Raw genomic sequence first — 264900 nt, 5'->3', positions numbered from 1 at the left:
AGAAAGCCTGTGCACAGCAATGAAGACCCAATGCAACCAAAAATAAATAAATAAATAAATTTTAAAAAATTCATTCCTGAGGTCTGGGTCACTTGAACATTTCTATATTTAACTCCAAATATTCCCCAGCGTTAAATGATGTCAACTAGGGAAAAAATTATGGCGACAAGGGGATTCACTAAGTTCTCTTTTTTTTTTAAATCAATATTTATTTATTTATTATTTTTGGCTGCGTCCGGTCTTAGTTGCGGCATGCAGGCTTCTTTCTAATTGTGGCACACAGGCTCCAGAGCGCATGGGCCCTGTGGTTGAGGCACACCGGCTCTCTAGTTGTGGCACGTGGGCTCAGTAGTTGCGGTGCACGGGCTTAGCTGCTCCGTGGCATGTGAGATCTTAGTTTCCCAAGCAAGGGTGGAACTGGCATCCCCTAGATTACCAGGGAAGTCCCTCACTAAGTTGTCTTGATCATCACTGTGGCTGATGGCATTTTGCAAAGATGGGTACAATAATATCTCTCATCCTACATACTCTTCTCGCAACATCCCTTTGACACTACTTCCATTGAAGGGGTGGGAGATCTATGTTTCCTTCCTTGAAACTGGCCTGGATTTGACGACTGTTTGACCAATAGAATGTGGCAAAAGTGACACTGCTTAACTTCTGAGCTAAGTCAGGAAAGAGCAGGCCACTTCCACCCTGTTCATGGGCTTACATACATATATATCTATTTTTTTCAGATTCTTTTCCCTTATAAGTTATTATAAAATATTGAGTATAGTTCCTGTTCTATACAGTAGGTCCTTGTTGCTTATCTGGCTATGAGTTTATAATTGTTGAAGTTGGATGATGGGTACATGAGGGTTCATTTTACTCTTCCCTTTATTTTTGTGTATCTTTGAATTTTTCCATAATAAAAAGGTTGTTTTTTTTTTTAACTTTTTTTAAAGTTCTGAATCTAAAGCTATCGAACTATGCCGTGCTACTATTTCCAATCACAGGATCAAATGATCCAATGACAGGATCAAATAATCTCTGTGCAGGAAAGACTTTTAGAAGTCATGGAATGACTGGGCAGCAGAGGGCTATATCAAGTATCTTTTGGATAAGCCTTTGGAAATAAACACTTTTGCTGAGTTGCCTTATATTATTAAAGAGAAATGTAAATGGATCATAGAAAGGAAAATAAAGGAGTCAATCTCTTTTGAAGAGCGAAAACAGATCCTTAACGTTGAATGATTTATTTGTTAATATGTTGACCTTGAAATTGACCTTAATTTCCATGGCATGTACTCATTTGCATTTGGTTAGGGAGTGATCTGAGCCTTTACCTGTGAGTATTTAGTAACTCTTGTCAAATGATCACTTTGTTAAAAAGAGCCCTGAAAAGTAAAGCTAACTGCTCTATAAATTATTTTCTCTGCACTTCTAGACTCATTCAACATCTAAAAGTGTCCCCTTTCCCTCTTTCCCCTTATACATTTCTAAAGCTTATAGAGAAATTTCAATGTAATGATATATTCTCAAATTTATATATTTTTAAACTTTTTTTACAGAAGTGAAATTCACATAACATAAAATTAGCCATTTTATTTTATTTTTTGGCTGCGTCACATCATGCAGGATCTTATTTTCCTAACCAGGGATCAAACCCGTGCCTCTTGCAGTGGAAGCCCAGAGCCTTAACCACTGGACTACGAGGGAAGTCCCTAAAATTAGCCATTTGAAAGTGACCAGTTCAGTGGCATTTAGTGCAGCCACCATTGGCAACCACCATCTCTATCAAGTTCCAAAACATTTTTATTACCCCAAACATAGTGGTATACATTTTGTAAATTTCCAGGAGTCTACCATGACTTTGCTATGCACACAATTCCAAAAGAACTGGAAAAGTTCAGCATGACAGCTTAATATACCTTAGTGTAAAGTGTTCTTTCCATTATTTATGAACTATCGTTAACTGCGTTCATTAGGTAATCATTCATTACCAACGTAATGTCGCAGGACATCCTATCATCCCCACTCCCTATCCTCTAGTGCCGGTAGGTAACAACCTCCTCATTATTGTGATGTCCCAAAAGTTCACGCAAATTTCCAAAACATCCCCAAGGGAGCAATATTGTTCCCTCGAGAATCAGTTGACGACCAAAAATAATTTCCCTCCATAATTTTCAAAATGTCCTCTAGGGGGCGACATCATCACCTTAAGAATTAGGTAGACCAAGGATCATTTAAACTGGACCCCCTTACCTCCGACCTCCCCAATAAATCCAAGGTTGGATTAGCAAGAAAGAGGTGGAAATAGCTATCGGGTTGGCAATCAGTAGGATCCAACACACCGTAATGTCTCTCTTTGGCCAATGGTCTCCTTTTTTCCCCAGGGTTTCCAGAGGTTGGAGCCAGCTGCTGGTGCTGGTTCTACACCGTGTGATGTGTCTTCTCTCTAAAGGACTGCTCATCCGTGGCGCAAAGAACCCATCCTAGAGCCACCCCAGGAACTAGAAAAAACAAATCTTTTGCCAAGAGTACAATGAAACGTGTGCCATGGAGGCATTGGTTAGACTTATGGGCATTACAGAAGGTTCTGTCTCAGAAAAATACAGGAACCTGCCTGCTCAAAGATGTTTTGGAGATCCAAAAGAAGAGGTATGTTGGAATGCAATATTTTTTCCAAAACAAAAGGCGAGTTGCTGAAACTTGTGTCTCCCCCGCCCACGCACTACAAAAAAGCCAAAATGTTTGGAGGCCCTCTTGGAGTTCTGGAGGCAATTTGCTTCATGGTTGGGAGACTTGCTCTCACTCATCAGCAAAGAAAACTCTAAAGCTTCTGAGCCCCATGCAAGAGGAGGTTCTCTAGCTGGTCCAAGATATAGTGTATCGGAGAGGGGAAATTTCTCTTTTCACCCCTCTTGAGTTCTTGTGGCTGGATTAGTAATAAAATTGACACAAGGCAGATTAACAGGAGAGAAAGAGACACATTTTAATCCTTGCCCATGGAGGTCTCATAGAAATGGAACCTAAGAAGTGGCCAAAACAGGCAACTTCTAGACAAAAATTGTTTCTTTCAGACAAAGAAACAATAAATTGGAGAGTAATTGACAAAACAAAGAAACTTAGGTTTGGGTGCTTCATTACTAAGGAATTTAAGCAAAGTTTGGGCTTGGGTAGTAAATTAGTAAAGAAGTAACTGTTTATATTGTTTATATAGCCTTCTTGGCCCTGAATTCCCTGTCTCTGGTGATAAGGGAGTCTTTCTACCTCTCAGTGCAGGGAAGACACCTTTCACATGGGAGATATATTTCCTGTTTTCAGGGAGACAGAGAGGAAGGTCAAAGTGTCCCTCTTGTATCAGTCATTTTTTCAGTAACTTTCATTCGAAATTATCAATATGCCGTTGAGGTATATTTTGGGATGGCCTGCCCTAGGTCCCTATAAGTGCAGAGGACTCTGCCATTTGGGTCTTATAATGCAGTGATCCAGGAGCTCTCAAAAGTGGTGACTACACTACAGTTTGTCTGGTTTACTATTGATGTGCATTTAGGAAGTTTCCAGTTAGGGGTTCTTTCGAATAGTGCTGCTGTGAGCATTCTTGTTTGTACCTTTAAAAAAAAATTTTTTTTAATTGAAGTATATTTGATTTACAATGTTGTGTTAATTTCTGCTGGACAGCAAAGTGACTGTTTTATATATATGTTCTTTTTTAAAAATTTTTATTTATTTATTTTAGTTTTGGCTGCGTTGGGTCTTTGCTGCACACGCGCTTTCTTTAATTCCCGCGAATGGGTGCTACTCTTCGTGGCAGTGCATGGACCTCTCCATGCGGTGGCTTCTCTTATTGCGGAGCACCAACTCTAGGCGCAAGGGCTTCAGTAGTTGTGGCACGCGGGCTCAGTAGCTGTGGCGCAGGGGCTTAGTTGCTCCGCGGCATGTGGGATCCTCCCAGACCAGGCCTCGAACCCATGTGCCCTGCCTTGGCAAGCGAACTCTTAACCACTGCACCACCAGGGAAGCCCTATATATTCTTTTTATATTCTCAGTTTTACATGTTTTTCATTATGGTTTATCGCACTGAATATAGTTCCCTGTGCTATACCGTAGGACCTTATTGTCCATCCATTCTATATGTAATAGTTTGCATCTACTAACCCTAATCTTGTTTGTACCTTCTGTATGCACTTGTTGGATATATACTTTGGGGTTTGTCAACGAAAAAAATTAATCAGTTGATCTAGGAAAGAAATGGAAAATTTTATTTGAGCCAAATGGAAGATTATAACCTGGGAACAGCCTCTCAGAAAGCTCTGAGAACCGTTCCACCCATTACAGGTCAAAGCACAGTTATATAGGTTTTTGAGACAGAAGACTGTACATTAAATGAGATAGATAGTTTGCACAATCCAGATCTGTGAGTACAAAGTGATGGGTCCTGTGTCCCCTTACAAGATCCAGAAGGAATGTTATCTTTTAAGGAGTTGTCTTGTTGATGCCTGGAGAATGTTTCTCTTTATGGTAGAGCAGGTATTTCTGCCAATGGGGGAGGTTTGGTCGATGCCTAATGCAGATACACAGTGCGCTGCAGAGGGGAGAGAGGAGGCCAAAGGGCAGAGAAAAAAAATTTTATGTTTAAACTTTTCTTATCTTGCCATAAAACATGAATTTTATTTCACAGGTTGGAATTGCTCTATCTTGGTGTAGGTGTACGTTCAGCTGTAGTTGATAACTGCCAGGCTATTTTTCAAAGTGGCTCTAAGGGAACTCCTGTGTTTCTCCATTACTAGAATACTTCTGTATTTTGGTCACCAAATGCGTGGAGGTTTTCCCACACCAAGCAATTCTCCAACTGGCCTGGGGTCCTACACTTCAATTCAGTTCTGACACTAGCTGGAGTTAGCATGAGATCCTGCAAGTTAAGGGCTTGTTGCAGGAAGGGGGACCCCTTCCAGGGCCCGAGAGAGGGCTCTTGTCTAACACTTGGAAATGAATTGTCCGAGGAGACACACGTGCTGACAAAAGCAAAAAACTTTATTGGGAAGGGGCACCTGGGTGGAGAGCAGCAGGGTAAGGGAACCCGGCAGAACTGCTCTGTCACATGGTTCGCAGTCTCAAGTTTTACAGTGACGGGGTTAGTTTCCGGTTGTCTCTGGCCAATTATTCTGACTTAGGATCCTTCCTGGAGGTGCACACATCTCTCAGCCAAGATGGATTCCAGCGTGAGGCTTTCTGGGAGGTTGGCAGGACATATCATCTCCTCCCTCCTCCTTTTGGCCCCTCCTGAATTCTTCTGGGTTAGTTTTACAAGACATACTGTGGGCTGGCGTGTCCTCCCTCCTTTGGGCCCCTCCCGCATTCTCCCAGTTCGTTTTTGGTGGCAGCACCCTGAGCCTTATTGGGACCACTTGCTGCGAAACAGCTCATGCAAGAGGTTATCATCATGTCTAGCCAAGGCGGGCGGTTTCGGTCAACGATTCCCTAACAGGCTCAGTTCCAGGAGATGGCCCACCTGCAACTTCAAGTGAAGTTGGCAAGTACCTACAGATTGCAGGTTCCCACAATCCCTTCTTCCAGTTCAATTAATTTGCTAGAGTGGCTCACAGAACTCAGGAAAGCAGTTTACTTAGAAGATTACCAGTTTATTACAAAGGATATGAAAGAATGCTAACAGAACAGGTAGATGAAGGGATGCATAGGGCAAGGTCCAGAAGGATCCGAAGCATAGAACACAGAAGCTTCGGGAATTCCCTGGTAGTCCAGTGGTTAGGACTCCACGCTTTCACTGCCCAGGGTGTGGGTTCAATCTTTAATCCCTGTTTGGGGAACTAAGATCCCTCAAGCCATGTGGAGAGGCCAACAAACAAACAAAAAACCCCACAACACAGAAGCTTCCTTCCCCTTGGAGTGTGGAGTGTACCACCTTCTTGGAACGTGGATGTTTTCTTATTCACCAACCCAGAAGTTCTCCAAACCCCATAGCTCAGGGATTTTTAGGGAGGTGTCACTATGTAGGCACGATTGATTAGATCATTGGCCATTGGTGATTAAGCTAATCTCCAGCCCTTCTCCTTTCTCCTAGGGGTTGGAGAGTAGGACTAAAAGTTGCAAACCTCTAATCTCCTGATTGGTTCCCCTGGCAACCAGCTTTGTGGCTTTCCAAAAGTCACCTCATTAACATAAACTCAGGTGTGGTTGAAAGGGGCTTGTATGAATAAGAAAAGGCACCTTTATCTATAGCTCTTATCACTTAGGAAAGTTCTAGGGCTTTAGGAGCTCAGTGCAAGGTATAGGGACAAAGACCAAATATGTATTTCTTAATATAAATCACAATACACATGGTTAGTCCAATTTATAGTCCTATCAGCAGTGTAGGAGAGTTCTGGTTGCTCCACATTAGCACCAATACCTGGTTTAGTCACACTGTACAATACTACACAGAAATGAGAATGAATGAACTTCAACTATATGTCACAAATCTAATGTTGAGTAAAGGAAGCCAGATTCCAAAGAGCATAGGTTAGAAGTCAGAAGGGTTATTACCCTGGGAAGAGGTAGTGACTAGATGGGGACAGGAGGAGGCTCTGGATTGGCTTATCATTTTCCTGTTTTCTTTTTGTTTGTTTGTTTTCTCCACCCTACCCCCTTTTTAAAAAATAATTTTCTGTTTCTTGATTTAGGTGCTGATTACATGGCATATTGACTTCATGTAAACCTATCAAGCTGTATAATGCTGAACTAAAACCAATAAAACACCGGGTTATTTTATCACCAAAATGGGTTTATCCAGGAACAGAAGAATTGCAATTCAGGTCTCACAATCTATGAGGAACTACAGGCAAGCCCAGAGAGCAAAGGAAGGGAGTCTGCTTTTATAAGGAAAAGGGGGGAGTTGGGAGGGGCTATTCTACATGAAAGTTCGTTGGAGGAAAGTAGGAGTTCAGGGGTGGCAATGACTTCTCATTGGCTGGGCTGTTGCTAAGTGAGGAGAAATTCTTCCTTTGGTATAGTAAAGCGGTTGCCCCTCCTGTTTGGGAGTGCAAGGTAGTTTCTTTCCGTGGGGTACACAATTGGCATCAAGGAGCAGGGCATGAGAGCTCCCCCTTCTGGCCTCTTGACTCCATCTTTTCTTTTGTTTTATAAATTTATTTATTTATTTATTTTTGGCTGCGTTGGGTCTTCCTTGCTGCCCTGGGCTTTCTCTAGTTGTGGCGAGCGGGGGCGTTGCTTTTCGTTGCGGTGCGCGGACTTCTCATTGCGGCGACGTCTCTTGCTGCAGAGCACGGGCTCTAGGCACGTGGGCTTCAGTAGTTGTGGTACGCGAGCTTAGTAGTTGTGATGCATGGGCTTAGTTGCTCCGCGTCACGTGGGATCTTCCCGGACCAGGGCTCGAACCCATGTCCCCTGCATTGCAGGCGGATTCTTAACCACTGCGCCACCAGGGAAGTCCCTGACTCCATCTTAAGTGAGGTTTCTGTTTATTAATTTTCACAATACTCGTGATTATATTTTTTCTGTATGTATGCTAGTCTTCAATAAAGTAATAAAAACAAATAAAAATAAGGGTAGTCTGTGGGCCTCTGGTAAGCCTCAAGGAGAAATAAACCTTGGGGTTTTATAAAAAGCCATGATCTGTCTGGTGATTGATTCTTCTAGTACTAATAATCAGCTCTTGGCATATTCATGGGTTCTGTGAAGACCACTGACTGGCCACAGAATCCCAGGTGATGGTGCATTATCTGAGGCACCAAGAGATGAAGTGGGCAGGCCCAGCATCTAGTGGAAGTGTTATATTGGGGACTGAACCCAAGCTGGTCCTCAAGGCACAGGTAGTTCTGTGAAAAGTTCTCACACTTACCAGCCACTGGTGGCAGGTTGTTTACCTTGGATCCTTTCCAACTGGAAGGGTCATCAATTCCCCTTCATTGCAATAATGATTGTCATCACTGTTGGAAACTTTTTTTTTTGGCCTCTGCCCTATTTCTGCCAGCATCACCATCCCTGAACTTTACTATCTGTTTTCACAGTATAAATTTTTTTTTTTTTGCGGTACGCGGGCCTCTCACTGTTGTGGCCCCTCCCGCTGCGGAGCACAGGCTCAGCGGCCATGGCTCACGGGCCCAGCCACTCCGCGTCATGTGGGATCTTCCCGGACCGGGGCACGAACACGTGTCCCCCGCATCGGCAGGCGAACTCTCAACCACTGCGCCACCAGGGAAACCCCACAGTATAAATTTTTTAAAGTTAAAAACATCACCCTCACACAAAACCATGGTGAGCACATATCAAAGATGTTACCTAACTCATCAATGGGGGAACTAGCAGAAAAATAAAGCTGGTTCAAGGGAGGACATGAGATATGAATATGTACAGACAGTGGGGGAAAAAATGCCGGAATTAAGTTGGAAAGTTTGATACAAAACTGGTTAATGTCTTTCAGGGCTGTCTTTTCTGGCAGAAAAAAATCACTTTGAAACATGAGAATCTTCCATAACTTTACTGAGTCTGGACCCTAATCAACAATTAAATATTAAGTCCAAGTGTCATCTAGAATGTCAGAAGCTCTTGGTGGACAACGTTGTAGTTTGACACTGAAAAAGCATGGAGAAATCTTGCTCCCTGGGATTCGCTGACATTTTCATTTTCCTCATTACCTAAAAGGAAATGGCCCTCAAAAGCAGAAGGCCCTCTAGAATTGTGGCTTATTGAAGCTTCAGAAATGGTGCCAACTGGAGACCAGATCTTGAAAGGACAGGGTACCATCTTCCTAGACATGGTCTGTGGTCTCACCTAGTATTGTTTTGTCTGTAACTAGAATACACGGGTTCAGAAATCAAGGCATAGAAGGGGAATGGCACCTTTCACAATGACACATAATGACCCACTTCTGTGCTTTTCCTTTCCATTTTCACAATCCTGCTCTACTAGCTCTCCGTGTGTTAAAAAAAAAAACAAAAAAAAACCCCTTTTTTGGACAATTTAGTTATGAGCATGTGCCAATGTTTTATTACAATGATGCATGCAAGGAAAAAAGGTCTCTTGTAGGCCAACTGAAACATTTTCTCTTGGTAAGGTCATTTTATAGAAGAGAATTGTTAAATAACCCTATTAGACTACAGATTATATCCAGGAAGAAAAGATGATCCAGTTAAAGATAGCAGATTCTTGGCTGGCAGTCAGCTGACTGTTAACTGGGTGGGCCACTGATTTCCCAGAAGTTTCATTCCATCAAAATTCAATAGAAAATGGCTTAATCATTTCACTTTATCAGGAATGCCAATTTCTTCCCTGAAGGAGGTTGTAAATCACCCACACGAAGAGCTTGTGTCCCAGACCAGGTTTGGGACATTTTAAATTTTATAGTAAGATTAATATAGCGGGTGATCTGGCACCTCTGTCTCCAGGATTTTGTCTGTTCCTGGAAACTAAGTCGTCCTTGCCTTGTTTCAGGGCCTGAAATAAGCTGTTTCTTTTGCCTGGAATTATCTCTTCTTCATGTCTCAGCTTAAACAACCCTGTCCCCCAGTATAATAGGAGCCCCCCTTACTCTTCAACTTAGAGTTTCTTTCCCCTGGGGCATTATCAGTTTTTAAGCTCCAAAAAGAAACTATGTTCCATTCGCCCATTACAGGACTTGGCACTATACAAGGAGCTCACAAAAGCATCGAATGAAGATCCTCTCTTGTAAACAGGACTGAACAGAATTTTTGCTGGGGGCAAGAGCCAAGTACCTAGACACCGCGAGGTTCAGTCTGCACCGATTAAACGGGCAGCTTGGACTTCCCTGGTGGCACCGTGGTTAAGAATCTGCTTGCTGATGCAGGGGACACGGGTTCGAACACTGGTGCGGGAAGGTCTCACACGCCGCGGAGCAACCAGGCGCGTGCGCCACAACTACTGAGCCCGCGTGCTGCAACTACTGAAGCCGGCGCGCCTAAAGCCCGCGCTCCGCAGCAAGAGAAGCCAGCGCAATGAGAAGCCCGCGCACCACAACGAAGAGTAGCCCCGGTCGCCGCAACTAGAGAAAGCCCGCGTGCAGCAACGAAAACCCAAAGCAGCCAATAAATAAATAAAATAATTCTCACTTTAAAATTTAAAAATGGGCAGCCAATAGTAGCTCCCCTTAGTACAGTTGTGAGGATCAAAAGATTTTACGTTTTTATACTCGAACCCGGTTAGTGCTCCCATGTCCGGCATTTAAGATCTTCCACCTACTAAGCAAGCTCTAGGTTCTTAACTCCCCCAAAGCACTACCAAGGACCGCCCTCCCCGCCCACCCGCACCGCCCAAGGATAACATCATCAACCCAGGTCTCTAATGATGTCATCTCCGGGCCTGTTCTGCTTCATCCTCCGGAAACCTACAACTCCAGGCACCCGGTCTCCAGCCTTCGGTTATTTTTTTCTCTCCATAGCCCGAATTCCTTCTTTCCCATTCTCCCACCTAAAACTTTCGACTCTTCCCGCCTTCCCTCAAGGTAGCAATTTTCGGTTCTCCCCGCTTGCTCTCGAGCGAATTCCTCAAAGTCTTTTACTCTCTTAATTAATCGCTTCACTAGCCCCACACTTCAGCTCTTTCCATCTAAATCCTATTACCGCCGCCGGGCGTCAGTCGGCTGTTTCCGCCTCCTGTCACCCACCCTAGACACCGCCTTCGCTTCTTTTCGGATCACCTCAGTTCCTTGTTTTTTCCCAGTCCCGATTCGCTTCGGCTATTTCCGGCTCCCCGGGGCCTCCCATTCTTTCTCTAGCCCCACCCCCGTTAACAACTTCGGCTCTTTCCGCCTCTCGCGATCTTCAGCTCAGCTCCTTCCGGCTTTTTCCGCCTTGCCTCGGCCTCACTCTCTCCCTTCGGCTCTTTCCGCGGCCCTTCGGGAGAGCAGTCTGTGCCTCTCTCCTCCACGTGACGCCGCCTCCGCCTCCCAGTTCCCCCTCCCACCTCGCCCTTCCTCCCGCCTCAGCCTCTTGGCACGTCCGGGCCCGAGCCGCCATTTTGTATGAATTTCTGACTGCGGCGGGGGCCGGGAAGCCGGGGCACCAAGGGCCGGCAGACAGACAGTCGGCCTGTCTCTGCGGCCCGTTTCCTTTTCCTAAATTACTTTTTTTTTTTTTAATCGCCCTCGCTCGCTCTCCTCTTTTCCCTTTCCCCCTCGCTTGCTCCATTGCGCGCGGCCCGCGCTAATTACACCGAACTACCCACCAGTGTCCGTGTCCCCCGGGTCTCCCACTCCCGGGCCCGCAGCGGTGTGTGTGTGGGGGTGCTCTCGCCCCGATGAGGGCCCCGCGCCTGTGAGCGAGTGACCCCAGGGGCGGGCTGCGGAGAAAGCAGGCGGCGAGCGGCCCGCTGAGGCCTAGGCCGCGCGGCCTACGCGGAGGTCGGCGCAGAGGTGATTCCGACCCTGAAAAAATATATACCCATTACTATCAGGAGCCCTCAGAGCTGAAGTGTGCCCCTCCCGCCACGCCCAAGCAGTCCTTTTTCGTGCATTAACATCCCCTCCCCCCCAAAGGAACTATGGAGGCCGCGCCCGGGACCCCCCCGCCGCCGCCATCAGAGTCGCTGCCGCCGCCATCGCCGCCACCGCCATCAACGCCTTCGCCTCCTCCGTGTTCCCCCGACGCCTGCCTGGCCACCCCGCACCTCCTCCACCACCGCCTCCCGCTCCCTGACGACAGGTCAGGCCCCCGGCCCGGCCGGGGCGGCGTCCCCGGGGGGAGGTTGAGGAGGAGGAGGAAGGGGGGCGGCCGCCATATTGGGCCGGGCCGCGGAGGAGGAGGAGGAGGAGGAAGGGCGGGGTCGGTGGGTGTCTCTCGCTCGCTCGCTCTTTCTCACTTGCTTTCTCTCCCGGCCTCATGCGTTTCCCCCCCCTCGCGGCGCTCGCCCGCTCTCCCTCGCTCTCGCTCTGTCTTTTTTGGGCGCCATGCTGAGGGGAAGGTGAGGAGGCGCCCCCCGGACCCCCCGCGCCCGCCCTGGGGAGGGGGCGCCGGGGGCGGGGGGGCTTCGGAGGCCCACGGGGGTCCTGGCTGCCCGTGCTCCCGGAGCTGGCAGCCACGGGCCCGCCTGCCCGTCGCCTGGCTTCGGGGAAGGGAATGGGGGAGGGGCCCCCGGACCCTTTTGGGGGGGATCTCGAGCAACAGCCCCGCTCTTAGGGGTTTGGAGTCGGGGGGGTGGCTCCCAGAACCCGGCAGTATCCTTTCTCCTGGGGGAGGTGTGCCCTGCCCTACTTGGAGAGGTACCCTAGCTTTTGTAGGAGGCAGGAAGTGGGGGTTCGTTAATTTCTTTCTCCATCCTTACGGGGGGTCCTTTCGGTGGGGGCCTCTTGTACTTTTTTTTTGGCGGGAGGTGTTTCCTAGCTATTCTCTAGGGGGCAAAATTGGGAGAATCTCTCGCCCCTTTGGAAGCCCCTGCCTCTTTTTGGGGAGAAGACCCTTCCCCATTCTTTCCTTAAAGGGAGGGGTCCTCCTGATTTTCGTAGGTAGGTGATGCGTTTATTGGCGGGGGTCGGGGGGGAAGCTGGTGAGGTTTGGTTTCCCTGCCTTGGAGAGGAGAGGAAGTTGGTCCCCTCTTTCTCGTGGGGTTCCCTCCTTTTTCGGGCTAAAATGGGGCGCCATCCCTTCCGGGAGAAAAAAAACGAGGTTTCCTTGTGCTTTGGCAAGGGGTGAAAGGCAGCGCCCCCCTCCCCTTTATTAAGTGCGAAATGGGCTCGCCCCATGCCCTTCTCTGGAGGGTGATAAAGGGGCCAGCCCGGCGCGTTTCAGCAAGAGGTTGGGGCCCCATTTACCCTGCGTCAGCAGAAGGTTGGGGTGCAGGGTTCGCCCACTTTTTTGGTGGGGCAGGGGAAGAGGTGGCTAGAGAGTGGATTTGGAAATCGTAGAAGGGTTTCAGCCGGCAGGAAAGTGAGTCTTGGAGGGAGTGGGGGTGGGGAGGGGAAGAGAAGGCGCTGGACAGATGGCTGCCCCGTCGCAGCCCGGGGCTGGGGAGTCGCAGAGGACCCTCCCTTAGACAGGGGTCTTAGCTAGGGCTTCCCATGCCAGGCACCACGGCCCCTTCTCCCCACTCCCACCTCCCCTTTTCCCTTTCTCCTTCACAGACCATACTTTGCCTTTTAAAAGAAATGCCACCCACATTCAGAGACACAAGTGCAGCAGTTTGGTGAGCTTTTACAAATTTTTTTTTTTGTTTTGTTCTGTTTTGTTCTAATTAAATGTATCGTCCTGGGAATCGCAGCCCATCGCAGCCTGACTCCAGTTCAAGGAAATAAACAGATTAGCAAAGGTCTGTTCGCTAAGCCCACGTTGGGCTTCCGGGCCCCCTCTTGGGGGCAGGTGCATTACTCAAAGGTGCTTACACGCTTTATTCGACCTCTAAGGAGTTCTCTTATGTCAGAAGTGTATGTCTTACAATGGGTTGGGATGGTAAGTAGCCTCTTTTATTGAGTAATTCAATTATCTCCCTCTTTTTGTCCCTTTCCTGCCTGCCTTCCTCCTCGCCTTTAGACCAAAGTGATGCTTGAGAGCGTGAATTTATATGTTCAAATCAGGATTCTAACCCTGTTGAGCCCTTTTAGACTTGCACATCCTTTTCGATGTTTAATTTTTAAAATTTGATGTACACAGTTTTCTCAAAAAAGAAAGTGTATTACTGTAACATGACAAAAACCTCTGTAAAAGGCCCATATGTTTTCAAGCCCTTGGTATCCCTCTTGCCATTTCAGTCCATTGCTTTGTCTCCAGCCTTCATCTTTGAAGAAAGTGGATACTTCAAGTCCATTTGTAGGAGACGAGGTTACTGAATTTGGTTTATGATGCTTGCGTGCAAGTTAATGTTCTCCCTCCCCTCTGCCCCAGCCGCCCCAAAAAGATTGTGGTTCAAGTAGATCCAATTTTCTCATTTGACTCCGATGTCTCTTATGGTGATGGACGTTTAAATTAAGCAAGTCATTTGTAAAGTACTGTTTAAGCACCAAATCTGTAAAGTGTGTCAAGCCTCAGTTTCCTCTCCCCGTCTCCACTGTTCCTTTGTTCGAAAGCACATGCCTGACCGTGAAAAGTCGATGCAAACGTGTTACACGCCCAGCCATGGTGGAGAGAACACTTCCTCCGGCCCCCAGTCCCCCCTCTCCTACATGTACAAGGAAAAAAGAGCAACAGAAATGACTTGCAGAACCAAACACTACTTCTGATGTGTTTTACAAGCATAAGTTCTTCCGTTAAAAGACAAAACACGTTGAAGTTCCATTTTCCCTCTTGCCCACTTTTGGTCCCTGACATACTTTGTTAGAGAAAACTTTTTAACACACAGCCCTCTTCCCCTCCCAAGATCCTGTTTCCTTTTTTCCATTCTTAGGAGAAAAAAAATTCACCGACATTTAGATGAGGAAACATGTAAACTGCAATTCAGTGGGCCACTTGTTTTGTTCTTCCTCTCGGTATGTTCACAACTTAACTGCTGTGAAGATCTTAGGTATGTAAAATCATTTGTGGGAGGAAGAAGTGTCCACACAGTCCAGTATTCCTGTAAAACAATGTCTGAAGCACAAACTGAACACACTATCCAGTGCGCAGGGTCAGCCGAAAATGAATTGCATTTATTTGAAGTTTCCCATCCTTTGTAAAATTTCTCCTCCAGGAGCCAAGTGCAGAAACTGGATGCTAACAGATGAACCTTCCAAGTGACAAGGGCTACTAAGTGTAGAAGGATGCTTTTTTAACTTTAATTTTAAAGTGAAATGTTAAGGAAATTGCATTTCTTTTATAAGTGAAAATTTTAGCAGTCATTAATGTTAAAATATTTCCTCAAGCACTTAAAAACGCTCAGGCATATCAACACAAGGGTTTATTGTTTTTTCCTTCTCAAAGGAATCTCATCCATCAAATCCAAGAAGCCCCAGTAATTATGTCAAAGTATTTCAGTAGTCTTTGTTTTTGAAATGTGACAGTACTACCTTTTCCCCCTCAAACTGATGTACCAGTATTAGTTAAATTTCATATTAATGGATGTTGCAAAAAAAAAAAAAAGGGTGTCACTCAGAATCCCTGATTTAACAGCAGCTCTTATACACTTGTAATCTTTAAAATTTTTATGTTCTTTGGGGAGAGCTTTAATCTGAAAGCAAATAAAAATCTCCCAGTAGAAAGAAAATTACTTGTGACCATGAAAACAGTTATTCTGGTCCTAAACCCCTTTATATTTTTTATTCCCCTCAAATTTGCTCTTCAAAAGAAAAAAAATGTGATTCCGCAAAAGGGCTTTCTAAATTCATCATCTGTACTATCTCCCAGATAGGGTTTCGATTTGCTGTGAAGGTTTAAATTTTTGATTCTTAACAAGCCGGAGTTTTCTTAAAGTAGAGCTGGCTATTTTAGAAAACCACTAGTATGGCTTTGCCTCAGCCAGGAAGGCTGATCCCAAGGGAAAGTTGTTTTGCACCTGAAGAAATGAAGGCTTTCCCAGCTGTTGACGGGCAAGTTAGAGATGAATGGTTGCTTCTGAGTTTGTGATTTCCCCTCCAGTTGAATGTAGACAGTTTCATATCGGGCTGGTTCAGTTATTTGTTGTTGAATAATGCCTCTACCTCCGCTCCTTTCTCTTAGATCTTTTCCCTTCCCTGATGTGCGAAAAATGGATGTCTCAGGGTTGCCTTACTTGTTGTTCACTTCTGTTACATTTTTGTGGTTATCAGGTTCCTAGAACCATCTTGTTGTGTAGGCCAGATCCAGTTACGATAAATAACCTCTATGGCGAAAATCACTAATGAAACTATTTCCAAGCCTCTGTGGGTAGCTTCAGGTCCAACCATATTCCAGAGAACCTAATTTTGGTCCCCGCAGACGATATTTTCTAGTACCAGAGTGACTGGTTCTGACCCAGCTTAGGAGGTTAGAAGAAAATAATTCAGAGCAAATAGGAAGTGAAGTGGCTGAGTTTCTAAATGAGCAAGGTGCTCACCTGTACCTTGGTAACATAACGACTGACATAATAGGAGAAAAAAAAGGATTGTTTCTGAGATTTCTGGCGGTTGGTATTTAATAAGCTGATTCCAAGATCCGAAGGAGCAGTCTGCTCATTGGTGGAGGGGAATCCTGTTAAATGGTTTGAGATCGGTTTCAGAGTTGGAACCTAATGGAAAGAGTGGAAAAGCTGCCTGTTTGGGTGGCATATAAAGTTCATTTGAGTAGGTTAAGGTAAACTGAGATTGTTTGGTATCATGGATTTGGCTTTCCAAATTTATCGGCTGAGTCTTTGCTGCAGGCCTCTTTTGCTTTTGATAGTTTATGAAGATGCAGTCTTGAAGACATTGTGCAAAGTTTTTTGCCTGGAGTTAGTAACAATAGGAGGTTGTGAGAGCAGTTCTTCAAATTTTTTTTTTAACTTATTTATTTTTGGCTGCCTTGGGTCTTTGTTGCTGCGCGTGGGCTTTCTTTAGTTGCGGTGAGCAGGGGCTACACTTTGTTGCAGTACATGGGCTTCTCATTGCGGTGGCTTCTCTTGTTGCGGAGCATGGGCTCTAGGCATGTGGGCTTCAGTAGTTGTGGCTCACGGGCTCTAGAGCACAGGCTCAGTAGTTGTGGCCCACGGGCTTAGTTGCTCCGCGGCATGTGAGATCTTATCGGACTAGGGCTTGAACCCGTGTCCCCTGCGTTGGCAGACAGATCCTTAACCACTGAGCAACCAGGGAAGCCCATGAGGGCAGTTCTTAAAATACATTTCTGACCCTTAGTCAGTTGATGACCAAGATGAAGACATGGCCTCTTAGTTGGTGTAGATGTAGTTGCATCCTGCTTTGGGAATAATTTTTTTAGTAGTACATAGGTTTGCTCAGAGCACAGTTTGCTTCTGTTGGCCAAATTGCTCTGGGTAGAGAATCTTTCTTGTTTTTTTATTTTTGTTATTTTTCATCTGTGTGAACTGGTGACTCAGCTCGCTATTTGTAAGGCAAGTGGTGACATCTTTTGAACGTTGGAGGTGGCAGCAGGATATGAAGGAACAGCGTGGGTTTGGAGGCAGATGAGATTGTGTTCAGTGTGCAGTGGCCACCGAGGATAAGGCCCTCCTCTCGGGGCATTGCGGTCAAATGGGCATATGCAGAACACCCACACAATGCCTGGCATTCAGAGAATCTTGGTTTCTTTATCTTCCTGCTGTCCCTACTAGAGAAAAACTCTAAATAGAATTTACAGTCTGGTGAATAAACAGAGGTAAGAATAACATCTGTGTTTTTGAAGGAAGTCAGTTTATCTTTCACTTCTTGGGTTTCTGGTCAGCAGTTTAATTGCAAGGAGCTGATTGGGGTTTCAACTAAGTGGAAGCCATCTTAAGGCATTTCTTGCTGGCTCAGTGTCCTTATTATACGATGCTGCAACAGTCATGCTTTCTTGAGCTGTTGGCTACCTTCCCCTGCTCATCTTTTGCAATCAGAGTCTGAGTCAGGGCTACGGCCTTGGTAGGCCTCCTGAGACCAGGGAAACCAGGGCTCTAGCACCTCACCCACTGCTAACCAGTCACGTCCCCTTAAGTAAGTCCTTTACCCTCACCAGAGTCCGAGAGAACACGGTCTGTCCCAGCTCCAAGATTCTCCCACCCCTTGGTGATTTGGCTGCGTCAGTTAAGGTTTTGTTCATTCAGCAGCCAGGCTTGTCTCGTGCTTTTCTTGGAGCCGAACAGTTTTCGGAGTGTTCAAGGAGCCTTCTCTCCTCGGGACTTCATTTAGAGTTGGGCAGAAGTTGGTACTGCCTTTACCCGGCCTCATGTTACCTTCCCGTATCTGCCCTGCCTTCTGCCGCTTCTGGCCACAGTGAGGCATGGTTGCTGCTACTGCAGCTCCTGGTACCCAGCTGCAGAGTAGATGCCTTGAAAATGAATTGTAAGGGTAGGCTAAGTCGCTAGATCCCAGGAAGAGCCGTTAGAGAAACCTTGGCTCAGCAGCTTAGCTGAATTCCAGGCTGGATCCCTTGTCCCTGTTGAGTGATCCCAGAAAACCCTACACTTCAGAGCCATAAAGCTTAATAGAGCCTGGATGCTGCCTGCTCCTTCCACACCAGGCAGGCCCAGTTCTGGTAGAGAGATGGTGGGGAGTGGTGGCTGGCTGTGGACGTGGGTGTCAGGCAGACTGGATGTGCCGCAAGGGTTACTCATCTCTTAGGTCAGTCTCCTGGCCTTCCCAAAGGTGTGACCTCTTGGGCATTGTCATGTGAAGGTCAAAGATTACCTGCCCCAGGGGCCGTCTGAGTGCTTTTCATGCATTAGCTCACCTTAGTCCTGCTGAGAAACTGAAACAGAGGTGAAGTCACTTGTTGAAGGTCACAGGGCTGTTGGGTGTGGAGGCAGTTAGAACCCAGCCAGCCTGTACCCAGCCCTGAGGTCTATACCCAGAGGCCGTCCTGGGTCTGGCACAATATCTCTCAAACTGCAGCATGCAGGCATTAGTGGGATATAAGGTCCATTTATTGATTTGCCTCCTGTATGTGGAAAACAAATGGAGGAGGGTAGAAAAAGCAGAGTACCGCAGAGGTTAAGTGTGGCTTTGTGAAAGTTTATAAGCTGAGTTTTATCGGAACTTTCGTTTAGCTTGTCTGCGGCTACTTTTGTGCTGAACAGCAGAGTTGACTAGGTGGGACAGAGACTGTGTGGCCCGCACGGCCTGAAGTGTTTTTTGCTGCCCTTTGCGCTGGTCTTGTGGGCCTAGTGCCTGGAGGGTGTACACAGCAGCCACCATCGTTTATCTTTGTTGTGGTGGTGGAGGTGTTGGGGGCAATGGGAGGGGACTTTAAAGTTGTCCCCAGAGAGGGGGGCTGTGCTACTACTGCCCCTCCATGACTTGTTGAGGTTCCATCATCCCTATGTTCCACTCCTTCCAGTGGATGTAGAGGCCCACACCCAGTCTTTTGAACCTTTAAATTGAAGGGATGTGCATTCATTAGAAGGAACTGAAGACCTCTTGAAGCCCGGTGAGGAAATGGATGGCAGCTAACACATCCCTTCTATGGCCCGACCCAAGGGAGCTGGGCCCAGACGTGAGTGTCAGTTGGCTAAACCTCCACTGCAGGTGGCTTGGATTATTGCCCTCCTCATTTTCCTAACAGACACCAGGGCTTAGGTTTCCTTGGGACTCCAGGCCCTGCCATTGTACGGGGCACCAGAGCAGTCCCCGGAAGCACAGCCTTTCAGCGACAGAGGCAGCCCCTGGCTGCAGCCCTGAGGTTGCTGACTGGCAGCCACGTTCATCTGCTCAGTTGGTGCATCAGTCACATAGGGGCTCTTGTCATTTATCCTCTGGTCTATCAGGAAGCCCTCGATAAACACCTTGGTGAATGAGTTTGTGACCAAAGACAACCCCTCAGTGACCTATTTTAGAGTTTTAAGTGATCCAGGTTGCTGCCTGGGAAATGGTCCAATGGCTTTGTTGATGAAATTGACAAAGAGGGTGTGGATGGCTGAGATTGATGCCTGTTTGTGTAGACCATATCCCAAGCACCCTCCCAGTCTATACCTGGCCCTGTGCTGGGCCCTTGGAAACTCAGGGATGAGTGCCAGCCTCTTTCTTCTCCACCCTCCAGGAGCCCACCGTTGACTGGAATATTTGTATACAGATAATTGCATATATGAACAAGAAATCTTTGCGTCCTAGGCCAGGTCTCTTTTAAGAGGAAAATGTTAATACTTTGTCTTGGCTGAATGGAACCAAATTGATTCCCCTGAAAAAATTATAAACAAGAAGTCTTAGTTCACAAGTTTCATGGTTCGATTTTCCTTTCTGGAATAATAAAAATCCTCTCTCTTTGGATGAGAACCAGCATCTTTCCAGCTTTAAGCAATCCAAAGCGTGGCTGGCCTGAGAAGGAGGTTAGGAAATTCTTTGTTGCTGCGAAGCAGATTTCAGAGGTTCATCTGACAGGAAAAACTTGGATCAGAGAGATGCCTCTATCAAGAACACGAGCTGTTTTCAGGGCGAGTGGGAGTAGGAGAATAGCTATTTGAGCAAAGAAAAGGACACTTTTGACTCAGAGATTCGTCTAGCAAGCTGGGTTTTTCTTGGTCAGCTTGTTTTAAACTCTACAGAAATGTTCTGCCTAAGAGGTTTGTGTGCTTGGACGAACCCCAGTGTGGATGCCACACACTTGGGAGTGTAGCGATTCTTCTAGCGTTAGAGGACTTTGGAATTTTCCTCCCTTGGATTCATGTTGCTTTCTGTCCCTCTTGGGATAAGTCCTATTTGTTTTTTTGCTATAGGATTCCTTGGACCTTTGTAGGCACCTCTTTTTTTTTTTTTAAGACACTATTTATTTACTTATTTTGTGTGCGTTGGGTTTTCATTGCTGGGCACGGGCTTTCTCTAGTTGCGGGGAGCGGGGTTACTCTTCGTTGTGGTGCGCAGGCTTCTCACTGCGGTGGCTTCTCTTGTTGCAGAGCAGGTGCACAGGCTTCAGTAGTTGTGGCACGCAAGCTCAGTAGTTGTGGCTCGCGGGCTCTAGAGCGTAGGCTCAGTAGTTGTGGCGCACGGACATAGTTGTGGGATCCCACGGGCATGTGGGATCTTCCCGGCAGGGCTCAAACCTGTGTCCCCTGCATTGGCAGGCGGATTCTTAACCACTGCACCACCAGGGAAGTCCCTTCTGGGCACCTCTTATTCCCTAAACTATCCAGATGTCTTTGGGTCATATTTTTGAATGTCCCAATTCCATTCATTTGATGTTGGATGGCCTGGATTGGCTTTGTGTCTTTGCATGTTGATAGTTTTTACTCCTAAGCAGTTATTCTGGGCCAGGTTGGTGCTAAACACTTGATTTACATGGTCTCAGGGAATTCTTTCTAGGAGGATATATATCCATCCTGGAGGTTCCTTTACTGCCTTCACTTCACAATTGAAACAGGGCACAGAGTGTATAAGGAGCTTGCCCAGTGTCTTAGTATTAACTTTGGCATTTTTGCAGTACTGTTTCATTTAATCTCTTTTCTGTACGTGTGTCTTATTTTTTTCCAACTCAAGTATAAATTTCAGGGTGAGAGTTGTTTTGTTTGTTGGCCTGTTTAGTAAATTATTCTTTTTTGGATAATTTCTAATTGTCTCAAGGGTTGAGGTTAAGAGCTGGACCTGGAGTCAGAAAGTCCTGGACTCTGGTTCCAGTTCTGCTTTTTCCTGCTGTGACCCTGTGGGCATATTTCTTCCCATCTTTGAGCCTCAGTTTATTTGTCTATAAAATGGGGATACTAATGAATTGCTACTGCATACGTTTGTTAATGCATTTCAGTGACAGATGTGCAGAAGTGGAGAGCACAGCAGTGTGGTGCCTGGAATGGAAGTTGCTGCTACAGGATGTTAGTAGTGAATATTTCCTATGGCTCTTGGATTTTATAAGACCCTGGGGTGCCCAGGAAGGTTTTGTAGTTGAGGAAACCACAGCAGAGATGTGAGGGCTGGTGGAGGCCCCCACCTTGAACTCCAGCTCTTTGCTAGGGAAATTAACTTTTTGAGGACCTTGATGAGCTCTCTTCACTTTACTGAGAGGTTGTCCCCACCCAGGGCATCTTTTTTATTTTTTAACTTTTTCTTAGGGAAATTTTCTAACATATTTAAGAGAAGAGAAAATAGTGTCATAGATTGCCTTATACCCATCACCAGTTTCAACAGTTATACACGTTTTGTGAATTTTGGTTCATCTCACTACCTCCCCCCATCCCCCTTGAGTATTTTAAAGCACATCCCAGACCTCATCTCATTTCACCCATACATTCTTCAGTATGAATCTTTAACTTAATTTTTTTTAACATAACCACAAAACCATAATCATGCCTAACAAAATTAACAATAATTACTTAGTATCTCAAATATCCAGTCCGGGTTCAGATTTCTCCAATTTCCCCCACATTGACTCTGGCAGTAGGTGTATTCATGTCAGGGTTCTGGCACTGGACAGGCTGTCTTGCTTCTGTTGAAGTGAGGGGTTCGGGCTGCGGCTTGGGCTTCTCCTGTGGTTGGTTTGTGCTTGCTGCTCGGGTGGTGTCTGTGATGTGGGCATGTTGCCATGGAAATGCTGTGATGTCACTGAGCCAGTTATGACCACACCTGAGAATGTTGAGGGGGAGGGAGACACAGTGCTTCTTTGCTCTTGATCTGTGGTTGAAGAACCTGGGTGTAATTACACCGAAAAACATGTGCAAGACCCAGGAAATTTCAAGAATTTCCTGCCTCTAAAAAATCCCTCAATGAGGTTCCCCCCGTGAGTGCTTCACCACGGCCTAAATCGAGGGAAGGTCTCAGGGGCCTTCCTCAGGCATGAGCCCTGAGCCAGTTTTGTAAGGCAAAGGCTCCGTGCCTTCACTCCTAGTAAATGACTGTCCTGCAGGGTTGGATTTGGGGATCCTGGACTTCTGCATTTAGGCCTGTTGTTTAACATGTGAAGAGGCGGAGCCTCCTTGTAATTTTTGTAATCTTGTTCCTAATTAATGGGTCATTCAGAGCCTACCCAGGCAATTTGTTGAGAGTTTGGGCAGTTAATGATCATAACCCTGACCTTCACATTAACCTAGCCGCCTCTTGTCAAGGGCTCTCATGATCTTGAGGTAACTGCCACTGCTCCCATGGGTTTTCATCTTTTTTGTTTCTTGCCTGTCTCTCCTCTTTCTCTCTCTTTTTTCTTTTGTAAATCAGGTAGATCCATAAACCCAGGCCCCTTTCAGCTTCCATCCAACTCTCCTCTAGAGGATTTCTGTGTTGCCAAACTTCATTTTTGTAAGGGACCTTTCTCCCTTTTTCCCGGGGCTCAGCTCTCGCTGTGCCTTTTCCTCCTGGTCAGCCACTTGGTTACTTTCTCATACCACCTAGATGAGAGCTGAGGAAGGGGAGATGTCGATTTGTCAGTTTCGTCAGCAGGGTTTATTTGCAGAGGATGGTGGCACAGACGGGCCAAGAAAAGTGAGAACTTGTTGGCCAGCAGTTAGCAGTGGTTCCCGAGGGGAGTTGGCTGTAGCTTCTCCATAGAAGAAAATGCTTCCCAGTAAGCACTGCAGCTGGTTTAGGATTATCCATGTGGAGGTGTGCTCATGCTAGCTGGTTCTTAATACCAATAGCTGTTACTTGTCTGGTGCTTACTTTGTGCCTGCCCCCCATGTCAAGGGTTTTATCTGTGTTATCTCGTTTAACCCTCACAACCCCTTGAGGTAGGTACTACACTTATCCCGTTCTGCAGATGAGAAAACCGAGGCTCAGGTTACGTACCAAGAGCACGCGCTAGGGAAGACGCAGAGCTGGTTGAGTTACTTGGTCTGCAAAAGGAAGCAGGATGCCCAAATCTGTAGGCTGGTGGGTGGGCCCAGCCTCCTTTGAAGCATGATGTTTCTTTCTAGTACTGTTTTTGCCAAGCCCATGGTATGTGATGAACCTGACACACTTCTGTGCCCTGTGGAGTTGGCCCGTAGGCATTCCTTAAAATGGGCACCCTGATCTCTTCTTTGACCCAGAAGGAGGAGTTGGCCATCACCAGCTCTGCAAGTGGAAACTTAAATGCCCTGGATGCTTAGTCTAGGAGGCACAAGGCAGAACTGAGCCTCAGCAAGGCATTGGCCTTTTCCTGTTTCCTCCCGGGCATCCATTCCAAGTTGGTTGCCCAGCATGGTTGGTTTCTAGTTCCTGATGTCTCTGGCGGGCCAGCCCTGGTGCAGGCATCCCAGCACGTTGCCAGTCCAGGCTCTGGGAATTTTTTTTTTTTTTCATTTTAACATTTTTATTGGAGTATAATTGCTTTACAATGGTATGTTAGTTTCAGCTTCACAACAAAATGAATCAGTTATATATATATACATATGTTCCCATATCTCTTCCCGCTTGCGTCTCCCTCCCTCCCACCCTCCCTATTCCACCCCTCCAGGCGGTCACAAAGCACCGAGCTGATCTCCCTGTGCTATGCGGCTGCTTCCCACTACAGGCTCTGGGAATTAAGTGGTCTCTGCCCAGGCCGATGCTTCAGGGTTTCTCCTACATGCTTGTCTCAAGAAGGTTTGGCACGTCTAGATTGAAATGATTAGCGCAGTGGGGCTTCCCCCACTTTTCTTGGGGAATCATGTCGCAGTCTATTCAGCATGCTCCCTCGGTATTTAATCCCACTCTGACATGGCTTTTGCTGGCAGTCTGTTCAGTGGCACCACTTAACCCCGGTTGCTATTTTATGGAGGCAGCCTTTGTGCGGTTGTGTCAGTGGCCCACAGGATTCCTGCCTCTATCCCAGTTGGCTTGATTTTCTTTCTTTCTTTTTTTTCTTCTGGTAAACAGAGGCTGAAGAAAATAGGCCCTGTATTCATGCAGGACATTTAGCTTGGAATCTCCAGCGTTATCAAGGGGAAACCCCCTCAGGTGACCTGTAGCAGCAGACCTGTAGTGATATGTAGCAGCAGGACAGGGGTGGAGGCCTCAGCTGACCCTGGGCAAGACCTTTGCTGGCCGTGCCATGGCATCCTTGCCCGTGAACGTAGAGGTGGAGGAGTGTTTGTGGGTGCCAGCCTCTCTGGCTCAGCTGCCCCGGCCCTGTATCACAGACACTGCCCTGTGGCCTGGGTTTCTTGTAATCTGTATCTTTTCCTGCAAGGACAATGCAGAACAGGAGGTGCTCAAGGACCCGGCACAGAGAAGATGCTCAGAAATGTTTGTGGCATCAAGTAGGCGGTCGATGAGTGGGCTCCCCCTTCCCTTTCCATCCTCAGCAATTGAGGAAGAATGACGAGCTTAGAGCCAGTTTCTGGCTTTTTCGTGTCCCCCCATCTATCTGACCTCGACATATCCTTTCACCTGCTATCCCTTTAAGTTCCTCCTGTTTGAAAATGAGGTGGTTGATGGTGCCCCGCTGTCCCTTCCACTCTGACACGCCTCTTCTGGTTCCAGGAGGGTCTTTTGCCCTTTGCGATCTTGGGCTTTCTTCTCATCCGGACTTCTGGGCCCCCAGGCAGTTTCTGTCTTCTGGGTTCCCTTCATCCCTGCCCTGGGATTCTGGGTACTTTCAGCTTTTTCCTTTCCGGACTAAAGTGTGGAGAGTGATGCTTTTGTTTAGCTTTTCTTCATAGACCCCAACCCCTTCCTCTCCGGTCTGTCGCTGGGCCATCCCTAGTTCCATAGCGTCTGTCTAGTCTGTCTGTCCCTGTATTTCTCCTGAGGTGTGGCGACCTGGCCCGCCCAGCAGTGTTCCCAGCAGGAAACAGTCTATTCAGCCTGCTCGGCTTGGTATGAAAAGGCCCAGGCGTCGGCAGCAGCAGGTTTGCCCTGCCCATTAGTAACAGCTTCCCCCTGTTTGGTGAGCTTGCCAAAACCAGTTTCCCCAGTTAGGTGGCGCTTTTACTGCGGACAAGGCCATTCTGGCAGAGTTGCCTCATCCCATGAGAGCTTTGCTCCCAGGAGAGTGGCTCCTGGTGTGGGCCACACCCAAGCCAGAAGGTGCCTCATTTGTCAGGAATGCCGCCTCCTGCCTCCACCACAGTTGACTCGGCATCTTCCCTCTGGGCTGGCCCACGACAACCTGGCGGTTCCAGGGGAACAGCACGAGGCACCCATCGGTCACCTCTCTGTATTGTTTCCTTTGAAACGTCGGGAGGAGTTTTGGTCCTGCATTCTGTGTTTGAGAGCTGCCCTTGACCTCTGCCAGGGTAACTGTGGGGCTGTACCATTTGGGTTTGAAGCTGCCCCGACCCCTTTGAATTGGGAGTGAGAGTTAATGGAAGAGTCCCCTTGGTGGGGAGCAGCGTGGAGGCGCACAAAGGGAGCAGTGCGAGGGAAAGGGCCGTGGAGGATCCTCAGAGAGGTCGGCAGTTGTTTCTCCACAAAGCCTGTTAGAACCTTCAGGGCTCCAGGGGCCGGGCTCGCCTGATGAGCTTGTTCCCATGCTGACCGGCTCCCATCTGAACGGCCGAGGCCTTTTTGGCCTAGATTAGTTCTCTCTGTGGTTAGCCTTTTAGGTCCTGGGTTCATTATGTTACTCTTTATCTTCTTCACATTCTCTTTGTGGGTCTTAGTTAATGGAGAAGGAAGGAGTTTTTTATGCTCTCACACATACTTTGCCGTCGTCATGCATGAGGAACTTGAGGAGCTTTTGACATTTTTTACATTTGTTTATTTTTTTAAAGCAACTCCTGCACTTGTGAGAACTGTGTCTGTGGGTTTGGCTCAAAAACGGGATTATTTTTCCAGCTGCTCCTTTCTTAATCCCCCCACCCCACCCCCCACCCTGTACATACTTTGATGTTCAGAACGTCCTGTCAGCAGCATCTGTCACATGTGGAGAGTGCTTTTGTTTTGTAAAGTAAGGGAGATTGGGGTGACGTGGGGGATTTGGCAGAGTCAGGAAGTCGTAGGACAGGGAGCCAGAAGGGATACCCGGAGGTGAGGCAAGTCAGGTGGGAAGCAAGGGGGCCAACAGCAGGTGGGGGTGAGCCCTCGTGTGGTCGTGTCAGGAGGGGCCTGGGACCCTTCCCCTCTCTCCACCTGCTTAGCTCCCTGCCTCTGGCCCAGAGCCGTGGAGCTGGCAGAGCAGTCAGGCCTCGAAACCCAGGGACCGGAGCCTGTTTGCTCGTGGCAGCACCTCTGGCATCCACGGCGCCCCCGCCCCCAGCCGGGACAGACAGAGCCGATGCAGCCCTTTGGGGGAGATACGGGATGGGACGGGGAGCGGCCCCCGCCCTGTCTCCCCGGGCCTCTCGCCCTCAGCGCTGGGCCCCGCGTTCCCATCGCCCTGGGCCAGCCCACAGCCCCCGCGGCTCTCCCCTCAAACCCCGTGCTCACTTCGGCTTTGGGGTTGGTTCATAGGGAAGATGGTGAGTTGGAAGAAGGCGAACTGGAGGATGACGGGGCCGAGGAGACCCAGGACGCCTCCGGAGGCCCCGAGAGGAGCCGGAAGGAGAAGGGGGAGAAGCACCACAGCGACTCAGATGAGGAGAAGTCTCACCGGAGGCTGAAGCGGAAACGCAAGAAAGAGCGGGAGAAGGAGAAGAGGAGATCCAAGAAGAGGCGGAAATCCAAGCACAAAGTAGGTCCTGGCGGATGTGCTGGGCCTCCTGGCGCTGGGCCCAGCCGAGCGCCCCAGGGGCCGAGCTCATCTTGTCAGGCCAGAGGGCACTCTTAATCGGGCTGTTTTTCCTTTCCCCAAATTGGATAAAGACCTTTTCTAAAAGAGTTGGTAGCTCATGCTCCATTGCTGCTAGATGCCCCTAGGTGAGGCGTTTTGCAAGGAGCCCTACCGGCACATTCCAGCAGTGACTGTGCAGGTGGCCAGCCCTCCGCAGAAGCTCTAATCCTCTGCCCCTGTCCTTGCAGCGCCACGCTTCTTCCAGCGATGACTTCTCTGACTTCTCAGATGACTCGGATTTCAGCCCCAGCGAGAAGGGGCACCGCAAGTACAGAGAGTACAGCCCCCCCTATGCGCCGGTGAGTGACTGCTGGTCAGGGACCCCCATGGGGCTCGGAGCTGGGGGTAATGAAATCGCCCATGTTTCCTGAACACTGGCTGTGTGCTGGGCATTCTTACGTGGCACTTTACACGGATTTTAATTCTGCAAGATTAGGTATTGTTTTTATCCCCGCTTTATAGGTGAGGACACTGAGACTTCGAGAACTTCAGCCAGGTTGCACGGCTCTGAAGTACAGGAGCTGGGGTTGAGCCCAGTCAGTGGCTGATTGCCATACTTCTGTATGCCACCTTTTCCCATGGCCTTGGCAGGGCTCGTCATATCCCCTGTCCCCAAGAAAGATGATGATTTGTCCCTGTGAGAGCTGACTTTTCCACTGTTCAGCAGTGTCCTGTGGAAAGTTGGCAAGAGAATGAAACGGTTATGGGAGTAAATCATCTCGGATGTTGTGGGGTCAGAAGTAATATATCACTGAGCTTAAGCATAAATTTAAATTATTTGTCCGGTTTGTACATTTTTTTATTTTCCTCAGGCAAAACCAGTAAGAAGTAAATCAACACAGATTTTCAAATTTTGATAAAAAGTATTTTTAAAGTTAGTAGTTCTTAAAGGTATCCTGTAACTCAGCATCATCCATCATAACAGATAAGTTATTGTAAGGAATAAGAGTTGACATTGATCTACTAATGTAGATTCAGGCTTTAAACCTGAGGGCAGCAGGGAATGGAGAGAACAGCACCAGCTTTGATTGGGAACTAGGGGGTGAGGCATTTTAAGATCTGCTAAAGTGGCACTTCCCTCGTGGTCCAGTGGTTAAGAATCCACCCTCCAATGCAGGGGACACGGGTTCGATCCCTGGTCGGGGAACTAAGATCCCACGTGCCATGGGGCAACTAAGCCTGCGCACCGCAACAAAAACCCAACGCAGCCAAAAAAAAAAAAGGATCTGCTAAAGTAGTTGTATACATCTCCATGTTTTATGTTTTCTTTTTTTTTATAATGAGTGTGGATTTTTTAAATGAATAGACTTTATCTTTAGAGCAGTTTTATTTTTTAAATTTTATTGAATATAGTGAATTTTCAGTGTTGTGCTAATTTCTTCTGTACAGCAAGGTGACTCAGTTATATGTACACGTATTCTTTCATATTCTTTTCCATTGTGGTTTGTCACAGGATATTGAATATAGTTCCCTGTGCTATGCAGTAGGACCCTGTTGTTTTTAGAGCAGTTTTAGGTTTGGAGAAAATGGAGCAGGTAGTCCAGTTCCCTGCCCACCCCACCCAGTTCCCCAGTTTTTAATGTCTTGCATTAGTGTGGCACGTTTGTTGTAATTGTTTAGCCAGCGTTGGCAGGTATTTGATTAGAGTCCATAGTTTACATTAGGGTCCCCCTTTGTGTTTTACAGTTCTTTGGGTTTTGACAAATGCATCTTGTTATATATGCACCATACACTATCATATAAAATAGTTTCAATTCCCTAAAAGTCCTCTTTTCTTTACCTACTCATCAGTCCCTCCCCCCAAGCCCCTCGCAACCACCAGTCTTTTTACTGTCTCTGTAGTTTTGCCTGTTCCAGAATGTCATTTAATTGGACTCATATGTAGCTTTTCCGGATTGTCTTCTTTGACTTAACGATATTCGTTTATACAGTCCCTCCATGTCCTTCTTATTTCTTTTAATTGTTGAATACTCCATTGTCTGAATGTACCAGTTTGTTTATCCATTTACCTATTGAAGGACATCTTGGTGTCTTCCATTTGTGCATGTATGTGTATTTTTGAACTTCATCCAGTATCTCTTGGAACTAGCACACTTTGGAAAGCATCATTTTAAATGGTTTTCTAGTTTGGTTGCCAAATAGTCATTAATTGAATTCTAAGGCCCCAGAAAAATGTTGACTGAGGAGCACCCCTCTTGCCAATCAGGCCTCCTCGCCAAATGAGATTGTTCTATCTACCTGGGAAATACACCCTTCTTTTCCCTCTCCAGTAATTCAGGGGTCGTGGGGCCTGTGTTTCTCAATTGTCTTTAAAGCTGTGGCTCTTTCTGAAGAACAGAAACATCTGGGCCAACAGCCCAGAACTCATTCAGGTGGCTGGGGGCTAGCGTCTCACCCCAGGGACAGCAGAGACACCCAGACAGCTGTGCCAGTTCAGGGAATAGTGGGGATCTTGGTCTGAATCCGAGGCCCCAGGGCCAGCTCACTGTCCTCTCCCCATCAGTCCCACCAGCAGTATCCCCCGTCGCACACCACACCCCTGCCCAAGAAGGCCTACTCCAAGATGGACAGCAAGGGCTACGGCATGTACGAAGACTATGAGAACGAGCAGTATGGGGAGTACGAGGGTGATGAGGAGGAGGACATGGGCAAGGACGACTACGACGACTTCACCAAAGAGCTGAACCAGTACCGGCGGGCCAAGGAGGGCAGCAGCCGGGGCCGAGGTGAGACGCGCAGCTTCTCCCCGAAGTTGTCGGAGCAGGCCCGGGGCTGGGGGTTGGGCGCTCAGTGCAGAGCCAGACAGACCTCATGGGCCACGTGCTCATGGAGCGTCAAGTCTGGGAGAAGAGATGTGCAGTCATGCAGGGCTGAGATAAGCATAGAAGGAGACAGGCAGGGAGCTCTATCCCAAGCACAGGGGACCGGAGTTCTGCCACGTGAGAAGAGGGTCCAGTGCTGAAGCCGTGGTTGGGATGGAGCCAGACTGGCGTGAGGCAAGGAGAAGACTGCTGTGGCTGAAGGTGGTGGTGGTGGTGGTTTTTTTTTTTTTTTTTTTTTTTTTGGCCACACCCCGTGCCGAGTCCTAACCACTGGACCGCCAGGGAAGTCCCTGAAGGGTTTTTTAAATTCACTTCCTGGTCAGCTATGAAGAGATATAGAAGGGACAGCTCTCACCCCTGGGGACGGTAACTGACAACTGGCGCCTCCTCCCCCAGCCTCCCATCTCCCATCACCTGACAAAGTGTGACTGCAGCCATGGGACTGCCACACCTCTGAACCTTGAACCTGCGGCAGTTAGGAGGATGATGGGGGAGGGCAGAGCACCAGCAACCCAGCCCGGCCTCTTAGAACCATCTCCTGCCAATGATATTTCCCAACCCCAGAGTGCTTCCAGAATTTTCCAGCCCAGCAGTTCTTAGCCCTGCTTGAGGCCCAGCTTGTTGTTTGAGTGACTGGTCATTCTTTCTTTCGGCGGTCTTTCTTAGACTCCTCCCTAGATAGGCCCTGCTCTTTGGGGAGATTCTGGACTAGCTTGTCCAATAGAAATATAATGCAAGCCACCATTCAACTACAAATTTTCTAGTGGTCACATTAGAAAAGTAAAAGGAAACATGAAATTAATTTTAACAACACATTTTATCAGTACATTCCAAATCTCACTTCGATATATAATCAAAATAGACAGATGTGACATTTTATATTCTCTCTCTCTCTCTTTTTAAATTAAGTTTTTGAAATTCAGTGTGCACTTTATACTCACAGTATTTCTTAGCTTGGCCAGCCACATTTCAGGTACTCAGTAGCCACACGTGACTGGTGCCTTTGTGTCAGACAGCGCCTCAGTCAGGGTAGTGTAGTGAGTGCTACAGCAGGTGTGTGTCCACGGTGCTCAGCTACCCCTGTCCAGGGGCCCAGGGACCATGAATCAGCCTAGAGCAGCCGGGAAGGCTTCTTAGAACAGGAGGAGGAGGAGGAAATGATTGACCTTGGGCAGTCAGTGGGTTAACTTCTCTTCCGCTGGTGGGTCAACTTCTCTTCTGCTGGTGGGTCCTGCTTGCTCAGACACTCACTGTCTGAATCACCATGCAGGCAACCGAGGCCGTGGCAGGGGCTACCGAGGCCGTGGAAGCCGCGGAGGGTCTCGAGGCCGAGGCATGGGCAGGGGCAGCCGAGGCAGAGGCAGAGGCTCCGTGGGAGGAGACCACCCGGAGGATGAAGAGGACTTCTATGAAGAGGACATGGAAGTAAGGCTTTCTCCAGCTTGGGGTGGGGGGTGGGAGTGGGGGCAGGTGGCTGGTGAGCTGCAAGACTAGGTCTGTAAGACTGAGGTGGAAAGAAAGCATCAAATGGCAGGTTTATGTGTTTAGAAATGTTCATTTATTATTTGGAATAGAGAAAACCTTCCTGTGGTTCAGAATTGAAAAAGTACCAAAGGGTGAGCTGTCAAAAACATCTTCATCTCACTGCTCTCTCAGCGAGCGCCTTAGTTCCCATCCCTGAAGACAGGGTTCCCGAGGGTACTCTCGAAGCATTTAATGCCTTCGCAGTCAGTTGCCTGTTTAGTTACCTCCTACACACACACAAACGCGTGTGCGCGTGAGGAGAACTACCACGCTCACTGTTTTGTCCCTGCCCGAGACCTTGCCACGCTGCCCCTTGTTCTAGCTGCACAGCTGTCCCTTGGGAGCTGCCCAGTGGGCTGGGAGTCCTAAGAGTGAAGACTGCGACCAGCCGCCGCTTAGGCTGTGGCGTGTGAAGAGGGCACAGGTGTGAGTCACTGGGTTGCTCACTTGCTTTTCTGAGTTTGACATTGTCCCGAGTGTACAAAAAGGCAGAAAGGGGTGGAGTATATAGTTCAGGACATTGTTCATTGTTCGCCAAATGACACTTTACTGCTTCTCTTCCCTCCGGAATTCCAGTATGGAGAAAGTGAGGAGCCGATGGGAGATGAGGACTATGACGACTATTCCAAGGAGCTGAACCAGTACCGCCGGTCCAAGGATGGCCGAGGACGAGGTGGGCGGGGGCCACGAGGGGCCAGTCTGTGGGGCTCCTCCTGGCAGCTGCTGGCCTCGGGTCCTGGAGGGAGGCCTTGGGTTAACGCCGTTTCTCTCTTCTGCAGGGCTAAGTCGAGGCCGTGGCCGGGGTTCCCGAGGTCGAGGGAAAGGGATGGGCCGGGGCCGTGGTCGAGGTGGCAGCCGAGGAGGGATGAACAAGGGTGGAATGAATGATGACGAAGACTTCTACGACGAGGACATGGGCGTAAGTCGGCTCTTCATTCTGATCTGATGTTTTTACTCAAGGCTTCTTCTTGAAATTCGTTTTTTTCTTTAATGAGTTATCCTCCGAGGCTGGTCTTGTCCCCCTGCTCCCATCAGCCGTTCCCCGTAGGGCCTGTCAGCACTAATTATCTCTCATGGGGGTTGCGCTGCTGGTGAGACCCTCTGTTTTTAAAGGCATATCTTTGTAGCACCTGCAGTCACCTGTTCTCTGAGTCCCTGAGTTAGCCCTGGAGAGTTTTCCAGGGAGGCTCGTGCCGCCTCTTCTTGGAATGAATGCGGTCCCGCGCAGGTGTGTGGCGCGCGAGTCCGCAGCTGCCCACACTCCACGCTCCGGGGCTCAGACCCCACAGAGTTGGGTGCTGGATGGAAGCTGCTGGTCAGCACTCCTGTTACACGGGGGCGTGCTCATCCCTGCCAGCTAGCCTGTTTCACTTTCCCTCCCTCAGAGCCCGTCTCCACCTGGCCTGCACAGGCCCTCCCTACCCTTCCTCTTCATTCCCCTTTATAGTCACACTCTGTGTTCCTAACAGGACGGCGGTGGAAGCTACCGGAGGGGTGACCATGACAAGCCCCACCAGCAGTCCGATAAGAAAGGCAAAGTCATCTGCAAATACTTCGTGGAAGGGCGGTGCACATGGGTAAGGGGCCAGTTCCAGTAGTACCAGGGTGCCCAGAGCAGGGACACATGGGCCTCTGGGAGTGTTCTGGAGGCCACACTCACTGGGGGCAGTGTTCTGGTGGGCTTGGAGTGATTGTCTGAGAGATGCCTGGAAGGCCTGGAAGACTTAGTTCACTCCTCAGAGTGACTGAAGAGCCAGGACAAGATTGGTGACACATCTGGGTTTTTTTGGTTTGGGAGGATTTTTTTTGGCCAAAATTTTCACCCAATCCATATGGCCTCAAACGTTTTGTTAGAATTGATGCTCATGCAAAGGTGTAACATATCCTGGTTGAGTTACTGAACTTCAGTGTTGGAGAGGGAATCATTAAGGCATCCAGACAGAAAATGTGGTCAAGGTCAGCCTTGACCTTCACAGCAGCATATAATGCCAGAAGATGGGCCAATGTCCTGAAAGTTCTGAAGGAAACGAGTATAATCCAGTGTTAGTTCAACCAGGCAGCTTTTTATTCAGGTATACAGGCAGCAGGCAGATATTGGCAAGCAAGTACCCAGGGAGTACTGCACCTGTGTACCTGTCTTAGGAAAAAATATTACTGTGTTTTAAACAAAAGTGTGTTTGTGTGTAAAATAGTCTTTATTATAGTTGCAATTCATATTATTTTTAGAAACTTAAAATATATATAAACAAAAAACAGTAGCTATTCCTAAGAGAATGGGGGGATGGGTATAGAAGAACAGTTTCTCTTTTCAGTTTACCTGGATGTTGTTTTGTTTGGATTGTACAATTTGACTACAAATAGCAGAAAACTCAACTACACTGGCTTAAACACATAGATGTTTGTCTCTCAGAATAGTCTGGGAATTCCCTGGTGGTCCAGTGATTAGGACTCTGCACTTCCACTGCGGCTGGCATGGGTTTGATCCCTGGTTGGTGAACTAAGATCCTGCATGCCGTGTGGTGTGGCCAAAAAAAAAAAAGGTCTGGGGCGGGGGTGTGGGGGCATTACAGGGCTGGTACAGTTGTCAGTGGCACCATGGGGGACCCAAGTTCCTTCCTACTTTTTATTCTGGCATCTTTAAGAGTGTGGCTTTTGTCCTCATGGTTGCTTAATGGCTGCTGTGCCTCCAGGCATCACATCCAAGGGCTAGGAGGAAGAAAACTGTGTGAAGGGATTTTTTTAAAAATCAGGGCAGTATTGTCTTCCCTTGGGAGTGTGGGGTTCTCTTAGAAATTGGGGTTCTGTTAGAAAGGAAGAAGCATGAAACTGGATACTAGCAGTTATGCAGCATGTTAACAGTAAGTGAGTAAGAGAGGCGAAGGCAAGAGGAGGAAGAGTTAGAAAGAAGCAGTGAAAGGCAGCAGAACGGAGCCGGGAGGACTGAGGACATGGGGGAGGGAGGCAGGGGCAAGAGAAAGGGCCACACACTTTGGCAGAAGTTTCAGGTTGGTGGGAAACTGCATTTCTGTGTCTGCCTTTCCTGGGCCTCCTGCCCTTTCTGGGGTCGGGGTGGGGGTTTCTGTCGTTGGTCCCTGTGTGCTTCAGCAGTGACAGAGCAGTACTTCCTTTTGCAAACACCTTACCTTTTCACTGCTTCTCTTCCAGGGAGACCACTGTAATTTTAGCCACGACATCGAGCTACCAAAGAAGCGAGAACTGTGCAAGTTTTACATCACCGGATTTTGTGCCAGAGCCGAGAACTGCCCCTATATGCATGATATCCTTTGGTGCCCACATTTGATCGATTGAGGGTGCAGAGCTCCTTTTCTCCTTATTGGTAATAACAGCTGATCTTCACCACACTTTCGCTCTGTGTGCCAGTACTGTGCCAAGAGCTTTGCGCATCCATCTCTTAACCCTCACATCTGCCCTGTGATGGGTCTGCTCTTCCTAGTCTGCAGATGACTAAACGGAGGCACACACGTTATATGTTCCCTTTACATATACAGTTGACCCTTGAACAACATGGGTTTGAACTCTGCAGGTCCACTCAGATATTGTTTTGTTTTCAGTAGTAAATACTGCAGTACTACACGATCTGTGGTTGGTTGGATCCACAGATGCAGAACTGAGGGTATGGAGGACGGATTACAAATTATACTCAGATTTTTGACCGAGTTGGCGCCCCTAACCCCCATGTTGTTCAAGGGTCAAGTGTACTCTCGAGACTGGCTTATACCATTGCCTGTTACCTTTCTGAGATTTTTCAAATGGCTGTGTAACCATGGGCAAATCGTTGAACTTTTCCCCTCTTCCTGTTGAGTGAGGATCTGAGGACACAGCCTCAAGGCCAGCGTGGTGGGGCGGGAAGCACTACGGAGTGGGGATGTCGAGAACCGGGGTCTCATCTTGGGTCAGCTACCAACCTGCTGTGCAGCTCTGAGCCAGTCACTTCGCCTCTCTGGGCCTCAGTTTCCTTGTCTCTAAAACAAAGGGGCTTGGATTCTGTCCTTGGGTGGGTTTCATGAGGTGAGGCATTTGCCTTAACTTGCCGTGAACGTGATTTTCCGTGTAAGTTGTACCACACGACCGGAAACTGCATCAACGGCGATGACTGCATGTTCTCTCACGACCCCTTGACCGAGGAGACCAGAGAGCTCTTGGACAAGGTAATGTCCAGGCTGACAGCAGCCGTAGCTAATGGGGACCAGGACGTACGCCTGCCACGGGCCTGGCACTGCAGCCCGCCTGTCTGGCCTCTGTGCAGGACCAGAATCCCCAGTTGCGTTGATTGGAGCTGGGCCATGTTTAGGAGGAAATGGAGACTGTATTCTCTGCAGGGAGAATTGAGGTGATCACACATGTGTCTTCTCTCCGGCCGGGACGGTTTTCCCTGGAGGGGCGGCTCCCTAAAAGGAATGTTGCGTGGTGTGTCTCCAAACATACCTTGTGATTTCTTAATTGTCCTTTAGAGAGAGCCCGTGGTATACAAAGAGGAGGTGAGACTTCGGATGGGTTCTGTTTTTGAATTATTTTTTAAGTTATTTGTATTTTTTATTTTTGGCTGTGCCGGGTCTTCATTGCTGCACGTGGGCTTTCTCTAGTTGCGGTGAGCAGGGGCTACTCTTAGTTGCACTGCGTGGGCTTCTCATTGTGGTGGCTTCTCTTTTTTGCGGAGCACGGGCTCTAGGCATGCAGGCTTCAGTAGTTGTGGTGCCTGGGCTCTAGAGCGCAGACTCAGTAGTTGTGGTGCACGGGCTTAGTTGCTCCGCGGCACGTGGGATCTTCCCGGACCAGGGCTTGAACCCGTGTCCCCTGCATTGGCAGGCAGATTGTTAACCACTGTGCCACCAGGGAAGTCCCTGGATGGGTTCTGTTTTGATGGAAGGGTCAAACGTTTCTTTCCAAGTCTTAAGGGTTCTTTTATATAGTAGAAAAAGTATGGGGCAATTGGAGGCTCTCACGATGGGGAGACTTCCTCAACAGTGAGGTATCAGGGATTCCTTAGCAGCCAAATGACATTTGAAACTCATCCTCATGTCTGTTGTTCTCCCTGAGGAGTCAGGCTGAGGACTTTGGGGTCCCCGGTTCCTGTCCTTGATTTCCTGACATCCATCACTGGGTGAATGTGTGCGAGAACACGTGTCCTTTCACATGAAGGCTTTCCTGCCTTCTCTCTGGTTCCCAGAAAGCTTAAGGAGATTGGCTGGTTTTTGAGAATGGAAAGAATCGGTGCCTCAGCCAGGTTCAGGAATCCACCCACGCGGGCCGGGGCTGCCTGAGGGGTTGAGGGGAAGCCCTGCACAAGCAAAGCAAGAGAACGTCCACTCCTCATTGGGAGAGCATTCATGGAGAAAGTTCTCATCTTTGCCAGGCCCTTTGGCCTGTTATCCTAGGAATAGGGTTTTGTAACTGGTAGCTGTCTAGAATCTGTGAGTCATTCACAGGGTAAGGAATGGGAAAAGTCATGGCGGTTTCATTTCTCATTTGAAGAACTAAACAATCTCTGACTGAGGACTGCCCCCTGCTGGTGGTTCAGAGTTTGCTCTCTAGACCAGTGCTGTCCAGTAGGAACACCACAGAGCCACAAATTTAAATTTTTTAGTAGCCACATTAAAAAAGTAAAAAGAGGTGAAATTAGTGCTACCAGCATATCTTATTTAACCCAGTATATCCATGTCCAAAGTACCACTTCAGCAGGTAATAAATGATGAAATAATTACGATATTTTGGGGTTTTTTTTTTTGGTACTAAGTCTGAGGAATCTAGTGTTTATTTTCTGCTTATAGCACCCCAGTAGCCACACATGGCCAGTGACCACTATATCGGACAGCACAGCTCTAGACACCCTAATGAAAACTCAAAGCAAATCAAGGTGGCACGTTTCCATTTCTGGTCACAAACATTTTGAGATTATCAGTAACATCCCCTATCTAAAGTCAAGTCTTAGTAGGTTAAAAATGAGTGTTGAACCTGGAAAAACCATTCCAGAATCGAATCTGGGTGGTTAGAAAGTAAAACTTGAACCTTTACAATGGGCCCAGAGTAACCCTGATAAACGTGTGGGGTCAGCCATTTCCTTCTGTCCTGGACAGAGTTGCAGCTTGATCAACTAGGGCTGGGGCCTGAGGCTCCTGGGCAGCCCTTGGGTCCAAGCTGTGGTGCCACTTAGGACAGGGCCTCGTCATCCTCTCTTGAAATGTCTGTGCTCTCTCTTCCACCCTTTTCTTCAGCTTTATTTTCTTGCTTCTTGGTGATGTTTCTGTCTGTCCAGATACATCAGCTTCCAACCATCCACTCTAGGTTTGAGACATGCCTGCCTTTGGGGCTGTCAGTGACTGTAACGTGAGAGTGAGTGGCAAGAATAAGGCAAAGAATTCCCTCCACCTAGATTCCTCTGTCAGCATTATTTTGCCCCATTTGCTTTATCACTTTGCTCTCGTTTATTTTTTTTCCTTGATCCATTTGAAAATAAGTTGCGTACATTATGGTTCTTTACCATTAAATCCTTCAGTTACCGTTTTATACGTATACTGTTTTATAGTCAGGTTTGTCAAGGTATAGTTTGTATCCAGTCTAAAAAAAAAAGTGTCCCTGTTTAGTTCTGTTAATTTTTTTTGGGCTGCGCTGGGCATCATGCGGGATCTTAGTTCCCCAACCAGGGATCGAACCCATGCGCCCTGCAGTGGAAGCGCAGAGCTCTTAACCACTGGACAGCCAGGGAATTTTCCCTAGTTCTGTGAATTTTGACAAACACAGAGAGTCATGTGACCACCTCACAGTCTAGGTAGAGGAAATTCATTCTTTCACCCCCAGAACCCCTCCCCTTTTGTAATCAGTGCCTCTCCCATTTCCAGACCTTGGAAACCACTGATCTGTTTTCTGTCCCTGTAGTTTGCCTTTTCAAGAAAGTCATATAAATAGATATATGGTATGTAGCTTCTAAACGTGTGTGCAGTTTATATAGCCTTTTGTTTTTTGTTTTTTAATAAATTTATTTATTTTTAAAATTTATTTGTTCACTTTGTTGGGTCTTTGTTGCTGTGCGTGGGCTTTCTCTAGTTGTGGCGAGTGGGGGCTACTCTTCGTTGCGGTGCGCAGGCTTCTCATTGCGGTGACTTCTTTTGTTGCGAGCACAGGCTCTAGGTGCGCGGGCTTCAGTAGTTGTGGCATGTGAGCTTCAGTAGTTGTGGCTCGTGGGCTCTAGAGTGCAGGCTCAGTAGTTGTGGCGCACGGGCTTAGTTGCTCTGCGGCATGTGGGATCTTCCCGGACCAGTTCCCCTGCATTGGCAGGTGGATTCTTAACCGCTGGTCCACCAGGGAAGCCCTATAATAGCCTTCTGAATCTGCCGTCTTTCATTCCGAATAAGGCGTTTGAAATTCATCCACATTGTTGCAAGTATTGATAGTTCATCACTGTTTGTTCTTGAGTAGCACTCCACTCAGTGTGGATGATCTGAGATTGTTTATCTAGTCACCAGTTGAAGAACGTTTGATTTGTTATCAGTTTGGGGCAAAAGCTTAGATTTTTTTTTTTTTTTTTTTTTGTCCGTGCCAGTACAGGATCTTAATTCGCCTGTAGGATCTTAGTTCCGCAACCAGGGATTGAACCCGCGCCCCCTGCAGTGGAAGCCCAGAGTCTTAACCACAGGACCACCAGGGAATTCCCAAAGCTTAGAATGTTTAACAAATGGACATGAGCTTATTTCTTATTTCCTTGGCCCATGAACCTTGGCCCACATGTCTATGTGTATCCGCAGGTGTGGCTGTCCTTTTCCATTGAGAGGATGCCTTTGACTTTTGGAAGCCCGGGAATCATTCAGAATCAGTCCTGGCGGGGGAGGTTGTGGGACCCAGCAAGGCCCTGGTTGTGTGGTGTGAGGGAGCTCCTTGCTTCAGAGAGGCCCAGGAAGGGGCGCATGGGTGTCTCTAGGGATAGATGTGCCGGAGGACTGCCTGGATGGTTTGGGTTCAGCTTTTCAGGGTGGGGTGGGGTGTTGACATTTCCTGTGTATCTTATGCATCAGTGTTCTGGGCTCTGATGCGATTCAGCCCCTGCTTTTGAGGCAGCGCTTGTGGCCCAGTGTGGGTGGCGGGTAAAGAGATAAGTGCAGGGAGCTGGCTGTGTCCCTCGCGGGAGTCCTCGTCGGGGTGTCGTGGGGTCTGCGTGAGGGGTGGAGGGGCGAAGTCCTGGAGTGGGAGCCCACCGTGAGGTGAGATTTCTCCCCAGCGTGGAATGAGTGGAAGCCCCAATTGTGGGGCACAGTGGGGAAGCAGAAGTGATGGGACCCAGGGAGGTGAGTGTGAGAGAGAGGGTGCCCGCCTTGCCTGGGGACCAGCGATACGCTCGTAGGGGCTGTGCTGTGGGCCAGTGCTTCAGTTCGTTTGGTCATTGAGTTCATTGCATGGCCCAGTGTGCTGAGCACCGTGCCGGGCCAGGGATGGCAGTGGAAGGATCACCTCAGCCTCTGTCCCCCGCACAGGGGCCATTGGCTGGGTGTTCCCGAGTGCTGAGAGGTACAGAGATGTGTGACCCTAGTCTCGGGGGCGAGGGGAGTGTGGCGCATTTGGTGTCTGGACCACGGCATCCCCTCCCTGGATGGGGAGGAAGTTGTGGTCAAGTTTGTTCCTGTTTAAAGAGGTATAACGTCCTCCTTAGGTTTTGCCTACACCTGAGGGCATTCCATTGAGAGGAGCTGGCAGTGCAGGGCTTTGGCTCTGTGACTGGAGGCTGCTCTGCCCGAGTGGGAGTGAGTGCAGAGAGGCTGGGGCAGGGTCCCTCTCAGAGAAGGTGGGGCGCGGGCCGGAGGGCGGGGCTGAGCTGGGCAGCAGCTCCTGGGTGGAGTTTGGGGGTGAGGATAAGAGAAGGGAGGGGTGCGGGGTCCCCCCCTCACAGCCCAGCTAGTGGCCTGCGGAGGAGCAGGAGGTGCATGGAATGAGGTGCGGCCAGATGGAGATGGTACCCGTAGCTCTGGCCAGAGAGGTGGTGTGGGAGCCCCAGCCGAAGGTGGGGAGGTGGGGGGGCAGCGGAGCTGGGAGGCAAACCCAGAGGAGCACCACGCAACCGGGTAGGCCCGTCAAAGCCTTAACTCCTTTAGTCCCCTGTGCCCCACCCTCTGGAGCCCAGGGAATGCAGGGGAAGGTGCGCTTATCTGTTTTCTTTGCTCATTTATTTAACAAATGTGTGGTCACGCCTGCTTTGTAGCAGGCACTGTTCTGGGCACCGGGGACGCAGTGGTGAGGAGACAGGATCCAGTCATCAGGTAGACGCCGATTACACACTGGGATCGGGGCAGTGGAGGGAATGTGCAGGGAGCCCAGAGACCCTCAAACAGGCTGCCATGGGGGGAGGCTCAGTGAGGAGGTGACACTCGCTGGCCCCAGGTGAATAACAGGCAGGAAGGAGGGGCGAGGGAGGCATGTGCTGGGCTGGGGTCACAGTGCGAGCAACAGCTACAACACGGTTGAGGGACCAAAAGGGGCCAGCTGGCTGGAAGGGAAGCGGGCGGAACGTGGGGCAGTAGAGCAGTCAGGGCTGCCTCTGTGGCTGCGGCCCCTCCGCCGCCCCCGAGAGCAGTGCTAAAAGACACCACGAGGTGCGGGGCTCTCTCAGCACAGCTAGTCTCGGGCAGCGTTTCCCACACTGCGGTGGACACGTGTGAAATGTGGTCCTAGTTCAGCGGGTCCCCCTGTGCTGCTGGTCCACAGACAAACCACACCTTGAGTAGCAGGGCTCTAAGGGAACAGATGTTTTCCACTGATCAGACTTCCAAGTTTTCCGTCCCCTTTGAAGCCAAATTCTTCTTGGACTCTGTGTCCCTGGGTCCACATACTGTTGCTGATGGTTAGGAGAGAGAAAAGCTGGGAACTGCCTGACACGCGCTGGGAAGTCCTGCCTCCGCCACCCACGCCGCCACCACTGTCCCTGGGCGGGGGAGCAAGAGGAGGGGTTGTCTTGAGCAGCGCTGAGGCTGAGGCGCCGGGGCGTCTCAGAGCCCCCGTTAGGGTCCACTAAGGCATGTGTGCCGAGGTCCCCAAGGCCACCTGGGCCCAGGTTGGACAATTTGCTGGGGAGACTCCCAGGGCCGAGCTGGCTGAGATTTAACTCCAATGAGTTAAATCAGGTAGACGCCGATTACACACTGGGATCGGGGCAGTGGAGGGAATGTGCAGGGAGCCCAGAGACCCTCAAACAGAATGCACAGAGGAAAGGCAGGCGGTAAAGGCTGAAACCAGTCACCAGCTTCCAGGAGTCCTCGCCCCCTGGAGTCACACGGGACGTGTATAACTCCTCAGGTTGTGACACAACGCGTAGAACGCTGTCCACCATGGGCGTGCAGTAGAGACTCAGTCAGTGCCCAAGGTTTTTATTGAGGGCAGCCTCTGCCTGGCATGTACCAAAATCCCAGACTCCCAGAAGGAAAAGGAGTGTTCCGCAGAAAGCATGGTGTTTGTGCAAACGGTTTAGACACAGTGAGCCCCTCTTAGCAGTCAGGGAATCCTGGGAACCCTCTCGAAATCCAGGTTCCCAGGCACCAGCCAAAGGCCAGCATTGCAAGCTGGCCTTCCAAGAGAAGCAGGCAGGCCTGCAGTGTTAACTTCTGCCCAGGATCCTAATTGGTGAGACGTTCTGCTTGAATTCAGACTTTGGAATTGTCCATCTACCCTGTAACAGGCCTTATGGTGGGCCCTGCGGGTCTTGCCCTTGTGGAGTTGGTAGTCGTCGGGCCAGGAATAAACAAAGATACAACTAAATGTAAAATCTTACAAAGCTTGGGCAGTGCTTTCAAGGGAGCTGATGGTGTTCCAGTAGTAAATACAGGAGACCTGGCCAGTCACTCTGAGTTGACCTTTAATAAGAGACCCCAGCAATTGGGGGATACAGAGCCATACATTAAGAATGGAGGGGAAAACGAATGCCTGGGGAGAGGCCTGGTCCAGGCCAGGACCCTGCTGGGGAAAGAGCTTAGCTGTCCGCAGAACTGAAACAGAGCTGGGTGCTTAGGGTGGAGGAGTCCGCACACCATAGAAGGAAATGAAGCTTCCAGGGTGCTGTGAAGTCCTCCCCAGACACCCAGCCCTGCTGTCAGGCCCTGTGGGTCCTCGTAAGTGACTGGGTTTTGATTACAAGTGCGGTGAGGCGCCCTTAAAATTCAAACAGAACAATGAACTTTTTTTATATATAAATTTATTTTATTTTTATTTATTTTTGGCTGCGTTGGGTCTTTGTTGCTACGCGTGGGCTTTCTCTGGTTGCGGTTAGCAGGGGCTACCCTTCGTTGTAGTGCATGGGCTTCTCATTGCGGTGGCTTCTTTTGTTGTGGAGCACGGGCTCTAGGCGTGAGGGCTCAGTTGTGGTGCTAGGGCTCTAGAGTGCAGGCTCAGTAGTTGTGGCTCACGGGCTTAGCTGCTCCGCGGCATGTGGGATCTTCTTGGACCAGGGCTTGAACCCATGTCCCCTGCATTGGCAGGCGGATTAACCACTGCACCATCAGGGAAGCCCAGAACAATGAACTATTAATCAGCCATGAAATAGATAAAAATAGATTAAAAAAATAGATAAAATAGATGATACAGCTACAACATGGGTGAGCCTTGAAAATGTCATGCTAAGTGAAAGAAGCCGGTCACGAAAGGCCACAATGTTACAGGATTTCGTTTCTGTGAAATGTCCAGAATAGACAAATCCATAGAGACAGAAAGTAGATTGGTGGTTGCCAGGGGCTGGGAGGGAGCAGGGCATGGGGAGTGACTGCTTAATGGGTATGGCATCTTCTTCGGTGGTGTTAGAACTAGATAGAGATGGTGGTTATACAGCATCGCGAATGTACTTAATGTCCTTGAATTGTCCACTTGAAAATGGTGAAATAGTACGTTGCATGTGTTTTGCTGCCAAATAAGACTGGCTCCCCTGTCAGCTGTTCACCGAGAAGGGATGCGGCAGTGGTATGGGGCGATGACTTTTGTGCCAGAGAGGCTTTGTGGTCATTGGCCTTATGCTGTAAGGCAGAAGTCCCCAACCTTTTCGGCACCAGAGACCGGTGTTGTGGAAGGCAGTTTTTCCACAGACCCGGTTGGGGATGGGGGATGGTTTCAGGGTGATTCAAGCGCGTTGCATTTATTGTGCACTTTATTTCTGTTATTATTACATTGTAATATATAATGAAATAATTATACAACTCACCGTAATGCAGAATCAGTTGGAGCCCTGAGCTTGTTTTCCTGCAACTAGATGGTCCCATCTGGGGGTGATGGGAGACAGTGACACCCAAAGTGTGTTGCTTATGTCCAGTCTGCTCCGTAAGATGCAGGTTAATTGTCACTTGCCACTCACTGATAGGGGTTGTTTTTGTTTGTTTGTTTTTGCATTGATAGGGTTTTGATATGAGTCTGTAAACAACCAATTTATTATGGTCTCTGCAGTCAGACCTCTCTGCTGATGATAATCTGTATCTGCAGCTGCTCCCCAGCGCCGGCATCACCGCCTCCGCTCCACCTCAGATCACCAGGCGTTAGAGTCTCATGAGGAACACGCAAGCTAGATCCCTCGCATGCGTGGTTCACAGTAGGGTTCGTGCTCCTGTGTGAATCTAATGCCCACGCTGATCTGACAGGAGGCCGAGCTCAGGCAGGAACGCGAGCAACGGGGAGCGACTGTAAATACTGACGAAGCTTTGCTTCGCTTGCCCGCCTCTCACCTGCTGTGTGGCCCGGTTCCTAACAGGCCACAGACCAGTACCAGTCCGTGGCCCGGGCGTTGGGTACCACTGCTGTAAGGGCCTTGGGATATTGAAGAGCTATCCTCAGCAAATTCAGCTCTCAGCCCCGGAGGAGTGCATTCCAACCCGCCTCCTCCCCTGTCCTTACTCTCACTGTTTTGTCCTTCTGGCCCGCAGATGTTGGCTGATGATGCAGAGGCAGGCGCTGAGGATGAGAAGGAAGTTGAGGAGCTGAAGAAGCAGGGCATCAACCCCTTGCCCAAACCTCCCCCTGGCGTGGGCCTCCTGCCCACCCCGCCCCGCCCACCTGGCCCTCCGGCCCCGACCTCTCCGAATGGCCGGCCCATGCAGGGTGGCCCCCCGCCCCCGCCCCCGCCCCCGCCTCCGCCCCCTGGCCCCCCTCAGCTGCCCATGCCCGTGCATGAGCCGCTGTCCCCACAGCAGCTGCAGCAGCAGCAGGACATGTACAACAAGAAGATCCCCTCCTTGTTTGAGATCGTGGTGCGGCCCACAGGACAGCTGGCTGAGAAACTGGGTGTGAGGTGAGTGCCTGGGGGCTTTTCTGGGCTCAGCCAGGCTCCTTTGTGCCAGGGCCCTGTGGCCTGGAACCTAACCAGGCCAGCATCCTGCCTCTCTCCAAAGCCCTCAGTGGCCTGGTCTGGAGCCCTCTGTTGCTCAACCATGAGCAGGCCTCTGTGTCTCCTCAGGGATGTGGCTGCCACCCTTCCTCTGCAGCCCTGCTCACGGGCACCATTTTCTCCTTCCAGGTTCCCTGGACCCGGAGGACCCCCAGGACCGATGGGCCCCGGGCCCAACATGGGACCCCCGGGGCCGATGGGGGCCCCGATGCATCCTGACATGCATCCCGACATGCACCCGGACATGCACCCTGACATGCATCCGGACATGCACCCTGACATGCCAATGGGCCCTGGCATGAATCCTGGCCCGCCCATGGGACCTGGCGGCCCTCCAATGATGCCCTATGGTCCTGGAGACTCCCCACATTCTGGAATGATGCCCCCCATCCCACCAGCCCAGAACTTCTATGAAAACTTTTACCAGCAGCAAGAGGGCATGGAGATGGAGCCAGGACTCATTGGGGACGCAGGTATGCAGGGCTCAGGGTGGGGGCCAGCCGGGGCTGCTGGGGTCTGCACAGTGGAATGTAGTCAGGAAGATTTGGTTTTTCTTCCTTGGTCTGAGTCTTTGAAAACATGAATCCAACTCCATCTCTGTCCCGTGAGTGGTTGAACGTTTTCAGTGACGTGGGATTCACTACCCTGTTGAGTCTAGGAGGAGTGTTATGATTACCATCACTATAACTTATTTAATTTCTGTAAGTTTTGCTTGGTGTGTGTGGAGTGGGAGCTTGGGAAGTTAGAGGGATGGGTGTGGAATGGTGTTGAACTTCAAGACTGAGGTGCCCTCAACCAAAGCGGCCTCCTTCTGGGGTGGTTCTTGGCTTGGAGCTGCCTTGCGACTCTGCTTGTTCTGTCCCCACACTGACCATCTTCCTTCCTCCTTTCCTTCCTTTCTTACAAAACGAGAACATGTGTTAGTAACAAACTAAACGTCCGACAGTTGGGTGCTTGGATGACAGTGCCGCATCAGTAGGAGGCGGTGTGCAGCCCTCAGAAGGATGAGATGTGTCATTGCTGCCAGGGGCCAGGCGTGCTTCTAGGCGTGGGGTCAGTGCAAGCAAAGCACGTAGTCCTTGCCTTTAACTGCATTTGAGTGGAGGGAAACCGACAGGAAATGTGTAAACAAGGTCGTCAGCTCGTTTCGGCATTGGTCATTGCTGGCGGTGAAATGGGGCACCGTGTGAGGGTGATGGGTGGAGGCCGGGCCTGCTGGGTGCGTCACAGCCAGCAGAGGCCTGTCTGAGAGGTGAAGGCGGGGAGGGAGTCATGGGCTTGGCTTAGGTGGCAGCTGCAGCAGGTACGGAGGCCTCAGCCAGTCACCTTGTTTGTGGAAAACAAAGGTGTCCGTGTGGCTTGGAAAGGGAGGACAGGGGAGAGAGAAGTCCCAGCACACAGGACCCTGCGGGCCATGGCGAGGTGGACTCGGTGGAAGAGTGATGGGGATAGTGGAGGAACACAAGGGCGATGGATGCTAGTAGGGGCCGGAGGGGAATCTTGGAAGCATGTGGGCTGCCCTTGAGTCGCCCTGGGCAGAGGTGAGGTGGGTGGCAGCCGGGAGAGGACAGGGAGCAGCAGGGCTAGGTTTAGAGTGGAGCCATAGGGCCAACGTGACAGGGTGGCAGGGGCGGGTGGGGGTGCCAGCTGCGGGGCAGAGGCGCTCTGGGTGTTCATGCCGAGCCAGGTTGGGGCAGGGCAGCACTTCTGCTTTGGCCACATTAAGCACGAGGTGCCCGTTTGACAGCCATGCAGACGTCAGGAAGCTGACCAGGCTGGAGGTCAGTGTGAGAGTCTTTGGCATCTCAATAGTGTTCAAAGGCATGAGAGCAGGTGTTTGGGGCAGGGTGCTTGTTCTCAAGTGAGAAAAGCAGGCGACCTGAGGGGGCTTCCTCCCCCTTTAAACAACGTGTATGAAACATGCATGGAAAAGGTCTGGGTGGGGAAGAAAACCCGAAAGTCTGTCGAGCTGATAACAGTTGGTATCTCTGGAGTAATTCACTCTAATGCCCATATCATGAAATCTACCTTTTTAGTACTATTCAGTTGTTTTTAATATATTGAAAATAGCAGAACCGTCAAGTAATTCACTCTTGAATTCCGTGCAAGGGGGGCTGGGTGGGACTGTTGTTTAAGGAGTGTCCCCAGCTCCGAGCCAGGGTGTGGCTCAGAGCAGACTCGCCCATCAAGTTCACATGTTATGAAGTTCAGGGGCTAGAAGAAAGTGACCTTCTACTTTTTGCTTTATACACTTTGTGTATGACATATTTGCATATTTAATCACTTTAATCCTGAAAGTTTCCTTTAAGTTACAGATGCACTCGCTTGGTAGCGCTGGCCACGTTTTGGCTGCTCAGTAGGGGAGCCACATCACACGGTGCAGATAGGGGATATTTCAGCCTTGCAGAACGTTCGCGCGCACACACACAAGTCTCCGGGCGTGTCGTTGAAGATCTGCCCACGGTGTTCCCCTCATCTTTGGCTCTGACTTGGGTAGCATTTGTGAAGGGAGGTGGCTAATGCCGGGCGCCTGCCCGCCCTTCAAGAATGAAGGCAAGCCCTTCCGCCTTGTGCTTCCTAGATGCTGTATGGGAGAAACACCCCCACACTCCGTCCCTTTAAATGCAGCAGCACGCTCATAAACGTTTGTGGAGTTAGGAACCCATAAAGGGAGGAGGAATCACCCGTCAGCCTCTGGGTGGACATGTAGCCATAGCAACATTGTGGTGTATTTTCTTCTCTTCTTTACTAGTCTTTGTTTACCATGGTTGAACTCATATTCTGAGCTTACTGAGAGATTAGGGTGTGTTTTTCTTTATTGATTATTTATTTATGTATTTAAAGAAATCATAAAATTAATGCTCATCAAGAGTAATTAAGACAGATCAGAAATGTGTGGAGTAAAAAGTGAAAGATCCCGCAGCCCCTCTCTCCTGTTCTCATCCCCAGAGGGACTGTTTTCTGTCTGTCTTTTCAAAGCCTTTTCTTTGTGTTTTACAAACATCCGTACGATGTTCCGTCCTGTTTTCACCTCATGAGCATTTGCCCATGTCACTAAGCCTCACCGTGAACCCCATTCTCAGTGGCTGCATCCTAGGTGGGACCCTCCCTGCCCCCCATTGGCTGCTCCGTCCTGCGCTGCTGGGCTTTCCGTGGGGCCCCTCCTGGGGAGGGTAGGAAGGGACGGGCTACACATTCTCACCCATCGCCATCAGGGGGTGGTTTTCCAGTTAAGGGCACGGGTGGGTCGGAGTTGGTGCCGTGAGGCCCTTCCCGACATGAACCCTCGGTTCTTCCCTGCCACAGAGGACTACGGGCACTACGAAGAGCTGCCGGGGGAGCCTGGGGAGCACCTCTTCCCCGAGCACCCTCTGGAGCCTGACAGCTTCCCTGAGGGAGGGCCCCCAGGCCGGCCGAAGCCGGGCGCCGGTGTCCCTGACTTCCTGCCCTCGGCCCAGAGGGCCCTGTACCTGAGGATCCAGCAGAAGCAGCAGGAGGAGGAGGAGAGAGCGAGGAGGCTGGCTGAGCGCAGCAAGCAGGACCGGGAGAGTGAGGAAGGCATGTGTCCTCCCCAGGGGCAGGGGCTTCCCTGACGGGCGCAGCCCCCCGGGCCGCCGTGCAGGGCAGAGGTGGGGAGCACCTAGGTCGGGTTTTGTGTCAGAAAGGGACCTGTGGCCGGGGAGGACCCTTGCCCAGGGCTGTGAAGCTGCTGGGGCTGCTGCATGTCCCTGAGAAAATTAGAAATCGGGGCTGCCCTTCTGTGTCGTGGGGTTCGGGAGAAACCCTGATCCCATTGAGGAGGGAGGTGGGCTGGTCCCTGGAGGAGACAGCAGGCAATAGGGTTCACCCCCTGCACCCTTACAGATGAGGCTGTAGGGAGATTCTCAATCCCCCTTTCCCAGATCATGTTCTCGGGAAGCCAACAGATGAGAGCTAGTCATCGACATAAACCAGTAATGATCACAGGCACAGCTGCCAAGTCTCAGGTGCTGTGCAGTGACCTGATGGTATCCACCCCAGGGTGAAAGGGGGCGGACAGAAACGGTATGTAGAACCTGAAGCCAGAGGCCATGGGTGGCTCTGACCAGAGCTGAGGAGCAAGTGGGACAGTGAGAACAGGGGACAGCCCCCTCCCCTAGGGGCTCCGGTTGCACCTGCCTAGAAAGTTGGACATGGGCTAGCTTCTGAGTCTGCCCACCTGGCCCCGCCTCTTATCAGCTGGTGACTGCCCTGCCCTGGGTCGCGGAAACGTTTTGAGGGGCCTGGGAGGCACGTGTCTGTGAGCCCCAAGCGCAGTGAGAGCCAAGGCAGCAGTAGCTGCTCACAGGCACTCAGAGCCAGGCCTGCCGTGCTGGGGCCTGAACCTGCCCAGGAGGTGAGGAGGTGGCGGCAGAGCCCTGGACTCGGAGTCTGAGCTCAACCCTGGCTCCGTCCCCTATCTTATGGCACTGTCTGTGCCTCTGTTTTTCTTATCTGTCAAATGGGCGTGATGATAACGCTATATCCTGGGTGTTTGTGACAAATAAGACAAAGTACTTAGAATGGTGCCTGTACGGGGAAAGGTCCATAAACGATAGCCAGAGACCTGCCAAGCTCGGTGCTTGGCCTGCCTGAGCTCACTGGCTCTTCGTGGCATCCTGTGCTGGGGATGGGGTGTTGTAAGAGAGGAGAAACTGAGGTTCTGAGAGGTAAGAGGCAGGGGAGTGGGCTGCCATGGGATCCAAAGAGGACTGGTGGCAGATGTGGTGGCCACTCACCCTCTCCCTGCTCCTTTCTGCTTTTTCTCAGGTGACACTGGAAACTGGTACTCAAGTGATGAGGATGAGGGTGGGAACAGCGTCACCTCCATCCTGAAGACCCTGAGGCAGCAGACGTCTAGCCGACCCCAGGCTTCTGTCGGGGAGCTGAGCAGCACTGGGCTGGGGGACCCCCGCCTCCAGAAGGGACACCCCACGGGAGGGCGGCTGGCTGACCCCCGCCTCAGCCGGGACCCCAGACTTAGCCGCCACGTCGAGGCTTCCAGCAGTTCAGGCCCAGGTGACACAGGACCCTCTGACCCTCGACTGGCTCGCTCCCTGTCTACCCCCAAGCCCGAAGGCGGCCTTCATTCCAGCCCCGCAGGCCCCAGTGGCTCCAAGGGGTCTGGACCACCCCCTGCAGAAGAGGAGGAAGGGGAACGGGCCCTTCGGGAGAAGGCTGTGAACATTCCCCTGGACCCCCTCCCTGGGCACCCACTGCGGGACCCGCGCTCGCAGCTGCAGCAGTTCAGCCACATCAAGAAGGATGTGACCCTGAGCAAGCCGAGCTTTGCCCGCACTGTGCTCTGGAACCCTGAGGACCTGATCCCCCTGCCCATCCCCAAGCAGGATGCAGTGCCCCCCGTCCCTGCGGCCCTGCAGTCCCTGCCTGCCCTGGATCCCAGGTTGCACCGCACCACCACCTCGGGCCCCCCCAACCCCCGGCAGCGCCCAGGCACCTCTACAGATCCCAGCACATCTGGCTCTAGCCTGCCTGACTTTGAGCTCCTCTCTCGCATCCTCAAGACTGTCAATGCCACCGGCCCCTCGGCGGCCCCTGGCCCCGGTGACAAGCCCAGTGACCCTCGAGTGCGGAAGACACCCACCGACCCCCGGCTGCAGAAACCAGCAGACTCTGCTGCCTCCTCCCGGGCAGCCAAGCCTGGCCCCACCGAAGCGCCCTCTCCAGCTGCCAGCCCCAGCGGGGAGTCCTCCCCGCCAGCCACCGCCCCCTATGACCCCCGCGTGCTGGCAGCCGGCGGCCTGGGCCAGGGCAGCGGGAGCGGGCAGAGCAGCGTGCTGAGCGGCATCAGCCTCTACGACCCCAGGACTCCCAACACGGGTGGCAAAGCTGCAGAGCCGGCCGCTGATGCAGGCACGCAGCCCAAGGGCCCTGAGGGCAACGGCAAGAGCTCCGCCACCAAGGCCAAGGAGCCCCCATTTGTCCGCAAGTCTGCCCTGGAACAGCCTGAATCGGGGAAGTCTGGGGCAGATGGGGCCGCAGTCACGGCCACAGACAGGTACAACAGTTATAACCGGCCCCGGCCCAAGGCCGCTGCGGCCCCCGCCGCTGCCACGGGCGCCCCGCCAGCAGAGGGCGTCCCGCCCCAGCCCGGCGTGCACAACCTCCCGGTGCCCACCCTCTTCGGGACCGTGAAACAGGCACCCAAGACGGGCTCCGGAAGCCCATTTGCTGGCAACAGCCCGGCCCAAGAGGGTGAGCAGGACGCTGGGTCCCTGAAAGATGTTTTTAAAGGCTTTGACCCCACTGCCTCCCCCTTTTGCCAGTAGTGTTAAGCCGGAGTCGAGCGCTCCCTGCACCCCACCCTTCCCAGGGCAATATTTAAGGGCAGCAACCAGAGTTGGGGACTTGGGGGGAGGGGGGAGGGGGTCTGGGTGTTCTTTCTTTTCTTTTTTCCTATTCTTTTTTCTTTTCTTCCCCCACCCTCCTTTTTTTTTTAAAGTAGTACTTTCTTTGAAACATATAAATTGTATATAACTATCTTTAACTTCTGGTCAGTGCTGCGGGGCTCCTAGGCTCCCGCCAAGAAAACCTACATGTGCATGTGTACAGTTGCGAGTCCCCTGGGCCTCAGCCCCAGCTGGCACTCCGCCTGGCCTGGCCAGGCCTGATTTTCAGGGACTTCTTAAAGGCTGGGGCCCCAGTTTGGTGGCTGGGGGTCTGGTGGGTTTTCTGGGCAGAGCTTGGCCCCTCCCCCCCATCCTACCCCCCCCCCCCCAGGACAAAGGGAACAGCAGGCGTCGAGAAGGCACTGAGCACTGCTCACCCTGTGGTGCATGAGCAAGAAGAGACGGAGCCGAGATGGTGGGAAGGACCCGCATGGAAGCAGGTCTAGGCATTTCTGCGTCTCCTCTGCAGTGTGCAGGCCATGATGACCCGCTTCAGGGGCCAGCGGAAGTGAGAAAGTGTCAAGACAGAAGGAAAAGAGAAAGAGCCTTCGGAAGCTGCCTGGGCCGGGAGAAACAAAGTCCTTTTCCACTGCTGTCTCATCTGGATTCACACACCGGCCTCCCTGCCATCCTCCGTCCAGAGTTCATCCCAGAGCAAACCGGCGCCCTCCAGCCTGCGACAGGAGACTCCGGGTGAGAAATGGACCTGGAGTCGGCAAGGCTGGTGTGGCCAGGAGCTGCCTGCGAGAGGCAGAGCACGCGCTTTCCGTCAGCTTAGCCCATCCCGTCCTGTCGTGTCCCGGCCGTGCCTTTCCCCCTCGTGCTGGGCTCTGTCCTGGGCTCAGAAGGCAAAGTGCCCAGTGAGCCGGCCCCGGCCCTCTGGGGACAGCTCAAGGATCCATGGCACGGCCACGCCATCAGGCTCCTGACAGAGGGATCCCTGGGTGGTTCTCGGCAAAGTGTTTTGCTTTCTCCGCTTTCTTCACATCTCCTTGCACCATATTTTTAGGGCCTGTGGTTTTGGTGTGTTTGGTTTTCTTCCAAGCTGACAGGTGCATGGGTTCGAGGCGTGTACAGGGTTGGATTTGTGGATACTTCCGGGAGGGGGCCTGAGGACACGGTGGGAGACTAGCCAGGGCAGGGTGTGGGCTACTGGGCCCTCTCCAGGAGAGGGACTGGGACCCCCACTGTGGGCAGGGGCCATGGGACCCAAAGCCTGTATCCTGCTCTCCTCATCCGGCTGAGCCGGGAAGGGAGCATAGATGCCTGCCCGGGCTCCGCCTGACCTCCCCCAAGACCCTGGCTGAGGTCCCATCCTGTCCACAGAGCCCCAGAGAAGGCCTACCCCGTGGACGTGGCCTGAGGGGAACCGGCGAGGCTTGTGCGGCCGGGGCTCCCTCCCGCCTGTGTGCCGCTACTGGCCGGCCGTCTCCTGCCTTTTTCCTCCTCATCCCACCGTCTCAACCACCTCGCTTAAGGGCCCTGACTCTTTCTTACTAATAATGAGGAAACATGGTGTCCCAGCCAAAGGGTTCCCCCTCCCACCTCCTCGGGGTAGGAGGTTAAAGAGGGTTCAATACCAAACGCCCTGCCCCAGAAGAGAAATAGTCTTTGAGTTTGGGGCCGGAAGCAAGGGCGGGAGAGGCAGTGCGCCATGATCAGGTTGGTTTGGTTTGTCTTTGTGTCTTTTTGTTTTGTTTTAAACAATCATCAGTGAGATTTTTCTTCAGCCACCAGTGTTGGCCTTGAAGCAGAGGGCTGCAGCCCGTAGTGTTTGTAAAATAAGAAAGAATACACAGTGTGGCTGTGGTTGGGTTTTTTTTCCCCTCCTTTGAGAATTTTTTTTATAAAAGCAAAATTAAATACTTTTTTAAAACTGAAATCTGTGGATGAAATAGAAGCTGGAACCCACCTCTTGGAATATTCAGCCTAAGAACCTCATGGGACTATGAATTCACCTGAAATTTTCATTTGCCATCAGGCTGAGCTTTTAAAGAAAAATTGTTCTCTAACCAGGATTGTAACAAAAGTGTAAATACTATTTCAGAGTTGAAAGTTGATGGTGCAAATATGTATATAACGTACTGTATTTTTACAATGATCGTCGCATGACTCTATTCCACCCCTTTTTGTACTCCATATCTGTCTTCCAGAAACGTCACCTGCCCTTTCTCCTGTGGTCTCTTAATCCAATAATTGTATTACTGCCATTAAAGGATGCAGTTATTTTAAAAAGCCTGTGGGTCTTGTTTCTCCGTGCTGCCCCCACCATCCCTTGTCCCAGAAATGACAGGGCGGGGGTGAAACCTTGAAACCAGGGTCTCTTCTGGGTGGCCAGTCCCAGGGTGACATTCATGATGACACTGTGGGAATGGTGCCTCCCAACAGCTCCAGCTTCCCTTAGCGGCTGACAAGCTGACGACTGCATTCCACAGTTCTTGAGCTCTGGCTCCGGGCCAGTCTCGGCCTTTAAGGACACAGGTGGCCCACACAGGCATGGTCCTGCCCACCGCACAGATCACAGAAGAGGCCAGTGATGAACTCAGGACAACTGGGCTGGCTGCTAAGGATGAGAAACGGGAGCCCTCTAACTGCTGTAGACTGTGTCACCTCGAAATCTATATGTTGAAACCTAGTCGCCCAATGCGATGGCGTTTGGAGGTGGGGCCTTTGGGAAGTGATGAGGTCAGGAGGATGAAACCCTTACGAATGGGGTTAGTGCCCTTATAAAAATGAGACCCCCACAGAGTATCTCTGCCCCTTCCTCCATGTGAAGATGTGGCAAGAAGACAGCCATCTGGGAACCAGGAAGAGGCTCTTCACCAGACAGACGCTGAATCTGCTGGCACTTGATCTTGGACTTCCAGTCTCCAGAACTGTGCTATTTTGTTACAGCAGCCCCAGCGGACTCAGACATTACCTACTTGTTAACCAGGAGTCTTCTCCGGGGAAGCCGCAGTCGGCGAGGGTGAGAAGGGAGCAGGACTTGGCCTGGAGAGTAGCCATGTGTTCTTTGGACTTCCTTTGGTTTCTGTGTTTCAGTGGGCCTCTTAATTTTCCATGACTGCCATATAAATTATAGAAGCCAAGTGGTTTAGAACAGGAACTTGGAGGGGGGCGGGGGAACAAAACAAAACAAAAACAGGAACTTGCTACATTACAGTCCTGGAAGTCAGAAGCGTGACACATCTCACTCCATGGTTGCCAGGGCTCCCTACCTTTCTGGAAGAACAGGGAGATTCTGTTTACGTGCTTTTTTCAGCTTCTGGAGGCCACCCACCCACCTTGCCTCGTGGCCCTCTTCTGTCTACAAAGCCAGCAACGTCACATGTCTCTGGCCCTTCTTCCATTGTCACATCTTTCTCTGGCCACAGCTGGGAAAGGTTCTCTGCTTTTAAAGACCCATGTGATTAGATTGGGTAATCCAGGATCATCTCCCCATCTCAAGATCCTTCATCACATATGCCGAGTCACTTTTGCCATGTAAATTACATATTCATGGGTTCTGGGATAAAAACATGGACATCTTTGGGGAGCCGTCCTGCCCTTTAATTGGGATCCTGGGTATTTCTCAGAGCAGGGTTCTCACAGCCCTTACGCTGGTTGCTGGTCTAAGCAGGTAAGCTCTAGGTCTCTGTCAAAAATTCAGGGTTCAGCCTTTGAATTTCTTCTAATTCATCCACATTGAGTAAGGATGATTTCACCTGTAACTCAGAACTCCAGCTCAGAGACTTCCGTGGTGGTTCAGTGGTTAAGAATCCGCCCTCCAATGCAGGGGACGCAGGTTCGATCCCTGGTTAGGGAACAAAGATCCCACATGCTGCGGGGCAACTAAGCCCACGCGCCACGAATACTGAGCCGCCACACACTGGAGCCCACGTGCCACAACTAGAGAGAAGCCCACGTGCCGCAAGGAAAGTTCCCGTGTGCCGCAACTAAGGCCCGATACAGCCAAAAGTAAGTATTTTTTTAAAAACCCCAAAAAACACCAACTCAGCTGCCTTAAACAGGCAGGAGTTCATCATCTTAGGTAAGAAGGTAGGGTGGTTTCAGGGTTGGTAAAAGAGTTAACTCCAAGTTCACTCAGGTTCAGCCCATCTTACCACACTGCCGGTCTGGGGCAGCAGTACCGCTCGTGATGGCAAGATGGCTAGAGCATCTTCCAGACTTCACCTCCTCACCCAGCCAAGTGCAGAAGCAGAAAAGAAACTGTGTATGTATCTATGAGCAAGGAAACGCTTCCCAGAAGTCCCTCAGTCTTCCTTTCAGGTCTCATTGGCTGGATTAGATGGTGTGACCCTCCCTACGTTGGTCCATGGCAAGAGGGGAAATAGAGATCTGACGTCTGGTTCTTAGACTAATCAAAGATCCAGCGTCCTGGGGCTGAGCACATGGCTGCTTGGAAGGTGAACATTGCAAACACCCGTGGGGCTCGTGCAGGAAGAAGGCGGCGCAGGAGTTTGAAGCCGCAGCGGCGGTACAGGCATCATTCAAGTGTTTGGGGCATGGACCTTCTCTGCACCAGAGCCTGTGCTTGGCACCGGGCTCCAGCAGGAGTGACCCACTGTCTGGGGTGAGGTGTGCAAGGAGAAGGAAGGTGGCACTGGGGCTTGGGAAGTTGGCAGGTCCTGGAGAGCCTTGAAGGCTGTGTTACAGACATGGGCAGGGGAGAGCTTGTATTCAAGTAACGACTGGAGTCAGAACCTTCCATCTGGCGGAGGTGTAGGACATGGGTTGGCCAGGGCAAGATGGGGTGGGGGTAGGGCGAGTGGGGAGCCTGGTGGGATGACAAAGCAGGAGGACCAAGGGGCTGGGCATCAGATGGATTTGAGACTCAGAGAATAGCGCACATAGGAGTTGTAACTGGGTCAGATGTGGCAGGTGACAGAGATGAGGGGTCAGGACAGGATGTCTGAGGCAGCCCAGAGGAGGGCAGTTCCCTTACTGAGGTGGCACATGTGAGGAGAAGGTGGTCTTGGAAGGGGCTGAGTGCAGCTTTGGACCTGGAGCTCTGTGCTGCAGGCCGTGAGAGGCCCCTCCACAGAGCTGGTCATCAAAGCTGCAGGAACGGATGGCATCACTCGGGAAGCACGTGGAGCTCTGAGCAGCATCGCTGTTGGAGGAAGAAATGGAAACTGAAATGGGACAGGAGTGGCCATCAAGCATCGGCTGGTGAGTGGGGCTGAGAGCCTTCCGATGGGACATTGGGAACAGCAAAGAATGCCAGGTGTTCCTCGGGTGCCTGCCCTGCCCCACCACCTAGATTCTACAGGTGTGAACATTTACTGTACTTGCTTCATCATACATTTAGCCAACTGTCCATCCCTCCATCCACCCATACATCATATTTTTGTTTTCTTTGTTTTGTTTTGTTTGCTTTGCATGTGGGACCTTAGTTCCCTGAGCAGGGATCGAAACCATGCTCCCTGCAGTGGAAGCGCAGGGTCTTAACCACTGGACCTCCAGGGAAGTCCCATATTTTTGGATGCATTTCAAAATAAGTTCCAGACATCAGAACACCCTAAATCCTGCAACATGTGTATCATTAACCAGAGTTCAATATTTATTTACGTTCCCTTTTTTTTTAAGGTGGAATTTCCATATCGTGAAATGCACAAATCTTACATGTACACTCGTGGAGTTTTCAGAAATGCATCCATCTAGGTACCCCAAACCCCTATGAATCTAGAGAACAAAGTTCCCTTGTGCCCCTTCCTGGTCATTTCCTGCTCTTACCCTCCCATGGGCAGCCACTCTTCTGGTTTCTTTCCTTCTTAGATTACTTCTGCATCCAAGTAATCTTGGATGGTCAGTGCCTATATCGGCAGCTCATTGCTTTCATAGCGGTGTAGTGCCCCCTTGGACGGTGGACCACAATCACTCCTTCACCTGCTGAGGGATGTTTGGCCATTTCTACTTTGGGGATGTTATAAATAAAGCTGCCGTAAACATTTGCGTACAGGTCTCTGTGTGACCATAGCTGTTCATTTCTCTTGGGTAAATACCTAGGACTGAGATTGCTGGGTCACAGAGCAGGTGAACACTGAGTTTTACGAGACTGCCTAACTGTCTTCCAAACTGGTCATACCATGTTACAATTCCCAGCACAGTGAATGAGACTTCCACTTGCTCCACATCTTTGCCAGCACTTTATTTCGTAATGTATTTAATATTTATTATTTTTAATTGAGGTGAAATTCACATAAAATTAACCATTTTAAAATGAACAATTCAGTAGCACTTAGTACATTTGCAATGTACAGCCATCACCTTTTTTTAGCTCCAAAATTTTTTCATCACCCCAAAAGGAAACTCATTATTAAGCATTACATCTGAAAAGATCCTTTTTCCAAAAAAAGGTCATATTCACAGGTTCAGGGGCTTAGGATGTGAACATATATTTGGGGGGGCCACCTTTTAACCCCCTACACTACTCTTTCAGCTGGTTCCAGGGATGCAGGCAGGGAAGGCTCTGATGGTCCTGGAGGACCTTACCAACTCCCTCTGACATCTGTCCTGGGATGTGTGTGCCATGGTTGCTGCCACTAGAGTATTTCTCACCTAGCAATAAAACATTTTGGATGAGATATGATCATTCAATAAGATTCCTAGGAACACTTTACCGGGTATTTGCAAAAGACCCACCTAGGGGAAAATGAGCCAGCTGCTTTTTCTCCCAACAGTGTTGTCCAAGGTGTGAGCCTGGTGAGCATTTCTTAACGATACTCGGAAACAATTGGGTTTTTTTGAATAAATTTATTTATTTATTTACTTTTGGCTGCGTTGGGCCTTTGTTGCTGCGCGCAGGCTTTCTCTAGTTGCAGCGAGCGGGGGCTACTCTTTGTTGCGGTGTGCAGCCTTCTCATTGCAGTGGCTTCTCTTGTGGCGGAGCACAGGCTCTAGGTGCGCGGGCTTCAGTGGTTGTGGCACACGGGCTCAGTAGTTGTGGCATGTGGGCTCCAGAGCGCAGGCTCAGTAGTTGTGGCGCACGGGCTTAGTTGCTCAGTGGCATGTGGGATCTTCCCGGACCAGGGCTCAAACCGTGTCCCCTGCTTTGGCAGGTGGATTCTTAACCACTGTGCCACCAGGGAAGGCCAACAAATTTTTTTTTTTTTTTAAGATTTGGAGCTTATCAGTTGTATTGGCAAAGACGGGCGAGTTTATGCTGCAGAAACACAGACTCCCAAATCTCAGTGGCTCATCCGCAGCTCAGCAGGAGGCTCTGCTCATCACAGTCACCGAGGGACCCAGGTTGGCTGAAGCACTACCCCTGGAACAACTTGGCAGCAGTGAGGGAGGTGGAGAAGAGCCCACCAGCTCTTAAATGCTTCCTCCCCAAAGCCAAGGACTTTGCTTTGGCTACGTTTCAGTAGCTAAAGCGAGTAAGGGGGCCAGCCTAACTTCAAGGGGATGGGGAGGTGCAATTCTACCAAGTGGCCAGGAGGCGGAGAGCTGGAAATATTTGGAGACCAGGACTAATGTTTTCCACATCAGCCCTCCCCATTTCTCCCAGGCATCCCTCATTGTTTGCAGGTGCCATGCCAGGGGCTACATTGCCAGCTGAGGAGGTGTGGTGGCTTGGATCTCTCACTGCAGGGAGCGTCATTATCTTAAAGCCTCGGTTGCTGCACCCAGAGATTCACCACCAGGTTTGTGTGGAGGCCACGCCCCTAAGCCTGTTCCAGCCAATGAGTGAGCTGGGGGTGGGGAGGGGTGGGACCCAGGGATGAGGGTTTGTTGGGCCAGAGAGAGGGAGAAAACTGGTGTCTCCTCTAAGGGCCCTAATCCTATTGGATCAGGGCCCCAACCTATGACCTCATGTAACCTTAATTACCTCCTTAAAGGCCCCATCTCCAAATAACAGTCACATTGAGGGTTAGAGCTTCAACGTATGAATTTTGGGAAGACACAGTGCAGTCCTTAGCACCCGCCCTGTCCATTCCACCATATCCCCAGTAGCCCACTTGAAAAGCAAAACCTTTCACATTCTTTCTTATTTCTTCTGGTGGTTACTCTGTTTCTCTCAAAATATGTCAACTTTAGGTATTTCCTGCCAACTTCCTGCTCCCGTCCCTCCCCCTTACTTTCAGGCTGCTCTTCTAAATACTATGATACCTCATTCTCTGTGTCTTATTCTCTCAACCAGCAGTGCCCACTAGAATGTTCCACAATGATGAAAATGGATGTGTGTGATGCTTTAATAAAAAGTTAAATAAGAAATTCCAGGGCTTCCCTGGTTCTTCCACTGCAGGGAGCACTGGTTCACTCCCTGGTCAGGGAACTAAGATCCCACAAGCTGTGCAGCCAAGAAACAAACAAACAAAACAAAACAAAAGAAAAACGTAGCTCCTAAGAAGATTAGATTATATACGCAGAAAACTGCGTAATTCTGTCCTACCGTTCCATGCTAGATCCTCACTTTACAGGGAATGGAAAAAACAGAGAACTAACTTACCTGGCATCACCTGAGTCGGTCTAGAACAGACAGCCAGAACCATTTTAAGGCCTCACATGCTATCACATGTACTAAAACAATAACCACTAACACATACACACACAGTACGTGAGATGGTGCTGGCCCTGGGTGGGTGTTTGCATGTATTGAATAATTTCCAGAACTCCATGAAGTAGGTCTTATTATGTTCCCATTTCACAAATGAAGAAATGGAGGCCCAGAGAGACGAAGCAACTTGTCCTAGATCAACAGCTACTGAGTGGCAAAGTCAGTCTCCAAATACAGACAGTCTGGCTCCAGAGTCATCTTACTCTTGGGGAGAGAGAGCCCCAGGGCTTGCGGTTGTCAGAGGAATCCAGAGCGATGCCCTTCCTCCCCTCTTGATCAGTATCTGATCAGGAAAACTGAAACCACTCCAGGCATTTAAACCACAGGGAATGTAATACAGGGAATTGGACACCAAGAGGCTGGAAGGGCTGGAGGAGTAAAAGAGGCATAATCGGGTTACCACCGATTAGTAGCTGCGGGAAGCTGCTAGAATCCCCAGGGTCAGTGTAACAAGAAAATGACGGTGTCACCCAGAGACTGCTATGTTGCTGAAGTAGGAACCAGGCTGCCTGAGCAGGACTTCTGAAGCTTGAGTTTGGCAACCTTCCCTCAGGGCGTCACCAGAAGCCAGGGGGGAAAAAAGCTTCTTGCTTTTATGCCTTCCAACTGACAGAAACTAACAGGAAACCATCTGGCAAAGGAGATGGAGAAATGTAGTTTGCAGGCTTCTAGCCCCTGTTGTAGAGAGGAAGGTATAGGAGGGCAGCGAGTGTGGATCTAACATACTGACTCTCTTTTTCATGCCCCAGGCATCTGCTGTCTTTGAGGGGCATGTGAAACCTTCTGCTGCGTGAGCTGTTACTCTTGTAGGGGACCCAGCTGTCACCCTGGGGTGTCCTCAGAGTCACAGCACAACTATAGAGGAGGGTCTGCAGTGAGGAGGAGATGGGACAAGCTGGTGGAGGAAGAGGGGAGAGCGGGGAGATGACCCCTTCGCACTAAGCCTTGCTTCACCCTGGACCCCTCCCTTTCTCCCCAGCGTGTCCCAGAAATTGCAAGAGCAGGCTCTGCATCTTCCCTGAAAGGCCTCTACTTCACCCTTCTCTTCCCCACACAGCTCACTTTATCCAGCCTTCTGTCTGTTGCTTCTGCTACGCCTCGCGGATGATCTGATGTGTCTTCATGAAGGACTTTGTTAAGACAGATAGCCAGTGCTCCAAGCCAGCGGTCGTCTAAGAGATAAACACACAGACCACATCTTGTGGGAGAGGAATGCAGGAAAGCCTGGAGAGGGAGTGGATGGATGGATGGGTGTCCAGGAAAGACCCAGCTTTCTGGGCATCTGCCAGGTGTATAGGACATATGATCGCCCTTGTACAGTTGTGCAGGTTTAACACTGAACAAGGACATCGCACCTAAAAGGACATCATTCACATGGAAATCATAGATTTGTAGACTGATGATGACAATTTACTAGTATTTCGCAGAAAATTCTCTTGTTCTAACCAGATCAGTGTAGTAGGATAATTTTCAGGTAAGTGGAGACACTAAAGGAGAGTCTTGATCCTTGGATGGGCTGGGGGCCAAGGAAGTGGGGGGAGGGAAAGGAAGGGAATCCCAGAGGGGGACACAAAGGTGGAGGGAGGGAAGGTCCGGCAGCCTGGGGGGCAAAGTCTTGAGATTAGAAGGGGGAGTTGCTTTTAGCAGAGATGAATGAGCAGTTCAGGGTTAGGTGGGGTCTGAGGGACAGGGAGGACAAGGCTCCCATCAGAGCCTTCAGACCCCTCCATTTCATCTCCTCATGTCTCTTACTTACCGCAAGTGGGCGGCAAGTCTGTGTCCACCAGAGGGATATCCAGGTCCAGAGATGGATAGGACGCTGAAGCTGAGGCAAACATCCAGGAAGCCACAGGGAACAGAACAGCTCAGGGGGCAATGGGAAGGGCCCCAGCCACTCCCTGCGGCTTGGCCTGCCCTGACATTTCTGCTTTCAGAATGACGTTTCTTGGGAAATAGCTGAAGGTGGGCAAAGGATACAAACTTCTGGTTAGAAGATGAATGCATTGTGCGGATCTAATGAGTACAGGTAACAGTACTCTCTTGTATACTTGAAAGTTGCTAAGACAGTAGATCTTTTAACTTTTTTTCTTTACCATGCCACGCGGCTGGCAGGATCTTAGCTCTCCCACCAGGGACTGAACGTGCACCCTCGGCAGTGAAAGCACAGAAAAACAGATCTTAAAATGTTCTCAACACACACTGAAAAAAATGGTACCCGTGTGAAGTGAGGGAGGTGTTAGCTAACATTATATGTATATGTTATATCGAATATATATGTATATATATATGTATATATATATGTATATCAAATGTATATGTATATATGTATATGTATATGTATATATCGAATCATCACACTGTACATCTTAAACCCAATCTTATACACCAATTATATCTCAATAAAGCTGGGAGAAAAACCCAAAATGACATTTCTCCTCTCTCCCACCCCCCACCCCAGGTTACAAAAGCAATCTTTTTTTTTAGAATTTTATTTATTGATTGGGTCTTCATTGCTGCACGTGAGCTTTCTCTAGTTGCGGCGAGTGGGAGCTACTCTTCGTGAGGTGCACGGGCTTCTCATTGTGGTGGCTTCTCTTGTTGTGGAGCACAGGCTGTAGGCGCGCAGGCTTCAGTCGCTGTGGCACACAGGCTCAGTAGTTGTGGCTCACAGGCTCTAGAGCGCAGGCTCAGTAGTTGTGGCGCACGGGCTTAGTTGCTCCGCGGCATGTGGGATCTTCCCGGAGCAGGGCTCGAACCTGTGTGCCCTGAATTGGCAGGCGGATTCTTTTTTTTTTTTTTTTTTTCCTGTTTGCGGGCCTCTCACTGTTGCGGCCTCTCCCGTTGCGGAGCACAGGCTCCGGACGCGCAGGCTCAGCGGCCATGGCTCACGGGCCCAGCCGCTCCGCGGCATGTGGGAACCTCCCGGACCAGGGCACGAACCTCTGTCCCCTGCACCGGCAGGCGGATTCTTAACCACTGCACCACCAGGGAAGTCCCCAAAGCAATCTTAATGGTAAAATTTTTTGGATAACTCCCTCCTACCCCCAAAAAATGGGAAGAAGAAAATAAGTATTACCCAGAATCTCATAAAGCAAGTTATTCAGTCTGTTGTCACAGGGACACCTTGTTCCCTCACATGTAAAACCCTCACAACCCAAGCCTTCTCTTCCCTGGATTCACATGTTCACTTTCTGGAGTACATCCTTGAAATCATTTTTACAAGGAAGAGAATACCTGGGTGTGGGGAGGATAAAAAGTGGAGAGGTGTTATTTTGTCAAGAAAACTGCTATATACCAGCAATAACCAACCAGGAAAGTAACAGAAAATCAGATAACCTTCCCAAGAGCGATAAAAAAACTAGAAAGTATCTCGGAAGTAACTTAATGAAGAACACACAAGGACTTTCTGGAGGTGTCAAATACTCCGGACAGAGTTAATTTTATTCAAAATGCCCACTGCAGTAGAGAGAATGCTCTGAGCTCCGAAATCTGCAAGCGGGAATTCCCCGGCGGTCCAGTGGTTAAGACTCCGCTCTTTCACTGCCAAGGATCCAGGTTCAGTCCCTGGTCGGGGAGCTAAGATCCCACAAGCCGCGTGGTGCAGCCAAAAAACAAACAAAATCTGCAAGCATCTTAAAAGTCAGACAGAAAAAGACATTGCTTATCTAGGGTAAGAGGGTTTCGCAGTCAAGGGGAAGTTGCCTAGATGAGGAAAAGTAACCATGGTGGTTTGCAAGACACATAGGAAGTGTGTCTTCCTGGGGTCAGTGCGTTCTCAGGAGAAGCTGATGAGGAGGCATGTCCCACTTTTCAGTCCTTCGGAGAAGAGGGAAGCTATAGTTGAGGGCCTGGGGGGAGGAGACAAGCCAGACTTAAGTTTGCATAGAGCAAAACAGAGGGTGAGAGATGGGCCATGAACACCTGGTTGGACAAAATGTTGAAATCTTATTCAAGGACAACCTGAATAAATGCCTTCTTTGTGGTTTTCACAACTTGACATTGTAATTCCCCTCCACACTCTGAAATGTCCTGCCTGCCACAAAAGCTGATCGTTTATCTCCTTGGTTCATTGGGTTCATTGTTGTGTCCGTGGGTGTTGGAACAGTCCCTGACATCTAGTCAGTTCCTTTTAAAAAAAAAAAAATATATATATATATATATATATATATACACACACACATATATATATATTTATTTATTTATTTGGTTGTACCAGGCCTTAGTTGCAGCAGGCAGTCTCCTTAGTTGTGGCATGTGAACTCTTAGTTGCAGCATGCATGTGGGATCTCATTCCCTGACTAGGGATCAAACCCAGGCCCCCTGCATTGGGAGCACGGAGTCTTATCCACTGCGCCACCAAGGAAGTCCCCATCTAGTCAGTTCTTGATAAAAATATATTCTTTAAAAAAATGTTTAGGGAATTCCCTGGTGGTCCAGTGGTTAGGACTCTGCACTCTCACTGCCGAGGGCCTAGGTTCAATCCCTGGTCAGGGAAATAAAATCCCACAAGCTGCGTGGCATGGCAAAAAAAAAAAAAAATTAAAAACGGAGATATAATTGACCTATAACACTGTATAAGTTTCTATTGTAACTGTGATGATTTGACACGCATTGATCCATACATACAATGACCACTGCAGTATGATTACCACTGCAGTGTTGGAGCACCTCCATCGCATCACATAATTATATTTTCTTTTCTTGTGATGAATAAAAATATATTCACTGTAAAAGGATACCAATGCCTGATCTCGCCCTCCGATCCGCAGGTCCTGACTATGTTGCTCCAAGATGGGGCTGGAGCATTCATGTTTTTCTTAAAGCTCCCGATTGATTCGTTTTAGAACCACTGATGGAATCACAAGTGCAGAGGCAACTGGCCAGCTCTGTCTCCTTAAAGAGGATGTGTTTTCTCTGCAATGACCCTTTAATCTTTTTTTTTCTTCTCTCCTTTCTCATCTGCCTAAAATCATTCATCAGCCAAAAATGTGAGAAATGTGTTTCAAATATTTTCAGTTCCCATTTAAGCCCATTTAATGCTTAACGTTCATTGCCAGCAGGCAGACTATCTAGTACAGCCCGTTTGAATTCCCTCCCCAAGTTTAAACCCCCAACCTGCCTCTCCCTCCATAAAATCCAAGCTCTTCCCAGTAGGAGAGGAAGGAGCAGAGGTCGACAGGGGCCTGGCCTAGCCGGCCTTGCAGCCATGGTTCTGGAGGGTGATGGAAAGCTGTGGAAGATCTTCACCCTCATAGGAGGGTTTAAGCTGGGGAGAAACATCATTTGATGCTCATTTCAAACCTCTTCCGGGGACTTCCCTGGTGGTCCAGTGATTAAGACTCCGTGCTCCCAGTGCAGGGGGCTGGGTTCAATCCCCTGTCCTGGAACTAGATCCGGCATGTCACAACTAAAAGATCCCGCATGCCGCAACTAAAAGATCCCACATGCCGCAAGAAAGCTCCCAGACGTGGCAATGAAGATCCCACGTGCTGCAACTAAGACCCGGTGCAGCCAAATTAATTAATTAATTAAAAAATCTTCCACCTGCTAAGTCCGTTTTCCACTGAGCCCTCAGCACCACATTCAAAAGACATACATCAGATCATGCTACACCCCAGCTCAAAATCTCCCACTGGCTCCCATCACGAACTATGGCCCACCAGACTCCAATAACCCACCCCTGCCCCCCATTCTCTCTCTGACGTCCTCTCCTCCCAATCTCCCCATTGCTTAGTTCTGCTCTAACCATACTGGCCTCCTGGCTATTTCCCCAGCGTGTCAAGCACGCTCCGGCCTCAGGGCCTTTGCACTTGCTATCATCTCTGACTGGAGCACCCCGCCTCATCACCTCATGGCTGACTCCCTCTTGTTACTCAGATTACTACTCACATGTCACATCCTCAAAACTTAGTGATTTAAAACAATAAATGTATTATCACACATAGTTTCTGTGGGTCAGGAATCCTACAGGAGTGGCTTAGCTGGGTGGTTCTAGCTTGGGGTCTCCCATGACCTTGGGTTGGGGCTGTGATCATCCAAAGAATTGACAGGGACTGGAGGGTCCACTTCCAAGGAGGTTCACTTGTGTGACTGGCAAGCTGTTGCTGGTTGTTGGCTAGGGCCTCAGTTTCTCTCCACGTGGGCCTCTCCGCAAAGATGCTTGAGTGTCCTCACAATGTGGCAGCCAGTTTCCCACAGAAAAGGTGATTCAAGAGACCAAGGTGGAAGTCGTAATGTCTTTTGGAATCCAGCCTTGAAAGTCACATTCTGTCACTTCCACAGCATTCTGTTGGTCACACAGAGCAGTCCTGATTGGGCGTGGCAAGAGACTATACAGGGGACATCCCTGGTGGTCCAGTGGTTAAGACTCTGCGCTCCCAATGCAGGGGGCCCAGGTTCGATCCCTGGTCAGGGAACTAGATCTTGCACGTGGCAACGAAGATCCCGCGTGCTGCAGCTAAGACCCGGTGTAGCCAAATAAATTAAAATACAAAACAAAACAGGGACTTCCCTGGTGGCACAGTGGTTAAGAATCCATCTTCCCATGCAGGGGACACAGGTTCAAGCCCTGGTCCAGGAAGATACCACATGCTACAGAGCAGCTAAGCCCACGCGCCACAACTACTGAGCCTGCGCTCTAGAGCCTGTGAGCCACAACTACTGAGCCCATATGCCACAACTACTGAAGCCCACATGCCTAGATCCCATGCTCTGCAACAAGAGAAACCACCGCAGTGAGAAGCCCGCGTACCGCAACAAAGAGTAGCCCCTGCTCGCCACAACTAGAGAAAGCCTGCACACAGCAACGAAGACCCAAGGCAGTCATTAATTAATTAATTAATTAATTAAAAACAAAACAAAGAAGGACTATACAAAGTGTGAAGATCACTGGATCATCTTAGAGGCTGGCAGCCACACTGTCTCATTTTCTAGCTCATCACCTTGACTTATTTTCTTCATGGATTTGACACTACCTGAAATTACATTAATTATTCCTTTGTCTCCCTTCCCCAATAGTGTCATGCCCATAGGGGCTGGGACAGTTTTCTATTTTGTTCACTGCTATATCCTCAGTTTCTCAAACAGAGGTTGGTACATAGTAGGTAATCAATAAATATTTGCTGAATTAATAAATGGAGAATCTACTTTAGGGGAGGTCTTTAGATCGTTGAATGAGCTTTTTTTCAGGTGTCCAGGTGAAAGATAACAAGGGTTTGGACTAGGGAAGGATTGGAGAGAAATAGATAGGTATTGATATGGTAACCTGTCCTCTTGCAAGTTTCTGATCTCTCCTTGCTACAATCCATCCTCCAAAGAGAGGCAGAGTGATTTTCTTAACAGATAAATTAAACATTGTCTGTTCCCTCCATAGCGCCATAGCTCCCTAGTGCACAGGATCAGGAATTAAAGGTGACCCAGGAGCTAAATGGGGCGATTTTGGAGGGTTAAGATTATCGATGCCTTGCTCTGGTTGGGGTTAAGGAGAGCAGAGAGCTGCTTTTCTGGATTCAAAAGATCTCTACACACTCTAGGTCATCTCAGACAATATAATTATCACAGCTGCCCACAAGAAACTAAGGAAACTCTCTCATGATGGTAAATAATCGTCATTTATTTTATTGTTATATTCAGTTTCCTACACTCACAGGAATCTTTCCTGGGCCCCAGATTCTTTCTGCAAGTCTCTGATCATGCTTTAGCTGCTCCATACCTACTCATAGTTCCAGTTTCAACTTAGGCACCCCCTGCTGACCCCACATCCAAGCAGGGTTAGTTGCCTTATCTGGACTCCTCTAGTGTCCCAGACTTTCCCTAGAATTTACTTATTTAGCATATTTATCGCTTATTTTCTGCCTTCCCCTCTAAAGCAGGGGTCCCCAACCCCCGGGCCATGGACTGGTATCGGTCAGTGGCCTGTTAGGAACAGGGACGCACAGCAGGAGGTGAGCAGCGAGTGAGCAAAGCTTCATCTGCCGCTCCTCATCGCTCGCATTACCTCCTGGACCACCCCTCCCACCCCCCTGTGGAAAACAGGTCTTGCATGAAACCGGTCCCTGGTGCCAAAAATGTTGGGGATCACTGCTCTAGAATGTAAGCTCCATGAAAGCAAGGAACTTTCCAATCCATGAACATGGTATATACATGTCCATTTATTTAGATCTTCTTTAATGTGTCTCAACAGTATCTTGTAGTTTTCAGTATAGAAATCTTGCACATCTTTTGTTAAATTTATTCCTAAGTATTTTTTTTGATGTGGACCATTTTTTTTTAAGTCTTTATTGCATTTGTTACAATATTGCTTCTGTTTTATGTTTTGGTTTTTTGGCTGCGAGGCATGTGGGATCTTAGCTCCCCAACCAGGGATTAAACCTGCACCCCCTGCATTGGAAGGTGAAGCCTTAACCGCTGGACCACCAGGGAAATCCCAGTATTTTTGTTTTTGATGCTAATTGTAAAGGGAATTATTTTAAATCTCACTTTATAATTGTTTCCTGTAAGTATATTAACATAAGACTGATTTTTGTATATTGATCATGTATCTTGCAGCCTTGCTAAATTCATTTATTAGTTTCAGTAGTTATTTCGATTCCTTAGAATTTTCTATATAAACAATCACATCACAGGAATTCTCTGGTAGTACAGTGGTTAGGACTCCATGCTTTCACTGCTGAGGGCCCAGGTTCAGTCCCTGGTCAGAGAACTAAGATCCCACAAGACGAGCGTCCAAAAAAAAAAAAAATTACATCACATGTAAATATTGACAGTTTTACTTCTTCCGTCTGATCTTTATGCCCTTTATTGCTTCTTCTTGCCTTATTGCACTAGCTAGGATCTCCAATATAATTTTGATCAGAAGTGGTGGGAGTGGAAATCCTTGATTTACTTCAATCTTAAGGGAAAAGTAGTAAATATTTTACAACTAAGAATGATGCTGGTTGTAGGTTTTTTTGTAGATGCCCTTTATCAGATTGAGGGAGTTCAGGGCAGAGGATTTTATCTGTTCACTGATTTATACCAAATGTGTATCATAATGCTGTCAGAGAGCAATTTCTCAGTAAACACTTGTTAAATGAATGAATGCGTATAAGATGCATGGCACAGTGGCTAGTAATTTGGCATTGGACTTTAATTAACTGTGTGATTTAGGGCAACTAATTTAACCTCTCCTCTTCCTTCTCTGTGAAATGGGGATAATAATGGTATATATTACCTAGGGTTGAGGATTTAATGAGAGTATCCACATAAAGGAAGAGCACAGTGTCTGACATGGTTAGTGCTCAACAAACATTAACTTTTATTACCTCACTTCTCTGAGCCTTATTTTTTTTTCCTCTATAAAAGAGGGAATGTTCTAATCCTTAACGCCTAGGGTTATGATGGGGTTAAATGACATTATGCACATAATGTGCCTAGCACAATTCCTGGCACAGAGGAAGTCATTAATAAATGTTTGCTATTATTATTTACCAAGTCCCCTACCTATATTGAACGGAGAGACATGGAGATCTGTTGATCAAGGACCCAGTCCACTGGAAGCTCACAGCCTGATAGCAGGGACAGATAAGTATAGAAATCATTACAACACAGTGTAATAAGGGCATATATAAAGCCATCTGTGGACCCAGAGGCAGAAGCTGGCTGCTGAAATCTGACAGTTAAATCAGGTCCCTCTCAACTCAGACATTGGCTTAGACCTAAAAGGAAACAGTTGTTTATAGCAGGAAAAATTGGAAACAATCTAGGGCTTGGGACAACTTGTGGTACGTCCTTATAATGCATCAGTGTGAAGCTTTAAACTTGCTGTGGAATAGGGGATGGGAACTGGCTGGGGGCACCGGATGTGAATTACTTTTCATTAGACCACTTTGTAACTTGCATCTTGTACCATGTTCAAAATAAATAAAATTTTTAAAATAAAAAAAAATTATACTATGGAAAAATATTCAGTGCCACCGGTCAATGTTCACGATTGACCGCTACCATATGAAAAAAATTAATTTGTCAAACGGCAACCGTTTACACCCGCCTAGAAAAAAGGTGGAATAGGGGTACAACAAAATATTAGCAGTAACCGCTCATTAGTGAGATTAATGTTGAATTTTACTTTCTCCTCTGGGCTCTTCGAGATTTTGCAAAGTTTCTACATTAAGCACCACGAGTTTTGATTTGTTTTTTGGCTATTAAAGTTATTAACAAAAACTACAAGTCCCGGTAGACATAGCGCCTCCGACTTCTGAAGACCGGCCTTCCCCCTGCGCAATGAACGCTGGGATTCGAAGTCCAGCCCCAGAAGCAAGGTGGGACGCACAGTACCGGCACAGATGACAGAGGAGGGATCACAGCTATTTCAACCAATGAACAGTGCGCACCGGACCTGAGTGGCACACGCAAAACCAATAGATGAGCGGCTAAGCCTGAATGACGTGCGCTTCAGCCTACGGGCGGCCCATGGGGCGGTGCGGTGCGCCGCGGCCGTAGTGCGAACCATGGGAGGTGGCTGGTGGTGGGCTCGGGCTGCCCGCCTTGCCCGACTCCGCTTCCGGGGGGCGCTGCTGCCGCCTCCGCGGCCCCGGAGCGGGGGCGCCCGGGGGTCCTTTGCTCCTGGCCACGGCCCCCGCGCTGGGGCTTCGCCGCCCCCAGTGTCCGAGCTGGACCGCGCAGACGCCTGGCTCCTCCGGAAGGCTCATGAGACAGGTCTGGGGCTGTGGCTGGGGTCGGCCCGGATGGGAGAGGGGGATCCGCATAGCCGAGCTGTCCGCGCGCGCGAGTGGAGGATGGTGGTGGGATTTCTGCTGGAAACGGGGCCCGGGCTCAGGGGGGAGAAGGGCTTCCGTGTAAGCGCAGGCTGCAAGAGCGCAGTCTGTCCGCATAGGAGACGGGCTTGTGGATGGGACCGTGGGTCTGGTTTATGGGGTGCAGTAGGGATTGGAGAGGTTGGTCGGGCCAGGACAGGCAGCCTTATCAAACTGCGCTGTCTGGGTGGGAGAGGCTTCCAAAGAGGGCTATGGGCGGGGGAGTTACCTACAAGAGGGGGCCTCGTTGGAGGGGCCAGTTCAGATTAAAGAGGCGACCACTCTGCATAAAGCGGGAGCGTGGAGCCCCACAGAAGAGGGAGGAAGTTGCGGATTAGAAGAGGGAACAACCAATAGAAGAAAATCTCTGGGCTGATTGGAGGGCGTGCTTCTCCTGGCTGCAGGGGGCGGGGCCCCATGTGGGCGGTGGGGTTCCGGATTGGAGAGGACTGGTCTTGTAGGTACAGGACGGGGTAGGGGTGGGGGGATTGTAACCCGACTAGTCCCCGTTAGTGCCACACCAAGGACTTGAATGGATGTGAATGACACCAAGGAAGAGCATACCCAGCAGCAGACAGTGAGGTTTCAGAAAACTGAAGGGGAAGGCTGGAGAGAGGCCTGGGGGAGTGTGTGTGTGGGGGGGGGGGGTAACAATTTGTCGGGAGGTCTGAGGAAGAAGTGAGGGGGCACCCCTTGGGGATACACATGTGGGAGGACGTTGACCAAGATGACCTCTTGGGACCTTCCTGTCCGGTCCTGAAATTTTGATCTTAGATCCTCCGCCGGATTCTGCAGACTGTCTTGAATCTTTGGTGTTGCAGAGTTTGGGGTGGGGAGGGGCTCAGAGATGGAGACGAGAGAGGGTTTTGGGGGGATAGGGTTTGGTAGGCGGACCGCCAGGACAAGGTGGGGATTTGGGGCCAGACTGGGCGGTGAGATGAAGAGGCGCCCCTCAGTTTGACTGTCTGGGCTGGGGGGCTGCAGAGCAGGGTTTGAGCTGATGTGGATTTCTCCGCCCCGCCCCACCCCCTCCAGCCTTCCTCTCCTGGTTCCGCAATGGCCTCCTGTCATCAGGCATCGGGGTCATCTCCTTCATGCAGAGTGATATGGGTCGGGAGGCCGCCTACGGTGAGTGCAGACCCCAGTGTCGCCCCCACCAGGGAGTGGGGCGCTCCCTCCCCCACTGGGGAAGGTAGACTCCTTCCCCATCCCGTCACCCCCCCAGAGTAAACGTCGCTAGAACCCCTCATTCTTCCCCCACCGGAAGCTGCCTCACCTTCACTTGTGAGTGTCCACCTTCTACCCACCCCATCCCTACCTCCTGGGCACTGGACCCACCAGAGGGGGTGGCTCAGGGCAGGTCTGTGGGTCCTCATCCTTTCCAATCTAACTTCTCAACAAAGATGAGGGTCTCTGTCCCAGCCCCACCCCCAGCCTGGTCCTGCCCCTGCCCCTCCGACCTTATCTTTGCTCTCAGACCAGCCCCCCACCTCCAAGCCTAGCCACCCCTCCGATTCCTTCTCCTGTCCCCGACCTTGGCTCTGTACTGTCCCTGACCCCTACCCCGCTCTTGAGTGTGCCCCATCCCCTTTCTAACGCCACCTCAGTCCCGTGAACGGCCTGGGTCCCCAGGATCAGCCTCCCTGACGCCGGCCCGCACTCTGTCCCACAGGCTTCTTCTTGTTGGGCGGCCTGTGTGTGGTGTGGGGCGGCGCCTCCTATGTGGTGGGCCTGGCGGCGCTGCGGGGACCCATGCAGCTCTCGTTGGGGGGCGCGGCCGCAGGCGTGGGCGCCGTGCTGGCCGCCGGCCTGCTCTGGGCTTGTGCCGTCGGCCTCTACATGGGCCAGCTGGAGCTGGACGTGGAACTGGTGCCCGAAGACGACGGGACCGCCGCAGCGGAAGGGCCGGACGAGGCGGGCCGGCCGCCACCGGAGTGAGCTGCAGGGCCGCGGCAGCGGGGAACGGCTGGGCACCGGACTGCCGGGGCCCGAGGACCGGGACATTAAAACCTGACCCTTCCCTTGCTCCCGATTCCGAGTGGTGGTTGCTTTTGCGGGGATGCTGAGCGAAGGAGGAGGGTAGGGGCGGAAGGCGCTGGGGGGCACGCGGAGATACCTAAGAAGGAAGAAAAGGAGAGAGGAGCTCCTTGACCCCAGAGAGGAGCCACAGAGCGGGAGCAGGCCTTTAATTCACCGGGGCTCAGAGCCCTGGTCCCCACCCATCCCCCAGGTCCGGCCACGTTGGGGGCTGTTCCAGTCCTCAGTCCCCCTTCCGCTGCACCCTGGTGCCCAGGGGCCCCGGGTAGGGCAGGCCCAGCGCGGGGTAGAAGGCCTCAGGGAGGGTGGGGCCCGGGCCCAGCCTCTGCAGGTGCGGGTACACGAGGCCCAGTTCGGCAGGACCGTAGCGGATGGTGCCAGGTGCGCACAGGCCCCGCACCACGGGGGGCAGGAAGCCAGTGTGCAGGAGGGAAGGTGGGGGGTCCCCAGGAGGCGCCAGGCCCCACGGCCCCACCAGGTCCTGCTTCAGGGCACCCGCCCGGATGACGGACGTGAACTCGGGCCTCGTTGGGGCCAGGTGGCCGGACGGCTTCTCATCCCCACTGTCCTCCGGGTCTTCAGTCTCCCCCGGGCCGGGCTCCACTTTGATGGGTTTGCCCCGGGGCTGGGGGGCCTTGTCCTCCTGCGGGGGGACGGCCTCCTTTCCTTCCACTGGTGGCTCTGGCTCTGCAAGAGGAAGATTCGGAAGGGCTCCGTGTGTGCGCGTCCCCAGCCCTCAGCCTTCCCATCTGTGGAATAGAGCGGCGCCCCGTGGTCAAGACCCGTGGATCTCTGCTGGAGGGGTTTGGTCCCCTTAGGGGACACTTGGCAAAGTCTGGAGGCATTTTTGGTTGTCACAACTGGGAAGGAGGACACTCCTGGATTCTAGTGGGTAGACGTCAGGGATGCTGCTAAAATGCCCTACAATGCATGGGACGGCCACCACCACAAAGCGTGACCATGCCCAGATGCCAGAGGCTCATGTCCGGACCCAGGCTGTCCTCTGGAAGGAAGTTCCATATCTGCACTGGCCACCTATGGCCACCAAGCTCTGCAAACGTGGCGAGTACAACTAAGGAAATGGAATTTTAATTTTAATCTTACTGTAACTAGCCACAGGTGAAGCTCGTGGCTTCCACACCAGACAGCACAGGTCCCAGAGGCCACTCGGAGCCTCCCAGGGGCTGGGGTGGGAGGTGGGCTCACCTGTGGGTGCTGGCTCCGGGCTGGACGTGTCCTCGTGGGCCACGCTGGCCGGAAGCTGGAAGGCGTCCAGAGGTATCTGGCCCCCCTCGGCTTGACTGGGACAAGACAGATGGGATTGGGAGCTCAAATCCCGGGCCACCCAGCCTCTGGTGAGGGGAGACTCCCTCCTGCCTGCCAGTCTTGTGAGTGTAGACGTCCCCTCCCGCTCTGAGTGTAGACACTGCCCCCCGCCCCCGCCCGAGGCACTTAGGACTCATCATTGGACCCCAAACTCCAAGTTGGCTTCTAGCCCAGCTTGGCCCCGTCTCCCAAGGCCAAACCTTTGCAGCCCGTGGCCGCCTGGGTGTCACCACCTAGGTGTCCCCCGGGTACCTCATGCTCATCTGACCTCAGCATCTTTCCTCCAAACCTGCTGCTCCTCTCAGAGGCTCAGACCCAGGCCCCGCAAAGCCAGAGATGCCAGATGGCCGCCTCCCCTCCTCCACCTGTGCTGCCTGGCATTTCCCAGGACGTGCCCCTGGCCTCCCATCCCTGTCTTGTCCCACAGACCTCCCTCTACATGGCAGCCAGAGTGGTCTTTCCAAGAAGCAGATTTGACTGTGACTCTCTCCAGCCCTAAACCCTTCCATGGCTCCCCAGTGCCCCCACCACCATCCTAAGCTTCGTCTCTCGAGACTCTACACTCCAGCCCAGAGCACCCCCTGTAGTCCCTCAGATGGGTCCGGCTGTGACCCTGAGCCTTTGCCTGTGCTGTGCCCTCGGCCTGGAACGTCCTTCCCACCTCCAGCTTCTTTCCATCATCTGCCCTGCTCTGTGGCGGCCCTCCCCTGGTAAGAGCCTGCCATGGCTCCCCAGTGCCCCAGAAGCACCCTGGGCCTGAGGCCACTTCATATCTGCCTCCTTCTCCCTGGAAGCGCTTGTCACTCCGCCACCCACCCCTGGCCTCCTGCAAGCTCATTCCTCCTCCAGGCCTTTACTCTCACTGGACCCTGTTCTCCTTCATGTTTTCACCACCACTGCCCACATCTGTCCTTTTCTAGAAGCCCTCCCTGAAGAGCCCCCACCCGAAGGTGGGCAGAGCTGGCAGAATCTTCCGGAGGGAGTTCTGAGCTCCCCGTGGGAGAGGAGAGGGGCGCAAACCTCACCTGAGCACGTAGCTGACCCAGAGCACGTGGCGCTCTCCAGGGCTCTTCCCGCTCATGGCCACGGTGGCCACGGACTGTAGCCACACGAAGCCCCCGGCGCGCTGCAGCCAACGGTAGTAACCGGTCATCACCTGGCCCTTGTCCAGCACTGGGCCCAGCCCAGGGACCGGCGACACCGGAAGGGATGGGGTAGGGGCGGGATGAGGTGAGAGGGGCAGAGAGAGATAGGCAGTGGGAGAGAGGTGGACAGGGAGACGGGCAGAGAGAGAGCAACAGGGAAACAGGAAGGGTGAGACGGTGTGGAGAAGAGAAAGGCAAAGAACAGAGAGGGAGGCAGAGAGAGCCCGAGTCAGAAAGACGGAGCGGTAACCCGGCATCAAGGCCCCTGGATTTTGAAGGGTGGGTCAGAGCTACCCCACGGCTCCCCTTACTCCCCACGCCCCCATCCTCAGCCATTGCTCAGAGTCTCCTTGCTGCTCTTCCTGTGCTGAGTGGAGCCCCCAGAGGTGGCAGGAGGAGGGACTGTGATCAGCCCGGGAGAAGGACTTCCAGGGAGTGGGGCAGTGGGGGTGCTCAGGTCTGGGGTGAGGGGTCCTCACGGTCCAGGTGGCTTTGGCGGATCCTGGTTGCATCCTGTCCGTGGACAAACTGGTAGCAGCTGCGGCCCACTAGCTCCGAGGGCCCCAGGTCCATGTGGTCGCTGACTCTGAGGGCAGGGGGCAACAGAGAGGAGGGGAGAAGGGGTCCCAGACCATGGGGTGGGGAGAAAGATTCCAGGGTTGGCTCTGGAATCCCTCAGGGTCCAAACCCTGGCTCTGGAGTGCTCTGGGTCTCAGTTTTCCCCTCTGTAAAATGGGTGGGAGAATATTTAAAATAGTAGTTTCCCTCCTCGGGCAGCTATGGGCATTCAAGCAGACGGCACTCCTGGGTGTGGGGTGGCCCGGCCACTCCGGAGGCGCTCGGTGCTTGGAGACTCTTTCGCTATTTAATTTCCCCCCACTGCGTGGTGCGGGAGAGTGGATGAGAGAGATGAGAGGCCGGAGAGGCAGAGAGAAATAGGATCAGGGAAGGGCGGAGCTCTGCTGAAGGGAGGGCCTGGGTCTCTCGGAATCGAGCACAGCCCCGCCTCCATCCCAGAAGCCCCGCCCAGGCCCCGCCCTAGCCCCCGCCTTCACTCCCTCTTCCAGTTCGCCCTCCGCGGCTTTCCCTCCTCCCGCGGCTCCCCAGGGCCCCGCCCCCACCCCCGCCCCCGAGCTCCTCTGACTTCCTGCCTACCCCCCTCTCCCGTGCGCCCCCATCCTCCCACCTCAGCCCCCAACCCCGGTACCTGCTCTCACAAGCAAGGATGGTGAGACCCAGGCTGAGTCGGAAGACGATCATGTGTCCGTGCAGTGGCAGCTCAGCCAGTGGGGCCGGGGGCAACGTGTGGCCAAGGGCCACAAGGCCCAGGGCGCGGGCCCGAAGGCGACCGGTCACATGGATGACCTGCAGGTGGCAGGCGCGATCGGAGGAGGGCAAGGCGGGGCCAGTGGGGCGGGAGGACCAGGGGGGCCCGTGGACAGAGCTGGCGTGAATACAGGCGCTCTCCTTGGGCCAGGGAGGGGACCCGGGAGTCAGAGGCTGGGGCGGAGAGCTCACACCCACCTTGTACCCTGAGGCCTTGACGTGCAGCCCCCTCTTGGTGAGGGTGGATTTCATGCGGATGAAGAAGGAGCGCTCCTGGACCCGGGAGGAGGGGGGCACCTCGATGGGGCTGGCCTCTGGGACGAAGAGTGAAGGAAGGTTATGGGGTCCTGAAGAGGACACACACGGGCCACCCCTGCCCTCTACAGAGCTATCCAGACACAGGGTCATGGCCACAGTCACACAGACGCACCTATTGGTTCTACAAGCCCACTGACATCCTACATCAACCTCCCCTCCCAGCAGCACCCAGCCTGGTCTTTCTAAAGCTCAGATCTGACCCCATCCCTCCTCTGCTCTGAACCTGCCATGGCTCCCTAGTACCCTTGGGGGAAAGCCCAGCTCCTTCTCACCATGGCCTAAAACTTTGGCAAGAACTGCCTCCTGCTGACATCATCTCTAGCCACAACCTCCAGGTCTCAGATCAGACATCTCCTCCAGGAAGTCCTCCCTGACCCCCAGGCTGGGTCAGCTGCCCCTCTGGGGTCTCCTACCCCAGCCCTGCCCACTCTGGGTCATCACTGTCTGGGGACAGGGTCAGTCTCCCCCACTGGACTGTGAGCCCCGGGAGGGTGGGGTTGGGGCTCTTGTCACCACTGTGTCCCCAGCCCTGCCCAACCGAGGGCTGAACACAGAGTGGGGGCTTGGGCTATAGCAACAAATAAGCCACACAAATACAGATTATTCTATAAACGCTGTGAAATTGTCTTATAAATATGCTCACACCCAGATGACCCTGTGCCTCAAACTGAGGTGTAAATATAATCACGCTCCCTAACAGTCCCACACGTGTCACAAACATCTCCCCAAGCTTGCAAGCACTGCTGATAGCTCAGATGGTTTGGGTATTAAGCAAACTCCATATAAGAAAAGCCTATTTATGAGAAAGATAACCTCAGTCCCCCAATATCTCAGAGCTAAAAGGGTAATCTCCAACACCCTCCCCAAAATGGAGTGGAATTTTCCACTGGAGAGCAGAAGCACAGGCGCTGGAGTCAGACAAGCCTGGGCTGGAGTCCAGCTCAATCACTTACAGCTGACCTGGGACACAACCTCTCTATGCTGTGCCCCAGGTTCCTCCTCTATAAAATGGAGATAGTCATAGCTCCTGCTTTGTGGGCTTGTGGTTAGGATTTAATAAAATTATGTACTTAAAGGCAGGGCACGTGTAAATGCCCAATAAGCACACGTTGTTATTATTATTTACCAAAGCCTGGTTCCATCTGTCACCCACAGGCACCCACCTCCACTCTGCAGCCAGAGGGGTCTTTCTAAAGTTCAAATCTTGGGGATCCAGGCAATCTTAGGGAGCCACGTCTCGCTACCTCAATTTAGACTCTGATTCATTTTACAAAAACTTGCTTGCAAAACTCTAACAAGAGTGTTTCTGTATAAAGGAGACATAGTTGGATACATTGTACTCAGCATCCCCTAAGCTACCCTCAGGCCTCTTTCTTTGGGGATGCTGAGAATTACCGATCTCAGGGGTATCCGCAAGCGAGGAGGACGAGGACGAGGAGGAGGAAGAGGAGGGGACGGAGGGCGGGGTGGGGGGCCCGGGGGTCGGGGCCCGCAACCCCAGTTGCTCCAGCACCTCGGAGTGGTCCCCCGGATGAATGTAGTCGAAGAGGCTGCTGCCCGTCAGCTCCACCTGCCGGCGAAGGAGGGGAATGCAGGGGGCGGGTGAGGTGCGCGCGCAGTCACTCGCCCTCCTGTTCTGCCACAGGCTCACTCGCCAGCAAGCAGGTGTGTGTTTTTAGTAGAAAATAAATATATATATATTTAAACCATTTTAAAGGAGGATAAAAACTTAGGCGCTTCCCGTGCCCTCCCACTTCAAACCCAGAGATTATTAAGGATTTTCTGCCCCTGCCTACAGTATAAAGAAGCTGTGTATGTGGTTGGGATGGGGGTGTCGTAAGCCTTCATATACGCAGCTCTTGCTTACTCACTCACCCCCATACAGCAAACAACTGCGCCCTGAAATGACTCACAGGATGGAAATCAGGACACAAGCAGTGGAATGGCTTTCAAACTCTTTAAAGAGTTAGAACCTTTTAATTAGACTTTACATTCAATTCATCCCTCAAATCTCTCACAGTAGTGCCCTTACCTCCACACCTTCCCAGTCCCCGCACCCAACTTCTCCCTGCTGTGTTTCTGTCCCAGCGTCCTCACTGGTCTTCTGGCCTTCAGTCCCCACGTACATACCCCTCCCTAAGTTACTCCCCTGACCATGGCCCTCCTCCTCTCAGAAACCTCCCATGGGAGGTGGCGCAGTGGTTAAGAATCCGCCTGCCAATGCAGGGGATACGGGTTTGAGCCCTGGTCCTGGAAGATCCCACATGCCGTAGAGCAACTAAACCCGTGCGCCACAACTACTGAGCCTGTGCTCTAGAACCCGCGAGTCACAACTACTGAGACCACAACTACAGAAGCCCATGCACCTACAGCCCATGCTCCACGACAAGTGAAGCCACCGCAATGAGAAGCCTGCGCACCGCAGCGAAGAGTATCCTGCTCACCACGACTAGAGAAAGCCCGCGCGCAGCTACGGAAAGCCAACGCAGCCAAAAATAAAAATAAAGTAAAATTTTTAAAAAAGAAAAGAAACCTCCCGTGGCTCCCACTGCCCCTGGGCTTGGGGTCACATGCTTCCCTCTATCCCTCATTAAACACCCCCCCCCCACACACACACACACCAGCTTTGAGCCTTTCCCCCCACTCTTCCTCCCTCCCTTCCTCTTGTCCATATTCTCCCTTCAGGGTCTTCCTCCTCAAGGAACCTCCAACAACTCACTGAAGAGCTGCTCACGAAGGCCAAATACCAATGCACTGAATTTTCTAAATTTACCATTTGTCAAAATCTTTGTAACAATGATAAAAGTTGACAGCAATTTGTACTGATTGCATTGGCAAGGCCTAAGATGCTGTACAGAGACAAGACTCCAGGGCTGGGGGCTTTTGGCTTCTCTTTGCCCTCCTTTTACCTTTCAGCCACCAGCTGCAGGAGCTGGAACAGAAACAGTGGGTTGAAATAAAGGCAAAATGAAAACTAGTCAACTAAAATGCCACAGAAAATCTTCCAAGCTGGAAACCCCAAGCCCTTCCGGTACGAATTGCTGTAATCCTTTAAAAGTGTTAAGAATAAACAAGTTTTGGTAAATACGGTACAGTTGGCAACCCCTCATAGGCAAATTTAGATTTCTGCTATTTTGCTCTCTCCAAATCGACCTCTTACTTTAATAACCCTCCTCTGCCTGGGAGGAGGAGCCATGTTAGGTGCCATGTGGGGTTCCAAGGAACACACTTTGGGAACCAAAGATCCAGTCTTTTTTTTTTTTTTTTTTTTTTCATGCTGGGATGGTGAGGTCAGGAGAGAGGAGGGCCGGCAAGGGAGATGGCAGCTGAGCCAGTCCAGGCAGGCTGCTGCGGGCCCCTTACCTGTGAGAGACCCAGATAAATGGAGACTGTCTCTGAGATGTAGAGGAACTTCCCTTCCTGGTTCAAGGCAAACACGAAGCCGTCCAGGGACTAGAGTGGGGAGAGACGGGGTCGGGGAGAGGAGGGCCTGGCATCTGTAAGAGGTTCTGAAATCTGGATCTCCGCCTGGGATGGATTATTCTGGGGTAAGGCGCTTCAGTGGCCCTGGGGGGAGCAGGAGGGGGAGCCTGAGCATTCTGCCTCCCAGTTCTGGGGCTCCCCTACGGGACTGATCCTGGAGAAAAGGGTGCGGTTCTCCCGAGACGGCCACCAGGTGGCAGCAAGGAGCAGCAGGCAGGGAAGGGGCCTCACCTGCAGGATGTGTCCTCCCAGGTGCTGCTCGAAGACTTCGGAGACCAGCGCCACGGGGCCCCTGCGGCCTGGGGCTGGGGGAAGAGGGAGGGGTGAGGCCAGGGCCTGTTGGCCCTATGAAGAATCGAATAGGTGGTGTGAAATAAAGAAGCATGGGGGGGTTTCCTGGTGGCACAGTGGTTAAGAATCCGCCTGCCAATGCAGGGGACATGGGTTCGAGCTGCGGAGCAACTAAGCCCATGTGCCACAACTACTGAGCCTGAGCTCTAGAGCCCGCGAGCCACAACTATTGAGCCCACGTGCCACAACTACTGAAGCCTGCGCCCCTAGAACCTGTGCTCCGCAACAAGAGAAGACACCGCAATGAGAAGCCCGTGCACCACAACGAAGACTAGCCCCCCGCTCGCCGCAACTGAAGAAAGCCCACGTGCAGCAACAAAGACCCAACGCAGCCAAAATATTTTATTTATTTATTTAAAATAAATAAATAAATAAATGAAAGAAGAAGCATGGGGAAAGGCCTGTTGAAGGAGGAGGGAGTGTTTGAGCTCAGACCTGAAGGGTGAGAAGGAGGCAGATAGGAGACAGAAAAGGAGAGACACAGAGAGAAAGAGACATTGAGAGACAAAGACAGACAAATAGATGGACAGAGAGATATAAGGAAATAGAGAAAGAAATAAGGACGTTACAACTCAACAACAAAAGGATGAACAACGCAATTCAAAAATGCGCAAAGGATTTGAACAGATATTCTTCCAAAGAAGATGCACAAGTGGCCGATAAGCACATGAAAAGATGTTCAACATCATTAGTCATTAGCAAAATGCAAATCAAAACCACAGTGAGAGATCACTTCACACCCGCTAGGATGGTTCGAATTTTTTTTTTAAATAGAAAATAAGTGTTGGCGAGGATGTGGAGAAATTGGAACCCCCATGCATTGCTGGTGAGAATGTGCCACTCTGGAAAATAGTTTGGCAATTCCTCAATAAGTCAAACATAGAATTACCATATAACCCAGCAATTCCACTCCTAGGTATACACCCCAAAGAATTGAAAACAGGTGCTCTAACAAATACTTGTACATGAATGTTCATAGCAGCATTACTCCTAATAGCCAAAAGGTGGAAACAACCCAAATGTCCATTAACTGATGAATGGATAAATAAAATGTGCTATATTCATAGAATGGAAGATTATTCATCCATAAAAAGAAATGGAGTACCGATCCATGCTACGACGTGAATGAACTTTGAAAACATTATGCTAAGTGAAAGAAGCTGAACACAGAGGCTACACGGTGTAGGATTCAATTTATATGAAACGTTCAGAAGAGGCAAACCCAGAGATGGAAGGCAGATCAGTGGTTGCCAGGGGCTGGGGGAAGGGGTAGGAGGAATGGGGAGGGACTGCTAATGGGACAGGGTTTTTGGAGGGTGATGAAAATGTTTTGGAACTAGATAGAAGTGCTGGTTGCACAGCATTGTGAACGTGCTAAGTGCCACCGAATTGCACACTGTAAAACGGTGAATTTCATGTTATATAAATTTTACCCCGATAAAATTTTTTTTAAAAGAGAGAGGGGTAGAGACATATATAGACACAGAGAAACTGAGACAGAGATAGGTAAAGACAGAGAGACATAAAGAGATGGAGGGACAGAGGGAAACAGATGTACAGAGACAGATACAGAGAAAGTGGCAGGAAGACAGAGACGGAGAAGTAGACAGAAAACAGAGACACAGGCCGACCCATCCCCCGCAGTGAGGAGCAGAGGGCCCCAGACATCCATGCTGGGCGTGGGCAGAGGCCCTGTGTTCCTGGACTCTGTTCCCACCCAGGATGCCCTCCCTGACCCTGCAGAGAACGACCCCCGCAAGGGGTCCCTGCCCAGATTGGGGAGCCAGTGACCTCGAGGGTCCCCAAGCACCTGGTTCCTGCAGGACCGAGGGTCCAGTTCTGGTGTTAAGCCCCAGGACTGTTCCTCCCTGGCTGTGTGCCCTGGGACCAGTGCCTTTACTTCTCTGTGCCTCAGTTTCCTCCTCTGTCAGGTGGGTTTGCTAACGAGCTGATCTCACAGGGGTGTTGAGCATTCAGTTGGCTTAGGGAACTGAAAGGGCCTACCAGGCGCCCGCATGCAGCAGGTGCTCTGAAACAGAGCTGGGATCAGTATTAATAGCGTGATTACTATTGTTATTTCCAGACCATCAAAACACCAGGCGGCGAAACGCCACCCCCTCCCCCGCAATCAGGACGCAGCTCCCAAGCCCCGCCCCCAGCCCCTTAATGTTTGGTCTCGCCTCCTCTCCCAGGAGCACCCCCAGCATCCCCACGGCTGTTCACACCCTTTTTCCACCCCCGCCTGGAACTCCAGGAACAATAACGGGGGGTGTGTGTGATGGGGACCCCTCCCCCGAGATGCAGCGGGAACCAGCCGGGTGACAGGCGGGAACAATGCTGCCTGCTAATTGTCGCAATTTTCCCCTGTCATTTTTGCTAATTCCTTCATTTTCCCTCTCACAGGATCAGCCCAGGTCAGACTGAACGGCTGCAATTAACAGCCTTAATGGGCACGTCGGGAGGGGGGTGTGTATAGGGGGAGGGCTCAGCCACTTGCTGTTCCCTCATCCTTTCCCCGGCCTCTGTCCCCATCCCTGACTGATGTGTCTTATTACCCCCGGCCTCCCCCTGCCCCAAATCCACCAACTCCCTGACTCCTCTCTCTGTGTTTCCTCCTCTCTCCCACAAATACCTCAACTCCTGTGTCCGCCAGATTCAGCTGTGGGCCCTTCCCTACTCTTAGATCTGCCCCCTCCTCACATCCGGACCCCAACCATCATTCGCTCATTCAACAAACATTTCCTGAGTTTCTTATCAGAGCCTGCCTCTGCTGGAACAAAACTGTCCCAGCTGTCATCTTCCCCCACACACAGAGGTGGCGCTGAGGGGCCGAGGGGAGAAGCCAAGACTTCTCCCAGGGGTCCCCCTCCACCTCCCATTCTCAACTGCCCTGAGGGATTTGCTGCCCTGGGCTAGGGCAACTAATGAAGGGCTGGGACTTCATTAGCTTTGGAAGTCTGGGAGAGGGAGCTCCCTGCCATAATCAGAGTGCCTTGCTCCCTGGGAGCAGGCCTGAGGACTGGAGTGGGTGCATTTCTGGCTGTACTTTCCTCAGCTGCATCTGTGAAATGGGTCTAGGGCTGGAGCTGAATGGGTTCATGCATGCAAATGGCACACAGCCAGGTACACAACAGGTGAGTCCTGCACTATTCTTATCAGAATAAGCTCTACTTCAGGCACCTCTACCTTTTGGGGAGGCTTCCTTACCATCCACCTTGACCCTCGCTTTCTCCCACACCTTCACCCATATTCTGCAAGTCCTGAGGCTGGACCCTCACTGCATCACCTGAATCCGACCACCTCTCACCCCACTGCCCCCACCCTGGTCTAGCTGCCCCACCTCCCGCCTGGACGACTGCACTTGCCTCCTCACTGGGCTCCCAGCTTCTGCCCTCACATCCATCACCTCTGTAACTCCCATCTCACTCGGGGTAACAGCCAAAGTCCTCACCACGGCCTGAGAGGCCCTGCAGGACCTGGCCCCTGACCCGCTGACCACTTCCTGCCTCACTTACTCCTCTCTGGAGCCCCTGACCTCACAACTGTGACCTGCATGTAGCAAGCTGATTGCTGCCTGCCTCAGGGCCTTTGCACTTGCTGCTCCCTCTGCCTGGAAAACTCTCCTCCCAGCTTTTCTCCTAGCTTTTCTCCCTCACCTCCTTCCAGTCTCAGCTCAAAGGTCACTTAGAGAGGCCGTGCCTGACCTGTGAGTCGTGATGTCCCCCCTCCTCCCCTCACGCAGTTCTATAGTCACCCAAGAAATATTTAGTGACCCCTTACTGTGCCCCAGGCACTATTCTAGGCTCAGCACACAAAGTGCTGTAGGGGAGAAACACAATAAACAACAGAAATAAAAAATATATAGTATTAGATGATGATTAGTACTATGGAAAGAAATAAGGCAGGAAAGGAAGATAGGACATGCTGGGAGCAGGGAGTTGTCTTTTTTTTTTAAGCACCTACTATATGCCACGTGCTATTCTCTCTCTCTCTTTTTTTAAAGTCTTTATTGAATTTGCCACAGTATTGCTTCTGTTTTATGTTTTGTTTTTTTGGCCCTGGGCATGTGGGATCTTAGCTCCCTGACCAGGGATCAAACCTGCACCCCCTACACTGGAGGGAGAAGTCTTAACCACTGGACCACCAGGGAAGTCCCAGGGTTGTCATTTTTAATAGAGTGGTCAGGGAAGGCTTGACTGAAAAGCTCACATTCTAAGGGAAGGGAGTTCCTGGTGGAAGCCCAGCAAGTGCAAAGGCCCTGAGGTGGGAACAGGCTTCTCTGAACAGCAAGGTGGCCCATGTGGGGGAGGGGGTTGAAGAGGCCAGAGGGGTGGAAAGGTGATATCAGGGAGGTGGGGGGCAAGGGACCTACCATGTCAGGTGTGTAGGCCCACCTTTGAGGGCAGGGACTTTGTCCTGTTCCCTGCTGTGTCCCCAGCACCTAGAACGGTGCCTGGCACAGGGAAGGTATTCATTGGGCATTTGTTGAATGAATGACAAACACTGATAGGAGATCAAGGCTGTCTCCTCCCCAGACTTAGAGCCCCCTGGCTAGACTTCAACATCTGTCATCCCATTTCACTCATGGTAGAGTAAGGCCCAGAGAGAGGCCGAGACCTGCAACATAGGACCCATCCCTGGAGACCCACAAGCATGCCAAGGATGGTGGTTGAGAAGGTGGGCTCTGGAGCCAGGCCACTTGAGTTTGAATCTCAGCTGGGCCCCTTCTCAGTTGTGTGACCTTGGGCAAAGAGCTTCACATCTCTGGGTCTCAGTTTTCCCCTTCTGTAAAATGGGAACATAGCATTGCCTCCCTCCGAAGATTTTTGAGAGGATTAGCAAGTGAATTTGGATGCAGCACTCAACACCGTGTCTGACTGGTATGTTACTGCTATTATTTTTGAGGAGAACGCGGGAGCCCCCTCCTTTACAGAGAGCTTGAGGCAGAATGCTTTGCTCTCTGACGGCAGCTAATTCACTGTCCTCAGTTTTCCCATCTGAACTATTGAAGCAGGTGCTTGGCCTCTTGTTGGGGTCCCGGGAGAGCAGGAAATGCTCCCAATTTCTTAATTTTGTGGGTACAGCGGGAGTCCACGCAGTTCCTCCCCTGCACACTGTCCTGCCCCTCCCCCTTCCCACGTACAGGCGGGGAGGTTGCTGAGGTCAGTGGTCTTGAATTAGCCATCCCGGCAAGCACGGAGGGGGGAGGCCGGACGCCGGTGAGGCTCTCTCAGCGTCTTCCCCCTTTCTCTCCCCGGGGCTTGGGGACAATAGACAAGATGTTTATCCCCCGCCGGCGCACATGTTGTTCGCGGTAATGACAGTAATCAGCGGCGCTAATGCCGCATTCTCTCCGCGCCAGTCAATTCGCCTAATTACCGCCTGGGAAGCCGGATTATTTAAATTTAAATGGTGATTTATTGCGAGTTTAATCAATGCTATTTTCTCTCCCCCCTCCCCCCTGAGACCAGGGCAGGAGGGGAATTGGAGCCCCTCCAACCCCACCTTAAGGACAACCCTTCGGAGGGGGGGGTGGAAGTAGCCGAGGGTGCCCTGTCCCTGTCACCTGCGACCTCAGATGAAGACGATTCTCTCTCTTCTCGTAATAGGAGTAAAGTAATAAAACATAAAATAGAAGTAATAACAATAACATAACACTTCTATATAATGAAGTCTGAATAATAATGAAAGTAGATATCTATCTATATATATATCTGTGTTTTACATATTCTATATTTTAACATATTATTGATTGCATTTCGTTATTGTGTCTTGGCCAGTAGGATGTCAGCCTGTCCAGGGCAGGCACTTTTATGCAGCTTGTTTTCTGCTGGATCTCCAGGGCTCAGAACTGTAGCAGGCACACAGTAGATGGTCAATAAACCTGCAGGTAACCATTGATAACAGCGCTTGCTAGACATTGATCGTTTACTCTGTGCCAGGTGTGTTTAGGGTCTTTACACATACACATATTACCTGGTAGATCTTCTTCTCTTCTCAGCCCTGCGGGTGGGGGTGGGGCTTCATCATGATTCCCATTTCACAAGTGAGGCACAGAGAGGTGAGGCGACCTGCCCAGGGTCACAACGGTGGGGAGTGGCTGAGTGGGGACAGGGACCCCCGTCTTTCTGAAGCTCGCCATCTTACCTGCCATATTATCCTGTCTCCCTCCCGCATCCCAAACTGGGAATTCAGACTCTAGAGGTTCCCTCTGGGGTCCCTCAGGTCTGAGTGCGGGAGTTTCTTGCCCATTAGTGGATAGGAGGCCCAGGCTGGGTCCCCCCTGTCCCGCCCATGGCGCTGTGATAATCTCCTTTGTGATAATAATGATTCATTTTCCCTGATAACAATGAGAACATTAACTGGTTGTATGATCCAGTGTGGCCAGGCCTGTGATTAGGCCAGAATTCATGAAATCGTCCCTACCTGGTGAGCCCGTTTTAGAGATGAGTAAACTGAGGCTTGGACAGTTGAAGCCGCCTGATAGGAACACACAAAAGGTCTGACTCCAAATCCTGTACTCCCTCAGGATGCAGGAGCTGGGAGAGAGCTGGTGCGCACCCTCAGATACCGGGTGCCCTGCACCGGAGGAGCGCGCCTGGACCCCCCCACCCCTGCGCATGCGCACTCACCTAGGCCAACCTGCGGCCCCGCGGACCTCAACCCCCAGGGTGGCGCCCCGAGAGCGGCGAAGCGGCGCAGGCGGAGGTAGGTGACGCTGAGGCGCACGATGGACGCCTTGTCCAGCTGGCTGGAGATGGCTCCGGGCAGCGGGAGTAGCTTGGCCAGCTCGAAGAACTCCAGGTTCTCCTTTCCGCGCCTCGAGCGCGCCGCGTTACGGGACTTCTCCTTGCGCTGCGCCTGCAGGCTGGGCGGGCGGCGCGGAGGGGGCGTCAGCGGGGCCCGGGGACTCAGGGGTCTGGGGTTGGGGGACGAGCCTCGCCTCTTGGGGCCTGGGGAACGGGACGGGATGTTGAAAGTGGATTCAACACTCCCGAGGTGGGGCAGAGCCTGAGTGTGACTTCTACACCCGGCCGTGGAGCAGAACCTGGGGTGTAAATTCTGGGGGAAGGAGGAGGAAGAGGAGAGAGATAAGAATGTTGGGTAGGAATTCCGAGGAAGGGGGCTAGGAACAGAACGCCAGGTGTGTGGGGTGGGTGTTACAACACAACGGCTGAGCAACTCTGGGTAAGAAATTCTGGCCCGAGGGGGCGGGGCAGAAGGTGAGTGTGAATCCTCCCGGGACACCGCCTTGGGGGCGGGACCACAGCCCGAGGGGCGGAGCTTTGCTCACCAGGGTCCGGGCGGGGTCTTGACCACAAACCCCGGCAGAAAGTCCCAAGGGACGCTGCCGCCGCGACCTCCCCCGCACCTGACCTCGCCTCCACCGCCACTGCTGGGGTAGGGGGCCGCCATCTCCGCGGAGACCCGCTCAGGCGGGCTCAGAGCAGCCTGCGGAACTCGAGAGCCGCGTCTCCTGCAGCGGGAAGGAGCGGGAGGCAGCGCTCAGCGCCCGAGGGGACAGGTGGGGCACCTGCTAGGGAAACCGAGGTCCGCGTGGGGCGCAGGGTCCCAGCAAGGAGCTGCGGCTAGATGCTGCCTCAGTTTCCCCTCCCTGGGGGCCCCGCTACACAGTCCGCAGCTCTCACCGCGCCGGGCTCTGGGAGAAGCTCAGGACGAGGACGTGCCCCGCCGCCGCCTCCCCCGCGCCGCCCGCTAGAGCGCCCGCCTCACGCCCGCGCCGGGCCGGCTCCCGCATACCAATAGGCGCACGCGGCGCGCATACGGATCCGACCGGCCCGCGCGCTGCGTGCCAAGCATGCCCAAGCCGGGAGGGGGGCGGGCGCCTCGCCGGGGCCCGGGCGTGCCCGGCTGCGGCCCCCAGAGCCCTCTGCCCCGGGGAATCCGCCCCCAGAAGCCCATTCCAGGAGTCCGGTTCCTTGCATCTGCCGTGCGCCTATTTCCCGGGCTGGGCTAAGGAGGTAGGGGGGACAGAGGCCAGGGACCCCACCCTATGCTCTGCCCAAGGACCACCCCCAGCCCCTCGGGGGTGATGCCACGTGTCTGGGCAGCCAAATCTCCGCAACCACAACTTCCTCCCCGAAGGCCCGGACATGCGAGCCTCAACCCCAGATGCAGTGGCCAGAGCCTCAGCCCGAGGACGCCCCCAGGATGGACCAGACACTCGGGGCCCAAGTGTCCTAGTATCCAGATCCCCCAGAACAAGGAACATGTTGAATTCGGTCTTCATTCCTCCAGGACTAGGCATTCAGGTTCCACCCCCGCTCCCCATATCCACACCTCCCCCAAGCCTCCCCAACCAAGTGTCCCGATGCCCTAGACCTTGGCGTCCAGATCCCCCAGCCCCCTATTTCTCCAGGACCCAACATCTGTGCGCCCCCTCCCTCAGCCTCGGGATACAGGCGTTCCGATGCCCTAGCTCCAAGCACACTGGAGTTCCGGTCCCCTTTTCCTCCAGGACCCAGGAGTTCCCTGTCCTCTCATGCCAGCCCCCAGGCGTTCCCTACCCGCAGTACCCACAGCCTCGTTACCTGGCCACGGGTCAGGCTCCGGGCACGGCGTGGGGCCGGCCGGGCGGCGCAGCAGAGGAGCGGCCCCATAGACCCCGGGGCGGGCCGGGCTCGGCGAGTCGCGCGGGCTGTGGCGCTAGGCTCTCAGCGCCCACCGAGGCCTCGCAGACTTCGAGATGCGGGGACAGCGCTGGCGGGCGGGGGCGGGGCCTGCTGGAGCCCCGCCCACAGACTCTCCGCCCTTGGGTCCAGCCCAGCTCCAGCCACTCTGGCCTTTTCCGTGGTAGGGGTTTCCAAGCAAGGGAGTCCCGGGCTGCTCTGGTGTCCGAGTCCCCTCACCCCACCAGAACGAGAACGTCGAAGTCAGCTTTCCCACCCCGAGAGAACACCAGAGTCCGGGCACCATCTCTATACCCCACCGGGAGGGACTATCATCCCATCTTCCCCAAGAGAACCCGGCACCCCGGCAGCCCCTCGGGATAAGGCGGGCACCTTGCACCTGAGTCTCTTTTAGGCGTGGAGACCCAGACGTCGGTGCCCCCTCCAAGGGCGCAAATCCAGGTGTTAGAGACTCTTTTCCAGGAGAGAATTTAAGGGTGTCAGCAAGACCCCCTGGACAAGAAGGTGACCTTGCACCCAAGCTCTGCCCCCCTCCTTATAAGAGCAGGATTTGACAACTGGACCTCCCAGGGACTGGGACACAGGTATCCGAGGAACTTCCGAGACCAGGATCCTGGGGTCTTATACCCACCACTGCTCCCACGGCAACCCCGACATCAGAGCTTCCCATTAGACCATAAATGGGAACTAAGGAGTTATAGCGCCTCCCACAGAGAACTGGGGACCCAGGTGACTGAGCCAGGCCTTTCCCACTCTGGTAGGAGATACTACACCTCTCTCTCCCAAGCCCCTTCAGCAGCCTGGCATGCGGGTTTCCAGGCGTTTAAGTGCTCCTAGGAGACCACAATGCAACTAATGAAGGTGGGACAGGAGCCTTAGGAGAGGCAGGTGGGTGGAGGCTGGCAGAGAGCAAGGGTTCCTCTGTCTGGTTGGACAGAGAAACCGAGGCACACACCTCTGAACCCTCATGTGCACTGGCTGATGGGAACACTCTTCAAGTGGCTCTGGATAACCACACTGAACAACTTGGGAACTAATCTTTTATGTTCTGCTAATTTTTTTCCCCACAGCAAGGTTCTGAGCTGGGCTCTATTACTAAGCCCATTTTACTAGGAAAACTGAGGCATAGAGAGACTAAATAGCCTGTTGGTGATGGTCTGTCAGCCAATAATATTTTCCTGTTTTTTCCCAGAGAGACTTGTTAGGGTGTCAGGGTAAGGGATTCAAGCTCAGAGCACTGGCTCTTAACTCCTGATGCTACTTCCTGGCTGTGTGACCTGGGCAGGTGCCATGCCAGGCCTTGAGAAGTGCACTCATACTATACAATTTATTTATGATCACACACACACACACACACACACACACACACACACACACAGATCTTGCTGAGGTTAAGAGCCTAATTTCTGGGGTTCAGACTGCAGCTCTACCCCTTACTGCTGTGTGACTTTGGACAAGTAACTTCACCACTCTGGGCCTTCTCCCTTGTAACGTGGGGATAATTTCATTTTAGTACCCACCTCCTAGCATCATTGTGAACATTAAATAAGTTCAGCCAGCAGTTCTCGAAGTGTGACCTGGGCACTAGTTCCTGAGACTATCTCAGGGGGTTCGCGAGGTCAAATTTTCATACCGAGACATTTTCTGCCTTTGTCACTTCATTCTCCCATGAGTGCCAGGTGGGGTTTTCCAGAAGCTGCATGGCATGTGATATCACAGCAGACCGCATGCAGAAGCAGCCAGGAGGATCCAACTGTCTTCTGTTATGCTGGACTTTGAGGAGGTTTGCAAAAGTATAAAATAATGACAGTATTCTCACTAAAATTTTTCATAGAATATGTTATTTATGTTAGCCTGTAATGTGTTTATTATTGCTATTTAAAAATGAATTTTGAATCATCTTCAAGAATTTCCAGTTTTATTTTTATAAATTTATTTATTTATTTATTTTTGGCTGCATTGGGTCTTCGTTGCTGCACGTGGGCCTTCTCTAGTTGCGGCGAGCGGAGGGGCCACTCTTCGTTGCAGTGCACATACTTCTCATTGCAGTGGCTTCTCTTGTTGCAGAGTGCGGGCTCTAGACGCGGGCCTCAGTAGTTGTGGCACGCGGGCTCAGTAGTTGTGGCTTATGGGCTCTAGAGTGCAGGCTCGGTAGTTGTGGCGCACGGGCTTAGTTGCTCTGCGACATGTGGGACCTTCCTGGACCAGGGCTCGAACCAGTGTGCCCTGCATTGACAGGCGGATTCTTAACCACTGCGCCACCAGGGAAGTCCCAAGAACTTCCATTTTTAATTTCTGATATGGCTTATGAAACAGAAATAAAAGCTCTTTGGTTTTCCCTAAGAATGTAAAGAGACCAAAAAAGCTGAGAATCGCTGAGTTAAGCTATTTGAAGCTGAGAATAGAGCCAGGCATTAAATATGCTAGATGTGATATGTACATCCAAAGACACATCGCCCTCATATAACCAGACGCAAATCATGTTACCTCTACACCACTCAGGGAGTCGCTGAAAAACACACACCATTTGGGGTCTCAGCTTCCCATCAGTGAAATGGGTGGGCTGCTCTGTGATGTCTGTGCCCTTCTGCAGCTCTGGTAATACAGTTGGGAAAAAATAGGACAGCTTCTGGGTCAGGGTGTGCATCAGGCCGGGCCCCAGGAGGAGACACCTGGGGCCCTCCAGCTGGGAACCGAGGGGCATTTCAAAAAGGACTCTTGACAAAGGTTTGGGGGAAATCTAGGAGAGCTGGTGTTACCATCTGGGGCCTGAAGGGGTAGGGAGGGGGCTGCTAAGGGACACTGGGACTGTGGCAGTCGAGACCTTCATGGTCTCATATCCGACACCTCCTGCCCTAGCCTTGGTTCTCAGCTGCTCAGCTGCATTCAGCTCTCCTTGGCCTTCCTCAGCTTTGGAGATGTTTCCTATCAAAGCTCGGAGACCCCACCACTCCCAAAGCCGCCTGAGTGGAAGAGATGGGGGAGGATGGTATATGTCCTTGAGAGGTGGTGAGCTCCCTGTAACCAGGGGTAATCAAGGAGAGGTACAAGGATTTTAGTAGGCAGTAAGAACATGGATGGGGCTTCCCTGGTGGCACAGTGGTTGGGAGTCCATCTGCCCATGCAGGGGACATGGGTTCATGCCCCGCTCCGGGAACATCCCACATGCCGCGGAGCGGCTGGGCCCGTGAGCCATGGCCGCTGGGCCTGCGCGTCTGGAGCCCGACGGGAGAGGCCACAACGGTGAGAGGCCTGCGTACCACAAAAAAAAAAAAAAAAAAAAAAGAACATGGATGTGTGTGTGTGTCTGGATGTGTGTGTGTGTGTGTGTGTGTGTGTGTGTGTGTGTGTGTGTGTTTGGAGGGTTCCAATGACTTCTCCTTAAACAGTCTCATTTTTCCTTATTAAGAGAGTATACTTTTAGGGACTGCCCTGGTGGCGCAGTGGTTAAGAATCCGCCTGTCAATGCAGGGGACACGGGTTCGAGCCTTGGTCCGGGAAGATCCCACGTGCCGTGGAGCAACTAAGCCCGTGCGCCACAACTACTGAGCCCGCATGCCACAACTACTGAAGCCCACGCACGCCTAGAGCCCGTGCTCTGCAACAAGAGAAGCCACTGCAATGAGAAGCCCGTGCACCGCAATGAAGAGTAGCCCCTGCTCGCCGCAACTAGAGGAAGACCGTGTGCAGCAACGAAGATCCAACTCAGCCATAAATAAATAAATTTATTTTAAAAAACTATACTCTTTTTAAAAATTAATTAATTAATTTTATTTTTGGCTGCGTTAGGTCTTTTTCGTTGCTGCGCGTGGGCTTTCTCTCTAATTGTGTTGAGCGGGAGCTACTCTTCGTTGTGTTGCACGGGCTTCTCACTGCGGTGGCTTCCTTATTGCAGAGCACGGGATCTAGGCACGTGAACTTCAGTGGTTGTGGCACTTGGGCTCAGTAGTTGTGGCTCGTGGGGTCTAGAGTGCAGGCTCAGTACTTGTGGCACATGGACTTAGTTGCCCCGCAGCATGTGAGATCTTCCCGGACCAGGGATCGAACCCATGTCCCCTGAATTGGCAGCTGGATTCTTAACCACCGGATCACCAGGGAAGTCCCAGAATTCTCTTTAACTAAAATTTTAAACCATGTATGCATCTGACAAGAATGTATAAGTAAACATAATGCAATTCCTCAATCCTAAAAAAGGTATGAATACCTACTATGTGCCAGGGGCTGGGGAGACATCAGTGAACAAAACAGACAAGGTCTTTATGTGTGTATATGGGGGGCAAACAAGTAAACAAGTAAATTAAAAAGATGATTTCTGCTCATACTGAGTGCTGTGAAGGAAATAAATCAGGGTGAGGCGAGAGAGTGACTGGAGGGTAGTTACGGTGACAGGAAGCCTTCTCAAGGGTGGTGACATTTGCTGGGAAGCCTGAGATGAGATGAATCTATAGGAAAAGTGATTCAGGCAGGAGGAATGGCAAGTGCAAAGGCCCTGAGGTGGAATGGAGGAACTAGGGAGAAAAAAATAAAAAAGCCTGCGTGTATCTGGGTCAGCTGCAGTGGGCAGGAACTTTCGGGGAGGGGTTTGGTTTTCACTGGGACTGGAGGTTGTTAGGTTGGGGAGGGGCCTGATCTAATTCCATTTATTTATTTATTTATTTATTTATTTATTTATTTATTTATTTATTTATTTATTATTTTGGCTGCTCTCTGTGCAGATCGTAGTTCCCCAACCAGGGATCGAACCCACACCCCCTGCATTGGAAGTGTGGAGTCTTAACCGCTGGACCGCCAGGGAAGTCCTGATTCCTGTTTTTTTTTCTTTTAAGTGTGATGAAGACATTTATTTTACCTCTAAGAAACTCATGTTACAAACTGATTTCGATACTATTCATTTAAATAGGGTAAAACTTTAATGTAATAAAAATATGGCTGAATATATGAAAAAGACTGATTCCTTTTTTTTTAAATTTTTATTTTATCATTTTCATTTTATTTATTTATTTATTTTTGGCTGCGTTGGGTCTTCGTTGCTGCACGCGGGCTTTGTCTAGTTGTGGCGAGCGGGAGCTACTTTTCGTTGCGGTGCACGGGCTTCTCATTGCAGTGGCTTCTCTTGCTGCGGAGCACGGGCTCTAGGCACACGGGCTTCCGTAGTTGTAGCGCGTGGGTTCAGTAGTTGAGGCTCACGGGCTCTAGAGCGCAGGCTCAGTAGCTGTGGCGCAAGGGCTTAGTTGTTCCGCGGCATGTGGGATCTTCCCGGACCAGGGATTGAACACGTGTCCCCTGCATTGGCAGGTGGATTCTTATCCCCTGCGCCACCGGGGAAGCCCCCCTGATTCCAATTTTTGAAGACAATTTGGGCTGCTGGGTGGAGAAGGAAGTGTAAGGGGTGAGAGCAGAAGCCGGGAGCCCAGCTGAGGGGGCGACTGGAAGAGTCCAGGTGGGAGGTTATGGTGGCCCCCAGGGAGGCAGTGGGGGTTGGGAGAGATGGTCGGATACTTGAGATACTTCAAAGGCAGGGCTGCCAGGATTGGCTGGCGACCAGATGTGGGGATGACGGAAAGAAAGGAGGAGTCAAAGGGATGTGGTAGTTTTGGCTCCAGTGCCTGGAGGATGGAGCTGCCCTTGAATAGATGAAGCAGGAAGGGCTGAGGAAACAGGTGTTGGGTCTGAGCTCCCAAGGGGGTTATAGCGAATGAAATCCCTCAAAGCTGAGTCTCATTGTTCTTGAGACCTCCTGGCACAGACCTGTGACTCCCTGAATCTCCAGCATACTCCAGGCTTTCACTTTCTGGAAAGTCCTACCATGCATCTGATCTTCATCCTTCCTGATTTCACTCCTGCACTTTGCAAGCTTATAGTGAGAGTTCCTGGAGCCAGACCTTGTTGGAGGCCAGGATTCTGAGAGTCAGGTTGTCAAGGAGCTGTCTCTCCTGACCACCAGGGGTGCTAACGGTGTACGGCACCCCAGGAGTGTATTCCTTGAGCGGAGAAGCTCGTGCTCAGGTCTGAGAGTAAAACTGCTCTCATTTAAAGCACATTAAATGGACGATGAAGAGTCATTTGAGAACTGGGCAGCCCAATGTGGTCCCAGAGTTGTTCTGTTTTTGGTTTTGATCCAGCCAGCAAACATTTATTGAGCATCTACTCTGTGTCAGAAGCTCCAGGGATCCAGCAGGGAAGAAACAGGCAGAGATTCTTGTCACTGGAGCTCGCATCCAGGTGGGGGTGTGGGACAACGAAAAAACAAGAAAATATCTGCATCAGATGGAGCTAAGTGCTAGAGAAAAACAAGGCAGGGGAGTGTGCGTGCATATGTGTGCGTGCGCGATTTTAGGTAGGCTAGTCAAGTACTGACAATTACTGGGGAGAATAAAGGAAGTGGGAAATGAAAGAAAACACCACCCATCAACTCGATAAATAGCCCCACAGCCAAGTGTCACCCAGCCTGACACTTGGGTGTTGTCCCGGGCGCCTCCTATCTTCCAGCCCCATCTTGTCCTCTTCAGGCCACCCAAGGTGTCGGGGAAGAACTCTAACCTCACAGCAGACATCAAGGCCTACCTGTCACCTGTCCATAGGTGCCAAAAGAGGACAGCAAGCCTCAGGGAACAGAGAGAGGTGCTCGTTACAGAACAGCCCACAGCGGGAGCGTCGGCGTTGTTGGGCTGGTCCCCTGCCCCCAAGGGACACCAGGCAAGACCATGGACCCAGGTGGAGGCTACAGCACAAATAGGTAGCACGCAGCAAACTAGCCAGCGTGCTCCCCTAGGGAGGGGCAGTGCCTGGTGGTCACTCTGTTGTCACCTTCACTCATTTGCTTAGGGGACCAGCTACAGAGACAGAGGTCTCAGGGTCTGGGCCAGTGGGCCAGTGGTCCTGCCTACCCAGGAAGGACCTGTGGGGATGCCCGGGGAGCTCGGCTGACTGCTCTCCCAGCCCAAGGGCTGCTCCTACCAGAGAGAAAGGGACTCTCTCCACTACTGACACTGCAGAGTCCCCTGGAGAAGGGACAAGAGGCCGAGCAGCAGCTGGGGAGGCAGCAGGGTGAAGGTGGGGCAATGATGAGATACCTCTGCAATTATTATTATTAATTAATTAATTTTTGGCTGCACTGCTCAGTGTGCGCGATCTTAGTTCCCTGACCAGGGATCGAACCGGCGTCTCCTGCAGTGGAAGTGCGGAGCTCTAACCATTGGAGCGCCAGGGAAGCCCCTTCAATTATTAAATGTGCCTCATCCTCATCGTCTCTGACTTCCCAACCGCCCACTTGGGCGTCTCCGACTTTATTCCAGCCCCGAGCTGCCCTTCAAGGTCATAAGCACAATACCGATGACAACAATAAGAATAATAGCCCATTCGGGCTTTCCTGGTGGCGCAGTGGTTGAGAGTCCGCCTGCTTATGCAGGGGACACGGGTTCGTGCCCCGGTCCGGGAGGATCCCACATGCCGCGGAGCGGCTGGGCCCGTGAACCATGGCCGCTGAGCCTGCGCGTCCGGAGCCTGTGCTCCGCAACGGGAGAGGCCACAGCACTGAGAGGCCCGCGTACCGCAAAAAAAAAAAAAAAAAATAATAATAATAATAGTATCATGGGGAAGAGTTGTAGGGGGTTGAGTAGTGCCCCCACCCCACCCCAAGCCATATGTCCATGTCCTAACCCTGGAACTTGTGAACGTGACCTTACTTGGCAAAAGGGTCTTTTCAGATGTAATTAAGGATCTTGATATGAGATCATCCTGGATTATCTGGATGGGCCCTAACTCCAGCGACAAATGTCCTTATAAGAGACAGAAGAGGAGGGAATCCCGTGGCAGTCCAGTGGTTGGGACTCCCTTGCTTTCACTGCCAAGGGCCCGGGTTCAATCCCTGGTTGGGGAACTAAGATCCCACAATACCATGCGGCCAAAATAAATAAATACATAAATAAAAAAGAAGAGGAGACGCCCAGGAAAAATACAAATACACAGGGAGAAAGAAGAGGAGGCCATGCGAAAACGGTGGCAGAGATTGGAGGGAGGCCAAGGAGCCACCAAAGGCTGGAGGAGGCGAGGAACAGCTCTCCTCTAGAGACTTCGGAGAAGCACAGCCCTGATGACACGTTGATCTGGGGCTTCCGGTTGGTAGAGCTGTGAGGGGAGGCATTTCTGTTGTTATGACCAGTCTGCGGTCATTTGTTACAGTAGCCACAGGAAGAGCCATGGGCTTTGGGGTGCAAATCCTGGCTCCCACTTACTAGCTTGTGATGTTGGACAAATCACTTGGCTCTTCTGTGCCTTGGTTTCCTCATCTGGAAAGTGGGGATAAGAAAACAGGGCCTGATACCTTGTAAATGTCCAAAAATTGTTAGCTTTTTTTTTTTAAGATACTTTTTTCTTCTTTAATCAATTTTTAATAATTGAAGTATGGTTGATTTACTGTTAGCTCTTATTTTTTTAATTAATTAATTAATTATTTTTACAGTAGGTCTTTATTGGTCACCCATTTTATTATTTATTCATTTTAAAATTTATGTATGTATGTATTTATTTATTTTTGGCTGCCTTGGGTCTTCGTTGCTGTGCGCAGGCATTCTGTAGTTGCGCCGAGCGGGGGCTAATCTTCATTGCGGTGCACGTGCTTCTCACTGAGGTGGCTTCTCTTGTTGCGGGGCATGGGCTCTAGGCGTGCAGCCTTCAGTAGTTGTGGCTGGCGGGCTCTAGAGCGCAGGCTCAGTAGTTGTGGTGCACAGGCTCGGTTGCTCCGCGGCATGTGGGATCTTCCTGGACCAGGGCTCGAACCCGTGTCTCCTGCATTTGCAGGCGGATTCTTAACCACTGCGCCACCAGGGAAAGGGAAGCCCCCCTATTTTAAATAGAGCAGTGTGTACATGTCAATCCCAAACTCCCTGTTAGCTTCTTTTCTTTTTTTTTTTAGCTTCTATTAATATGATTTGTCTTGCTAACATTTGTGACAACTGCATGCTCTTTAATCCCCACCTAGGAGGTAGAGTTCTGGTGAGCAGTATCTCTCAAATCACCGTTTTCTTCTCCCTCCTCCTCAGCTCCTGTAAATCCGACGCAGTCTCTCCCATGCTCAAACTACCCCATGGCTCCCCAGCGCCCCCAGGACAAATTTTGAGCTTATTACCTCGCCCTGAATAAATGGATGGAGGGCTGGTTGGATGAGTGGCTCACCCCCTGTTTCTCAGCCTGCTCCTGGGACACTTCCAACCCCGTTCTCACCCTAGCTTAAAACGTCACCGACCCGGCTTCCAACACTTCCCAGGCCCGACCACGGCTGGGCAGGGCGGCGTTCTGCTGACCCCTGGTGGCCGCATGGAGTAACACGCCGCGTTCTCCACTTCCGGGCAGTCGGCCTGGAGCTGGTGAGAGCCTGGTAGCCTAGTAGGTGCTCGGTGCCGGCTGCAACTCGGGGAACAGACGGTGATTAGATACACTTGTGTCAGCCCTGGAGTCGTCCCATCTCCTCTCTCTCACAGCCACGTGCAACGTTGAGCAGATTCTGTCGCCCTGACCTTTAAGATATCCGGACTCCCACCTCCTCTCTCCACATCCACTGTCCTGGCTTTGGTCTCATCCACCACCGCTTTCCTCCCCACTCCAGGCTGTCTTATCGATTTCTCCTTTTGCCTGGGCCTTCACAGCACTGTTACTGAATCTGTTTTTTACCTAAAATTTTGATCATGGATTTTGGGGAGCTGGCTTTGATTTTTTAAAACATGAATTGAAATATATTTTATCTTGATCACTGAGTTTGTGCCCCTTTAAGTTTTGTATCCGAGGCAAGTCATCCTGGTCTCTGCCTGCTGCAACGATGTCACATCCCCAGAGAGGTCTTCGTGACCACCCCAAATACCATCCCTGCTCCCCCTTAATACCTTATCTACACCCGACATTGTGGCATACATTCATCTCTTTGCCTGTTTACTGTGTCTGTTCCACTAGGGGGTCAACTCCCAGCTGTGTCCCAGGGGACCTAGCACAGAGTAAACACTCAGGAAATACGGGTTAAATGGGCGAATACAATCTGAACGAGTAACAGAAAAGCGCTGTTGCAGAAGAGAACATTTTTTTTTCTTTGAAAGCAAAGGAGCTCATCTTGGTCTGGGGGGAGGGGGTGACTTTCCCAAGGAAGAGTCCATGGACCTGAAATCTAAAGGTTAGGGAGGGAGTTAGCAAGGAGGGGTGGGCAGTGTTCCAGGAGGGAACAGCATGTGCAAAAGCCTGAGGTGGACGGGCCCTTGAGGACTCAGAGGGCTGGACCGAAGGGTGTAAGGTAAGACTCCCTGGGGGGTTGGCGGGGGCTTCACAGGACCTGCTGAAGAGTTTGCCTCTGAGGGCACTGGGGACCCCCAGAAGGTGTTAAGGGAGGGGTGGCAGGGCCAGATCTGTTTTGAAAAGCTTGCTCTGCTGCCACAGGGAGATGGAAGGGAGGGGGTGAGACTGGAGGCTGGGAGACCTGGGAGGAGGCCAAGGAGGAAGCTGGTGAGATTCAATCAGGATGGTGGCAGGAAATGAGGAGGAAAATGGTGGGATCTGAGAGCTACGTGGAAGGTAAAATGCAACTTGGAGGTGGGCCGGGTTGATGGGAGAGAGTAACACCCTGAGGAGGTCTCCAGGGTCTCTGGCTTTGGGGAAGCATGGGGGATGAACAGGTTTGGAGAAAGGGGTCGGGAGTGTGGCTGTGGGTATGTCACGGTCAGCAAGTGGAGTGTCACAGGCAGGTGGATAGGAATGTGGCCCTTGGAGCGGAGGTCTGTGCTGGAGTCACATGGGAGAGGTCGGCTTATAGATTCAAGTCAAGGGCCAGGTTGAGACCGACCATTGCGTTCTACAGACCGAGGACCTTGGTGGGCGCCTTGGTCAAGGCACCTTGGTGGGCATTCCGAGAGGACATATGGGGGAGCCACAGGCCCTGCCCCCCCAAAGCTCTCCACTTGGGTGGATGGGGCTGAGAGGTAGAAGTATACAAGTACACGTGACTTGAGACAAAGGTTTCTGTCAGCACACGTATTGAGTGCCAGCTGTATGCTGTATAAATTGTTTTGAAAAAGAACAAATGCTGGAGCATTTATGGGAGTCACATGAATCCCATAGCAGGCAAATGGTTGTTGGGTGAGTCAGTGTGTAAAAGGGTCTGGGAAGAATTTCTAGAGGAAGACTGGCTTGGAAGGACAGGCGAGGATCTGATGGGCAGAGCTGAGGTTTGGGGGTGTGTGGATTGGAGGAATTCCAGGCAGAGGGAAGAGCACAAGCAAAGATTTGGAAGCCGGAAGGAGCCAAGTGCATTCAGAGGATATGATTTGGACAGATGCTGGGAGTCTGACTGGAGGAGTGGGAGAGGAGGGCAGGCTGGGTCGAGGGAGGGGCCCCTGGCTGGCCCGCGGTAGACCTGTGAGTGACTGCTGGCTCCTGTCGACGGGCGGCGACTGCCTGGGGGGTGTGTGGGGCCCGAGCTCTGGCGAGGGAGGGTTGTGATCGATGACTGCGCCTGCCACGGGCACGGGAGGGGAGAGGCATCTCGTTCGGTGGCTAGTCCCCACTGCTGCCGCAGGTAACGCAAAGCCAGGTCTTCCTTCTGGAGTAACTTGGGGGTACGAAGACTGAGGACGGGGAGGTCATTGAAGTTGTGGGAGTGTCCGTCAGAGTCCAGGTGAGCCAGAATTAGGACCTGGGCCAGAACGGAGGCGGTGGGAACAGAGAGGTCGCGGCTGCAGGTGGCATCTGGGAGGTGACCTAGAGAGCCTAGAAGGAAGGAGGGGTGAGGAGGGAACAGGGATAGAGCGGACCGAGTCTGAGTGGCTGAGGTGTCTTTGAGGGGCAACCTCCATCCCTGGAGCTGCTGTCCTGAGACGCTGACTCTCCTGGGTCACCCAGGGGTAAACCCTGGCATCTGACCCCAGAGCCACTGGCGTGGCCTCCGCTCAGACAACAGGGAGTGACAGGGACGGACAGGAGCTGCCGTTCGATGTCTCCTTGGCCTGCTGGGTCCCTGTGGCCACAGGGGTCTCTGGGTGGTGCTTCGCATGATGACCTAAACTGCAGGGGTGACGGTAGACATGGGGGCGGGGAGCAGGTCGCTCTGCTAGAGGAGAGGAGAGGAGAGAGGAGAGGAGGCCAGTGCTGGTCCTGTGCAGGCGGGAGCTCCCGGCAGCAGTCCCAGGAATGGAGGCGGAAGGGGCCAGCAGCTCCCCACGGGGCCCAGCTCTGCTGGAGAATGCCTGCTCCCAGGGGCGCTGTGGGGCCCTCTCCCTCCATGGCCAGAGACCCACCGCGCTCCTCCTGAGGGTCTGAGGATGGAGCCAGCGTCCCCACGGGGCCTGAGGGGGCGGGAGCCTGGCCTGCTGGCCTGCCCGGGGTGGGTGTGCTCAGGGCCCGGGGAGAAGGGGCCACCTTCATCTCTCTCAGGTTTGGTTTTTTACAAGATTGATTTATTAACTATGATACATGTCACATAAGGCCTTTTCAGTTTTTTACACCATTCCCATTGAGACAAGTACAATACTCTGTAGCAAATACATGATTTTAAAAAACAAAACCAAACAAAAACACCTCAGTCAGAGATGCCTCAGCCTTAGTTGACGGCTGGCCATGCACTAATCAGGTTGGAGCCTCAAAAAACCCACGTGTTTAAAAACGAAAGTTTGGAAATTAAGCAAACATTCCTAATACCAACTAGAGGATGTCCTGGTTAAAGCCCCTAAAACACAAAGAAATAATTGTTATACTTTCTTTACATACAGTTCTTCACTTTTGCTGCAAAACAGAATTTTGGGCACACAGCCAGACTACTAACACATTTCAATACCATTAATGTTTTTTTTTTTTCCTCAGGAAACTCAAAATATTTGTTAATTCAACATATATAAAGATCATTTAACATGTGAAAATACAAGTACCAGAAAAATAAGCTGGCAGCAGCACTATTCCGAATTTTCAAACAAGTTTTATTCCCAACAATTCAGACTTTTTAAAAATTTCTTTAAATGTACACAGGGAACATGATTCTTTTTTATGCAAACAATAACTTACGCCCTGTCTCGACTACATTGAAGTATAACATCACTGCTGTTGGAGCTTTGCCGAGGGGGGGCTGCTGGGCAGGAGCTGCAGGCAGTCGCCTCTGACCCTCGAGGAGTCTGCAGGCGGGCGGCCGGCTGAGAGATGGCTCTCAGAGGAGGTGAGAAGAATCCTTCCCTTCTAAGACAGCGGCGGCGGGCCCAGGCCGGGACCTTAGACGAGTGGCCCTTCCCCTCATGCCAGGCCTTCTCTGGTGCGATCACCAGCAGTCACGCACGTGACTTGGGCTTCTGGCATACACGACTCAGTCGTCCTTTCACCTAAGCACGAACGAGCGGCTTGAACCTGCCCAGCAACTGGAGTGAGGGCAACTCTTCCGTCCACTGTCTGCGGAAACCAACAGTAGCACCGCGACTGTCCCCAGCAAGCTGGGCCCGTTCCCAGGCCCCGCAGCACACCGTGCCCATCGCACACGAGGAAACTTGGTCCGCGGCAACCCACCCAAATCCCGGGAGCTTCCTTCTCTTGGAAAAGCAGAGCCCTCGGTGGCAGAGCCAACACTTCCTCCAGCAGACATCCCCCCGCAGTGTGGGTCTCCTCGCAGGAGGGGACTGGGGAGGGCACAGATGGAGATGACCTTGGATTACAAATGCAGCTGACTGGTTTCCGAGTTTCAGGGCTGAGGCCGGAACACCCGTGGCCTAGGGGATGGCGTCTCTCCAGATCCCCCCGCCCCGCCCCCCCAGAGGAGCCAAGATGCAGGGACGAGGGAAGTCGTGCTCTCCCAGCCCCTCCTGGCCGGTGTGCTGCTCCTATGCTGTCACCCCCTGTCCACCCTGGCAAGGACACACACATTCTGCTAGAAGAATCTCACCTGCAGCATGCATTCTGCTTTAAGCAGGAAGACCAAGATGGCGGTGGACGTAGGAAAACCCAGGAAACAGCACTCAGTATTTCACATTCCTCCTCAAAATGCCAAGTGATGGGAAGAACTTGACAGAACGCAGGAATAAATGTGCTGTGATACCCACATGCAACACAACCAAGAACTGAGGGCAAATTCACAAGCCACGCCTCCTAACCTTGGACCACTTCCCTCTGTGGAAGCATCGGTGCTGCAGATCCAGAATCAGCCTTATACTTAAAACCGAGAGCTGTTCATTTCCAGCTCCTGGTGCCTACACTCTTGTGGATGTAGAAAGAACACCGGACAGGGAGAGAACTTCCGGGCACACCACTATTTTGCTGTGAGGCACCGAACGAGCCCCATACCCCCACTGACATGCTTACCCATTTTGGCAAGGGTTAATTAATGCCTGCCACTCCCTCAATTCCTAGAGCTGTGGTGCAGCTCACATGAGAATGACCTGTCAGATAACTTTCCAGAGCTTAACACACTAGATGAACGGAAGGTGGGGGGTGGGAAGCATTCCAGTTACGGGTAGCCTGCCCCAACACGCTCCCACACTCGCCTTCGTGGGTCCCCTCCAAGTGCCCATTTGGTCCAAATGATGACCCCCACCCCCACCCCCAGAGGCCAAAGCCCAGGGCCCAGCACTGCTGCTGGTACCAATGCCAACTCGGGATGAATGTCCTCCAGCCCAAGAAGCAGAAAATGTAACTGAGTTAGCAAAGGAAACAGAGAGGAACCCCCGAAGCTTCCTGTCCGGTTGTGGCTTTCGGGGCATGAGCCACCGGCCCGCACCTGCACAGTTAAACCCCTGGCAGGACACTGGGGGCAGGCACGTGAGGGGGTCCCTGCAGCTGCCCAGGTTGGCTGGCCGGGGGCACCATGGGACCGGAGGCTAACCTGTGGAAGCCTGGTCTCTGCTACTCCCACATGGGTAATGATGCAATGCACAGGTGTTCGCCCTTACCGTGCCCCTTCCCCATCCAGAAAAATCACCTACCACTTACAAGGACTGTGCAGTCTCAGGGATGGGAGTTGCCTGGGAAGGCAGGACAGCTTGGGGCTTGTGAAGTTCCTGGTGCAAAGCCTAGGTTGCAGCTAGCCCAGTGCGCCAGCACAAAGGGGTGGCAGTGTAGACTGGGCAGTGGGAGGGATCCGGGCCACTTCTGTTTCAGTTCACACATGGGGCAGTGGCCCCAGGCCACCCCCACCCCAAACTGGGGCTGACTGGGAGTAGGTGAGCATGACCTAGAAAAGGCAGAGATTAATGGAGTCATTTCCTCACCTGCCTGGGGCTCAGAGCTGAGGGAGTCGGAGGGCCAGAGAAGCACGAGTCTGACCGCCTCAGTCAAAACTAAACACACACACTGCCTTCCAGCCAAGCCCCGACCTATAAAGCATGAAGCACAGATCCACCAGAGAGAAGAAATCCGGCAGCCAACATCTACGTCAGACATTCGTGTACCTTGGATCTGCTTTTTGACTTGTATCCCTAAGCAGGCGGTAAAACTTGCAGGGGTAATTTAGTTTTTCCAAGCACCTTATTTTGTCAAACAACTAGAAACAGTGAGATATCCAGCTTATCCAGAGAAGTCAGTGAGCAAAGGGCCTGCCCCGCCCTCCAGCAGCCAACAGGAAGCGTTTGGGGCTGGAAGCGGCTGGGATTGTTCCGAGGCATCGTCTACTTTGTCAGGTCACCCGGCTGAGGCAACCCAGGGCATCCTCGAACATACCACAGGTGCTGCTTCTTAAAGTGCAAAGAGACCCCAGACGATTATGCAGCGTGTGGGCCTCCACCCCACGCCCAGGGTACCTTAGTGTCAGGCTTCTTCACTGCAGAGGCCATGGCCCAGCCACGGGGAAGGGGGGGCAGCCAGTATCTGTAGCAGCCTTAGCAGGGTTGCTGTGTTTGGAGGGCGGAGGTGGGAACGAGAAGGGTTCTCAGGGGCCAGTGGAAAGGCCAGGAAGGGCGGGGGAAGGCCACGGGAGGAGGATGGTGTCAGGCAGGCACGATGCCCTCCTCACGACTCCACGGTCTTTGTACCTTGAGCTCCTCTGGGCTCTGACAGCCTGGGAGCGTGAAGGATGGCCCTACATGGCCCCAGCAGGCCACCGTACTTCAGAGTTCCCCACACACGGCCCACTTCCCAAATACCCCTGCTGGCGCAGTAGGAAAATGATTCAACACCAAACACACTGAACCAAACCCCAAGTGCACCCTGGCACCCTCCAGCTGCCCCCACCCCAGCCTTGCGCGCGCCCGCGCGCACGCACGGACGCACGCACGCAGCAGCAGCGCTTCTGTAGCATTGTAGTGTGTTCCAAGGCAGACCAGCATCTATGCTGGTCTCCCTAGCTCTTCCCACCAAGGGCTCAAACTGTCTTCTTGGGGTGGTGGGGGGCATCTAGTGACAGGACGTAAGTGGGACCCCAACAGGCTCTCGGGCAACCACCCCCGCTCTGCTGTCACCAAGACAGGGGTCCGCGTCCACCTGTCTGCCTCTCGGCAGAGGTGCGGAGAGTTAAATCTCGACGTCTGTAGTTTTCTTCCTTTTCTTTTTAAAAATCACTGGAGGGGGTCTTCCCATTTTTCTTCGTGTTCGTTTTAAAGGGAACGTATCCCCAGAGCCTGGGAAGCGAGGAGGGGGTGCGTGGGGGGTGGAAGCGGCGACACCCTCTCTCAGTCCAGGCACGAAGCTACCCTCCCTCTGTTCTGATCTGTGCTCAGCACTGTGCCTCGGGGTGGCAGAGCTGTGGGCTACATGTTCCCAAGGAGGCTGCTAGACAGGCTGCACGGGCAACGGGGCTGAGGTGCAGATACGGAAGGTGGGAAGCGGCAACACACGGGAAGTGTTCTCTTTAGGGGCTGCCGGCCCCGCCCTGGGGCAGCCTGAAGCCCCAAATCTCCTCCTCCCCCCTGGCCAAAGCCCGTGCTCTGTCCAGTGGGCGGACGCCCTGAGGCTGGTGTGCGCAGACAGGTGGGGGAGGGGGTCCGGGGAGCAGTGAGCGTGTGGAGGGCCACAGGGTCGCTGCCTGGCTAGTTCAGTCCTCAAAAGGGTCCAAGTCAAAGGGCAGGGCCCCGGCTGTGGCCTGCAGCCAGCCCCAGGTCTGCAGTGCTGGGGCTCAGGGCACTGGACGGCCCAGCCTCTGGTGGACTGTTGGCTGGTGGTGCTACCGCTGAGATGTCGAGAAGGTGAGAGGAGAGAGGGGACACCCTCCCCACCCCCGCCCCCAGCAGACCCGGTTTTGTTCAAGGCCAAACGCTACCCCGTCAAACAGAGAAGACCGTGTCTCCTTTCGCCCTGGGCCTCGGGGGCTCACAGCGTGTGTTCGGCTTGAAGCTGGGAGGGGAGCAGCGGCTGCATCGGGGACTGGGGGGTGGGCGGAGGCGACTGGGGCGGTGACGGCTGACTTGTGACAGGTGTGGAGGTGAGGAAGGGAACGGTGGAAGCCAGGGCAGAGGGGGAGCTGGGCGTGGCGCCGGGAGGCTCGCTGATGGGCCTGTTGTGGAAGAAGAAGGGGCACTGCTGGATGAAGAGCTCAATGATTGTCTGGTAGGTCCGTGTGGCCGTGAGGGCGTCCATGGTGCTGAAGTCGGGTCTCATCAAGGTGGGCCAGAAGCAGATGGACAGGTTCTCACTGGTCATGAGATTCACCTTGTTGTTGTGGCTGACTCTGTAGGCGACACCAAACTCAAGGTCAGAGCCCTGTAGCAGGCCTGATCGAGGATCTCGACCGCCTGTGCTCATGGTCACTGCCTCGCCAGCTGCTCTCCTGGCCCGCCCACCTGCAGCCCGAGAACAGAAAAGGCCCCAGCACAGCTCTCCAGGGCCCTGGCCTGCGAGTTGAGGCCCGAGCCCCTCCACGCCCCGTCCTCTGTTCCAGTGCCTCCACGCGGCTCTGAGGCCCAGCTCACGGGAGGCACCCCGCGCCCCCCCAGCCCCGTGGGTGGGCAGGATGCCTCAGGGACTCTCCCGCAGGCCCCCAAAGTGGGGCAATGCTCTGGCTGTACAGAGAAGAAGCGTGTGTATCCCAAGCCACGGTTCATAAGACACCACTTTGTCAGGAGAGGAACAGGTCTGGCTGGAAAACAAACCTACTGTGTGTGTGAGTAAATGCGGGAACCACGCAGCTAACTGGTTTCCTGACTGTGGCTCCCGCACTTGCTCGAGTGCAGTTCACTCTCTTACACCGCACACCTGTCTCAGCCCAGCGTGCTGTCACGCCAGTCAGGAAACATGAATCCTGGAGAAAGGACTTCGGGTGTGCGGGGGGCCACGCAGGCCTCTCTCACACAGAACCAGGACAGGAGCCCGAGGTGGAGGAGCCAGCAGCCCAGCAGGCCGAGGACGGAGCCTTGCTCAGCCGCATTCTACAGCCAACTGGCCCCGACTGGAGGTTTGCAAAGGAGGGAAGACCAAACAGCAAGCCCTGCAACGTACTTGTTCAGGTGAGAGATGACATATTTGAAGACTTCATGGTTTTCCTTCGGGAATCTCTTGAGTACCTCCTTAAGGGCGTGTAACTTTTGCTCACGGTCATTGATTTCTGAGGAGAGAGAAAACAAGACAAGGCTGGTGGGCCTGGGGCTCACAGCAGACACTGGTCCTGGGCAGCTGGTCAGACCGGTGGGTTGGCGGCCAGGGAAGAGTACGCTGTATACTCTGCCTTCTCTGAGGGAAGCCCAACCCCATCTTCTCCCTGCAAGCCGGTGCCCAAGGCTGGCACACCTGGCAGTGGCATGGGGCTAGGGGTCAGGCCCACCTCCGCGTCCCAGGCCCCTGCTGAAGGGGAGCGCTGTGCTCCTGGGGCTTCCTGGCCCCCCCTACCCGAGACTCCACGATCCAGAGAGAATCTACCATAAAGAACACCATTCTTTGCTCATCCGGTTGCCCCTGGAGACAGGCATCCCAATGCGGAAAGCCTGCCTGCTTCCTGACCAGACGGGTGAGCGCTGCCACCCACCCACGCCAACAGACGGTCTAGGGAGGGAGTTTGTCACAAGACCAGGGCTCTGTCCTTTTCCTGGAGTCACAGGGACCCTCCACATATCTCCCTATTGGAGGAGCCGATGGAAACAGTGGGGGAATTCTTATGTAGTTCATCAAAGGGACGACATATCCCCTTCCCCCACTACCGCCCAGAGTTTGCCCATCACGGAATCCTAATGTACTGAGAGGGAAAATAAGCGAACCCAAATGCAACGCTTCATCCACGCCAGGCCTGGTTCAGCGAGCCCTCACAATCCTGCGAGGCTGGGGCTGTTACCACCCCACTTCAAGGATAAGGAATCTGAGGCCCAGAGAGGTTGTAGACATCAGCCTCTTGGTCTGGGAACCAAACCCTCTCCAGATGGCTTCAGAGTCTGAGTGAGGACCGCTGTGCTCCCTGGGGCCCTGGCTCCCCTTCCTGAGCAGACCTGGCCTGCCTTGTCTGGGAGAGCCGCCCTGGGCTAGTGGGACAAAAATGGTCCAGAGACCACTTGGAACCAGTTGGTCGAGAGATCTCTCCGAGCATGGGAAGATATCCCTGTGGCCACTTGCTGGAACTGAAGGCTATCTCTAGGACTCCAGGGCTCATAAAAATCACAGGAGGATCCCATGAAGAGATGGCAGCTCTCCCACAACTGATGGCTGTGGGGTAGGTGGACAGGGGGTTCATTAAGAAATATGATGGTTCCTAACTGGTCTGGGGACATGGGCTCCTTTAGGATAGATGAAAGCTCTGGACCCTCTCCCACAAATAAACTGTGTACAGCCCTGTCTACGATTCCTGGAGCTTCACAGACTCCCCAGACCCACTTATTCTTTAGGAAGCCTGCGGCCTCCTGGTTAAGAACTTCTGTAGGAGGTGACGTTCCCAGAGGGTCACCACAGTCTGGGAGCCTCAAGCTAGACTTAGAAGGACAGACGGAACATAAACGGCTGGTGGGGAGGTGTGGGGAGGTGCAGGGAGGAAGGGCTGTGCGGTGGTCTAGATCTCGTCTCTGAGACCAGCCAGCTGCGTGATCTCGGGGGAGCGACACGTCTGAGCGGCAGCCTCCCTGCCCATGCAAGAGGCTCATGACAGTGGCAACACCACACCATGAAATGAAGAGCTCACAGCCAGACACACAACAAGCACCTGGGAGCAAGTCTGAGTTTCAGGGAACCAGTGGAAGAGGCGGCCGCCAAGATGGCAGGCATGGAGCTGAGAGTGTTCGCTGGCAGGCTAATGAGCATGAAACTGGTGACTGTTCTGACTTGAGAGCATGGCTTGATAAAAACTGTTTTGGTAACATGTGTCTGTTAGAGGATGACTACAAACCCCCCACAGAACTAGTTATGTGGCGCCATTATCAGTTTCATTTCTCTGAACCCAAGACTTACTGTAAGGGTTCAACTTCAAGGGCACACTTTTTGTCTGGCCTTGAGTTTCAAAATCCTTTACTGTTACGTTTCAATAAAAAGTTTACTTAAAAGAAGGAAACTGCTCAGGGTGGGGGCAGGGGTGGAGGGATGAACAACTGTCCTGGAAAACACGAGAAGCACGTGCATGCTGAGTCGCACTTAAAATAGCTGCGCCCTTCCAGACGGGGCTTCCAGAGGCCTCTTCTAGGCGCCTGCACGACAAGAACACAGCTGTGTACGAACGGCAGCACCTTCACGTAAGAGCCCAGCCTCACCCGTCCCCCTGGCTGCACGCAGGACGTGGGGCTGCTAATGGCACTGCCTGCCCGGGACGGCCCCTCTCCTTCCTATCCGCTGAGCAACAAGGACGGCTGCTCCGTCTCTCTCTTCCGGGCGGTGGGCCGGGGGGATTACAGAACCTGTTCGGACAGTGATTCAAGGGCCACCCTCAGGCACGCCAGCCTCTCTCCCCCTCCCGGTGTAGCACACCAGCAAGGTGCCTAACAAGGCCCTAGATGGAGGGGAGGGCGGCGAAGGGAACAACCGGAAGCCTCCCGGTGCAAAGCCCCATGAAGAACAAGGTCCACCTCGCGCACAGCCTCCTGACCTGACCTGTCCTTCTGTCTCAATGTTCCTCCAGCAAGCACACCACCACCAGCGTTAAGGGACCCACTCAAGCTGGCCGTCTTTTCACGGTAGTCACGCCACCAGTGACTTCTTACCTCTGGAGAGCGCAGGAATGTCGGCGGGGCGATTTCCCAGTTGCTGTTTGTGCCGTCCTCCCACCACCAGAGGGCAGGTGGGGCTGGTTTATCCCACATGCTGGCTGAGAAGACCCATTCAAGAGGCAACACCAAGGACACAGGCTGGTGAGCGGAAGGAGGGGTGGGCACCAAGCTGTGTCTCCAAGTCCAGCACTCCTGCTCCGGGCCACCTGCCTGCCGCCATGCGCAGAGCCCTCCCCAGCTTCAATGATCCCTTTGAAAGGGGCTCTATAGGGCTCAGTCCTCCTCAGCTAAACAACCATACTTTTTTTTTTTTTTTGCGGTACGCGGGCCTCTCACTGCCGTGGCCTCTCCCGTTGCGGAGCACAGGCTCCGGACGCACAGGCCCAGCGGCCATGGCTCATGGGCCCAGCCGCTCTGCGGCATGTGGGATCTTCCCGGACCGGGTCACAAACCCGCGTCCCCTGCATCGGCAGGTGGACCCCCAACCACCGCGCCACCAGGAAAGCCCCCAAAACCATACTTCTAAAACCATGTGTCTGTCAACTGAGACATCAATGCAGGTTCAGGAGAGGCACGTGAGGTCACCTGAATCAAGACGAAGTCTGGGGACTTCCCTGGTGGTCCAGTGGGTAGGGCTCCGTGCTCCCAATACAGGGGGCCTGGGTTCAATCCCTGGTCGGGGAACTAGATCCCGCATGCCACAACTAAGAAGTCTGCTTGCTGCAACTAAGAGATCCTGCACGCCACAACGAAGATCCCGCGCGCTGCAGCACGAAGGCCTGGTACAGCCAAAATAACTAACTAGATAGACAGACAGATAGATAATTAAAAAAAAAAAAGATGAAGTCTGGATACAGACCAGGGAACCTGGAACTGAGGTCCCAAGAACTTTGGAGCAAGAGGAGAGGACAGGACTTCCCTGGTGGCTCAGTGGTTAAGAATCCGCCTGCCAATGCAGGGAACACGGGTTTGAGCCCCGATCCGGGAAGATCCCACATGCCGCGGAGCGGCTGGGCCCGTGAGCCGTGGCCGTTGAGCCTGCGCGTCCGGAGCCTGTGCTCTGCAACGGGAGAGGCCACAACAGTGAGGCCCGCGTACCACACACACAAAAAAAAGAATCCGCCTGCCAAGGCAGGGAACACGGGTTTGAGCCCTGGTCCAGGAAGATCCCACGTGCCATGGAGCAACTAAGCCCGTGCGCCACAACTGCTGAAGCCCGCGCGCCTAGAGCCCGGGCTCCACAACAAGAGAAGCCACTGCTATGAGAAGCACACGCAGCGCAATGAAGAGTAGCCCCCGTTCGCTGCAACTAGAGAAAGCCCACGTGCAGCAACGAAGACCCAACGCAGCCAAAAATAAATAAATAAATTTAAAAAGAGGCGAGGATAGCCAGAGGCCACTGGGGACCTCAGAGGCTAGCTTGCTACACCCCTCACAGTATACAGAAAAACCAAGGCCCAAAGAGTAAGAATGCTGGTCCAAGGTCACACAAATTGGCGTCGGGGCCCTAATCCCAAACACTGTTCTTGCCCTGGCTGTGTCACTCTGCTGCCATCTCTGGTACCCAGGCTGTCAACCAGGCTCTAGGCTTGGATCTGCTACCGCTCAACTCGGTGCCTAGAGGAAAATCCCTGATGGATTTTGGCCACCTTGCACACCTGCACCACCAGAAAAGGAGAACGCCGGCGCAGGCCACAATCGCTCAGTGATGCATGCAGCCGCCAGCTGGCCTTCTGGTGGGAAATGACCCCAAGGCTGAACTCTCCCTCTGTTGGGCCCAGAACGGAAGTTTCAGGGTGTCCTTCTCCCGGAGGTACGACCTTGCAGTAACCTGTGCAATGTCTCCTACCCACCAGATGAAGGCAGGGACTGCACACGTGTCTGTCTGCTGCCATCTGTCCCTGTCCCACGCAGGGCCTGGCACATGCTAGGAGATGAGGAACACCCCCGTGCTCTTAAGCAGCTAACTGGACAGACAAGAGGAAGCAGGATCCCAGAATTAGCAACATCACAAGGCAGCATGTGAACAAGAGCCCAATGAGCAGCAAGACTGGCCCACCTGGCGACCTCGCCGGTCAGTCATTTATTAATCTCTAGCCCTGAGTTGTCTCATCTGCAGATGGAAAGGGTGAGACGATAAGCCAGCATCCTGAACCATCTGGGCTCATATATCCCTTTGATGATTTTTTTTTTTTTTTTTTGCGGGGGGTGGGTGGGCCACACTGTGTGGCTTGTGGAATCTTATTTCCCTGACCAGGGATCGAACCCGGGCCCTTGGCAGTGAAAGTGTGGAGTCCTAACCACTGGACTGCCAGGGAACTCCCATCCCTTTGACAATCTGACGAAAGACCATGGTCTTCTCCGTAGACTTAAATGCACACACAGAACTCACAAGCAGTTTATGGGGGCTAACGAGGCTCTGAGGCCAAAGGTCCTTAGGCTCAGAGCCTCTGGACCAAGACAGAGGCAGCTCTAGGGCCTTTCCTGGCACAAAAGACATAGGACAGGGTGTGCGGGGACTGCTGGACCAGAGGGATTCCGGATAGGTGGTGGTGGGGTTTTGGGGGGGCTGTGAGAGGGAGAGAAGACGCGGGGCAAGAATAAATGATACTGTTTCTTGAAGGCTGGGGTGAAACGTGAGGACGAGACAGAACGGGGAATTCAAGCCCCCTCTAGCTGCCTCCTGAAATCCTGGTCCTCTCTGAAGCCAAGCTCAGGTGCCGTCTCTTCCACGAGGCCTTCTACCTTCCTCTCTCCTTACTGCGTTTCTGCACTTCCAGCTCAGGTTGCTTCGCGCTGTCTGGCAGAGAATGCAAGTGAGCACCGGGGAGGGCAGGAGCCACGTCTCAGCTCAGGTCACGCCCAGCTTGCCCTCCCTCGCAGTGTGGGCTGCGGCGGCTGCTATTCCTTTCTCAGGCTCCCACATATCACCTTGAACGTGGTAGGAAAATGACTGGTGAACAGTCACGAAAACCTCCATTTGTAGGCAGAATTTCAGCAATGTTCAATATTGTGAAATCTTGGAGCTTACAAAACAATTTGATAGTGACCTTGCTATTTGTTGTGATGGGATCGGAAACCATTTCCAAGCCCTTAACACACACAGACACAACAGCTCTTAGGTATTACGTGGAAAGAGCTGGTCAAGTTGACGTTGCCATGGAAACCCAGCCAGGCTGAGAATAGCTACCTTTGGGCATGAGAATCTTTGTTCCATCAGGTCCCTTAACACTAACTTTGGCGCTGCCTGCTTGGTGTTTCTGGCTCAGTTAAGCTCTGGCACACACAGCCCCGCTCTTCACTCAACTGTTAAGGCCGTGAGAGGTGCCATGTCAGTGAGATACACTTCTCTCTACCAGGTTCAAGACAACGGAGCTCCAGCTGACCAGCCTGGGGCACAGGAAACACACAATGGGAAGAGGAAGCGGAAAATCTCCACCCTTTTCCAGGCTGCAGTAGCAGCAAGAAGCTCCCTTCCTCAGCAGGGGCAGGCGGCGGAAGCTGCTGTAGGAAGGCAGCTGATTCCCTATCAGTAACACCTTCCTCTCCTGCCCCCTGTGACCCTCCCCAAACAAAAAGACGCTATGTCAGCAATTCCCGCAGAAACAATGGGATTCTTTCTGCGGGGTGCCAGGACTCTACAAGCCTCTAGATGGTGCCACGTCAAGACAAACGCTGTCCGGAATCTCTGGGCTTCCAGCAAGCTGGGTACCAGCCCACACCTTCTCTTCCCAACTTCTGCCCAGAGACAAGCTTAGCTTACATGGAAGGAAAGCTGGCTCTGGATGGAGATTTCCCATGTGTTTCACATCTGAGCCAGCCTGGAGCCTGCTAGGGAAGTGACTGCTGGGAGGACCTCTATCTTTGGATGGTAGGACCAGAGCAGAAGCTGGCACCTGTCCCCACCCCTTAAGTCATCTGGAGAAACCCAGACTCCTGTCCTGAGACGGTAGATGGGAAAGAAGGCCAAGGAACCCTATGACAGTCCCAGAAGCTGCCAGTGCTTCTACCCACCCCTGTGGGCTTGGATAAGATTGGGGATGCGAACAATCTCAATCAGCTGAGACGGTGTGTGTAAAATATGGTGGTGAAGGCGGCACCTGGGCTGTGGAAACAAACATCACAGGAAAGGCAGGCCACAGAACAGCGACTCTGGGGGCTCTGCAGCACTGACAGCAGTCGGGTTCTGACAGGGACACCCCTCTGACAGGACATAGTTGGGCTTCTGTCAGCACCTCTATTTCCCGAAGCCACTAAGAGTCCATGACCCACATCTTAAAAGTCCTGCGAATTTGTGACAGCCCCCAGAATTCTGCCCACACCATCAGCTTTGTGAGTAACTCGTGTTTGCTTAAAACTCCCTCTTCTGAGTTGGGCAGTGGCAAGATAAGACTAATGTGCTGGGGTCCCAGGAACACAGCTCCCTTTCCACTTCCCCACCCCCTTGGTCGCTGGCAAAGACACTCCGTTCTGTAGCTGCACAGCAGCGGCTGCTTCTGGGGTCTTGGCCCACCCCACCAGAGGTACAAAGTAGAAGGCTGCCTTTGGCTAAAAAAGTTCAGAAATGCCACCCCGTGGAAAGCTTGGGGAGGTCAGGCCCCCCACCTAGAGCACTACATGAAGTCCAGGAAGGGCTGCCCAGTGGGAAGGTTCCCACATGGTGGACAAATGCCTCTGGAGAGAGGCAAGCCAGGGCAGAAACAGCTCTCGGGGCAGGCAGGATGGCGTGCAAGGTGACCATTAAAACCAGAGATGCTAACTTGCTGCAGCCTCAAGTGATCATCTGGTCAGGGCCATCGGAGCTGTCCCCTTCCCTCAAGAGGATGGCTTCCTCAGAGGCTATCTGGCTCTGCACCACATGTTAATTTCCATCTAAGAGAGCTGGGAGAAGAGGGGTGAGCGAGAGGAGGGCAAAGGAAAGTAATACACCTACCACTTAACAGGTCTGTGACACAGCCTTGCCTCCAGACCTCTCTGAATCTCATTTAATAAATACGAGGAGGGATGGTAACAGAGGTAACTAAGGGTCAGGGAAGGTCACGCTGGCCATGCACACACTGTGAACAAGCAACGGAGCAGAGATTTGCCCCAAGTCCGACATCAAAACCAGGCTCTCAGCTCACGGAGTTCTGGGGCCACGTGCAACTTTCTTAACAGAACCCTCAGAGAAGCACCTCAGGTCAACCAAGGCAGGCGCCTAATGTGTCAGCCCCTTCGGTGCCACCTTGCTAGTTCCCTTTCCTTACGTCCTTCACATCTCAGTTCCAAGAGTCCAAATGTCAGCTCTCTGAGGGCAGGACCCTTTCTTAAGGTGCTGCACCCCCTCCCTCAATTTGCCCAGCACAGAGTCCGCCTGGGGCGCTGCCAGGGGCCCACAGGCTACACACGGTTGCCACTACTCACTGTGCGCCTCCACCAGATCGATCTGCATGTTGTAGGGGACCAGGGGGTCTGGCAGTTCCGAGAAAAAGCTCTTCATGGCCCCTGCCACAGTGTTCACTGTGAAGTCCTTCTCTGCCAAATCCAGGTTGTGATCTGAAAGGAAGTTGGGAGAGTGAGGCCAGATCAATGTAAGCTGGGCAGAAGCAAGGAACACTCAGCGCTGGGGATAAGCAGAGAAACGGGGACCCAGGGACGCTGCCCAGGGCAGGCCTGGAGCCTGGGTAGGGACTCAGGATCATCACAGACTGGACAGAAGGTGGCACCCCTGGGTGCTGCTAAAAAAGAAGAAAAGAGAGTTCTGAGATTCACAGACAGAGGCTGACACCCAACCTTCCAAGGTCAGCCTTTGAGTAGAGGAGCTGCACCCCCCATTCTGTGCCATCCAGCTCCCCTTGTTTGGCCTGGATGTGCTGCTACCTTTTCCTTACACCCTCGCACTCAGGGAAAACAGGAGGAGGCCAGCTCCCTTTTCCTGGAAGGTTACAAAAACGCTACCAACAACCGGGCTGCCATCTCCGTCGCTGCTCCTGTGGTGATCGGGCAGCGAGGCTCATCTTCCCCTTGCTGGTCCCTTCCAGCTTATGATACCTCTGACCTCTGTGTCTCTAGTTTTTCTTTACATACTTTACTGCATTTCTGATCGTACAAATCATCTGCTGATAGGTATCAGCTGTTTCTATCTGGGGGTTGTGTGTAACCCATGTCACGGTTTCTGGCATATAATCAAGTGTATACCCAAGGGTGGCTTTACCCTCACTCTGACCTCATGCTTCCTACCCTGCAAGACTAACGCACATCTTCCTTCTCTCCTGGGTCACCTTCTCCCGCTGCCAGCCAGCAGAGACTGCCTGTGGTGTTACGAAGTGCTATGGGCCCCTGGGTGCTGGGGTGGGGCGCCCGCTCCCAGCGCAGAGGCTTAGCTGCTGGCTCCTGCAGGCCCGCACAGGCTGCCTGGTTGGCCTCCTGAGCCCAGTCACATGCTAAGCTGGACCTGCTTTGATCCCCAGCTTCCCTTCCTCTTTGGTCAGTGACATCTGTGAATTTTTACTGCTTTGGCTCATTTGCTTCTGGCACTGGTGGGTGTTCAGTTCTAAGAGTTACAGTTTGGCTGTTGGGTTAGGGTGGAATAGATTTGGCCATCTGGCTCTAGGCCTCTCAGACCTGATCTAGCTTAGGAGACAGAAGTCCCGGCCAAGAGCCAGTCTAACTCATGAGAGTTCAGCTTTGGGAGTCTGGGGCCCAAGGCTCAGCTCATCACAAAAGGCTCCCTTGCTTCGTTTCTCTCCTGCAGGGACTCTGTGAGGAGGGTACTCCTGTGGCCCTGGCAAAAGGGGATTGTCATCTCAGCCCAACCTTTACATCATGTGCCTGAGATTCACCCCTGCACAGCCCAGTCCAAGGGAAGCAAGGCCCTTTCCTGGTGAGCGAGGCGCGGGCCGGGGCGGGCCGGAACAGTGCCTGGATGGTGGGGTGCGGGAGCAGCCCGGCTGAAGCAGGTTTGGCAGGGATGACACTTCTGTTTGCTGACAGGGGCCGAAACCCTTTCTCCTTGTCAGTCACCCAGCCAGCACCCCTTGGCTTTGGGGCTGTGTGGCAGGAGCGCCCCCGAGGGGCTCCGCTGGCAGTCCGGCTGTTGCGTCTGCCCTGACTGGCCTCCGGTGCTCGGCTGGGCTGTGGCCTTACCTTGGTCAAACTGCCTTTGCAGACTCTCCATCTCTGACTTGTTCCCGCTGACCCGGTAGATGCCTTCAGTGCTCAGTCCTGAGAAGAAACAAGCAGGTGTCTTAGGAGCAGGAAGTGGAGAGCAGAGAACGAGGAGGACTGCACTTGAGGAAAGAAGGGGAGAGTCCATGAGGCACCCACTGGGAGACAGGAACAGGGCTGAAGCACTCTTGACTTACCTAGATGCTTCAACCCACTTTTGCCCATTTTCTTTTTCACTTAAAAATGTAAAAATATTTGCTTTTTGTAAAAATTAAAATGATACAGAAGCACATCAGACAAAGATATCTTTTGTCCACATTTTGATGTATACTCTGGAATCTGAGTGTTTTTTTTAACAAAATGGAGAGAACACTGTTTTAACCCACCCATTTCATTTACAAAGTATGTTGTGAACGTAAATCATTAACAGTTTTTTTACAACATGATTTTAAAGACATCAAAATACACAGTAACTTAAAAACAATCCACTGTTAATCATTTAGGTTTTTCCAAGTTTTCACTGTTAGGAATAACCCACAATTATGTTTTCTGATAGCTAGTTAAGTTTAAAAGCTTCTTGGCCGTGTGTATTTCTTACTCTGTGAATTTCCTATTCGTGTTCTTGTTCATTTTCCTATAGCAGTGGTTCTTCTCATTTTGTACTTGAATATTAAGGAACTGACTATGTTAATGTTATACATCTTTACGTTTTTTCCCTTTTGTTATCTGTTTTCTAATTTTGTGTGCTGAATTTTTTGGAAGTACATAATTCAAAAATTTTAGGTTTTCTAGAACCATCAATTTCTTTATGATGTCTTCATTTGTTTTTATGGTTAGAGAGGATTTTCCTGTTCCTAGATCAGATGTTCTCTATTTCTTCTATTTCTTCCTTCTTGTTCTTTTACAACTTTTTTTTTTTTACATTTAACTCTGCAATTCTTTTGGAACTTACTTGGTGTACAGTGTTAGGTAAGGAAAAAAGCAATGCTAAAATTCAATTAAATAATAACATGGGAGGATATAAAGTACCAAGTGAGAGAATGACTCCCTCCACCCTTCGCTCCCCACCCCTTGGCACAGGAAGCACTGCGCAGCTTGCAGTGGACTCCAAGCACTGTCTCTCAACTTGGTTCTCCTCCTCTCCAGGAAGGAAAGTCCACTGTTGCGCCCCTAAGACCATGGGTCTAAAGGACAATGACGTCACTGTGAAAACCAAGATGGGATCTCATGGCCAAACCAACCCTGGTTCCCTTCTGAAGATCACGGTTTTGAGCAACTCTGACCAGCTGAAGGGGCAGAGGAAGCACCCTGGAGCCACCATGAACACCAGAAGGCAGTGCGGACAGTGGAGAGAGGACGAGGCCCTGAAGTCCATTAGGAGGCTCTTGAGAGCCAAGTGTCTCAACATCAGTTATCACCTAATTGATGCCTCTGGAGAGGCACCCATCAGGCGAGATAAACGCCGTCGGCCTGCTTCTGGAGCCCCGGATTGGTGGCAGGTGAACTGTGAAGAACATCAAAGCAGAAGCCATCAAGTCCCTATAGCCTAAAAGCTGGTAACTGCACGTGGGCCCTTTCACCCCAGAGAACAGGGGGCCAACAGACCAGCCTCAAGGACGCCCTACCGTGCAATGCCTAGCTACGAAGGAGCTGCGCCGTCACTGTCCTCGGCACAGGAAGTGCAGACACTATCCAAACTCGAGGCCCTGGACACACCCCAGCCCAGTGGTGACCTTTCCCACTGCCCTCCCTTCTGGAGTTAATATTTCCTGCATGGTCACCATGTTGTGCACTGGGCTACATGCTTTCCCGCATCCACCACTCATTTATTAGATGAATGATGATGCCATCGAATCTTCAACCCCTTACGGTGGGGCTACTGGATGGAGAGAGAATACAGATGAGAAAAGGGAGATTCAGAAAGGTGAAGTCCTCACCCTAAACCGCATAGCTGGTAAGAGGCAGAGTGGTCTAAGTCCAGGGCCTCTGCTACTCTTCTGCCTCCACACTGTTCCAGAAGATGCTTGACATTCATCCACCATCAGGCTGGGGTCCAGACCACAGTCTCCCCCCTTGACCAATCCCCTCAAAGAAACACCACATTTGAGTGAAACCCACTGGCCCTCAGTACCCTGGGGAGCCAATCTTGAGACGGTCCATCCCCTCTATTGCTGTCAACCTCCAGAAGTTAGAGGTCAGGATGGCCCCTGTTCACCACCCCTAGTTAGTAATTTTACAATGGTCTCTTTCCTCAGTGACTTTTCTAAACTATTCTCAGACACATTTAAACTTTCTACCTATTTCACATCTCGGGAAACACGTCACATGCTTACGCATGAAATCACCCACGTTTTGACAAGCCCTGGGTATGTGTCAACAGATTCAAATCTTCACGCCCTAGGTTTAAAAAAATCACTACACTTTTCTCTTTACCTGAATATCAGCCCTCTCTAATACAAAGAAAACAATGATACAAACGGCAGGAGCTTAAAAAGTCCTCGATGAAGTAGCAGTGTCCACAGTTCCTGAGCCCCAGGGTGGAGAGGCACTCTCTGACCGGGAGAAGATCCTGACAGCCTCAGGCCATTCATCATCTTCTGGCAACCCTGACCTTCAGCGCGTACAGAGGAGCCCTCTGCACTGTCTCCTAATGGCCACCTGCCCCGGTATCACAGGGCAGAAAACAAACTGCAAGTTAGCTATCGGGAAATCATCGGAGGCGCGGGCCTGCTGAGACCTCACTAGATGGATGATCACAAAAATGGAAGCATCTGAACCACAAGGCTGGCTCCACAGCATAGATTAATCATCAACTTAGTATTTCCTGTAATCTGGACACGTGTTTATATTACGAAATCCCACTTTAAAATAGCAATTCTGCCACCGCTCTACACAACAACATGGCATAATTTAGGAAAGGTATCATCTGCTTGGCCAGTACAATTTTTCACAACTATTAATTAGACAACAATTAAATAAAAACAAAAGTCTGAGAGCAGACTTCAAACTGCAGGCTGCTCGGGAAACAGAGCTAGCAACACAGGTGAGAGCCAGGATGGCTGACAGGGCAAGGGCAGCTTTGCCAAGGAGCCCGGGACCGGAGCAGGGAAAGGGCTGGGGGCCTGCAGCAGGCCCCTAGGCAGAGACGCTGGATGCCAAGGGGTGTGCATCCTGGGACCCACAGACCCACACAGAAACACTCAGGGGCTGACTCTGGCTCACCCCTGCCCGCAGAAAGCAGTACCCCCCAGCCACAAGATCTGCTCCATGGCTAGAGGCCCCACTGAGAAAGCTTCACTCTTAAACTATGAGGCATCTCTACATACCAGAAATCTCCAAAGACCCATTACCATAGCAGAATCTCGGCAAGAGGTCTTTTTTTTTTTTTTTACAGAGCCCTACTGATTTCTTTGGGAATCTTTTAATCTTTGGGAATAGAACAAGAGAAACAAGTTAACATGTGGGAATAGAACAAGAGACAGTGCAGAACAGCCAAGGCTGCTACCTTCAAAAATCTAAACAATTTCTATGTAGAACAGTCTTGTTCCGACGGCTCTAGAGAACAGAGCTATGACTAGACTGGGAATGACAGGAAGGCAAATATTCTCTCAATATATAAAATAATAGTAGCTACAGCTGTCACTCATTATAAAGGGCCAGAGTTTTTGAACTCCCTTCTCACTGGATAGCCATCTGTCTGGGACGCTGTTTAAAAAGATTAATACCTGGTCTAAGAAGACAGCTAATAACACCAGTAATAAACCATTTATTGAAGGCTTACTATGTGTGAGGCACATAATGCTAAGTCCTTACCGTGCATTTCTACATCCGTTCTCACAATAGCTCCTTCAGAGATTGTTACTAATCTCATTTTACAGATGGGAATGCAGAGGCTAAGAGGTACCGTAACATGCGCGAGGTCAGAGAGCTAGTGAATTGCAATCTGAACCCCATCTGCTTCCAGAGCCTGTGTTCTTCTACTACTGCGTTTTAAATCACCAGTTTTCAAACTCGAGCGAGCAGCAGAATCACCTGGAGGGCTGGTTATAATATAGCTTACGGGGCTGCAACTGTAGGGTTTCTGATTCTGTTGGTTGGGAGTGGCCCCAAAAACCTGCATTTCCAACACATTCCCAGGTGACGCCGATGCGGCTGGTCCAGGAGCCATACTGTGAGAACCGCCACCACTCTAGAAGACGGTCCAGGCCTCTAAGGTCCCTCTGACTCTTAAGATCTATGATTCAATAAAATGGGGGGGGGGGGGGCAATACACAAGGAAAAATAAATACCAGATACTTCAGGAACAAAGCATCTCCAAAAAGTATTAAAACTGGTGCTTTTTATTTGTTAGCAAGCCTCTGCACATTATTTAAACCACGGCCACGTGTGATTTTTCAAAAGGACATTAAAAAATAGAAAAGCAAAGAGGCCTTATTTTTTCTTTCAATAAATATTTACTGGGCTTCCCTGGTGGCGCAGTGGTTAAGAATCCACCTGCCAATGCAGGGGACACGGGTTCGAGCCCTGGTCTGGGAAGATCCCACATGCCGCACAGCAACTAAGCCCGTGTGCCATAACTACTGAGCCTGCGCTCTAGAGCCCACGAGCCATAACTACTGAAGCCCGCATGCCTAGAGCCTGTGCTCCGCAACAAGAGAAGCCACCGCAATGAGAAGCCCGCACACCGCAACGAAGAGTAGCCCCCGCTCGCCGCAACTAGAGAAAGCCCGCACACAGCAACAAAGACCTAACGCGGCCAAAAATAAAAATAAATACATACAATAAAATAAATAAATTAAAAAAAAAATTTACTGAGCACCCAACATGACAGATAAGATCCTTCACAGAGCTTTCAGCTGTGGTCTTCCTCAAAACTATTTTGGTGACAGAAGGCTAGATGACCCAGCAATGCCAGCCACGAGGTGTGCCCTATGCGCTAAGAACTGGCATATTTTACCCTTGACTTCCCCATCACAGCATCCGAGAGATGCCTGTGGCACCTGCCACACCAGGGGCCCCAGGAGAATGGACAGGTGACCTGCAGGAGCTTGGAAACCGAGAGGAGAACCACCTTCTGCTCTGGTACACGTCTGATTTTCTGAAACGTCCAAAAAAGTTTTTATTCCTGGATCCCAAGCACCACTTCTCGGCACCGGCATTCTTGGCCTGAAGTCTTTCCGTAGTCTGCCCCGGCCAGGCTTCGCCCCTGCTCGGTCACACCAGGACTCAGTTCCTCCTAAGTTTCCTTTCTAGCAACAAATCAATACTTCCTCCAAGACAAACTCTGACTTGTTTATTTTTCACTTTCTATATTTAGATATAAAACTCAGCACTTTAGTCCTTAAAATTTTTTTTAAATTGGTGCTGCCAGTGCTGTGAAACACCCCACATCAGACAGGCTTTAACTACTAAACTGCTTCTGTCAACTTCTAAGGAAATGCATCTAATAGGCCATTCTCCTTCTTTCCTATATCCCAGAGGTAAGTCTCAGGCAGGCTAAGTTTCAAGGCCAGAGGGGTGCTGAGAACTCTGGGAGAAAAGGAAACCCCGTCGAGCATGAAGTCCAAGTTGTCTTGAAGGGGGCCGACCTCTCTGGGTCAAATGCCAACAGTGACACTGCAGTCTGTCTCCTCCTGAGGGTCACACTGCAGCACCCCCGCCACGACGGAAGGTGAAAGGGCTGGGGTGTGGCTGAGCGTTTAGCGTGGAATCACAAGCCGCTTACTGGCTCTAAGATCCTGGGCGATAGCGCTTCCTTTCCTTTTCTGCACAACACAGAACGGTCCCCACCGTACGCCCTGTTGGGGTGCACTGAACGAGGTCACAGCACAGGGCTAAGGGAGCAGCCATTATCCTAACGATCTCAGTGGAAAGCGAGCTGCCAAGTGGAGGAGCACCTGAATTTTGCTGTCAGGGAGATCCGGGTTCGGATCCTGACTCTAACTTCTGCACACCTGACTCTACAGCGGATCAACCCCCACCTTCTTAGACTACTGCAAGGAACAAACGAGATAACCTGCGTAAAGCCCACAGCAAAATGCCTCCCCCCCTGCCCTTTCTCAACATTTTAACAAGCTTCAACAGCAGCGCCTCCCTGTAGGCATGGCCTGTTCTGAGGGCTCGGCCAAAACAGGCCAGTTGGCAGAAAAACATTAAAAACACACACAGGCTTTGACACCAAAGTAACCTCAGTTTTGATCCTGGCTCTGTCTTACAGCTGCTGGGTGACTGAGGACAAATCACTCCACCTCTCAAAGCCTTGGTTCCTCAACAAATACGGGTTGTTTATTAATGACTATCAAGATGTTGTCAATACTGAGAATACACATATGAAAGCAAGTAATACAAATGGCTGGCACACTGAAATAATAATGATAATAATAAAACAATAATAACAACACTTAACTTTTGCTGAGGGCTTACTATGTGCCAGGCACTTTCCTAAGCTCTGCACTAGAATTATCATAGTGAATCCACCCAATAATTCCTTGAGGTAAATATTATTATTTTTATTCCCATTTTACAGAGAGCAAATAGAGGCTCAGAGAGGCTAAGCCCAAGGCCACAGAGCTGTGTGTACATGGTGGGGGGAGCAGGCTCTGAACTGGCTCACTCGGGTCTCTGTCTTGGATGACTGTGCACTTACTTTTATGTATTTTTTCACATCTTCATTGGAGTATAATTGTTTTACAATGGTGTGTTAGTTTCTGCTGCGCGACGCAGTGGATCAGCCGTATGCACACATGTCCCCGCGTCCCCGCCCTCCCACCTTGACTGTGCATTTACAGCATCGTGCTACCCCCTCCAATGTTAATTCCCTGTTCCCTTATCCTTTAAATATTACATGTAGGCTTTATCCTATAAATGCCAGATTCATTACGGGTTAGAAGGATTTTCCATTCCTCCCTTGTTTACTTATACGCATTCATGTCTTCATTCACACCCCACTCAGTGTTCTCATCTGTCAGTTGGAGGATAAGCAGGGAGAGCCAGAGAAAAAATGCTGCCTCCTCTCTCGACAGACAGCAGCCAATGGCCAGTGTCCGTGCTTTATTCCTATGATGAAGTTCTACTATTGATAACAGGAAAGAATCCCCACTAGATCTCCCCGTTGCCTTCCTGTGCTGGATGTGCTTGGAATGATTTTCTGGCTCTTCTATTACTTGAACACTAGGGTCACTCTGGCCCCTCCAGTGCCCCTTTGTTAGCTGTCTTCCCTTGGTAATTCCCTCGCCAATCAAGATCTGTTTCTGGCAGTGCCAGACCTCCTTTCTCCCCATGACAGAATGACACTAGCACTCTATTATGACTGCCTGACCGGGTGTTAGCCCCACAGCTAGGCATTGTGGCTTTATAAATTTCCAACGCCATTGCATGTACACACAGCCACGTCATAAATCTCAAGGCTGAGGAGGAAGGGAGAGAAGAGATCTGAAAGGGAAGAGAAGAAAATATCACACCAAGTCTGGGGCATCATATGGCTCCAGCATCTGGCTGATCCTTTATAAGCTACCCATGTATTTACTGTCATCAACTGTGAAAGAGGGCTTCTGGACCCTGCTCTGAGCCATATGAGGGGCTCTGTTTTTTTCCTGACTTTCAAGGAAACGCATAGCCCAATATATGTGTTTAAGAAAACCACTACGACAAAGTGAACCTTAGGCCAGCCCAGAGTTAATACTGCTCTTTCTGGGCAGCACGGGATGGAGAGGAGAGGAGTGTGACCTATAACTGAGGTGAGCAGACTGTACTCTGCAAAGCAGCAATGAATGTTCAAAGCCAAGAGCAGCTGGGAGACCCTACTGCCAAGAATGTGGGCGTCCTTCGGGCTCCAAGTGTGACTTCGCCAGCACACTCAAGCCCAGTGGCGCGGGGGTGATGGCAGTGTGACTCGGAGGTGAGCTAGTGCCACTGCAATGGGGGGGGGTCGTCACTGACTAAACAAAGAGCCACCAACAAAGAAACAGTCAAACGAACACACAGGTACAACCCCCCCATGCATACAATGCCAACTTCCCTTCCACAGCAGGCCCCCAAGTAAAGCCCCTTGAGGTCACAGGCAGATTCCTCTCAAGCATTAATGAGGGCAGAGGTTAACTTCTTTCCGGTTTCTCATTCCCAATGAACCACGAAAGGTTCTGTGATGTCACCAATCACAGCCCAGTGTCCCTCCTTTCCTGGCCTCTCTTTCCTCACTAAGAAAGTACACTTCCATAGGTTAGAAGGCTGTTAACACTCTGGCATTAAATCTGATCGTGGTTACTCTGCATCTAGGACACAATACGAAGTTGTCCACACGTGGCCGGGGTGGCCTGCATCACCACCTGATCCTGCTGCCCTCTCCCAACCCACTTCACTCCAATCACGCTGGCCTTTCAGAGTCTCGAAGCGTGAGCCCCTCCTGCCTCCGAGCCTTCCTATAGGTTGTTCCTTCTACTTCTGCCTCCACCTTTTTGGCTGGCTGAACATTGCTCCCTCAGAAGTCTCCACTGACGCCCAGGTCTAAATTGAGTCAGTTATGATAATAAAAACTGCTTACATTTATTCAGTCCTCGTATTTCGGGCCAGGCACAGTGATGAGCATTTTACATGCATCATCTCCGAAACCCTCACGACAGCCCTGTGTGTTGTATGTTACCATTAGGACTATTCCCATACAGACTCCAAAGCCTGTGTCTAACCACCGCCCTACACTTTCTCTGTATAGCAGTGGCCAAAACCTGAAAGTTACTGTACAGCTGTGTGATTATTCACCGCATGCTGGTCCTCCAAGGGGAGAACAGGCATGTTTTCTGATTACCGTTCTCTGTACCTGGATTTGGCACAGTAACTCGTGCCTGGAGAAGGCATTCAGTTAACTATCCACAGAAAGGAGGGAAGGAGGAACACACGCCTGAAAATAAAAGTGCAGTTTCTCTGGCTGAAGAGAGGAAGGAAGCGGACTGAAGTAGTGTGTTCTCAACCACCCTCGTGCCTCAGGGTGGCAGGCCTCCACCCTGCCCACAGAATACGGGAGAGAGAAGGCCTCAGGCCTGGCCAGCACAGAAAAGGTGCTTCCTACGCAAGCGCACCCAACTCCTACCTTCCTTTATGGACTTGGTTTCCCTGCCTCCGCTACTCCCTAGAGAAGTCATGGGGACTGAGTGAATTCCTGATCTCACCAGGGCAAGCCATCTGCTGTTCTACGTGTGGTCGGTCTCTAGATCTGGCCTGCTCACTTTTCCAGAGCAGGGCAACAGCTTTGCTTTGCCTGGGATCCCCCACAAGAGGGTTGCACCCTTTCCCAGAAGCTGGACAGACACACACACACGCACACGCCCCCCATGAGGGAGAGGGAGGGAGACAGCGAGGGCCCTCAGTCGAGAGCGGGTGCTGCTCCCCAGGGCTGCTGTGACAGGACAGCCTGCTGCACTGCCTGTCGGGGCAAAAACAGTCTCATCTCCTCTCTGCCAGCGAAGGGCAGAGCGGCCTGTCCACCAAAGCTCACTACTGTGGAGAGGGAAAGTGCAGCGTAACAGGCAGGCAAGGCAGGCCTGTTGGAACTGTCTTGGGGATTTGGGCTTCCACCCAGATGATTTCTGTCTTGGATGGAAGGGCGGGATTACTCTGTGAAACAGGCTTTACTTCGCTTTGGCTGCTGGGCTCTCCAGGCAGCTTGCCAGGGCATGCTGTTCCGATCAGGGCACTGGGTCCCAGGGAAATCTGCTAGCACTGCCGAGTCACAAGCTACATGAACGCTGCTTATCTGAAAGAGCCCGAAGTGGAGCTGACTGCCTGCTTTTATGGCAAGAAGGCATTTTTGGAATGCAAATGACTTGTGTTTAACTTATAAGCAAGCAGAATACAGGAGGGTGGTGAGAAATGGGCACATGGGAAGTAGTCAAAAAATGTGGAGAAAGCTTTGTTTTAAAACTATTTGGATAACGAGAAAGCAACTAGCTAACCTAGAATTATAGGGGGAGGGAGAGATTAAGTAACACAGAACCCCCATAAAATCACAGCATATGAAACCACATACCTCATATTTTAGCACTTTACCATCAATTCAGAGCAGCATAAGTATGGCAGCTACTCACATAAAGCCCGTTGGTATATTCGAGCTGTAACTAACTGCACCTGCTAAACTATTATAGTGATAGGTGGGGGTATCTCTACTGAAATTAGATGCCTTTTCTGAAAGACAGAATCACAGAGTTCTAGGCTGACTGCAGGGAAATAACTGTCTAGATTTAACAGCTCTAGTCCCACCGATTCCCTTCCATGATAACTGTAGAGAGTGGCTATGATAAATGAGGATGGAAATATGGAGGCTTTTTTAGGGCAGTCCCAAGTGGGAAGGAACTTGGTAAAGTTCTGAATCGTTTCAGTCTGATGCTACAAAGCTCACAGCTTCACCAGCCTGAAGCACAGAAGAAAGGGCTGGAATGTGGGTCCTTTCCATTCTGATAGCTGTGAGTGGCCTCTGCCCAAAGAACTCCAGGATTTGTTCCCTCTCTTATAAAAAGGGATTAGTGCTACTGAGATTAATGCTGTCCTCTAAGTCACGGGAGAGTAGCTAAGAAAGCAGGTAGGGTGCTCTAGGAAGAAAAGGCCCTGCACGAGCACCGTCCTCCCGGCATGACAAGAGGCACACCGGCCCAGGGTTGGGCTCTTCCTGCGGCTCCTTCCCAGCCTCAGAGGCCACTGGCCAATTCAGCCCTAGGTGTCCAGAGGGGCTAAGGAAGCCCACTGGCAAGGTTTTAGACGCAGGAGCCCTGGAGGGAGGGCAGGGACAGCGTGGTATAAAGGAAATATATATTTGGTCTTTGTCCCTAGTTCCCGGCACAGAGCTCCTAAAACCCTCAGGAATTTCCTGAGTGATAGGAGTGTCTTTTGTTATTCATAACAAGCCCCTTGTTACCCGATACCTGAGTTTATGATAATGAGGTGGACTCTTGGCGGGGGTGGGGTGGGGCGCCCTAGATAGCTTCAGGATGGGGGCTAGTCACCAGGAAGACCCAGCCTTGATGAAAGAGTGGAACTTTCAGCCCCACCCCCACCTCCAGGGAGGGCAGAGGGGCTGGAGATTGAACTCAGTCACCAATGGTCAATGATTAATCAATCATGCCTGTTTAATGGAACCTTTATATAAAAACCCTAAACAACAGGGTTCGGAGAGCTTCCAGGTTGGTGAACGCATCGAGGGTGGCGTGCCCAGAGAGGGCATGGAAGCTCTGTGTCCCTTACCCCACACTTTGCCCTAGGCATCTCTTCCATTTGGCTGTTCCGGAGTTGTATCCTTTATAGTAAACTGTAATAGTAAGACAGCTGAACCCTGAACACGGTGGGGTTAGGGGTGCTGAATCTCGACACAGTTGAAAATCCGCCCATGACTTATAGTCGACGCTCCATATCTGCGGTTCTTCCGTATCGGTGGTCCAGCATCCACAGATTCAACCAACCGCAGACGGGGGAGTACGGTTGTACTTACTATTGAAAAAGATGTGAGTATAAGTGGACCCACGCAGTTCAAACTGTGCTGTTCAAGGATCAACTGCATAGCATTTTCCTGAGTTCTGTGAGTTGTTCTAATAAATTATCGAACCTGGGCGGAGGTTGTGGGAACCCCCGACTTTCTGGCCAAGTCAGACAGTGTGTGCACAGCCTAGGGACTTGCAACTGGCGTGGTGAAGTGAGGGCGGTTCTGCGGGACTGAGCCCTAAACCTGTAGAGCCTGATGATAGCTCTGGGTGGTTAGTGCCAGAATTGGGTGGCAGGACACCCGGCTGGTGTCGGAGAACTGACGTGGTATTGGAAAAGACGCCACACAGTTGGTGTCAGGAGGGAAGAAAACCGTCCCATGCAGTTAGAGAGGGGTATTGGTGTAGGGTACCAGAGTCCGGCATCAGCTGCCTGATCCCATTGCTCCATTAGCTGGCAGGGCCCAACTGATCTGTCTTCTTTGGGCTTCAAATTACCCCAGTGAAGGGAGGCGATGTGGCCAAAAGGGTAATCAATGGCTCTGGGTTAGAGTCCCAGCTCCAATCTCCATCTTTCTGAATCCCCTTTTCCTTTTCAGAAAATTGGAAATTACACCCTTCTCAGAAGACTGCTATGAGAATGGTATGAGACTCACGGAAACACTCAGCACTGGGCCTGGCAACGTGAGGTCCTAATTGGCACTTGGCACGTGTTCCCTCTTAATATGCACAACTACCCTTGCAAGGAAGCCAAGGAAACACAGACTCAGAGAAGGTAAGGAACGAACTGAGGGTCAGGCCTGCCTCGCTGCCCACAGGTGCCGTAGAAGGCTCTGTGCTGCATGCTAGGGCTAAGTAAAGAGCATTTCCCAATTAGATTAAGCAGCCTGGGAGTTCACCAACAACGGTAGGAAATCAGCTCGAGAAAGAGTCTGGCCTTTTGTCCTGCTGTCTCCCACCAGGGCAACACTGTAATTTGCTCTCAGTTAGTTATAAAGCTGAAATATATGCATATTACTTATTCCGAACACTTAGCAGCCATTTTCCATTTACTAGTTTGGTGGGGTTTTTTGGAAGGCAGTTCCAGGAAAGACTGGGTTGGTGTTTTCTGAGGAATGGTACATCACACATCAAAGTGCTCACTGACGCTGGGCGTCTGTTTCTCACGGTCACTGTGAACACACAAGGGAGACAGATGTGTGCTAAGCCATCGCTCTGTGCGGAGGGATAAAACCGAGGGAGTTATTGAACTCCAGCACCCAGGAGGGTTGTCTATTTTCAATCTGTAATATGGAGGTGAGATACTGAAAATAAAGCCAGGAGCTAACGTACCACTTTAAAAGTTTTATTAGCTGCTATTACTTCTGTTTGTCATGAGTATACGAGATCAGCGACTCTCTATTTTGGAAAGGGTCCAATGGGAGGGGATGGGCACACAGTAAAACTGGAGGTGGACTATACCAATTTGGGCCACCAAGTTGCATGGAATCACTGGGAAGCTATGAGGCCTCCTGTCCTGGAGAGCTGGGAAGAGAAAACTATTTGATCTAGTCTCAATCACCTCAATGCTACTCATCCTTCAAGTCCTAACACATCCATCTCCCAGCCCTCACTGATCTCTCTTTTGCCGGCTCTCGAAGAGGTTTCGGGTCAAATCTTTTAATCTTTATTGGATCATAAACTCCCTGAGGACAAAGGTGCGCCATCATCCCGCCTGCTCTGGGTCAGACGGTAGGTATTCCACCGACACTTGGCTGCACGGTAGTCTTTAACCTTTTGGGAGGAGGAGACTCCTCTTACTCTGATAACCTAATGAAGGCTGTAGATTCTGGTGCATCCCCATCGTGCGTGCACGCACACACACAAGCTCACCAACAGCTGTAGGAAATCAGGGGTTCACAGGCCTCCAGAAGCCTGTCCATAGTCCCTAGGTTATGCGCCCCTAAGTAAAAATAAACCCACACAGTTCTTCAAGTCACAGTTTCCAGGGGTTTCAGAATCTGCTTTCCCCCAATTTCCCTGCTCTAACCGTACGAGGTCCCTTAACAACAAATATTTACGTAAACTCCAAAGACAGCTCTCGTGGCAGCAGCACCCTACAGCATTCAAAGGGAAACAAAATTTTATGCAATCAATTTAAGAGCCTGGGCAGGGAAAAAGAGAAGCAAAAAAAGCGAAAGTGTAGACAGACTTGCCAAGAAGAGATCTTTAAGTGATCAATCCTCAAGAATTCATCTTGCGTCTAGTGACCATTTCCTATCTGCCTTAATCTAACTAATTTAGTACATGGGACAAAAAAATCACTTATTCCTTCAATAAATACCCAAGTGCCTACTGCACGTCAGGTGCTGTGCCTGGTGATGGCAAAGAAGAGACAGTCTCTGCTCTTGAGTTCCTCAGTGCAGCAGCGTTGCAGGAAACAAAGCAGCAAAGTGACAAAGACAATGAATGCAGAGTGGTGACAAGAGGGCTGCATACCAGTAGTAGACAGCCTACTGGTTCTGCCAGTAGTGACACCTTACCTTGCCTTCGGCAGGTGGGAGGGTGGGTATTCAGGGAAGGATTCCTGAAAATGGAGATAAACTCAGAAGCCAAATCCAACCCAAGAATACTTGTAGCAAAGAGATCTAACAATGGCACAAGGAGATCTTTTTCAGAGGGCAAGGAGAGAAAATTGATTGCTTCTTTGAGGCTGACAACACCCCACAGACAACAATTCATTCAACTGTTATTTAGACAGTCAAGCTCTCTGTCTTTACATCCTTGAAGGAAGAGTGTTCGCTAACAACCTGCCCACTGCTGCTCAGATTAGCCTGGGTGTAACTGTTCACTTAGAGTCACAGAGACTCCAGCACTGTCTCCGCCCAGCCTCTGCTTGCTCCTGGTAGCTGAACAACAGCTCGAGCAGCCCCAGGGTGCATCAGGGAGAAGAGAAATCACCAGGTAATGAGGAATCTTTGTCAGAGCAGGTCTCTGCTCTAAGGACCTCTGAACTGATACAGGCTGCAGTGGACTGAAAAATTTAAAGTGCCAATCCCCTGGGGTAAAACATCTATACACCTACCCTCCATTTATTATTATCATCATGATTATTAAAACAGCTGTTTTCCTTTTTTTTTTGGCCGTGCTGCGTGGCTTGCAGGATCTTAGTTCCCCGACCAGGGATCGAAGCCGGGCCACAGCAGTGAAAACGCCAAGTCTTAACCACTGGACCGCCAGGGAATTCCCTTATTTTTGAACTCTAAACTCTAAAGTGATTTATAGACAATTCTCTCAACTCAGAAAAGGTGCGCCTGAATCCTCATGGCCAGCCGCACCCTCGGGACACCAAGTCTCCCATTAGCCCTGGCAGCCTGACCCACTCGCTTTCTTTCCCCCTGCTCTGCTGACTCGCAGCTCCCTTCCTTCTGCGCCCCTCTATTTAAGTATCCTACCTCGAAAGTTTCACATTCCCTGGACTGTTAGCAATACACCCTCTACCCCTCACACTAAGAACGCAGGGAAATTAGTTCTCACTCAGATGTTGCAACCTTGCTCAAGACCTTAGTATTATACGCATCTTTTTGCTTCTCCCTATCTTTAGATACAATTCCACGTTTCCAAGGAATGGCACTTCTGAGGAAAGAGGTCTTCTGAACGCCTCTACACCATTCATTCGTTCATAATCATTTATTAGAGCCCTGTGTCTTGGTTTGGAGGATACAATGATGAAGACCCAGTCCCTTCCCTCAAGGAACTTAGGATCCGTTGAGGAAGGAAGACAATCAGAGTCCAGAGTGTAAGTGCTCACAGAGCACTGCACAGAGCACTACAGAACACAGGCTGGTGGGCACTGGCTCAGAGGGTAGGCCAGAGAAGGACGCCAGGAGGGGACTCTTGAAAGGGAACGGCGAGTAAACGTACCGCGGGTGAGACATATCACAAAAGCTGCAGAAGCGGCGTGCCGTGCGGCTGAAGTTTATCATCGTGGATGAAAATGACATGAGGTGAGGCTAGATGATGGGCAGGGGCCGGTTTTGCTGGCAACAGCATTAAACTTTATCCTGGAGGTAATGGAGAGCCACTGAAGAATTTTAAACGTGGGAAGGTGATGTGATCTCATTTATTTTACAAAGATATTTGCAGCAGTGTGGCTAAAGGACTGAACGGACATGAGACCAGAAGGAGAAAGACCAATTACCAAGAGGCTATGATCATAAACCAGGAAGAGAGTGAGATTAACTGCAGTGGCAGGGGCCAGATTCAAGACCCACTCAAGTGGTAAAAACAACAGCATCCATTGGTTAGGTTGACTGATATGGGACGGTAACAAGGGAGTGCCCTCCCGAGAGCTTCAGCGAATTCTCTCAGATAAAAACCTTCAAACCCTGCCTTCCCACTGATGATAACAAGGGTTGATAAGCTTTCTCAAGCACACCAAAATCCTTTTTCCAAATAAAATCTTAAACTGAACTTTAAGGGTGAAGGACCCAGAATCCTAGTGGGCTGTGTTCCCCGTTTCCACACAGAAAACCTTCCTTAGAATCCTAGGGACCCGAGACTGACAATCCGAAAACCCCTGTCCAAGTCTAAATGCCAGAACCTGACATTCAAAGGATTCTAGGGCAACATAGCTATGTGGTCAACAGCACCTCTCACCTCTACACCTGAATCTTGTTCAGTCCACCTTCCCTACCTAGAAGATTCTTCTCCATCCTTTCTTTGTTACAGAATCCAACTTATCTTTCTGGCCAAGCCCCCAGCCCAGACAAGTACCAAGCCAGCTCAAGGGATTTCTTCCCTTCCCTGACTTCCACCTAACGTTTCAGCCTCATGGACTTGAGGCAAACTCACTGCCGTGAACTATTAACTATTAATTTCCTCTTCCATGTAGCTCTCTTTCCAATGGGACCTGGCCTTAGGCTCAGGTTCTCCTCAGCATTGAAAACGCCTTGTACTCAATAGGCCCAGATATTTACAGATTGACAAACTAATTCATTACACTTGACCTCATCAACCTTAGAAAGGAAACACAAACAACAGCAGGGCTTCCCTGGTGGCGCAGTGGTTGAGAATCTGCCTGCCAATGCAGGAGACATGGGTTTGAGCCCTGGTCTGGGAAGATCCCACATGCCGCGGAGCAACTGGGCCCGTGAGCCACAATTACTGAGCCTGTGCGTCTGGAGCCTGGAGCCTGTGCTCCACAGAGAACAAGAGAGGCAGTGACAGTGAGAGCCCCGCGCACAGCGATAAAGAGTGGCCCCCGCTTGCCACAACTAGAGATAGCCCTTGCACAGAAACGAAGACCCAACACAGCCATAAATAAATAAATTAAAAAAAATTTTTTTTTAAAAAACAACTGCAATGACTAATTATGAGAAAAATGAGACATCATGAGAAAAATGAGACATCATGACCTTGAATTGAAAGACCATACACTACACAAAGATGCTGAACTGCATTTTAAACATAAACCAAATAAAAATCTCAACGGCATGAGGACTTCCCTGGTGGCGCAGTGGTTAAGACTCCATGCTCCCAACGCAGGGGGCCCGCCCGCGTTCGATCCCTGGTCAGGGAACTAGATCCCACGTGCACACCGCAACTAAGAGTTCACATGCCACAACTAAGGAGCCCACATGCCACAACTAAGACCTGGCACAGCCAAATAAATATTAAAAAAAAAATCTCAATGCAATGCACTGAGAAAATATTAAATGCACTAAATGCACTAAAGAAAATAATTCAAAAAGTCACATTAAGATACTTTTTAAAAGAAAAAAATAGTAAAACTATCTTTAAAAGATCTCATAAAAAATATCACACAGAGGCAGGCTGGAAGGTTACCCTGTAGACCTCGGTGGCTGCTGGGCGTATATGCTAGGCAATGGGGCTGCAGAAAAATGGAAGCTTTGCCGCCAACTACTTCCTTTACTAACTTGGTCTTGACTATAATCTTCACTAGACTGAGAGCCCTTCTAGGGAAATATGAACTGTCTTATTCATCGTTGAACCTCCAGCACCTAAGGGGAACTGGCATATAACAGGTTTTTAATTACTCTTTTAGGATAGTGTGAGGCTATAGAATATTCTGGTAAAGAGTTGAAAATGATTAATTCTACCAGTTATTAGAACACATTATAAAATAAGAATTCACAAACCATGATTTTGGTGTAAAAACATGAGAGTGAAATCTGTAAAACAAACATCTTAGAAAAGACCCAATTTTTAGGATTTAATGGTTGATAAAGTAATTGTCACAAGACACGGGGGATGATACAAAAGGTAGTACTATGATAACTGAATAAAAATTTACATCCATGCTTCATATTTGGACAGGCTACCAAAGACTTATCAAGACTATGCATTTCTGCAAGTTTCTGAGACTTTTATAGTCTCACCCTGGGTTCATGTTGGCTTATGCCTATTCTATCTTTTCAAAGAATTCACATATTGATCTTAAAACCCAGGTAAAATCTTCTTCCACTAAGCTCCAGCAAACCACACCTACTCTTCTGCTGAACTGAAACTGCCCTGACAAGCAAATGCTACCCTAAATCCAGAGGGTCAGCTGAGTCAGTCAGCAACTGAAAATAATTTTGTCACACAGTTTTTCAGTGGAGGTTGACCTATGGTGTAAAGGAAGACAAAGAAAGATGCCACCTGCTCAAGTTTGCAAAATAAATTAGCAATTGAATTTTCTATTTATAGTAATCGCATCTCTGATGATATGACACATGGTGGTATTTGGGCAACAGGGTATCACAGCAATAAATCATTACTGAAAGCATACTACCTGGGTGACACTACACTAGGGGTATAAAAATCACCAACACTGTCATATCCTTTCAGGAGGTGACAATTTAGGGAGACAAGGTAAAGATGTGAGAAGTGTAATCAACTTAAAGATAATAAAAGGTAAGCTATAGGGCAGAACATGTGACTGCTAAGCAGAGCACACGGACAGTACCGGCAGAGAAGTCCAGAAGAGGGAGGGTGAGGTCAACAGAAGTAAGGATGGCCGATCAGTGAGAAGGCATAATTCAAGCTGGATCTTTGATAACAAATTGATTTGCTGAGGCCAGAGTGGAGGAAGGAAGCAGAGGGTGAAGGGAAACAAAAGGGCAGACAGTAGTGAGGTGGGGTAGGGGCTTGGAGTAAGTCCAACGTGAGAATTTTCTACTGAGAGGGCCCACTTACAGAAGGCCCCGGCTGGTTCAAAATAAGGACTTACCAACTTGGTGTCTCTTCAATATCATATCTGGAATGTCTTCCCCCAGCATTGTATTTACCAGTGCCCCCTTTAGAATAGATCAGTAACTACCTTTAACATGTCCTCCATGCGTCAGGGATGTTTAAGATTTAAGAGGTGGCCATTCTGGACTTTACATACTTCCCTAAATTTGCATAACTCAATCTCTTGGTATTGTCAGGACATGGACTCAGCCATGATAGTAAGACTGTATTATGTTAAGAAGGCGGCTCTTGTAATTTAGCCATTATTTCTAACTCACGGTCACACAGCACATCCCACACAGATGTGCTACCAGCACTAGCAAAGTCAATAGGTACGTGCATGCCAGCAAGTGCTCAGAATACATCTTAATCTCCCATCAATTTTTTGACCACAGGGAAAATTTCTGACCACAGGAAATGCTCAAACAACCCAACTATGCTTTGACTCACAGAAAGTTTCCAGATAGAATCTCCACAGCAAAATAAAGGAATCCGGGATGCTGAAAATCCTGGAGTCACACACCACACAGAACAATTCCTTGGAATCCACCACTCCACCACCCTCCTAAAGCAGGCCAGGAAGGATAACACAGAAAGTCTGTTTCTTTTTTACTTTAAACAAACAATTTTACTGAAAAAGATACAATTATCTAAAATAGGGACTGGTCTGAAAACAATCAGAAATAAGCAGTGGCAAGTACAGATTAGGATGCAATGAGAAGGCGGCTCAAGGAAAGGAAATCGTGAGTGAGAGGCAGGCTGGAATGACAGAGAACTGGACTTTTCCTCAGCTGTAAGCCTTCCGAGCTTGTCTTGTCGACTGGGTGTGTGAGGCCTGTGCTAGGGTATTCCCAAACATAGCAGTGTGCGCTATAAAACCAGAAATTCCATTTGACACAGCAGCTGGCTCTCAGACACACCATTATTCTTCAAGGGCCTCAAGGTGAGAGACACTGTCACACATTCACAGCCTTTCCAAGTGCCAACGGCATCACTAGTCCAATATTGGCAAGACAGGTCAGGGCTCCAGAGCCAGCGTGAGGCTCTCAGGAAACCTCAGCTGCATCTGGCAGGAGAGGGAGGAAAGCCTTCAACTCTTGGGGTCTTAATCTATAAAACCAGAGTTGGACTAGATGCTTTAAAAAACAAAAAAACTCTCATTGAAGTATAATACACATTTATAAGTTTATAGAGAAGTGTACAATGATAAATTTTCACACACTGAACGCACCATGTAAACAGCACCCAGACCAGGATACAGAACATTTCCAGCATTCCAGAAGCCCCCGTCTAGTCTCTATTCCTCACCAAGGATAACCACTGTCCTGATTTATAATAGCACAGGTAAGTTTTTCTGTTTTTCTTCTTTATATAAACAGAATCATACAGTATATATTCTTTTGTCTCTGGCTTCTTTTGTTCCACACGTTCGTGAGATTCACCCATATTGCAGAGTTGAATTAGATGAGTTTTTGAAAATAAATTTATTTATTTTTGGCTACGCTGGGTCTTCGTTGCTGCGCGCAGGCTTTCTCTAGTTGCAGCGAGCGGGGGCTACTCTGTAGTTGCGGTGCGCGGGCTTCTCACTGCGGTGGATTTTCTTACTGTGGAGCACGGGCTGTAGGCGCACGGGCTTCGGTAGTTGTGGCACGCGGGCTCTAGAGCTCAGGCTCAGTAGTTGTGGCGAACGGGCTTAGGTGCTCTGCGGCATGTGTGATCTTCCGGGACCAGGGCTCGAACCCGTGTCCCCTGCACTGGCAGGCGGATTCTTAACCACTGTGCCACCAGGACCCTGAACTACATGATTTTTAAGGCATCCTGAAATTCTAACGTATGACCATTTTAAAAACATGTGCTACCCTTATACACTGAACATTATTTTGGCAATATCCATCAAAACACAAAACGTATCCTTCAGTCCACTCTGGGGTATTTATCCTACAGATACATTTGTACACCTGTGTTTGAGTGTGCATACACATGCCTACAGACAGATATCCACTGCAGTACTGTTAATAATAAAAGACTAGAAACAATGTCCCTCAACAGCAAATAAATGATGATATATCCAGACCAAGAAATACTATGCGGTGAAAGGGAGGAGGAGGAAGCAAAGCAGAAGAGGAAAAAGTAGCGGTGGTAGTAGTAATAAGTAGTTTATACCTACCAATATGGGGAAATGTACACAACATGTTTTTTAGGTGGAAAAAAATAAGTCATAGGACAGTACGCTTAGTGCCGCTCCAACTGTGTGTAAACACGTTGTGCACGTGATGCTTATTATGTATATGTATATGCACAGAAGATAAATCCTGCAAGGGAACCATTCAAACTCCTAACAGCAGATATCTATGAGGAATGAGAAAGCAACTTTACTTTTCCACTTCAAACAAGTCTATACAGTTCAATTTTTTTAAAGTAATATACATTTATTGTTAAACTTCTTTTCATACAATATAGCAATTACGTATAGGGTAAACAGTAAAAAGCCGATTTTCCAACACTACCCCTATCAAAAATCTCCCTCCCCTCCCAGAGCCACCTGGGAGGCACTCCTGAAACCCTGGCAATTTTCAGACGTTTTTCACACCAAGTCATAAGCATATACCTTGACATAAGCACAGGTTTACTCCACCTTATAATGGGATCACACTACACACATAATTTTGCAACCTGCTCTTCCCACCTGACAATAAATCACGGACATACAGTCCCATATTGGCTAGATAAACCTTATCTTTTTAACATCTACCTAGAACTCCACTGTACAGATGCACTATTCTATTAACAGACATCCTTGTACATACCTTTGTGTGGACATATACAAACACTTCCATAGGACGATAAATTCCCAGAAGGGCCAGTGGCTGGGACTGAGAACGTAAGAGGTTTAAATTTTTAACAGACACTGCCAAATCATCTTTTTTAATGGCTATGTCTATTTACATTCCCAACAACAGTACACGAGTGCACCAAATTCTAAGCATTCTGCCTTTGATTATTCTTAACAAGGAGTACCTATTTTACAAGAACAACAAACACTTAAAAAAAAAAAGGAGTAGAAACTTTTAGGTTTAGGACCTAGTGAAAAAAAGTCTTAAGTTTAACCTACTTTAAAATACTTAGAAGGCCAAAGAAAGCACCTGACTTACTGCTATGCACATATCCCCACCCACGAAGACTGCTGGCCCTCGACATTTTGATCAGAAACTATCAAGCCACCATGACTTCTGGCTGCCAAGGTCCATGCTACAATCAAGCAAGAGAAGTATAGTTGTGCTGCCCTGAACCGTGTTTCTCTGCCATATCAAGACTTCCACTGTAAAATTATCTGGGCTTTGGTTCCTTGCTTCTAGGAAATGCCAAATGTTGTAAATAGGGCTAGCATTTCAAAGCACAGACAACCAGGGCTGTTATGCTAGTTTTAGGAGGGCAGGTGTTTTTTTAAGTCAGCAAGGCCATTGTAGACAAGATAGTCTAATAAGCCTCCCATTTAAAAGTTGGGGACACTCAGGTCTTAAGATATAAAGATTAAGAGCCTGAGTTCTGGAATTAAATAGATCAACATTTGAGCTGAATCTGCTATTTATGAGTTAAGCCACTTTTGGGCAAATGACTTAATTTTTCTCAATACCAGCTCACCATTAAAACAGGAAAATAATAATCTCTGCCTCATAAGACTCTATGGGGGTTAAGTAAGATCATGCACAAGAGAGAAAAGCTCAGAACCTTTTCCCTCTGCAAAATCACTCAGGAAGTTCTATGCAGAGCTGGACACAGACATTCCAATCCACTGGTATGCTAAAAGAAAAACGTACAAATTCAAACACCAGAAATTCTAAATGGAACACTTGCCAACTCTGCTGATACAACTGACAGGTAGCCATGGTTGTCCTTAATTAGTACTTCTGTCCTTGTCCCACTCTCCTTTCCTGGAAACAAGGAAGAATAAACTCCTTTGCTCCCACTGTGGTTGGGTAAAGTCATGTGGCCAGTTCTGACCAGTGACTTGTGAGCAGAAGTGAGGTGAAGCTGAAACATTTAATTCCTGGAATGAGATCCTCCAGAAGTTTCTTTCCCTTCGCACCTAGCGTCGTTCAAGAGGGTGGCTGCTCCATCAGTGGGTCCCTGAGTGAGGACAGTGCAGAGCAAAGCTGCCAGAACAAATATCATAAATGAGTGGAAAAAAAATCTTTGCTCTTTTAAGCCACTGAAATTGTAAGCTGGCCTCATCTGACTGATATACTATGGCCAGCTGGAAAAGAAGAATCTAGCTAAAGAAATGACAGCAATAATTAAGGTTGGGGTGAAAAATAAAATCTATTCTATAGAAAGGATCTTTCTTTATGTAGACTCAAGAATGAAAACCTACGAAATTCTCCATACTACAAGACCTAAGGAAGCCACAAGGGTCTGTGTGGGTCTGTTACCTACAGACTCACAGAGCTTCCTGTTTTGGTGACGGGACCGGCCGGCATTTACTCCTGCCGCACACACTGCCGGATCATAAAGGAGACATAGCTTTCTCAAGTTTCTCAGCAGAGTGATATATACACACAAGAAGATGTGTAACCAAGCACAGAGATCTAACTGAAATGCGCATAAAATCAGAGGGAGACAGAAATAGGCTAATGGAGAGAACACAGGAAAGGGTCTAAGCACATCCCTCTCAATAACCCCTCAAGCCGCTCCCTCAACAAGATCAGATGACCTTTAAATGACACAAAAGCAGCAATTTCCTGACCAATGGTGGTGAGCAAGTTCTCAGGAGGAGGCAAAAAATAAGGGCTGCTTAAAAAATGAGTTTTTCAGAAAGCTAAATGTATTAAAGTTAGAAGACTGTATTTCATTTTAAAATGGCAGAACGAAGACTTTACCCCTTTCTCCACTGGAGAACCACACAAAAGCAACCAGGAGAATGAGAAACAGAAACATCACGTCTTTGACAAAACTAGAGACATCTGTGACCCCAAACCCCAATATGTGAGTAAGAACCACCAAATGCTGTAAAGGTCAAACAAGGGTGTGGGAAAGCGATGAGAGAGAGCGCCTGTTGTTACAGATGTCAGACAAAGCATGCAAGTCCACTTCTCAAAAGTAAATGCTTCATTCTAAGGGGGCAATACCAGCAATCCATTGTTTCTAACAGTGGGAACTCAGTGGGAACTGGCTCAGGGACTGGTGACTGAGGCTTCCTCAGACCCAGTAAGGCATGAAGAATCATATACACAAGTCAAACCTACAGGAAGCAGTCTGTCAAGGAGGTAGGGTGACAGGGAATGCCTGGGGCATTACAACTGCCATTTCCAGATGTCTGAGGGCAAGAAAGGCTAGTAGAATATTCAAGAAAAACCCCTCCTAGGCTAGCCCCTTCGCAAAAGAATTTTCTACAGTCTGCTAGAATGGAAGCAATCACCTCATTCAAAGATGAATGACAATCTTATGAAAGGGTCTAGCACATATTGAACTGTACGGTTAAAAAATGATTGATGGTAAACTTTATGTTATGTATATTTTATCACAATTTTTTAAAAAAGGAACCAGCACAAAACTACCAGCAAAAACACAAAACAAACAAACAAAAAAACCTCAAAAAACCCCACAAGAAAAACCAATTGCAAAGAACATTCATCCAAAAATGCTTCCATTAGGGACTTCCCTGGCAGCGCAGTGGTTAAGAATCTGCCCGCCAGTGCAGGCGACATGGGTTCGAGCCCTGGTCCGGGAAGATCCCACATGCCGTGGAGCAACTAAGCCCATGCACCACAACTACTGAGCCTATACTCTAGAGCCCGTGAGCCACAACTACTGAGCCTGCAAGCCACAACTACTGAAGCCTGCGTGCCTAGAGCCCGTGCTCTGCAACAAGAGAAGCCACCGCAATGAGAAGCCTGTGCCCCGCAATGAAGAGTAGCCCCTGCTTGCTGCAACTAGAGAAAGCCCACGTGCAGTAAGGAAGACCCAACACAGTCAAAAAATTAAAAACCAAAAAAAACCCCCAAAATGCTGCCATTAGTAAATGAAAATATATTCCCATGAAATAAAAAACAAATGAACCACACAATCTCTTCTATGAAACAATGTGTAAAGCAGAGATACACTAAGAAAAGACAAGAGACAACAAAAGTAGATAAAACAATTAAGGGCAGAGCTAGGGAAGTAGAAGAGAAAAATAAATCTTTTTCCATTACAGAAACCAAAAACACATGGAAAAGAAACGACATTGGGCTTCCCTGGTGGCGCAGTGGTTGAGGGTCCGCCTGCCGATGCAGGGGACATGGGTTCGTGCCCCGGTCCAGGAGGATCCCACATGCCGCGGAGCGGCTGGGCCCGTGGGCCATGGCCACTGAGCCTGCGCGTCCGGAGCCTGTGCTCCGCAACAGGAGAGGCCACAACAGTGAGAGGCCCGCGTACCGCAAAAAAAAAAAAAAAAAAAAAAAACAACATTGCTGAAAACCCTGTAAGGGACATGTAGAACCAAAGTTAGGATGACTTCAATACACAGATTAAAAGGGCTCACTATGTTCCAGGAAAAACTGACTTAATTCAATTAACAAGGTATGTCTTGGTAAACTTATTAAACTTTAAAAAGAGAGGGAGGGAGGGAAGGGAATCTTCAAGGCATTTAGGCAAAACACAGGCTGGCCTCAGTTTTCTCCCATGCACAGCCCACACTAGAAGATAGCAGAACTGTGTCCATAAAGTCCTCGAGGAAAGAAAGGCTAGCCCAATTTTATATACAGCAATACTGCCCTTCAAATATAAAGACAATTAACATTTTTGAACATTCAAGAGGAAAAAAAACCTCTATAGAATGACCGCATTTACAAACACTGATGCAAAAGCTATTAGCAAATAGCATTCAACAGCACATTTAAAAATAATATTCTATAACCAAGGGACCTGTTTTTACTCACAACACTTCTGACATCAAATGTGTGTGGTTTTTTCTCATACCAACTAATTCTCCAACTCTCTGCACACCAGCTAGATATCCAACAATTCAATTCAATTCTGACACTAACTACAACTGGAGTCAGTGCAGACCTCCAGGTTAAGGGTTCAGTCCCAGCAAGAATGGCCCCCACTTCGGGCACGAGTCACAAGTCCCAGGCCTCCTGTACTTCTGACCGACAGGCTATAAATCAGGAGTTCCCATGACCCCCTCCTCAGGTTTGATAATTTGCCAAAACAGCTCACAAACTCAAGAACACATTTTATTTAATATTACTAGTTTATTATGAAGGATACAACTCAGGAACAGGCAAATGGAAGAGATGCATAGGGCAAGGTGTAGGGAAAGCGGCGTGGAGCGTCTATGCCCTTTCTGAGCACCCTCCCAGCACCTCAACCAGGAAGCTCTTTGAACTCCATCATTTAGGGGTTTTTATGGAGGCTTCATTACATAGGTATGACTGGTTAAACTTACTGGCCATTGGTGACTGAACTCACTCTCCAGACACTTGCTTCTCCCCAGAGGTTCGGGGGTGGGGTTAAAAATTCCAACCCTCTAGTCCTGCCTGGGTCTTTCTGGTGACCAGCCTCATCCTGAATCTGTCTAGGGGCCCTAAGTCACCAGTCATCTCATTAGCCTACAAAAGACACTCACCTGTCCAGAGATTCCAAGGGTTTTAGGAGCTGTGTGCCGGAACCTGAGGACAGAGACCAAATAATCTATTTCCCAGTATATCACACCAAGTATGATTTATTCTAGGACTCCTGGAGTGGGTCAACAGTAGAAAATTACTAATTTAATGTATTTCCAAATAGTTCAAAAGAGAAAAATTATAATGACTGCATCTTTACAAAAGCTCAAAGGATATTTGATATAATTTAACTCCACTCTAGATAAACCAAAAAACTCTTAGTAAACAAGGATGGATGGATAAGTAAGTCCTTAAAAATGAAAAAAAAAAAATTTTCCTGTCTCATCCCAAAGCCAACAAGGAACAAGGTAAGGATATCCACTATTACTAGCATTATATAATATTGTCCTGGAGGTACTACTGGCCAATATAATTAGTCCAAAGGCGGGAAAAAATCAGAGGAATAAACATGAGGAAAAGAAGTTAAATGATAAATATTTACAGGTGTCATGATTTACCTAAAAAAACCCAAGAAGCTCTGTATCTTGACTGTGGCGATGATTAAAAAACTATACACATTTGTCAAAACTCATTGGGTGGGACTTCCCTAGTGGTCCAGTGGTTAAGAATCTGCCTTCTAATGCAGGGAACACAGGTTTGATCCCCAGTCAGGGAACTAAGATCCCCCACTAAGCCCGCCTGCTGCAAGGAGAGAGCCCACGTGCCGCAAGTACAGAGACCATGCGCCACAACCAGAGAGAAGCCCGCACACCACAGCGAAAGATCCCACATGCCACAACGAAGACCCTGCCTGCCGCTACTAAGACCCAACGCAGCCATCAATCAATATTTAAAAAAAAACAAAACTCACTGGGTATAAATTTAAAATTGGTGAGTTTTGGGCTTCCCTGGTGGCGCAGTGGTTGAGAGTCTGCCTGCCGATGCAGGGGACATGGGTTCGTGCCCCAGTCCGGGAAGATCCCACATGCCACAGAGCGGCTAGGCCCGTGAGCCATGGCCGCTGAGCCTGTGCGTCCAGAGCCTGTGCTCCACAGCGGGAGAGGCCACAGCAGGGAGAGGCCCGCGTACCACAAAAAAAAAAAAAAAAAAATTGGTGAGTTTTATTATATGTATATTACATTTCAATAAACCCAACTGAATCATTTGAAAAACTATTACAAGCGATAAAATATTCAAGTAAGGAGTCTGGATACAAAATTAATACGCAGAAATCAAGTCTCCATCTGTATAAACACACACCTATTACTAGTCTATTTCATCGTGCAACCAAAAAAAAAAAAAGCCACCAAGAGCTACATGAAGAAAAGTTTAAAACACTACTGAGAGACAAAAAAGAAAATGTAACATCATAAAGATATCAACAGTTAATGTATGATTTAAGGGTTACAAAAGGCTTATTTTAAAAATTAAACAGATTCTGAAGTTCATACGGAAAATTAAACAAGAAAAGCCAAGATAATTCCAAAGTGGCTACCTATAAAACTCAGTCATTGGGCTTCCCTGGTGGCGCAGCGGTTGAGAGTCCGCCTGCCGATGCAGGGGACACGGGTTCGTGCCCCGGTCCGGGAGGATCCCACATGCCGCGGAGCGGCTGGGCCCGTGAGCCATGGCCGCTGAGCCTGCGCGTCCGGAGCCTGTGCCCCGCAATGGGAGAGGCCACAACAGTGAGAGGCCCGTGTACCGCCAAAAAAAAAAAAAAAAAAAAAAAAAAACTCAGTCATTAAAACAGTGTAGTTCTGGCACATGGATGGATGGGTAGCTAGTTAGCTAGATCAAAGAGATGAGAAGGTTCAGAAAGACACTCCAATACATACTGGAATTCAGTAGTGTATACTGTAATATATACAAGTCGCTTTCAAATCAGTAGAAGATGCAATAAATAATGCTGTCACATCTGAAATAATGTTGCATCTTCCACAAAATAAATTTCAGATAAAAATAAAACCATAAAACATTAGAAAAAAGCTATGGTAGACTTTCAAAAATAATCTTGGAGTGGGGTAACCCTTTCTAAGTGAGTATATCAAAAGCCCAGAAGCCAAAAGAAACAATAAAAAATTCAACTGTAAAAACGAAGAAATGAATTCTATAAAAAAAAAAGATTATAAATAAATCAAACAATTAGATATCGGCAACTTATACACAGACAAAGGGAGTTTGCTAGTTTAGGGGAACTGGGATAGAAGGCTAAGAGGGAGACTTACTTTTTCATACTGTCCCGCATTTTACACCAAACACATGATAAAAAAAATTAATAGAAGGCTAGCTTATATTTTGAAATCATCTTTCCTACTACTTCGAGGTTGATGAAGTATTCTCACTTTTATGAAATAACAGTCATAAAAGATATTTTTAAAAAATTTAATACCCTTGCTTGGCAGAACAAAAAGCTGGCAACCCTCTGTCACCCCCAGAATGCTGAGGGTAACAGTGCTAGTCCACCAAATCAAAAAGTCTGGGAGCTACTAGAGAATGGACTTGAGGCTATGGGGAGGGGGAAGGGTAAACGGTGACAAAGCGATAAAGAGGCATGGACATATATACACTACCAAACGTAAGGTAGATAGCTAGTGGGAAGCAGCCGCATAGCACAGGGAGATCAGCTCGGTGCTTTGTGACTGCCTGGAGGGGTGGGATAGGGAGGGTGGGAGGGAGGGAGACGCAAGCGGGAAGAGATATGGGAATATATGTATATATATAACTGATTCATTTTGTTGTGAAGCTGAAACTAACATACCATTGTAAAGCAATTATACTCCAATAAAAAAAAAAAAAAAAAGTCTGGGAGCTCCTGTAGTTCTGGTCATGATTAAATTGACAACCTCTTAATAGGCAAGATATGCAAGATGTAAGACCAAAGTTGTGATCACCCTGCTCCCTACCTGGGAAGGCACAGCTACCAATCACCTCAAATCTTTTTTTTTTTTTTTTTTTTGCGGTACGCAGGCCTCTCACTGTTGTGGCCTCTCCCGTCGCGGAGCACAGGCTCCGGACGCGCAGGCTCAGTGGCCATGGCTCACGGACCCAGCCGCTCCGCGGCATGTGGGATCTTCCCAGACCGGGGCACGAACCTGCGTCCCCTTCATCGGCAGGCGGACTCTCAACCACTGCGCCACCAGGGAAGACATAATCTTTTTTTTTTTTTAAACACTCACTCATTCATCCACCAATTTATTTATTTATTTATGGCTGTATTGGATCTTCGTTGCTCCACCTGGGCTTTCTCTAGTTGTGGGGAAAAGGGGCTACTCTTCGTTGTGGTGCGCAGGCTTCTCACTGTGGTGGCTTCTCTTGAAAGAAGAGCACGGGCTCTAGGTGCGCAGGTTTCAGTAGTTGCAGCACATGGGCTCAGTAGTTGTGGCTCATGGACTTAGTTGCTCCGCGGCATGTGGGATCTTCCCGGACCAGGGCTCGAACCCGTGTCCCCTGCATTGGCAGGTGGATTCTTAACCACTGCGTTACCAGGGAAGCCCCCAACTCTAATCTTTATGGCATCATTAAATGGTCTACCTCACAAGGCTGCTGTAAAGATTAGATGAGATACAGCACCTAGCACCTATTGAAGAGTAACTGAAGGCGTTACTTCTACCTTTCAAATTATAAGACCAACACACCTCAAGACAAGAATAGCTGCAAAGTTTCATAATCTGAAAATACTTCTATTCTATTCTCTTCTTTGATCTTCAATATCACACGCCATGTAGCATAGGTAAGGCGGATATTACCTCCATCCTGCACTGAAGAAATTAAGGATAAGAGAAATAAGGTGACTCCAGCTCCCCTGTTGGGTTCTCATAGTCTTGAACACAGGCATATCCCTCCCCCATTCTCATTTCCTAACTCCTAACGGCAGGGGGCCATGTTCTAGTCGCTGTCTTCTGGATTACTGAACATGCTCTATCAACATCCTCATGGCCTGAATAAGTGAGCAGCAGATCCAGAGCTCAGAGTCAGCTGTTCTGATGCCTGCCGTCTATCACCTTGCCACCACACCAAAATGGTTACTAGGCCCAGCCTCACAAATTTGAAGTAACTGAGAAAGCCTATTTGGATGAATAAAACATCTAAGCTAGTTTAAATCAGACTTTGGGGGAAAAAGAAGATGAAGGATGGTACCACCTGAATAGCAGTGTTAGAAGGTCTGTTTTAATAACAGCTAGAAGTCACTGGTGATTAGTATGTTGAGAGCTATAAAGAAGTACTTCTCAAATGCTCAGAAATAGTTGGTTAAAACTAAGAGAATATTTGGATATATCAAAATACTGTTTTTATCAGCACCCCCATTTAATGGATGAGGAAACTAAGGCTTAGATGGGGTAAGTAACCTGCCCCAGATCACAGAGCTTAATGAGGTGGCAGGACTAAGCCTGGCCTCCAAGCAGACTGACTCCAGGGGGTTGTTCTTTTCTTTTTTGGAGGCGGGGGGGCTGCGTCGAGTCTTCGTTGTTGCACACGGACTTTCTCTAGTTGCGGTGAGCGGGGGCTACTCTTCATTGTGGTGAGCGGGCTTCTCATTGTGGTGGCTTCTCATTGAGGTAGCTTCTCTTGTTGCAGAGCACGGGCTCTAGGTTCGTGGGCTTCAGTAGTTGTGGCACACGAGCTCAGTAGCTGTGGTACACGGGCTTAGTTGCTCCGCGGCATGTGGGATATCCCCGGACCAGGGCTCCAACCCGTGTCCCCCTGCATTGGCAGGCAGATTCTTAACCACTGTGCCACCCGGGAAGTCCTTGCTTATATTATTTAAATGCTATGTAAGTCCTTCCCTTCAAGGATAGAGCTTCCTTACCCCAAACACAGGAAATATGAAATAGTGATGTTCAGGTTAGAAAGATATTGTTGGCCTCGCGTAACTGCTGTCAAGAAGGCTGTTGAAAGGCTTGCTGTGTGTGGGTCCCCAAGAGGATGAAATGACATAATGCTTATAAGGAGCTTAGGACCGGGCCTCCTTAACGGTAATTATCCTCATCACCACTGTTGTTAAGACGGCCATTACCGCATTCCCTCCCTCTGATGATGGGCACCTCGGCCCATTTTAATGTTTTCCACACTAGGCTAACTTACTGTTAATACCTGCACTTACTGCGCTGCCCCACAATCCTTCCCCCAGTAGCTGTTATCACACGGATGGGGGCAGTTTAGAACCAAGGGGCTTCTTAGAATCAATAATTGTTATATTTAATTCAATTCAGATTGGGTATTTTCACTTTGTTTTTCTTCATTTGGTTTTAGTGATATTAAAACAATAACAACAACAACTACTACATAACCTACATTTTTCAAGGCTCAGAAGAATTTTGAATTTACCCAGATTTGGGGTCCTTCACTCCCTTCATGGGTTATAAAGGCATACATGCTCTTCACAGAAAGCCCGGGCCAGGAAGTGGAATACCTCATTACGGATTAAGTTTCCACAAAAACACTCTCTTGCTGCCACAACCCAAATGCTGGCTCCTGACAACCACAAAAGAAGAAAGAGTTTTCTGTTGTGGCTTTTGAAACACAAAAAATAGATCACAAAACAGAAACACTGATTGTAGTTGCAGTTATCAGGAGCTACATGCTAGAAAGGTCTTGTTTCAACCAAATTGCAGCTTCCCCGAAAAGATAAATTGTGTGAGTTTGTTTTTAAACTGTTGGGAGGCCACCAAATTTAAATAGACAAAGGATTCCAGCCAAGGGTGAAAGAACGCAAACTGGGGTGAAATCACAAGGCCTTGTACGATCTCTGTTTGAAAAAGGGGGATTCAATTGTCTGATACCCAAGTCATCTTACATTTCAAACAAATAAACCACCTGAGAGCCAGGTACAACACAAAAGAGTGAGCTTATCTTTTTAGACCAGGATTCTCAAGTGATATTCTTCCACGTCTTCTTCCACCAGCTTCAGTCCTTCTGACTTTCTGTTGCCTCAATTCCCATTCCTACTGACCCAATTGTTCTGTCCTGGTCATGTGAACACAAAGATACCTGACTGAGGTCTCTGGAGAGCTAGGCCCCATGGGGATGCATAAATGAAGGAAGGATCAGCCCATACCTTAAGGATCTCAGGAGTTTTGATGCCTGCATCAATCACCTTGCCATCTGTATTCTTCTGCTTGGGCTACCATGACAAAATACCATAGACTGGGTAGTCCAAGATCAAGGTGCTGGCCAATTTGGTTTCTGGTGAGAGCTCTCTCATGTCTCCTCTTATAAGGACACTAACCCTATTAGGCAGGGCCCACCCTTATGACTTCATTTAACCCTAATACAAGGGAAAACCTGCTGTGACAAAGGCATGTTTAGAGAGGGAAGGTTTAGAAAGAGTGGGGATTTGTCAGGTGGGAGGGGAAACAACATATGAGTCAGTAAGAACAGTGATGAGCAAAGACATGGAGGCATGAAACTGAAAAGTGTGAAGAAAGATGAGTAACCCATCTGCTTACCATTTCTTGCATTCTTCCAGTTTTGGCTCTAATCCAGGCTGCCCTCCTATGCTGAGTTATACACCTCTACCCTTTCAGTTTAAACTAAGGGTCTAGGCGAACCCATGTCAGCATAATGCAAGACTGGGTACATATTCAGAGAAAGGAAGGGCAGAATGGAGGAAGATTTGCAGAAAGGCAGCTAGATCAAGTGCATTTCAGTCTTCAAGGGTCAGAACTGTTCTCCACAGTGGTCAGAGTTTTTTATTAAACAAAGGCCAATTACTGTCCCTTCACTCAAAACCTTCCAATGGCTTCTGACCTCACTCAGAGTAAAAGCCAAGGTCCTTACCAGGAATGTCCCAGTCTCAGGAATTTTACACTCGCTGTTCTGTCTGGAAGATTCTTCCCTGGGTAATCACATGGCTCCCTCCCTCATTTACTTCAGGTTCGCGTCAAAAGGCACTCTCCCCCAGCCCTCCATCTCTAAAATTTTAACACTCACCCCAGACATTTCACATACCACTCTCCTGCTTCATTTTTTTCCTCTCAAGCACTAATCACTAAGATTCTTTATATTTTGTTTGTCATTGTCTCCCCCACAAGACTGCAATGCACGGTTCATGAGGGCAAGGATTTTTATCTCTTTTTTCCAATATTGTATCCTCAGCATCTTGAACAGTGCATGGCACACAGTATAGAAGGTGCTCGATTAATCTATGTACCGAATGAATGAGAAAAGGACAGGATCCTCACAGTTTGACGCACTCCAGTCCTCTGGCACTCTGGAATCAGGCAGAGAAATAAATGCAGAGTTATCTAAAGAGTGAGGCTATATGGAGGTGAAGATGGCTCTGCAGAAAAAAAGATTCCCAAGAATTTATCACAGGCCAAGTAGGCATGGAGAAGATCTAAAACATGTAACAAACATCCCTGACTGTAAGGGGTGAACATCTAAACAGGGAATCAAAACCAACTCATGAAATAATCAGAGGACAAGCAAGAAGTTAATACTGAAGATTTCACCACAAAATGACAAGGTCTCCCCTTTCCTGACTGTTTAGTATGTGCCAGGCCAAGTATCTTAACACACGATCTCCTTCAACCCTCACAGCCCTAACAAGGTGGGTATTATCGTTAGCTGCATTTTGCAGAGGAAGCACAGAGCTCAGAGATGTGAAGCAGTGAAACTAAGAAGAGGAGCAGCAGAGCTGGGACTGTGAACGGGGTATGACCCGTTCCAAAGTCTATGCTTGACCCGCCAGGCTATCAAGCTCTTTGAAACTCAGAAAGGGGAGGGAGTCAGTGGGCTACTCTTCCTGGAGGGAGAAGCCTGGGCTGGACTTTGAAGGTGAGGGGCCTCTGCACAGGGGGAGGGGAACCAAGCCTAGCGGACAGCAGGGCTTGGCAAATGAGGCTCCAGCAAGCTGAGAGGCCCAACTAGAGTGGAAGATGCACTTTAGTGTCGGTGCTAAAAGCAGCAGCAACAAATGCTAATTGATCATTTACAACCTGCCAGGTACTGTTATAAGGTTTTTAACATATTGAATCACCTCAATGATTCAAAGTACTATCATTATCCTCAACTTACAGTCAAGGAAACTGAGTCACAGAGAGGTTAAACATTTGTTCATAAGCAGCAGAACAGAGATTCGAATCCAGGCAGTTTGGCTCCAGGTTTATCCTGTACAGATTAGTCAGTAGCAAGAAAACAGGGGAAAAAAGGCCACCAAACATATGCATCACGTATGTGCGTACGTGCACAGTCCCCACAGGCACATGGCAAGAGTTCTCACTTGGTTTCTCCGTGGACCGTCCCCCAGTTACTAATAACAGTTGCACTCTGTCCTCTCCCCATCTCTACCTCCTGCCTTAATCTGCCCTGATGTGCTTGTTGCCAGGCTGTCTCCCAAAAGGCCTCTGATCTAATGGCAAGCGCTTCTCCCCAAAGATGCTACCCTCAATTAGTGGTGAAATTTAAATCTGCCACGCAGAAAGCACTCTGCTCATTTACCCGGGCAAACGAGCTCAATCAGGAAGAAGGTCACAGCTCTAAGTATTCTGTCAAAGAGCATTTTTACAGAGGGTTTCCATTTGCGCAGAGGAGCCGTGGGCCACCTCTGACCTGCGAACAAAGCAGACAAGCTGATCTCCAGCCACGGCTGCAGGTCTCCACACTCACACTCAGACACACTGGGGGAAGAGCTTCGCTTCCAGACTGCCTCACCCTTCCTCCCCTCACAAACTGCCCACAGGGTTGAACATTTCATTTTAGAGTCTTACTGGTAGGTGTCAATAAGAACACCTATTTATCTATGCTACAAATGGCCAAAACTGAATCAGGGAGCAATGCCCCATGACAGCCCATCAAGTAAAAACCATAGGGTTACCAAGATCTGTGCTAACCACAGTCTCAACTCAGAACCACGAGGAGAGCCCCAGCAAAGAAAAGGGCTACACCACAAGGTATTGGAAGAATTCAAGATTCTTCCAGCCAGGCACACTTGGCAAACGGGAATGATCTAGCTGCTAAAATAATGTATGACACAGCTCTGTGCACCCACATACACCCTCGCCAGAATGACCCCTTACCCCTTAAAAGACAAGAAACACAAAGCCATAAATAGGTAGCAGAGATCCTCCTACTGCTTTAGCTCTCAGCTTCATAGACTTACTGCCCCTTCAGGAACTGATATGTGCTTCAAGACATCTTTTTTTTTTTTTAAGAAGATGTTGGGGGTAGGTGTTTATTAATTAATTTATTTATTCTTGCTGTGTTGGGTCTTCGTTGCTGTGCGAGGGGTTGTGGCAAGCGGGGGCCACTCTTCATCACAGTGCGTGGGCCTCTCACTGTCGCAGCCTCTCTTGTTGCGGAGCACAGGCTCCAGACGCGCAGGCTCAGTAGTTGTGGCTCACAGGCCCAGTTGCTCCGCGGCATGTGGGATCTTCCCAGACCAGGGCTCGAACCCGTGTCCCCTGCATTAGCAGGCAGATTCTCAACCACTGTGCCACCAGGGAAGCCCCCAAGACATCTTTTAAACCAACATGTTCAACATGTTAAAATTAATTATTAAAAACTGCCTCACTCCTGGGTATATACCTGAAGTAGATGAGTGCACATCCATGCACCAATATTCATGTACAAGAATGTTCAGAGCAGCACTATTCATAACAGCCCCCAAACTGGAAAGTGCCCAAATATCCACGAAGAGTAGAATGAATAAATAAATTGTGGACTAGCCACATGATGGAACAGTATACAGCAATGAGAATGAACGAATCACACAACCACGAGGGAGCTTACAGATGAATGTCACAGACATCATGCTGAGTGAAAGAAGCTAGACCACAACTATGCATTTGGTATGAGTCCATTATTAAAGTACAAAGGCAGGCAAAACTATTCTGTAACTGGCAGAAGCCAGGGGCAGAAGCCAGGGTAGTAAGTTTTGCAGGCAGCTGGTCATCTTCTGTTTCTTGGTCTGGGTACTGGTTATACAGGTGTATTCAGTTAGTGGCTATTCATTGAGCTGTACTTATGATGAGTGCACTTTTCTTAATGGATACTATACTTCAGTGAGAAGTTCTTAAAAACTCCTTACAGGGAATTCCCTGGCGGTCCAGTGGTTAGGACTCCGTGCTTTCGCTGCTGAGGGCGCGGGTTCAATCCCTGGTTGGGGAACTAAGATCCTGCAGGCCGTGTGACCAAAAATAAATAAATTAAAAAATAAATAAAACGCTTGATTCTGTTGCCTCCTCACCCGGTTAAAACAAACAAACAAACAAAAAAAAACCCTGCCTACAGACATTGTCTAATGTCATCCATTACTATTCTGGGTAAGTGTCCTATTTGGGTTTCCACAACCGCAGTAAATCAGTAACATGAGCCACCAAAATAATGGCCAACATGGCCTGAGTGATTGCTACGTATCAGGCATTATGCTAAGAACATTACAAACAGGCGTTCATTTAATTCTAAAAAATTCCCTTTGAAAGAGCTATTATTTTTATTCCCAATTTGAAGGAACAGGAAGATGAGGCTTAGACAGTTTAAGGCCAGCTACTGCGTGGGAAAGTCAGGACACTAGAGGTGACTCAAAAGCTCATACACTAAACACCTGGCTACCTGAATGGGAAAGGAGTTCGGGTTATAAACACAGAAGTTGCACTAGGCCCCCAAACTTTTTTCTATTTCACGACACTGACCTTTTTATTGAGTCCAGGCCAGTTGTCTGGTAAAATGTATCACATTCTGGATTTGTCTGATTATCTACTCATGATAAGATTCAGATTAAATAGTTTTGGCAACAAGGCACATAATGTCAGGCTGAACAGCTGGGGGTGCCAGTCCTGTTCACCTTTTGTTAAGGTGGTAACCCCCATATCTCTCCATTATAAAGGTACATTTCTCCTTTGTAATTAATGCGCTGGGTGGTATTCTGAGACCATGCAAATATCAAGTTCCCTCAACACCTTTCCTCAGTGATTTTAAAAAAATCAACCATTGAGGCATAATTTATATACAATAAACTGTATCCATTAAAAGCATACAGTTCGGTAATTCTGAAGTATGTGTACATGAGTAAAATCATCACCACATCAAGATATGGAATATTTCTATCACCCCAAGTTTTCCCATGCCCCTCTGCAAGCAATTTTTCTTGCCACTCCCAGCTCCTAGGCAACCATAACCACTGACCTGCCTCCTGTCACTATAGATTAGTTTGCATTTTCCAGAGCCATGTATAAACGGAATCATAATTTGTAGTCTTCTGTGTCTGGCTTCTATCACTCTCAGCATATAATGATTCTGAGACCCGACAATGTTGCTGTGTGTAGCAGTAATTCGTTCCTTTTGGCCCCTGAGTAGTATTCCAGGGGATGGATGGACCAGTTTGTTTACTCACCTGAACAGCAGCGGTGAGGGTTCTAACTGCTCCGTATCGTCACTTGGTCCTGTCAGTCGTTTTATTCTCCAGTGATTTTTAAAATCCAGTAATGTTCCTTGCCTGAATTAATTATTCATTTGTGTGATTATGTCTATTTCCTCCACCCCTGGTCATCATGAGGGCAACTTTAGTTCAACACAATGCCTAGCATTAATTAATATATTAATAAATTAATCCAATAAATATCTGCTGAATGAACAGAATCTGCCGTCCATCCATCCCCCCCACCGAAAGATGGTAAGCTAAATATTGTTCAACCTACTAACGACTTATCAGGACATTTCTTTCTTTCTACAACCACCTGGTGCTGTATCTGGATTTTCCCTCCATCAGAGGTGAGAGGTCAAGCTTGACCGGATTCTGCTGCCCATCAAGGAGCCCCTGGAAGGCAGACAGAAGAAGTCCCTCTCAGGACCTCCCTGGGGGTCCAGTGGTTAAGACTTCGCCTTCCAATGCAGGAGGTGTGGGTTTGATCCCTGGTTGGGGAGCTAAGATCCCACATGCCTCGCGGCCAAAAAACCAAAACATAAAACAGAAGCAATACTGTAACAAATTCAATAAAGACTTTAAAAATTGTCCACATCAAAAAAAATCTTAAAAAAAAAAAAGAAAAAGCCCCGCTTGCAATACAAAGCCTGCTAAGTGCAGGCACTGAAACCCCAATGCAGGGTAGTGTGGTTCGATTCCAGGCCCTCCAGCAAAAGGGCTTTTGAAAATAAATGTGAATTTCAGGGGCAATGTTGTGCCCAGGTAGGCACTGCCTCGAAAGGCAGGGTCCTGGTTCTGTTACCAGACTGTGGGGTAGGATTCCTCCCAGAGAGCAGGGGAAGAGAATATAAATGCTGCCACCTTCTCCCCACCTTCTCCCTCCTGCACTTTATTGACACTGAGGTCCTCCCTGCAGTGATAAAAGACCGTGATGTACCCTGACTGCCTCCCAAGGGTCACCTTCCCACATCTGGCTTCTTACAGCAACAAAACAATCTCTTGTGAAATGAGATCACACATGCCAAGTGCCCAGTACAATGCTTGGATCATAGCAAGCACTCAATAAATGTGTCAGGAATAGAAAATGCGGAAAGTTAACGTGATGGCAGACCATCTTTGGCATTATTATTTTAAACAGCTGCAGGCCTCCTTGACTACAGGGAGCTTTACACTCTACAGGGACCAACAGAAAGTAAGATGCACTAACAAAACCATGGCCTACCAATTATTTATATGGTATGGTCTGAATACATTGTAATTTAAGATGCAAAAGAGGGGCCTTCTGTCCAAATGAAACGACTTCTCCCTGGGAACAATTCCTATTCTCAGCCCTCTGTGGCACTTGCTAGAGGTGCTGGGGATTGGTCACCTCTCAGTAAGCAAAGCAATTAAGAAAAGGATGGCTGGATGTGAAATGATTTTTGCCACTGTCACCCTGCCCCCTCTCACTGCCAGAAGAAAAAGGTTAAAAAATCACAGAAAGAGGGAGCAAGGAGGTTTGGTCTCACACATTATTCAAAGAAATCATTCCTAGAGAATGCTATTCTTAGTTAAATGGCTGACAAGCGAGGCTGCGGGCCTGGGGAATACATGCAGCAGAGCCCAGATGAGCAGGGCACTAGGCATTCAGCCCCCAGGATACTAGACCTCCCGGGATGGGGAGGAGTGACACTTGGAAGAAGCTCCTTCAGGGAGTTTCTATGCCGTACGACGTGGATACTTCCCCCCAACTTCGAGAAGGAAGACTTGACTCAAAATTGGCCCAGAGACTCGGGGTATAAAACCTTAGTTTTGTGACCATAGTGAGGTGTAAAGATAGCGTACTTATCCTGAGAAATTATTCTCAGGAGGATTGTGAGTAGGCTCTAAAAGTAAGTCCTCACCCCAACTCCAGTGAGATAAACTGTCCAGAATTGAATATTCCTACTTCCTGCCACACATCAGAGACCTCAGATTAGCTTGGCCAATGCTCTCCTTCACCGAGGAGTCACACTGCTATCAAAGGGGAGCAGTGACTCTATTGCCCTCACCAATTTTCCACATGGATGAAAACTTGAAGAAAAAGCTTTCTAACCAGAAATACAAAGTCAAGTCTGACCCCCAGTCAGTCCTCCCATCCCGCTGCCATGGTGACCCCAGAGCAGCTGCAGTAGTTACATGCCCTTTTCCAGCCTTCCCATGTAACCAGAGCTGAGAAAGTGAAAATCTAATATCCTATTAGCACAGAAAGCACAGAGGCTGTCACTGGGCCTGGGCTGGGCTAAAAGCATCTGCAAATCAATCTGAAAACTGTTCTACCTACTGGCCATTTCTTGAACACATTCCAATTTTAGAAAATATGGAAACAGGATAAATGAACCGGTCAGAAAGCTCAGGAAAAAAAACAGGTGCAGGGACTTCCCTGGTGGCACAGTGGTTAAGAATCCATCTGCCAACGCAGGGGAAGTGGGGTTCGAGCCCTGGTCCGGGATGATCCCACATGCAGCGGAGCAACTAAGCCTGTGCACCACAACTACTGAGCCTGCACTCTAGCCTGTGCTCCGCAACAAGAGAAGTCACCGCAATGAGAAGCCCGTGCACCACAATGAAGAGTAGTCCCCGCTCTCTGCAACTAGAGAAAGCCTGCACGCAGCAACGAAGACGCAACACAGCCAAAAATAAATAATTTAAAAAAATTTTTTTTAAAAAAACAAACAAAAAACAGGTGCAAACCAGAACCAATCTCCACCCACAATGTTATGAGCTAACCTAAGAATATGGGGGAGCAGCTCCAACAGAGTCCTGGTAACAGCAGGAGCCGCACATTTTGAGGCAAGAAGGCAGCAATCCTTTCTTTGTGATTCGTGTTTAGGAGGAGTCAGCAATTTACTCACAAAACATGGGGCAGGAACCTGCCACCCCTGGAAGGCAGAATGGCTGCAAACAAAGCTTCTCCTCCCATACTCCCAGAGACCCCCTTTGAGCCCAACTCTTGCCACCCTCTTCTCAGGTCAAAGGTTAAAATGCAGTTGGCTTGGAGATGAAATTTTAAAAGATGATGCACAAGATACAGTGTTAAATTAAAACAAACAAAAAACAAGCTGTGGATCAGTAGTACATGATCTCATGCTTTTAAACATTTTGGGGGACAGTATTAGCAGAAAACACAATCCAACTATTCATGCAGATTACTCTGGAGACTTGGGATTATAAGGGACTTTCACTTTGTTATATATCTATATAACATCTACCTATGTTTATAATGATTAAATTTTTTACAGTGAACAAGTATATTACTCTTATAATAAGATTTTTTTATTATTATTATTTTTGGCTGCGCTGCACGGCACATGGAATCTTAATTCCCTGACCAGGGACTGAACCGGTGTCCCCTGCATTGGAAGCAGAGTCTTAACCACTGGACTGCCAGGGAAGTCCCAGAAAAAATATTTTTAAGGTGATGGGATGGTTTAAGTCGTCCCAATTCATAACGGTCACACCATTTCCTCTCTATAGCAAGGTTTTGGTTCGGTTTCTACTGTGACACTGGCTGTGAAGAGGCAGGTGGGTAGCAACACAGGCCCTGAGGCATGAAAGGCCTAACCATGGCTGGCAGGACTATGAACTCCCAAGCACTGCCCTTGAAAGTGATGATGCAATACTTTATTTGCCAGGATAAGCACAGTGCCCAGGTACATGAGATGGACACAAAAACAGGGACACAATGACTTCTGACTTTGAACTGCATGGGGCAGTCCTGACAAACAAGTTTTATTTGGAATATCATCTCTAATTGGTTAGAAGTGACTGCCTGGACCACCACATGGAAACTGGGTCATGTGGCAATTCTACCATGAGTAAGAGAGGGAGATGGGATGGGTGGTCAGGTGGCAGCACAGGCTTTCCCTAAGAAAAGCACAAGTTCAGTAGAAAGCAGCCAGAGCTGGGGAAAACACCTGACTGACGAATTCATTCAGCCAGTCACCAGAATCTCAGAGAGTCCCGATGCCCAACTCACAGATGTGCTGTGTCCAGGGAGGGAGGTGTCTGCAGCCCCAGCCCTCAGCTCAGACAGGAGCCACATGAGGAGGTGGCTATGGGTGGTGTCAGAAGGGGGCTGAGGACACTGGAGAGGTACAGACAGCACACCACACAAGGGTACAGTCTATACGACAACTGTCTAGACGCTTCAAAAAAGGTCATCACTAAAAAAAAAAAGGCAGAGAGAACTGTTCTCGACTGAAAGGGACTAAAGAGGCAATAGCTAAATGCACTGTGAATACTGACTGGATCCTAGAACAAAAGACTCAGCTATAAGAGACAGTTTTAAGTCAACTGAGTAAATTTAAACATAGATCTATATGAAATGCTCTTGAATTAATGCTAATATTCTTAAAAGTGATAATGTTATTGCAGTTATAGAGGAGAAAGTCCTGAAGCTTAGGGATATATGCTGAGACTTTTAGAAGTAAAGTGACGAGGTGTCCGCAGCTCACTTTCAAATGGTTTAACAACATACAGTGGGCTTCCCTGGTGGTGCAGTGGTTGGGAATCTGCCTGCCAATGCAGGGGACATGGGTTCGAGACCTGGTCTGGGAAGACCCCACATGCCGCGGAGCAACTAAGCCCGTGAGCCACAAGTACTGAACCTGCGCGTCTGGAGCCTGTGCTCCGTAACGGGAGAGGACGCGACAGTGAGGGGCCTGCGCACCACAATGAAGAGTGGCCCCCACTCGCCACAACTGGAGAAAGCCCTCTCACAGAAACGAAGACCCAACAGAGCCAAAAATAAATAAATAAATTTATTAAAAACAATACAAATTGTGGGGAAAAAGAGCAAATGTGGCAAAATGTTAACCACCGGTGAATACTGGGTGATTACTGTAGTACTCTTTCAATGGATTTTACCACTTTCAAATTTAAAAGTTAGGGAGAAAAGAAAAAGGTCGTAACTCGGTAAAGTCTGACCGGCAATAGGAAGGAAGACCGAATGTACCACGGGTGAAGCTAACCGCGACGACCAGCACGCACTGAGCGCTTCTGTGTGCCAGGCGCCACACTCAGCGCCCGACGTGCAAGTCCCCCTGAACCCTGGCAGCCCAAGCAGGCAGGTCCTGTCATCACCCTCAGTTTACAGATGAGCAAATGGCAGAACAAAGATTCTAAATGCAGTCTAATTGCAGACCTGAAGCTCTATATCACTCTTCCCAAATGCCTCTCCTAGTGAATCTGTTTTATTTTAAGTACATCTGGAGAAAATGCTACAGGGGCCTAAGAACAGGGAATGGTTAAATAATCTGTGATACAGCCATTTAATGGAACATTGTACAGCAATTAAAAGTCATATTTTCACAGAGTATTTAATGACAGGGGAACATGCTCACAAAATAATGTCTGGTTTAAAAAGTAATGGTTCTCAAAAAATGGTCCTCCAACATAACTCTTAGTTACTGAGTTCCTTTTTCTGCAGGAAAACGGGAGTAGGTAAGCTGGTGAACTCAGGGCTCTTTAGCCTCATCTGAGTTATGCTAAATTTTTTTTGAGAACTAGAATACCACATATTCTGAATTACGTAAAACTAAAAACCTATACACATGCAGAGAGATAAAACTATAAGGAAATACATCAAAATATCAACAGTGGTTTTCATTAAGTGGAAGATAATGAATCTTTAAATTCTTTTTCAGTTTTTGCATTTTGTTGAATTTCTACAATGAACATGCTTTAATTTTATGAAGAGGAAAACAAATTCTTTTAGGAAACTGAGTACACAAAAGACACCTGCCCCCAACATACACATTAAGCTCACAGATACCACATCTAATTATTTTCCTGAAATTCTATAAAAGTACAAACTAATGCCAATGAGGGGAAGCATATGACCAGAATTTAAAAGGAAAGAAGAAGAAAACAATGCAATTAAGGTATTCCAGGTTGAAAACCAATCATTCCATCAACAACTAATGTGTATTGTGTGCCAGGTTCTCCGAGACAAGGGGAACAGAGAATCCTGTTCTCAAGATTGAAATGTGCCGGGAAGAACTACCAGGAAGGTTACATTCAAAGTGCTGCTGGGGGTGGAAGAGTCCTGAAGAATGAGGACAAGTTCCAGAGGCAAGGAGGAACGTGGGACACATTTCAAACCACAGGAAGGGTATTGCAAAGCAGAGAAACACAAAGAAATTCTGCTCTGGCCATATCCTTCTAATACATGGTGTGTATTCTTGTAAAACAATTTTAAAATTAATGCCTGTGCTAGTATAAAACAGAAAGAATGGGGAGGGAGGGTCGGAGGGAGGGAGAGAAGGCAGGCAGACAACCACAGCATAACAGTACTGCAGTAGTGCGCGTAGTAGGGAGGAGTTGAGACTGCGTCAGCATCTGGTAGGCAATGAGGAAGCAAGAAGAGGTCTATGGTGGAGGAAATGCCACGTAATCAGGATGGACTGAGAAGGAGGGTGACAGTGGGGCAGTGGAAATGAAGTGGAGGAGACAGAGCCAAGAGATGACAAAGGACAGCGACACACTTGGGCACGGATTAGATGAGTCAGAGAGGACCCTGAAGTTCCAAGCTTTTGGGTGTCAGGGTGAGCAGGGGTGCAATCTAACAGAGCTTTAAGAGAAGCAGCAGCTCAGGAGTGGCTGGTGGTGAACTGGGGGCAGGGGTGAAGAGGTCTTCGCACCTGAAAGGATTCATAGGTAGAAGAATACCTGTAGAAGCACAGGTAGAAGAGAGGCAGTGGACATAATAAAAAGCTAATCACAGGGCTTCCCTGGTGGTGCAGGGGTTGGGAGTCCGCCTGCCGATGCAGGGGACGAGGGTTCGTGCCCCGGTCCAGGAAGATCCCACATGCCGCGGAGCAGCTGGGCCCGTGAGCCATGGCCGCTGAGCCTGCACGTCCGGAGCCTGTGCTTCGCAAGCGGGAGAGGCCGCAACCGTGAGAGGCCCGCGTACCACAAAAAAAAAAAAAAAAAAAAGCTAATCAGAGTCTAAGAGTCAGAGAAGCAAGGTGGGTATGGCAGATCAAGCCCACAGATGTGCTCAGCGAGAGGCATGCGGGTAAAATTCAGGCATTTGGTGCTACCACAGGTGAGCCAGTCAAAGAGCCCACTGAAAAGGGAAGCTCACCCTGACAGGAGAACCCTAACTAATCAATGAAGAAGGAATTAGGGTGATCACTGTCTCAGGGAAGAATCATCAATGCATGCTAAAACTAGTGGGTGAAAATATTAGGAGAAAACAGATACTTACACAGTCTGAAAGCATTTCCCTACAAAATACTTATTCATACAATGGGGGAAGAGTAGCTTTACAGTGGAGAAGCTTGGCAGACACCACTACCTTAATCAAGGGATCAAAGAGAAAATCTCCAGTGATGGGACAAACTGACAACACAAGCCAACTGGTCTGATGCACCGAGAAGGACACAGCCTCGCTTCCCTGCTGTTACTGCCACAAGTGCAAACATGAACCTAATCATGAAGAAACAGAAAAAAAAAAATCCAAGTTGAGGAACCTCCTACAAAATAACTGATCTGTATTTTTTAAAATTATCAAGACCATGAAAAACAGATAAACTGAACTGTTCTAATTAAAGGAGACTAAAGAGACTCGATAATTAAATGTACCATTTAATGTTGTCTGAGATTAGCTCCTGGACCAAAAAAAATTTTGTCTTTTGCTATTAAAGGATGTTAATGTGACCAATGATGAAATGAAAACGTCTACAGATTAGATAGGTTAGTATTGGGTCAATGTTAATGTCTTAATTTTGATAACTGCATGGTGTTTATATAAAGGGAATGTTTTTAGTAAATACCCACTGAAGTATATAGAAGTAAAGGTGCATCATATCTACAACTTCCAAACATTTCAGGAAAAAAGATACACACACACACACACACACACACGATACAGGGAATGTGGTAAAATGTTAACATTTAAGGAACCTGGGAATTGTAACTTTCAATTTCTTACAACTTAAAATTTTGGTAACTTTCCTATAAATCTGAAATCACTTCAAATTAAAGTTAGGGACCCCCCAAATGATATAAACTATCTCTCTGAAGTGAGAGAGAGGCTCGAGTCACTCAAACTTTCTTCCTGAAGATTTCCTCCTTGCCCAAGGCAGAGGTGCCAGGAAGAAACTGATATAAAACCAATGTCAAGAAGATGGACACTGACAAAAGGCTTTGGGTACAGGTGGTCTAAACAAACTACAGATCTGCTATGATTATGCCAAGTGCTTGCTGTGATTCAATCCTGGTGTGCTACTGAGAAAACAACTCCAGAGTCTTTAGAGAGCTTCAATTTGAAACCCATTTCCCCTGATTTGGCACATCCTGAGTAAATATGAACACCACCACTCAGCCTAACATGACGCTGCTGAAATTAGTAGCCGAGCTTGGTAGGCTGTCCACACCACACAATACTTAATATCATTGCAGGTAATACCGGAATTAGAAAGAACACATAGGGAGGTTATAACCCCTACCTTGGTTTCAAATTAGTAGCAGCCTATATCCTTGAGCTCACCTCTTCATGCTCAAGGGTCCACATAACCATGTGCCCACTATACCACCTCCTCAAAGCTCACCAGCTTTGAAAGTATCCAGGAGAAAATCAAGGGAAACAATGACATGGAACTGGAAGCTCCGGGGGTTACAAAAGAAATGCCAAGGATGGGAATTCCCTGGCAGTCCAGTGGTTAGGACTCTGAGCTTCCAGTGCCGGGGCCTGGGTTCAATCCCTGGTCAGGGAACTAAGATCCCACGAGCCATGTGGCATGGCCAAAAAGAAAAAAAAAAAGAAAAGAAAAGAAAAAAATGTCAAGGAGACAGGTTATGGGAGCTCTAAATGAACAAAATAAATGTTTTAAACACAGGTAAAACTTTAACATTTCAAGAGCAATACAGAAAATCTTAAGACAGTCAGCCTTTGTGATAACACCAAGCTGCCAACAGAACTGAAATGCAGCTGCCTGACTAGATGATATCTAAGCATCTTAGCTGGTTTTTTATTGCAGGAAAAAATTTCTATCAATATATGAATTTCAGGCACCTGATCAACGGCCATCTTCACATTCCTTTTATTAAACCAAAATGTGTTAGTTTGGGTCCAGTACATTGGACATTTGGGTCCAGCACAGCGCTGAAGTCACTGATAAATAAAACCCTTTCCCTGCTGGGAGACCTGTAGGGGACAAACAGGCTACACGCTATGACAGGGAGCTGCGGGACCACAGAAAAGGTATTCCAACCAGCCACAACTGCAGTCCTGACAACAGGACTGCTCCCACACACTGAAAGGCCTAACATATCCCGCACGACAGCCTCAAAACTACATGAAGATGGAGGATCCACAAGTCTGACAGCTGTCGGGATTACTCAGCTCCTTCCCAGAAAGCATCTCACGGAAACAAGAAATAATTCCAGAATCTCCAGATGGCTCAGCCCTCTAGAGAGCGTCCTGTAAACAGTGAAAGCTGTAATCGGCTCTGAGGCAACACTTACCTGTGGCTTCAATGTACTCAATACATCGCTCAATAAATACAGGAATCGGTTTCTCTGGAGTCACCACGGTTGTTAAGGGCACCCCAAAATAGTTACTCTCCCAGGTCGCCTTTGTGATGGATGGCCGGGGTTTGGGCTTTGGTTTCTGTCCAGGAAAGAGAAAAGAAAGCACAAAAACAAAGTGATTCTCAACATACAACTCCAACTTCAGTAAGGCTTCCAGAGGGGAACTCTCAGTGGTGTGGAAACTGTTAGAAAGATTCCAAGCAGGATAAAGAGACCCACTTACTCATCTCATTCATCCAAGTATCACACAAGATGCCGGCAAGTTGCCACATAGTCACACCTTGGGTGTGAAACTGCATTATCAGAACAAAGGTGTTTATAAGAAGCAGGCCATGTTTATTTAATAACAATGAGATGACTGTCCAACATCCTTTATCAGGGGTACAATGGAGTAAACAGGAAACTTTCCAAACATTCCATACAGATAACAGATACTATACACTCAAGGATGGCTAAAATCTTTTCAAAAGATTAAAAAAGTGGAATTGAGGGCTTCCCTGGTGGCGCAGTGGTTGAGAGTCCGCCTGCTGATGCAGGGTACGCGGGTTTGTGCCCCGGTCTGGGAGGATCCCACATGCCACGGAGCGACTGGGCCCATGAGCCATGGCCGCTGAGCCTGCGCGTCCGGAGCCTGTGCTCCGCAACGGGAGAGGCCACAACAGTGAGAGGCCCGTGTACCACAAAAAAAAAAAAAAAAAAAAAAAAAGTGGAATTGAAAACTAATAATTTCCTCCTTCGAGAAAAGACAGCATGCATTCTGCTGAAAGCCCAAGAGAAGAATTCCCTTTTGATACATCAGCCTGGGGTTAATTCCCAATGGCTTCTGCATTAGGAAAGGGTAAAACCAACTAATCAGACATGACAAATAGGATAATTCTTTGTCCTTTCCTTCCCAGCAGTCACCTTCCTCATGTAGTAGGAGTAGCAGCAGTAGCAACAACTACTTGAGAGCTGCTACGTACCAAGCCAAGTCCCAGCTACTATTTCTATTAAACCGTATGGCATTCCATTTTACCAAGGAAAAATGTCTCACATGACACAACTAACAAGTGACAGTGCCGGGATTCAAACCCAGGAGGGTCTGTCTCCAAAGCCCACGCTCATATACATTATTGAGATATTTTGCTCCAAAATTATTCAATCCTTTTATTTTGAAGATCACATGAGGAGGAAAAAATGCTCTAAACCAATGGTAAATTTCCTAAAGCTACAGAAATACACCTAAAATTTGGGGCTTTTGTTAAAATATCATCTAAAGAGGAGGATAACCAAATAGAATCAAGGTAAATGGACCCTGGTGTATCTCCAGCAACTCAGTTTCATTTGCAAGTTAATGAGACTAATTTAGAAGTGCAGGTTTATTTACAAATATGCCCAACTTAAAACTTAAAAGTATTTAGGGATCTCTGCATAAAATCCACTAAAGAGGACAGCTAACTAGCTTCTAGGTCAGGGTCAACCATTCCCTTTCCTTATCCTGCTCACCCTCATTCCTTCTGGTACCCCCTTTATATGAGAACAAATCACTTCCTGTTTAGTCTGAAATTCGCTGAGGACTTCCTGTGCAAACAAGTGGCAAAAAAAAAAAAAAACAGCTGAGAATAAACTGTACATGAAAGAAGGAACGAGGCCATGTCTGGACTGCTGGCTGACACCATCTGAAATGACAACCCAAAGGCAAAGATGATCCAGTCCTCACGCAGCCCGCTAACTGATCTGGTATGGAGGACTGTAATGCAATGTGAATGGATCCCAAGGTCCCAGAGAAGCACACGCACTCCACAAAGCCTGTCACTGCAATATGCCTGCTCCTGGTAAAACCAGTGACACAGCCTCTCAGGCTGCAGGGAGTGGCTGCTGCTCTCTCCCCTGTATAGACTGCCTGAGGCAAACAGGCTCTGATTTCACACTTTTTACCAAAGAAGTATGGAAAAGCAAATTAATGATTTATCTTTACACGAAATAATTTAACCAATCTAGACTCTCCCTAGCATCTTCTACTTAGATGAAGTACAACATAAAGATTTAAGCTTTCAAATCTAACAGACCTGGTTTGAATCCTGACTGAGAAGTTCTGTGACTTTGGTCAAGTAATTTAGCACCTTGGGGACAGTACCTTCCTCACGAGGTGGTCCTGAGGGTGAAATGATATGATGTACTGGAAGTGGCTCAGTGCCTAGAGCGCAGTAGTTGCCCAACAATGTAAGAAGGGCTGAGTGTTTTCCATTGTTACACACTGTAGCAACCAGTAACAATGCATCAGGTGAGGCTCTCCCTTAAAAATGCCGTACCATTTAAACTGTTAGCTGAAGAATCTGAACACACAAGGAAGACCATCCGGATTTAAGCGACATTCTTTTGGCCAACCCCAACCAGGCAGCAATTGCCAGTCAAAACTAACATAACAATAGCACTGTTCTTCAATAAAACCTTGAAGCTTCCAAATAAACTGCTGTTATAGAATTAAAAAAAATGGGAACTTTAAGAGAGCTGCCAGGAAGCTACTTCCAATCACTATAATGCCTTCTGACCATAGTTCTAGTAAACAGACAATAAATTTTAATCTCATACTTCTTCCACCCTCTCAATACTAGAGCAAGATGATGAGGTGTGTTCTAACAGTCTAAGTTAGCTAGAAAATTTAGCCTCTATCAACTGAATACTTACTAAGCACCGGATCCTTGCTTAAATCCTTTTTTTTTTTTTTTTTTTTGCGGTACACGGGCCTCTCACTGTTGTGGCCTCTCCCATTGCGGAGCACAGGCTCCGGACGCGCAGGCTCAGCGGCCACGGCTCACAGGCCCAGCCGCTCCGCGGCACGTGGGATCTTCCCGGACCGGGGCACGAACCCGTGTCCCCTGCATCGGCAGGCAGACTCTCAACCACTGAGCCACCAGGGAAGCCCTGCTTAAATTCTTTATATGTATTATTTCATTCCAGATTCACAACAGATCTGTAGATATGGGTGTTAAAACTCCATTTTACAGATGAAGAAGCGGAATCCCAGAAAAATTCAGTTACTTGCCCAAGTCAGTTCTGACTACAAAACCTGCGTTCTAAACCACTATGGTTCACTACCTTCCTCTGAAAGTTCTTGGGATATGCGGAATAAATAAATGGATGATTAAATAAATGATTAAGGGTACACTGACAATCTGAAGAACTTCTAAAGGTAATAAAGACTCACATAAAATACCAGGGATCTGTAAGCTGGGCAAGGGAAGAATGGGGCGTGATGACAGCTATTTCAAATAGCTACAGGACTATCTCATGAAAAGAGAGCAGATGACTTTGTATAGTCATGTTGGGAGAGATAAGAGGAAAACAAAGAGGCAGTTTTGGCCAGAGAAATTTAAAAAACAAAAAAACCCCAGCTGTTTAAGAAGGAAAGGACTGCTCTGTAAGTATTCGAAGCAGAGGCTGCAACCTACCTGCCATACTCATTGTCAAGGGGATTCTGCTGTCAGGTGGAAGGCTAAATTAGAGAGCTGCTCTTTTTTTTTAAAGGTAACTTAAAAATATATTTATTTATTTTTGCCTGCGTTGGGTCTTCGTCGCTGCGCGTGGGCTTTCTCTAGTTGCGGCGAGCAGGGGATGCTCTTCGTTGGGGTACGCAGGCTTCTCACTGCGATGGCTTCTCTTGCTGCGGAGCACGGGTTCTAGGCGCGCAGGGGGGCTTCAGTAGTTGTGGCGCACAGGCTTAGCTGCTCTGCGGCATGTGGGATCTTCCCAGACCAGGGCTCGAACCCGTGTCCCCTGCATTGGCAGGCGGATTCTTAACCACTGCGCCACCAGGGAAGTCCCAGAGAGCTGCTCTTATCCCTCTCACCTCAAAGAGTCTAATAAGATCTAACCTAGTTCAGCACTTCAACTTACAAAGCAGAGAGTAAGCTTTGGCAACGGCATCAACTCCCGTTGTTGACTGACATGGATATTCATTCTCATTCTCTCTAAGATTTAAACAAACTCTGCTTTACAGAATGTCAAAATACTTCCTTGAAATAACTGAAGGCTCTCTAGGGTGTCACAAAATCAGGCAGGGATTCTTGCACAACTAATTCTAAACCTTTCTAGGAAGGAAATCAGACTTTGTGGTGCATGCCAAGAATTGGACCGGACTGTTGACATAACAAGCAACACCTCAGGCATCTGAAGGGTTACTGGGCACATGTCAAGATGGAAATGCCATTCTTCTGAGTGGCCTGCCAGATGTCTCAGTCCCAGGTCAGATATGTGTCACTCATTAGGGAGTCAGTGGAGCACCCTCAGCAGCAGGTCCTTGGAGAGAAGAAAATAACACCATCCAACATCTCTCTTCTTTTAGGCTCACTCATTAGCAGGCTGAACTGAAAAAAGCATCTAGCCAGAGGAAACCAAGCCCTGAGCACAAACTACACATCTGCAGGTCTAAGTTTAGAGTCTGACTGGGTCCAAAATGGAAAATAATAGTGATTAATCACGAGTGGCCATGTGCTAGACACACTGTGCTAGGTGCTCTGCACAGGTATCTGAAACCTCACAACCACCCTTCGAGGTAAGGGTTATTAACCCCATTTTACAGATGAGAGAACAAAGGCTCAGACAGATTCACACCCAGCACTGAGAGAGCCAGGATTCAGAGGCCAGTGACATACGAATGTCAAAGCCCCACGTTCCTTCCCCTACACGAACTATCTCCATGATGAAACACACCGCTGACAGAAACAAGGGACTGGGTCAGCTCAAATCATCTTCACCTTGTCCTTTGGATAGATATTTTTTGAATAAATAACATAGTCCATTGTTCTTTACTTCACAGTTTCCTTAAAAACATGCCTGATTCTTCGTCTTGATACTAACCAGGTGGCAGAGGAAACAAAGAAATAAACCAATAGCTTATGCCAGTGTTGCACTGGGGAGAAATGGTGATTGGAATTTGCCTCTGGCCTCTTGGCCTTTCTGAAACAAGAACAGAGCATAAAGGGGAAACTCCTGCTTATGGGACAGTACGCCCACCCCAAAGCTCCTCCAAGTCCACGGGGCAAGAAAATGATTAGAATGCCAGCCAAAGAATAATAACAGCCAAGAGAAGAAGCCCTTCTATCAGCCTGTAAAATGACTGGGTTCCAGAGCCTGATGTGCAATTGACACTCAATACATTTCTTGAACAAAAACAGTTTCCAGTAATGTACAAGGCCAATGTTTCTTTATATTTTTTTCAAGTTTAGCTGAGATGATGACTATCTCTGTGGGTACCAGAGTATTTTTTTTGTCTTCTAACATTGTTCTGCTCTTACTAGGATGTGAGGTGAGGCTCAGAACGTCATGTTCATACTGACAGTAGTATATCACAGACTCCGTTTTAAAAAACAGATGAGGTCATGAATTCCCTGTATCACTCTGTGAGCACTGAACAAGGGATAGTCATCTACATACACATATGACCATTTTCCTAACGGGCTAAGTTTCCAGTGTGCAGGAATCTAGGCATTTTTCCTTTTTAATGAATTATACCCAAGGTCACCTAACAGACTAGCAGCAGAGCTAATACTAAAGTCATCTCTCGCCCTCAGTGAACTTACAATCTAATGGGTATTAGAGAAGATGTATGTCTACAGCAAGCAAAGGTGATCTAGATATCCGATAAAAACCAACTGAGTCACAAAGAAAAAAGAAGTCTCCCACAGCCTCAATGGAGAGGTCAGCCACTCTTTCTGGATAAAGAATATTCTATCTTCTATGGAAACAGCAGGTACAGCTATTCAGTGATCCTCAACTGCCAACTTCAAATATTCTCACCCCGTCTCCATAGATACCCTTATCCACGTCAAATTACTTATCCAGATTTTAGGGTCAGAAAACGCGGTCACTGGAGGTGTACCACCTAGCACAGCCTTTTAAATGCTTGGTAACATACCTAATACAGCAAATAAAAAACAGAATCCAGTCTGCGTTTCTGTTTTTCAGGAGGAATGCCATATACAGGATGTAGTCTGCAACAGGGACGGTGTCCTCTGAGCGGGGCAATTCTCCCTCTTGAGAGTGAAACCGATACCAGCAAAGCCCCAGAGGGTCACACACGTGGTCTGCCAAGTTGTGTAGTGGCACACCCTGAACTAACTGTAACTGGTAGGAATCTTAGAAAAAACAAAAGATTCCATAAACTACATTACTCTAGGTTTCCCCCAAAGTGTTTTCTTGCATTCTATATTCAACATTACAGCTTTCTGATTGGTGATGATTCCCTCGTATTTCCAACACAGCTTCAAAAGGACCTTTTCAATTAAGTTACTCGCTCATGCCCCACATGTATTCTTGGCTGACTGGTGCTCCCCCTTCTGGCTCTGAAAAAATCTAAGCCCAAGTTCAAGAGAAAACCTGGGGACGGATCTGTTCTGACTGGCAAAGTCTATTATGAAAGCACAAATGCTTAGCCTTGTCTCCTTCAAGCTGGCAGTCAGTACTATGACCCGGCCACTCTCCCACTTGGAGCATCTTTATTTAGGGATGAACCAGGAAGTAGCACGAAGTCTCCTAGCATCCCTAACCCTCCCTCTGGCGCAGTGGGAAAAGAAGGGCATGTCATCCCCTCATAGGCACCAAATAAATAGAGACCATAGCTTTTTGCCCTATAAAGGCATGAATCTGGGTCAATCCCTGTTGCCTTCTCAGGCTGAATGGCCAATGCAGTAGGGGGCTAAGCAGGGAGGAGGGTCCACTAGTTCCAGGAAGTGTTTATAAACATTCCTGCCTGGTTCGACACCCACTGAATCTGGACTTTCCAGAGCTGTGGGGGTCAGTTTTCACCTGCTAGCCTCCTCTCAAATACTGTATAAAAAGCATTCAGAAGGCCTTTCTCTATGGAAGTAGAGGTGATCCCTGATTCGAGCTGAAATAATCTGAGTTCCTACAAAGATATTTCAGTATCACTAGGTGGTAGAGGAGAACAAGTTGGCCCAGTGAAGATCAGAGCAATTCTCTGTTCTTTGAAAAACAGATTTGGGTTGACTATTGTAATTTTTTTTCTTTTTTAAAAGAACAGGTGTGCTCTAAGCTAAAGCAGATAGTTAAAGAAGCCTATTTTTGTCACCAAAAACAAACTACAGCAGTTCTTCGGGCTTAAAATAAACTGAGAACCGAGTGACACCAGTTCAAAACAATTTCTCAAAGTTCCAGTTGCTATTTCAGTGTCTCCATGCCTTTTTTGTCCTCTACTCAAGTAGACACTGAAGCGAGAAACAAACAGCACTATGCTGTTCTTAGGGGGCAGTGTGGGGAAATAGATGTTGTTAGATAATAAGCAAAGTCCTTTGTCTAAAATGAACAAATTGACTGGACTGACTGAGTACTCCAACTGTGTGCCTGGCTATGGAATAGTACCATCTTTCCTGGAGAAGGGACTCTAAAAACCCACTGGAAGCAGAAGTCAGAAGACTGGGGTTCCAAAATCTCAACTTCCACTCAGTAACTACACTAATTTGGGGGCACTGAGACTCAGTCTCCTCATCTCTAAAACCAGGATTTTAAAAAATCACTTCCTTAAGATTGTTAAGAGAAATAGATGAAAAATTGATGTGAAAATGCCTAGTACTGTACCTGGCATACAGTAGGTATTCAGTAAATGTAGGAAAGTACGAAGTCTTTCACATGGGATCCATAGCCCTCTGTTATTCTGCCCAGTTCTCCCTCACCCTCTACAGTAGCCGCTCTAGGTCTCTTTCAAGTCTTAGCACATGCCACATTTTTTTCAGCTCCAAGTTCCACACTGTTTTCTCAAAAGCTCGACCCAGGAAGCCTCCATCTTCACTGACTTTGCCTGCTTCATCCTTTCAGTCTCAGCTTTATATATCATTTCCTCTGGGAGCTTTCCCAGATATCCGAGGTGAGGGTAAAACTCCTTGCTATACAATTCCTTAGCACCCTGCACCTCCACTCCGGCAACATTCAAAATGCACGTAAATACATGTATAAAATCTATCATTCTCTGTTACGGTAAACTAGATGGACGCAACTACCGCACATATGATACTTAGCACAACACCAGGCATACAAGTGCTCAGGAAATGCCCGTGCGAGGAGTTGAATGTTTCCTTCCTAAAAGAATGAATGAACATGTGCTTTGGAGCAAGAGTACTTCTTTTAAAAGATAAAATTCTTTCGGGATTCAGAAAATCCAAGGTCAAGTCAGCGCCCCTACCCCACTTTTAAGACCAAGGTATTTATCTGGACTTAGAGCTCATGGGGCAGGGCTTAGCCTTTTCTGAAGCACACACTGAGAGTCTTTCCCGAGCAGGTTACAAAGAGCTCATATTTCATACCATTTCAGCTTGTCAAAATGCAACATCCCTCCCTGTGGAGCGAGCAGTCCAATTCCCCAGCTGGTTTTTATTCACACTAGAAACTTTAACTCCGTTCTAGGCCTCACAAAATGAGAGCTGTGTCCACACAAAGCCACAACAACCAGCCAATTCACTGAATCCAATGAAATAAGCCAATTCACTGGGGGGGGGGGCGGGGGGGGACACAAACTGTCAAACTGGTTACTTGGTGCCTTATAGACCAAACAATGCGTGATTGAATTGGTTTGCTTTTCAATAGGTTGTCTTGTCATGTGGTAGCTGGAGTGAGTGAAAGATTTTCTTTATCATTCCGTTTTTGTCTTTTTTTTAAAAAACCCCACAAAACAAGAGCACGTCAGATAGAAGGGTAAAATAGCCGGTAACGTCTCCTCTAAATCTGTGGCCAAGCACAACGAATTCAGCAGTTTGAGCTTGCCCGAACAGCACATTGTGTGCAGCAAGGCACCCCAGCCTGTTTTTTGGCTTTAAAATAAGACCCTGCTGGTCCTGATCTCATCTTTGCAAACGCATGGCACTGGGAGACAGAGACCATGTGCAACGACAACTCTTTACAGACAAAGCATCTATTCATGGACCCCACTGAAGTGCAAGCGTAGATTTTCAATTTCATTCAGCTGAGTGCGGAAGGCTCCCACTATGAGGGTGGGTTACTAAATGGTTCAGCTGGGAAAAGGACCCAGAATGAGAGTCAGCTGCTTTACAGTTTGCACTTTCATGAGCAGAAATGAAAGCCATTCCCTCACTCTAACTCCAGTTTTACAGTAAGGAGCTAATCTAGCAGATGAGCCAAGGGCACTGAGCAATTTCTCTTTCTCCACATCACACAGGTACCCAGAGCACAGCTTTTTTGGTTGTTGTTAGGGCTGTCGCTAGGGTAAGGGCGGAGAAAGCAGCCAAGTAACACACAGGGTTAAAACTTATACAAAAGGGAGGGACAATGTTGGTCCCTCAAGCTCTCAGCGAGACCAGACCAGTTTTCTCGCATCCTTGAATACAACATGCATATTTTCACCTTCAAGCCTTTCCCTACCTCACACCACTTCTTCAATTCTACTCATTCTTCAAGGTCAAGTTAAATAATAGTAACTAATGCTTATCCAGCACGCACTATGCTCAGTGTCTTACAGGCACAATCTCATCCCATCTCCCACACCGTATGAGAAAGGTGCTACTAAGTCCGCCCCTTTTGCAGAAGGGACGCGGAGAGGTGAATCAAGTGCCCGAAGGCCCAGTAAGGAAGAGGAGGAACTGGGTTTTGACTTAGGCCCCCTGATTCCCAGAGCTCCTGACCACCACACACTGCACTACCTTAACCACCCCCAGCACAGGATGTCTGCTCTGCCCCACACAGACCCCTTCCCCTCCCCCTCTTAGGCAGACCACCTATTTTCAGAAGCTGTGTAGGTCTTGCTGCCTCAACTGGGTGCTAAGGTCTGGGCAGGACGGGTCTGTGCCATTTCCCCAGTGGTGTGTGGCATGCAGGAGGAACTAAGTGTGTTTCCCATTACCAAATGGCTCTCCCCTCACTTCAAATAAATACTGTACTGCTTTGTCATGCCAATAAAAATCAAAGGCCAAATCCCCCACGTAGGGGCTGGCTTGGCATTCTCTGCCCCATGGTACCTTGCTTTCCCAGTAAACAAGCGTCAGTCTGATTTCTTAACGGCAGCAAATTTTAATAGGAGGTTTGCTCCAACCAGGAACAGAATGAAAACTTTGCTTATCTCTGCACTAGGATGACAAAGCAGCTACGCTCATTTTAAGGCACCATTTTCCAAGGCAGGAAAAGACAATTTCACCTTTTACTCACTCTTTCCAAAGGATACTCCTAAATGACTTCTGGCACGCTATTGCTCCTGGGCCAGAGGTATCATTTTTATTTGACTAGGAGAGGTGTGGCCCACGTAACCAAGACAGACGGGAAGCCGACCACTTCTTGCGTGCTGACCCGGCAACCCGGCGCGAGGCAGCTCCGGATTAGGAGGCACTCATTGCCGGCGTGGAGGCGGCCATCCCAGAGGCTCACGGCAACCAGCTGCTCCCTGCTGAGCCTACTCTTTAAAGCACAGCTTGTCTGGGAGTGTGTTTTAAAAGCTTTATTTCCAACAGTATTAAAAATGTAGCGTGAAGTCAGAAAACCCGTTATGATTCGCAATGTGGTATTATGCCACCTTCCTAATTCCCAGGTGTGCAGACACCTCCACACTCAGAAAGACTGGCGGCGTTTAGATACGCTGTGCTAGCAACAGTCTTCACTGCGAGTGGAGGGGAAGAGAAGAAAGCCAAAATGTTCAAAATGTTTGGATTCCAGTACCATCAAACAGGAGAGCTCTGCGGAAATACTGGCAGGCTGGTCAGGCTACTTTCTGGCTTCCTAATAAGAACTGCTTTCCACTCGTCTGCCCGCTAACTTGGAGAACAAAATACTGCAGGCGGATAAAGGTATAGAAATGTAAACGCAAACCACAGGGAGAGCAAACAGAAGAATGCCTATGACATTTACTGATATACAGCTCAGAAGGGCAGGGGAACAGAACACACAACGATACTGCCCTGCCCTTTCTGAAATTCTGTAGGTAGGAAAATTCTGGAAGCTCTGGCCAGTGGTGATTAAGAAGCATGCTGTATGCTGTCAGGGAACACAAAGTGAATAGGTCTTCCCTGTGAGGGCCATGGCACCATGTTCCTCCGTCTCCATTAACCGATATGAGCTGCAGAACCGGCCTCCAGATAATACACAATGCTGGGGGCGGGCCCGCACCTAACAGAGTCAGTTGACAGGGTTCTGTTGTGGTGTCTCACCAAGATGTCTTTCCCTGAAAAACAAAAGGTATTTCCCTTACTCTAAATGGGGAAAAAATAAAGTTGAGAAATACCTTTTCTATCTCAAAGCCTAAGCCCAAGAGGACAGGGCACACTGCCCTGCACAGCGCAATTCCACGCAAGATAAAGAGACTTCATTTGCTCCTACATTTGGGGCTGTTTCCTCTACATCCGACAGCAGGCCTGACGTTCCTAACACACATGGTTTACTTTTTCCTTCTTTTCCCCTTCCTGTCCCACTTGTGGTTCCTAAATCAAATCCGAAGCTCTCACTGATAGCAGCAGCAACTCACTCAAGGAGCTGGAGGGCACTCCAATTTTACAAACACGGGACAGGTTTATAACTCAAAGAGACAAGATTATTTTTCATTTAGGTACTTGAAGACCCTTCACTGATTTATGTGTGCAAATAAAATAACCATCTAATTTTCCCTAATCTAAAATGCAGCAACCTTTACAGATCAGCAAGGGGGAAAAGGAGCATTTAAGAGATGTACGGATGAAATGTTTGCTTCTCAGTCAAAGACTGAGGACTGTGATTCTGGGTTCTGCTGTTTAAGTGAAGAAAGGCCAAGCACACTGTCACCGGCCTGGCTGTTTGTCAGGACACTGACAAGTTCTGCATGATCTGCTCATTTTGGTAATTGCCTAACTATTGTTTTGGACAAAGACAACTCGGGCTATCTATCCCAAGCCCTCACCCCTTGAGAGCTACCAGTAGTAGCTATCTGAGACACTGCTTAGTTTTTAATGCTAAGTCAAAGAGTAAAGACACACACACACACAACACACACACACAGGGCAGTTTTTTACCAGAGTAAGCTGTCCTTGAAAATCTTCATCATCATCAATGAACTCTTACCAAGGCACTGTGCAAGCCACTCCTATAACTCGCTCCTAAACTTGGGTCTTACCTTAGTGTTCCTTCTTAGACTGCGAAGAATATTCCTCCTCCTTGGGTCTTCATCTGTCTCATATGGAATGACGGCGCTGTCCCCTTTGTAACCCTGGGATGCCTGATCCTCCTCTTTTTTTCGGATGGGCCCAAGCTCATCATCGCTCCCCACGGTGAAGCTGGTTCGATAACTAGCAAACCTCCCCAGCCGGCTGCATCTCGTCCTGTACAGCACTGGCTTGCTCACGATGGATACCTTGCGTCCTCGCTCTAGAGAACTAGTGTCCATTTCGCTGTCGGAACCATTCCCACTGCCATTGGACTGGGCTTTGTTGATATTCCGAATGGTGATGATTTTGCCTTGGGTGCTGTCGTGGGGCACTGAGTATATGTTTTCTTCTTCATTCCTTGGCTTGACCACAGCATCCATGGGTTCGGCATAATCAGAAGGATCGAACCCATCTGGAGGTAGCCAGGTGCTAGAAGACACAGACTTCCTCTGTCCATCTCTATGGCCTTGGTCTAAATAAGACAGATCCCCCTTTGTAATTTCAAAATGGACAGGAGGCTTTGGTTTGACTGGCGGAGGTACTTTGTTGTTCAGTTTACTCTCAAAATTGCTCATGATGAAAGACAGCCCGTCATTTCCCTCCAGTTCCATAGAGAGCTTAGAATGGTCTTTGGACAGAGAGGGCAGTGATGTGTCTTCTCGAAACAGGGTATAAGAAGTGGGCTCGATATCTTCTTCAGAATCCTGCAGGTTTGAGTTGCAGAGCGGAGAGCCTGCCCGGGGGGAGTTAAACACCTCTTCTGTGGTGCTGCAGGCCTCGGCAGCATTGTCGTACATATGAGTAGCCTCGATTATGTTCTTTTTGTCCACCACATCTTTAAAAAATGGGTGGAAGATCTCAAGTTTATGCTGGGGTTGGCTACACGGGATACTTGTGAACTTTCCGTCAATTTCTTGAGCAATCTCCTCCCCCTCAGTCAGCTGTTCCCGACTTAAGTCATTATCCAGGACATCTATAGCGCCGTCAGTGAGTGCAACCAGCTGGATGGGGATAATATCCTGCACTTCACAAAGAAAGGCACGTAACATAGCCAAGGAGGCCTTACGTTTGGCTGAATAGAAAACAATGTACCCATGGACCAATCGGCTTTTTCTGATGCTAAATGAGGAATGGTATGAAAGAAGAGACAGTTCAATGCGCTTCTTGTGTAGTCCGATTGGTAGTTCAAGTAAAACAGAGTTGTTGCTTCCGCAATGGGAAGACTTACAGGTTTGGGACTGAAGGACAGGAAAGAGTATGTCGTCTGCACTAAAAGGATCTCCACACATCAGACACATGACAATTCGCAGGTCAACATCAGCCAGATCTTTGATGCTAGCCGTAGAACTGACCAGGTTTAAGTTACGCTTGGAGTCCAGAAGTCCTTTCAAAACTTGACTGATTTGCTTTTCGTTAATGTTGCGTCCGTAACCAATGCCAGCGGAAGCAGGGTCGAGAAAGACACACTGAAGTTTGCTAGCAATCTGCTGACCTTGCTGTATTAAGCTATGCAGGGTCTCTCCACTGGTGTCTCCTCTTTTGTTAACCAAAATTAAGGTCAGAGGGAGATGGACTAAATGATTATCTCGCCTGCCAAGTGTGGACTCTCTGCTCTTCTCTATACTCTCCACCACATAGGATAGAGACTCCTTTGAATTGTAAAGGCAGAGACAACCATGGGGCTGAAACGTTGGTGTTTGGAAAGAGTTCACAGGAAGCCTGACATTCCCTTCTATTGGCCTCAGGGAGAGCTCATACATTTTACCATCTATTACATACTTATCATCATTTGTACAAAGAGCTCGAATCTCATTGGCCAACTCTCGTGCAAGGCCATCCTTGCCCAAGATCACCAAGTTGATTCTATCAATGTTGGGGTCAGAAAGTGAATTTTTCTGATTCCGGTCAGATGGTCGGATGAACCGAGAACTAATCAAGTGCTCGATCTTAGCATCCACACAGGCGGGGCAGCTAGGGCATGTTTCCTTTGTTGGGTGGTACACAAAATGAATGTGCTTCAGAATAAGGGCATCACGCTCCGCTTGGAGCTTCTGTAGTGCCTTAAATCGCTGTTCCTCCCCCAGAACATCCTGAATGACACCCATCTTCTCCTTGCTGGGCTTAGCATCCAGCTCCAGCTCATAAAACAATTCCGAATATTCCAAAAGCAGCTCCTGAAACTCTTCCTTTGCTTTGTCTATAATTTGCTTTTGGTGTTTGCCATAAATATCCAAGTATACAGATTCTTCTAGCCACTGATAGAAATCTTCATTCATAATAAAACTGCGGGCCTCTTCCCAAGGCTTTCCAGGAGTTATGAAAGGAGAGGTCTCCAGGTTTTCTTTGAATGCCCTTCTCATCTCAGCTCTTTTCCTCTCGTTCCGCAGCTTCTCTAAGTGGGCCTCGTACAGCTGCTCCGCAGGGACGGTATCCATTAAGTCAAAGGGAATCCGCTCGTTCTCGATGTTGTCAATGTGGCTGGTGGCATCCCACGGTGTCTCTTCAAGCACAACAAACCACTTCAAGAATTCTGGCTTGGTCTCCAGGAGCTTTTTGGCTTTTATGCAGCTTAGGTGGTCTATTTCATCTAGATTGGGTATAAGAGCTTCAAAAGCTAGCGGGAGGGCTGCCAGGTACAGCTTCCTCCTGCGCTCAATATGCTCATGCTTGAGGCGATGGATGTGCTGGAGAAATAGCTTCTTGGCTTTCTGAGTCCCTTCCAGGTAGACATAGTCCTGGTACTCTGGAGAGGCCTGCATCTTTCGGCTGACACTCAACCAATTCTCATTGTGGTTTTTCACAATGCGACTCACCAGCCACTCATACTTGTCTTTTGCTGTAGCTATCTGCTGACTCTGCTGCTTGAGAGCTTCAAAATAAGGAATGATTTTCGTCTTTCCCCGACTTTTATCAATGAGTTGCACTAAGGTGCTGAAAGCTAAGTCCACATTTACATTGGATCTTGCTGAGGTCTCCACAACCTGGAGGTTCTTTTTGCTTAAGGCAAAAGTATGTGCATCTCTAATGTACCGCTCCACACCCTCATCACACTTAGTCAGGACCACCACTATGGGCTTTTTTGTTTTTGCAAGCTGATTGTAGAGATTAGAGACAAACTTGAGCTGGTCATCAAAGTTCCTATTCATGCCCCTGCTAACATCAATACCAAGAAGAAAACCATCAATTAGCAGCTTTCCATCTGGCATTTGTTTCTGCTCAAAGTCCTGCTCCAGCCCCAGCTGGTCAGTGCAAAAGTACATGAGTTTTTCAGCTGATGCGAGCTTGGTTGCAGCAGCTCTCTTGATATAGGGCTGCAGGGCCGTGCTCCGGTGAGGTTGAAAAGTCTGATCATCAATGAATTCAGTCTGCTCCACAACGTGCATCTTACATTCCACACAGTCCTCCAGGGAACGGCTAACTTCTCCCCAGTAGAGAAAGTGGTCATTATTGACCACTCGCCCACCAAAGTCACTGGTGCTGAGGACAGAGGTATGGTCCAAGTGAAACTCGTCAGCACTCGGGCGCACAAAGCGGTTGCACAAACAAGACTTCCCAATGCCGCACTGGCCCTTCTCCTTCTCCGTCCCAGACAATCCCACCACACTGATGTTGTAGGTGGGAATGCGGACATCTTGCTTTCTTGCCATCATCATCGTCGACACATCCTGCCACAATCAGCTACTTCCAAGATCAGATTAGTGTTTTCCAGTGGACCCAATGGCTTCCCCACATTATCAGTGGGGGCCGGCTGCCCACGAAGCAAAAGTGTCAGATCTCATCGTGCTTGTATACCAGTACGAGGTTAGTTTTTGCCACTTCTCATCACCAAATAGCCAACATTTCTTCCTAGGTGGGGGAGGAAAAAAGAAAACCAATCAGCATCATAATTTTGAAAACAATTTTAATCACCAAACAATAGGAAAAATCAATTTTATTGTTCAACAAATAATCATAGTGAACATCAAATGTACGAGGCCTTAAGTTGGGTAAAGACATAAGAGCAAATAAGACTGACATCTGGACTTCCCTGGTGGCGCAGTGGTTTAGAATCTGCCTGCCAATGCAGGGGACACAGGTTCAAGCCCTGGTCCTGGTCCGGGAAGATCCCACATGCCGCGGAGCAACTAAGCCCACGTACTGCAACTACTGAGCCCACCTGCTGCAACTACTGAAGCCCACATGCCTAGAGCCCATGCTCCGCAACAAGAGAAGCCACCGCGATGAGAAGGCCGCGTACCGCAACGAAGAGTAGCCCCTGTTCGCCGCAACTACAGAAAGCCTGAGCACAGCAACGAAGACCCAATGCAGCCAAAAATAAAAAAATAAATAAAAACGAGAATCTGCCAACAGCAAAGAATGTAAGAAGTGGTGAAATAACCAAAGCATTTGCACTAAAGGCAATCTACAAAGCAAGGCAGTTTACAATTATTCAAAAAAAAAAAAAAAAAAGACTGACATCTGTGTACCCTCAGAGGTACAATGTCATCTAATGGAGGAAGACACATAAGTAAGCAGTGTGCTAAGGGCTAAAACAAGGGCTTGCAAGCTCCTTGTTAAAATGGCTGATTCCAGGGCTAGGGCAGGGTTGGTACAATATGAGCCTGGAACATCTTATTATACAAGAAAGGAAGGAAGTGCCTGAAAAAATGATAGGGTACCTCACAAGGACACAGGAGCCAGTTTGAAGGGGCACCCACTGGTCAAATCTGGGACACTCTGAACATCAAAAGAATACAGTAATAGTACAGTAATGAATTACAATCCACTGCAAAAGTAGGAACTTGAGTTCATAATCCTGGATCAGACAAGAATCATCACTCGATGCTGATGGGGGGGGGGGAGTTTTGATGAGGAGCAGGATCTTGTGCAGAAATGAGGTCTCCTGAGAGACTACTTATTAGCTGCAAATGGAAGAAGGAAAACAAACACTAATTACACAGTGGAGATACTGGGCAGCACTTTGAGTAATGAAAATTATCACCACCAAAGAGCCAGAAGGACATCACAGGTCTCCAGATGTGATGCCCCAGGAGGATACAACATCACTGTGCAGTATGATGGCCTAGAATGCACTACCTCAACCTAATCACAAGGAAACATCAGACAAACACAAAATGAGCAAGATTCTATTATGGCCGGGGGCCGGGCGGGTGGGGGGGCGGGGGTGTGTGTGCATTTCTGTACTTAAAAAAAAAAAAATCAGTGTCATAATAGACAGAGAATGGCTTTGTAAATAAATATTCCAGATTAAAGGAGGCTACAGAGACATCCTAACTAAATGCCATTATCTGACCCTAGACTGAATTCTGTATGGGGCGGGGGTGGAGGGGCAGGAGGAGGAAGGCTATTCAGAACATCATTAGATCAATTAATAACATTGGACTATGAATGGAATTAGATAAAATTATTCTATCAGTGTAAATTTATGAAGTTTATAACTATCATGTGAGAGAAAAGCCCTACTCTTAGGAAATACACACTGAAGTATTCAGAGGGAAAAGACCATAATGTATGTGACTGGTCCAAAAAAAAATCACGCCTACATATTGAGAGAGACTAAGAATGCAAACAAGGTAAAATATTAACAACAGGTGAATCTGGGTAAAATGTACAGGATATTCCTTTGTGCTATTTTAATTTCTGCAACTTCTCTAAGTTTGTAATTATTTCCAAATAAAAGGTTTTTTTGTTTTTTTGAAGGGTATGAATATGGGTGGTTCCCTGACGAGAACATAAGCCCTGTGAGGATAAGGCCTACCCCTGCCTTCGTCACTCTGTGTCCTCAAGCTACGAGAACATGTTTGACACAAATATTTACTGAAGGAATGAACAGATGAATGACTATTAGAGCTTATTAAAGGGCCCCCAAACCCAGCCTTTTAGATTTAGGAAAGTCTTGCTGGAGGAAGTTCCATCTCAGGCGAGACCTAAAGTAGAGGGGCTGAAAGGTTGCAGACTCCTCTCTTTCCAGAAAAGGGCATTCATTCCCCATGGGAGAACCAGCTGAACTTAAGTGTGTATGGGGAGGAGATGGGTGAGATGCATTAGCAAGTAGGCAGGGACCAGATTAAGCCACTTTCAAAGAGCTTCGATTCTTCCCCAAAGGCTATGGGGAGTCACAGACTGTGGCTGTGAAGTGGCACCTTAAAGGACCTAAAGTTTGAATAGCTGAAGTCATAAAATGTTATGATGATGTCTTACAAAGTCTTTAGCAGCTTTCCAGCTGAAATAAGTAAAATATGTAGTCTCTGGCTGCCGCTACATAAATGTTCTTCTGGTTGCTACAGTTTATGCTGCACTGCAGTCTACTTCCACACGTAAATATAACTGTGCAATTGCTGAAGCTGTAGCCAAATGAACAGTCTCCCGAGACACTCCAAAGAGAATTTAAAATAAACAGCAATTTTCTTTTGAATCTCATTTATGCTTGGTAGGAACCCAGCATTTCCACAACCTTCATATTTTTCTGCGAGCCTATCTCACAAGAGGTGCCACAGGAAGTCAGACCACGACACGTTATTCTGACTGATACAAGGGGGCAACAAATGGGAGAGCACAACTGTCCCCTATGATGATAACCCTGAAAGGTCAAAGACCTTTCCCAAAAATCCGTGTCTTCCTTTGATAACCCAGAAAGCCAAACCCTCTATGGAGACAAAATGTGGCTAGATGGTATGTAAAAATTGTTTGACCATTTCTCAAAAGAGAAATCCCAATGCCTGTAAGTAATCGCCTCCAGATAACCTACTGGCATGCTCCTATAGAAGCCAAGCTCCAGACTTCAGGAGGAGCAAGAGGGACAGCTATGGGAAAGAGAAGAAAACCCCAACCTTCCCCATCCCCCATTTCCCTAGGCGATTGCGTACATAAGTAAAATTATAAGACGCTTATGAACATCTAAAGCATGTTTACACACATCCTCTGAAATACCTGAAAAGGAAAGATTTATATGAAATCAAAGTGCTTTTTGCACATTATTCTGTAGTACACATATACAATATTTTTTTAATTTATTAATTTGTTTATTATTTATTTTTGGCTGTGTTGGGTCTTGGTTGCTGCGCGCGGGCTTCCTTTAGTTGCGGCCAGCGGGGGCTACTCTTCGTTGCGATGCGTGGGCTTCTCATTGCGATGGCTTCTCTTGTTGCGGAGCACAGGCTCTAGGTGCACGGGCTTCAGTAGTTGTGGCATGCGGGCTTCAGTAGTTGTGGCTCACGGGCTCTAGAGTGCAGGCTCAGTAGTTGTGGCACACGGGTTCAGTTGCTCCACAGCATGTGGGATCTTCCCGGACCAGGACTCGAACCTGTGTTCCCTGCATTGGCAGGCGGATTCTTAACCTCTGCACCATCAGGGAAGTCCCTACAATTTTTGTTTTAATGAGGTTTTAACAGAGTCTCAGGTAGGAATGCTGACGAAGGTTTAAGGAAGTCAAGGGTGCTCACCTAACAGAGCCCTTCTCTATCATTCCTCATCCCAGCGTCTGGCAGAAGCCAAGGCCACCCACTTGACCAATCTTGAAATGCAACTTGGCGACACAGGTCCTACTTCAAGCAACTGCTGCATGCAGCTGGCAAATCATCCCACTTATCCTCTGTAAAGCGGGCTGAATAATCTACCTCTTCACAGAAATCTCAGGAAAACAAAACCCCAACCTGCTCTTAAACCTCAAGAAATAAAGATGTTGGTTTAATTTTGAACTAAACTAAAATGCATAGTCCATTCAACACCTTGTTCCTTACAATTTTTTTTTAGGCAGGATATTCTATTTAGTCCATTCAAATCAATGTCTCAGTTATCTGAAGGATGCTACAGAAAAGAAAACACTCTCGACTCTCAAGAATGGAGCAACTGATATTTTAAACCCAGAATGCTGCTGGCTGAGCTAAAAAAGCTACAAAAATGAGAATTAAGTGGCATGGGAGTGGTTAATTTTTGGACACCTGGTAACTTCCCACTTGTTAGAAACCTAACAGTTTCCCTGGTATAAGTATACTCTTCTTACACGTCTGTCTTTGATGTCTAGATAATGCAGTTTTACTAGTTCCTCAATTGGACTGAATTACATGGTAAACAAAGACTGTTATAAATCTAAAAACGTCTCAAGCACTTGGTTTAAAGGAAATAACCTTAAGTGCTTGGTCACAAACACGTTCAACTTTTCTAAGAGGTGGGTAAAAAAAATTAGCTGAGTCACTAAATTTAATGATCTGAAGGCCACAAAGAAAGAGAAAGTAGAAGACAGGGCATGTCCAAGACTTCGCAATGTCTTCAGAGTGTAAATCTGATGGGAACTGGTGTTCTTAGTGGGCAACTAAGCTACTCAAACAGCAAAATCTGAACACCCATTCTAATAATTTGCCAATACTAATCCTTTTAAAACTGAAGAGTTACAACAGAGGAGGAAAAAAGTATTCTTTAAAACAGTAACTCCGGGCTTCCCTGGTGGCACAGTGGTTGGGAGTCCGCCTGCCAATGCAGGGGACACAGGGGTTCGAGCCCTGGCCTGGGAGGATCCCACATGCTGCAGAGCAACTAAGTCCATGCGCCACAGCTGCTGCGCCTGCGCTCTAGAGCTCACGTGCCACAACTACTGAGACCTCGTGCCACAACTACTGAAGCCCACGCTCCTGGAGCCCGTGGTCCACAACAGGGGAGGCCACTGCAGTGAGAAGCCCGCGCACCACAACGACGAGTGGCCCCCGCTCGCCGCAACCAGAGAAAGCCCGTGCACAGCAGCGAAGACCCAGTGCAGCCAAAAAATTTAAAAAATAATTAATTTAAAAAAAAAACAGTAACTCCTTTTATCTTTAAGCTTTACTGAGCTACTTGTATTAGAAAAATAAAAACACAGAACCTAACATTTAGCTTCACATTTGAAGCCATAAGTCCACTTCTTCAGGAAGAAAAATACTCCAGGAGTATTTTCAATTCTTTGTCACAAATATAGGCTGAACATAATGCAGGGACTTCCCTGGCAGTCCAGTGCTTGAGACTTCACCTTCCCATGCAGGGGGTGCAGGTTCGATCCCTAGTCGGGGAGCTGGGATCCCACATGCCTTGCAGCCAGGAAACCAAGACATAGAACAGAGGCAACACTGTAACAAATTCAGTAATTTTCAATTTTCAATTTCCACTTTGAAAATGGTCCACATCAAAAAAACAAACAAACAAAAAAACAAAACCATAATACAAACATCTGAGAGCTTTTTTAGAACTTGTCACCAAGCTTCCGGAGTTATTTGACTTGTTTAACCAAGACAGTAGCTCCACAAAGAGCGCCTCAACTGGAAGGTAGGAGGAGGGGTGTTTTCTTTTTTAACACCTCTACAGAACACCCAGGGCAAGAAGAGGTAACATTCCCAAGATAGTACACATTTCACAGGACACAGAAATGCCACTGTGATCCAGCATTAATATGACTGCTCAAGTTCAGCAGCGCAGTGTGTGTTTCACCCTTCCATCCGCAACCTCACACCCCCTACCCCCACCCCCAAGAGGAAATGTTTCTGGGCTCTGTGATCTAGAATGCCCTGTTAAGACACAGATCTACATACCACCAGTATTCATAACCAAAACTACTCTCTCTGCCTGTGAGACTAGCCAACAAATTCTGAAAATGCATTCCGTTTCGAACAACCATATACAGAACACCACCAAACTAATAATAATATAACACTGTATAATAATTATATATAGGATAATATAAGGAAATAATTTCATAGTGAGCTACTAACAAAGGAAGCAAAATCCTTGTTACCATAATTTTTCTTAATTCTAATAGGAGAATGGAATGGAAATACGCATTTTAATTTAACAGAAAGCAGAGCATTTTCTAAATGTCCTTAATACCTCATACTTCTGAACACATTAAATTTCTGAATGGATTTTCAAAACTATGAATTACCATCAACAGCTGGTTAAAATGTCTGCATTAAGTAGATACATGATAAGACTCACTGCTCTACAGAGGGGAGGGGAAGAACAAAAGGAAGGGATCTAACCAGGAAGCATTTTCCCTGTAAGAAAGATTCCTTAAGAATTTTTCAGAGGAATTTACTTTCCAAACAGGCCAGGAAGGATGCGATATAAAAGCTCCAGTAAGGGCTTCCCTGGTGGCGCAGTGGTTGAGAGTCAGCCTGCCGATGCAGGGGACACAGGTTCGTGCCCCAGTTCGGGAAGATCCCACATACCGCGGAGCGCCTAGGCCATGGCCGCTGAGCCTGCAGGTCCGAAGCCTGTGCTCCGCAACGGGAGAGGCCACAACAGTGAGAGGCCCGTGTACCACAAAAAAAAAAAAAGCTCCAGTAAGAAGAGAATATGACTCTCTGGTCTACTGAACCACTGAATTTAAACAAAATAGTCTTTAAAAACCCAATGTTTCTATTTTCACATTATTAAATGTTAAAGTAAAATTTCCTAAGGTTTTTGTTTGTTTTCCTTTACAAAAAGAAATTAAAGTTGGAAGTGGAAGCCAAGGTCCTCGTTTATCCAATTAATTCATCTGTGAAATCCAAATAGATTTACAGAACCTTAGAGTTAGTGATGTGCACAAATGATGCATCAGAGTATTTAGCTATAAATAGGAATTATCATCCTTATAAATCTGACACCAAAATACAGAGGGAGTTTTCACTTCCTCTGTGTAATTTCTATTGAAACATGAAGAAATGCCCTTGTTCTGCTCATCTCTTTACCGCATGAGAAGTATCTTTTGAAATGACTACATCTGAAATGACAACATCGAACTTAAACAAGCACAACACAGCCTCTAACACTGAATAAAAGAGAAAGGTAGGCCATTTGATGGCCCCAGTTACAGAGCAGCTAAATTCTCTCCTTCCTTCATAATATTTCAGAGACGTTAACCATTTTTGTATCACTCTAGTCTCTAATCCTTAGAATTAAGAACTGAACTGTCCATCAACCAAATCAAATACATATTTATATCTAAGACAATGTGATGAAACAAAGAAGAAACAGGACCCTGTCCTTGCTGGTGAGAATCTAATAATTTACTAGAGATACAATATTTTAACTTAAAAAATAACTAGATCACAGACAATAAATGGCATAGACCAGACTTCCCTGGTGGCGCAGTGGTTGGGAGTCCACCTGCCAATGCAGGGGACACGGGTTCGAGCCCTGGTCCGGGAAGATTCCACATGCCAAGGAGCAACTAAGCCTATGTGCCACGACTACTGATCCTGCACTCTAGAGCCCGCGAGCCACAACTGCTGAGCCCGTGTGCCACAACTACTGAAGCCCGTGTGCCTAGAGCCCGTGCTCCACAACAAGAGAAGCCACCGCAATGAGAAGCCTGCACGCTGCAACAAAGAGTAGCCCCCACTCAACGCAACTAGAGAAAACCTGTGTGCAGCAATGAAGACCCAATGCAGCCAAAAATAAGTAAATAAATTTATTAAAAAATAAATAAATAAAAAATAAATAGCATAGACCATTTCCTGGGATCCAGAGAAAGGAAGAGGGGATCATTCAGATCTGGGATAGACTGGGAATGGTGGGATAGACTGGGAATGGTGTCAGAGCAGAAGTAAAATCTGAATTGGTACATAAAAGACTGGCAGGGCTTGGAGAGATGGCCCAGGTATTCTAAAGACATGAAAGGGTATGAATGACGGTGACCAAAATGGAACAGCAGCAGATACGTTTTGGGACATACTGACTGGCACAGAGTTTTCGTCCGTGGAAGGCAGAAGACAAGAAGGTCAGCAGGGCTCAGACTATGAACAGACTGTATTTTTACCTGTGAGAATCTAACGTGAAAATAATCTTTTATCCCAGCAGTGTTACTTATTGTTGGTAACACTGCTACCTCAACTCCACACCTAACAAATCAACACAGTCTAAGGCGATGATCATCTTACGTGAAAGAAAACACCATTTGAATATGGCAATTATATTTCTACCGTTCAGTCCAATGCAAATTCAAATAACATGGTAGGGAAGGGGCAGAAAGCCACGGATTTTACAAAGGAAGCAAACAGCAAATATTTGCCCAGAATAGTACTGGTGGTTGCTCCCACTAGCACAGGCTACATACACCTACTCCTGTTTAGCGTAGGAGGGAGGATTTCCTCAAAGCCACAGAATCTTACTATATCCCCAGGGCTCTGGGTACAGGAAATCTCTGAAATGGGTCATCTGGATCTTTGGAAAGACTGATTTAAGTGTTTCACCATCTGGTCTTGAAACATGTAATCTCATACAACAGATGGGCTATTCTTGGACAATGGGTATGTATGTGCACTCAGCTCTTACTATGCGCTGTGCAGTGGCCAGCACTCTCCAGAGGTCCCAATGAAGAAAACACAAAGGGATCAAAAACAATTTTCAAGGACTGATAGATGACCGTTTTGAAAATAATTTGGCCCAAAGTTAATTTTTTAAAGAACAGCTATGAAAGATTCTCTGACATTACATATATAATTTTTACAAATGTCTCTTAATGCTCCTTTTTTTTTTTAAGATTTATTATTTACTTATTTATTTTTGGCTGCATTGGGCCTACGTTGCAGCATGCGGGGTCTTCACTGCGGCACGCAGGATCTTTCATTGAGGTGCACAGGCTCTTCGTTGTAGTGCGCAGGCTTCTCTCTAGTTGCGGCGTGTGGGTTTTCTCTTCTCTAGTTGTGGTGAGCAGGCTCCAGGGCACGTGGGCTCTGTAGTTTATGGCACGTGGACTCTAGTTGCGGCGCAAGAGCTCATTAGTTGTGGCGCACAGGCTTAGTTGCCCCGTGGCATGTGGGATCTTTGTTCCCTGACCAGGTATCAACCCGTGTCCCCTGCACTGTAAGGCGGATTCTTTACCACTGGACCACCAGGGAAGTTCCAATGCGCCTCTTGATTTATTTTCCCCCCAAACCCTGGTAAAGGTACCTCAAATTCCAGCGTAGAAAAACACAGCTCTGTTATCCTACCATCATAGCCGGCCCACACAGAATAAAGCAAATAGCCCATTTTTCACCATGACACAGTTCTCATGCAGAACTCTACAAGCCGGTCCCAAAGAAACAAAATTTCTAAGCCAAGTTATTCACAGGATGAAATCAAATTCCCCTGATGAATGAAGGGAGCTGCTTTCAGCAAAAGCACTTCCTTAAACTTTATCCTCAGCAGCCTTCTCTCAGGTAACTCTGGAGTTCTGATCAGGCTATCTGATCAAAGCAACTATAAACAAAGACAAAAGTGAAGGCTGAGAAATCTTTCTCACTAATGCAGCACAATTTCTCTGGGTTACCTATATTAAGAACAATAACAACACACAATTTCTGATAACCCGCAAAAATATTCCACGCCAAAGGAAATGCAACACCAAGGCCAACTGGAAACTGAAATTACTCGAATCCACCTTGGTATCACAGCCTATCTACCATTAATACAGTGAGCTAAGATTCTTACCAAACCAAGATACAAAAACACAGCCACATATACGTATAGCTGATTCACTTTGTTATAAAGCAGAAACTAACACACCACTGTAAAGCAATTATAATCCAATAAAGATGTTTAAAAACAAACAAAAAAACACAGCCACATCTTACCTCTGAATTTCCTGGTATTTGGGCCAATTTTACATTGATTTTTGAAATGGTAAAGAAAACCTATAAAATTATCTCAGCAGTTGCTTCTGAGCACTTCTGATCTATTCAGTTTTTTTTTAAAGTTCAGTAGAAAACAACAAAGTATTTTTGAAAGAACATTCTCCAAAACAATTTATCTGAATATACAAAAGTGGAGGTACCGTCCAGCCAAATGTGTCTTGCAGAGGAAGAAACAGGCATTTCTGTCAATTGGGAAAAATAGGTCGGCTTGTTTTCAAGTCCAACAGTAAGCCTTACAACAGTAAGCCTTACTATTCTGTTCCCCTGGTGGCAGTCTAAGATGACATGGGGATTTCAGCCCATTATCTCTAATTATTTCTCACTACTCATTTGCATTATTCTATGAGTTGCCGGTCCTAAAGCAGACTACTGCTAGTAATAAAAATTATGCCACATGTAGGAACTTTCTTAATAAGAACGTTTGGTTTTATTTAATTCACCTGTACTGAAGATAAGAACAATGGTCACAGAGAAACATAAGAGAACAACTTCTAAATCCAGCAAATTTTAGTAGGGAACAATCTGAATTCACAGATTAAAGAACTTATTTAGGACTCACACTAGTAAACCAATACTTATATTTCTCCTTTCCATTTTCTAGCCTCCACACTTACTTATATACTTGCCTTGCTTCAAATAAAGTTAAAAGCAGAGGTCTGAGAGAAATGGAAAATGAACAGTTACAAGACAGAACATGGGAAGGAGGCTGGAATTAGCACAAAATCACGCCTTAGGCTCAATTCATCATATTTGAAAATCTGCTAAATTGAGGTGTTTATCCCTATCTTCTAGAGGTGATGGATTTATGAATTAATACATTTAACACAAAATGGATTTTCTGAATGAGAAGATGTTACACGTAGGCACTATTAACAAAAAGGTATTATGAAAAATATTTCTTACTCAAATATTTATCACCTCACTATCTGAAAAGCATATCTCAGGTTCCTACTTTGAGGCTAGGAAAGGAGGTACGATAGAAAAAGGATACGAGCAAAGCTTCTGTTCTATTTCTTGACCTGGGTTGGTTACACGGGTAGGGTATTCACTTCATAATTGTTCAGACTGTACACGCTTTATACACTTTTCTCTACAGTTTTTAAAAAAGGATACAATTCAGAGAAATGAAGAAACACAGGTTCACATAGCTAGGAAGTAGAGCTGGGATTTGAGCACACCCCTCTCTCAACCACTGGGATTCTCTCCCTTGTATACTAGGCCTCTCTGCCTGGGGTCCTGTCAAACAGGTGACTCTAATCCTCACGTACCAATGAGAAGAACAGTTGAGGAGCAGTGCCCTGGAGGGCCCCGGATGTTAACTGGCAGATCTTCAGGGCTATGGAGAAGGCTGAACAGGTGGAACACCAGACCTTCCAGCCTTAAAACAGAGCAACTCAATTTGATCTATTTTATATGTTGGGATTCCACATATAAAGAAAAGAATTTTTTCAACTTCTATAGTTTTTTAAAAAGCTCAAAAAACTTCATGGTTCAAAAACCAATTTAATAAGCAGACATTTGGTGGTCTAATTCCCAAGATTTTGCCAAGAGTCAAGAGTCAAAAAGAGTCTCCTGTCTGTCCCTGAAAGGCTCCCTTCTCTTCTCATTCAGGAAACTTATGCAGATTAGTGAGAACCGAGACAGAGAGAAGGGAAACAACTTGGCTAGTAAGGGATGGTGCCCGTCTGAAAGGCCCAGGTCTAACACCTCCCCACCCCCGCCAGGCCTGCCCTCCTGCTCTAACATGCTGTCCTGGCCAGAGAACTGGAACGGCGAGCATGAGGTACGTATGGCGGGAGAGGTCGGGGGCAAACCTGTTTTGTGGTGGGCCCTGTCACAATAAGGAGAGTCTAGACTTCATCCTCTGAGGAACCCCCAGGCTTGGTCAGTCTGGGCTGAAAGAGGGAATTCTGAAAGCAATCTTTGTACTCTCCCCCTCCCTCCACCTCTCTCTCTGATATTATACCCTCACCCTACTGGGTAAACGCCTTCCGTGTAAAGGCCACTTCAAACCTGGTCATAATAAGCACCACGAAAAACAACTGCTTACGACGGAAACGCTGACACAGTGGTGGTGTAAGATGCCCCTTTGAAAAGCCTTGTCAGGGCTCAGTCTTTGTAATTTAGTGGTGGCTCACAGGAAGTGCCTGAGAGCCAGATTCTTTCTGACTGTGCTCAAGGCCATAATTTCCTTCCCATACTTAAACCGATGACCCTGTGTCTCACTGTCAAGGGAGTTGGCCAAGGGGAAAGGGCAGATAAATAAGAAGCAAAATCTGAAGAAAACTGGCCAAAAAAAATTCCTAAGATTCTTCTTGGGATTAACGACTAAAAAGGCTTCTAGATGAACCAATCCGTTGTCTCTCCAAATGAAAGCTCCTTGAATGCAGAGCTGTGAGAGCTGTCAGCCAACTCCTTCAGGTAACAGATGAGGAAGCTGAAGAGGAAAAGGGAAGTCACAGAAGCTGCCTTCAGACCTGTGCTAGGGCCTCTCCCGCGTCTCCCCACCCCACCCCACCCCAGGGCTGTTTCTACACACCACTCTCTGCCATGGGTTAATGAAACCCTTTTCATAAGGTTAATGAAATCCGAGAATCAAAATGATCAGGAAGGGGACAAAAACAACCTCTGTCCCTCATCATATGTATACTTTCATGAGCTTCTGCTCTATGTTCCATATAGCACCTATCTACTACCCATTACTTCAGGATAAATTTCAAACTATAAAAGTAACATGTCCTGTTGAGGAGTCCAAAAATAACTAAGAAAACACTTGTAGTCATATAAGGAATTTAATAAATAGCATTTTCTATAAAATGCTAGCTTCATGATTTTCCCTTAGATAACAGACCAGAATAGTAACTAGTTCCTCCTTATCAACCACCATTCCTTGAAAGTCCTTGGCCGGTAATTTTCATGAAAACTAATGAGTCATCTCTTACCACTACTTCAGCCCTCATACTTAAGAAGGAAAACAGGTTCAACCTACTCTTCCATGACAGCTGTCCTACCTACAAGAGGAAATCACCTTGACCTCATGTATTTGGCTGCTATTCAGAAAACAATGTCTCTGAATTCAAATTATCAAAAATATACTTACATTGGGTGACAACATACCTTTCTCAGTTACCTGTGCACATAACGCTCACACTGTTTCATCCCAACATAAACCCCCTGTTTCCCTCATTGACCTCACCTCCCACTCCCCAGGTTACACATGGCCCCGGGAACATATCACAGGTACTTTCTTTGGAAAAGTCTTAAAATCAGTGTACAAGAAATAGCTACTGATTTCTAACTCACACGAGAAAGAACGGAATAGAAAAATATACCACCATTTTAAAACCTTGTCAGCAGACTGACTTTAACTACCTACAGCATCAGCTATGCTTAAATGAAAACTTTTATAACATGGCTAATGTGACTACTATAGTCTGCAGAAGGAAGAGAGGATTTGGTAACGAACTGAGGTGACTCAACCAAGCTCCTTCACTTTCTGCACGTACCTTCCCAACTCCTCAGACCACTCACTTGCTCCTGCAATCCAACTGCTATTTCAACTTTCTGCTCAGAAAACCCACTGTGTTTAAGAGAGCCTGTCAGGGGCTTAATTTTGTTGTCCATAACAGGATGAGCCCTCTGGCTATCGACTCCCCTAAACAGCACAGGTGTCAGCCTGTAAACTTATATAACATGTCTATACCAAAATACTCTGTCAAACACACCAGGCCTTCAGGTCTTCCTCATTAAGGACATCCCGAGTTACACTTGGATGAAGAGGTAATATACACTTTCCCAAGCCTTTTTGCCCAGTGAAGAACGTTACACAATACATATACAGTATGGTGGGATTTCTCTCACTGTTTTTATTTTTAGAGGTGGGGGGGGCAGGGGTGGTTGTAATAACTTGTCAGTCCTTGAATGTATATATTCCTCCACTGTCTTATTTAAAACATTAGAGCAGACCATTTCAAAGATGACAATTAAAATCTATGTAATCATGGCCTGTCAAGTCTTATAATTACATGAGTTAAAAAAACTTAAGCTACTGAACTCCATTTTCCATATTGACTACCTAACAAAAGCTCAACTCAACCAGTTGAATCATGAGAACTAAAAGCCTAGTCAGGAGCAATCAAAAGGCAATTGAGCTTGAAAGCTGTATGTCCACATTCCACACAGTTAAGGCTGCAGTAAGCCAATGGCCTGGACAGGGCTAGAACGTGTTCGATACAGCCTTTTCACACCCCTTCTTGATTCCTCCTCCAAAACCCATATTCCTACAGGCGCAAACCACACTCTACAATCTAATACAGTAAAACCAGTGTTGTCTGGAGTCACAAAGTTTTATATGTGCTTGCTTCTAATTAAAGACCATTCGATTTTAAGAACTTAATAAAAAGGCCAAACCTGTATCATTCCACAAGAATGCCAAGAATGCTAAGTACCTAAATAATATTCTTCCAAAGTGACCTTTATTAAAGGCTGCCTCTACTACTTTGCCAACTAACACGTCAGGAGGCAGAAACATTCCTACCTATCACAGGCTACTCAACTCCGTTTTAAAAAGCAAAGTCAGGGCTTCCCTGTTGGCACAGTGATTAAGAATCTGCCTACTAATGCAGGGGATACCGGTTTGAGCCCTGGTCCGGGAAGATCCCACATGCCACGGAGCAACTAAGCCCGTGCGCCACAACTACTGGGCCTGTGCTCTAGAACCCGCGGGCCACCACTACTTAAGCCCATGCGCCTAGAGCCTGTGCTCCGCAACAAGAGAAGCCACCACAATGAGAAGCCTGTGCACCGCAACGAAGAGTAGCCCCCGCTTGCCGCAACTAGAGAAAGCCCACTCACAGCAACAAAGACCCAACGCAGTCAAAAATAAAATAAATTCATACATATATTAAAAAAAAACAGCAAAGGCAAGTGAAAAGGCCTTCCTCAAGTAACCACAGCAACTCAAATTCCTACAGCGAAAAGTACTAGTACAAAGTCTTTAAAGTGGCAAAATCAAAGTTTAAAAAACCACTTACAGTGCCTGCAAATGATTCAGAAGAATTCTGAGAAAGGTAATATCAACATTTTAGTGGTAGAACACTTGGAGTGTAGCCAAGAGGCCTGGACTTTCTCCCTAACTAGGTCATTAAATCTCACAGAGGGGAGAGGAGGGGAGGGGAGGGGAGGGGAGGGGAGGGGAGGGGAGGGGAGGGGAGGCACACACAGACACAAACTAGTTAAATGGCATCTAACAGCCAAGCTGTCTTGACAGCTTTCTTCCGTCAGCAGGATCCCTGGACAATGATGTTCTTCAAGGAGACAGGTAGGTCTCTCGGGGCTAATGATAACCTAAGTGCATGCAATTATAATCAGACTGATAACAATCAACCCCTACCCTTGGAACAGACACTCAAACTCAACAGCTGAGAAAGAAAACATATCTGCTTCCAGGGAAGCTAGATCCCTACAGCGTCAAGTGTTCTTCCCACCCTACTCTTGCTCTCTGCAATCCATACTCTGTAGAGTAGCAAATCATCTTTTTAAAGTACAGATCTGTTCTTGCTGATCTCCTGCTTACAACCTCTCAGAGCTTCCCTCTGCCCTTCTAATAAAACCCCCAATTCTTATACATCCCTATGTGATCTCATCTCCACCACTCTACTTCTTTCTCAGGGACTCTAACCACTGTGGCCTTTATTCAGTTCCCTGGGTGCCCCATTCACTTATTCTCATTCAACCATTCAACAAAAAAATACTAAGCCTTTGTAAATTACCTACTATTGTGCCAGGCACTACACTAGGCACTGGGGATATGGCAATGAACAAAAGAGACAAAGATCCTTGCCCTCCTGGAGTTCATATTCTAACAAAGGGTAACAGACAATTACAAAACAGAAAAGTGAGGGAGTTAATAATGTGGGAGGCTGGTTCCAGGTAAACAGCAACTACAAAGACTCTTAAGGCCCGGTAGGGCTTCCCTGGTGGCGCAGTGGTCGAGAGTCCGCCTGCCAATACAGAGGACACGGGTTCGATCCCACATGCCGCGGAGCGGCTGGGCCCGTGAGCCGTGGCCGCTGAGCCTGCGCGTCCGGAGCCTGTGCCCCACAACGGGAGAGGCCACAACAGTGAGAGGCCCGCGTACCGCATAAAAAAAAAAAAAAAAAAAAAAAAAAAGACTCTTAAGGCCCGGTAATATTTTTCCTTTAAAGTGTTTCTTGTTAAATTGTTGACTCCAAGAAGATGGGGACCTAGTGTCATATCTATTCCCCTCTCCATTCAACCTCAGTACCGCACATAATACCTGGCTCAATTACTTGCTGAATGGGATACGTGAATTTGTGTCTAAAGAAAAAGCCAGGGGCTTCCCTGGTGGCGCAGTGGTTGAGAGTCCGCCTGCCGATGCTGGGGACGCAGGTCCGTGCCCCGGTCCGGGAGGATCCCACATGCCGCGGAGCGGCTGGGCCCGTGAGCCATGGCCGCGGAGCCTGTGCTCCGCAACGGGAGAGGCCACAGCAGTGAGAGGCCCGCGTCCGCAAAAAAAAAAAAAAAAAAAAAAAAAAAAAAAAAAAAAAAAGGTTAAGATGGTTAAAAAAAAGAAAAAGCCAAAAAGGTGTCCCGAAGTAATAAAAGTGTCACCTCAAGTTATCAAGGCCCCTGCAGAGGTTACACAGGTTTCAGATTTACTAATAAAGTTTATGACCAGAGTTAATTTAGTGCCACTTTGAGACAGATCCACACAATATTATGATGAGTCTTACTCACTAAGGTACCATCCCAGAGAGAGGTAAAAGCATAAAAAGTAGAGAACAGAGACCTTCAAAGATCCTAAAGTAATTAACACGTTCAATTTATGTGGAAAAACTAACAGAAAATGAGAATTCATTATTTCTTCCAATGGCCTGCCCCAACCCACTGATATATATACCAGTTAAAAGCTTATCTCGGATTGCATTTTCCTCTCCACCTCCACTACCGTGGCCTTAGTTGTGTCCTTGTTATTCCAAAACTTGGACCATCATGTGGGTTTCCTCACTGGTCTCTCCCAGGCCAAAGCATTGCTCTGTGTTAATTTTAGAACAGTTTTGTCGCAACACCTCCACCCCAATTTGACTCCAACCTACCTTTCCAACCTTATTTCCAACTATCCTTCAATAAGAATTCCAAGCTCCAGATAAACTGTTCCCTGAACCTGCCTTGTACATTCCTGCTTTCACACCTCTACCCAGGCTATACCCCTTAGCTGGAATGCCATTACACTTTTCCACCTATCTGAATGTTATCAGTTTAAAATAATGCCTTCTCCGCTCAGGTCCACTATGACAAATTCATCATTCCCAAGTAATGCTAGCATTCATTTGGCCATACCTACACTTTCTATACTCTTCTCTGTATCACCGGAACTGAAAGCCTGCAAACTACATTTCCCAGACTCCTTTGCTAGCTGGCTTCCAGTTAAGAATCTGCCAAAGGCTAGAGACTGGATGGCAGGAAGAGGGATACAACACTTTTCCTGCTTCTGGTTACGTCTGCAGCAGCAACGAGCAACTGTGGAGGACTGCAGGCAACTGCACACACACCACAGGTTCTAGCAGCATCAGCGGAGCACTGGTTTCTGGGTTCCTGCTGAACTGAGGCAATATGGCTCCAAGCTCATCTGTGAGTGCAGACTCCTGGGCTCCAGCCCAAAGGCAGCTTTCTGATCTTTGGCTAAGAACCCCCTTCTCCCTTGTGCTCCCCACCACACACCTCCTTTCCTCCTTTTGCTCCTCCAGCCCTTCCACAACCTCTGTAACAAATTCCTTTCTGCTTGAAGTATCTAGAGTGGTTCCCACTTTCCTGATTGGACAATAACTGATCCAACAGCAGATAATGAAGAAATAAAAATAGTAATATCAACTAAATGGAAAAACATAAAATGTCGAAAGAATGAAGACCACCGATTTTTTTTTCCACCAATTTTTTTTAATTTCATAAAATGAAATCCTAGAAAATGTCTCCCTAGGTACATTACAATGTCATTTTTGAGTTCTGAAGATTAAAATGCTAGTTTAGCTGTATATTTATTTAGGTGTACATTTTTTTTTAAAGGAAGTCAGTATTGCTTCTCTCTTTGACTCACTGAGTTTCTAGGGAATAGAGAGAATCCTTCTATGTGTTTCCTTCTATGTTTCCCCAGAACCTCACACACAGGAGGTACTTCTTAGATGTCTGGTGTCTGACTGATGTCTGTTATACAGCTGTGGGATTCACAGAGATTGGGGGTGAAGGCCAAGCAAATAGCCTAGTTCTAAAAAGCAACTTGAATACAAATCTCACCCAAAGCACTCAACAAAGGATTCCAAAGCTCTTTCAAGTCCTGAAATGCAGCCACTAGGGAAGGAAGGCGGAGGAGTTCAATTGGCACATGAGGCAGGGACTTTTGCCTCCTCTTTGCCGAAGCCACCCTCAAACCTCTACTTCTGATGAGGGTCTCTATTTTTTTGTTAAACATCTAGCCTGAAAACCCCATTACAAAAAACTGCCCAGAACACAGTTCACCTTTCTTAGAAGGATGAAGAACTGAATCAATCCAGAGCAGATGCAAGCCTCCAGCTCCTGAAAGTCCGTGTTTCCAACCTGCTCAGAGGCCACTTGGACAGCTCTGGGTCTTATCTTAAATTCAATTTCAGGTATTATTTTAAGCCTAGATAAAGGTAAGAGGTGCTAGAGAGTGTACATTTTTTAAAAGGCCAAAGAAAAACCCGGTAACTCTGGAGGTTAACAATTATTAAAACCACACCTATGGCCCTTCATCACATCATCTGCTGACCCAGTTTTCCATTAACAAAAAAATGTTTCATGAAATGGAAACCTTAGAGAAGATATAACCTCCAACCAGAGCACAAAGAAGCTTGATTGTCACTGATTTCCAGGCTGACTGATGAAACTGGGCCATCAGCTGTTGTCATTTTCATACTTCATCTGCCAACAAACCTAACAGATAAATGCTTTAACATTTTTAGCCAGTCCATTATTACTTCTAACAACCTTACCACAGGAAACCATGCTGTACAACCCAATATAAACATTTTCCAAGTGTTAGGCACAATAAATTCCTTTCAGAGACTGGAAAATGAAAAGGTCTGATAAAATGGGATTTACTGAATGCTTCATAGATAATCAACTCTCAACAAACTGGAATATACAAAAATATACCTAGCAATTACCACAGGAAATCACATCTTTCTCTGATAATTAAGCCAGCACTTCACAATGAGGGGCTTCGGGTTCATCACTTAGTTAACATTTACTGAAGGCCTTCTTGGGGCCAGATGAGAAATAAAAGGACAGAGCAGGAGTCCCACGCCAACATGAAGTCTTCCCATTGCACAGTATGTGGGGTAAATGAGGGAACAGAAAATGCACTAGAATTGGCTTTAAATACACACACACGCCTACACTAGTTGTTTTCCCATTTAGTCATCTCTCTTTTATACAAGTAATAATAGCAAATATTCATGAGCCAGGCACAGTACCAAATAAACAATATACATATATGATTTCATATCATTTTTCACAATAACCCAAGTCAGGTACTATTATAATCCCCATTTTACAGATGAGAAAACAGCCTCGGAGAGGTCAAGCAACTCATTCTAGATCACCCAGCTTCGTGTGGCCCTAGCTGCCTGCTTCTGAAACCTATGCACATGGCTTAACCCCAACACTGCAGTGTTGCAAAGGCTGAATGCACAAAACAGCTGTGCAGCTTGAGCTTTCTGGAGAAAACAGAGGCTACTATCGCTATAATCCATCTGCTATTTCAGCAGAGCTCTCCACTATAAGAGGAACAGGCTGTTATCTACCTCGAGGCAAAACTTTAATAATATGCTCCCCATAAAAATGTGTGTGCGCCTTATGTTGCTCAAAGTACTATTACATACCTTGTCTTACGGCTTCTTAAACCCACTTGGGAAAGGGAAAGTAGGTCAGGATTCAATATGCTGTCTCCTCAATGGGCACACTGATGTCACCCAAGACTCAGAAGAAACAGAAAGTCTCTCGTGTTTTAACCACAAAGACCATTTCCAAAATAAGACTTGATGGAAAATGGTTGTCTTTAAACTTCAGTAATCTGCAATTAAGAATTAATATGACTTCAGTCATCTGAGCATTAAATTGTGAGAAAACACAAGTACTTGCACCTTTCTTCAGTTCTCAAACAATGTAAGGGAGAAGATGCTATAAATTTCTGCCCTTGAATTCAACCTCATTTTTTTTTTCTCAACCCATTGCAAAAATTGATCTCTACTCACACAGCAAGTACACCTGAAAAGTCACCAAAAAAAAAGTAATTATGTGACTCCACTATTATAGAAATACTCTTTAAAGGCTCTGGAAGAAGCATCTTCCTTACTGATCAGACTGCTGTGTTCATATGAATCCTGAGGGGGTTAGCCCCCAATAAGGACAATCATAAAATTAAATTCTATGGAAAGAAAGTCAGTCTCAAATTTAAAGGAATTAAAATATCTACACTAAAAAATCAGTGGGTAGGTAAAAATTCATCTTTTATCTCAATCCCAAGAACTCACAAACAGCAGAGTTAAGACGCAACACAGGAGACAGCAGGAAAGGATGGAAGTCTTTCCTTTCACCAAAAGTGAAAAACACCAGAATAGTGTAAACAAAGTCAATTCCATTTAAAGTTTCAAGGAAAAAAAGAAAAGAAACATCTCAAAGAATGAATCAGAAGTGACATTTTATTCATAAATCAGAGCTATCTTAGAAATTTCACAGCATTGCTTAACACTCAAAAACTCTAACCTCAAGGTAAGAATCTCACCTTATCAGGTCATTTTTGACAAAATTCACCAGATATAAAAGGAATCTTGACTTTATCCATGAGCTTCCGAATTGTGTAGAAAATGACTTCCCTTGAAACCCACAGGCAATGGATTGCATCCTAATTGCATCATTTGCTTTCTGTTTTGAGGGTTCTGGGACAATTTTAAAGACAAGGGAGTTGTGCTTTAAAATTTTCATCCTAGGGGCTTCCCTGGTGGTGCAGTGGTTGAGAGTCCGCCTGCCGATGCAGAGGACGCGGGTTCGTGCCCCGGTCTGGGAAGATCCCACATGCCACGGAGCAGCTGGGCCCGTGAGCCACGGCCACTGAGCCTGCGCGTCCGGAGCCTGTGCTCCGCAACGGGAGAGGCCACAACAGTGAGAGGCCCACGTACTGCCAAAAAAAAAAAAAATTTTCATCCTAATCACAAAATGCAAGCACTTGAAGAAAAACTATCTCCTGAATTTATGGTCAAACACCCCATATCGGTAGAGAAGTTTGATTTTCCCCAACATGCAGCCTTCACCAGCATGAAATTGCATTTAAGAATATAAGAGACAGGGCTTCCCTGGTGGCGCAGTGGTTAAGAATCCAACTGCCAATTCAGGGGACACCGGTTTGAGCCCTGGTCCAGGAAGATCCCACATGCCGTGGAGCAACTAAGCCCGCGCGCCACAACTACTGAAGCCCGCATGCCTAGAGCCTGCACTCTGCAACAAGAGAAGCCACCACAATTAGAAGCCCGCGCACAGCAACAAAGACCCAACACAGCCAAAAATAAATAAATAAAATAAAGGATTTAAGAGACAGCCTGAAATCTTCAGGGGGAAAAAAAACAGAACTCAATTAAAAGGCTGAAACAAACCCTACGTAAAAAAAATTCAGAAACATTCATAAGTAAATGTACTCTCCTCAAATACATTTTTAGTTGGGGAAGATGGTATTACAAATCTATATCCCAATCCTGTTAAGGGATTCACTTATAATGGAAAGAATTAAGTGCCTGACTCTACCTAAACCCTGGGATCATTAGTTCATACTCCTACTGGTGCAAAAAGCTTCTATCCAATCTTCCTATGTTAATGTGCTTACAATATGGCATGAAAACCTCACTGGGGATTGGCTAATGTAAAAATGCTGGCAGTGACCTTCATACACATTTTAAACATTTTTAATCTGTTTAAGTTATAGGTCAAAGACGGGGGGGTGGAGGGTACTCAAAATATTGATAAATAAGAGAAGAGCACTTTATAATCTTCAAAGCACTTTCCCATTTAATCCTCACAACAATCCCAAGCAGAGATTGGTGCCCCATCCTCCAGATCACAGAATTTTAAGGCTGATGAAGGGACTAACCCACCCAATACTGGGTGGGACAATACTACTGGAACAGAAGCAGGGGGCCTTGTCTGGTTGTTCCCTATCATATTCTCATAGCACCTGGTACACAGCAGATGCTCATTAACACCATCGCTATTACATATTCAAAAAAAGTCCAACCCACTTTCCAGAGAAGATAACCCCAGTCCAGAAGTGATATTACCTGGCCAAGGCCATAAGGTTGGCTACCTATTCCCCACACTCCTGCTTCCTAATTCAGGGTGGGTTCTTCTCCCTACGCAGGCTGTCACTGAGGCTATAAAAAGGGTTTCCCAAACTCCCTCCCAGAACTCAGAACTCACACTGGCATCTGATCATTTTTTCTGTTTTCAGTAATTTTTTTAAACATCTTTATTGGAGTATAATTGCTTTACAATGGTGTGTTAGTTTCTGCTTTATAACAAAGTGAATCAGCTATACATATACATATGTTCCCATATCTCTTTCCTCTTGCGTCTCCCTCCCTCCCCCCCCCCATCCCACCCCTCTAGGTGGTCACAGAGCACCGAGCTGATCTCGCTGTGCTATGCGGCTGCTTCCCACTAGCTATCTATTTTACGTTTGGTAGTGTATATATATCCATGCCACTTCCACTTTGTCACAGCTTACCCTTCCCCCTCCCCGTATCCTCAAGTCCATTCTCTTGTAGGTCTGTGTCTTTATTCCCATCTTACCCCTAGGTTCATGACCTTTTTTTTTTTTTTTCTTAGAGTCCATATATATGTGTTAGCATACGGCATCTGGTTTTCTCTTTCTGACTTACTTCACTCTGTATGACAGACTCTAGGTCCATCCACCTCACTACAAATAACTCAATTTGGTTTCTTTTTATGGCTGAGTAATATTCCATTGTATATATGTGCCACATCTTCTTATCCATTCATCCGATGATGGACACTTAGGTTGCTTCTGTTTTCAGTAATTTTAACCTGTATCTTTTTCCTCCCTTTAGCAGATATTCGGTTCCACCTTATGCATCATTCTTCACTTTAGTGCCTAACTCTATACAAGGGACTATGCCTCTGGAGGACAAAAGATGAATGAGAGTGAGTGCTTTCAAGGGATGTATAAGCTGATGACAATTAAGAAAGGCAGCATCAGGAAGGAGCTCTGAAGCACAGAGAACTGGACCTGCAAATTATGGGAGAAAGCAGAGGCTAGGCAGAGGGACCAACATGAGGTGATAAAACCTTAAAACATGTCTGGAAGAAAACAAGTGATTCAGCCTCATTGGAAGTTACAGTAGAGGGAAGAGGAGGCTGAGTGATGACCTAGAATCAGTCTGTGGAATATGTGGGCAAGAAGCTGGCATTTAATTCTTCAGGTGGATTCTTACTCCCTCTGATACCTCTCTTCCTTTCCTACGTGTCCCCCTTCCTCCCAGCTTAAAGAATAAATAAATAGATAAGGGTGGCACACAAAAGCTTTTGAGTATTCACTCTATATCCTCATTACGTTCTTTTTATTTGGATCAGTTCTCTCAGTAATATCTTACTATAATGGATAATTTCAGATCAAGGGTACCAATTGTGACTCTCTACTGACCTAATAGGTCAATTAACCAATTCTTAATCACTTGGCAGTTAAGGATCCCTTTGACAATCTGATGAAAATATGGACCCTCTCTCTCAGAAAAATGCACTTACACAAAAAAATTCAGGAACCCAGATTAGGAACCTTTCTCTAGTAAAAAGTATGGAACAAACAGGACTAACCAAAAAAAAAAAAAAGACATAACCGCAGTTTCTAATACTAACCAGGAGTACCCAATTCCTCCCATTCACATATGTAGAATCTCTCTTCTGAGTGATGTAGTAATTATCATTAGTGAATAAATAAAATGAGAGAATTTCTCCAAGTTTTATAATCTCCATCAGCTAGTAACAAAACAGCTTCTACTTATTGGGCTTGACTACGTCATGACAGGCCCTCTGCGAAGCAGCTGATATGCAGTCTATAATGCTAAAGTCCTATATAATAGTTATATCTCAGAAGAAACCGAAGCTCAGAGGGATCAACTGACCTGACTCAAGGCTACTCAGCTGGCAAATGGCAGAGCTGGGTTTAGAACTCTGGCATTTTGACTTCCAAAGGCCATCTATACTGCCTCCCAGCAAAAAGGACCTTGTCACCATATTGATTATGGGGAGCGATCAAAAGATACTGCCATCTCCTAGTAAGTAAACAGTCCAGTCAAAGGTTCCAGTCCAGTATTACACACCCTATGTACAGGTGGCCAATAAATACATGCTGAGTGACTATGGGCAAAGAGAACCTTGTCCACAGAAGGGGGGAAATGGTGTCAACAGTCTTTAAAAGAGTTCCACGTGAATGCGTGTGTCACAGCTTGGACCTCAGTCACTGTTGTATTTCCAACTGGGCCTCTCCAGCTTGTCAATGACCCTAAGCACCATGAGGTGCTATGTTACACCCCTGCATGCAAAGGTTTGCAAAATATCAATGACGTAATGAGATAAATCAACAGTGAAATTTATTTTTATTTATTTATTTATGGCTGCATTGGATCTTCGTTGCTGCGTGTGGGTTTTCTCTAGTTGCGGCGAGCAGGGGCTACTCATCATTGTCGTGTGTGGGCTTCTCATTGCGGTGGCCTCTCCTGTTGTAGAGCACAGTCTCTAAGTGCGCAGGCTTCAGTAGTTATGGGTGGCGGGCTCTAGAGCGCAGGCTCAGTAGTTGTGGTGCACGGGCTTAGTTGCTCCGTGGCATGTGGGATCTTCCAAGACCAGGGCTCGAACCCGCGTCCCCTGCATTGGCAGGCGGATTCTTAACCACTGTGCCACCAGGGAAACCCCAACGGTGAAATTTCAATAAAATAAAGTCTGGATAATTTTCCCTTTATGATCCTATTCTACCCTGTACACATCTTCCAAGACTACAGCCATGACACTACATGACAGTTGTTCCCTTGAGACTATTAGCTACCATTTCTGAGCACTTACGTTGTATATCACTGAAAGCCTATTTAAGGCCAGAACCTAGTCATTTTCATCTTTATATGACCACTGCTCAGCTACTTAGACCTAGCAAAGTAGTAATCATATTTCAAATACAAAGACATTTTTACTAAACAATGAGAGAATACATGAAGGCTTAAGAGCCATAAACCAAGCTTCCAAAAAGAAAACTTACACGCTCCTCCCTCCCTTAGATGTTCAACAGTAGACGCCTCCAAATAAATATCAGGGAAAAACAAAACGCAGGGCCCAATCTAAAACGGTGAAATAAAAGGGAGACAAAATGAGGCCATGGGTGTCAGTGTTACTCTAAACCAGTGGTTCTAATCTTTTCTGGGTCATGGATTCCTTTGAGAATTAAAAGAAAGCTACAGATCCTCTCTTCACAGAAAATAAACAGAACCAAAATTCAGCACATACTCTTGACAGCATCATGGACATTCCCCCATCTCAATCCCTTAAGGGTCCACAGACCCTTGAGTTCGTAACTTTTCCTTAGAATCCGCATCTCTAAGCCCCGTCTAACTAGATGCAACCCAAATTCATCAACCTTTTTGTTCGTTAGAGGTCATACCGACATAAGGGAAATTGAAGACAGAGGTAATAGATTTAGCACTGGCAATGTCTCACTGCCCAGCGCAACAAAGGGCGCTACTCTCACTACCTGATTCATGTTATTATGCCACAGTAAAAAACTGTGGGGTAAGCATGTTCATTCTCCCCCAAATAGAATGTAAGAAATTCAAAAGCAGGCGTCATATCTGACAATATTATCTAGACAATGGCTTACTTAAAGAACAGACTTAAAACAACCTACACGTTATCTCTTAGTGTAAAATGAGATATAAATTAATGTAGTACAGGAAAAGATAGTCTGGTACATAACTAGCAGATTTTAAAACAAAATATTTTCCTGAATTGGACCCCTGGGAGCTTGAAATACAAGACTGAGTTTGTTAAAAATGCGCTCTCTCATCTCTAAAGTCCTGATTTCTCTCTCTATGGCAGGGATTTGGCCATCTATGGCATGTGTGCCACTATACAGCAAACTACAGCCACCATTCCCCTAAAGGAATGAGGGAAACTGCCAGTGGGGGCTGAGAGGGTGAGGGGGTGTGAGCAGGAGTCTTGCTTCTTGTTGTAAAGATATTTATTCAAGAAACATTTCCTGAACATTAATGATGCCTAGATTCCTGGGTTACATGCTTAGAGATAAAGTGGTGAAAAGCACAGCCCCTGTCTTCAAGGTGTTAAGACGTAGCTGGATAAAGAGAGAAGCACGCAGACAGTCAGAGCACAGAGTAATAAGTAAACTCGGGCAAGGGGCTGACCACTGCAGGCCAGGGGAGGCTTCCTGAGGGAAATAAAACCTAAGGCAGACCTAAGGAATTAAAAGGAATTAGTTAAGTTTTGTGTTTTTGTTTTTTTGGTTTGTTTGTTTGTGGGGGTTGTTTTCGGTTTTGTTTTGGTTTTGGTTTTGGTTTGGTTTGGCTGGGGGTAAGGGGTGGCAGGAAAATATACCATAAAAAAGAAAACAGTATATGAAAAGAGTCAGAAGCAAGGACCTCTGGAAGAGCTACAGTCATCCAACGTGACTGGAACACTGACTTTAACGAGGGAAGTGGACACAGAGAGCGGCAGAGCTCCCAGAGGGCCCTTATATAATCTAAATCTATGTAAACCCCACCTCACTTAGTGAACTCACAGCCCTTAAATGCTCTTGCTCTTCCTGACTTTTTCTTTAAACTTACTTTAGAATAATTTTAGACTTACACGTGTCAAAACAAAGAAATTATCTCCGGTACAAAAAACTAAACTGCAGACTTTATTTGGATTTCAGTTTTTCCATTAATTCTCTTTTCTGTTCCAGGATCCAATGCCACGTTCCACTTAATTCAAAGACTTTAAAAAATTCCTTCCTTTACTCCTGAGCACCACAGTTTTATCATTTTTCATCACTCTATCCATGCCTCGCTAGGCCCCAACATCACCAGCCCGCTTACAATGTAAATACTACATCATTTCAGAACAGAAGGGAAGTTCCCAAAAACAAATGATTTGGAGTAGGGAAAACCATTAGGGATTCAAGGAAATTTAATAAAAACTAAATCAGGGCTTCCCTGGTGGCGCAGTGGTTGAGAGTCCGCCTGCCGATTCAGGGGACACGGGTTCGTGCCCCGGTCCGGGAGGATCCCACATGCCGCGGAGCGGCTGGGCCCGTGAGCCATGGCCGCTGAGCCTGCGCGTCCGGAGCCTGTGCTCCGCAACGGGAGAGGTCACAACAGTGAGAGGCCCGCGTACCGCAAAAAAAAAAAAAAAACTAAATCAGTTACCTTTTTACATGGGAAAAGTGTATGCACGTGAGCACACACATACACACACGCCCCCTACCTCCCCCTTTACAAAAAGCACACACATACACACACGCCCCCTACCTCCCCCTTTACAAAAAGAACTTGGTGCTGCTTCCACTATGGAAAAGAAATGACAGCAGATCCGTTTCTGCTTCTTTAGTCTTGCTAGCAAGTAATAAATCCTTAAATCTCTCTCTCTTCAGATACCCCAATCATCCCAAGAAGGAATCAAGCCAAAAACACCGGAACACCCGACTTATCCTCAAAACAAAATGCCAGCAAAAGCATCTGGGATGTGGAAGTGGAGAGAGTGATGATTCGTCCTCTTAAGATTTTCACCAAGGACTCTAATCATTAGGACAGAATTCCATCGTGTCACAACAAGCTTCATAAAGCTACCTGACCAATATTAGTCATACTTCTATTAAACGTATGACCCTTTCTATTATATTTATTTTAAGCCTCCATCTCCGAAAATTCCCAAACCTACAACAACCCTGGTGAATTTCAATTTGTAGAATCGAGGATGAATCCTTTGCAGAAATCACTGAAATGCCAATGAAAACTGGCAATTTTTTCTACAACTAAAACACAATTCTTAAAAAAGGCTATTCCTAGGAAGTAGAATTTAAGGAATATTTTAACTTTCTTTACATATTTCAGCTATTTATCTGAGGGCTATTTATCAAACATTCATCAAATACATAAGAAGCATGGTCCTATGTCAGAGTTAGGAGAGGGAGGAAAAGAATCATCTCTCCCTTGTGGAGGATACAGTCTACATCTGCACTCCCTAATGCTTTGCCCATTTAAAGTTTAATCAAAATTAAATAAAATTTAAAATTCTGTTTCTCAGTCCCACCAGATACATTTCGAGTAGAAACACGCGGCTGGTGGCTATTGTAAAGGACAGAGGTGATTAGACAAGGCTGATCTAAAAGAATCCCTGATGCTGATTCAGAGCTTGGAAATAGAGAAAGGATCTGGGCAAGGTTTCCGGGAAGACATGCCTCTGACATGGTTATTAAAGTGAGCATTCCAGGCTGGCTGATGACACACAACACATGCCACTGGCTTTCCCCTTGAACATCATGCAATACCAAAATTCCCAGGGCTATTCCCCAAATATCAAAAGCAAATTTTTCAAGGAAGCGTAACAGAAAGAATTGGGTAACAGGCTTTGACTGTATTTTGCTAAAGTAAGATTAGATGAAAAAACTAGATTATAAAGTCCAATTAGGACCTCACTAAAAAGGAGGGGCAGAAAATGGAACTGGAATTAACTGTTAGATCATTCTGGAAATCTTTAACAGGTAAGCTAAACTAGAGATCAAGGGGACAAACGAAAGAATGTACCATGTTCATCCAAATACCCTTCAGTGGGAGAAACATTTCCCAATAATCAAGGTCAATAATTAAGGTGAAACTGCAGAGACACAGAGAGAAAAGAGAGCACACACACAAAACCAGCCTGGTAAAACTGTGTAACAATTTGGTACTTTCTAAGGGGCAGGTGTTTTTTTCTTACTCTCTTTTCTCTGAATCCACCTACATTACCTAAACACATGCTGCCCTCAGTTCCCTCATCTGTAAAATGGGCACAGGAATAGTACCAGTACCTATTTCCGAGGTCTGTTAACGTGGATTCCTTGAGTTAATACATGTAAAGTGCATAAAACAGTGCCTAGCACTTAGAAAGGACTAAAGAAGTATTGGCTATTATTACTGCAGGAGTCTCTGAGGACCTAGTTTCACTGGGTGGAGAGTAAAAGGATTTCCCTAGGGGTGAGCTCACAGGGGAGAGGGATATTGTATTGACTGTCATATTGGGAGGGGGGTTTTGAAAAGTCCCATCTGTCCCAAGCTGAGCGAGCTACACAGACATCTTCCAACCATGTCCTATGGGCTATTATAACACCCAAAGCCATGGGGGACAGCTGCCAGAACTTCGGCAAGCTTTAGGATTTAGCTGTGGACCCCTGATATCAGGACTTAGGATATCAAAGTCCAGTTTGTTTCAAAAATCCATCTTGGCTTACCAGCTGGACTATTCTATCCTTCATTCAGGCATTAATTAGGCACCAGTGACAAGTTAGGCACTTTATGAGGAAAAGTGAAAAACAACAAATTCCTAGCTTTCTTTTTTTTTTTTTTAAAAACAAATTCCTAGCTTTAAGAAGCAGAAGACAGGAATTCCCTGGTGGTCTAGGGGTTAGTACTCGGCGCTTTCACTGCAGTGGCCCAGGTTCAATCCCTTGACAAGGAACTAAGATCCCACAAGCCATGGCAGCCAAAAAAAAAAAAAAAAAAAGAAAAAAGAAAAGAAGTAGTAGTAGAAGACAACTATTCTACTAGGAATTTCTCCTCCAGGTATAATCTCACACGTGTAAAATGACATATATTCACGTTTCCCCTATGGCACTGACTGCAAAAGCAAAGAACTGGAAACAAATCCAATATCCATCAATAGGAGACTGGCTAATTACAGTGTATCTGTGTAGTGGAATACCAAGAGGCTGTAAAAAAAGAACAAGGAAGTTTCCTTTGTGCTAACACTGAATATCTCCCAAAATATTAAGTGGAAAAAAGGAAGATGCAGAACAGTAATCATAGCATGCTACTATTCACGTAAAGGGGGCGGGGGGGAATGCATACATACTTCTATTTGCTTGTTTATATGTGCACAAAGTATCTCTGGAAGGAAAAAAATATCTCCGGTAGAACACTGATGTCTCCAAAGGGGACAGGTGAGTGGGTGGCTGAGGAACAGGGATAAGGGAATAGTATGGGTGTTTTGTGACTGCTGATTCAGACATACAAACATATCACTACACACACAAAAAAGTGATATGTACAACATCACCAGCAAAGTGCTAACGGAACAGAGCTGAGGAACAACCCCAGGAAGAAAGGTCTCAATAGTGTACACTTGAGAGGATGCTGAAGAATGAGCAGGAAATTCACCCATCAGAGGATAGGTAAGGGAACTCTCAAGAGGAACCAGCTTCATCAAAAACACAGAGGCAGAGCTTCTCTGGTGGTGCAGTGGTTAAGAATCCGCCTGCCAATGCAGGGGACGTGGGTTCGAGCCCTGGTCCAGGAAGATCCCACATGCAGCAGAGCAACTAAGCCCAGGCGCCACAACTGAGCCTGCGCTCTAGAGCCCGTGAGCCAAAACCACTGAGCCCACACCCCTTAGAGCCTGTGCTCCGCAACAAGAGAAGCCACCGCAATGAGAAGCCCGCGCACCGCAACCAAGAGTAGCCCCCAATCCCTGCAACTAGAGAAAGCCCGCACAGCAACAAAGACCCAACACAGCCAAAAATAAATTAATTAATTAATTTTAAAAACACACAGAGGCAGAAAAAGAGCAGAGCGTGTTCTGGAGACTGGGAAGGCACGATGGGCCAAAGCGTATAAAGGATTCCATAGAACACACTAGTGATCTGGACTTAATCTTACAGACCATAGAAAAGCACCAAAGGTCTTAAAGCAGGGGAGCAACAGTCAGGTTTTTGTTTAGTGCCTCCAGTGACTTGTTGAGAATAAACGAGAGAGGAAAGAATGAAGAGGACACCTTTGCAGGAAACTTCTGCAATCAAGCACAATACCCTACTTCTCGGAATTCCCAGTGGCACAAAGCACAAGGGGATTTCGCTTGACCGGCTTAATACTCAACTAATCATTTGAGGATAACAAGTTCTATCAACTGAACACTTACTATATGCCAAACATTTTTCATACATTACCCCGGTTTCTCAAAACAACCCTGTGAGATAGCTATTAGTATCTTTACTTTACACTTGAGAAAACTAAGGCTCAGAGAAGAGCTTAAGGTGACAATAAATGGAGGAACTGAGACAGGTATCTATTTAATACCTGTCCACATACTACTCGTGTTGGCCTGTGGCAGTTTTCTCCAGTCTATGTAAAAATGAGAATTAGAAACATACACCTACATAGTCCAAGTAAAGCTGCCAACTTCCTTGAAAATGGCTATCTTTTGGGAATTTCCCGGCCGTCCAGTGGTTAAGACTCTGCGCTTCCACTGCAGGGGTCCCTGGTTGGGGAACTAAGATCCCGAAAGCCTCGCGGCCAAAAAAGAGAAAATGGCTGTCTTCTATTCTAATAGTGGGTCCTTTTTCTTCAAGGAAATAATGGTGAGTAGTTTCCCTTTCTTTCTATTTTTTTAATGTCCTCCCTGACGAAACTAAAAATTGGTAAATTAATTTTTTTTTCCCCACCACCATATTGTCAACTGGTCTGTAAAAGCCAAGTCTGGAACTACTGCACTAATAATGACATTACAGAGCATTTACCATGACGCAGGCATGATCTTAAGCTTCTTAAATACACTATCTGTTTTAATTTGCACAGTGATCCTATGAGTAGACACTATTATATGCCCCTTTTTATAGATGAGGTGCCTGAAGGCACCAAAGTTTAAGTGTGTTGTCTGAGGGTGCAGAGCTGGCAAGAGGTGGGACTGGGACTCGACCCGAGGCCATGCATCATCATGGGAGAAAGAGTAACTGAGGCCTCAGTGCTAACACTGTGAATACTAAACAGACCTCAACAACTGCTACTTGGCCTATGACCTACAACATTTAGACGTGTGAGACCCTGCTAAGACCCTAAAATTGGCTGCTACCTGGGGTGGGTTACAAGATTACAGATCAATAGCATGTGCTGTTCTACTGATTCAAAACTTCATCAGGCTTCCTCTAACATGCTGGCCTACCTAAACAGTTTAATTAATCAAACTGTGCTTTTTCATCCTCCCAGAAAACTGAAAGACTGTCCAATGTTACAGAATTCCACATCCACTGTTGGCATTTAGTTCTCCAAAAAAAATGTGGACACAAAAAGCCTTTGTAGCAGGCAAAATAGGTATTTAGGCCCATTTTATAGACAAGAACTCAAGATAAATGACTTGTCCAAGGTCACAAAGTTGGTAAGAAGCAAAATGAAAATGGCAGAAAGGGTTTTTAAAGAAGTTTCTTGAAGAAACCCAAGAATCTAAGGACTAAAAGATTCCAGAGACTTTATTTTTCCTGGTTTCTCTCAAAAAATAGTATCTTTAATTCAACAAATACTGTGCTCCTAATGACGTGTTCTAGGACAAATGTGATGGGTTCACAGAATAAATAGGGAAACAAAACAAAAAAACCCTGTGGAGCCTCCAAGCTACTTTGCAATTTCTTCCTCATGTCTAAACGTAAACCCCTCACACTGCAAATGAACATCAGGTCTTCGATGCTCTCCCTCGTGAAAGAAAGAATGACCAATAAATGAACAGGTATATGTGTGTGCAAATGTCCTGTTAATAACAACAATAAAAACAAAGAAGGTAAAATTTTTAATTTCCAAATTATTCCGTATTCAAGATAAAACTTGGACCACTTTCTTTCTCATAATAAGATGATCTCTGTCTTCCTAGTCAACGTATTCTTGTGTTGAAATGTTAAGTCGCACTTAATTCTTTAAGATAAGATCGGGGAGAAAAAAAAAATCAGGCCACTGGCCTTCTAAATTTTTTACTTTCTGGTACAGAAACAGGGTGTTCCTTGTGTCACCTGTAAGGGAAGAATTGCTTTTGTTTTATAAACGGCATATAAACTCTCAGAGAGGAGGAGGCATGTTTTGTACAACTGGTACTCTAAACAGTGTAGACACCCAAACACTGGTTGAATGGGGAGGAAAAGGGAAAAATAAAACTTGTCTCCCTACACCTCTAGCCTTTGGAGCTCAGAGAACCAGTCTGTTCCCTCTTCTGCTTAATAGTCCTTAATTATTTAAGTTATTTAAATATTTAAGTAAAATTAATCAACTATATTAAATAAATAAAATTATTTAAATCTGACCTAAAGAATTTTTCGGCCCATAAAAGGGAAGATATAACTAGTTCCATGTCCATTCCTGATTTTGACCAAGTTAAGGAAAAAGTAATGTACTAATGGCTCCTTTAAAACAAGCATGGTTGGGGTGGGGGACACCTTGGTATAGCTACAGCTATCAGCCATGAAGTAGACTTTTATCTTCCTCATTTCTGGGGTAAAATCAGTTCTGTAAAGTGTACAGCACACCAGAGAAAGTGGCAGAAAGCAGGGGCTCCAAGCAAAGGCTCTGAACCAGACTGCCTCAGGGACCTATCAGCCCTGTGGCGTTGGGTAAGTTCCCTCAGGAAGCCTCAGCTCCCTCACTAGAAAATGAAATATCACCCACCTCAGAGCAGAGGATTACCGCGAGGAGCATATGAGGGAACACTCAGGAGTCTCCTGGTACTCAGTAAGCATACTGCTGTTATTAACTGGTAATACTGCTATAATTTATAATTCAATTATTGTGCTAAGAAAGGGTAACTGCCTTACCTTCAAAGGTACTAGAGTCCAACAGACCTCACTATTACTAATTTCTTGCTTTTCAGCTCAATTTTTCCTTCACATGTTTTCAAGAAAAACCAAACAATACAACTGCTATGTCAAAAAAAAAAAAATTGTTTAACCTTTTTTTCCTCTGAATCAAAAACAGTAAAATCATGGAAAATGGGAAAACTCAGAAAAAAAAAAATTTAATCACTCAAAATTCTACAACATAAAGATAAATACTAACAGCACTTTGGCATATTTCTTCCACTTTTTCCCATATATATTTTTAAATAACTGGAACCACACTGTTTATAGTTCTATATCCTGCTTTTTTCTCATACTTAATTTTATTTTGTGTGCACTTTCCCATGTCAAGAATTCTCCAAAAACATCCTTTTTACATGACTCCAGACTTTTCCATAAAGTGACCATTCCCTTAAAGTTAAAACATTTAGATTGCTTCTCTTCTTTCCAATATACATCACTATAATTAACATCTTTGTATAAAATCTTGGTCCTCATCTCTAGTTTTTGGTCCATATAGATACCTATAACTAGATCAAGGATTGTGTCTCTTAAAACATTGCCAAACCGCTTTCCAGAGAGTTCACACCAGTTTGCGTGCCTGACAGTCCCATCATGATGTCACAGCAGTGACCATACCTATTTCCTTTCAATTCCAAGTAAACAGAGACCCAAAAACTCTGGAATTACAACACAAATAGGAAAGATCTGTTATTACAAGATGCTTTCGACACTTGTAATTTGTGCGAGATCACTATTATCCCATTCATTATCAGGTATATGACCCCGAACAAACTTGGAAAAGTTATAAATATGATCCCACACATTCACATTTGTATACTGAAGTCATGACCGAAGGGCCTTACAGATAGACTCTCAAACAGTTTCCCAATTAGGAACAATTGTGTGGAAAGGAAATTATGCCCCATCATATGAAAAAGGGGTCTGTACAAGATGTAGAAAATTCAGAAATGTACACTTAAGATTTATGTACTTTTCTACATGTAAGTTGCTCCTTAATTAAAAAAAAGGTAAACAAAAAGAAAAAATGTTAAGGGAATCTGTACGTAAGAAAATATGTATTCCCTGTATATACACATACAACATCAAATCACAAGTACTTTAGCTCAACTGACCATTTTTAAGCCTTCATGGCTGTTGACTAATACTAGGCATATGCCATAACCCACTCCCGCAACAGTCAGTGTCCTTTTTCCTCATTTATCAACGGTTTTATGTGCATTCCTCAACTGACTGACCAATCAGTGGAAGAAATTTCCTATAGGTCAGCAGCATTAAAATATTCAATGATATCAGCCCGTTAAAAATGATATTACAAAAGCAGCATCTACCAGTCTTCCACCTAAAAACTTAATAAGCACTTCTGAAAAATAAAGACCTAGAGATACTTTTTTTATTCCCCAATAAATTTATTTATTTATTTTTGGCTGCGTTGGGTCTTCGTTGCTGCATGCGGGCTTTCTCTAGTTGCAGAGAGCGGGAGCTATCCTTCACTATGGTGCACGGGCTTCTCATTGCGGTGGCTTCTCTTGTTGCAGAGGACGGGCTCTAAGCACATGGGCTTCAGAAGTTGTGGCATTGCAGGCTCAGCAGTTGTGGCACATGGGCTTAGTTGCTCCGTGGCATATGGGATATTACTGGACCAGGGCTCGAACCTGCGTCCCCCGCATTGGCAGGCGGACTCTTAACCACTGCGCCACCAAGGAAGTACAAGACCTAGTACTTTTAATCACCAAGCATTTAGGTACACTACTCCCAGTGACACAATTCCCTTGAAGTGAAAGCCACTCTAGCTGAAGATGCTGATTTCAAGAATCTAATAATCTTGTATTAATGCAGTGCTGACTTTCATTTGAACACAATCAATTTGTTACTGAACAAAGAATCCTTTTTAATTGCCCATGGCAATTAACAGTAATCATTTTCCTTGTCTTATTCCTAAGCAGTGCAGGCTGCAATAGATGAAGCCTCGGTTTTGACCTTTCTTTTAAATGGAGATGGGAAGAAGTACAATGCAACAATATTTTTTTTACACTTCAGGAGGCTATTAGCTGTAGCTGGAAAACACTCTCTCACCCCAACATTATTTAATAACTTTCTGAATTGAAATTTTTTAAAAAAAGTATTATAGGGAGCTCCACACAAACAAGTCAAGGGGCAAAGTATATTTTTATCTATACATTTGTAGTTGTCTAGAGAGTTTTCTCAGAAGAAAATCAATTAAGAGCTATTCAGATACTTTTCTATTTGCCAAAGAAAATATAGATTTTTTTTTCTTGGCTGCGCTGGGTCTTCGTTGCTGTGCGCAGACTTTCTCTAGTTGCTTCGACGGGGGGGGGGGGCTACTCTTCGATGCGGTGCGTGGGCTTCTCATTATGGTGGCTTCTCCTGCTGCAGAGCACGGGCTTCAATAGTTGTGGCTTGCGGGCTCTAGAGCACAGGCTCAGCAGTTGCGGCACACAGGCTTACTTTCTCCCCTGCATGTGGGATCTTCCTGGACCTGGGATCGAACCCATGTCCCCTGCATTGGCAGGCGGATTCTCAACCACTGGGTCACCAGGGAAGTCCCAAAATATAGATTTAAGGCCATAACGTGACCAAACATTTCCATCTTATTTCTGTTAGACAAATTTGCTTACAGTTTTGTTATACCTGGGTGTGAATCCAGGTCAGAAATAAAATGCTCAACTTCTTCAATATGCTGACTAGAAAGACAAGCTGGTACTTGTGGCTGTGGATTCCTTTTAAAATACTGTGATATGGAACCTAATGTGTGTTCAGTCTCTGAATATGAAAATCTTTAAGATTAATATGGGACTGCCTCCAAAGCAGCTAGAAATTAATAATAGTCTATTGAACATTCACTTCCCTCACCCCACCCCATATTATATACATAGCTAATTGTTTATAACTGACTATGAATTCCTCAATGGATTAGAAGTACAGCTTATTCTTACGTCCTAGACAGGCAAGGCAGTCTAATAAAATAAACACAAATTTTAGAATCAGACAGACATGGATTTATAACATAGCCCTAGCATCTATTAGCTGTGTAGGCCTCATCAAGACGCTTACGATGTATGTGTGTATGTATGTATAGGGATCAAATGCTGACCAAGAGGGCATGCCATCTAAGAGTTTCAAGCCTAAAAACAGCCATTATGGTCAGTGTACACATCTTCCCAACTCCCCCCCTCCCCCACCAAAAAAAAAAGTCATTGGCACCAGCTTGGCTTCAATCAGCAAGTATGTAGTGGGGGCCTACTATGTACAAGATATTTTGCTAGGTATGATGGGAAATAATGGGAACCAACTGGTAATAATCCCTTCATTTTTCTAATGAAGAAACTGTAGCCCAGAGAAGTGAAAATGATTTGGCCAAAGTCACTCAGCTAGTAAGCAGCAGAGCCAGGGCTAGAACCCAGGTTTCTTCTTTATCAATTCAACATTGTTTACGCCATAGGAAGCTGCCTCTCAATTGTTCAAGTTTGATTACCAAACGCAAATATTACAATAGTGACTAGCAAGAGAACATTTTCCAAATAAGAAGGCAGACACTAGGAGAGCAAAAAAAGTATGAGGGTAGGAACTTCCCTGGTGGTGCAGTGGTTAAGACTCCACACTCGCAATGCAGGGGGCCCAGGTTCGATCACTGGTCAGGGAACTAGATCCCACATGCATGCCGCAACTAGGAGTTTGCAAGCCATAACTAAGGAGCCCATGTGCCGCAACTAAGATCTGGTGCAACCAAATAAATAATTAAAAAAAAAAAAAGTATGAGGGCTTTCCTGGCAGTCCAGTGATTAAGACTCTGCCCTTCCACTGCAGGGGGCGCAGGTTCAATCCCTGGTCAGGGAACTAAGATCCCGCATGTCGTCCAGCGCGGCCAAAATAAATTAATTTTTTTAAAAAGTATGAAATACCTATAGATGCATAATGCAACATCACAACTGCCACAAATTTCATAAAATGAAAATGCTCATTTCAAAAAGGATGAAGGAGATAGGCAAGTCTGGCTACTTTTAACTAAAATAAATATTACTTTCCTGTGAGGATGCTTCATGGCTGGTTCTCTGCTAATATATCAACTTAATGGTGTCTCTTAACATCAGCGAAGCAAATAAATGAAGATTAGACTGACAGATGCCAAGTATTATTTTCAAGAATTCTTCATAGAGGAAGCCTGATAAAGCATAGTATCAAAAATTAAATTGAAATAAACTTTCAGGAAGATGAACATGAATGATTTGTTTGCATTTCTTAATTCCAGCATTCAAGTGCTATTCAGACCACTGCTATTTGAGAGCCTAGGTCAACAATGACTCAGCTTGAAAAATTCCATATTGTTTTTAAGAGGTATATGGTCTTAGTTATGTAGTTAATACAGTCTGGATGCCCCTTTCTCCCCAAATTATAAACTAGTCTTCATGTGAATGCCTGAAAAAGAGGCAAGTGTTTATTTTATTTTTGAAAAAGCATACAACAAAGGTAATTCAATTCATTGTACCGCATCCCCTGGGGAAAGAGCCCCGCCACTGCCTGGCCCGTTCTGGGTTACGGGATTTGATGGGGGGGGGGGGGGTGCAGTGGTTAAGTGTAGCACCAGGAGCCCAGTCCCAGTCCCAGCTTTGATGTGGTATGTGATCCAGGACGAGAACCTACAATCAGAGCTGAATGGCACACAAGACTTCAGGCTACGAATGTGAAGTCCAGAGAGGTAAAGCATTCTGTCCAAGTGTCCCTCTAATTAGGTTAAGGCCTAGACCAGAAGGTCTCCTACCCGTATGCCCATTACTTTTTCAACTATGACAGGAAGCCTGTCAGCATGCCCCTTGCAAGCTCTCCATTTCCCCAACTGTAAATGAGGAGGCTAGACGAGGCACACTGACCTTCAAGCTGTTGTTCCAAACCCAACGGCTTTCCGCTGGTCACCTTCCCTCTTCAAGCAGAGAATCTCCAAGTTTATCTATTTCATATAGTGTGGAAAAGAAATTTTAAACGACTGAACTAGATGATAAATAAAATGTCACAGTGACTGAGTACGTTAACACACTGTTTAGACTGCCAGTTGGTGAATGACAAGAGTCAAAGCAGATCACAGGAAGGCCCTACAAGAGACCTAACACCTCTCAGAACACCACAGCAGACGGAAGAGGGGAAAGCAGACAAGACTAGAGGGAAACAGACAACTAGTCTCATCTTTTCAATCTCCAACTGTATTGACCTGATGTGTTTCCTCATCACATACAGACTGACCAAACACCCATGAGGCTGTAGTTTACAGTCACCTATGCAACCCTCACTCCTCCCAGACTGTCCTTTGTCAAAAGTCACCATTAGGCCCATGGATCTGCACAAGGACAACTTGCATGTGTCCAGTATCAAGAGGATTTCTGATCTTTTTATTGTCCTAAATCTTTGGCCTTCATCATGGCAAGAAAAAAGGGGCAGAGGGTAAGGGAGGGGGTCATAGCCAAAAAGAAAGGCTAGTATAAAAAAAAGACAGGAACTTTAATCAGGCCAGTAATACAAAGATTTTCTAGGCAGGGCAAGAGCCCTTGAAGACCTATTACTAGGTCTACCGCCATCCCCCACTCCACACCCCACCCCCAACTGGCACATTAAATGTTCCAGAAGGCCAAGGCTACCACCTCAGATTTCTGTAGCACCCAATTCCTTCATGAAAACAAATGTTGATACAGGAGTTGGAGCCTCTGCTACCATCAGAGAAATCTGACAAGCTCTGGAACATCAGTTACCAGTTTAGGAAGAAAAATCAGCTCTTTGTTCTTCTGTCTCCTCTCCTCCTATTATGTAAACGTAAGCTTTGGGCACGCAGAAACTTTCTATGCTGCCAGTGATGTTAAAACCCTGGAACACGAATTTAAGCAGTACTGCATACACAGTTGTTTTTATTCTTAATTAGCTGCCACTTCCACATTAAGAATAAAAAACAAAACAACTATTTATACCAACACGAGGAACATAAACACAAACAAATTCAGAGAATTAATCATGGTTCACAAGGCCAAAATTCAGAAATGAACAGAAACTAACAGAAATAAACCAAAATTCTTAAAGTCAATAATGGTGGAGACAAATGCCACAGATAATTACAATTACCAGACTCTGCTTGTCACAAAACTTAAAGTCCTAAAAACTCAGAAACTAAAGGAGCCATAAGGATCTACTATCCAGCCCCCCTCACCGTCTCACATACAAATGCCCTAACATTTGATGAGTCAATGGTTCAATTCTGTAGATGACAGTGAATGTTTTTTATTTCACAAGCATTCACACAGAACTATTCTAAATAAGTGCTGAAGTAAACAAAGTTTGATTATAGCTCAGTTAAGAAATAAAGTCCTTCCTGTAAACGCTCCTTCACAGCTTGATGGCTGCTTTAACATGCAATTGCCCTAGGCCACAGGGGGGAAAAAAATCAGGCTTTTGATTTACTCAAGAAATAAAATAAATAAACCTAGAACATGCAAAAGCTTCCTTCTCCCAAGGTAAGGAAGGAAAATGCTTGTCTGGTTTTCTGTAAAAACCACCTCTTCCTCTGAATGAATTTACTAAACCCCACCCCCAACATAAGATCACTAAAGCTCAAGGAAAAGGCAGCAAAGGTACATTTCACAGGTAATAAACCAAAAACCCAATCTCTCACTCTACCAAATCAGGGCAGTCAAAAGGCTGGAGGAGGGCTTCCCTGGTGGCGCAGTGGTTGAGAGTCCGCCTGCCGATGCAGGGGACACGGGTTCGTGCCCAGGTCCGGGAGGATCCCACATGCCGCGGAGCGGCTGGGCCCGTGAGCCATGCGCTCCGCAACAGGAGACGCCACAACAGTGAGAGGCCCACGAACCGGGGGAAAAAAAAAAAAAAAATTTAAAAAAGGCTGGGGGAGTGTCAGGGTCCACCCACATACTCCTGGTACAGCAATGAGCCCCCTCCCTTTCCCAAACATAGATCTACCTATCAGCATTCAACTCCTGTGACTGGGAGCGCCTGCAATACCAGAGGGCAGAAATCTAAGTGACACTTGGCACTCTGTTTCAACAAACAACTGCAAAGAGCTTTCCAAACCCAGGCCCTCACCATTTTGAAGACCAGGAAGCTGAATCCTTCCTGGGGCAGAGGTGAAAAAGAAATAAGCCCACTTTCCACCACCCTTCCCAAAGGTCACAAAGCAAACCAGAGGCCATTAGGCAGCTTCTGCAGACCCACAGCAGTAAACAGCAAGTGCGACCACAGCCCCCGGTGGGACTGGGGAGAACTCGAGAACTGGCATTTTCCCAGCCGAAGGTAAAACAAATATGACTTGTCAGCTGGAAAAAAACAAAAAAGCATACTCCTAAATTCTCCCAAAGGGTGCTGGCTTGGAGGTGAAGGGGAGAGAGGGTACAACTGTCTCAACAGCTCAGAGAAAGAGGGAGGGAAAGTGAGAAAGAGAAGACAGACCTGTGAGCAGCTGCACTCTCCTTTTCCGAAGGACACAAAACTGCAAAGCCCAGGGACCCGAAGGGGCTGGGGAGCAAAATGGGAGCGGGAAAGAAAGCGGGGCAGTGGAAAGGAGATCTACTCCCACCACCACTAACCTTGGCAGAAATGGGGGAGATGGGGGAGACACTCCCAGACTCGAGAGCAGTAACCAATCAACCAGCCCCCACCTATTTACTCAGATCTCACAGGATCCCTCGAGATAAAACCCTCAGGGTCAGAGAGCTGAGAGAATCTGCAGTCTAAACCTGAGCCTGCAGAAGCCGAGGCCCAGCCCAGCCCCTTCCCCTCCAGAGCTGAGGGATGGAGACCAGAGCAAGGCATGCCTGAAGAAGGGAAGCACCCAGTGGGAACGGGCAGGTCAAGCAGGGGAGCTGGGAGAAGCAAACCTGATAGGAACTAAATGGGAAGAGAAGAAGCCTCGCAAGATACAAGGGGAAAGAAAAGATGAAGGAGAAAACAAGGCAGTGAAGAACAGATCTGGGAGAGGGGTCACAAAAGGGAGGGAGACTCTAGCCCAGAACTGAGATAGCTCTAAGAGGAAGCTGGGGTGGGGGGAGTGACAGGTAGGAATGATTGGGAAAGCATCTCTATACTGGGCAGAGCAGGGGGAAGGAGACTCAGTAATGGGGCAAGAGGTAGGGCAAAAAGGGGAGGACAAATACGAGGAAGGAGAGAGTGGAGGTTGAGAGCTGAATCAAAATGGTGGGGGGATAGAAGATCAGGTGGAAAACTTGGAACTGAGAGGCAACAGAGGTGCGAGGCAGTCACAAGATGACCAGAGTTAAAGAGGACCACACCGAGAAGGGACAGCAGTAAGAGTTAAAATGGGTCCAAAAAATAGGTGGACAAGTGGACAGCTCCAAAAGGGGCAGAGCTGTGAGGAAAGCATTAAATAGAGAGGATGGGGCGGAACTGAAGAAATGAAAGAGCAGGTGCAAAAAGGATTGGGGGCAAGTCTGAGGTGCAGAATGGGAAGGGAAGGGGGTGATGGATCAGAGACAAGTTATCGACGGTTCAGTGAGGTAAAGGACAAATCTAAGAAGGGCCAAAATGAAGAGGACAGGACTTGGAGAAAGAGGCTGGAAGCAGGCCTTACACAGAGAAGTACTGAAGGGGAGACAGGTCAAAGGAAGCCGGAGCAAATGAATGGAACCGCTCAAAAGAGGGCCAATAACGAGGTGGGGAAGAGAGGAAACAGCAAGGAGAACACTGGGGTAGAACTGGGGACTGCAGGGCTTGAGGCTGCGGAGAGGCTGAGTTCGGGAGAAAGGTCAGAGAAGTGAAAGGCAGAAACGAGAGAGCTGCAGGGTCAGAGAAGGGGGAGGAGGCTGCCTCATGGAAGGCAAAGTCGGAAAGCAAGCAGGCTGGAGGGCACAGCAAGATCTGAGATTGAATGAGGGGCAGAGTGGGGAGGCAGAAAGGTCTGGAAGAGAGGAAAGGCTCTGAATGGCAGACGGGAGCAAGGTCTGAGCAGGGGAGGAGGCAAGCATGGTGCATCGGAGTCCGAGAGGGGGCAGGGAACTGAACTGAGGCAGACGAGGGTCAGAGAGTCCAGGGGTATGGCGGGGGGAGCAGGTTTTGTCAGCAGGCAGTAGGGCCCAAGAGGAACGTGGAATTAAGTCCAAGGAGAAGACCTGGGAGCAGCAGTGCCAAGACGAACAGGGTTTGGATGAATCACCAAGGAGGTGGAACCGCAGGTCCTAGAGGGACAGCTCCTGGCGGTGAAACAGCGGAGGGTAACAGAAGATTGGGTCAAAGAAGGGGGCAGATCCAGGGTGGTGAGAGCGGAATCGAAGAAGGCAGAAGAATCACGAATCTCAAAGTGCGGGTCCAGAATTAAGGGATGCGGAAGGGTCACTGAGGAGGTGGATCCCTTGAGCACTGCAGAGTCTAGGAGGGGCGAAGGGCATCACTGAGGGGCGGAAGAGGAAAGGGGGAGGCGCAGAATTGGGAGCAGAGTTGGGGGGGGAGGCCGAGGCAGACACCGAGATCCCAATGGGTTGGAGGGCGGGGGCAGACGCGGCGACAGCAGGGCTGGGCGGGCAGGGGCAAGTCCGAAGGGCAGACGGGCCCCGGCGGGCCGGGCCGCAGCACGAATCGGCGGGGCCGGCGGGGCCCGGGGGGCTGGGGGGCCGCTCCCTCCCCTCCCCCTCCGGCTCCTCCATTGTTCGCGGGCTCCGGGCCCCGCCGTCCCCGCCTCCCCTTGGACCCCGCAGCGGGGCGGCGCCCGGCCTCGCGGCCGGGGCCCGCGAGCTCGCGCACTCACCAGCTGGGCGCCCTCAGCGCGGCCCTGGCCTCCGGGATCTCGGCAGCGGCGACGGCGGCCCCGGCGCCATGTTCTGCTGCTCCTCGTTCAGCGGCAGCTGAGGCGGCGGCGGCAGCTCCGGCGGCGGGGGGCCGGGCGGACCCTCCCTCGCGGACTCCCTCCTCCGCCTCCTCCACCTCCTCCTCCCGCCGCTCCGCGGCTCTCCCTCGGGGCGGGGGGCGGGGAGGGGAAGGGGGGAGGGGCGGGAACCAGGGGGAGGGCGGACCAGCCTTGCTCGCTCCTTCCCTCCCTCCTTCGCAATGGCGGCGGCGGCGCCTCCTTCCTGCGGCCGCCGCTCCCGCGCGCGCTCCCCCTCGCTGCTGCGCGTGCGTGGCGCGGGGACCGTTGCAGGGGGATAACGGCCCGTGAGGGCGCGCAGCGAGGGGATAACCGGCGCGTGGCAGAGGAGAAGCGAGAGCGCGTGCGCGCCCGAGGGACTCACTGCCACTGCATCGGCCGCGTACAGGGAACGGGTGCGGAGGACGCAGTGCGCGTGCGCCCCCAAGAAATGCCGCTAGTGCGGTGGCTGCGGGTCGAGACAGAGCGCGAGGCGACCCGCGACCGGGCAGAGGAATGGGGTGGCCAAGTGCGCGTGCGCGGGAGGGGGTGCCAGCCGCCGCGGCTACTCGCACGAGGCGGAGGGAGTGGTCCTCGAGAGGCGCGCGCACCCTTGCGCGCGCCAGAAGCAGCCGAAACCCTCCTCGCCCTGGCTCTTGGAGAAAGCGGGAGGGGAGAGGCATGGCCCAGCTTTGGGGGCGGGAGCGAAGGGCGCGATCCCGCTCGCGCGGGACCTGACCAGCCAATGAGAGGCAAGGGGCGGTGGGTTTGCCGCGAGCTCAGCCCCGGGGAAAACGGAGGAGGAGAGAGGGGGCGACGTAACTTGGGGCGGTGGGGCGGGGCTGAGGAGGAGGGAGCGCACCCAGTGGAGGAGTTGATTGGGGAACACGAAGAGGCGTGGCCCGCCTTAGCCCAATAGGAGCCTCAATTCGTCGATCCGGAAGAAGGGGCGGGGCTGAGGAGCGCGTGCTCTTTTTCCTGGCAGAGAAGAAAATCTGCAGGTAACGAGTGCCTTATTACAACTTGCTTTGGGTTCTGTGATCGCCTGATCCCGGAAGAGGCGCGGAGGCCTGGTCCCGCATGCAGCCCTGGCCTCCAAGTCGGCATTGTGTAAATGACTGCAAATCAAATGTCAGTTCGAGAGCCCGGAGGGGAAAGAGTAGTGATGGGAAGGGGCACCACTGTAACCCCTGAATTCCTCTGAACTGAAGAGGGGTTCCTCTGGGACCCCTCCGGAAGTACGGGTCTTGGAAGATGAGCGTTCTGGGAGCCCAGTCAATATTCAAAGAATGCATGAAGAAAAGCTATGCTTCTTATTGCATTTTTCATTTCTTTACTCAGTCTCCTCATCTAAAAAATGGAATGATAATCTTAGCTCTTTAGTAAGGTTTGCAGGGAGAATTAAATGAGTTCTACTTGTAAAGCGCTGAAAATCATGCCTTGCTCTATAAACGCTGATAAATAAAATTACATGCGCTCAAGTTTTGTTTTGTTTTTGAGGTCATATCTCAATGTTTTTTTAAAAATTGAAGTGTGGGGCTTCCCTGGTGGCTCAGTGGTTAAGAATCCGCCTGCCAATGCAGGGGACACGGGTTCGAGCCCTGGTCCGAGAAGATCCCACATGCCGCGGAGTAACTAAGCCCGTGCGCCACAAGTGCTGAGCCTGTGTGCCACAACTACAGAAGCCTGCACGCCTAGAGCCTTCTCTAACAAGAGAAGCCCTCGCACTGCAACAAAGAGTAGCCCCCCGCTCTCAGCAACTAGAGAAAGCCCGCGCACAGCAACGAAGACTCAATGCAGCCAAAAAATACGTAAATAAATAAATAAATCTATAAAAAAGTAAAATAAAATGAAATTGAAGTGTGCTCAAGTTTTAAAGCATCCCATCAAATAAAGGTTTTCTGATTACTGATGACGGTTGTTTCCATTGACTCCCTTTTTTTTTTTTAATTTAACACTTTTAATGCATGAAATTTGATTTTTAGATGCTCGTGACTTGTTTTCTGGGGGGGCGCCCCACGTGGCATGCGGGATCCTAGGTCCCCTAGCAGGGATCCAACCCGTGCCCCCTGCAGTGGAAGCGGGAGTCTTAACCACTGGAAAGCCAGAGAAGTCCCCATTCATGACTTTTTTTAAAGTTTGTTTTTAGCGCTGTGGGCTAAACAAATCCAATGCGTGGGCCAGATTTTCTTTAGGTGCCACTGCAAGCCCTGGTTTGTAAGTGATTTTGAGATCTATCACTTGAGAACACCAGAAAAACGGGAGAAGGGACATCGGATTCCCCTACTTCAAATTAATACGTGTTCATAACTCCAGTGCCGTATTCTAGGTCCTTCCAATCTTGGGGAATTTTTGAACTGGCAGCACCTAGAGAAGAGAGAAGCCTGGGCTCACTCTGGATCCAGATGCCCCTCTCCCCTTCTTTTGGAGCCCATCGACCCTGTCTTATCATTCAAGTTTCACTCGAAGTCACTTCCTCAGGGTGGCCTCGCAGATTTGGCCTAACCCTCATATTTTTATAAAAATGGGCACTTTATGCTAGGCAACATTCTAAAGCACTTTAAACATATTAACTCACTTAACCCTCAGAACACCTTACAAGTAGGTTAGAGTTGTTATTCTGCTAAACTAAGGCACAAAGAGGTTACACAGCTAGTGAGTGTCAGATGTGAGATTCAAACCCAGACAACTGGGGTCAGATAGTTGCACACCTAGTACTTCTTCACAGCACTCCATCAGGGGTTGAAGTTCTGTATTGGTATCACCATTTTTCTTTCTTTCTTTTTTTTTTTTTTTTTGGCTGTGTTGGGTCTTTGTTGCTGCACGCGGGCTTTCTGTAGTTGCGGAGAGCCGGGGCTACTCTTCATTGCGGTGCGTGGGCTTCTCATTGCGGTGGCTTCTCTTATTGTGGAGCACGGGCTCTAGGCGCACAGGCTTCACTAGTTGTGGCATGCGGGCTCAGTAGTTGTGGCTCGCAGACTCAGTAGTTGTGGCACATGGGCTTAGTTGCTCCGCGGCACATGGGATCTTCCCGGACCAGGGCTCAAACCCGTGTCCCTTGCATTGACAGGCGGATTCTTAACCACTGCGCCACCAGGGAAGTCCCTGTTATCACCACTTTATGTGTGAGCCCTTTGAAGGCAGGAATTCTGGCTAGTTCCTCAGTCTGGAAAATGGCCCACAATAAATAATTGCTAATGAATAAATGAATGAATCTAATTCTAAACAAAGGGGATGATGGCTGGCACTGCAGGCATGGTAGCCAAGACACAGTCCTTGTTTAATGACTAACTTCTTTCCCTCTTTCAGATACTAGCTCAGATGTCCCCTCTTCCGGGAAGCCCTCCCTGAGGCCCTGCCAGTCTCCCTCTAGGCTTCCACAGCACCTTCGGGTCCTCCAGCCAAGCCCTGACCACCCCTGGGTTGTTCCCCTATACTGATAGTTCTCTCTATCTCACTGGACTGTGAGCCCCATGAGGACAGGTTGGGGGTGTCCCTATCAACGTTGATGTTCCTAGCACAGGTCCAGGCACAAGGCAGGGGCTCAGGCAGTGTTTCCCTGGATGAACGAAGGGAACCAACAAGGAGGGCCTTCCCAGCTCTGCATTTCTTTCCAGTGCACAAGAGGGCGGGTGTTAGTTGAGCAAGCCAACCACAGGAAGCAGGCTTCTCTGGGGGCAGCCGCCTCCGCGCACTCGGCTAACCTCCACTCCAGGATAAATAGACAAGCGAGTAAACAATTAGCTGACAGAGAGAGGTGCCGACTGCCGGCCTAGGCCACTGTCAAGATTTCCCAAGCGTGGACCTAGAGGCCCAAATAGCTGGGACTGGAGGTCACACCAACCGTGGAGCTGGAGTAGGTGTGAGGTGGGACCTGGGGATCTGGATCCGCATCGGGGAGATGCACAGGCAGAAAAATCCACAAAAGAGTTCTGCAAAGAGGGTGGAGGTGCTGGGGCATATTCTCTCTCCATTCCTCAGAGTCAGAAAGAATCAGAGGGTGGGGACCAGGTCTCAGCTTGACCAAGGAGTTGGTGAGCTCACAGCGCCGCCTACAAACCGAACTGAGGAAGCTGCAGCTAGCTGATGCTGCGGCTGTTATGGCAAAGAGAGGTGAACTCTTCCGCCATTGGCCGGAAGAGCAGCCAATCACGAGGAAGGAATGGGAGGCGGGGATGCCTAGGCTCAGTGCAAAATCCCAGCGCCTGGCCAGTGTTTGACACGTAGTGGGCACACGCTAAATGTCTGATGGAAGGATGGATGATGAACCTCCCAATTTTTATAAACTTTAAAAATGGAGGGAATTCCCTGGTGGTCCAGGGGTTCGGACTCCGCGCTTCCACTGCAGGGGGCACGGGTTTGATCCCTGACGGGGGAACTAAGTTCCCTCATGCTGCGTGGCACGGCCAAAAAAAGAGAGAGACAGAGAGAGAAAGAGAGAGAGAGAGAGAGAGAGAGAGAGAGAGAGAGACAGAGAGACAGAGAGACAGAGAGAGATCCCATTAAAAAAATAATTTAATAAAATAAAATAAAACATGCACACCGAGAAGTGCACAAATCACAAGTGTACAGCTCGATGAATATTCCAAGAGAACACGCCCTTGTAACCAGCACCCAGATAAAAAAACAGAATGTGACCAATCTCTGAGAAGCCCCCCAACCCCGTCCCCTTCCAGTCACTCCTCTTCCCCCTACAAGAAGACCCCCTATCCTGATTTCTATGCTTATTTTAGTTTTAGTTTTGCCTGTTTTAATTCTTTACATAAACGGAATTAAGTGGTCTCTTTTGATCAACATAGTTTGTTGGATTTATCCACGTTACTTTGTGTAAATGGAGATTGTTCATTCTCAGTGCTGTGTAGTATTCTACTGTGTGAAGAATCCACGATGTATTTTTACATGCTATTGTTGGTGAGCATCTGGGGAGTTTCCACTTTTAGTTATAATGAACAGCGCTGCTATGAACAGTCTAGAACATGTCTTTTGGTAAATATTTGTACTCATTCCTGCTAGATATGTACATGAGAGTGAAATTGCTGGTCACAGGGTGTGCATGTGTACTTCAACCAGTTTCCCAAAGCGGATGCACCTATTTACATCCCCAGAGACATGTAGAAGAATTTCAGCTGCTCCACGTTTTCCCAAACACTTGATATTGTCCATCTTTTTAACTTTGGCCATGCTAATGGCTGTGTAGTGGTATCCAGCTGTGGTCTTAATCTGTCTTATCCCATTGATTAATGAGGTTGAGTATCATTTCATATATACATGAGCCATTTGAATAGCATCTTTTGTGAAATGCTGTTCAAATCTTTTGCCCACGTTCAATTGTGTTATGTATTCTTTTCATTATTCTATTACCAATAATACATGAATTTCTTGTGCTTACAAAATTTTAAAATACACCAGATAAGATGCAGTCTCCTTGGACAACCCAACCGCATCCCCTCGCCTTTTGAGAAATGTGTTTTCTTCCAGACTTCTCTATATAGTTGCCTGAATGCACACATTTTTTTATGTGACTGCATATGAACTAGCTGCTTTTTCCCCATCAATGCATATTTTGTCTCTTTCCAATTTTTCCCTATGACAAGCATGTTGAAACGACACCTCAAAGGAAAGCGTCTTTCCAGGTTCTGTAGTAAAGAAGAAGTGCTGGGACTAGTCCTTTCTGTCTATATCTATATTCCATAGATATAGACAGACTCAGACTCCAAACCACCCAGGCCATGAGATACTTGACAGCAGAAACAAGGTCTCTTCCCTGCTTGGACACTCTGCCTAGCTCTGTCCCTAACTCCTCAGCTAGGCTAGGTGTCTCTGCTTTAAGCAATTGTGGTAGCCAGGTCTCCAAGACGGACCCTGCTGATTCTCACCTGGTATTCAGATCCCCTCCTACCTCGGATAGGGCAGTTCCGGGTACCAATAAGATAATGTGGAAATAACAGGGTGTGACTTTGAGGCCAGGTCATAAAACATATTGCAGCTTCTGGCCTTGCCCTTTCTTGGATCATTCACTCTGGGGGAAAACAGCTCATGTGTCCTTGTGGAGGGGGCCACCTGCGAGGAACTGAGACCTCCTGCCAACAGCCAGCGTTAATCAGCCAACGCCATGAGTGAGCCCCTGGGAGGGAGATCCTTCAGGTCCAGTCGACTGAGCCTTCAAATGACTGCATTCGCAGCTGACATCTTTAAAAAAAAAAAAATTATTTATTTGGTTGCGCAGGGTCTTAGTTGCGGGAGGTGGGCTCCTGAGTTGTGGCATGTGAACTCTTAGTTGCAGCATGCGTGTGGGATCTAGTTCTCTGACCAGGGGTCGAACCCGGGCCCCCTGCATTGGGAGCATGGAGTCTTAACCACTGCACCACCAGAGAAGTCCCCAAGCTGACATCTTGACTGCAACCTCATGAGAGACACCAAACCAGAATCACCCAGGTAAGCTGCTCCCAAATTCCCGATCCATAGAAGCTGTGTGAATAAGAAATATTTATTGTTATTTGCTCAGTAATTTGTTATTTATTTGCATATATCATTTAAGTCTATTTCCCCTGCTAGACCATGAATGACGTCGGGGTGGGGACAGTGTCTGTTTTCTTTTCTTTTTTTCTTTATTTTATTAGGGCAATTTCCAAACATAAAGTTGGAAAGTTTTACACAGTGAATGCCCATATACTCAGCATCTAGATTCTATAATTTTGTTTCTTTTCTTTTCACCTCTCTATCCTTTAATCAATCCACTAATCTAACTTACTTTTCTGATATATTTTAAAGTTAATTTCAGGTACTCCCCTGGTGGTCCAGTGGTTAAGAATCCGCGCTTCCACTGCAGGGGGCTCGGGTTTGATCCCTGGTCGGGGAACTAAGATCCCGCATGCTGCACGGCGCGGCCAAAAACAAAAAAAAACCCTAAAAGACAAAAAAACAAACCAATATGCATATCATCAAATAGAGCTCAATATTTACTGACTATTTTTGTTCAGGTAAATTTTATGTAAGGTGAAATGCACAAATCTTGTGTATCATTTGTTGATTTTTGATGTGTATCTACATCCATGTAACTAAAACCTCTTTCAAAGTATAGAATATTACTAAGCCAAATCCAACATAATCCTTACCTCCTAGCCCCCTGCCCACAGAGACAATCACTGTTCCTGTTTTCACATCATAGATTAGTTTTACCAATTTTAGTCTTCATGGTCATTCAAACAAATCGCATAGTAACTATTCATTCGTGTAAGACTTCTTTTACTTAGCATTACACGTGTCTGTTTTCTTGATACCTATTAATTCATTCATTCAGCAGATGTTTATCAAACAAACACCAGACTTGTGCCAGGCACTGAGCTGGGCACTGGAGATCAGGGCTGGGACCAAGGGGAGGCAAGCCAGGTGCTCACTTTCAGGCTCCTGCAAGGGCTGGGTCAGCACCTAAAGTGAGTGCCTTTTTAACTTTTTTAAAATTTTGGCTGCGCCCTGCGGCATATGGGATCTTAGTTCCCTGACCAGGGATCGAACCCACACCCCCTGCATTGGAAGCATGGAGTCTTAACCACTGGACGGCCAGGAAAGTCCCGAGTGACTGCCTTTTTAAATTTTTCACCCTGGGCGCATTGCTTACCTGCATTGCAACGCTGTTGGAGATAAAGCAGTGCAAGAGACGGAAATGATCTCTGACCTCTTTTTGCCCCTGCAATTATTCAATAGCTATGTGTTGGTTCTTCTGCCAATACTACACTTTTAATTTACATTGTTCTACGATATGGTTTGTTTTTATTAGGGCAAGTCTCCCCTCAGTATCAGTACCTTTACTGAGTGCTTACTATGTGCCACCGTGTTCTAGGTGATGTAGATACAGTTAATAGACAGGGTCCCTGCTCTCAACAGGGACCTAAGGGGAGATCCAGACAACAGACCCACACACCCCAAATAAATCATTAACAGTCGTAAAAAGGCTTAAAAAAATCAAACTAACTGCTGACCTAGAGAATTTGAGGGGTTGGAGAGGGGGACTTTTGTATGTTGGGTCCTCTATATAGTACTGTGGAGGTGCTGTTTAAGCTAGAGGAAGAGGTCAGCCAGCAAATAAATGGGGGAAGGATTTCCAGGGAACAGCGCAAAGGAAAGGCACTGAGGTGGGAAAGCACTTGGCCTGTTTGGGTAACTGAAAGAAGGCAGGTATACCTCTGGATAGGAAGTAAGAAGACGCCTATTACCTGATGTATGTTAACAGTGAACATTCATGATTTTAATATTTATTGAGCACTTACCATGTGTTGAGCACTGTGCTAAGTACTTTGGAAACTTACCGAAGCTTTACAACAACCCTACTGAGGTTACCCCTTGATCACCCCTCTTTTACAGATGAAGAAATTGAGTTAAGGGTGAAATTGCTGGCCCGAAGTACTAGGAAATGCGACGGCAGGATTTGCACACAGTTCTGACTTCCAAATTCATGGTCTGAAACCACTGTCTGTCTCCCACAGAAAACACTCAACACATTTTAAACAAAGTACTGGGTGAACACGGAAAGACAGTTACATTTCTAGCTCCCCCAACGCAGTTTCTTATTTAAAACAACTATTCCCAGCTTGTCCTTTTCGCCTTCGCGGGGAGGTGGAGGGAGGCTGGAGGAACTACATTTCCCAGGATGCAGCGCTCGCCTCGCTGGCCGTCAAGCATATCGGGAATTGTAGTCCTCGGAGGACTACAATTCGCCCACGGCTCCCAGCATGCATTTGGAGTCCGAACCGTGCGGTAGGAAACGGACAGTCGCGCAGCATGCTGGGAAGCGAGACCGGCTCTTTTCCCAGGCTTGCCTCCCAGACAAGCGAACCCATTTTTTTCCGGACTACAATTCCCAGCGGGCTGTGCGCTAGAGGGCGGGCGAGTTCGGCTCCCGGAAGTCCGCTCTAGCCTTCGGTCCCCCAGCAGCTGCCAGAGCCGGAGCCGCCCAGAAGCCGCGGGACCTGGGCCGCTGGGGTCCGGACGGGGGTCGCCATGGTAACGGGGGCGCGCCCACGCTGGGGACGGGGGAAGGGTGGGTCCACGTGCAGGTACTGGAGACTCGGTAGGATACTGACAAGCCGCCCCTGCTGCGGTGCGATGGTCTGGGCCGGGCGCGGGCTCTCGGGATTGGGGCCGATCGAAGGCCGGGGAAGGGGAGAACCGGGAGGTGGCTCTGAGCGCTGGAGTGTACCGGGGCTCTCGAGGCCAGGGAGCTTTGGAGACCAGGTGGCAAGCGGAGAGGGCTGTGCGGGAGGGAGACACTGGAGGTGGCTGGAGGGTTTTGAAACAGGGAGGCAAGAGATCAGGGAGGATCTCAGAGATGGGCAGAAGGAATTGGAGGTGGGGAGGGGACATCCTAAGAGGAGGACTCTGGGAGCGTGGCAGGAGAGTTGAAGAATGGGAGACATTGTGATAGGAGAGAGGGGGTCTCTAGAGGCAGGAAGCTGACATTGCAGGTGGAGGGGGTGTTGGAACTGGGCCGGATACTGCTGATGAGAGAGGTATCTCGAGGGGAAGAGACTGGACCCTGGAGACGGGAAGTAGACAACTGTAGGGAATGGGGCTTTAATGTCAGGAAAAGTGTGCAATAAAAGGGAGAAGCCTTGGCGTAGGGAATGAATGCTAGAAACAAGTGGGGAGCAATGGAGTAGGTCTTTGCAAGAGGAGGGGTCTTGGAGAATAGGGAGTAGGCATGGAAGTGCGAGAGGTGGGGATGGGGCTTTGGGAACAAGGATTGGGCATTGGATTTGTCACCGCTCCCCGGGGATCGGGATGGGGCGACCTGACAGAGGGCACTGAAACGGAGAAAGCAGGAGTCAAAAGGGAACAGCTCCTGGGTAGGGGGCTTGGAGACAGAGAAGGTTGGGGAGCATCAAGAGGGGACATCAGAGGGGCGAGGATACAGGAGGGAAGGGACTTCTCATTGTGGATTCCCTGAGGTGGAGAGATTCTTACTGGGAGGAGAAACAGGAAGAGGTGTGTGAGGGAACTTAGGAGTAAGAGGCAGAGCTCTCCCTCAGCTGTGTAGACTGGCTTCTATGTCTCTCCTCCCTAGATACCCCATCTATCTCTGGCTCTGCTCCCAGGCTGTGGCTGTGTGGCGTGGGTCCCCCCAACTCCCACCCCACGCCCTTTCCCTGCCTGCCAGGACCCCTGCCCTAGGAAGTGGTTTTCCCTGGTTCAGCAGAAGGGGTTCTTGGAAGGAGAGTGTAATATCCTTTTTCTGTGCAGCCTGATTGGTTGGGGGAGGAGGGATGGAGTGTGTGGAGAGTGAGGCTTAGGAAAGAGAGCAGACTCTTGCCAGTGGGTGGAGGCTCCCACAGGTGAGGGTAAGGGGGCTCAGAGGAAAGCCTTTGGACTCCCAGCTCTGCTTTCTGGCTGTGAGCCTTCCTTTCTCTGAGCCTCAGTTTCTTCATCTATAAAACGGGCATAAGCATGCCCATCTCAAACAGAACTGAGCCCAAAGGCAGGCTTCCTAGCTACGTGAACTTGGGCCATGGTTTTCTCAAAGTCAAATGCCGATGAACTATAATATTACTAACAACTAATATTTGTATAACACTTAGTATGTACTAGTCACTGTATTATACCTCTTATATTTAATAACTCATGCAACAGTCTCCTGAGGGAGGTACTCTCGTTATATCCATTATACAGACGGAGAAACTGAGGTCCGGAGAGGTTAAGTAACTTGCCTGCAGACACACAGCCAGCAGTGCCAGGATTCATTCGGGCTCTGGAGTCTGTGTTCTTAGCCACTTGGTCAAATGCCTCAGTCATAATAGCTAATTTTATTGAGCACTCCGTATGTAATAGGCACTATACAAAGCACTTCCGGGATCAACTTGTTCAGTGTTCATAGTAACCCTATGAGAGTTGAGCTGGCTTTTCAGAATCATAAAAACACATTTCCTAGCCATCACAGATGATGATCGTAGCCGACACCGAGCGAACCTGCTAGTACCAGCTACTAGACTAAATTTATAAACTTATTTAACCTTCAGAACACCCTGACAAAGTGGGTCTTCTATGGAAACTTGTTTTGCCGGGGTGGGGGGTGGGGGGTGGGGAACTGAGGCTTAGAGGGGCGGATCTTTTGTCCAAGGTCAGGGAGACGAGAGTTGGTGGAGCCTGGGACTTAGTGCCCTAGAAATGACTGCAGAGTTGGCCAGAGAAATCACGGGGGTGTTGGAGGGACCTGGGGCAGGAGCGTGTGGCCAGGCCAGCCTGGCTGGGCTCTGGGGCGTGGCTGAGACCCTTGGAAGACAGGCCGCAGGGACACGTGGGCCCTGTCTCCCCTGTGGGGATGGGTGGGGCTGTTGGGCAGGGCCGCCCAGCACTGGCCCGCCCTCCCCACCCCTCTCCCTCCCTCCTCCTCCTGCTGCCCCCAGATCCGCTTCATCCTCATCCAGAACCGGGCAGGCAAGACGCGCCTGGCCAAGTGGTACATGCAGTTTGATGACGATGAGAAGCAGAAGCTGATCGAGGAGGTGCACGCTGTGGTCACTGTCCGAGATGCCAAGCACACCAACTTTGTGGAGGTGACGGGAAACTACCCCCCCCACCCCCGGCCAAAATGCACCCCCCACTCCCTTGCTACCTTTTGACCCCTCCTTCCCAGCCTCCTGCCCAACCTCTAATGGCAATAACCCCTCACACCCTCCTTACTTACCACATTCATTTATTCAACATGCTTGCGGTCTTCTTTCCTTTGGGGGGTATTTTTTTTTTTTTTACGGTACGTGGGCCTCTCACTGCTGTGGCCTCTCCCATCGCGGAGCACAGGCTCCGGACGCGCAGACTCAGCGGCCACGGCTCACGGGCCCAGCTGCTCCGCGTCATGTGGGATCTTCCCGGTCCAGGGCACGAACCCATGTCCCCTGCATCGGCAGGCGGACTCTCAACCACTGCGCCACCACGGAAGCCCTGGGGGGTACTTTTTAGTGTGAAATTTTTCCGGCGTACAGGTTAGTACAACAGGAGAGAAGTCGATTGCAAACTACCCAGATTTCATAGTATTAAGAGTTTGCTTTTGTTTTTATTTTTATAAATTTATTTATTTATTTATCTAATTTTGGCTGCATTGGGTCTTCGTTGCTGTGCAGGCTTTCTCTAGTTGCGGCGAGCAGGGGCTACTCTTCGTTGCGGTGCGCGGGCTTCTCATTGCGATGGCTTCTCTTGTTGCGGAGCACGGGCTCTAGGCACGTGGGCTTCAGTAGCTGTGGCTCGCGGGCTCTAGAGCGCAGGCTCAGTAGCTGTGGCGCACGGGCTTAGTTGCTCCACAGCATGTGGGGTCTTCCCGGACCAGGGCTCGAATCCATGTCCCCTGCATTGGCAGGCAGGTTCTTAACCACTGCGCCACCAGGGAAGTCCTGCATTTTTGTTTTACCTTTTTCGGCCGAACAACTTTTTTTTTTCTGGTGCCTTTTAAAAACTTAAAATGCTCAAACACACAGCGTATGGAATGGTATAATGAACCATCCCTTGCTGTAGTGTTTTCCATTAAGTCACAGGGGAATTCCCTGGCAATCCAGTGGTTAGGATTTCTCACTCTCACTGCCAAGGGCCTGGGTTCAATCCCTGGTTGGGGAACTAAGATCCCATAAACCGTGCAGTGCAGCCAAAAAAAATATATAAGTTACAGAGACCATGACGTTTCATCCCTAAATATTTCAGGATACATCTCAGAAAATAAAGACACTTCCTTCCATGACCAAAGTACCATCAGGCCTGATAAAATGAGTCATACTTCCTTACTACTATTACTCTAATACCCAATCAATACTTAACTTTCCCCCAAATCATCAAAACTGATTGTCCAAAGCCAGTCAAGGATCTTGGCGTTGCTTTTGCTTTCCATGTCTCTTTGGTCTCTTTATTGAGATGCCTCCAGCTTTAATTCCCACGAGATTAGCCTGTTCAAGAGACCAGGCTGATTGTCCTGTAGAATTCAACAAATATTAATCAGGGGACTGCTGTGTGCCGGGCACTGTTCTAGGCACTGGTGATACAGCAGGGAACAAAACAGACCCAGTCCCTGCCCTTGGAGAGCTGACAGCTGACATTCTAGTGGGTGGGCGACTGTTAGTAAAGTTACAGTGTATCGGGTGGTGATAGGCGTCAGGGAGAAAAAAGAAGCAGCTGTGGGGGGTGGAATTGCTGGGGTGTGTGCAGCAGGGGCTGGAATACAGGTTTAGATGGTTTGGTCAGGAGGTCTTCATTGAAGCGGGGCCATTTGAGCCCAGACCTGAGGAAATTGAGGAGTGGAAGGAGATGATATCTGAGAAAGGAACATTTCAAGCCCAGGGAACAGCAAGTGCAAAGACCCTGAGGCAGCAGGAATGTACGGGGGCATTCCTAGAATAGCGAGAAGGCCAGTGTATCTGAGGTGGAGTAAGCCAGGGAGGATGGTGGGAGCAGATGAGATCATTGCAGAAGGCGCAGGGCGTTGTGGGCCATGGTGAGGACTTGGGCTCTTGCTCTGAGTGAGACGGGAGCCACGGAGGGGTTTTGAGCTGAGGAGCAACATGGGTTGACTTAGGCTTTAGGGATCCCTCTCTAGGGGACAAGAGCAGAAGCAGGGGGACCACTCAGGAGGTGACCTCTGAGGTCCAGGTGAGAGATACTGGTGACTGGCACTGGCATGGAAGCAATAGGGGTGCTGAGAAGCGTTTTGAAGGTAGAGCCAACTGAAGGGCCAAAGATTGGATGAGGTGTGTGAAAAAATGGAGCCACCAGTAGGGGGCGCTGTCACTTTCTCGGATGGGGCCGACTCAGGAAAGAGCAGGTTGAGGTGAAGATCAGCCCTGAGGTGTCTGTTCTCATCCCAGCTGAGATGTCCAGGAGGGGATGAGGGGAGAGGAGCGGGGACGTCAAGGGATGCCCGCTCTCCCGGGGCATCCTGCTGCCGGCGCAGGGTGGGTCCCACACTGAGTGCTAGAAACGGCAGCAACTGAGGGACCCAGAGAGGGGCAGGGAGGCCCGAATAGACAGGAGTAGCCAGAAAGGCTGGCGGGTCAGGTGAAACTGTCACAAGGGGGCCTGACCATCTTAGGTTGCTCCCAGTCCAGGCCCACTCCAGCATGTAGCCCTGTGCAGGGCAGTGCTGGTGACACAGTGGTGACAGGAAAGAGCCAGGAGGATGATAGCAGGAAAGGGCGAATTTCAAGAAAGGAAGAGTGATGCTCAGCGTCAGATCCTGCCAAGGCCACACCAGCTATGACAGTCAGTTGGTAACTTCTCCAGATCAAGTTTTCCTGCCCACTTGGCTTCCTGTCTTGAACCCTCAACTCCAGAGCAGGGGCCTTCAAACATTTGATCATGGATCTGTATCAGTTTCAAAAAAAGGAGAGGGCTTCCCTGGTGGCGCAGTGGTTGGGAGTCCACCTGCTAATGCAGGGGACGCAGGTTCATGCCCCGGTCCGGGAGGATCCCGCATGCCGCGGAGCGGCTGGGCCCGTGAGCCATGGCCGCTGAGCCTGCGCATCTGGAGCCTGTGTTCCACAGCGGGAGAGGCCACAGCGGTGAGAGGCCCGTGTACCGCAAAAAAAAAAAAAAAAAAAAAGAGTTGGCACCCTGATATATTCTTTTTTCTTTAATTTTTTTTATTACTATTTTTAAAATTGGGGTATAGTTGTTTTAGTTTCTACTGTTCAGCGAAGTGGAGTCCCCTGTGCTATACAGCAGGTTCTCATTGGTTATCTATTTTATACCTATTAGTGTATATATGTCAATCCCAATCTCCCAATTCATCCCACCACCACCCCCTTTCCCCCCTTGGTGTCCATATGTTTGTTCGCTATGTCTATGTCTCTATTTCTGCCTTGCAAACCGGTTCCTCTGTACCATTTTTCTAGATTCCACATATATGCGTTAATATACAATATTTGTTTTTCTCTTTCTGACTTACTTCACTCTGTACAACAGTCTGTAGGTCCATCCACGTCTCTACAAATGACTCAGTATCGTTCCTTTTTATGGCTGAGTAATATTCCTTTGTATATGTGTACCACATCTTTATCCATTCGTCTGTCGTCAATGGGAATTTAGGTTGCTTCCATGACCTGGCTATTGTAAATAGTGCTGCACTGAACATTGAGGTGCACGTGTCTTTTTTTTTTTTTTTTTGGCTGCATTGGGTCTTCGTTGCTGCACGTGGGCTTTCTCTAGTTGTGGCGAGTGAGGGCTAGTCTTCATTGCGGTGCACAGGCTTCTCATTGCGGTGGCTTCTCTTGTTGCGGAGCATTGGCTCTAGGTGCGTGGGCTTCAGTAGTTGAGGCACGCGGGCTCAGTAGTTGTGGCTTACGGGCTCTAGAGTGCAGGCTCAGTAGTTGTGGCGCACGTGTGGGCTTTCTACACTGTTCCATTGATCTATATTTTTGTTTTCGTGCCAGTACCATACTGTCTTTATTATTGTAGCTTTGTAGTATAGTCTGAAGTCAGGGAGTCTGATTCCTCCAGCTCTGTTTTTTTTTCCTTAAGATTGCTTTGGCTATTCGGTGTCTTTTGTGTCTCCATACAAATGTTAAGATTTTTTTGTTCTATTTCAGTGAAAAATGCCATTGGTAATTTGATAGGGATTGCATTGAATCTGTAGATTGCTTTGGGTAGTACAGTCATTTTCACAGTATTGATTCTTCTAATCCAAGAACATGGTATATCTCTCCATCTGTTTGTGTCATCCTTGATTTCTTTCATCAGTGTCTTATAGTGTTCTGAGTACAGGTCTTTTACCTCCTTAGGTAGGTTTATTCTTGATATAGTCTTACTAATCCACGGATTATGTGCAGGAACTACTGTAATAATATTAGGAAACACACTGGGAATTCCCTGGCGGTCCAGTGGTTAGGACTCTGTGCTTTCACTGCCAAGGGTGCAGGTTCAATCCCTGGTCAGGGAACTAAGATCCCACAAGCTGAGCAGCGTGGCCAAAAACAGTTAGAGAACATACTCAAAGTATAGGAATTAACAAAAGGATACAGTAGGAAAAAAATATATAAAAATCAGGGACTTGAGGACTTCCCTGGTGGTGCAATGGTTAGGAATCCACCTGCCAATGCAGGGGACAAGGGTTTGAGCTCTCGTCCAGGAAGATCCCACATGCCATGGAGCAACTAAGCCCGTGTGCCACAACTACTGAGCCTGCGCTCTAGAGCCTGCGAGCTGCAACTACTGAGCCTATTTGCTGCAACTACTGAAGCCCACGCACCTAGAGCCCATGCTTCGCAACAAGAGAAGCCAAGCATAATGAGAAGCCCACGCACTGCAACAAAGAGCAGCCCCCACTCGCCGCAACTAGAGAAAGCCTGCGCGCAGCAACGGAGACCCAACGCAGTGAAAAATATATATATAAATAAAAATAAATTTATTTAAAAAAAAAGAAAAAAAAAATCAGGGACTTGTGTTGGCTTTTGCAGTCGCCACCAGGTGGCGACACACGCACACACGCCAGGCTGGCTTTTTCAGATTTTGGCCAAAGACATGGAACTTTGCAAGCCAGTATTCATATCTCTATGTGTCTATATCACTTTATCTACTTACACATGCGTATAAAATTAGAGTCTGCGTCCCTGGTTCATGCATATTTATTCGTGGATTGTGTGTATGTGATAAGGTTTGTATTTATATTACGGTTCAGTTAAGGGCAAGGCTGAGATTGTCTTGGTTACAGGTGGTGAGTGTGCACTGCCCAGCACAAAGCTTGCCACACAGTAAGTACTCAGGCAGTGTTTGTGGAATGATTGAGTAGATTAGTTCCAGGCTGAGGAGTTTGACTCTCTCCAGAGGCAACAGGGAGCCACAGAAAGAGGGGAATGGACACCGTGGAACACCCCTGCGTCTCTCTCTGGGCTCTGGGCTTTTGCATAGTCTGTTCCCTCTGCCTAAAGCACTCCTGCCCGTTCACTCCTACTCATCCTCCAGATCTCAGTCCAGATGCCCCCTCCTCCAGGAAGCCCTCCCGGACCCCCATCCTGGGTCAGCTGCCTGCCCCCTTGGGGCTCTCACAGTCTAGCCCTGCCCACTTAGGGGATGACTAAGGATGAATCTGTCTCCGCTGGACAGTGAGCCCTAGGCAGGGAAGGCCAGGACCACTGTGTCCCCAGCACAAGGCCAGACACAGAACAGGGCCTCAGGGACCACACGTGGAACGCAGGACTGAATATGTTGGCTCCACCCTGCCCAGCACACTGGGTCCTGGGCACACCCTGTCACTGACTATCTGCCTCTCTGCTCCGCAGTTCCGGAACTTCAAGATCATTTACCGACGCTACGCCGGCCTCTACTTCTGTATCTGTGTGGATGTCAACGACAACAACCTGGCCTACCTGGAGGCCATCCACAACTTTGTGGAGGTGCGCAGGCGGGCGGGCGCCGTCCCTCGCATCCCCTCTGTTGGGATGCACGGGCCCTCCTTGCCCTCCCCTCAGAAGCGGGAGGCGGAGGGCCACTGTCTTTTTCTGCCCTCCTCGATGTTTCCTCTGGTCTCTGTCTCTCCCCTTTCCTCAGCTTCTCTCTGCCTTTTTTTTTGCCGTCTCATTCTGATGCCCTCTGTTCCTGTCTCTGTGTGTGTGTCTCTCTCTCCCTGCCCATCTCTCACCACCTCTGTCTTCCTCTCCCAGGTCTTAAATGAATATTTCCACAACGTCTGTGAACTGGACCTGGTGTTCAACTTCTACAAGGTGGGCTCCTGGTGAAGATGAGATGAGGAGGGGGAAGGGGGGTGGGCTGGACCCCCGCAGCCGCCCCGGTGCCTCTGCGGGGGTCTGTTTCCTGGTCCTCGGGCATCAGAGCCCCCAGCCCTCAAGGTTTAGACCAGCATCCTGGGGGTCTCCCCACCTCTCACACCAGGGTCTCCCCTCACCCTCCCTTCACTCAGGTTTACACGGTCGTGGACGAGATGTTCCTGGCCGGCGAAATCCGAGAGACCAGCCAGACGAAGGTGCTTAAACAGCTGCTGATGCTGCAGTCCCTGGAGTGATGGCGGGCCGGCCCCTCCCGCCCCCGGTCCTGCCCCCGGTCGAGCCTGCTCCCTTCCCCTTTCCAGGCCCGGGGTCCACCCCAGCAGCCCCGTCCCTCAGCTGCCCCGGAGGAAGACACCCAGCCGGGTCTGGGCCACAAGGGAAGGGGCCGCCCCCCACGGCCTCTGGGCCCCAGCTGTGGGCGGAGGCCACTTTGGGTGTACCGAGTAACCATGCCGTTGTCGTGTGATGCCATGAGTGCGTGCCTGGAGCCCCCAGTAAACCTGTGGTCCCCGCCTGGCCTCGTGTCTTTTGAGCCCTTGCCTATCTTCCTTGGGAACCAGGGGCAACTCCGGACGCCCTGCCATCAGTGCATCAGGCAGTCAGTCAACAAACACTCCTCGTGAGAATTCCCTGGTGGTCCAGTGGTTAGGACTCTGAGCTTCCACGGCAGGGGTCCTGGGTTCAATCCTTGGTCGGGGAACTATGATCCCACAAGCCGTGCAGGGCAGTCAAGAAGAGAAAAACACACACAAAAAACAACCCCAACGAACTGCTCGTGCTGAGGTTGGGGGAGGGGGAGTGCAGATGCTTTCCCACCCGTTTCTGCCCACAGAGGGCTGCTGGGACTGGAAGCGGTGACGGATCTCGACACTGAGCGCTTGCTACTAAAATAATGATGTTCCGGGCCAACACCGATGTCTCTCAGGCGCCGTTCTAAGCCTTGACATGTAGTGCCTTACTTAATCCTCGCAAGATGATGAGTAAGGGACTGTTAGTAGCCCCATTTTCCAGAGGAGATCACTGAGCTCAGAGAAGGTCACAAGACTCGTTCAAGGTCAGGTGGCGAGTCTGCAGATGAACCAGGTTGCTTTTGAGCCTAGGCAGGCGGCTCCAGAATCCTTGTTCTTAACCACTAGGCCGGAGGTGCAGGCGCTGGGCCCAGTGTTCAGTGGTTCTCAGCAGTGGCACTGGCACTTGGGGTAGGAAGATTCTTCACTGTGTAAGACTGTCCACCTCCATCTGCCAAGTGCCGGTACCAAGTGGCCCTCAGCACTTGTGACGACAGGAAACACTCCTGCATATTTCTTTTTTTTTCTTTTCTTTTCTTTCTGGCTGCACCGTGTGGCTTCTGGGATCTTAGTTCCCCAACCAGGAAATGAACCCAGCACCATGTCAGTGAAAGCGCCGAGTCCTAACCACTAGACCACCAGGGACGTCCCCCCATGTGTTTCTAGTGCCCTCTGGAGGGGCTGTGCCCCTTCCCCCCCGTGCCCACCGAGAGCAGAGTGATGGCCGCTGGCTGCAGCCACGACTGGCATCCTTGGCAGAGCTGAGAATGCTGGGCACCTCCCGTCCACTTGCATTAATGTGGCCCAGCTTCGCGTCAGTCTCCCAACTGCAGGGGGTAGGTTGTGTCTCAGCTCAGCTACATACACACTATGCAACCTTGGGGTAAGTCACTTAACCTCTCTTGCCTCTGTTTCTTCATCTGGAAAGTGAGTCGACTATGGTTTTTAATCTCATGGTGTGTGCTTGAGGAGTAAATGAGTTAATCCCGGGACAGTTTAGGGTAGTACCTCGCATCAGTAAGCATGCCTTCACTGCACAGACATCACGGGCCTGCTGTGTGCAAAGCCCTGTGAGAGAAAAGATGTTTATAGATGTGAACGGTGAGCACTGACTATAATCATTGTCATTTTCCATGTGGGACACAGAGGCTTGGGGAGGTGAATTCCCTTCTACATACAATCACTCCAACAGTGTAGTCGTTTCTTGTTGCTGCTGTAACAAGTTATCACAAACTTGGTGGCCTAAACTAACAGGACTTTGAGACTGACCACCCTGGAGGGGTGAGGGTGTCAGGGGGGGCACCCAGGCTGAGGCCTGGATCTTCGGCTGGGTGTCGGGGTGGGAGGTAAGGTCCTTCCCGAGATGGGGAAAGAGCAGGTTGGAGGAATATGCCAAGGTTATTAGAACGTGGAGAGTGTGTTAACTTCCTAAGGCTGCTGTAACAAATGACCACAAACTAGGTGGCTTAGAACAAGAGGAATTGATTCCGTCTCAGTTCTAGAGGCCAGAAATTTGAAATCCAGGTGTCAACAGGGCCGTGTTCCCTCTGAAGGCTCTGGGGGAAGATGCTTCCTTATCTCTTCCAGCTTCTCGTGGCCCCTGACATTCCTTGGCTTGTGGCTGCATCCCTCCAATCTCTGCCTGCATCTTCACATGGTCTTTCCTCTATGTCTGCATCTTCTACTCTTCTATCTCTTATAGGGACACTTGTCATTGGATTTAGGGCCCACCCAGATAATCGAGGACGGTCTCATCTCAAGGTCTTTAACTTAATTACATCCGCAAAGATGTAATTTTTTTTCAAATAAAGTCACACTCATAAGCTCCGGGATGTGGACATGTTTTGGGGGCTACCATCAGCCCACTAGAGTGAGTGTGAGCTCTTGGGGGTCACCCAGGAAAGGACCAGGAGGCCTTTGGACACACAGACCTGAGGCTCACAGAGGGAAGGATGCAGAGAGCGTTTGCTTATTTGTGCATTCAACAAATGTTTCTCGGGCACCTACTATGAGCCAGTCCCTGTCTTAGCACCAGGGGATACAGCAGTGAGCAGAAGAAATCCCCTGCCCTCAGAGAGCTCAGTCCCCTGAGGGCGATGGGGCAACGCATAAAGAAGCACGTCCATGTCTGGTATGTCAGAAAGTGAGGCAAATGGAGGCAAATCAAACAATGAGGACAGGGCTTCCCTGGTGGCGCAGTGGTTGAGAGTCCGCCTGCCGATGCAGGGGACACGGGTTCATGCCCCGGTCCGGGAAGATCCCACATGCCATGGAGCGGCTGGGCCCGTGAGCCATGGCCGCTGAGCCTGTGCGTCCAGAGCCTGTGCTCTGCAACGGGAGAGGCCATAACAGTGAGAGGCCTGCGTACCACAAAAAAAAAAAAAAAAAAAAAAGAGGACAGAAGGAAGCCTGGCAGATGGCACTGCTATTCTAGATGGATGGTCAGGAGGGCCTGGCTGGAGGAGGTGACATTTGAGCTGAGACTGAAGGAGATGAGGGAAGGAGCCATGGGAAATTTCAGGGAAAGAGTATTGTAGGCAGAAGAAACAGTGAGTGCAAAGGCCCTGGGGCAGAACATGCAAGGAGGCCAGTATAGCCGGAACAGAGTGAGCAAAAGGGACAGTGGAGGCGACGTGTTCATAAAATAGAAGGATTAGAGGTGGAAGACAGAATGCACAAGGTCAGACCTGCTGTGGTGAGGACATTGGGTTTATTCTGTGTGAGATGAGAGCCATCCGGAAGGACATTTTTTTGGAGGGTTTGGGAGAGGGTGGTAACGACCTTATTGAGATATAACTCACATACCATACATTGTATAGTATGTAATTCGCCCATTTAAAATGTACAATTCAGTTGGTTTTTCTTTCTGTCTTTCTTTTTTTTTGCCACGCAGCTTGCAGGATCTTAGTTCCCCGACCAGGGATCAAACCTGGGCCCTCGGCAGTGAAAGCGCCGAGTCCTAACCATTGGGCCGCCAGGGAATTCCCCAATTCAGTTTTTTTTTTTTTTAAGAATATTCAGAGTTCTTTTACTGTCATCACAATCCACTTCAGAACATTTCATCACCCCCCAAAAAAAACAGTACCCTTAGCTATCATCCCTCAATCCCTCCATCCCCTTTCCCCAGCCCTAGGTAATCTACTAATCCACAATCTACTCTCTCTGTGGATTTGCCCATTCTGGACATTTCATAGAAATGGAATCATACAATATGTGGGGCACGGGAATGTTTTGAGCCAAGGAGGGACGATAGTCTGACATCTGACACAGGAAGCCAAGGGTGGGAGCCAGGAGCCAGTGAGGAGGTGATCGCAAAGATCCAGGCGAGAGGTGACGCTGGCTTCGGACAAGGTGGGGGCAAGGCGATGGAAGTAGAAGTGATCGGATTCTGGACACATTTTAAAGGTGGAATCAGTAGGATTTGCTGACAGTTTGATGTAGGGTGGGAGAGAAGTCAGGGATCGCTCACAATTTTACAACCCGAGCGTCTGGAAGACTGGAATCACCTTTTCCAGAAGCAAGAAGACAGTGGGGGGAATGTGTCAAGTTTGAGCTCCTGGGCCTCCAAGGGGAGATGCTGCGGAGGCAGTGATTGTGTGGGTCTGGGGTTTGGGAGAGAGATCCAGGGCGAAGATAGACATTTGAAAGCACCAGATGTCATTTACTGCCATGAGATCAGCTGAGATCACCAAGGGAACAGGTGTGAAGACAGAAGAGATCTGCAGAATGAGATCAGGGAAAAGAGAAGAAATCAGAAAACGAGACAGAGAAGGAACAGCCCATGAGAAGGAAAACCATCTAGTGCAGCTTCCTAGAATCAAGGGAAAAAAGTGTGCCCAGGAGAAGGGTGTATTCACGCGTTAAACGCTGTTGAGATCACCGCAGCTCTATGAGAATGGCTCATTTAAAAATACCGAATGCATGGGATTTCCCTGGCCGTCCAGCGTTTAAGACTCCGCGCGCTTCCAATGCAAGGGGCGTGGGTTCCATCCATGGGTGGGGAACTAAGATCCCACATGCCTCCTGGTGCGGCCAGGAAAAAAAAAAAAAATACCGAGTGCAGGCAAGCACCCAGGGCAACCGGAACTCTCGTACATTGCCGGTGGGAACACAAAATGGGGCAGGTTCTCTCGAATGGTCTGGCAGGTTCTTATAAAGTTAAACATTACACTTACTTTATGACTCAGCAATCCCTCTCCTATCTGTTTACCCAAGAGAAATAAAAACTGATGTGCAAAATTTCTATATGAACCTAAGTTAAATGAAGACCTATGTGCACGCAAAAACTTGTCCATGAATGCTCATAGCAGCGTTATTCACAGTAGCCAAAAGGGGGAGACAACGCAGAGACCCATCAACTGATGAAAGGATAAATAAGATATTCTATGTCCACACAATCAATTCTTTTTCAGCCATAAAAAGAAAGAAGCATTGATATGTACTAGAACATGGATGAACTCTGAAAACGTATGCTGACTGACAGAAGCCAGTCATAAAAGACCGCGTTTTGTATGATTCTATTTATATGAAATTTCCAGAAGAGGCAAATCCCTGTTGACAGAAAGTAAAGTAATGATTGGGAAGGGTCGCGGAGAATGGGCTTTGGAGGTTGATAGCCAGAGGGTACAGGGCTTCTTTTCGAGGTGATGAAAATGTTCTAAAATTGGTTGTGGTGATAGTTGCACAACTCCATGAACATACGAAAAATCATTGAATTGTACGCTTCTTTTTTGTCTTTTCTATTTTTTGTTTTTAAAGATTTAATTTTATTTATTTTTTTGGCTGTGTTGGGTCTTCGTTGCTGCGCGCGGGCTTTCTCTAGTTGCGGCGAGCGGGGGCTACTCTTCGTTGCGGTGTGCGGGATTCTCATTGCGGTTGCTTCTCTTGTTGTGGAGCACGGGCTCTAGGCCCGCGGGCTTCAGTAGCTGTGGCGCGCGCGGACTCAGTAGTTGTGGCATGCGGGCTTCAGTAGTTGTGGCTCGCGGGCTCTAGAGTGCAGGCTCAGTAGTTGTGGCGCACAAGGCTTAGTTGCTCCGCGGCATGTGGATCTTCCAGGACCAGGGCTCGAACCCGTGTCCCCTGCATTGGCAGGTGGATTCTCATCCACTGCGCCTGTGTTTTTGAATTGTATGCTTTAAATGGGCTTATTGAATGGTGTGTGAGTTATAGCTTAATAATGCTTAATCACAATAATGAATGAATACATGAGTAAAACAAATAAATAAAATTTACCTTGCAGTTGCAAACAGAAAAACAAAACCCCAAACCCCAGCGTGTTACTGTTTACAGTGGCTTTATTCATAATAAGCATGCCAAATCGGAAACAATCCAAATGTCCTTCAACAACTAAATGGATAAACAAACTGCGGTCCATCCAGGCGATGGGCTATTCTTCAGCATGGGTAAGGAAATCAGCTGGTACATTCAACAACGTGGATGAATCTCAAATCTCAAATATTTATGCTGAGGGAGAAAAGCCAAACCTGGAAGGCTACATGCTGTGTAATTCCATCATACGACATTGTTATAAAAGCGAAGTGACTGGGAATTCCCTGGCGGTCCAGTGGTTGGGACTCTGCACTTTCACTGCCAAGGGCCTGGGTTCAATCCCCAGTCAGGGAACTAAGATACTGCAAGATGTGTGGCGAGGCCAAAAAAAAAAATAAAGCCAAGTGACTGAGGACAGATCAGGGGTTTCCAGGGGCTGGGAGGGAGCTGGGGGCTCAGTCAAAGCAGAGCATGAGGGAACTTTTGAGGGGTGATGGAATTCTTCCATATCTCCATTGTGAGGGTGGTTATCTGACCTTCTGCCCTGTCAAAGCTAATGGAAGTGTCCACTAAAAAGGGTGAATTTTAGTATATGCACCTTTTACCCCCATCATCTGACAAAAATGCTTCTGAAGCCCAAATGTTGATCAACTGATGAATGGATAAGCAAAATCTGGTATATCCATACAAGAGAGTATTATCCAGCCATTGAAAAGAATGAAGTTCTGGGAATTCCCTGGCAGTCCAGTGGTTAGGGCTCTGCGCTTCCACTGCAGGGGGCACTGGTTCAATCCCTGGTCCAGGAACTAAGATCCCACACGCCAGCACGTTAGAAAAAAGAAAAAAAGAAAGAAAGAAAGAAAAAAGGAAGGAATGAAGTTCTGATGCATTCTACGACATGGATGAACCTGAAAAATATTATGTCAAGTGACAGAAGCCAGACACAAGAGGCCACAGAATGTATGATTCCACGTAGTATAGAAAATATTTAGAATAGGCAACTCCTTAGATACAGAAAGTGCATTAGTGGTTGTCAGGGGCTGGGTTGTTGGGGGAGGAATGGGGAGTCACTGTTTAACATACACAGGGTTTCCTTTTTCGGGCGATGAAAATGTTCTGGAGCTGGATACTGATGATGGTTGCACAATCTAGTAACTATATGAAAAACGACTGAATCACTCACTTTAAAAAGGTGAACTTGGGGGACTTCCCTGGCGGCGCAGTGGTTAAGAATCCGCCTGCCAGTGCAGGGGACATGGGTTCGATCCCTGGTTCGGGAAGATCCCACACGCCATGGAGCAACTAAGCCCGTGCGCCACAAGTACTGAGCCTGCGCTCTAGAGCCGTGAGCCACAACTACTGAGCCCATGTGCTGCAACTACTGAAGCCCACATGCCTAGAGCCCATGCTCCGCAACAAGAGAAGCCACAGCAATAAGAAGCCCATGGACCGCAACGAGGTGTAGCCCCTGCTCTCTGCAACTAGAGAAAGCCTGCGCACAGCAATGAAGACACAACGCAGCCAAAAATCAATCAATCAATCAATCAAATTTTTTTTAAAAAAAGGTGAATTTGGGGAATTTCCTGGTGGTCCAATGGTTAGGACTCAGCACTTTCACTGCAGGGGCCCGGCTTCGACCCCCAGTTAAAAAAAAAGATGAATTTTATGTGGTGGAATGGAATACTACTCAGCCATTACAAAGAATGAAATAATGCCATTTGCGGCAACATGGATGGACCTAGAGATTATCATACTAAGCGAAGTAAGTCAGACAGGGAAAGACAAGTATCATATGATATCGCTTATATGTGGAATCTAAAATATGACGCAAATGAACATATCTACAAAGCAAAAACTGATTCACAGACATAGAGAACAGACTTGTAGTTGCCAAGGGGGAGGGGGTGGGGAAGGGAAGGATTGGGAGTTTGGGGTTAGTGGATGCAAACTATTACAATGAGATGAAGGGGCAACAGGGTCCTACTGTGTAGCTCAGGGAACTATATTCAATATCCTGTGATAGAGATTTCCCTGGTGGCGCAGTGGTTAAGACTCCATGCTCCCGATGCAGAGGGCCCGCAGTTTGATATCGGGTCAGGGAACTAGATCCCACGTGCATGCCACAACTAAGAGTTTGCATGCCACAACTAAGGAGTCCAGGCTCTGGACATGCAGGCTCAGTGGCCATGGCTCACAGGCCTAGCCGCTCCGTGGCATGTGGGATCTTCCCGGACCGGGGCACGAACCCGTGCCCCCTGCATTGGCAGGTGGGTTCTCAACCACTGCGCCACCAGGGAAGCCCTCCCCCACTCTTTTAATGCAAACGATGGTATATTGATCACACAATTTCTTCACCTTGGAGATGATTCCAAAGGAGTAGGTAAAGAACTTTGTTATTCCTTTAGCAGTGTGTGTGGTAGAGAAAGATTTCTTAGGATACAAAAAGTACTAACTTTTTGTACTAAAATAGTACAAAAGGAATATTTAGTACAAATAATATTTGTACTAAAATAAAAGACTGCATTAAAAGTAAAACCTCTGGGCATGGAAAGATCCCAAAAACAAAATGAAAAGATGAGCCACAAGTTGTGAGAAGATATTTACAACACATGTAACTGACAGAGGGATTCATATCCACAATATATAAAGGACTCCTACAAATCAATAAGAAAAAGACAAAGAGCAGAATGGGAAAATGTGCAAAGAGGGAGGGGAAAACAGCTTCAGAAGTCCTGGCAGATGGGGAAAGGGGGCAGGTTATGCACATGGGGTGGGAGATTGGATCTCTACCTCAAGCCACACACTCAAAATAGCTGAGATGTGGCCCATCAGTCGTAGTTATCAGTGACCTGAGTGAAGGAGGGCCTGGCAGAAGAGTGTGGGAGCCTCAGGAACACGGCTGAGAGTGAATTCAAGGTGGAGATGGGAGAGATTATTTCTTTCTGGCCTGGGGAAGGGAGAGGCCGGCTCAGCCCAGAGGGAAAATGTTAGGTGAAAGACTGGCTCCATGCCTGACACCTGCCTGAGTCTTGTCGAGGTTGGGTCAGCCTTGCCTTTCCTTCCCTGTGATGCAATCCTGCCCTTGTCTGACAACATCCTCTTTATTTATTTTTTTTTTTTGATATCTTTATTGGAGTATAATGGCTTTACAATGTTGGTTAGTTTCTGCCGTACAACAAAGTGAATCAGCTCTATGTATACATATATCCCCATATCCCCTTCCTCTTGAGCCTCCCTCCCACCCTCCCTATTCCACCCCTCTAGGTCATCACAAAGCACTGAGCTGATCTCCCTGTGCTATGCGGCTGCTTCCCACTAGCTATCGATTTTACATTTGGTAGTGTATATATGTCCATGCCACTCTCTCATTTTGTCCCACCTTCCCCTCCCACCCCCGACATGTCCTCAAGTCTGTTTTCTACATCTGTGTCTTTATTCCTGCCCTGCCACTAGGTTCATCAGTACTGTTTTTTTAGATTCCATATATATGTGTTAGCATACGGTATTTGTTTTTCTCTTGCTGACTTACTTCACTCTGTATGACAGACTGTAGGTCCATCCACCTCATTACAAATAATTCAATTTCGTTCCTTTTTCTATGGCTGAGTAATATTCCATTGTATATATGCACCACATCTTCTTTATTCATTCTTCTGTCAATGGACACTTAGGTTGCTTCCAATGCCTAGCTATTGTAAATAGTGCTGCACTGAACATTGTGGTGCGTGACTCTTTTTGAATTATGGTTTTCTCAGGGTATATGCCCTGTAATGGGATTGCTGGGTCGTATGGTAGTTCTATTTTTAGTTTTTTAAGGAACCTCCATACTGTCCTCTGTAGTGGGTCTTATTAATTTACATGCCCGCCAACAGTGCAGGAGAGTTCCCTTTTCTCCACACCCTCTCCAGCGTTTATGACAACATCCTCTTTAACTGACATAGTACATACAAGTCTGGCACTTTCTCATGTGTGGCTGGGAGCTGAGTGCTTTGAGTACCCTATTTCCTTCAGTGGCACGGAAACCACCATCCTTCCAGGTGGTTAGGCTGGAAACTTTGAAGGGATCCATGCGTCTTCTCTGCTTCTCACACCCCACGTCCCAGCCAGCAGGAAATCCCGTTGGCTTGACCTTCAACACGTATCCAAAGTCTGACTCCCAAACTACCACCCTGGTCCAGCTGCCAGCATCTCCCACCTAGACTATGGCAGTCGCCTCCTTGCTGCTTCTGCCCTTGCCCGCAACAGAAAGTCCCCTGCCTGCTAGCAGAATCCTTCTATGGGAAGTGAAAGATGTCACTTCCCTCCTCAAATTCCTCCTGTGGCTTCCGCCTCAGTCAGCACGACCCATGAGGTGCCTGTCCCCTCTCTAACCTCCTCTCTCCCCGTCCCCTTCTCTCATTCTATTCCAGGCACACTGGCCTCATTGCTCTGCTTTGACCCTACCGTGCACCGTCCTGCCTCAGGGCCTTTGCACTTTCTGTTCTCTGCCTGGGACACTCTTCCCCCGGATTTTTGTGTAGCTCATTTGCTCACCTCCTTCAGGACTCTGCTCAAACGTCACCTCCTCAGTTGGGCCTTCCTGACCTCACCAAAGAAAATAGTTATCCTTGTCTTCATACATCATATCACCATTTATCTCAGAACCTATTTTATTTCTTGATTTCTTCCCACTACATTTATTACCACTAGATGTGATAGATAGATAGATAGATAGTGTCATCACTAGAGTGTCAGCTCCACAGGACAAGCACAGCTATCTTGTTCACTGCTCTCTTTCATGCTGAAAAGGGTAGATATTCAATAATCACGCTTAATAGATACTCCATAAATAGTAAGTAAATGAATGAACAAATAGCCCTAGAAGGTAGGTACTATGACTATCCCATTTTGCTGATGGGAGACCGAGGGTGAAGTCGCCCACCCAAGACCTTCCCACTTGTTGAGTTCTTATGGCAGGTCAGCCCTGGACATGCAGGCTCTCGAAGGAGGTCAGGATTGTCTCCCCGACCTGGCAAGTGAGGGGCCCGAGGATCAGAGATGTGAAGTCACTTAGCTGGAGCCACACAGCCAGGAAGTTCCGGGATTGAAGGAGGTCTGTCTGCAGCCAGGGCTATCCTCTCGCCTTTACTGGCTGAGGAGTCTCCGTGCCAAAGCCTTCATCGAAAGATCGAGCATCCTCTTGTCATGTGTTGTCGTTTTGAGTGTTTTTGTTTGTTTGTTTGTTTTCCGTTATCAACTCATTGGCTCACCCTGGGCCCTCTCTACCCCATCCAGTGCCCACCCCTGCATTTATTTTTGAAGCAAATCCCAGGAGTCGTATCATCCGTGTGCACATTCCTTGGTGTCCAGGGAGCCTTAGAAGTGCTGACTCTTCAAACACGAGAATCACGAAATGACAGATTGGTCAGCCTCTGGAAGTGATGCCGTGATCTCCACGATGCTGGTTGACTTTGTGGAATCGATTAGAGTTGTGACCAACGGTGAAGTCACCAAAGCCAGATGGCCTGGGTTCAAAGCCAGCTTCCCCACTCACTGGCTGGCTGCACAGCCTCGGGAGCAAGCCTCAGTTTTCTCATCTGTCAAATGGGGGCAATGATAGCAGTCCCCACTACACAGGGCTATTGCGAGGGGTTAAATGAATGAATATGAACCAAGCACTTAGAACAGAACCGGCACTTAGTGAGAGCAAATATTTGTCTTTGAGATTTCAAATCCTTGAGCTATAAAACTCCCAGCAGTCATCTAAAACAAACACCAGAGCACAATTTCCTGTGGCACGATCAGTGAAGATGACTAAACCGGTATTTTGGTACATATTTTGAAAAATGCCAAAATGCTATTAGTAGCACAAATATTTTAGTTTGAAAAAAAAAAGATGGTGTTTGAGCTCCATCTTCTCCACTCTGTTTCAGACCGTAAGAGTCAAGCCCGGGGCTTCCCTGGTGGCGCAGTGGTTGAGAGTCCGCCTGCCGATGCAGGGGACGCGGGTTCGTGCCCCGGTCCGGGAAGATCCCACATGCCGTGGAGCGGCTGGGCCCGTGAGCCATGGCCGCTGAGCCTGCGCGTCCGGAGCCTGTGCTCCGCAACGGGAGAGGCCACAACAGTGAGAGGCCCGCGTACCGCAAAAAAAAAAAAAAAAAAAAAAAAAAAAGAGTCAAGCCCGATCCATCAACTGATGAATGGATAAACAAAATGTGGTGGATCCGTACAATGCAATATTATTCAGTCTTGAAAAGGAATGAAGTTCTGATCCACGCTACAACATGGATGAACCTTGCAAAGGTTATGCTAAGTGAAAGAAGCCAGACACAAAGACCACCTGGCACATAGCCTATGTTTCCTTTTTTTTTTGGCGGCACCTTGCGGTTTGCAGGATCATATTTCCCGCGCCCAGGGATTGAACCCGTGCCCTCGGCAGTGAAAGCGCAGAGTCCTAACCACTGGACCTCCAGGGAATACTCTATGATTCCATTTATATGACATCTCCAGTGCAGGCAAATCCATAGAGACAGAAAATAGATTGGTGGTTGCCAAGGGCTGGGAAGGATGGAGACAGAGGGAAGTGATGGCTAAGGGGTGTGAGGTTTCTTTTGGGGGTAAAAAAAATGTTCTAAAATGGATTCTGGTGACGATTGCACAACTCTGTGAGTATATTAAAAACCATTGAATTGTACACTTTTAAAAGGATTCCCCCAAAGATATATGCTATGTGAGTCCATTTATATAACATTCTTAACATGACAAAATTCTGGAAATGGAGAAGAGATTAGTGGTCCCCAGGGGTTAAGGACGGGGGTGGGAGTAGAGAAAGTGGGCTTGGCTGTGAAAGGCACCAGGCAGGATCCTTGGGATGGAAACGTCTGTGTCTTGACCACTTCAGTGTCAATATCCTGGATGTGGTACTGAACAGCCAGTTCTCATTGTTCGCGGATTTCTTATTTGTGAAAGCAAATACAGAGAAATCCTGAAATCAGTACTGGCGGCAATTTCGAGGTCATTTCCAGACATGCGCAGAGGGCCAAAGAAGTTGAGTCACTCGACACACGCATTCCCAGCTGAGGTCGACCGAGGCGAGGCTCTGCCCGCTCAGTTCAGCTCCCACACTGTAAACAAACGTCCCTTTCACGGTCTATTTGGTGCCACGTTTTTCACATTTTTGTGCTTTTTGTTAGTGATTTTGCCGTTTAAAATGGCTCCCAAGCCCTAGTGCTGAAGTGCTAATCAGTGTTCCGAAGAGCCAGAAGGCGGGGTGCCTTGCGGATAAAATGCATAAGATTTTTATATGTTATATAAGCTTCCTTCAGGCGCGAGTGTAGTGTTGTTCGCCTGAGTTCAGTGTGAGCGAATCAACCATGTACATTACAGAAAGTATCTTTAAACAGAAAAACACATAAAACAAAGTTATATATTGACGGGTTCAGAAAATGTCACCAGAATTTCGCGGGAACCTAACTCCGTATTCCCCTAGGAGCGGTGGTTCAGTATTCGCGAATTCAGCGTTTGCTGTAACTTTATAGAACACTGCTGCCTCCAGTAAGGAGAATCAACTGTAGTTTTTATAAGACGTTCCCATCAGGGAGAAACCGGGTAAAAGGCACACAAGATCTCTTTGTATTTTTGCTTCAAAGTGCATGTGAATTTACAATTATCTCAGAAGAAAAAGTTCAATTAAAAAAAAAAGACGGGGGGTGGGGGTGGGATGAATTGGGAGATTGAGATTGACATATATACACTAATATGTATAAAACAGATAAATGAAACTATACTCCAGTTAAAAAAAAAAAAAAAGGAAGCAATGCTTGGCCTCTCTGGTGAGCCAGGAAAAGTGACCCTTCACCAGTAAGATACTTGTAAGGTTTTTAGCAGAGAGGCATGAGGTCAGAAAGCTTTCTGAATAAGTGAGCCCGGTTCCTCTAAATTATGAGGTAGGCTGCAACTCTCTGGGTGCAGCTCAAGGTCAATTATGCAAATGTCTGATTACCAAGAAATACTGAAGCACAAAATACCAGTATTTTGGTGATTGAAAATAGCATGCTATGGGACTTCCCTGGTGATCCAGTGGTTAAGACTCTGCGCTTCCACTGCAGGGGGTGAGGGTTGATCCCTGGTCGGGGAACTAAGATCCCACATGCAGTGTAGCACGGCTGAAAAAAAAAAATAATAAAAGCATGCTAGCCTGGAGTACTGAAAACAGCTTTTGTAATCACTACACCACACACATACACACATACCCTGATTTTGGACATTTATCTATCTTCTCAACAAACACTCCCTGAGTACTTCAGGTGTGCCCACCCTATGCTGGGCACTGCTGGGGACCCAGAGTTGACCAAGATATTCCCAGGCCTGCCTTCATGGGGCTCATAGTTCAGTGGTGGAAACAGACCATCCCGGACAGGACTGGAAGAGGGGAGCCCAGGATCCACTGAGGGATCCCAGAGTGGGTATCGCATCCAGGTTGGAAGGAGAAATCAGAGAGGGCTTCCTGGAGGAGGGAGCATTTGAGCTGCACTATCAAGGATGAATAAACACAAGCCAAAGGGAAGAAGGGTAAGGAAGGAGTTCCAGGAGAGGGGTGCAAATGTGCAAAGACCAGGAGGAAAAAGGCATGTGGCATAATCTGGGGGAAATGACTGTGTTTCTTTTCGGCTGCAGTATTATGAGAATAATAATAGCAAAGACTTAAAAAGCACCTACTAGTTTCCAGACCTTGTTCTAAGCACTTTGCACGAGCTAGCTCATTCATCCCTCGCCATCACCATATGAGGAGGGCCAAATTTATAGATGAAACAACAGAGGCACAGGGAAGGGTAAGTGATCCCACCAAGGTCATAGCACTGGCAAGCAGCTGACCTAGGAATCACTTGCAGGCCATCTGACTTTGCGTCTGGCCTTTTATGTTGTACTTTAGAAAGTGCAAAAGGCATGGGGAGAGGGGGGCTAAAGTGGTGAATGAGGGGAGAGGTGGAGTCATTGGCCATGGTAGGCAGTTTGAGCTTTGACTCAAGGGTACTGGGGAGCCATGTAAGCTTTTTTTTTTTGACTGTGCATTGCAGCTTGCTGGATCTTAGTTCCCCAACCAGGGATTGAACCCAGGTCCACAGCAGTGAAAGTGCAGAGTCCTAACCACTGGACCACCAGGGAATTCCTGGAATAAACTTTTATCGAGGTATGTATTAGTTATCTGTTGCTGCATAACAAATTACCCCTATATTTAGCAACTTGAAGCAACAAATGTTTATTATCTCACACAGTTTCTGGGTGTAAGGAATCCAGGAGCAACTGAGCTGGGCAGTCGTGGCTTAGGGTCCCTTAAGAGACTGTGGTCATGTTGTTTGCTGGGACCACCATCATTCGAAGATCCAAGTGGGGCTGGAGATTGGCTCTCAAGGTCGCTCAGGTGACTAATGGCAGGAAACGTCAGTTCCTCAGTGGCTGTGTCTGGACCCTTGAACCTCTCCTGAGAGTCCTTATGACATGTGTTAAATTAATTAAACAAGGAAGCCATTAGACAGGGGTAGCTCAAATACATCAGCAGCCTACATAAGCAAACCCAAATATAAGTCCATAAATGCCTCAAAGTAATGTCGACTGAAGAAAAACACAACATAAAAGTTGCGAGTTATGCTTTATTCGGGGGCCTTACTGAAAACTGTAGCCCAGGAGACAGCCTCTCAGATAGCTCTGAGGAGCTTCTCCAAAGAGGTAAGGGAGGAGCTAGCATATATAGGAATTTTTGCTGAAAAAAAAAAGATCAACATGTAGTCAAGCATCAAAAGATTACTGCTAATGACAAAAAAACAGACATTTCAAGTTAGTGATTTTAATGCTTTTCTAAGTATGGGAAGATGCAAGAGTCTGGTCTCATTGAAATTATTCCTTAGATATGCATCTTAACTATCTAGGGCCAGTATCTTGTTTTTCTCCATCCTGAATTCCCCTCAGGGCTCACCATGGGGGTGGCTGCAGTGGCTGATGCGTTGATGATGGGCAATATTCAATGTTTACTGGAATGGCAGGCAACATTCTTTGTTATTGTTTTTTTTTTTATTTTAATTAATTAATTAATTAATTTATGGCTCCGTTGGGTCTTCGCTGCTGCCATGGGCTTTCTCTAGTTGTGGCGAGTGGGGGCTACTCTTCGTTGCGGTACGCGGGCTTCTCATGGCGGTGGCTTCTCTTGTTGTGGAGTACGGGCTCTAGGTGCATGGGCTTCAGTAGTTGTGGCTTGTAGGCTCTAGAGCGCAGCCTCAGTAGTTGTGGCGCACGGGCTTAGTTGCTCCGCGGCGTGTGGGATATTCCTGGACCAGGGCTAGAACCAGTGTCCCGTGCATTGGCAGGTAGATTCTTAACCACTGCACCACCAGGGAAGCCCCAACATTCTTTGGTTACTAAAGTGGCAGGCAACATTTTTTGTCCGAAGTAAGAATCAAAATCCAAGGGCAACCAATCACAGCCAATGAGCCTTTCCCAAATAAGGCAAATGCTTAAGCTACAGCCAATCAAATAATTTCCTTGCTTTGTTTCCGGGTCTTCTCTACAAAAGTCTTGCCCCAGCTCCTGTCGGTGGAGTGCTCCTAACCACTTCTAGTTTGGTATTGCCTGATTGGGATTGATTTTTGCTCGATTCAACTGTTAAAAATTTTTATATGCTTCAGTTTTTCCTCTTAACACATGGCAGCTGGATTCCTCCAGGGCAGGTGATGAGAGACAGAGGGCCCAATACGGAAACCGCAATCTTTTTATAACCCGATCCAGGAAGTGACATACCTTTGGTTTTGCTATATTCTATTCATTGCAAGTTGAGTTACTAAACTCAGCTCTCACTCAAAGAGAGGGGGATTCAGCTCCTTGACTTGAAGGGAGAATACTGTGCTATAATAAGACATGTATTTCGGGCTTCCCTGGTGGCGCAGTGGTTGAGAGTCCGCCTGCCGATGCAGGGGACACAGGTTCGTGCCCCGGTCCGGGAAGATCCCACATGCCGCGGAGCACCTGGGCCCGTGAGCCATGGCCACTGAGCCTGCGCGTTCGGAGCCTGTGCTCCGCGACGGGAGAGGCCCGCGTAACGCAAAAAAAAAAAAAAAAAAAAAAAAAAATAAGACATGTATTTCACCTTTGTCCCTGGTTCTGGCACAGAGCTCCTAAAACCCTTGGCATTTCCTGAGTGATAGAAGTGTCTTTTATTATCCATTAGGAGCCCCTTTGATCATCTGTGAGTTTATGCTAATGAGGTGACTTAGCATGGAGTCACCTCATAGCCTCAGGATGGAGCTGGTCACCAGAAAATTCAAGTGATCAGGGGCTTGGAACTTTCAGCTTCACTCACCCACCTCCGGGGAGTAGGGGGAGAGGGGACTGGAGATGAAAACTTTATAAAAACTGCACCCCCCCACACCAGTTTACTTTCCATTTTAATTTAAGTGAATTTTCCATCAGTTCATTTATTTTTTTCCTTTTTAATCACAAATAGTATAATTTAAAGTTTTATATTGAGGATTTGGGGAAAAAAAGGCAACAGTCATCTCCTGGCTCACACTGTGAATCTATCTTCACTTTCACTGTCTAGGAGAAATGAGTAGTTTCAATATCAGTGGGGCATAATATGGAGTTTAAAACAGTAATGAAGTTCCCTGTGATTTCGTTTATTTGGTTCAATTTTAACTATTCTATCTTTATGTATCTGCAGATGTACCTTCTGCAAGATTTTACTTTGTTCGCATCATGACCAAAGACTGTACTTGAAGGTTAATTTTATTATAATTGTTAACTTCATGTCGGGGGATTTCTCTTTCCTGAGCAGAAAAATTGTTGCCATTCCCTTTATTGTGCAATGTTCTTTGTACAAGAACCATGTGATGGCATCTTGAGTTTAGATTCTGAAAGTCTCAGCATGGATTTTTGCTTGTGAAAACAAAATTTTGTTGAACAGTGAAAGATGCGTACCCCAGTGTACGGCGATTTGCGGCTTTTCTGTCACAAACATTTACTAACCGTAGCAGATTATTCACTTCAGGGACGTGATGACATCTTACGCTAAAGCTCCTCTGAGACGTTCTATTTTCTTCATCTCAAATCAATCCTCTCTTCTATAAAAACTCTGGAACGACAAGATCTGATGAGCTTCTGGGTTGGTGAACGCATCCACATGCCTGGAGGTGACATATTCCAGTTCTATGGGGACAGAAGCTCCTATGCTTGGGACCCTTCTGGACCTCGCCCTGTGCATCTCTTCACCTGGCTCTTCATCTATAGTCTTTATAATATTCTTTAGAATAACCTGGTGAACGCAAGTAAGTGTTTCCCTGAGCTTTGTGAGTCGTTTTAACAAATGATCCAACAGAGGAAGGGGTTGATTTATAGCGAGTTGGTCAGAAGCACTGGTGACCACCTGGTTTTGTGATTGGGGATGGTCTCGTGGGACCTAGCCCTTAACCTGTGGGATCTGAGATTATCTCCAGGTAGTTAGTGTCAGAATTGAGCTGAATTTGTAGGACACCCTATAAAAGAATGAGAAAGTAAGGACTTCCCTGGTGGCAGAGTGGTTAAGAATCCGCCTGCCAATGCAGGGGACATGGGTTCGAGCCCTGGTCCGGAAAGATCCCACATGCCAAGGAGCAACTAAGTCCATACGCCACAACTACTTAGCCTGTGCTCTAAAGCCCGCGAGCCACAACTACTGAGCCCGTGTGCCACAACTACTGAAGCCCGCGTGCCTAGAGCCTGTGCTCTGCAACAAGAGAAGCAACCACAATGAGAAGCCCAAGCACCACAACGAACAGTAGCCCCCGCTCGCCGCAACTAGAGAAAAGCCCGCGCACAGCAACAAAGACCCAACACAACCAAAAATAAATAAATAAATAAGGGCTTCCCTGGTGGTGCAGTGGTTGAGAGTCCGCCTGCCGATGCAGGGGACGCAGGTTCGTGCCCCGGTCCGGGAAGATCCCACATGCCGCGGAGCGGCTGGGCCCGTGAGCCATGGCCTCTGAGCCTGCGCGTCCGGAGCCTGTGCTCCGCAACGGGAGAGGCCACAGCAGTGAGAGGCCCACGTACCGCAAAAAAAAAAAAAAAAAAAGAATGAGAAAGTAAGAGGGGAAGGCCTGGAAGCTTTCTAGTCCAAAGAGGGGAGCAGGCCCAGGGTGGGGAGCCTTGGAAGGGATTATATACATAATATATATAAATATTACTTAAGTAGAAGTATAGTATATAGGAATACAAAAACATACTATATATATGGGATTATTCTATATAAGAATACTATGTATTGATATATATGAATATATATAGAAAAGTACTATATGTAGAAATATATATGGAAATATTTATACAGGAACATTATATAGAGAGACATAGGAAGGAATATAAATGAATATATTATATTTATGAATGGTATATGGGAATATCCTATATAAACAAATATAAATATTATATTTAAGAATATTTTATATACCATTACTTTATATAAGAATACATAGGCATCTTACACCTATAAGAATATATATAGGAATATTATATACAGGAAAACTATGTTATAGTAATATGCACAAATATTATATGTTTACTATTATATGTAAAAATATATGTGAGTATTACATATAAATACTACATATAGAAACATATGTAGGAGTATTATGTATATAGAAAGATTAGAGTTATAGAAATATACACATAGGAATATTACATATCTAGGAATATTACATATCTAAAAATGTGAATATATGTGAATATATATTTGAATACATATATATGTATATAAAGTTTAGCAATTAAGAGCCCAGAACAGTTTTAGGAGCCAGATGACCTCATTTCAAATCCAACTCCACCACTTAATAGCCCATGGCTTTGGGCAAGTGCCTGAACCATTCTGAGACTCAGTTTTCCCTTCTGTAAAATGGGGATAATAGCAGTCCCACATCATATAGCTGTTATGAGGATTAAACCCTTAGAGGAGTGCCTGGCACATAGCTTGATAAACCAAGACACAGGGAACTTTTTCTTCTGTACTCACATCTCTGCAGCTTCCTTTTCCTACTTTATGCCACAGGAAATCCCTCTAAGTCAGTAGTTTTCGCTCTGGCTAGCTTTTACAAAATACTGATGCCCTGGCCCCCAGGGACTCTGATTTGGCTGTTTTAGGGTTTGGTCTGAAGATCATGATTTTTAAACATCCTGCCCAAGGTGATGTTAATACGCGACTGAGGCTGTGGACCACTGAACCAAGCCCGTCAGAATAGATTCTTTGGAATGGTTGCATAAGAGTTCACAGAGTGAGTGGACCATCATTTTTCAACCCAAAGATAGGTTTTCGTCTTCAATTCCCAGCTTTTTGCTCCTCTAGTCCTGCAGTGAGCACTCTTGCCTATAAGCCCTTACCTCATTCCGGAGGTTTGATTTCTATGAGATGCTTTCCCAGCAGTGGGGTTGTTGAATCAAGGGTAAAATGCATTTCTGATTGTAGTAGATGCTGCCAAGATTCCCTTTCAAAAAAAGGCTGTAACAATTCTCATTGCCATCAGTGATATACGAGCCTGCCCTTTTCCACATGTGCGCCATTTGGCGGGTGTACAAGGAAACCTCCACGTTATTTGAATATGCTTCACCCTGCCTCCTGCAGAGAGGCTAAGTTTTCATATATGTATTAGCTGGTTCACTTTTCTGCTTAGAAAATTATCTATTCAAATCCTTAGTCCACGTTTCCTTTGGGATGTTTGTCTTAATTGATTTACAAAAGCTCATTATACATGTAAAACTTTTATGTGTCATCTGCATTGCCAGTATTTTCTCCCATTTCTCATTTGCCTATAGGCTTTGTTTAGGGTTTTTGGTTTGTTTTTTGCCACACAAGTGTTTTTCTCTTTCTTTTTTAAAAAATATTTATTTATTTGGCTGTGCTCGTCTTAGTTGCGGCATATGGGATCTTTAGTTGCAGCATGTGGGATCTAGTTCCTTGACCAGGCATCGAACCAGGGCCCCCTGCATTGGGAACACGGAACCTTAGCCACTGGACCACCAGGGAAGTCCCATGTTTTCCTTTTTAATGTGGGCAAATATGTCTATCTTTCCTTTTAACTTCTGCTTAAATGCCATCTCCCCTAAATGTTTTATTTAAAGCTCCAAATTATTCCCCTTCCTACCTAACACCAGCACTTCCTAACCTTCTCCTCCCTGTTTATCACCATCTGTCATTCCAGAGTTGTGCTGTCAGATACGGCAGCCACCAGCCATGTGTGGCTATTAAATAATTGAAGTGCGGCAAATCCAAACTTAAATCTGCGATAAGTGCAAAATACATACTGGGGTTTGAAGACGTAATAATATGAAAAAAGAGAATGCAAAATAAATCCATCATTTTTATATTGATTACACGTTGAAATAATAATCTGGATGTATGTGTATATTCATTTCTTACTGCTGCTGTAACAAATTACCACAAACTTAGTGGCTCAGTAGAAGACACTTCTTCTTTTTTTTTTTTTTTTTAATTTTTTGGCCACACCATGCGGCATGTGGGATCTTAGTTCCCTGACCAGGGATCGAACCCACGACCCCTGCAGTGGAAGCGCGGAGTCCTAACCATTGGACCGCCAGGGAAGCACCCCGAAGACACATTTCTAAAAAAATTTTTTTTATTGAAGTATAGTTGATTTACAATGTTGTGTTAATTTCTGCTGTGCAGCAAAGTGACTCAGTTATACATGTATATATATTCTTTTTCATATTCTTTTCCATTATGGTTTATCACAGGATATTGAATATAGTTCCCTGTGCTCTACAGTAGGACCTTGTTGTTTATCCATCCTATATATGAATTTGCATCTGCTAATCCCAAACTCCCAATCCATCCCTCCCCCCACCCCCCTCCTGCTTAGCAACCACAGGTCTGTACTCTATGGAAAACACTTTTTTTTTTTTTTTGCGGTACGCGGGCCTCTCACCGTTGTGGCCTCTCCCGTTGCGGAGCACAGGCTCCGGACGCGCAGGCCCAGCGGCCATGGCTCACGGGCCCAGCCGCTCCGCGGCATGTGGGATCTTCCCGGACCGGGTCACGAACCCGCGTCCCCTGCATCGGCAGGCGGACTCTCAACCACTGCGCCACCAGGGAAGCCCCGCCTGTAAACTTTATTCTACTTTCCATCTCTGTGACTGTGCCTATTCTAGGTACACTGTGTAAGTGGAATCATACAATATTTGTCCTTTTGTGTCTGGCTTATTTCACTTAGCATAAGATTTTCAAGGTTCATCTATGTTGTAGCATGTGTCAGAATTTCACTTCATTTTTTTTTTCCATTGAGGTATTGTATTTGTATGTTTGTATATATCACATCTCTAGAAAAAGAATCTCAGGACTTTCCCTCCTGTGTGTGTTTTCTTTTTTTTAATTTTAATTAATTAATTTTATTTTTATTTATTTTTGGCTGTGTTGGGTCTTCATTGCTGTGCTCGGGCTTTCTCTAGTTGCGGCGAGCGGGGGCTACTCTTCGTTGCAGTGCACAGGCTTCATTGTAGTGGCTTATTTTGTTGCAGAGCATGGGCTCTAGGCGTGCGGGCTTCAGTAGCTGTGGCACACAGGCTCAGTAGCTGTGGCGCACGGGCTTAGTTGCTCCGCGGCATGTGGGATCTTCCCGGACCAGGGCTCGAACCTGTGTCCCCGGCATTGGCAGGCAGATTCTTAACCACTGCACTGCCAGGGAAGCCCTCCCTCCTGTGTGTTTTTGTCTTGCTTCTTCTTGGTCCATGATGCCAGCTGTGGTCGTCAGTATAATGAAACCAAACTAGTGGGATGGTCTTGTGAGGTTTACAATTTGCCCAGCTCTGTGATCATCAGTGATTTCAAGTTTACCAATGTAACCATGCTTCATCATCACACTTAGAAACTGGAAAATGACTTTGGAGCATAGCCTAACAAGAACTTGGCATGTGACTCTCATTTTGGCATTGTTAATGCTCTTGAGAACATCGTCCTGGCCATTCATGCC

The 264900-nt window shown here is 48.2% G+C and overlaps 5 protein-coding genes across 13 annotated transcripts; 3 read left to right on the top strand and 2 right to left on the bottom strand.

Annotated features, from left to right (window-relative positions):
- The first annotated feature begins 10496 nt into the window (after positions 1–10496).
- On the top strand, positions 10497–53452 carry ZC3H4 (zinc finger CCCH-type containing 4). Of its 7 annotated transcripts, none has more exons than XM_079906331.1 (16): positions 10497–11371; positions 11495–11660; positions 26768–26987; positions 27275–27385; positions 29590–29812; positions 31179–31333; positions 32009–32105; positions 32212–32351; positions 32902–33009; positions 34598–34709; positions 35492–35601; positions 44329–44693; positions 44919–45262; positions 48096–48347; positions 49578–51023; positions 51687–53452. In XM_079906331.1, exons 2-16 carry the CDS (start codon positions 11500–11502, stop codon positions 51698–51700), a joined length of 3858 nt encoding a protein of 1285 aa, XP_079762457.1. In that variant the 5' UTR covers positions 10497–11371; positions 11495–11499; the 3' UTR covers positions 51701–53452. The 7 variants fall into 7 exon arrangements, with proteins under 7 accessions (XP_079762457.1, XP_079762456.1, XP_079762455.1 ...); XM_079906330.1 differs by having other exon boundaries at positions 51549–53452; XM_079906329.1 differs by lacking the exon at positions 51687–53452 and having other exon boundaries at positions 49578–51521.
- A 16715-nt stretch (positions 53453–70167) lies between these two features.
- TMEM160 (transmembrane protein 160) lies at positions 70168–72606 on the top strand. Its single transcript, XM_079907312.1, has 3 exons — positions 70168–70475; positions 71609–71701; positions 72246–72606. Exons 1-3 carry the CDS (start codon positions 70268–70270, stop codon positions 72509–72511), a joined length of 567 nt encoding a protein of 188 aa, XP_079763438.1. The 5' UTR covers positions 70168–70267; the 3' UTR covers positions 72512–72606.
- A 175-nt stretch (positions 72607–72781) lies between these two features.
- Positions 72782–87975, bottom strand: NPAS1 (neuronal PAS domain protein 1; the record flags this gene model as incomplete). The annotated part of the gene is made up of 11 exons (XM_079907311.1): positions 72782–73297; positions 73817–73911; positions 74962–75109; positions 75561–75667; positions 76289–76446; positions 76606–76721; positions 78121–78295; positions 80089–80178; positions 80440–80513; positions 87192–87427; positions 87854–87975. The coding sequence occupies 11 exons, from the start codon at positions 87973–87975 to the stop codon at positions 72834–72836; spliced, it is 1785 nt and encodes a 594-aa protein (XP_079763437.1). The 3' UTR covers positions 72782–72833.
- Positions 87976–101624: 13649 nt separating this feature from the next.
- ARHGAP35 (Rho GTPase activating protein 35) lies at positions 101625–224797 on the bottom strand. 3 transcript variants are annotated; one of them, XM_079907738.1, is made up of 8 exons: positions 224026–224797; positions 200233–200423; positions 176660–180536; positions 164518–164662; positions 117383–117460; positions 115661–115792; positions 107583–107688; positions 101625–106815 (listed from the first exon to the last, which is right to left on the bottom strand). In XM_079907738.1, the coding sequence occupies exons 3-8, from the start codon at positions 180341–180343 to the stop codon at positions 106458–106460; spliced, it is 4503 nt and encodes a 1500-aa protein (XP_079763864.1). In that variant the 5' UTR covers positions 180344–180536; positions 200233–200423; positions 224026–224797; the 3' UTR covers positions 101625–106457. The 3 variants fall into 3 exon arrangements, with proteins under 3 accessions (XP_079763864.1, XP_079763863.1, XP_079763865.1); XM_079907737.1 differs by lacking the exon at positions 200233–200423; XM_079907739.1 differs by lacking the exons at positions 200233–200423; positions 224026–224797 and adding an exon at positions 191581–192704.
- An 8134-nt stretch (positions 224798–232931) lies between these two features.
- AP2S1 (adaptor related protein complex 2 subunit sigma 1) lies at positions 232932–242378 on the top strand. Its single transcript, XM_079907634.1, has 5 exons — positions 232932–233121; positions 235518–235667; positions 241365–241478; positions 241746–241805; positions 242003–242378. Exons 1-5 carry the CDS (start codon positions 233119–233121, stop codon positions 242102–242104), a joined length of 429 nt encoding a protein of 142 aa, XP_079763760.1. The 5' UTR covers positions 232932–233118; the 3' UTR covers positions 242105–242378.
- The last annotated feature ends 22522 nt before the right edge of the window (positions 242379–264900 follow it).

The sequence above is a fragment of the Stenella coeruleoalba genome, assembly GCF_951394435.1.
Source record: "Stenella coeruleoalba genome assembly, chromosome: 20".
NCBI lineage: Eukaryota > Metazoa > Chordata > Mammalia > Artiodactyla > Delphinidae > Stenella > Stenella coeruleoalba.
Note: the sequence above shows the minus strand (reverse complement) of the source record. Positions and strands in the feature narration are given on the sequence as shown.

Excerpts from the sequence above, each read along its gene's own strand:
- ZC3H4 (XM_079906329.1), top strand. The coding sequence starts at position 11,500 with ATGGAGGCCGCGCCCGGGACCCCCCCGCCGCCGCCATCAGAGTCGCTG. Across the intron at positions 45,263-48,095 it reads AGGACTCATTGGGGACGCAG|AGGACTACGGGCACTACGAA; the intron begins GTATGCAGGGCT and ends TCCCTGCCACAG. Across the intron at positions 48,348-49,577 it reads GGACCGGGAGAGTGAGGAAG|GTGACACTGGAAACTGGTAC; the intron begins GCATGTGTCCTC and ends GCTTTTTCTCAG.
- TMEM160 (XM_079907312.1), top strand. The coding sequence starts at position 70,268 with ATGGGAGGTGGCTGGTGGTGGGCTCGGGCTGCCCGCCTTGCCCGACTC. Across the intron at positions 70,476-71,608 it reads CCGGAAGGCTCATGAGACAG|CCTTCCTCTCCTGGTTCCGC; the intron begins GTCTGGGGCTGT and ends CACCCCCTCCAG. Across the intron at positions 71,702-72,245 it reads GGGTCGGGAGGCCGCCTACG|GCTTCTTCTTGTTGGGCGGC; the intron begins GTGAGTGCAGAC and ends TCTGTCCCACAG.
- ARHGAP35 (XM_079907738.1), bottom strand. The coding sequence starts at position 180,343 with ATGATGATGGCAAGAAAGCAAGATGTCCGCATTCCCACCTACAACATC. Across the intron at positions 164,663-176,659 it reads GTCTAAGAAGGAACACTAAG|AAACCAAAGCCCAAACCCCG; the intron begins GTAAGACCCAAG and ends TTTCCTGGACAG. Across the intron at positions 107,689-115,660 it reads CGATCTGGTGGAGGCGCACA|AAATCAATGACCGTGAGCAA; the intron begins GTGAGTAGTGGC and ends CTCTCTCCTCAG.
- AP2S1 (XM_079907634.1), top strand. Across the intron at positions 235,668-241,364 it reads AGCACACCAACTTTGTGGAG|TTCCGGAACTTCAAGATCAT; the intron begins GTGACGGGAAAC and ends TCTGCTCCGCAG. Across the intron at positions 241,479-241,745 it reads CCATCCACAACTTTGTGGAG|GTCTTAAATGAATATTTCCA; the intron begins GTGCGCAGGCGG and ends TTCCTCTCCCAG.